General features: G+C 42.5%; 3 protein-coding genes and 1 long non-coding RNA gene across 6 annotated transcripts; 2 read left to right on the plus strand and 2 right to left on the minus strand.

Annotated features, from left to right (window-relative positions):
* The first annotated feature begins 20,854 nt into the window (after positions 1–20,854).
* SIM2 (SIM bHLH transcription factor 2) lies at positions 20,855–79,506 on the plus strand. Its single transcript, XM_053936742.1, has 11 exons — positions 20,855–21,029; positions 29,008–29,090; positions 32,111–32,200; positions 41,160–41,268; positions 55,831–55,916; positions 59,657–59,856; positions 63,287–63,393; positions 69,628–69,775; positions 70,837–71,005; positions 71,761–72,169; positions 78,800–79,506. Exons 1-11 carry the CDS (start codon positions 20,855–20,857, stop codon positions 79,498–79,500), a joined length of 2,277 nt encoding a protein of 758 aa, XP_053792717.1. The 3' UTR covers positions 79,501–79,506.
* Positions 74,120–79,061, minus strand: LOC128784834 (uncharacterized). Its single transcript, XR_008429639.1, has 3 exons — positions 78,988–79,061; positions 74,606–74,748; positions 74,120–74,246 (listed from the first exon to the last, which is right to left on the minus strand). It is a non-coding gene; the product is annotated as an uncharacterized LOC128784834 (long non-coding RNA).
* Positions 79,507–83,232: 3,726 nt separating the features above from the next.
* Positions 83,233–204,665, minus strand: HLCS (holocarboxylase synthetase). 3 transcript variants are annotated; one of them, XM_053936740.1, is made up of 12 exons: positions 204,441–204,665; positions 200,636–200,788; positions 195,926–196,088; positions 193,331–194,208; positions 189,595–189,777; positions 165,374–165,645; positions 97,846–97,913; positions 96,623–96,783; positions 92,521–92,635; positions 89,010–89,223; positions 86,893–87,106; positions 83,233–86,376 (listed from the first exon to the last, which is right to left on the minus strand). In XM_053936740.1, exons 1-11 carry the CDS (start codon positions 204,630–204,632, stop codon positions 86,938–86,940), a joined length of 2,568 nt encoding a protein of 855 aa, XP_053792715.1. In that variant the 5' UTR covers positions 204,633–204,665; the 3' UTR covers positions 83,233–86,376; positions 86,893–86,937. The 3 variants fall into 3 exon arrangements, with proteins under 3 accessions (XP_053792715.1, XP_053792714.1, XP_053792716.1); XM_053936739.1 differs by having other exon boundaries at positions 83,233–87,106; XM_053936741.1 differs by lacking the exon at positions 204,441–204,665 and adding an exon at positions 202,061–202,143 and having other exon boundaries at positions 83,233–87,106.
* Positions 204,666–211,327: 6,662 nt separating this feature from the next.
* Positions 211,328–214,793, plus strand: RIPPLY3 (ripply transcriptional repressor 3). Its single transcript, XM_053932495.1, has 4 exons — positions 211,328–211,404; positions 212,608–212,668; positions 213,717–213,784; positions 214,664–214,793. The coding sequence occupies exons 1-4, from the start codon at positions 211,328–211,330 to the stop codon at positions 214,791–214,793; spliced, it is 336 nt and encodes a 111-aa protein (XP_053788470.1).
* The last annotated feature ends 7,363 nt before the right edge of the window (positions 214,794–222,156 follow it).

Here is a 222,156-nt window from a genome sequence, read left to right on the forward strand (position 1 = left end):
TTGGGGGTTTTTTTGCCTTACCCAGCTGTCCCCAAATCCTCATTGCTCCATCCCTTTCCTGTGCCCAGCTTTGGATTCCCTTGGATTGACTCCCTCAGAAAAGTCACCCCTGCCTTGCTGTCCAAAGGCTCATATTTGTTTATTAAAATGCTCTCGGGTCAATATTGTGCAAGCATGGAATCCCAGGCAGGATTTTCCTCTAAGTTATTGGCATTATGCTCAATAGCACGATCCTGACAGCAAATTTATTGTGACTTTGAACACCCTGTCAAATCCTGGTTTTTGTGGAATTGAAGGGCAAAGCTCACCCTTGGACAAGAACATTTCACCCTGAGGCTCAGCAGGGTTTGCACAGACCCTTTTTTTTTTTTTTTTTCCCTGTTCACCTGATTTTTCCCCCTTTTATTTATTTTTCCACTCAACCACATCCAACTCTGTGGGATTTTTGGACGTTGTAGAAGGAATCCATGGATGCACCTTCAGTTGTATGACAACCCCACAACCCCAAAATGAATATTTGGCTCTGTTTGGTTCAGATCTTAAAAAGTTCCATCATGTACAGTAATCATCATAATCATGTGGGCAGCCCCTTCCCCAGTTCCTTTAGCCCTGACTTTTGCCCTTTTTTCTTGATTGATAAGTGACAGCTTTACATTCTGGGCCTTGAAATATATATTTACAGTAGTCTAAGAAATTTGTCCTTAATCAAAGGAGGCTTGACTTGCCAGCACATCTTTAGAATATTATTGAGTAACTCATTAAAATGTTAATAGCTTCTGTCAGGATTTATTGATCCTGATGTCAGCTTTTCTCAGAATAAGAAATAAAGCTGATTTTTATCTCATCTTCACGCCATGCTGAGTGATCAGGACTTAAATAGAATAATGAGAAGGGCTTGAGGAGAATAATCAGCATTTATCCAGCACTTGTGAATACAGACAGAGCCCTCCAGATACAAGAGTTGATTTTTGGGGTGTGAAACACAGAAGGAAAATGAAGATGACTTTTTATCTGGAAGATTCTACCAAATAATTTTTCTGCTGCAGCAAAGAGAGAGGATGCAGTAACATCAAATGTTTCTCTTGAATAAAACCAGATTTTTTTTTCCCCAGCTTAGTAAAATAAAAGCCTGAGTTCCCTTGTTGTTCAGTTTTTATTCCACTGGATTTCTAGAAGGCAAACATTTGATGTTATCAGCATTTTTTTGGGGAATGTGTGACACTGGACAAAATCCTGACTGATCCAGGGAGGGAATGGAATTTGTTTTCCAAAGGTGTTTTTTGTCTTTTTTTTTCCAAACTGCTCATCTCAGGATCTTTCCCAGCAGGAGCAACAAGAGGAAAACAGCAAATCCCACGCTGAGCCCAACTGAGGCTTGTCAAGGGTCAAGATGAATGAAAAAAATAAGAGAGAAGAATCTGTCTTTAATATCTTGCTTTAAAAATTAGGAAGTCAGGACTTTCCTTGTGAGAACATCGAGTGTGGCACAGCCTGAGAAGGATTTTAGCTCGTGGTGGGAGATTTGCTAATTCAAAAGGACCCTGATAGAGAAAAAATTTGGTTTTCTTCAATTATTCCCTCAAAAATTGATTTAAATAGCTGCCTACAGGGCAATTCCCTCTGAGACTGGCATGTAGGGACTTTCCCTGGCAAATACCTGGAAAGTGAGAGGCATTTACTGGATGTAGGATTGGGGCATTGAAAATGGGCTAAAACCTTACCTGGCTGCATTTGTGCTGCAGTGAAAAGCCTAAAAAATGTGAATGTCTGCAAGGAAAAAGGCTCAGCCTTCTGATACAAGAGATTCCTTTAAATCCTGTGCTCCCAGAGCACAAAAATTAGAATTAGAATTAGAGAAAAAAATATAGAGTTAGGGAAAAAAAAAATAAAAAAAAAAGAAGTTTTTTTTGTAATTTATGTCTAAGGGCAAGAGTTACAACCAAGAGGGTGAACTTCAAAAAATGCTGCAAAACTTAATAAAAAAAAATAATAATAATTTTTAGGGCATCCTGAGAGAAGCTGGTTCCTAAATCAGAGCGCCTTGTCTGGATATTTTGAGTAGAGCCTGCAGTCAGGGAGGATTTCTAGGAGTGACAGCTATGAGTGATATTGTTCTGGATTTATTCAACTTCACCTTTTCATCAGGTTAGCCAACATTACAGGACGATGAAATTTGGCCAGGCAGCCAGATGTCATCACGTGCTTAGTGCATTTTCATCTGGCATTTCCAGTCTTGGAGACTCAAACGTGGAAAAAGCCCAAAGTGATGCCTCGTTTATGAGACTTGCAGCTCTGATTTTCATTAACACTTTTCCTGTGACACTTGCCAATAAATCCTGGAATTGCTTGCATTCCTTTAAAAAAAGAAGGGAGGCAACAGCTGGGAGGATGTAGACCAGAAATATTACTTGGTGTGTGATAAAGAGCATGAAATCTGGTTGAATACTTTATTTAACATCTTAATTTTTATGTGTAAAGTGTGTAATTAATGGCAATTTCTCAGAGAGGCACTTATATATTAAGAAATTCAATATGCCTATAAGTAATTATACATTTTTGTGCAATCCTGTCCAAAATTCAATATAAAAGTTGCTCGTATATGGAAATGACTTCAGGATCAAGGTCAGGGTTTTTATGGAGTGCTTTGAGATTCCTCAGGATAAAAAATGCCATCTAAATGTAAAGATACTGTTTGTTAGGCATTAGTGCTTTACAGACAGTAAATTTAATGGGCCTGATTTTCATTTACCTTTACAGTCAGATGAGGGATCTATTTTGGAAAAGTCACCACTGTGGGGAAAGAAAAACAATAGCCAGGAAATTGCTAATGTTAATGTGATGTAAAGTCAAGCAACCATTTCCAATCTCGTTTAAACTTTGATTCAGGCAGGGCCTGGAACCTGCGCTTCATTTTAATCATGTCAGCAGTCCCAGCAGTGGGGAGACCACTTAAAATTAGGATTTTTTTTTTTTTTTTTCTGCCTGCACAGAGGCCTCAGTCAACAGACTCCAAAATACATTAGCATTTCTCATCCCAACTTAATGGATGGATGGTCTTCTCCCAAAACACGGGCACAGAATTTAATGGAGCAGAAAAACTTCCCTGGTGGAAGGAGATGGGGAGGGGGAGGCTCATCCCTGGAAAGAAAGAGGGAATCTCAAGGAAAATCCCAGGTGAGGTGCTCTGAGTGATGCCTCAGGTTTCAGCTTTTCTATTTTTCACATTCTGTGCTGCTTTAGTGTGAGGGTCTGAGCTTCATATTATGGGATGGTGAGCTCTGTTCACAGAGCAGGAGACAAAACAATTCCTTCTCCAGCTGGGCACCAAGGACAAATGATCCAAACCTCAGGCCAGAAGCACAAACAGCGTGGGCTGGAGAGAGAAAAACAAGCAGGATGGGAGTGCCTGGGCTAAAGCTGGAATGGGACAATGAACTGCAAGGTGCAAATGGAGCAGAGCTGATCCCAGTGAGAGCCCCCGGGAGCGCTCGTGCATTTTGGGACCATTTTGGTTCCTCTTGGCTGCAGCCCTGGCTGGGCTCTGCTGCTGCCCAAGGTGGATCCATGCAGGAGATCCTTTCATAAATCCCTGCTTTGTTCTTTAGCTCTGCCCAGCCTCTCCTCTAGCTCAGCCTGCACAAGGCATCATCACAAGATGCCCACACTCCTTCCTTAACTGGGAGAAACACCTAAGACAAGAGGGAAGAGATTTTTTTTTCCAGAGGTTTCTCTGCCTTCTCCTATCCCCAGGGGATGTGTCTTATCTTCCACAGAATTCCAGAACAAGCCAAGCTGGAAAGGACCACAGGGATCCTCCTGTGTGTCAGCAATAAATAATTTCATCAAAGAACTCCCCACAAACAGAGGCTCCCTCAGAGCTGCCTCCCTCTCAATGGTTCTATTCAAATTATCTGCATTATTGGTCATTTTAAGGATTAATCTTGCCAGAGAGCTGCTTTGAGTGTCTGCTGAAAAACAATGTCCCCTTGTGCCTTGGATTTAAAAATAAAGCACCCATTCTGAATTTCAGAGCATGTATTTATAAATAAGACGCGCTCACAGTCCATATTTTGCACTTTCAGTTTCTAAGTGCTCTGTGATCTCGGATTTGATGGGCTTTGGGTTTTTTCCTAAACACAAAGATCAGAAAGAGCCATTTCATGCTGCTTCTAAAGTAATGATGTGCAACTCAGTGTTCTGCACGAGGCGAGATATTTTTATATATTGTGACTATGTGTTTATCCTTCAAGCTTTGAAAGGCTGCTCACAACAGGAAATATTTACACAATCCTTCAGGCATCTGCACTCTTGAAGAAATCATTAAAATAAAATTTGCTGCTGACACTCCGGGGACTTGAAGAACTGTTGTGTGTTTTGGGGGCTCTTGGAAGCTTCTTTTTCCCCTTAAAATAGGCAAGATTTTTATATATATATATATATATATATATATATATATATATATATATATATATATAAATATATATATAAATATGTCTATATTTTCTATATAATATTGATATCTTTTTATTTATATGTATGTATATAATTATGTATTTTCCTAACAGAAAGCAGGGATTGGATGTGATTATGGCTCAAAGAGGATACTGTTATAAAATGTTAGAAATATCTTCCTGCATGACCCAGGACAATTTTGTAGATTTTAGGATTGGAAAGGATCACCACAATTTTCTCTTCCTTAAAAATATCCCTGGATCTCCAGCAGGATCCAGGCCACACCCCTGTGACTTGCCTGTGTTTAACTTGGTGGGATTGGGATTAAATTCCACTTTCAAGGCCTCAAATTACTGGAAATTTATCATATTCTGTGGTAAAAGTTGGTTTATTCCTTGGCTGGAAATAAAAAATAAAAATAAATAAATAAAGAATAGAATAGAATAGAATAGAATAGAATAGAATAGAATAGAATAGAATAGAATATTTTAAAAATTAAAAAAATAATGAAAATAAATATGAAAGCAAAAATTAAAATTTAAAAATTTAAAAATAATAAATAAAAATAATTTTAAAACTCCTCAGTTTAAATTCTCAAATAAATCTTTGCCTTCATTCAGTAATTTACTTACCTTGATCTCTGTATGAATCTGACTCACAAGGACCTTGAGCAACCACACCAAAAAAATGCTGCTGGTAAATATTCAGCTGACCATGGCCTGGCCCACGTGGCTTGGCAATCATTCACTCCCCAAACCCAGCTTCACAGCCAACAAAGAATTTTCCAAGAGAACTTAAAAATAGTTTGCCAGCCAGCAGCAATGAGGATTGAGATTTCATGGAATGCAATTAGAGATGTGAAAATGCTCCACGATAAAAATATTGCAAGTATTTAAATTTTTTTTTTAATTCCATCTCCTTTAGCTAAAATTTACTTTGGAAGTTTTCCACTTTCCATCTGATCCAAAAGGTTGGATTTTAAATTATTTAAAGTGACAAAAACGGCAGCTCTAAAGGGGCAGCAGGAATAAACCAAACACCTTGACAGCAGAGGGAATTTCTCCTTGGAGGGGAACATTTCCCAGGGAATGTGTGGCATGAACAATCACACAGCAAAATTCCAATTCCTGCAACATTTGCTGCAAAAATTGCCGGAAAAGCCTGCGAAACACAACAGGATGTGTTCTGCCAATGATGGCTTGGACAGAGGGCAGAGCTGGGTGCTTTGTGTCCTGAGAACACCTGGAGATTCTGTGCCCATGGCCTGGGGTCCCTCAGAGCAAAGAGATCCTAAAGGGATGCTAAATAATTCCCTGCAGTTATTTAAGGTCAGGTTGAAAGCAGCTCTGAGTACCTGATGGAGTTGAAGATGTCCCTGCTCACTGCAGTGGTCACTGATGACCTTCAAATGTCCCTTCCAGCCCCACCCACGGCTCTGTGGCACTCACCACCCCAAATATCCCCCCGAGCCGCTAAGGGAATTTAACAAGACGCTTTTAAGGACATTTCTCTGCCTCTTCTGGTTGCACAGACGAGGTAGGAGGCAAACACACAAACTCCTCTGGCTGCTTCCAGCACCCAAGCAGACAGAAATGATGCATGGGAAAAGTCTGATGGGTTGATTTTTTTTTTTTTTTTTTTTTTCCCTTCCCCCCCCCCCTGCATCCCATAAAAAGTGGTAATTGACATTTTAATGCATGACATGTCGCATTCCTTCATAACGCTGCCGTAATTGAATCCACGTGAAACTGGAGTGCTCTGGGTGACCCCGGAGTGTGCCACACACCTGGAAGCAGTGAAGTTCAATTAATATGTCATTGCTACTAATAACAGCTACTACTGAGAACCTCCAGCCAGTGGCTGCTCCAGGGGAAGCAGTAATCCTTGGATTTAGGCAGATAATGTACAGTAAACACCAAGGAGCCATTGTTTACATGCAGTGCTGCTTTGGATCAGCACTTAAAATCTTGCTCTCTCAGTAATTTGCTTTTTTTTTTTTTTTTTTTCACTGAATTCCACCGTTTAATTCACCCCTGTGCCGCGTTTGTCTGGCTCGGTGTGCAAAAATTTGCAGCTCCTAAAATAAAATCAGCTGAGGGCCATTAGTGGAGTGAATCAAACAGCGCCGAGACAAAGGTTTGTGCAATAAAAAGGGAGCATAAATCACACCCTTGCACAGAGAGAAAAAAAAAAAAACTGATAAAATGGCCTTAAGGATTTGATTTAATCTGTCAAAACCCAGGAAATTTAGAGTGGAGAGTTGAGAGTCCTTCTTTTGCTTGGCTTGTTGTTAAAATGAAGTTATCAGAAGTCCTACATGAAGGAAATGGATGTGCACACACCAGGAGCCTGAATATTCCCTTCATTAATTTACCGGTCCAGCAGTAAATTGAGGCTGAAATTCAGGAACTGCTCCCTTTCCATGGGAGAAAAGGGTTGAAATTCTCCTTTTTATTTATTTCAGCATCAGGTCTGATTTCACTCAGTTGTGGCTCTGGAGACAACCTGTGAGTCCCAGCTGCTGAACCTGGGAAATTATTAAACCACTTATCCAGCAGGGAATCAAAATTCATGGAGCTCTGAGCAACCTGGTGGGACTGGACGAGCTTTAAGGTCCACTCCAACCCAAAGCATTCCAGGATTGCTCCTGAATCCACAATTTCACTCAGTGTGACACTCAATTTTCACTCAGCTGTGGCTCTGGAGACAAGCTCTGTGTCCCAGGGGCTGAACCTGAGAAATTATTAAACCACTTACCTGCGGGTTTTTGGCTTCTTTTTCTACCTCTGCCTGTGTGAAGGTCGGATTGAAGCGCTCAAGACGGCATTTCATGTTCAGACTCAAATGTTTATTATTTCTTATCTCTGTTAAAAGTCATGAGTCCTACAGCATTTCACTAACAAGGCACAAAATCGTTAACTATCTCTCTCTCCAAGGCTTTTTAAGGATAATCTGTCCAATTAACAAATGACACCTCAATTATTTTCACTTTTAACCCAATACCCAACCACCCGTGCCCGCCATGGGGACTTTTTGATCCAATCCCACAAAACCCCCAAACCCATGGAGAAGGAGGTGAAGAAGAAGGAGCAGCCTCCACCCTAAAACCTCCACCTTGCTTTCTATCTATTCCTGCATTCCAAACCCTTCAACTCTGAGTTTCCCACCCTGTGCTATCACACACTCCTATTCTAACTCCACCCCCACAATCCCAGTTCTGTCATTCCATTTTGGAAGTTTTCTCCAGGGCCTCTGGTCAAATATAATATTTTCTTGTGGGTCTGTGCCCTTCAGCACAGAAAGTTTAAAATCCTCAGCAGCCAGGGTTCCAACACTTACCCAGCAGGGAATCAAAATTGATGGAGCTCTGAGCAACCTGGTCAGGTGGAAGGTGGGACTGGACGAGCTTTAAGGTCCACTCCAACCCAAAGCATTCCAGGATTGCTCCTGAATCCACAATTTCCCCATCCTGGCTGGGATTACAGAGGAGAACATCAAGTTTCAAACATTACATCACTTGGGAAGGAGTGAAAACACTGAAGACCACGGTGGTGATTCACGAGGAGTTTGGCCTCTTCACAGAGCCCCTGTTTGCAGCATCAGGCCTGTGAGTTTTTATTGGTGTCCAGGCAAATCTCAGGGGAGTTGTAGTTTCTGGCTGAGTAATCCCCAAAGATCCCGGTTTTTATTGGGAATGGGGTTGAATTTGTGCAGAGCTCCCTTCCTCCCCCAGCACCTCTCATCACCACATCTATTTTATTCCTCCAACCACGCTGGGCTCTCATCTCAGATTTGCCTGAGATTTATCTGTCAGCTTTATCTGCTCCTAAATTCAGTTCAGCTCTCCAGCTGATTCTCCCAGGAATTCATGATAAATTATATTCCCTGTGTTTTTCATGCTCCTATTTCCCCTCGCTCTGCTTTTGTAAATCTGAGTTTCAAGCCTGCTCTTCTGACCTGAAATCCCACATTTATGGGTTTAGAACCCAAATTTCCCCAGTGGTGGTGGGCAAAGCCATTGGGAGGATATTTCTCTCCTGTTAATTATACAAATTTAGCTAATTCTGAGATCCTCTCTGGTGTTTTTTTGAGCTCTCCAGTCCATGCTGCATTTTTTGAGGGTCGGAGGCATCGGTGGAATCAATCCCACTGTATTTGCACTGCCCAAGACTCCCAATCTATTCAGGGTAAACATTTCTCTGCCAATCCCCACTGCAGGAAGATTTCCCAAGATATGCTAATGGCACCTCTCCAGTGCTGGAAAAACCCTGCAGCAGAGAAAGCTGGGGGGGAAAAAAAAATAAATATAGAGAAAGTTCTGGGTTCAAAAGGGAGGAAAGAGGAAAAAAGCACATTCAGAATTTGCCTTTTGGCAGGAGGAGAAATAAAATAATTTCTGGAGCCACTCAAGTGACAAAAGGAGGGTTTGGAGACAACAGCTTGGACCAGTTTGTGTTGGTGCAGGGAATCTACTGATTTCTTCCCTCAGAAAATGAATGTACTGGGAGACTTAAAGCCAAGAATCTTATTTAGCTGAGGCTGGTTTTATGGAGAATATTATGAGAACAGATGATTCCAGGAATCTTTGGAAATTCCTAATAAGTAGTACAAGAAAACAGAGGGATAATTCCATATATTTGTCTATAGCAACATGAAATTTTCTCCTGTTTGGTTGTTTGCTTGTTTATTTTGGTTGGTTTTTTTTTTTTTGGGGGGGGGGGGGTGTTAGGGTTTTTAATAGATAATAAAATATCAAAAATTACTTTGAGGACATAAAACCAGGTTTTCTACTTCCTTGCAAATAGTCCAGATCACAGCATCATTTCCAAACTTATAAATTGCTCCGGGATTGGGCTTTTGCAAGGAGAATGTATAAAATAACTGAGCAGTAGGAAGTCACGGGGAGATTTTAAAGGTACTGGGCTGGTTCTCAGAGCCATTTTCCTACCTCAGACATAATCTTCCTCATCCTGACATTCCTTACTGGAATTTTCATTTTTGTTGGGTTTTGTTTTTTGGGTTTTTTTAGTTTTTTTTTTTCCTTTGTTTATATTTGGGATTTTAAGAGAAAAAGCAAAAAGAGAACAGATTTCAAGCTCTAAGTCTGGACCATTTTCCCTCTTTTTCCTGTGAGTGACCCTGAACTGAGGGGAAAGTTCAGTTGTCTTTGAGGGATTTCAAACTTTAATCTCCATCTTTTCCATAAAAAAATGTGGAGAAAAGAGTCCACACTGGAGCAGGTTTGCAGGTAGGACCTGTGACCCCATAGGAGCCCCAGGCTGGAGCAGCACTGACCCCATGGAAATGGGATCAATTCCTGCAGCACTGACCCCATGGAAATGGGATCAATTCCTGCAGCACTGACCCCATGGAAATGGGACCAATTCCTGAGGGACTGACCCCATGGAAATGGGATCAATTCCTGCAGCACTGACCCCATGGAAATGGGATCAATTCCTGAGGGACTGACCCCATGGAAATGGGATCAATTCCTGCAGCACTGACCCCATGGAAATGGGATCAATTCCTGCAGCACTGACCCCATGGAAATGGGATCAATTCCTGAGGGACTGACCCCAGGGAAATGGGATCAATTCCTGAGGGACTGACCCCATGGAAATGGGATCAATTCCTGCAGCACTGACCCCATGGAAATGGGATCAATTCCTGAGGGACTGACCCCAGGAAAATGGGATCAATTCCTGAGGGACTGACCCCATGGAAATGGGATCAATTCCTGAGGGATTGACCCCATGGAAATGGGATCAATTCCTGAGGGACTGACCCCATGGAAATGGGATCAATTCCTGAGGGACTGACCCCATGGAAATGGGATCAATTCCTGCAGCACTGACCCCATGGAAATGGGATCAATTCCTGAGGGACTGACCCCATGGAAATGGGATCAATTCCTGAGGGACTGACCCCATGGAAATGGGATCAATTCCTGCAGCACTGACCCCATGGAAATGGGATCAATTCCTGCAGCACTGACCCCATGGAAATGGGATCAATTCCTGAGGGATTGACCCCATGGAAATGGGATCAATTCCTGAGGGACTAACTCCAGGAAAATGGGATCAATTCCTGAGGGACTGACCCCAGGGAAATGGGATCAATTCCTGAGGGACTGACCGCAGGGAAATGGGATCAGTTCCTGAGGGAATGACCCCAGGGAAATGGGATCAGTTCCTGAGGGAATGACCCCATGGAAATGGGATCAATTCCTGAGGGATTGACCCCATGGAAATGGGATCAATTCCTGCAGCACTGACCCCATGGAAATGGGATCAATTCCTGAGGGACTGACCCCATGGAAATGGGATCAATTCCTGAGGGACTGACACCATGGAAATGGGACCAATTCCTGAGGGACTGACCCCATGGAAATGGGATCAATTCCTGCAGCACTGACCCCATGGAAATGGGACCAATTCCTGAGGGACTGACCCCATGGAAATGGGATCAATTCCTGAGGCACTGACCCCAGGAAAATGGGATCAGTTCCTGAGGGACTGACCCCATGGAAATGGGATCAATTCCTGAGGGACTGACCCCATGGAAATGGGATCAATTCCTGAGGGACTGACCCCATGGAAATGGGATCAATTCCTGAGGGACTGACCCCATGGAAATGGGATCAATTCCTGAGGGACTGACCCCAGGAAAATGGGATCAATTCCTGAGGGACTGACCCCATGGAAATGGGATCAATTCCTGAGGGACTGACCCCATGGAAATGGGATCAATTCCTGAGGGACTGACCCCATGGAAATGGGATCAATTCCTGAGGGACTGACCCCATGGAAATGGGATCAATTCCTGAGGGACTGACCCCAGGGAAATGGGATCAATTCCTGAGGGACTGACCCCATGGAAATGGGATCAATTCCTGCAGCACTGACCCCATGGAAATGGGATCAATTCCTGAGGGACTGACCCCATGGAAATGGGATCAATTCCTGAGGGACTGACCCCATGGAAATGGGATCAATTCCTGAGGGACTGACCCCATGGAAATGGGATCAATTCCTGCAGCACTGACCCCATGGAAATGGGATCAATTCCTGAGGGACTGACCCCAGGGAAATGGGATCAATTCCTGAGGGACTGACCCCATGGAAATGGGATCAATTCCTGCAGCACTGACCCCATGGAAATGGGATCAATTCCTGAGGGACTGACCCCATGGAAATGGGATCAATTCCTGAGGGACTGACCCCATGGAAATGGGATCAATTCCTGAGGGACTGACCCCATGGAAATGGGATCAATTCCTGAGGGACTGACCCCAGGGAAATGGGATCAGTTCCTGAGGGACTGACCCCAGGGAAATGGGATCAATTCCTGAGGGACTGACACCATGGAAATGGGATCAATTCCTGAGGGACTGACCCCATGGAAATGGGACCAATTCCTGAGGGACTGACCCCATGGAAATGGGATCAATTCCTGAGGCACTGACCCCAGGAAAATGGGATCAGTTCCTGAGGGACTGACCCCATGGAAATGGGATCAATTCCTGAGGGACTGACCCCATGGAAATGGGATCAATTCCTGAGGGACTGACCCCATGGAAATGGGATCAATTCCTGCAGCACTGAGCCCATGGAAATGGGATCAATTCCTGAGGGACTGACCCCAGGGAAATGGGATCAATTCCTGAGGGACTGACCCCATGGAAATGGGATCAATTCCTGAGGGATTGACCCCATGGAAATGGGATCAATTTCTGAGGGACTGACCCCAGGAAAATGGGATCAATTCCTGAGGGACTGACCCCAGGGAAATGGGATCAATTCCTGAGGGACTGACCCCATGGAAATGGGATCAATTCCTGAGGGATTGACCCCATGGAAATGGGATCAATTCCTGAGGGACTGACCCCATGGAAATGGGATCAATTCCTGAGGGACTGACCCCATGGAAATGGGATCAATTCCTGCAGCACTGACCCCAGGGAAATGGGATCAATTCCTGAGGGACTGACCCCAGGGAAAGAGATCCATCTGGAGCAGTTCCTTAGGGACTGACCCCATGGAAGTTGGGACTGTTCCTGCAGCACTGACCCCAGGGAAATGGGATCAGTTCCTGAGGGAATGACCCCATGGAAATGGGATCAATTCCTGAGGGACTGACCCCAGGGAAAGAGATCCATCTGGAGCAGTTCCTGAGGGACTGACCCCATGGAAAGGACCCACACTGGAGGAGTTCCTTCAGGAATGACCTCATGGAAATGGGATCAGTTCCTGAAGAACTGACCCTATGGAAAAGGGATCCATTCCTGAAGGAAAGACCCCATGGATAAAAGGATCAATTCCTGAAGAACTGACCCCATCGAAAAGGGATCAATTCCTTTTAAGGAATGACCCCATGGAAAGAGATCCATCTGGAGCAGTTCCTGAAGGACTGACCCCATGGAAAGGACCCACACTGGAGGAGTTCCTACAGGACTGACCCCGTGGAAATGGGATCAATTCCTGAAGGACTGACCCCATGGGAAAAGCTCCATCAGGAGCTCCCCGTGAGCCACTGGAAAAAATCAAGAGCATTTTGAGCCCAGGAAGAAGAGAGGGCTGGGGGAAAGGTATTTTTTTAAGACTGACTTTTTATTTCTCATTATCCTACCCAAGTTTGATTGGAAATACATTCATTTTTTCCCAAGTCAAGCCTGCTTTGCCTGTGGCAGCAATTCCTGAGCGTTCTCCCTGTCCTTACCTCCACCCAGGAGCCTTTAATGATCCTTCTCTCTGTGTCCAGCTGAGGAGGGGGTGGCAGAGTGGCTTTGGTGGGTGTCCAGCACCCAGGCAGGACCACCCACCACGAGAGGTTGAACCTCTTGGGACAAAGGAAGGAGTTGAGCCTGGATATTCATTGTCTGACTGGTCTTGTGTATAAAACAAGCTGGAAGTGGAGAGGGAGAAGCTTTCAGCATTTGCACTGTGCATTCCTCACTAATTCCTTGGGTTTTGGAGGTCCAGATTTCAGGATCAGCACCCAAAGGCCAAACAGACAATTTTGGAGGGCAGCATCATCTGGGTGTCTTTCCAATGATGACAGAGACTGAACTTGGGTCGTCTTTGTTTAGTTAAGATTGAACCTATCCCAAACTCCCATAATAAACCATGGGAGCAAGTTCCTCTATGGGTGAATTTTCACTTTTCCCAATCAGCCTGATGGCACCAGCAAGGAAACCTTCCCTTTCCTTTCCCCTTTCCCTTTCCCCTTTCCCTTTCCCCTTTCCCTTTCCCTTTCCCTTTCCCTTTCCCTTTCCCTTTCCCTTTCCCTTTCCCTTTCCCTTCCCTTTCCCTTTCCCTTTCCCTTTCCTTCCCTTCCCTTCCCTTCCCTTCCTTCCCTTCCCTTCCCTTCCCTTCCCTTCCCTTCCCTTCCCTCCCTTCCCTTCCCTTCCCTTCCCTTCCCTTCCCTTCCCCTTCCCTTCCCCTTCCCCTTCCCCTTCCCCTTCCCCTTCCCCTTCCCCCTATTCCCAGTGTTTCTCCTGCCTTGTTGAGGCTGCACTCTGGGAATTCCACGTTGGTTTCAGCTCCTGCCTTGGAGATTTGTCTGATCCAGGTCCCTTTGCAGGCCTGAGGTCTTGAGTTCCCGAAAATGACCTTGGCCAGAACTTCTGCTTTCCCTCTCCATCCCCTCCATGCCCCTCGTGCTCCAGTCCCTTGTGAAAAGCTCATTCTTTACTTAAATTTCTCTGCCTGTCCATGGTAAAAAACCTATTTAGAAATCAAAGGTGCAGTTGTTAATGACAGCACATTCATTTGCTTCTGACTGTGCTCAGAACAGAGTAAAACATCACATAATTAGGCATAAATAGCATTATGCATAAATAACATTTTCCATCCATCATTTCTAAATCATGACTAAAGTATTTATAAACTTTACCATCAAGTTTTACCAAAGTCCCCCTGACAGACATTATATAATGTATTGAATGCCAAGCAGCATAAAATACCACCAAAAAAAAAAAAAAAAAAAAAAAAGAGAAATGTTTTTGAATCAGAATTCCTCTATTCCTCACAGATCCATTATTCATCTCCACTAGATTAGTCACACTGCTCATACAAGCCAAGGACCACTGAGAAAACAAATCTCTGAGCAGAACTTTGAAAAAGTAAATAAAAATACTCACATTAACTTTTTAGAATGTTCAAAGGGTTTCAGGCAGATAGAGTAAAAATGATCCAGTGTGTGTGCTTTTCCCACTAGGTTTTTTCCAGTTTCTCCAGCCAAGAAGCTTCCTCTCCCTGATTGATACACTCCCTCTCCTATTCCCAGCTTTTGCCTTTTAAACTATCTCCCATACTTAAAAGAAATATGGTTTGCAGCTTGTATTAGCAGCAGCAAATGTTTGGTCACGAAACTTCGGGTGTCATAATTAATACCAATTATCAGAGCCCTATGAAAATACCTTCAGAAAATTCATCGAATTCCAGCTCCGGTTGGGGGGGGGGGGGGGGAAACATTAAGTTGACCTTAACAAAACAACTTTATTCTCCTTAGAAAACTGAAATTGAAAACCTGACCCGAACATGAGCACTGAGAGTTTTGAACTTGGGCATATTTTTTGCGAATATCATCCATTTGGATCAGTCCATCAACTGTGACAGCTCCTGCAGAGTTGCACGCCTGCGTTGTCACTGCACACCACACACAGCATGCACCCCCTTCTACAGCACGGACAGCAAAAGAAAACCCCCACATTTACAAGTTTGAAGGGTAAAAAAAAAAAAAAAAAAAAAAGACCCCACAACCCTTATTTCATTTTTAAACAGCCGTATTTTTTCCTGGAGAGGAGCTTTTGACAAACCCTCCAAATGCTGTCTGAGCAACAAGAAAGAGCCTTGAGATTTCCTTCCCTCCACCCTGATTAGAAATGGGATCCATGCCCCAGCTGGATATTTCCAGTTCATGCCCAGTAGAAATTATTTTCTGTCCTATTGCCAAACGTGTCCCATGTGGCCAGCAAAGGTTGGACAATAGCAGCAATACAGCTTCCAGAAAGGAGCTGAAAACGATCCCCTGCAACCGGAGGCCTCGATTCTGCATAGTTTCGTAATTCCAGCACCAAGATTCCACTTCCTTTTTTCCCCTTTCAAGTGTTCAGTTCGAATTCACCCTATTGCCAATGTTTATGGCTCCCACCTTGTCTGGAGGGAGTGGCACCCTAGAAGGTTGATCCCAAAATCTTCCACTTCACCGGTAATCCTCGGGCACACCAGTAACCCCATTGAATATCAATATAGGACGGCGGTGCCGGGGCAAGCTAAACAAATCCCGAGGAATCTGTTTTATTAGCATTTATAGGATTTGCGTGTGTGAGCGGCTGTGTGTGTACAGCCACACTTGGGAGCAGTAGTTACAGGGAAAAAAAAATCCGGGGGATTCCTCCGGGGACAATCAGCACGGCTGCTCCTCGAGCTGGGAGCGGTGCTGATGGTGCAGACTGGAAATGTTCAAATATCTGACGGTATTTTCTTTCCTGTGGAACTTGGTGGGATTTCTCACAGTTAATACTTCAGCTAAGCACATCAGACTAAAGTTAAGCCCCGCTCTGTGCTCGGCTCCGCAGCCCCAATTTCCTCCCCAACCTCCGCCGACGGGAAAAAAAAAAAAAAAAAAAAAAAAAAAAAAAAAAAAAAAAAAAAAAAGCAGGAAAACTCCAGCAACGCCAAAATCGCGGCGCTGCCAAGTTTTTTTTGTGGCAACAGTGGCACTTTCAGGGACACTTTCAGGGGATGGCAACCCCCGTCCTGCTGCCTGTCCCTGGAAACCTCGGCTGGAGCGGCCCTGGGAATTCCTTTGGATCCCGGGAGCGGCAGGGGATGGGAAGGGAGCGGTGCCGGGGGTCCCGGGTGTGCCACCCCCACGCCTGAAAGATGCGAAATTGCCCCCAAAAAAGGTGTTGGACCCCGTCCCTTGGAGGCTCGGGCTTGTCGCCGTGGCCACCCAGGCACGGGGCACCCACCCGCGCAAGGGAGCTGCCAGAAGAGTTTGTTTTGGGGTGGATGGGGGGTTGTTCTCACCTCTCGTTTTTTTCCTCTCTGTTTTCCGTCTCCGCCTGAAAACCCTGAGAAGGGGAAAAAAAAAAAAAAAAAAAAAACAAAAGGAAAAGGTTGGAAATGTTCCTCTGTTGCGCAGCTCACCTGGGGAAGAAACTCTCTCTCCCTTTTGAAGGGTTTTCCCTCCAAGCAAAAGGAAAATGTTGTTAAATAATAGTGGGGTTTGTGTGCGCCCCGTGTAGGATTCCACGGCAAGGTATCCGTGAAAACATGATCTGAATATTTAAGTGATAAATTGTTTTATTTATTTTCGTCCCGACGAGGAGTTTCTTATGGAAAGGGTAGCAGGGAAATCCCTGCAGCCACCTCGGACTCACCGAGCTCCACATCGCGAATCCACCTCGGCAGATTTGGGCCACCCTTGCAGCACCGTGATTTTTTCTTTTTCTGTCGGGATTCTGTTGAAAACATTCGCAAATCTGCCCTTTCTCCAAACCACCGCAATTTGTTGGAAACACAACACGCTCCCCTCACGCTTCCCTTTGGCACCCCGTCGTTTGTCTCTATATTTTGTTCACAGGGCACAGAAATGTCCCACATAAATTCCTTTTCGGGGTTAGAGATCGCGGAGCTCGTTGAATCGGACCCGTTAGGACCTGCCTTGATACACAGCTAATTTTCCGCAAAAAAAAATATATCTGTATATAAATAAAATATTTTCCCCCGACATATATATGATATTTTTTACCTCTGCGCATACATCCAGTTTCAGCGGCGGGCGGAGGTTGCATTGAATTTTGAGAATTTCCCCGAAAAGCGGAAGTTTCTTTTCGACGCCTGGTTTTGGTTTTTCGGTTTTGCTTTTTTTGTTGGTGGTTTTTTGGGTTTTGGGTTGATTTTTTTTTTTTCCCTAAATTAATTTTCGTTTGTTTTGCTCGGCAAAAAGTCCCAGCACGTTTCAGCTAAAATGAAAATAAAAACACAGCGGTGGGCTAAATCTGGCATCTTCAATGTGCCCAGGAGAGGTGTCCCCATAGAGAGGAGCACGGGGCTGCTGTTTCCCCCTATTTTGCGGGAGGGAGAAACGGCACATCGCACATTTGGGATTTCGCTCAGCTTTCCTTGACCTGCGAGCCTAAACCCAGCCTAAATCCCACCCATCCCCTGCTCGCCTTCCCTGCAGAAGCCGCTGTCAGGGCCGGGCGCGGTGCCGGCTACCTGAGCCAGGAGAGGATGGATTTGGGATCAGAGGCCGTGCGGGCACGTTCCGGAGCCCTTCAGGGCTCCACTCGCCCGCTGCTCGCCCCACATCTCCGGCTGGAGGTGCCGCAGCGTCCCCGCTCGCCATCCCGCGGGCTGCGGTGGCCCGGGCGGGTTAAAGAGCGCGGCCTTTCCCTCGGCGTGGCCGGGCCGGGCTCCTGCTGCTCTAATGGGATAATTGCGGAGGGCCGGGCGAGCTTAGGCAAACACGCTCGCCCGCCGGCCAGGCCTCTGGCGGGGATTAATATTAAGGACCGGGGCATTGTGTCTCCCATCCCCCTCGGCGCCCGGCATGCGGGGCCGCGTCTCGCCGGGCTCTGCTGGTCCCTCCTTCCTCTCCTTTAATCCCCACGCGTGTCCGGGGCGGATGGTGGCTCCGCGGGGACTGGGGCTGTGTCCCCGTGACACACGCGCGGCTTTGTGTCCCCAGAGGCTGCTCAAGGGCTCCCGTCGGGTTAAACCTGGCCGGGCACGGCTCAGTCCTGCCCGGGCTGGGCTTAATTCCTTCACTCGGGACATGACGAGGCACCCAGGCATGGCTTTTGTGACGAGCTCTGCAGAGGTGGCCGCCAGCTCTCCGAGGGAGGGGGCCCGGGGGTCCCGGCATCTTCTTCATTTGCTTCATCTTGCCCCGGGCGCTGCTCCGGCAGCTCCGGGGTTAAGCCCCGGTCAGCGGAGCCCGGCGGGGGCTGATGAGCGGCGGCTGCCGGCGGGGCGGCTCCCCCGGAGCTCGGCCCCCTCCTCGGCGTGTACGAGGGGAGTGTGTGAATATATTTGTACATAAATGTGTATATGTTTTCACATAAATGTGTATATATTCGTATATAAATGTGTGTATATCTGTACATAAACGTATATATCTTTGTACATAAATGTGTATATATTTGTATATAAATGTGTATATATTTGTACATAAAAGTGTATATATTTGTACATAAATGTGTATATATCTGTATATAAATGTGTCTATATTTGTATATGTAAATGTGTGTATATCTGTATATAAATGTGTATATATTTGTACATAAAAGTGTATATATTTGTACATAAATGTGTATATATCTGTATATAAATGTGTCTATATCTGTATATAAATGTGTATATATTTGTATATGTAAATGTGTATATATTTGTATGTAAATTTGTACACAAATGTATATATATATCTGTATATAAATGTGTATATATTTGCACACAAATGTGTAAAATGGGTATTTCACAGACGCTCTAAATGAGTGCTGCCTCTATCCGAGCCACGCGTCCCTGTGCGTGTGCCCAGGTACGCTTTACCCAGGTCCCGAACAACGCGGGAAGGTCTCGGGTGTTCTCCCCGCGGGGCTGGGGAAGTGCCCCACGCGTGTCACGGCCCCACACCCTCCGCGGCCCCTCCCGCGGGCAGCTGCACCCCGGGTGGGGCGACAAGGCCCCCTCGGGGTCACCGAGAAGGGCGGCGAGGGGCAGGGGGCTCCGCGGGAGCGGGTCGGGGCTGCCCCAGGCGGCGGCGCCCGCCCCCGGCTCCCCCCGGGCCGGCCTCCCGTCCCCTCGCAAGCGCTGATTGCGGCCCTGCGCTGGCTCCTCTGCGTTTGGGTCCCTCGGAGGGCGCTGCGCGGGAGGACACGTCACGGATACATTATCCCCTCCCCTCTTGAGGCTCTCCTGGCTTTCCGCAGCCTTTGCTAAAGAATTAACCGAGAGGTCCACTTCAGAGCTCCTTCTGCCCCTGGGAAAAAAAATAAATAAATAAAAAAGGCGAGGAAAGAAAAGGAAAAAAAAAAAACACGGAGATATCGGTGCTTTCAGACGAGGAGCGTGGCGTCTGTGATTTCCGAGAGGAGGGGAATTTTACCTTCGATCTTTGCCGAATTGCGGGAGGTGAATGTAGCAAACCCTCCCCTTGCCTTTGAAAGGCATGCCTCTGCCAAAGAGACATGAAATACGTGACAAATAAAAAAGAAACCAAAAGAAAAATAGAGAGAGGAAAGATTCCTATCTTTCAAATTATTTCTCTTTAAAAGGGAAAAAAAAACCAACAACAACAACAACAAAAAAAACAACCAAACCAATAAATAAAAGCAACAAAATCAATGCCGCGCCTTTGCCAGCGCTCGGACTTGTTTGGAAAGAGACAACGCTGAAGTGGCACTGGTCCCGAGGAAAACGGATCCTTTAATTTGACTCCGCATGAGAAGCACACTTGGAGCCGGGCGCAGCGGCCGCAGCGGCAGGAGCAGCCCCGCAGCCCCCGCAGCCCCCGCAGCCCCCGCGGGGCTCGGCGGCCCCGCAGCCCCGGCGCTGCCGGAGCCCCTCGGGCACGGGCGGAGCAGCAGCGCCCTTCGGCCGCGGGAGCCCGCCCGGAGGGGAGAGGCGGAGGGGAAGGAGAGCTGCTGATTTCGGAGCGCTCCAGCCATCACTCACCCCAGCGGCTTTGACTTTGGTTCAGCGGGGAGCTCGTCGTGTCCTCGGCATCTCGGGCTCCGGGACCAGCTCATTTTGCACTTCGTTCAACGAGCAGCGGTCGTTCGGTTTCCTTCCCTTTTTTTTTTTTTTTTTTTTTTTTTTTCTCTTTGAGAGACAAAATGTCCAAAAATGGTTCAGCCTTCTTAGCCCAATGATTTCTTGCATGGACGGTCTATTTTTTTTTTTCCTTTTTTTTTTTTTTTTTTAATTATTATTTTTGGATGGGGCATGATTGAGTAGAAGAAATCGTTCGGTGAGGGGAATCCAGCGGTTTGCTCCCCATTAAGGAGAAGATCAAGATCCGATTCCCAGCTGCACGCAGAGGACGGGGGTTGCCGTGGGTCTTTCAGTCTGGCTTTCGAAGCCCTCGCTGCTGCAGGGTCAGAGCAGAACTGCTTTCTCCGAGCGGCTTGCAGCTCAGAGATCGCCTCCCTCCTCCTCACACCGTTTCTGTCCGTGTTGTTTTTGTTTGGTTGGTTTAGCTTTATTTTTCCCTCCCCTTTTTGTCTTTTTTTTCCCCTTTCGTTTATTATTATTATTATTAACTATTTGATTTGGGTAAATTGCCTTCCTTAAACGAAAATCCTAACTCTGCAGTCGAAATCCATGCCCCCTGCCATTCGGAAGAACCGGGTCTAATATGCCAGTGACATCCCCGCCTTGCAGCAGTCGCGATGAAGGAAAAATCCAAGAACGCGGCAAAGACTAGACGGGAAAAAGAAAATGGAGAATTCTACGAACTGGCCAAACTCCTGCCCCTGCCCTCGGCCATCACCTCGCAGCTGGACAAGGCGTCCATCATCCGCCTCACCACCAGCTACCTGAAAATGCGAGCCGTGTTCCCCGAAGGTAAAAGCAGCCCCGGGGCTCCGGGAGCCCGCACGGCAGGGACGGGGAGGCACCGCGGGCCGGGAGAGAGCGGGGAGGGCGTGCTGGGGTGGGCACGACCCCATCAGCGCCCTGGCAGGAGGGAGGGGATGCCTGCAGGGGTCTCAGAACGGGGTGAGCGAGCGAGGGGGGTGTTGAGGGAAAAGCGGGCTGGGAATGAGCCCGTGTGCCCCAAGCCCGGCGGCGGTGGGAGGCAGAGCCGGCCGGTTCATCCCCCCTTTCTCGCCCCCCTCCTCGGCTGCCGCTTCAGCTCCGTTGGCTCGGGGGGACCGTCCCGATGAGAGCGGGCTCGGTTGGTGTGTTCAGCCCCGGAGGAGCCCGCCCGGCTCCCGGGGATGGCCCCTGGGCACGGCTCTTCCCATCCGGGCACGGCCTCGGGGGAAAAAAAAAAACAAAACAAAACCAACCCGTGTGGTTGTTATTATTATTTTGTTTCGGTTGGAGCTCTCTGGAGCCAGGCTGGGAATGAAGGCGCGGCCGCTCCGCGGCGAGGCCCTGCGGCTTCTCCCGGGGCCGGGGAGAGAGGGGAAGAGGGGAAGGAAGGTCCGAGCCCAGCCCGGCCGGGACCCCGCTGCTCCCCGGCCGGGGCTGTGGCTCCCGTGGCTCTTCTCGGGGACACTCAGCAGCGAGGCCCGGCACCAATCTCTCCTTCCCGCAGGGTTTGGGGAAAATCAGCCCCCCGGGAGGTCCTGCCTTCCCCCCGAGGGCGAGGGGAGGCTGCGGGCCGGTCGCCGTGGGGAGCCGCCCGTGCTGTCGGTGCGGCCGCGGAGCTGATGCGGAATGAAGCGCTGGGCAGTGCCTGCGGGTGGCTAAATAAAGCCCAGCAGCCCCGCTTTGTCATTTGTTTGTGCCTCTCCGGACTAGGAGCAGGGTGAAGGAATTAGCAAATTCCGCAGGGGAAGGTCTGCTCTCCGGCGCGGTTTCTAAGGAGCTTTATTAAAAGGCTAAAAAGAAAAACACAACCAGAAATAAAATAGGGGGAGGGCGGGGAAAAAAAAAAAAAACCTCCCAACCCGAGCAAAGCTTACCGTTGTGGCCATTTAATTCAGAAATTTCGGGAGCACGGAGCAGCCGTGCTATTATGGGAAGCCAGGGCTCCGTTAGTGTGCGCTCCCGAGCCAGCGGAGCAAGGGGAGCGAGGCGCTGCTCCGCCGCATTTTCCAGCCATTATTCCCCACCGGGAAATTTCCCGATGAGAAACAGAGCGTCGTAATTTCGAGGGGGGCGGTGTGGGGGGTCACTCGCCGGCCGTGCCTGGCCATCATGCCCCCGAACGCCTTTGATTTAGGAGGGACGAAAAGCGGCACGTTTCGAGATGCTGCTGGATGCGTCCCGGCTTTTCCAGCCCTGCTGATCCTCAAGAGCGACGAGACGACCCCGAGAGCAGGTTTATACCCACAGCTCGGGTGTGTTTTATGTGTCTGTCTTCCCTAAACAGGCCGGGCGTGCGCTTCCGCACACTCTGCTTATTAAGGGCAACGTTTAAATGCATACAGCGAATTCCTGATCTTTCATCGTCTTAAGTACGGCTGGAAATACATTTAAAACCAAAGCTTTGCATCCAGGGATGACAGGCCGGGGGAATTACCTCCTCCGGTCGCCGAGCCCTGCGTTTAGTGCCTGGGAGGGTGAAGGGGAAAAGGGGGAGCCGGGCAGAAGCGGCTGCAGAAGGATTTTTTTTAGGGGGGGTTTCTTCCGCACAGTCCCGCATCACCCAAACTTCCCTTTCCCTCGGGATTTGCCCGTGGAAGGAGGGGAGGGGGGTCCCCATCCGTCCGTCCTTCTGTCCGTCCTCCCTGCCCCCTCCTCATACTCGGCTACTGGTTTCCAGTTGGCTTTACTGGGAGGGGAAGCAGCCTGGAAAGGCGTCCCAGCTTAAATCCTGGGCCAGCGAGCCGCGGGGGGAAGAGCCCCATGGCGAGAGCTGGACCCGATGGGTGTGGGGCCGTGAAATGAAGGTGGGCACGTAGCAGCACCCCGGGCTGCCCCAGCCGGCACCCTGTGAGGCTTAAAGGGGTGGCAGGGTGGGGGGGGGACAGGTCTCAGACGCCACCAGACGCGTGCTAGGCCCGGACTAACTGCGGCCAGCACGGCCAGAAACGCTGTTCAGCTGCAGACCTGGCTTCCAGCACCGTCTGGACTGGAGGGAAAGAGAGAGAGAGAGAGAGAAAGAGAGAGGGTTGTGTTTTTAAACCCCTCGGTGGAGGGCTCAGGGCTCACCCCCTGATTTTCACACGTAGTTCAGGAAAAGTTTGAGACTCTCAGCGAGGTGGCTGATCCCGACAGGGCTTGGGACAGGTCTCCTGCTCAGCCTGGCCCGGCTTTGTCCCGAAGATGGACCGAACCCGCTCAGACTCCAAGAAGCGAGAGCGAAAGGGGATTTTTACCCCGGCTCCTTTCGCCCTCGCAGAGCAAGCCCTGCAAGGGACAAGTTCGGGCTCCGATATCCCAGATTGTGCCCTGCGGTACCGCTGCGACCTTGAGATTCAGGAGTTAAAGTCAGGACACAGCAGCCTCCAGCCTCCTGCTCTCTAACACCGTCTTCTCTCGTGTTTTGGGTTTTTTTTTTTTTTGTTGTTGTTGTTGTTGTTGCCACGGGTTTGTTGCTGTAGAACAGAAATACACCACGAGTCGTCTCTGCCAGTATTTTTTAAATTTTAATTTTTTTTTTTTTTATTTTGAAAAGGAGCTAATGAAAGAAAGAGAGGCGAGAATGAATCGCGTTTAAAAACTGCGATTCTCTGCCCCCCGGTTACGGCAGACTGGTGAAATCGTCACCCTCTCCCTCCCCCATCCCCGGCGCAGTGTCCAAAACCGCTTATGAAATTGGACATCTATGGTTGTTTAAACCGGATGGGAGCGAGCTAATTAATATGTGACCCTAAATACAATGTGCGCAATACAAAATAATCTGAATAAAGTGACGGAGCGGTAAATCTCCTTATTCCGAGAGGCAGACAATAGAAATTACTAGGAATATTCACAGTCTTCGGTCCCCATTTAAACCTGGCCACGAATGTATATTTTAAGAAAATCAAGGCGAATCGCAGCTATTTCATCTGATTGCCACACGCGCTCGGAAAAGGTTCGTTAATGAATTAAACAAATAAATAAAGCGCGAGGCGTGAGTAATCCCTTTTTGGAAAGCCAGCCCCTATTGTACTAACCACTAATAGTGACATTAAAGGTCTCACTAAAAACAAAAGTGCTTTTTTTAGGCTTTTCCTGGGGCCATTCCCAGGCGGCGGGAGCCGGTGGCCCCGCGGTGCGGGGACGGGCGGCGGGGTCGGGGCGGGGACGAGCGGCGGGGTCGCTCCGGTCTCTCCCGGCCGGAGGGGAGGGAGGGAGCGAAGGAGGGAAAGGAAGGGCGGGGGTCACTGTCGTGGGTCTGCCCGTGACCTCCCTGTCTGTAGGACGCCCGCTTTGGGGCCTCTTAACGCGATCTGGTGGGTTGGGCTCGGCGGGGAGAGCCGGGTTTGTGCGGGTGTCCTGGGGGGCAGATTTGTTAGAGTATTTTTTTCCCCCACTTTTTTACTTTTAAATTTTTTTTTCCTGGGAGTTCGCCCTTTATTTTTTTAAATTATTATTTATTTTTATAAAATAAAAATCTTGGATCTTTACGCCCGTCCTTCCCACCGCCCAGCCCTCGGCCGCCCTCCCCGCGCTGAGCCCGCAGAGAGGAGCGGCCGGCCCCGCACATCCCTGCCCGGCCCTGCTCCTTCCCAGAACGTGACCTGGGGGTTTCCCCCCTCTCAGACGTTCCCCTGGCCGGGCCCGGGTGTTCCATCGGGGCCCCGCGATCCAGCGGTGCCGTCGGGGCTGAGATCCCCCGGCCCCCGCTGCAGACGGGGCTCGGTGTCAGCGCTGCCCTCGCCCCCCTCCTCACGGGGTGCCAGCAGAGCCTCGCACCTCGCCTCAACGAGGGGCACAAACCTCGATGGAGCTCCGGGGCCGCCCCTCGGGAATATCCCCGGGGCTCTCCCGGCCGAGGGAGGCACAACGGCGCTGGGGAAAACCCAAAAAGCAGAATTGGCGGCGAGCCCCCAGGGCTCGTCGTTGTTCCTTGTGAAGACCTTGCGCTCCGGGGAACAGCCCAGCAGACACAAAGGAAATACTCCAAGTTACAGGGCAACCCGATACTGAACGTAATACATGGCTAAGTAATTCTTCTAGCAGAATCCCAAGCTGAAAAGCTACCGGGCTTTCAAATGTGCGTGTGGACGAACTTCTGTGTGCCGAGAGCAAAGGTGGGAGTTGTTCCCAAATATTTCTAGATCTTATTACAGTTCCACTCACCCCGCTGCCTCCCTGGAAAGCGGGAAATGTACAAATGGCACAAAGTGAGTGCTGGGGTACTTTGAAAAACAGCCAGAGATGTCAGAAGGGGCGGAGGGGGATTTTGTCCGTGTTTGCCAGAGGGAGCGAGACGCGTTTGTACGAAAATCCCCCAGCTTTTCAACGGCAAAAGCAGCAGAAATTTTGGGGTGTTTGTTTAAACCCCCCTCTCTGACTCCGGGCCGGAGCTGTCGGAGCCGGAGCTGCCTCCCGGTGCCCGGAGGGGTCCGGCGGGCACAGCCGCGCTTGGGGCCGGTCGTTCGCCCTCCGGGCATCGCGGTCCTGCCCTGCCCTCCCGGCCCCGGGCCCGGGGGGGACAGACAGCGCTCCAAACACCAGGAAAAGCAGGAGAGGGGCTCATCTCGCCCATGTCTGCCGGCGGAGTGCCCAAAAGCGAAGGTTGAGCCTGGGACTGGCGAGTCACAGTCCCGCAGGGGCCCCGGGCCGTGCGGGCTCTGCCGCTGAGCCCAGCCCCGGCTCTCCGGGCTGCCGGAATCCCCCCAGCTCGCTGGATCTGGGGGATCCCTGAGCCTCTGGCACGGCAAAGGAGCCGCGCTCGGAGCCGGGCCACCCCCACGGGTGTTCCCAGCGTTTGCGGGGAGGATGCTCCAGCTGCCCGCCGGCAGGGAATCCTCTCTCTTGGGCCGGGTAATTCCTGCTCCCAGGGGACGTCTGGACATGTCCCCTTCCAAACCGCCCGTGCGGTGACAAAGCCGTGTGGGGCAGCCGGCAGCATCCCCAGACTGGGATCGCGTCCCATCCCAGCGACCTCCCGTCCCGCAGGAGCGGTGCGGGAAAGGCTGGCAGCGATTTTGGCCTCGCTCCAGGCCACTGAGCGAATTTGTGCGTTATTTCCCGGCCGGGCAGGAGCAGCCAGGCCGAGCCTATGGCATCCATACATTTACAGGGAAGGCGCGTTTGCAAATCTCTCGGAGGAGAAATTAATGGGCGTTAGTCCTTTATTCGAATGTAAGGTTTTATTCGTTTCGTTTTCACCTTTAAAGCGATCTGCTGGCGGATTAAATGATAAAATCACCGGCTTTAAAATAAGCTCAGACGAATGCCAGCCTGATCCACCGAACGTGTTTACGTTTGATGCGCGTTCGCGATTGCGACTCCGATTTTGAATTCCAAAGGGAGCAAATCTGAACAAGTGACATTTTTTTTTTTTTTTTTATTCCGGGCTAGGAAAGAACCTCAAAACTAGCGCAGATTTTGGGATGCTGAGAAAGGACAGGACGGAGCGAATTGTCTCGCACGGGTGGGGCAGAGACGCGGCTCGTTCTTGGAGAGTTTCCTGAGAGCTCAAGGAATAAATCTGCTTCGTCTTTGGGAATGGAAGAGCTCAGGGCAGTTTTTACACAGCTGTGTGCGACTCTCTTTGTAGGTTTGCAGTCTCATATTTCGAAATTTGTAATTTGTAAATCGAAATAAGGGCAAACCCCGCCGCGCAGGGACAGACTCTGGAGTTTGCATTTGTTGCCGTCTCGGGAAAGAAACTGCAGGATGACTCCGCGATTCCCAAACTTTTTCTCCCGAGAAACAAAAAAGTCTTTCAGCAAAAAGGACATTTTTGCAGTGTCTCTGGAAGTTTGGGAGCCTTTTCCAAACGGGGAATTGGGAAAAGGCGGAGAAAAGGGCGAATTTTCGTTTGGCTCTCCCGAACAAATTTCCTAGCGCTTCTTTCAGAGTAGGGAAGGTGTGCTTCCCCTTCCCACGGGAAAACGCGGGGAATTCCCGGGATTTGGAGAGACGGACACGGGGTGGGGATGCAGACCCCTCTTTTTGGGTGCTGCTGCTGCCTCGGGACGGCGAAAAGGAGGGGTCAGGGCCGGCCGAGGTCCCCGGCGTCCCCTGCCTGGCATGTGAAGCTCCTTAGCGCTTTCCCGGGAGTGCCAAGCACCGGGAAGGGAACCAAAACTCGGGGGAAGCACCGCGTCCTCCCCGCCGCCTCCCGTCCCTCCAACGGGAGATCCTGCCCGGATCCCAAGGGATGCCCCAAAAGTGGAGAGAAATCCCCCCATCATTCCCAGACCGGGTTTAAGCGGCCAGAGCACAAACGGATCCAGAATCACGGGGCTGGAGCTCAGGGCAGGAATTTCTGTCAGTTTTCCCTCCCGTTCCGGGAGAAAGGAGATTTCTTTGGAAGCCCCTGGGCGGCCAGAGGGCACCGGGGGAAAACGCGGGGCTCGGTTTCATAGCGGGGCATCCTCGAGCCGGGCCGATTGTGGAACTCCAGGCTGGCAGCACCGAATCCCCGCCTTTCATCCAGGGCCAGCGGCCAAAAAAAACCTTTTTTTTGGGTTTTGAGGCCTCGCCGAAGCCCAGCGTTGTTGTTTCTCTCCAAAAACGAGGCGCCAAACGGGTGCGGTCGCCGGGGGGCAGTGACCCCTCTGCCACCAGGTGCCACGGGAGTGTCCGGCTCTGGGCATGGCACGGTGGCGGCCCCGGCTCCTCCGAGCTGCTGCAAGGCTCCGTTTTACCCTGGAAGCGAAACCCAACCAACCAAGCAACCCAACCAAGCAAGCAACCCCACCAGCGCGCAGACCCCGGCCCCGCCGCCCCTCCTCGCCCCAGGGCGGCTCCGCCAGGAACCTTCCGCGGCCACCGGGGCGGGCTCGGGCTGTGGGGTCCGGCTGTGGGGTCAGGCTATGGGGTCGGGTTGTGGGGTCAGACTGTGAGCTCGGGCTGTGGGGTCGGGCTGTGGGTCAGACTGTGGGGTCAGGTTGTGGGGTCAGGCCGTGCGTTCGGGCTGTGCGGTCAGGCTATGGGGTCGGACTGTGCGGTCAGGCCGTGGGTTCAGGCTGTGGGGTCAGGCTATGGGGTCGGACTGTGCGGTCAGGCCGTGGGTTCAGGCTGTGGGGTCAGGCTATGGGGTCGGACTGTGCGGTCAGGCCGTGGGTTCAGGCTGTGGGGTCAGGCTATGGGGTCGGACTGTGCGGTCAGGCCGTGGGTTCAGGCTGTGGGGTCAGGCTATGGGGTCGGACTGTGCGGTCAGGCCGTGGGGTCAGGTTGTGGGGTCGGGCTGTGGGTCAGACTGTGGGGTCGGGCTGTGGGCTCGGGCTGTGGGTCAAACTGTGGGGTCGGGCTATGGGGTCGGGCTGTGGGGTCAGACTGTGGGGTCGGGCTGTGGGGTCGGGCTATAGGTTAGGGCTGTGGGGTCAGGTGGGGCCGGGGGGCGAAGCTCTGTCGGGCCCGTCGGTGCGCAGGTGAAATCGGGGCAGTTTCTCTCCAGTCGAGCTCCGGCCCTCTTTAACCTCCTCATCCTCCTCCTTGGCCACCTCGGGGTGGCCGCTCACAGGGACAGGGACAGGGACAGGGACAGGGACAGGGACAAGGGGACGCTGCAAGGACGGGCCGGGCCCGGCGGGCGATGCGAGCGGCTGCCGCGGCCCTGGAGGGGATCTCCGGGGAATTCGGGGAAGGCGCATCCGCGGGGATGCTCTGGTCCAGAAAAAGAACAATTCCCCCCCAAAAAACCTGCGTGGAGAAGGGACTCAGCCTTTGCCACCGCCGGGCCCGCACCCGCAGGAGGAGCACGGGCAAGGGGGGGCAGCTCGGGCTCCGCTGCCTGCTCTGACCAAATCCTTGGGGTTTTTTGTAGGTCTGGGCGACGCCTGGGGGCAGCCGAGCAGGATCGGCCCTTTGGATAACGTGGCCATGGAGCTCGGATCCCACTTGCTTCAGGTAGTGCGCATGGAAAAACCGGGGTTGAGGGGTTGCCTCTCCTCCTCCTCCTCCTCCTCCTCCTCCTCCTCCTCCTCCTCCTCCACTCGCTCCTCACCCTGGCTGAAGCCTTCATCTCATCGGGCTGGGAGAGCAGAAAACCAGAGGCACCGACCACTTTTATTCCAATTATTTCATTTTTTTTTCCTCCTCGCCTTTGGTATCGGCCGAAGCAAGAGGCGCTCATCCCCTCTGTGCACGCCCAGCTCTGCCAGCCCTAAAAGCTTCCATCAGCCGCCCCAAAAGTGCCGGGATGTCCCCGGGGAGCCCCCGCGGGAGGGGACCGGTGTTCCCCAGCGGTGACACCTGGAAGGGGACAACACCTGGATTGGATCTCCCGGGACTTTAGCACCTGAAAATCCCGCTGGTCACAATCCCGGTGAATTCCTCTGAATGCTCCGGAATTCCTCTGAATTTAGGAAGTCGTAGCCGGGGCGAGGGTGCCAGCAGGAGGGATTTAAAAAAAAAAAAAAAAAATTGCGTTTAACTAAAATTTTAATTATATATGTGTAAAAAATTATATATTATAAATATATAAATATATAAAAATATTATATATAATATATAATAAATATATATTATATATTATAAATATATAAAATTAAATTATATATATGAATTATATATTATATATAATTTAATTTTATATAATTTTAATTATCTATAAAATATTATAGATATATAATATATATTTTAAAATATTTGTTTGTTTATTATATAAATTTATTTATTTATTTATTTATTTATATATATATTTTTTTAATATGTGAACCAAACGCAGCGCGGGTTTCCTCCCCCGATTTTAAAGAGCCACCAAACCGGAAGAATTTAGCGGGCGGGTTTCTTGTGGGAGGTGAAGAGCTGGGGCTGTTTTCACTCTTTCTCTTCGCCGGCGATAAAAACCCAACAAAAAAATCTCTGCCCGGGCTCCGCGGCCGCTCCGCCCGCTCCCACCTTTGGAATGACGACCACAGAGCATCAGCCGCTCTCCCGCGGGGAAAAATGAGATTTTTGGGAGGCACTGACAACATCCAGGCTGTGGCAGAGCTCAAAATGATCTCCTGGGGAGGCATTTCCAGCCTTGGAATTTTATTTCAAGTAGCTGCTGCCCTCTCAGCTGTTCCGGAGCCACGAGTCCGCCTGGAAATGCTGATCTAGTTGTGTATAATAATGAAATTTATTTATTAAAATACAGACCCAACTGTAGAAATCTTTGGTGTTACTCCTCCTCCTGGCTGTTCCCCATTTTGTCTGGCATTCATTGAATTTACAGCAAATTAAATCCTGACCACCTGCAACTCTGATTTTACAGTTCAGTTATTTCTGAATGACGAATGCTGAAGGTTTGAATAAACCCACATTTACTGCAAACCTTTTTTTTTTTTTTTTTTTTTTTTTTTGTTTAAGAGTTCTTAGACTGAAATTTTCCATGTGAATTTTCAGCTTCCCTGTACATGAAATTTTGGGATGTGCTGCAGTAACAGCAATTAATTTATCATTAATAAACTTAATAATAGGTTTTTAATGATACAGGGTACAGCAATTGCAAGATAAGAGTGTTTAAGGCAAAATTGTGGCTAAAACTGCAATTACTCCCCATTATAATATTTCTACAATATTTAATTTATGCTTTAAAAAAAAAAAAAAGGCAAAGACTAATCTGGTTTCAATTATATGCTGTAGAGTCATTAGCAGGCCAGAGAATAATTTGGAATATTTTCTTATTGGGGTGGCACTAGAGGTGCATGAAGTAGACAGGATTTTATTGCTTCTCTTCCAGTTCAGTGACTTTAAATGGATTAAAACAGGTGGTTGTTTTACTTATGCGCTGTAAAAATTATTTTTCTCTTCCAAATACCTTTTCTGGTGATATTCACATGTGGGAATATTCACTGATATTCACACGCCACGTGTTGATCAAAGCTCTCTGTACTGGGTAGAGATAATGCAGATTTTTTTGCTATCAGCTACTTTTGAAAAAAATTCCTGAAATTGGGCACTGAAAAATCAAAGGCCCCCCCCTGAACTGAGAGGTTTTGTACCCAAATCATGGCAAATTTTGGCTGAGCTTTTACCACATTATTTATTTTTTTTCTCATATAAATAACATCTGACTAAATCAAACTCCAGCTTTTTTTACTCACACAAGCAACATTTGCCTCCCAGCCAATATCCCGTCAAGGAGAATTTGTAGGATTGGATCTCAACTTTGAGGTTTGCAGACTGCGAGGATAAAACTTTATCACACTCAACAGGAGCTATTTTTGCTTATTAATTTTGGGATGCTGACAGTGGATGAGGTTGGTCAGCTCGATTTGGGTTTTTTTGTTTTATGCCAGAAAGTCTCTAAATTGAAGGGAGGCATCATTTATACACAGCCACCCATGAATTCTTTTCTCTTTTTTTGGAAGGTAAATCCTCTTTGAGACTCAAACAGAGATATTTGTGCTTATTAATTTTTGGATGCTGGCTTTTTCTGCTTTTTTTTTTTTTTTTTTTTTTTTTTTTTTGGAAGTTCACGTTGCTACAGAGCAGAGGGCTCTCTGTTCAGAAATCCATTCTTGAAAACGCAGCCAAATTTCAGCGTTGCCTGTGGTGCCATTAAAGAAATTGCAAATAGCAGCGAGCGGGGTCTGCCAATTACGCCATAAAAAATGGCTCAGGTAGGGCCTGACTTCCCCCTGAGCACCCCAGAGCTCAGGATTTGGGCTAAGCACTAAAATAAAAAACCTGAATCGACAGCAAAATATTCCCTGAAATTGCAGCAGCAAAGCTGCGTCTGCAGGGGAACGAGGTGGATTTCACAACGACCCTGAGTTTAAGGGAACAAAATCAGATAAAATTTTATATTCCTTAAATTTCGCTGATTGCTGCTGTTGAAGTCAGAAATCATCCTCCAAAATGCATTTTTTTTTCCCCCCACTGTCAATGCTTTAAATGGATTTCTTGCTTCTTACCCTGTGCATTTCTCTTTATTTCAGACTTTGGATGGCTTTGTTTTCGTCGTGGCGTCCGATGGCAAAATAATGTACATTTCTGAAACAGCATCTGTGCACCTTGGCCTGTCCCAGGTATGGGGTGTGCTCTGACACCTAAAGCATAAAGAAAATAAAACTGCTAAATACAAATTTGGCCCCTCACACTGGTGCCTTGCCTTTATATAAAGTCTTTTTTTTTTTTTTTAGTGCTGTTTGAAGCTTTTTTTTTTTTTTCTCCTTGAAAAGGGCTTTGGCGAAATACTCAAATTTCCTTTCCTCGCCACCACATCGCCCTGTCTTTATATCTGTTCTTGTTCATTGTATTTTACTCCTCATTACCTTTCAGAAGGGCCATAAATAATATGATATTGCAAATTGCAGATGGAGGCAGGGCCCGAAACCCAAGCGTGGTAACGCAATAGGGCTGAAATAAAACTCAGAATTCGAGTCTGGGAGCCTTAGATTGTGTCAGAGATTGAGGCTGCCTATGAAAGGGAGAGAAATCTGATGTGGAACAGGGGTTTTATGGTAAATGTGCTGGGGGAGGAGAAAAAAAAATAAAAAAAAAAAAAAAAAAAAAAAAAAAAAAGGGAAAAGGGGGGGCAGATTTATGAGTGTTCACATGGAATTCAGGGCAGTTTTTCCTGAGTTTTTCCAGCTCAGTGGTGTTTTCAGTAAAGCGTTTTATATGGTTGTGATAGAACTCATAAAACTCAGTTTACTACTGTTCTGCAGCAGAACTATGAGGGGTTTTATGGTTTTTTTTTTTCCTCTTAGATGGACATTTCTAAATTTTTTTTTTTTTTTTTGCCTTCTTGGGATAGGCACAGGGGCAAAAGAGCCTGAATTTATTGTAGAATTTGGCTTTCCATGCCTTTGTTTGTAACTGAAATTCACTGGTAGCACCTGACCTAAAGTTACCCAAAATCCCATTAAAAAAAATTCCTCATTAATTTCAGCACGCCCTGGATAAGACTTGCAAGGATCTGAAGTGTTCAGTTGTGTATCAAACACTTATAAATAAATAATTGAATTGAAATAAAGACTAAGCAGCAGAGGAGAGGAAGGTGAGAGAGGGGAGAATATTCTGAAAATATCTGGTTAATTTATCCTGTGTCTGTTTCCACAAACAGAGAGGGGGGCTTTAATGCTGGGGATTATTTGTGCACCTTAATTTTTTTGTGGTAACCCATATTTTTTAATTGAAAGAAATGTGGAGTTCTTTGGATGCGTGTTTATAACAGCGATATCAAAGTTAGTGGCTATGAGACAAAAGAGGACTCAAAGAGGCAGAGAAAACAAGGATATATAAACCCATAAACCCTTGTTTCTCTTAGAAAAAGCAATTTGGGGAATAAACAGCCACCAGAAATACTTTTTTTTTTAAACCTGCTAATTTTAAAAATATGAGCAGGAAACATTCTTAGTTCTGTTTGTTCCCTTCACTCCGTTATGGTACAGCTTTAGTTGCTTCATACCATTTAATTCATGTGCAAATTCCTTTAAATCTTGCTTTGCTTGCAAATAAACTTCCCTACACAAGGGCCCTATTTTCTACTCATTTTTCAGCCTGGGTTTCTCTCACCCTGAATTTTGCATCCTGAAGGATTCAGGATGGTACCTGTTAAAATCCACCCATTTCATCAGTGCCGCTATCCCAAAGCACTGAGCATTCCCACCCATCCATCCAGGAGCAGAAACTCCCCATTCTGTGTTTTTTACTGCCAAAATTTTCCAAATTTTTGCCCAGAAATTGTTCTTTTTGGAGTAATATCCGGCCAGTAGATCTTGTAGGTTTTGGTATTATTATTATTATTATTATTATTATTATTATTATTATTATTATTATTATTACTACTGTTATTATTAGCTCAGTAATTTGGAGAAATTAAAGAATTATGGGATCAATGGGACACTAAACAGACTTTGGCACGTGCAGGAAGAGGGGACTGGCAGTGTCACACAGGTTTTAATCCTATTTATCCCTCCTGGTCATCTGCACTGACTGAATTCCACGGGCATGGAAATATCTATAAATTCTTAGTGCAAGAGGTGCTGTGGAAAATCAGGAAGTTTGACCAAGTTGCTTTTTGAGGGCAGTTTAATCAGCAAAATCCCAAACCTTTCACTTCAGCAGAGGTTTGAGACAACTGAGCTTGAAAATGGTGGGATTTGAAATTTAAGGGACTCTCAAAACACAAAAATTCACAGTGAACGGGGGTTTATTTATAAAATTTATTTCTAAATAAAATCTTCGAATTTATTTTTCATTTCTCTTACACTTTATTTATAACATTTCATCCTGATTTATCACCAATCTCTCCTTGCTCTGCCTCAATATTCTCTTTTTGAAGGGATAATTTTGCTTTAAGCAGCGCCAGCAGCAATTTTGGGCTGCTCCCACTGCTCAAAACACAAATCCATTTAAACTGGGATATTCCTGTCAGCTCCCAGGGCCTCCAGAGGAGTTCTTGTTCCCACTCCTCTGGAAATCCTGGGATTTCTGCCCCTGACATCAACAAGAACGGGCTTGGGCAGGAGAAGTAAATCCAGCCAGCCGTAATTCCACCTTATATTTCCAACAAGTGCCCTCGTGGTGCCAAAGCAAGCTGAGAGCAGAGTGGTGGTGACTGGAAAAAAATCCTTTAGAGTGGGCACAGAAAGGCCTTTTTATGAAATAATTTGACAATTAACTAGCCCACACATCGATTTCCAGTTTGAGTGCCATTTGTTTCAAAATATATATTTAGACTAAATTTTAAAAAAAGCCATTTAAAAAGATTTTTTTTTTTTTTTTGCAGACTATTTTTGGAGGCCTGCTACAGTGGCCTTTATCTTCTGGTTGAATTTAACTTCAGCAGGAAGAAATTAGAGCTTGAGCAGGAGCCAGGCTGGCTAAACCAGTTTTAAATTTAAACCCAGCATTGAGGATTGTTTTTAAGCACGGCTTTGCCTCAGGAACAGAGTTTCTGAAAAACCTACATCTTCATTTGTGGCCCTGCCACTTCATTTGTGGCTTTGGAGTTTGATTTGCTCCCAGCTGGGGCAGGGAAAATTGTGAATTTTGCTGTGGGACCCCTCCTCCAGCCCATCCCAGCTGGCCCCAGCCCAGGGATGAACTGCCCTGGACTGCTTGGGACAGCCAATTTCTTGCCTTTTTTTTTTTTTTTTCCATGGACAACAAACAGCTTCAAATTCCCCAAATATTTTTTTTTCCCCTCAGAGTCCAAAAAAGAAAGGAAAATCCTCTTGGGGAATAATGGGGAAAGGCAAATTTTAATTTAATTTGAAGGTCTGGAGCTTATTCCAGCAGTTTTCTGGATCCATGAAGGAGCCAGGCTTATCTTTGACTTTTGATAAATCTTGAAACATTCAATCACAAATGTCAGAACTTTTCCAGGAGTTTGTTTTGCTTTTATCCAATGAGTCTATGAGAGGAAAAATATGTAATGATTTGCTCCAGGACCCATCCACTTAAGTCCTGTGTGTTTATTATGAATCATTCCTTGGCTGGGGAAAAAAAAAAAAAAAATCTGAGTTCCTCATAAACCCCCTGTTAGTAGGAAATGCTGACATTTGGTATTTTCAGCTATTAAAAAGTGCATCAAGGAAGCTGCTTTAATAACCTGAGGCAGGGTGGGGTTTATCTTTATGAACTGAGCTGTAGAATTTCTAGATTTTTAAAGTTTTCGGGGTTTCACTGTAGGCTTTAAAAGAACCTGAGTGTGCCTAGCAGGGGGTTGAGACTCCAAATTATGGATCCATATTTTGGTTATTTGACTCTGCCTCAGCCCCCATCTCTTCGCTGGTGGTTTTATGGTTTAAAGTCAATTTTAAAAGTCAATTTTGGGGTCCGTTGTTGGAATCTGAAGTGCAGGGAGCTCTCAGAACTTTGGGCCTGGAAGCCAAAGCTTAGAATTAAAGCCAGGATTTGAGCTGAGACCTTGGAAAAGGCTCCCAAACTGAGGTGCTGGAAGGGAGAATGTGGATTTGGAGTTTAAAGCAGAGACAAGTTAAGCTAAGTACAGGAAAGTTGAGAGTTTAAAATATAGAAAAAATAAAGGTAAACAGAGGTAAACAAGGAGTTCAGAATGCAGCACTGTGGGTTTGTGTGTCAGAACATGACTGGCCAAGAGAGCTCACACTGTAACATGGGTCCATAAGATGAAATATTTAAGGATTGGGTCAAAAACATAAATATCCTTGTTGGCAGTGTTTTATTGGTCAATAAATCCTTAAAAAGTCTTGTAACTGAGGGTCTTGTGACCTTCTGAGCCATGCAGTGAAGATGTGAGCTGAACCCACCCTTCCTGCCTGTGCAGAAGACAAGAAAAATAAATCACATCACCTAAAAACCTCGGAGTCCCATCTCTAACTCATTCAAAATTCACCAAAAATCCCCATAGACAGTGCTGTGCTTTTACCTCCTGCTGATTTCCCTGGGGTTGCAAATAAACCCATGAGAATAAAAATCCTTTCTGTGTTTATAGCAAGGGAAACCCAGTCGTTATTGCACAAAGAAATTCAGGCTTGAATTTTAGCCATAAACTCTGGGGCACAAATGAAGTGTTGGCTAAAACCGTGACCTTTGACCCTTTGAATCCTGTGGAAAAATGTGCATTTCCATGAGGAAGAATTTTAAACCAGGTGATGAGTTTGGGAAAAGCAAGAGCCATCCATGAGTTGCACTTTTTAAGAGAAAACTTCCCCTACAGTTGATGGGGTTGGTCAGATTGGGTTTTTTTTTATGTCAGGAAGTCTCTAAATTGAAGGGATATTTATAGGGATATATATAAAAAGAATATTTATTTATTTATTTATAGGGAATTTATACACAGCCCATGAATTCTCTTTTTTTTTTAAGATTTTTTTTTGATGTAAGTGATCAGGATATTTACGAAGACACCTATGGACATTTTCAGGATGTTTGTCCCCTTGTAATTATAAATAAACAGAAGAATTTCCAGGCATGACTCACAGGGAGATTTTGTGTTTTCCTTCCTCCCTGAAAAAAAATTGGGTGTGGGGTGTTCCTGCGGCAAACCCCCACCTGTTTGTGGCCTGAAAAGGAGCAGCCAGTGCTTTTTAGGGGCAACTTTTAGAGAAAATTATATACATGAAGCAATGTAAATAACCTCCTTCCCCATTCCCTTTTTCTTTTTCTTCTTTTTCTTTTCCTTTTTTTCCTTTTCCTTTTCCTTTTCCTTTTCCTTTTCCTTTTCCTTTTCCTTTTCCTTTTCCTTTTCCTTTTCCTTTTCCTTTTCTTGTTCTCTTTCTTTTTCTCTTTCTTTTTCTTTCTTTCTCTCTTTCCTTTTATTTTCTTCCCCTCTTTTTCTTTTCTTTCTTCTTTCTTTCTTTCTTTCTTTCTTTCTTTCTTTCTTTCTTTCTTCTTTCTTTCTTTCTTTCTTTCTTTCTTTCTTTCTTTCTTTCTTTCTTTCTTTCTTTCTTTCTTTCTTTCTTTCTTTCTTTCTTTCTTTCTTTCTTTCTTTTTCTTTCTTTCTTTCTTTCTTTCTTTCTTTCTTTCTTTCTTTCTTTCTTTCTTTCTTTCTTTCTTTCTTTCTTTCTTTCTTTCTTTCTTTCTTTCTTTCTTTCTTTCTTTCTTTCTTTCTTTCTTTCTTTCTTTCTTTCTTTCTTTCTTTCTTTCTTTCTTTCTTTCTTTCTTTCTTTCTTTCTTTCTTTCTTTCTTCTTTCTTTCTTTCTTTCTTTCTTTCTTTCTTTCTTCTTTCTTTCTTTCTTTCTTTCTTCTTTCTTTCTTTCTTTCTTTCTTCCTTCCTTCCTTCCTTCCTTCCTTCCTTCCTTCCTTCCTTCCTTCCTTCCTTCCTTCCTTCCTTCCTTCCTTCCTTCCTTCCTTCCTTCCTTCCTTCCTTCCTTCCTTCCTTCCTTCCTTCCTTCCTTCCTTCCTTCCTTCCTTCCTTCCTTCCTTCCTTCCTTCCTTCCTTCCTTCCTTCCTTCCTTCCTTCCTTCCTTCCTTCCTTCCTTCCTTCCTTCCTTCCTTCCTTCCTTCCTTCCTTCCTTCCTTCCTTCCTTCCTTCCTTCCTTCCCTTCCTTCCTTCCTTCCTTCCTTCCTTCCTTCCTTCCTTCCTTCCTTCCTTCCTTCCTTCCTTCCTTCCTTCCTTCCTTCCTTCCTTCCTTCCTTCCTTCCTTCCTTCCTTCCTTCCTTCCTTCCTTCCTTCCTTCCTTCCTTCCTTCCTTCCTTCCTTCCTTCCTTCCTTCCTTCCTTCCTTCCTTCCTTCCTTCCTTCCTTCCTTCCTTCCTTCCTTCCTTCCTTCCTTCTTTCCTTCCCTCTCTCTTTTGTTATCTCTCTCTTTTTCTCTCTCTTTCTTTCTCTTCTCCATCTCCCCTTTCCTTATTTTTTCCTCTTTTTTTTCCACTTCTTTCCCATACCCAGTGAATTTCAGTCTGGTTAGAATTTCAGCTCACTGTTGATGTTTTTGTGTTCCCAGGGAGGGGCTGTTGGAAAGGAGCAGTGGAGGAATAGATGCTTAGGGGAGGAAAAAAAAAAGTGAGTTTGCACAGCCCTGGGAAGGGACATTCCATGAATAATGCAGAAAATGGAAGGATGAGGAACATTTTAAGGAAAAAAAAAAAAAAGAAAAAGGTTGCTTTGTGGGGCCAGACAACTTCATTTATTCCAAAGAAAAGGCAACTCACAGGATCTGAGCAGAGGAGCAGGACTGGCTCAGAAGAATGGCTCCAATTACTGCACCCCTCTGATCTGGGGGGCCCGAAGCACATCAGGCAGCTCAGAACAATTAACACTCATTTCAAACCCGGCCCTGGCAGCAGCCTTCTGTTTTCCTTAAAATTGAAATATTTTAAAAATTCGTTTTCTGGAGATTTTTACAAATTTAAAGCTAGGAGCAACCGACTGGGATTAATTACTATGTCAAAAGCAAATAATCCCACAATTTTTCCTGCTCTTCCCAGATCAATTCCTCGTTCTCTGCAGCTTCCTTTGCCTCATCCTACATTGATAAGGAAATTCAGGATAGGATAAAGGAAAATGATTTTCACTTTTGGTCTATTTATGTGTGTTTTGCATCAAATTTTGTGTGGCAGAGGAAATTAATCGATAAAGACCTCAAAGCAACAGCATCTCCTTTTAGATTAGACTTGGAGGAGATAAATAAAGGAATTCAGCTCTGTTTCCAGATCAATTCCTCATTCTCTGCAGCTTCCTTTGCCTCATCCTACATTGATAAGGAAATTTAGGGTCAGAATAAGGAAAATTATTTTCAGTTTTGGTCTATTTATGTGTGTTTTGCATCAAATTTTGTGTGGCAGAGATAATTAATCGATAAAAACCTCAAAGCAACAGCATCTCCTTTGGATTCCCAGACTTGGAGGAGATAAATAAAGGAATTCTGTTCTGTTTCTCCCTTAAATCCATTCCTGCAGCTTTCTGGGGACTTTTCTTGGGGGTTTGGAGGGTGGCAAGCAGAGCTGGCAGAGGGGACATGGGGGGCACGAGGCTCTTTTTGGTTTTCTGTGCCAATTTTACCAGTGGGAAAGGCAAAATTCAGGGCAGGACAGGGAATACACAAATATTTAAGGCAGATCCTCACTGTGAGTGTTTGTTCAGAGCAGTGAAAATCCATGGAAATCTGATTTTGGGTTCTCCCAGACGCCAGTTGTGTACCTTCAATTTTGTAGTAATCAGTATTTTTCATTGAAAACAATGTGGAGTTCTTTGGATGTGTGTTTGTTGGAGCCCTGGTGCTGAGAATTTGGGACTTTCTGTGCTGCCAGGCACTGACCCCCAGGAGAACACTGCACTGACCTGAGGCCCTGGAGAAGCTTCCAAAATTCAATAATAAAACTGAGATTATAGGTGTGGAGTTAGAATAGAAGTGTGTGATAGCACAGGGTGGGAAACTCAGAGTTGAAGGGTTTGGAATGCAGGAATAGATAGAAAGCAAGGTGGAGGTTTTAGGGTGGAGGCTGCTCCTTCTTCTTCACCTCCTCCTTCTCCTTCTCCTTCTCCTTCTCCTTCTCCTTCTCCTTCTCCTTCTCCTTCTCCTTCTCCTTCTCCTTCTCCTTCTCCTTCTCCTTCTCCTTCTCCTTCTCCTTCTCCTTCTCCTTCTCCTTCTCCTTCTCCTTCTCCTTCTCCTTCTCCTTCTCCTTCTCCTTCTCCTTCTCCTTCTCCTTCTTCTTCTCCTCCTCCTCCTCCTCCTCCTCCTCCTCCTCCTCCTCCTTCACCTCCTTCTCCATGGCTTTGGGTGGTTTTGTGCAATTGGATCAAAAAGTCCCCATGGCGGGCACGGGTGGTTGGGTATTGGGTTAAAAGTGAAAATAATTGAGGTGTCATTTCTTAATTGCACAGTTTATCCTTAAAAGGCCTTGCAGAGAGAGAGATGGGCTCCATTTTTAGTTTGTTGGAGTGAAGTGCTGCAGAACTCAGGGTTTGTGAGACTGTGACAGAGATGAGAACTGATAAACACCTGAGTCCCAACAAGAAATACCCTCTCACACATTTAATCCTGACCCTGGTAGAAAGAATTTAGGACTTGACCTGTGTTTATAACAGTGCTATTAGAATTAGTGGCTATAAGAGAAAACAGAGCTCAAGAGGTAGAAAAAACAAGGATATAAACCCATAAAAACCACTTCCAAACCCCTGTTTCTCGAATAACTTTAGAAAAAGTCATTTTGGCCCTGCTGGTGGTGGGAAAACACAAAGGGATTGTGTGAGAGCAGGTGAGAGTTTCTGGGAACCTGGAGGAACATCCTTTTTATTTTAATATTTGCCTTCCTGAGAGGCATTTCTACAGCTCCGAGCTTTCCTCCCGTTTGTGGCAATTTAACATTTCTACAGCTGCTCTAATTTATCACTTCATTCCCAGCTCTAACAGGAGCTCTTCTGTCTCTGATGCAACACCAGAAATTCCCACAAAAACCTCTCTGACATCAATCACTGCTGAGGACAGAATTAATTGGGATTAATGGCTGTGATTTGGAAGATGCTTTTGATACACCCAGCTCATGGTTTAAAACTGGAGTGTTTGAGGGCAGAAAACGATCCAGCTGCTTTTATTCCATGTTTTTTTCCCAGGTGGAGCTGACTGGAAACAGCATTTATGAGTACATCCACCCCTCGGATCACGACGAGATGACTGCTGTCCTCACTGCCCACCAGCCTCTTCACCCTCACCTCCTGCAAGGTATTTCTGAGATCTGCCATTAAAGCACAGTGGAAAAATCATTTTAAACAACCAATTCCAGGCTAAAACATGACAAATTGCAACCCAAAGCATTCCATGAACCCATATTTCTATTCATATTTATAATCTATTTCTATTTCTATTTCTATTTCTATTTCTATCTGTGTTTATGTTTATGTTCATGGGTAGTTTATATTTATGTTTAATTTATATTTATATTTATATTTATATTTATATTTATATTTATATTTATATTTATATTTATATTTATATTTATATTTATATTTATATTTATATTTATATTTATATTATCTCCATCTCCATCTCCATCTATATCTATATCTATATCATCTATATCTATATCTATCTCTATATCTATATCATATACATATTTATCTATAATTTTGTATATTTATATTTATATTATCTCCATCTATATATCTGTATCTGTATCTATATCTATATCTATATCTATATCTATATCTATATCTATATCATATACATATACCTATAATTTGGTATATATTTATTTATATTTATATTTATATTTATTTATATTTATTTATATTTATATTTATATTTATATTTATATTTATATTTATATTTATATTTATATTTATATTTATACTATCTACATCTATATCTATATCTATATTTTTCTATTTCTATTTCTATTTCTATTCCTATTTATCCTGTTTGAAGCTCAAATAAGGGAGCAGCAGGGACTCAAGAGTGTGATCCAGGATTTTATGTTCTCACAGGGAATGAGGAACCCTCAATTGAACAATGCCTTTTATGCCACAGAGCTTTAAACAGGTTTTTATCTCAGCCCAGTGCTTGTTTCATCTCCTTGATGAAAGGTCTGAGTGGGAAAAGAACAAAACATCAGCTAATTGGGAAATGGAAGGATATTTTGAATATTTAAAAACAACTGTTAAATTCGAAGATTGGACAAAAAAAAAAAAAAAAAAAAAAAAACACAAACCCAGATTTAATATTCTCCACTGTAGGCAGAGCAGAAATGGGTTTGGTAAAGGATTTGGGTTTAGAAAATCTCATTTAAAAAGTGACTTTTTGTGGGAAATCAGGTCCTTTTCTGCTGTCACCCACCGAAATATTGACCCCACCCTTTGTGTGTGAAGCTGTCACCTCAGTGTTGCAATTTCTGCGTCAGAAACCAAAAATATTCTCATTTCTTTAGTTTGTGCTTCCTCGGGGGCAATTCTTTGAACTTTCAAAGATCAGAACCAGTCTGGCTCCACCACAATGGAGCTCCCACTTGTATTTCATCATTGATTTATCTGGATTTATTGATTTAAGCTGCCAGTTTTTGTGTCAGTCTTTTCCAAGCACAGCTCTTAAAACACATGAGGAATTTTGGGTTCTTGTGACAATTTAATAATTTAGTCCAGAATTTTTTTGTTTGTTTGTTTGTTTTGGTTTTTTTTTTTGTTTTTTTTTTTTTTTTTTTTTGCAATTTTGGTGCCTGTGCTTGGCTCTGGCCTCTGTGATTCCATCAGGGCAGAACTGTGAACTCTGAATTCAGGGAATGTTGATGTGCCTGGGAGCACCTGGACTGCTCCAAATGCTGGAAATGCAAGAATTACCTCATCCTCCTTCTCTTTTCCTCCTCCCCAAAAAGATTGTCAGGAAAAAAAAAAAACCAAATTAAAAAACCTCCCTTGGTGTCTCGGAAAGCAAACTCTTATTCTTCTCAAACTCCTCTACGTGATTATTTCATACTTTGTTCATTCCTCTGTCAGAATTTAAAAAAAATATTGATATTTAAAAAAAACAGCATTTTTCTCCCTTTTTCCAACTTACTGAAAACAGAGGAGACACCTCTGATGTAAATTATTTAAGGGTGATTTTATGGTGGGACTGGATAATCTTTAAAGTCTTTCCCAGCCACAATAATTCTGTGAAATCCAGGAGTTGTCATGCAGGTTTGCTGATATCCAGAATTAGTAGTGAGATATTTTATACCTGCTGGCTTGGCAATGGCAGCATCCTCCTGTTTTGCTTAAAATTTAAATTTTTATCAATTCATTATTGGAGCTTTTTCCAGATTTAAAGCCAGGAGCAACTGACTGGGATTAATTTCTGTGTCAAAACCAAATAATCCCATAATTTTTCCGGCTCTTCCCAGATCAATTCCTCATTCTCTGCAGCTTCCTTTGCCTCATCCTACATTGATAAGGAAATTTAGGACAGGAATAAGGAGAATTATTTTCAATTTTGGTCAGTTTGTGTGTGTTTTGTATCAAATTTTGTGCGGCAGAGAAAATTAATTGCTAAAAAAAACTCAAAGCAACAGCATCTCCTTTGGATTCCCAGATCTGGAGGAGATAAATAAAGGAATTCTGTTGTGTTTAGGGATTATTTTATTTTATTTTATCTTATTTCTGGAGTGTTTGTATAAAATTATCCGGAATCTACTGCTAAATCTTTCTAAAATGCCCGGAATGAACAAATATTTATTTACTGGTGCCTTCCCTGTGCCAGTAATTCCCTTTCCTGCAGTGTTTTATCCATTAAAATCTTGAGCTATAACCTGAAACTACCTGGCCTGCAATAGCCAAAGCAAGTTTTTTATTTAATCCAGTGAACAAAAGACAGGAATGAAGCAACTTCTGCCTGTATCTGAGCAAATATTTTCAATATTTAAGTAAAACGTGGAGTTCTACAAATAACTTAAAGGGCAGTGAAGTGAAAGCAGCTTGTTAAAAAAAAAAAAAACAAGAGAAAACCAGACTATTTTAATGGCATTTTTTTGTAATTTCAGTTTGATTTTCTCTCTTTCAATCTTTTAAAACACTCCTGAATCATCAAGTCACTGGGTGGAATCAAAAATTTCCTTTTAGAAAACTTTATTATCTTGTAGATTTCTGCAATCTGGGGTGTTGCTTAGGCATAAAATCAATATTTCACCGTAGGCACAGACTTTTATATCCCAAATTCCCAGCTTGGCTCACACTCCTTGCCTTGCTCAAGATGTTTCCTTCAGCTAAAGCTCAGATATTTATCTCCATTTTTAGTGCAGCAGCTGTAGATCTGTTTGGAGAGGAATAAAATCACAAATATCAACAATACCTGTGCTTTGTGACATTCTGTAACTGGGATTAAATAACCCAGAGCGCAGATTATTTTTGACTTCTGGTTTTAGAGGTTTTTGTAAATTTGGGTGCCGCCTCTTTGTTTATTTCGCAGGGAAATGCAAATTATTGCTTTGCATAAAACCACACGGTGTGTTTCCTTAATCCTCACTGTCACATTGTTTTTCTTCAGCTAAATCATCCCAGTATTAAAAAAAAAAAAAAAACAACATATTATTTATAAAGCATAAAAATTCTTAAATTATTATATTTTATTTTTTTTAAAGTCATGCAGAACAAGGCACGGCTTCAAACACAGAGTGCAGCTAATTTGTTTTCCTAAAAGACAGGGAAATACTTGAATAATCACACGATTCCAAAAGTTTGGATTTCATAGCAATAATAAATGTAATAAAATTTGAGGATATGATGAGGGAAGTGCCCAGAGCAGCTGTGGCTGCCCCTGGATCCCTGGCAGTGCCCAAGGCCAGGTTGAACATGTTTTTGTTTGTTTGTTTTTGTTTTTGTTTTTGGGTTTTTTTGGTTTTTTTTTGTTAGGGTTGGGATTAAATGTATGGATGGTATTTCTTGTTGATTAGTTTTTATTTATATTATAGCCTATAGTCTTTATTTATATTATAGTAAAAACCGTGAGTTTTACACTAATACTCTAAATACTCTTTAATACTCTAAAAATGGAGCTGTATTTTTTTCTCTACAAGGTCTTTTAAGGATAAACTGTCTCATTAAGAAATGACACTTAAATGATTTTTGCTTTTGACCCAATAATTAATTACTTGTGGTCTGTAATGTGGATTTTTTAATTTAATTACTCAATGCTACTTAAACTTATGAAGAAGAAGGTGAAGAAGAAGGACTAGTCTCTGCTCTAAAACCTCCATTTTCTTTTATATATATTATTATATTTTGAAACTTTAAACTCTGAGTTTTCTGCTGTGTGGTATTACACACACTTCTATTCAAACTCCACATTTTGGAGTTCTGTTATTGAATTTTGGACGCTTTTTCTCTATGGCTTTAGGTCAAATGCAGTGTTCTCTTGGGGGTCGGTGCCTGTCAGCAGAGGAAATCTGAAATTCTCAGGAGCCAGGGCTCCAAACCATTCCAGGATTCTGGAATGAAGAAGTGACTTAATTGCTGTGTGTGCACAAATTTCCAAAGAAACAAAATACTAGGAATTAAAGTATGGATTTAGAATAAAAAAAAAAAAAAAAAACAAACTAAAATTTCAAGGACCAACATCTGTGCATTGAAACCACAAAAGTTCAAATCAGAATAATGCACACATTTTTAACTGGGAGTTTGATCAGCCACAGTTAAAATATTCTGAGGGAAGCAGTGATTTCTTCCAGTTTTGACATCTCCAGATGAAGACTGGGTGTCTTTGCAGGAGACAGAATTTAGGCAAAGAGAAGTTCTTGAGCTCAGCCCAGGAGTAAAAGCCTTTGATAAGGAAATTCAGGGTAGGAATAAGGAAAATTATTTCAAATTTTGATCCGTTTATGTGCGTTTTGTATGGAATTGTGTGTGGCAGAGGAAATTACCTGCTAAAAACCTCAAAGCAACAGCGTCACCTTTGGATTTCTGGACTTGGAGAAGATATTTATACTTATATTATTTATATTTATATATGTTTATGATATAGGGCAATTATATATACTTTTAGTGTATTTATATTTATATTTAGATTTAGATTTAGATTTATAGTTAGATTTAGATTTAGATTTAGATTTATGTTTATATGTATAGTTATAGTTATATTTAATGACCTGAACTGCCAAGGTCACTTCTCTGATTTAATTCTCCTTCAGATTTTAAGTCTCCAGACCCTGACACAATGAAAAGCATAAACCCCATGGGCTGTTTGGAGTATTTCAGCTCGAGCTGACAATGTTTTTAAGCTGCTTTTTGCTTGCATGACCAGCATAGAAAATGCAAAGCAATAGGTGCAGATCCCTTGCTGTGAGAGAAGCCAACAGCTGAGGGTGTTTTGGGTGTGGAGAAGGAATAACCTCCCTCTCATGCACATGAAAATTGGGAATGGCTCAGCAAATCACCTCATGTGTGTGCTCAGGCAAACTTTGCTGCATTTGTGACAAAACAAATTCTCTTCAGTGGGTGTGGGTTAGCAGGAAAAATAAGAAAGAGGTAAATAAAAGAGGAGAATATTCTGATATCTGCTCCGGGCTGTGAGTGCTGGCTGTGCTCAGATCTCAGATGATGCCAAATATTGTTCAAGTATTTCTGGTGTGCAGCACCTCGGTGTGTTTTGGGTTGGTTTGGTGGCTGTGGAGCCTCAGCCCTGAGTTTCACACTCTGTGTTCCACCTGCACAGGCAAACATCAGGATTCCTGGGCCTCTGTCCTAAACCGGGATCAGGTAAAAGCAGTTTCTGACCCTGCAAAGTTAAATTTGTGTCCGACCAGAGCCTCGGGGCCTTCTCCTTAGTGCAGGACCTGCCAGGGGCTGCTTGTGCTGCCCTGCCAAACTCTGGCTCATCCTGGAATATCCTGAGTGGGGAGGGACCCACAAGGATCATGGAATTCTGTCCCTGCCCAGACCCCCCAAAAATCCCACCCTGGGCATCCCTGGCAGCGCTGCCCAAAGGCTCCTGGAGCTCTGGCATTCCCTGGGGAGCCTGGGCAGTGCCAGCACCCGGTGGTGTTGTTGTTGAGATGGATACATGATATATTTACACACACACCTGTGAGAGATAACAAGGGTTACTGTTGGAGCCCTGGCTGCTGAGAATTTGGATTTTTCTGTGCTGCCAGGCCCTGACCCCCAGGAGAACACTGCACTGACCTGAGGCCCTGGAGAAGCTTCCAAAATTCAATAATAAAACTGAGATTATAGGTGTGGAGTTAGAATAGAAGTGTGTGATAGCACAGGGTGGGAAACTCAGAGTTGAAGGGTTTGCAATGCAGCAATAGATAGAAAGCTCCTTCTTCTTCACCATCTCCTTCTCCTTCTCCTCCTTCTCCTTCTCCTCCTTCTCCTTCTCCTTCTCCTTCTCCTTCTCCTTCTCCTTCTCCTTCTCCTTCTCCTTCTCCTTCTCCTTCTCCTTCTCCTTCTCCTTCTCCTTCTCCTTCTCCTTCTCCTTCTCCTTCTCCTTCTCCTTCTCCTTCTCCTCCTCCTCCTCCTCCTCCTCCTTCTTCTTCTTCACTTTCTTCATCTTATTCTTCTCCTTCTTCTTCTCCTTCTCCCCCTTTGCCTTCTCCTCCTACACCTTCTTCTCCATGGGTTTGGGTGGTTTTGTGTTATTGCATAAAAAAGTCTGCATTGCTGACCGCAAGTAGTTGATTAAGTTAAAAGTAAAAATAATTTAAGTATCATTCCTCAATTAAACAATTTATCCTTAAAAAGCCATATAGGAAAAAAGTCTCAATTTTATAGGTTGTTAGTGTGAAGTACTGTAAAACTCACAACTTATAAAACTGCAATATAGACAAAAACTAAAAAACATCTAAATCCAAACAAAAAATGCCGTCTCACACATTTAATGCCAACCCTCACCCTAGAAAAAAATCCCAAAATTCAACATTACTTTACTACAATGTGTTTTCAAGTTTTATACCCTTAACAAAGTTATTAGTTATATTAAAACAACTTATTATATTTATTGGACAAAGTAAGAGCTTATTTTACTGGTATAAAGTAATTAATGTTAATAATTAATTGGTAAGAGTTTACAGCAAATTATTAAGGTATGGATGTTGTTCACTAAGGCACTGCAAATATCCCTTGTGTATTTATTTTATCACTTCCTATGTTAACAGCCTTGTTTTTTTTCCTTTGCTATGGATAAACTCATATTTTATTAATTTCTTTTCCTGCTAACTTAGTTGTTTGCTCTGCAGACCAGCTGCTAAGCCTGTCTACACCCGGGCAGTGCCCAGCACCCTCTGGGGGAAGAACCTTGTCCTAAAATCCAACCTAAACCTGCCCTGGCCCAGCCCCAGCAGCTCCCTGGGTCCTGTCAGGTCACAGATCAGGGGTGGCCCTCGGGAGGAGCTGCAGCCCTTGAGGAGTTTCCCCTCAGCTTCCTCTGCTCCAGCTGGACATTCCAAGTGTCCTCTCCTTGTGTGGCCCCTCCAAGCCCTTCACCATCCTCGTGTTCCTCCTTTGGGCGCTCTTGGAGAGCTTTTAGATCTTCCTTCTATGCTGGCACCAGAACAGCCCCAGCACTCGGGGTGAGGTCGATCGACAGCAGCTCCAGAAGTCCCTGCAGGTCTTGAGGAGTTTGAACCTTTCCTCTCCTCACACAGAGCTTAAATCCAAACATCCAGGCCAGCCCAAGCTGCCAGAGCTCAGCAGCAAAGAGTTTTGGCTCTGGCGTGGTGAGGGGACGAGGCTGGCAGGGGTTTGTGACACTGATGCCTTGAGAAGGCTGAGCTAGAGCAGAGCTGGGCAGAGCTGAAGAATAAAGCAGGGATTTATTAAAGGATCTCCTCCATGGATCCACCTTGGGCAGCAGCAGAGCCCAGCCAGGGCTGCAGCCAAGAGGAACCAAAATGGTCCCAAAATGCACGAGCGCTCCCGGGGGCTCTCACTGGGATCAGCTCTGCTCCATTTGCACCTTGCAGTTCATTGTCCCATTCCAGCTTTAGCCCAGGCACTCCCATCCTGCTTGTTTTTCTCTCTCCAGCCCACGCTGTTTGTGCTCCTGGGCCTGAGCTTTGGATCATTTGTCCTTGGTGCCCAGCTGGAGCAGGAATTGTTTTGTCTCCCTGCTCTGTGCACAGAGCTCACCATCCCATAATATGAAGCTCAGACCCACACACTAAAGCAGCACAGAATGTGAAAAATAGAAATGCTCAAACCTGAGGCATCGATGTGATGCCACCAAGTGCCCTCTCCAGAGGGGATGAGCACTTTGGAGGAGGCTGAAATTGGGGCTGGATTTCAGGGACTGGGTGCTGAGGGTTGCTCCAGGATTACTGATCACATCCAGCTCCCACCAGGAGGGTCTTTGAAGGGAAAACCATGGAATGCCAACACAAGCTGGCATGACCATGAGCAACCAGGACCTTAAGGCCTCAAATGTTACAACCAAAACATCTGGCTTGCTGCTCTGTCTCCCTGTTGATGCAGAAATCTTTGTTTCCCAGTTCACAGCACAGAGTTGAAGGCTTGCAGCAGGGCAGCAACACTTCCCAACCCATCCATCTCTTGTCCTGGCAGCTGCTGCAAGCGAGACAACAAGAAAATAAAAAATATTTGCACTGCAGGTTAACCAGGAGAAGGAATTGAATTAATCAATGCTGCCCTTCCATGTGTGTTTGCAGGCAGACATTGTGTGTCTCTTATTGCTTTCAGATGCTTTTCCTGGGATTTGAAAGCTTTAAAACACATCCATAGCTTCCCAAATTTTGCTGATTCACACGGCGAGGTGTGGTGTGCTAAAAGCAGTTTATTAACACTCCCCAGAGCAGGGAGAGCAATGTGGAAGTTCCTGCAGTTCTCCCAGTTTTCTGCTAACAGCTGGATAATTCAGAAATGATGAGTTACAACCTGATGGAAGCTGCAGAGGAATGTGGAATACATTATGTCAGCCTTTCCCCACTCCACTTGATGCTTTAAGGGCTCTGTTTCCCTCAGCCAAGCAGCAAATCCCTGTGCAGAATTTTCCTCCACCTTCCCTACATGCAGAAACTTCATATTTAAAGAAGGGAGTAGAAAAATTTTGCCTCTGGCAAGATGCTTTTGGCATGAATTTATGAAGAATTTTTCTAGTAGTACATGGGAAAAATACCAACATTGTAAAGTATTTTAATTTTCATTAATTTAAAAATATTTTACAGGAGAACCATTACTGAGAGGTGATGGCTTAATATGATCCTGTTGCCACTGTTTGTTAGGGTTACTTTAAATCTGAGAAACGTAGAAATATTCATTTCAGAAATTCTAGTTTACAAATTATAATTATAAATTTTGATTTACAAAAGTGGAAAAAGAGGCCAAATTGCTGACAAGTCACTAAAATATCTCTTTTCATTGGTAATTAACAGTAAAATTTACCAAAGCAGAGTGTAAAAATTTGTTGTTTTCTTTTTTGCTGAGTTCCTTCCCCAGGAAAACTTTGTGAGGAGCAAAGGGGAATTTAGGGGAATGGCAATAAATGGCTGAGTTTGGATATGATAGGAATGATAATGGAGAATTTCCCCTCTGCAGCACTGCCAGGATTCTGAACACAGGCAGGAAACAGAACAAACTGCCCAAATGGGGAGGAAATTTGGGCAGTCTGTGCAAGTTTGGAACTCCAGGATGGGCTGACAACAGAACTGGTTTTGCTTTTCTACCACAACGAATCATTAGCAGGGAAAATCGAGGCGTTTGCAAGCCCCTTTTGCCAATCCTGGATTTCCACCTTCTAGGATTATCCTGAAATTGTGGTTTTTGCAGGCATCTCTTCTGTATGAGCCCTGCGCCTCTTTTTTTTTTTTTTTGTTTGGAATTTGGTGTCACCCTCGCTCAGAATGAAGGGATGGAAGTTGTGGTGTCCTGTATCCTGGTCAGCTTGGACAGGAGGAGCTTCCAGGAGACCTCAGAGCTCCTTTCCAGGCTCTGAGGAGCTCCAAAGAGCTGGAGAAGAACTTCTCATGAGGGCAAGGGGGGATGGTTTTAAACTGACAAAGGACAACAGGGTTAGGTGGGATATTGGGAATTAGGGATTGTTCCCTGGCAGGGTGGGCAGGGGCTGGGATGGAATTCCAGAGCAGCTGGGGCTGCCCCTGGATCCCTGGCAGTGCCCAAGGCCAGGTTGGACATTGGGACAGTGGGAGGTGTCCCTGCCATGGCAGGGGTGGCACTGGGTGAGTTTTAGGATATTCCTCTGGGAGGAAAGGCTGGCACAGCTGGCATTGTTCACCTGCACAGGAGAAGCTTTGGGCTGAGCTCAGGGTGGCCTTGCAGGGCCTGGAGGAGCCCCAGGAAAGCTGGAGAGAGACAATTTCCAGGGGATGCAGGGACAGGACACAGGGAATGGCCTCAAAGTGACAAGAAAGTAGGGTTAGATGGGAGATTGGGAATTAGGAATTGTTCCCTGGGATGGAATTCCCAGAGCAGCTGGGGCTGCCCCTGGATCCCTGGCAGTGCCCAAGGCCAGGTTGGACACAGGTTGGAGCAGCCTGGGACAGTGGGAGGTGTCCCTGCCATGGCAGGGGTGACACTGGATGATTTTTAAGGTCCTTCCAACCCAAACCATTCTGGGATTCTTTCTGTCTCTCACAAATCCATAACGTTGTCTCCATGACCAGAGCTCCTGCTGAGCTGTCTCAGCGGGCCCTGGGCCCCAGATGCTCTGCAGATCCCAGCACAATCCCAGCAGAGCACGTGTGGCTTCACAGAGCAGAGCAGATAAAAAAAAAAAAAAAAAAAAACCAACTAAAAGGGACAAATCCGTGCAGAGTGTCTGGGGGATGGGCAGTGAAGTGGATTTCTGTTATCTGTGTTTTCAGGGTGGGACCTGTCCCCAGCACATGGCCTTATCTCCAGAGGGATGCAGGAGCTCCAGGCAGGAACAAGGTGGACGGGAAGGGAGGTGGAATCAGCTGGCCATTTTTAGGTGCTCTAAAAATGCTTGTATTTCCATTTCCCATCTCCTCCACCAGAGCTGGAATTTGGGTTTGCACCCCAGCTGCTCTGTGGAGCGGACACAAATCACTGGCAACAGCTCCCAATTTTAATGATTCTTTCCACATTTTTTTTTTTTTGTGCAGTGACAGATGAGATGTCCCATTCCTAAAGCAACACGTGGGCAGTTTTAGGAATATTCCTTTACAAAGTGGTTCTGCAACACAGCAGTGTCATGTTTTGCCAATGTCAAAATCTGGAAATGGGAGATAAAAGAGCAGCTTTTACCTCAGAAAAAAAAACAAAGGCATGAGAGGTGAAGCTGTGGGGAAAGAAAGTCCATGGTGATCTTTCTTTCCTCACTCCACTGAGCAACAACAGGATTTAATGACTGTTTTCTGTCAAAAGAGATTAAAGATGGATTAGAAAGCAAAGATGGATTTCAGAGTTGCTCCTCTAGGGATGGATGGTCCTGGCTTCCATAAACAGAACCATAATTTCCCAGAAATGCTTGGAGAATCCTGCTTGGCAGTCATGCAATGGGAATGAACAAATGCACAAATTCCTGATCCAAAATATCGAGACTCCTTTTCTTTACCATGGCATTTATTGTGTTTATGAGAGTATGAAAATACAGACCTGTGAAACAGAAAAAAGCTGGTTTATTCTTGCCCTAAAATCAAACTGTATTGCAGGATAGGCTAATAAAAGAAAAGGGATTCGTGGAGAGGAGTCCCTTTCTGGGAAAGAAATACAACTTCTCTATGTCCACACCAGCATGGATTTTCTGTGCTCTTATCCCCAGGTCACTGTGTTTCAGCTGTGGGAGGGTGTTTGGACAAATCTAGGATGGGATTTGAATGAAACAATTTAATTTCTGCCTCATTTATAGCTTTTACTGAATCTACTCAGCTCCATCTGTTCAGGCAGGGAGATCTGTAAGCTGAGCAAGCAATAGGGAAATAATGATTAAAACAGAAATAATTGTTAGAACAGAAAAACTTTGATGAGTCTGATAAGGGAAGCATGGATTTGGGTAAAAAATAAGCAGTGCTGCATTTGAGATGGACATCCTGGACATGGATATGGGCCCTGATCTCATGGAATCACAAAATCATGGAATGGTTTGGGTTGGAAGGGACCTTAAAGCTCATCCAGCACCCACTGGGTGCTCCAAGCCCCAATGTCCAACCTTGGACACCTCCAGGGATGGGAAATCCACAAGAATTTGGATTAATAAATAGATAAATAAATGGATAGAATAGAATGGAATGGAATGGAATGGAATGGAATGGAATGGAATGGAATGGAATGGAACGGAATAGAATAGAATAGAATAGAATAGAATAGAATAGAATAGAATAGAATAGAATAGAATAGAATGAAATAGCTGTGCTGGAAGTGACCCACAAAAATCTCCCAGTTCCAGCTGGAATATCTCTGTAGGATTTTCTGCTCTCTCCAGGATTATTTTGGTTCTCATCCTTCATCAGCTGATGTCTGCAACCTGTTGGCTTCACCTTTTCTCTAGAATGAACAGAATAGTTTATACATAGAATTTTGAACATTTTTTAACTCTCACAGGAAAGGTGTTCACATAACCTCCAATGATGCATTTAGATAATTAACATTCCTGAATAATTAAATACAATGGCCACGCTTCAGTTATTAGATTAATTTTCTCTAATAATTAAGAAGCTTATTTTCCATTAGTGCTGCTTACACTGTAGCTCAGTAATAGCATTTTATTATTCTTTATTTTCTCTCTTGACTTTCATATCTATGTGCTTATCCCAGAAATCTCTTGACCCTTAAGAACTCCATTGGGTTTCTTTCTTTTACCTCTTCTTGACAACCCAAATTCTCCCTGGGCTCACACATTTGCTTGAAAGAACCCCAGTGATATCAATAATTTCACTACTAAGTCTAGATGCTGCTTGTTGCTATTTTTTTTTTCCAATTTTTTCCAAACTTAACTGTGGTTTCTCCTATTTGAATATTCATTGTCTCCCTCTTTGTTTGCTGAACCTCTAAACACCCCATTTTCTGCATCATCCTCTTAAAGCTTTATCTTAAAGCTCACCCCATTGGGTGCTCCAAGCCCCAGTGTCCAACCTGGCCTTGGACACTTCCAGGGATGGGAAATCCACAAGAATTTGGAATAATAAATATATAAAAGAAATGAATGGAATGGAATGGAATGGAATGGAATGGAATGGAATGGAATGGAATGGAATGGAATAGAATAGCTGAGCTGGAAGTGACCTACAAGAATCACCCAGCTGTGATATTTTCAGTTTTGCTTTATTCTGATGGATGTGGCAGCATCCAGCAGCATCCCAGGACTTCATTTTCCTTTCAATCAGCTTTACAATTGCAAATTTAATTCAGTTCTTTTTCGCTTTGCTGCCCATTTCTCCTAGTTTTGGGGGTACTGGAGGTGGAGGGGGTCACACTGGCAAAGTTAACACAAAAACCAATTAATTAGTTTTTTTTAGGTTCATTCACAGTCTTGCACATTCCAGAGCCATTCCTGACTCATGGGATGAGGCTTCAGCCACAGCAAATCTCTGCTGTGTGGCTTCCCCCCACCCAATGTGTAAATTTTATTTAAAACTCAGCAGTGGGTGTCCCAGCTCCTTCAAGTGCCAGCTTTTCCCCAGAGGGATCTAATTTTAATTAGAGAGATAAATGGGAAATTCAAATGCTCAGGAAACATTTCTTTCCCTTCTTTGCTAAATCCTGTTTCTGTGGTTGTATCTTCAGACCTTTAACCCCCAAAATTAAAATAGAATTAAAATAGAATAGAGATCATGTTGGTCGTGAGGCTCAAACTGCTGTGGGTGTGTGGCCAGGAGGGGGGAATTGCACATTACTAACCACAAATAATTAATTATTACATTAAAAATAAAAATAATTTAAATGCAATTTCTTAATTAAACAGTTTATTCTTAAAAGACCTTATAAAAAAAATTAAGCTCCATTTTTTAGGTTATTGATAAAGTACTATAGAACTTTATCAATAAACTTTATCATTATCACTAAGAAAGAACTTTATCATTATCACTATTTATAAAACTATAATATAAATAAAACCTAATAAACATCTAAATCCAAACAAAAAAAAAACAAAAAAAAAAAAAAAACAAAACAACAAAAAAACCCCCCAAAAAGCCAACAACTCAATATAAGTGATGGTAAAACCAGAAATTTGGAGATCTAATCGTGCTGAGTTGGCCAAATTTCAGAGGGAATCCTAAGAGGAAAGTGAAATAAATCCTGAGGGCAGGGATGGAGTGGGAAAGGAGAATGGTTTGATGCCTTGAGCTAGAGCAGAGCTGGGCAGAGCTGAAGAACAAAGCAGGGATTTATGGAAAGGATCTCCTCCATGGATCCACCTTGGGCAGCAGCAGAGCCCAGCCAGGGCTGCAGCCAAGAGGAACCAAAATGGTCCCAAAATGCACGAGCGCTCCCGGGGGCTCTCACTGGGATCAGCTCTGCTCCATTTGCACCTTGCAGTTCATTGTCCCATTCCAGCTTTAGCCCAGGCACTCCCATCCTGCTTGTTTTTCTCTCTCCAGCCCACGCTGTTTGTGCTCCTGGGCCTGAGCTTTGGATCATTTGTCCTTGGTGCCCAGCTGGAGAAGGAATTGTTTTGTCTCCTGCTCTGTGCACAGAGCTCACCATCCCATAATGTGAAGCTCAGACCCTCACACTAAAGCAGCTCAGAATCTGAAACATAGAAAAGCTAAACTTGAGGCATCAGCTGATTTCTGCTTCTACCTAAAGCTGAAACATCAGCACCTCTGGGAGAGGCAGGTTTGGGATCTTGAGGAATAAATCAGCAGCAGAATGTGCTTTGTGCTTTCAGAATATGAAATCGAGAGATCCTTTTTCCTGAGGATGAAGTGTGTCCTAGCCAAGAGGAATGCAGGCCTGACCTGCAGTGGCTACAAGGTAATGTTTATAAATTACTTCTCCACCCCTGAAGTATTCAACAACTGGCAAGTTTATTTATTTAGGTGTTTGGTTTGGGGTTTATTTGTCCTTAGGTGTAGCTGAGAGCAAAGTTTGTGATGGGAAGAATCAGAAAAGATCCCCAAAACGCCCTCAGTAATTCAAATTTAAATTGGTGGCACACTCCCTCACCTTGGTGCCTGGGAATTATCTGGAGGCCAGCCCTGGAGCTGCCAGGAGAGCACAGTTTGGTTTTATTCCCCCATGGAACAGGAGGCAGCTGAGGCAGGAACCCTGACACAGGAATTTGGGCATTTTCCACATCCCACCCAGATGCACAAGGCACCTCCTTGGCCTCAACACTAAAAAAACTCAACCATTGCCATCACCTCAGGGTGGAATTGTACTAAACCACCAAGTCTGTTTATAAATCTTACCGTTTGTATGATTTTTTTATTTATGACATGAAATCAGAAGCCACAGCAAACACTGTAGTGGTAGAATAACAGCTGTCCTTTGAGTAGTTTATATTTTCATACGTGCAGGCAGATTTGATTTTCAGATTTGCAGCAGTTTTTATTTTCATATGTGCAGTAGTTTTTACTTCCAGATTTGCAGCAGTTTTTATTTTCAGATGTGCAATAGTTTTTATTTTCAACTTTACAGGCAGTTTTTATTTTCAGATTTGCAGTAGCTTTTATTTTCAGATGTGCAGGCAGATTTTATTTTCAGATGTGCAGTAATTCTTATTTTCAACTTTACAAGCAGTTTTTATTTTCAGACTTGCAGTAGTTTTTATTTTCATATGTACAGGCAGTTTTAATTTTCAGATGTGCAGTAGTTTTTTATTTTCAGATGTGCAGTAGTTTTTATTTTCAACTTTACAGGCAGTTTTAATTTTCAGATGTGCAGTAGTTTTAATTTTCAGATGTGCAGTAGTTTTTATTTTCATATGTACAGGCAGTTTTAATTTTCAGATGTGCAGTTGTTTTAATTTTCAGATGTACAGGCAGTTTTAATTTTCAGATGTGCAGTAGTTTTAATTTTCAGATGTGCAGTAGTTTTAATTTTCAGATGTGCAGTAGTTTTAATTTTCAGATGTACAGGCAGTTTTAATTTTCAGATGTGCAGTAGTTTTAATTTTCAGATGTGCAGTAGTTTTAATTTTCAGATGTGCAGTAGTTTTAATTTTCAGATGTGCAGTAGTTTTTATTTCCAGATGTGCAGTTGTTTTAATTTTCAGATGTGCAGTAGTTTTTATTTTCAGATGTGCAGTAGTTTTTATTTCCAGATGTGCAGTAGTTTTAATTTTCAGATGTGCAGTAGTTTTAATTTTCAGATGTGCAGTAGTTTTTATTTTCAGATGTGCAGTTGTTTTTATTTTCAGATGTGCAGTAGTTTTTATTTTCAGATGTGCAGCAGTTTTTCGTTTCAGATGTGCAGCAGTTTTTATTTTCAGATGTGCAGCAGTTTTTATTTTCAGATGTGCAGCAGTTTTTCGTTTCAGATGTGCAGCAGTTTTTATTTTCAGATGTGCAGCAGTTTTTCCTTTCAGATGTGCAGGCAGTTTTTATTTTCAGCTGTGCATTTGCTGCTCTTTGAGCTCTAGGTTCACTCTGCTCCATCCAGGAGGGTCGTTCCCATTCATTCTGCTGGGGATTCATTTTGGGTCGTTCAAAACCCAAAAAAGCAAAGGCTGGAAGAGGAGCAGAGCTCTCTGCAGGAATGTGCTCAAGGTGCAGACGTGGATCTGTGTGTTTGCACTCTTCCCTACCTGCAGGCACTGATAATTCTTCATTACACTGAGCCCTGTTTGCTCAGCTGCTCCCCACAAAAATGGTTCTGTCCCAAAGCTGAATCTGAAATCAGGTAAAAGAGCAGAGCTTCAGTCGTGGCATCTCCACGTGGCTTTGGGGGTTTTGGGTGTTTTTATTCCCAATTATCACTGTTAATCAGAGGCATCACGTTCTTTAGCTCACTATTAAAAGTGAAAATCAAAGGATTTCTCTCGTCTGGAGAGATGTTGGCCTAAATTTATTCCATGTGCCTGTGCTTAAAGTCAGGACTTAATTTTTAAGAAATCACCTCATTAGCTGAAGCTCAGAAAAACTCATGGACCAAGTGATGGGGGAATTGAGATCTGCTGAGAGATCCTCTGACTGTGCTTTTGCTAAACACTGAAATCTCTGGAGAGGAGGAAGGTTGAGCAGGAGGAGCCAAATTCCAGGTGATGTTTGGTAGCTTGTTTAGAGCACTGAATATGCTGAAAATTAATTCCTTACCAACAGAACACAGCTAAAAGCCAAACAAACAGAGAAATTCAGCAAAGGGATGTGATATTCCTGCTGCTTGGACCAGAAAGTTGGCAGGGGCACTGATGATTTCTGAACACCAGGACCACACTAAATAAATCTTCTGGCCTGGAATGGTCCCCAGGTTATATTTCCCCCTCCCCTTTAGCTGACACTGAATTTTTACAGTCTAACACTGTCATTATCACCTCTCTGAACAGCAATCGTACACAGGGATCCCGAAATCTGAGCTCAGGACCTTGGGCTTGGTCACATGTCAAAAAAAAAAAAAAAAACCAACAAACCAAAACCCTCTGAACTTGAGCAGAGAACTTTAAAACTCCTTTCTTGTGCATTTGCATAAACATCAGTTAATTTGTTAATTTTTATTGCTGTTGTGATGCATCAATACCCACTGGGCTCTTAAAGTGCCTTTTTTAAAGTGCCTTTATTTACATCAGAATAATAACTCATTAAAATGTAAATGTTTTTCATTCATCTTTGAGTGTGTGTGGGAGAGAGATGGACATTTAAAATAAGCAACTTCCAGATTTTTTTTTAATCAATGAACAGGAATGCTGGCTGTATCTACAAGAAATCTGTATCAAGGAGCTTAAAGTATTAATTAGAAAGCAATTAGGCAGTCCCCAGAGAGGAGGCGTTTCATTCCTGGATTAATCATGCTGTCAGCAAACACAAAACTGCACTTACTGAGTCTTAATCTCTATTTACAAATTGACTGCAATCAACAGACGACCCAGAATTTAATGTTATGGGGGAGTGTGTCTGTTGGAACCCTGGCTGCTGGGAATTTTGGACTTTCTGTGCTGCCAGGCCCTGACCCCCAGGAGAACACTGCATTGCCCTGAGGCCCTGGAGAAGCTTCCAAAATTCAATAATAAACCTGAGATTATAGGTGTGGGGTTAGAATAGAAGTGTGTGATAGCACAGGGTGGGAAACTCAGAGTTGAAGGGTTTGGAATGCAGGAATGGATAGAAAGCAAGGTGGAGGTTTTAGGGTGGAGGCTGCTCCTTCTTCTTCACCTCCTTCTCCATGGCTTTGGGGGGTTTTGTGCAATTGGATCAAAAAGTCCCCATTGCGGGCACGGGTGGTTGGGGATTGGGTTAAAAGTGAAAATAATTGAGGTGTCATTTATGAATTGCACAGTTTATCCTTAAAAGGCCTTGCAGAGAGAGATACGGGGCCATTTTGTAGCTTTTTTAGTGAAATTCTGTAGAACTCATGACTTGTAAGTCTGTGATAGTGATAAGAACTGATAAAAATCTGAATGTGAAACACCGTCTCGAGCGCTTTCAATCCCGACCCTGACCCAGGCAGAAAAGAAGATAAAACTGCAATATGTGTTTTTATAAGCTCATTGAGACTGGGTGGGCAGCAGATCTGGGGCTTTTCCATCAGATCCTGAGGGTGCTTTCCCCTTTTTCCAGGTGATCCACTGCAGTGGCTACTTGAAGATCCGCCAGTACATGCTGGATATGTCCCTGTACGACTCCTGTTACCAAATCGTGGGGCTGGTGGCCGTGGGGCAATCTTTGCCTCCCAGTGCAATCACTGAGATCAAGCTCCACAGTAACATGTTTATGTTCAGAGCCAGCTTGGATTTAAAACTGATTTTCCTCGATTCCAGGTAAGCAGCTCTTTCATCTCCAGCATCGAGCGTTCATGCGTTTACGTGCCGCGGTTTCCAAATTACTCAAAACATCCGTGAAAAAAAAAAAAAAAAAATCCAGTAAAAAAGTCCAAACTAGATCTGGAACTCAGAGCTTTCAAAGCCTTTCAGGCAGCTGGATAGACCAAACTTTGTCTGGAATGCCAAGAAATAAGAGCCTGTCCAATTTAACCTGGAGTTACCTGCACTTTTGGGGTCAGCTAAAAGCTTCTTGCTGGGAGGATTGGTCACAGGAGCAGTGATCATTTTTTTTTACCTGAAAGGACAAAAATTTTATCACACAAAGCCAGCAAAAGGAATGAGGATGTACCAAAAAATCCCAAGAAACCAACCCCGAAAGTGGAATACTGAGATCAAACAGCTGGCTGGGGTCATCCAGAAAGCTTTTGGGAGAGCAGTAAGGAGAGAGCTCTGTCTTTTAGCATAATGATTTAACCATGAAACCAACACTAATAATGGGGGTTGCTAGAATGGAAATTAATTCCATTGGCTGCTACACATGAAAACAGGACCTTCCTAAACAAAATTCTGGGAAAAACAGCTGAGGAAGGAGAGCCCTGCCTCCACTTCAGCTGATGGAGCTCAGATGAGCACAGAACCAGAACTGAAATTCATTTCTCTGGTTTTGGAGCAGGTACCTTGTAGGACACAATACTTTGTGCAGTGCAGTCCAGGAGCCCTTGAAAGGAAAATCCCAAATACACAAAGTATTCACAAGATGATCATTCTTCAAAAATCCTTTCCTGTGTGTCCCACATTCCCAATTTCCCCGGCGGGCTGGTTTTGCAGGGAATACATTTGTGCAGTGAATGTGTGAGGAAACCTCTTTACCCAAGAGAGTGGAGGTCAACCATGCAAGAAGAGGCTTTTCTGCGTGCTCAGCCCAGGAGACAGTGGCTCCATCAGCTGCTGGGACACAAAGAACTCGTTGTTTCTGGAACCCTTCCTCATTTTTTGGCACGCGTCGCTTCGTGCCGCGGCTACAAAGGAGCACGAGGGGTTCAGCAACACGTCCTTGCATGTGGGGAAAAGGAAGTGATGTGCCTGGGAGGAACTGCCTGGAGACAGAAGTGGCTTCAAAGGCCACAGAACAAGCAGAGGTGTTGACAGGAGCCGGGATAGACCCAGAGCTGCTGCAGAGCTCTGTTTGCCAAGGAGCAGATGGGTGTCATCCACACGCGGGACAAGCAGGGGAATTCAGCTTCACCAAAGCCTTTTGCTGTCCCGGCTGAGCAAACCAAACTGTATTTGCTGAAAACAGGGGCATAGTAGGAGTCAGAAAAAAAAACTGGTTTCAGGCTCGGTTCTGGTTTCCATACAAGGGGATGGATCTTGAGACGTAAGAGTCACAGCAGACAGCATGAAAGCCGTGGGAATGAGCAGCTCAAAATCCCTTTCTGGACACGTGACACAACATAAACCACACAGGAGTTCATCCACTGAGGGCACTGGAAGGAGAAGACAGTCACTTCCCTCCAAAGTGAGCTGCTCACTCTGATTTTTGTGGTGCATTCATTGCCAGGGGGTTTAAAAAGACTTTGAAGAACTCAGGAGACCAGAACTGATCACTGGGGCGAGCTCTGTGTGTCCTGTCAACCTGCACAGCACAACCTGGAGAGCCCAGGCTGCTTGAGGGATTGATTTGATGTTTAGGAAGTAAAACATCTGAGTTGATTTCCAGATCCAAGCTTTTTCAAATTTTGGGTGTCCTAGGAACTGTCAATGATGGTTTTTTGTGTCACCAGCTTCCAAGTGCGACTGCACCTTTGGGAAAATGAAGCCCTGAAGCCCTGGCTCGTGTTTGTGGTGCTTTGCCTGGGTTTGGGTGAGCTGTGTCTGTACTCACCAGAGGGGCAGGATGGAGCTGCCACCCTGCTTTTACATGCACTGAGGTCAGAATTGAAACCTGAGCAGGAACTTCCACCATTATTTCGTGCTCCTGACTGACTTCAGTGAGGATTTGGGATGAGCACACACTGCAGAGGAGGAACACAAGCATCTATTCATTTTGATGATGTTGTCCTTCAGAAGAATCCAAGCCCTCAACCCTGTCAAGCAGAACGTCCTCAGTCTCTGTGGCATCCACTGAGCTGGTTAGAGTCAGGATATGAGTACAGGAGATGCACAATAGTAATAAAATTAAAAAAAAAATAATCAAAATGTGCATTATCATCAATGCTACAATGACAGGAATTGCTTGGGACCCCCTGCTCATCTCTGTGGACACTCCTGTGTTGTCTCTGTGCTGTGCATCCTCACCAGTGGCAAAGGAGCATCCTTTGGAAGTCCATGTCCTGACCATCCCCACTCAGCTTGTGGCATGAAGAAGCTTGGGGCATTTAAACTGGATTCCTTCAATATAAACTGGAGGACAACCTCCAAGAGCACCCAAGGACACTCCAACTTTAATAAATATTTCAGTCCTCAGGCCTAGGCTAGAGCCAGTCCCAGGTAAAACTCCTGCAATCAAAATGTGCAGATGCCTCTGCTGCTGCAGGAGCAGAGCCTCAGCAGGGACAATTTACTGTCACCTGCTGAGGGACTGTGTCACTTGTTAATGTGGACATCCCTTACTGTTCTGCCTCTTTTAGGCAAAGAAAACTCAGGACATCACAAATCCCCCCGCTCCCCAACCCTGTGTAGACAAGCCACAGTTTGGCTGAGTGGCACATTGTACTTTAAGGACTATTTTTTCCTCAACTAAATTTAAAAAAAAGTCAGTTTGAAACATGAAGTTTGACTCTTCAGGTCTGACCCAATGTAAGTCTGACCTCTGGATTTGATTCTTTAACATCTGCAGAGATGCTGCTGTTTTGAATTCGTTCCATTCTTCTACTTCTGGGATTTTTTTTTTTTTTTTTTTTGGAAGTCTTTCCTCAGCTTTCCTTTCCTCACCCTGTGGTCTTCACACCTCCTTGTCTTTCCACATTCTCAGCTGGAATAAGCTCCTGCTTTTTTCTCCTGTTAGGCACCAGCCTGGATTAATTCACAGGCCACGATCACGTGGCCCAACACACCTTCTACACTCGTAGCTTTGCAAAAGCAAATGAAAATGTGTCAGCAGCCCACAAGAGAGGTTTTATTGTTTCATGAGCAGCTCCTCGAGTGGAACTTCGTGCAAAGGATCCTGCATGGCAGTGGCAAAAGCCCAAGGTGGAAATCAGTAAAAGGGCTCTTTTTCCTGCCTGGGTGTACCAGGGAAAAGCTGCACCTTGCTTTGGCTGGGCTGAAAGGGTTTCTTTTCTTGCAAAGGTGAGGTTTCTGTTTCCAAAACTAACATTTCATCCCGCAGCTTTCAGGCACTGATTTGTTGGCACAATCAAGTGTTGGGTCCATGAAACGGAATGCTCCTAGAGATTCTGTTCATTGCAGATTTTTCCTTTTCCAGGGTCACGGAATTAACTGGATATGAACCCCAGGATCTGATAGAAAAAACCCTCTACCACCACGTCCACGGCTGTGACGTTTTCCACCTGCGATACGCTCACCACCTGTGTAAGTACCTGGGCTGGAGGCACAGGGGGGACCTGGAGCTGCTGCAGAGAGCCCAGAGGAGGCTCCAGGATGAGCAGAGGGCTGGAGCAGCTCTGCTGGGAGGAAAGGCTGGCACAGCTGGCATTGTTCACCTGCACAGGAGAAGCTTTGGGCTGAGCTCAGGGTGGCCTTGCAGGGCCTGGAGGAGCCCCAGGAAAGCTGGAGAGAGACAATTTCCAGGGGATGCAGGGACAGGGCACAGGGAATGGCTTCAAAGTGAAAAATTACAGGTTTAGATCAGATAATTAGGAAAAATTTCCTCCCTGTGAGGATGGGGTGACTCTGGCACAGGGTGCCCAGAGCAGCTGTGGCTGCCCCTGGATCCCTGGCAGTGCCCAAGGCCAGGTTGGACACTGGGGTTTGGAGCAGCCTGGAACAGTGGGAGATGTCACTGGGTGGCTCTGGATGGGCTTTAAGGTCCCTTCCAACCCAACCCAGTCTGGGATTCTACACAATACATTGAATACAGTGAGAAATTTTGCAGACAACAAGCAGCATGCTGGAAAGCAGAAAAAAAATCCTTTCCAAATCTTGACTGGAGACAGATTTTCAAGAGTTCTTGGCTATCACTTAAGGAAACCATTAATTGAGTAAATACAGCTCAATATGCTGGGCTTCCGAAAAGAGAAAAAACAACACCCAAACCAACTTATCTGGCCAGTTTTTGTACTTAGGGGATCCAGGCTATTCTGAATATTTGGAATTGATTCTGGATGGTGATCTCTTGAAGGAAAAGTAAACCAAAAGAGCAAGTAAATGAGAGGGGAAAATCTGAACTTCACTAGCCTCTGCTGTTAAAACAAAAACTATGCAGCAGCTCTGCATTCCTCAGAAATATGTTAGTAATAATCATCCTGTGTTTGAAGGGAATGCAATCCCAAAAACTCCTTGGAGGGACATTCATTAGTAGCATGTGGATGAGGTTCGGAGAATGGATTGTCAGGAAAAAAATGACACATTTAATAATTTCCCATCTTCCAACAGAGTCACTAATCATATCTTCAAACATCTGGGTCTGGGAAGGAGTTCATTCAGTAGCACATTAATTTGAAAAGCAAATTGAGGGAATGGCTGAACTCTGTATTTGGCTCAGTTTGCTGCAACCCATACGAGGCAAAGATGACATCCAAAAACCAATGTCAGGGAATTTTTTTTCCAGATTGCTCCTGTAGGCTGGAAGCAGCCAGAGTCAAATCCTTCCTTTAGGCTTCCTTCTTCTCTTAGTGTGTGCTACTGATGAGGATCTGGGATATCAAGGAGGCTGTAGCTGTGTTTGGCAAGTCCAAGCTGAAATTGCAAGTGCTGAATTCCGCCGGTGGCAGGGTGTGCTACACCTGGGAAAGCAAAAGCTGATCTTTACAGCGAGCTCAGATTTACCAAAACATGATTGAACACTCTGGGCCGCTGAGAACTGGGAAAAAGAATGGCCAGGGCACATGGAATATCCTGTCAGGGACACCCTCTCTGTAGTGGTGACATCTGCATGTGGATGTGTTCCTGTTCAGAATAAACTCAGTATTTCCACCAGACTGTTTGGAATACCTTCATCAGCCAGCACGGAGATGATGCCACCACAGCCACAACCACCTCTGGCAAACAGTTTTCCACTTTAGAGTAGCAGGATGGATAATTCTGTGGCTGCCAGTTTGATCCATGTACGACTGGAGTTTTAAATGAAGAGACAAATCGTGTTCACTGAATTACCCACCACATCCTTCCACAAGGGAAAAAAAAAAAAAACCCTCAGCCAAATAGGATACTAAGAGCAGTTCTGTAGATTGAAGATAAATTACTGTAAACTTTAAAAACAGAAGAAAAATGAGAGCCATGCACAGGAATTTATGAAAGCAGATAAATCCCAAGAAGCACAAGATAATGAGTAATGCTTGGGCAGCAGTGGGAACAGTGCAGGGTCATGGTTGGAATACCAAGTAATGGGAATTATTAAACCAGATGTAAAGTGCACAAAGTCCCTCTGGGGAGCACTGTGAGAGCTCCCCCAGCATCCATCAGCAAATGTCTCAGGAACATGAACAGTGGAAGGTTGGCAGGTTTGTTGTACCGTTCTATAAAGCAATCTGATGATGAAGTGTCACCTGATGCAGAAATCCAAAGAGAAACATCTTACACCTAATAAGGGTATTAAGGGGAAAAAAAAATATATAGGCAGCCCTAAACTAGGATAACCACTTGCTTTTTTTAAGAGGAAAAAAAAATCCCAAACTGAAGACCTGAAGCAGCTGAACTCAGAGTGAGGCAGCACAAGGAATAAAACAAAGGAAACAGAGAGGGGAACAAGTTAGGAGGGACAGAACAAGAACATCAAGCTAGGAGGGAAATGTAGATGTGAATATTTGCCTGAGGTGTGCTGGCAGCAAAGAGAGTTTCCTGCTCGAAACATTTGATTGGCTTCCAGCTCCAGGAAAACACTTGTGGTGTTTGAAGGTGTGTTATTTATTTCCAGAGCCCCTTTCATACACGCAGTGTTTGCCCTGAAATGTGGCCACACAAATAAGGAGGCCCTGCCCGAGGATCCTGCACTCTGAAATACAGGACAGAGTTCCAGTGCAGACAAAATATCTTTGTGCCCTCAGAGAAATCCCTTTGTTTGTGCCACTGTGAGGGGGTTTTGGGCATCCCACGTGTTGCAACATCCCTGCTCTTCCCACAGGAACTTGAACAGGGTTCAGGTCTCTGTGCCTTGGCCCAGCCCAGCTGGTGTCCCCACCAAACCCTTCTCCTGCTCCCTGGAAGTCACCCTATGTATTTGTAGGGTTATTTCATAGAAAAATACAGGTGTTGGGTCAGCACTCAAGCCTTGTGGCAGAGCAGCACCAGATTTTAAGAAGTCAAAAAAAAAAAAAAAAAAAAAGAGTCTGCTGGGCACCGTGCCTCGTGCCCATGACATGCCAGGGCAGCTAAACCAGGATCTGCTGCCAGTGTGGAACCACACAAAATCCATTTCTTGCACTGGTATCCTTCAGTGCAGGCTGGGAACTCCCAGCCACACGCCCGGGAGCCTGGTGGAGCCTTTTAAAATAGTCCTGTCTGACAGCCCAGAGCCTTTTTCCAGCTTCCCTGCGAAACCAGGAGCGAGCCAGAGCCCTGGAACACCCAGTCACAGAGGGCACATCCAAAGGAGAAAGCCACGGGATCCTCCCCCCTGGGCTGCAGCAGAGGCCACCAAGAAGTCTGAGCCTGCACTGATTGTCTGGGTGGTGGATTTGCCTCACTCCCATTCCTGAGGTTTCCTTTTCAGCATCAAACAGGGCAGCTGAGCACAGAGCCAGATGGAAGCTGAGCTCACTCACTGTCTCAGTTACTGTCCCTCAGCCAAGGTCAGACTTTCCCCAGATTGCTAAAAAATCAGGAGACACGGAATCCTCCCCCATCCCCAGAGAAATACTGGTTAATCCATGTAATTAGGAAGGAAAGCTGAACACTGTAGCCCTCAGTGGTTTTCACATCTTTTCAAACACTGTCTTAACTGCAGAGCTAAAATAGGGATTAAAAAAAAAAAATCGGTGAGAGAGGAGGAAAGCCAAAACTAGTCCCAAAGCACACGGAAGAACTTTGTTATAGTTAGTGATCCATGACAGCATTAATTTCTCTTTCGGAAGACTGAGTGTAGCAAAGCATTTGGAACTCAAGGAAAACGTGCTCATTAAACCAGCACAAAGACCCAGTTCTGAAAAGCCCAGACCACATTCCAAGAATTACCTGTTACATGGCCTGTGCTGAAATGTAAAGATCATTTCCTGGAACGGGACCATTTGGATTTTAGAATGAATCACCAAATCATAAAAGCACAGAATGGTTTGGGTTGGAAGGGATCTTGAAAATCATCTAATTCCAACCCCTTGCCACGGCAGGGACATCTTCCACTGTCCCAGGTTGCTCCAAGCCCTGTCCAACCTGGCCTTGGGCACTGCCAGGGATGGGGCAGCACAACCACAGAGCACCACCCACAATTACAGAACACTAAGCAATAGTAAAACTGTGGCATAGAGACAATTATTAATACTTTTAGAACAGAATCTTTGAGTAGTCACTCCACAATTTTCAACTTGCAGTGATAAATGGCATTTAAAAAATACAAATGTCTTTATATTTTTCTCGGTGTGTTTGCATACTTACACACACACTCCTCATGATTTTTTAAAAATCATGCACACCCTCCTCCCATAAAGAATTCCATGTAGAAATGTAGGAGGGGAAGGAACACCAACAAGAATGAGGCAAAAAGCTGACACCTAAGAGAGATTTGAAACCCCAAAGAGTGGTGGCTTGGTGGCCACCATGGAGGGTGAGTTTTTGAATGTCCTGCAGGATCATGGAATGATGGAATATCCTGAGTGGGAATAAACCCACAGGGATCCCATCCAGTGCCAGCCCTGCCCTGCCCAGACCCCCACCAACCCCACCCTGGGCACCCCTGGCAGTGTCCAAAGGCTCCTGGAGTTCTGGCAGCCTCGGGGCCGTGCCCATTCCCTGGGGAGCCTGGGCAGTGCCAGCACCCTCTGGGGGGAGAACCTTTCCCTAAAATCCACCCTAAATCCCTCCTGGCCCAGCCCCAGCTGCTCCCTGGGTGCTGTCCCTGTCCCAGGAGCAGAGATCAGAGCTGCAGACAGTTTTAGGTGTTCATTTTGTTGCCTTCTGAACACACGGGCGCCTCATCCTAAAATGGAAGAATTGACACCTCCAGAAAGACCTGTCAATTTTGTAAGAGCCTGATTTTCTTTGAGAGAGAAACTGGAATTGAAAGGAAGTTTAAATATGTGGGGATGTGCAATGGATAGGAGAGGAAGCAGCCCAGAGAGGTGGCCCATGTGCTCCAGATTTTGGGGAGACCTCACTGAGTCTTCCAGTACCACAAGGAAATGGATGAAAAGGAGGGAGAGGGACTTTTTATATGGGCAAAAAGTGACAGGACAAGGGGAATGGTTTTTAAATGACAGGTTTAGATTCCATTTCTTAATCATATTTATAGAAAGGAATTTCTGCCATTGCCCACTTTTTTTTTGAACATAATTTGTGCAGCAAGCTCAGTCCATGATTCCCTAATTTACAATAAATAACTCTGTAGGAGAGTAAGAAGATGGAGTTTCCAGAGGAATGATCCAAGGCCACACAAGAGAAGAACCAGCTTCAAAGGCTGGGCATTATCTTCTAGCGAATCCTGAGATAAAGGCCTGGCCCTGAACCAGAAATATTTGTGGTTGGATTAAATGTTTAGAGATGCTGCACAACTCCTGTTACAGCACAGCCTCCTGCCAACACATCCTTGTTCACAGAGGATCCGAAATAGCTCAGGGAGGATTACCTGGCTGGTGAATTTATCAGATATCTGTTTCCCCTCTCTGTCCTTGTCTTTGTTTGGGTGCTTCACAACCAAAGAGTTTTTAAATTTTACCCTTTTAAATCAACCTTAATGATTACAGAGATAAAAAACCATCACGGAATAAAATACATTGCAAAAGACCTGATAATCTGTCAAGCTATGAGAGAAATGCTTCCAAATAATCTGGAAAAAAAATCTCAAAATCACAGAATTCTCAGGGTTGGAAGAGACCTTCAGGATCATGCAATCCTCACCCCAAACCCTGTCCCCAAGGGCCACATCCAGACTCCTCTGGGACAATTCCAGTGACTCCAAACCTCCCTGGGCAGCTCAGCCCAAGGCCTGACCACTCTGCCAGGGAAATTTTCTTTCCCAATCTCCAACCTGAGCCTCCCCTGGTGCCATTTGAGGCCATTTCCTCTCCTCCTTTCAAAAGAATTGTGTCCAGCTCAAAATATTTTTGCTGCCTTGAGCTTTTCTTTTGCAGTTAGAAATTTTAAAGCAGTGTTTGTGAAGAATGCGACCATAGGTGACCCAGAGAAGAAGGAAGACAAAACTTAGGACTCTTCAAATTTTATATAAATAATAATGCAGTGTTATGAATCTATAGAAAGGGGCAGGATAGATAATTTTGCAGGGAGTTATTTAAAGTTCATTGGGAGGAAGAGGAAGGTGGGTGTTTGGACATAGGTTGGACTCAATAATCTCAAAGATTTTTTCCAACATCATTAATTCTGTGACTCTGTGAGGGAGAAAAGCGCTTGGCTTGCAAATAAACCTCTCCAGGAAGTGGCCTGGAGTCCAAAAAACGTGAAATTTTTTTAAAATATTTTTTTTTTTCCTTGTGTTCACAGTGCTGGTGAAAGGCCAAGTGACCACCAAGTACTACCGGCTGCTGTCCAAGCAGGGAGGCTGGGTGTGGGTGCAGAGCTACGCCACCATCGTGCACAACAGCCGTTCGTCACGGCCTCACTGCATAGTGAGTGTCAATTATGTCCTTACGTAAGTCCAAATACTTTGTACCATTACCTGTTATCACTAATTGAGTCATTAATGATTAAATCCACCAAGTTTCCTTGGCTTGTGTCTTCCGGTGTCGTTCTGCGCCCGCCTGCTGCAGCTTTCTCTGTTTGTACGACCCCGTCTCTTCAGCTGAGAGAAAACGTTGTTGTGTTAATTATTATCATTATTATACAGATCTTCATCTTGGCCAGGGAAGGGCAGTGGAGATGGTGAAGGGTCTGGAAAACATCTCATGAGGGAGCTGGGGGAGCTCAGCCTGGAGGAGGCTCTGGGGGGACCTCACTGCTCTGCACAACTCCTGACAGGAGGGGCAGTGAGGGGGGTCGGGCTCTGCTGCCGTGTCCCAAGGGAAAGGAGGAGAAGAAATGGCCTTAATTTTGTCAGGACAGGTTCAGATTGGAGATTAGAAGGGTTTTTTTCCTTTGAAAGAGTGGTGAGGCCTTGAGATGAGCTGCCCAGGGAGGAGGCGGAGACACTCTCTCTGGAATTATTCAGGAGGAGTCTGGATGGGGCCCTTGGGGTGATGCTGGTGGTGCTGGGTGATGGTGGGACTGGATGAGCTTGAAGATCTCTTCCAAAGTTGAGTATTCTGTGATTTTTTTGATCAAAACCAACCTTGCAGCTTGTGTGGTTTAGTTACAAGTGCACACTGCTGACAGGGGAGGAATGTTGCTCCTTTTCTTTTCCTCAGGACAGAGACCAATTCCTGGCTGAGCAGGAGCCAGATTAATTGATCTCTGTCTTTCCATGATGCCAAACCACAGGGAGCCAGGGATGGCTGAGGGAAGATGATACAGCTCAGGCTCAGAGAGAGGGGACACTTCATCCAAAGGTGTTTGTGTGATTCCCAGTGGAATTTTTTGACAGACTGGCGTGGGAATGAGGTCACCCCATAAGATTCGCTGCCTCTTGGCATCTCCAGACTCAGTGAAAATCTTGGAAGAGTGAAAATTCAAGCCTTGTGAATGCTAACATGTATTTTTACAGGAGTTAGTTTGGATTTTCCTGTGCTTTTAATTTACTGGGCTGTTCTTTTGCAGAGATATTGAGTACAAGGAACTTCAGTTGTCACTGGACCAGGTTACCATTTCCAAGTCCCAGTTTTCATGCAGAAACTCAGTACCTACCTCGCAGGAAACAAGGAAAATAGTAAAACCCAAAAGTAATAAAATGAAGGCAAAACTCAGAACAACACCTTACCCGCCACAGGTAAATTTTCCAGCAATATTTAATTACCAGTTGTTCTCACAGAGTGCTTGGGACAGCATAGAGATAATCCAGGACTGAATTTACTATAAAACAGACTATAGCATTGTCCACCCCAGGAAATCTCTCATAAAGCAGGATAAAATTAGACCCTTTTTTTCCTCGGGGTGGAAAGTACAGGTAGCAAAAACGAGCTCTGGGAAGTGATGTAAAACCTTTGGGATATGGAGTGTGCAAAGTGTCCTTTCTTGGCAAAAAGAAGAAAATCCCGTACTTGGAATTGTGCTGTGAAAATCTGTGCTGGTGTAGAACGTGTGTCATGTACTGTTGGTGTGTGGAGTTCTTGATGTCAGGAGGAATTTCTGACATGAAAAGGGTGGTCAGGCCTTGGGAAGAGCTGCCCAGGGAGGTTTGGAGTGCCCATCCCTGGAGGTGTCCAAGGTAGGGCTGGATGTGGCACTCAGAGCTCTGGGCAGGTGACAAGGAGGCCATCGGACACAGCTGGGACTGGACGAGCTGGGAGGGCTTTTCCAACATTAGTCCTGTGATTCTGGAAAATTACCAAATCAAAATTATCAAATCAAAGCAGGTTTTTTGCTCCCATGTGAAGGCAAAGTCGCGAAGAGAGGAACTCCAAACGCACCGCTCAGTCCGTCCCTTGAGCCAGCGAGGCCCAGCTCTGGGTGCCTGCCTGACATGTCCTGTCCTTTCCTATAAAAGCTGCTCCTTTAACTCCCTTTTCCCCCTCTTTCCCCCAGCAATACAGCTCGTTCCAAGCAGACAAACTGGAATGCAGCCAGGTGGGGAGCTGGCGCTCCAGCCCCGCCGCCAGCGCCGCCGCCCTTCAGGAACAGAACTTCCATTCAGAGAGCAGCGAACTCCTGTACGCCCCTCCCTACAGCCTGCCCTTCTCCTACCACTATGGACACTTCCCTGTGGATTCCCACGTCTTCAGTGGCAAGAAGCAAATGCTGCCTGCAAAATTCGGGCAGGCCCAAGGGGCGCCCTGCGAGGTGGCGCGGTTCTTCCTGGGCGCGCTGCAGACCAACGGCGAGTGCCAGTGGCACTACGCCAACTCCCTGGTTCCCAGCAGCCAGTCACCCTCCAAAAGCCTTCCTGAGCAGCCAGTGAACATCATCAGGCACAACCTTGCACAGAGTTATGAAGGTGGGTGTCGCTCTGAGCCCGGAGAAAAAGCTCGGCCGCGCGGTGGATGGGGAGGATTTGCATTCGCGGTTTGAAAAATGGCTTTGATGCCTTGGAGTGGCTCCCTAGAACAGAGGCCAGACAAGATTAAGAGAATAAGAGCAGGTATTTATTAAAGGCCTCCACAGACACACCTGGGGCAGTCAGAAACCTCCCAGAGGCCTCACCCAGGCTGGACAATGGTCACACGCAATTATAAGTTTGGTCCATTTCCATATCAGGGGTTAATCCTCCAATTACAGCTTCAGGTAATGAAGTCATTAATCCCCATTTTGCTCCCTCCCAGTTCACTTTTGTCTGTCCTTTTCAGGGCCTGAGGCTGTAGGGTGTCCCTGGATTTCAGGCCTAGAGGGATTGTTTTGTCTGACCAAAATGTGAAGATAGTAACTAACACTTTCTAAGGAGTTTAGAGTTATGCACTAATGCAGTACAGGATTGGAAAATCAGAAAAGCTGAAATCCTAGGGCATCCATTTAGTAAGCACAGAAAATCAGAGGCAGTGAAGTTTAACAATCATTATATTTATGGTATTCCCATGTTTCCTTCTTCCCATTTCCATCAGCACTGGATTGGGAATATTATCAAAGCTTCAGTTGCCAAAATGCACTCACCAGAATCACTTTTAGGGCAGCACAGAGATACCTCCTCCTTCAGTACTGGCACAGTTTACCCTCATGTTTTGCACTCTCAGAGTTATTTGAGTGGAATTTCTCAGGTAAGTCAGATTGAAGTCAGATTTAAACTCCACCTCCACAGTAATTTTTGATAATTTTGGCACAGAAATTAAAATAAACACCATCTATTCCCATAGAAATTGAAGCTTGTCCTTTCTCAGCACGAAGCCACTCTGAATGCCTTTACCTTACAGAGTGATAATTCTGCTTTACTTGATAATAATTCTGCATTTGAAAATGTCTCCCGTCACCTGCATTATTTCACTGTGCAGACGGTCAGGGATAGAAATTCTTGGAGGAAAGGCATTGACTTCTCTGAGGTGGAAACCTATAAGAAATAACCTTGAAAAATTATAATACAACCAAGTGTAAAGATGCTCAAAATACTCTCTAATCACAGAATCAGGGAATAATTAGGGTTGGAAGGGACTTCTGGGGATCTTCTTGTCCAACTTGTTTATTTCTCCTGTGTTCAAGCAGAACAGGGTTTATTGCAGTGGTTTGGGCAGAGATTGATCTCTCATTTCAAACACTCCTCATCTCACAGCTGCCCCAGCTCAAAAATGAAACTGAATCAAGTTGTGATGGGCAAGGAACAATGTTAATCAGCTAAAGCAACAAAAATATTTGGACAAACCAGACTCTGGCAATTCAGGCTTTTTTGGGATGGTGTCAAGTATCTTTAACTCAATTAATAGCATTAATTACTCCCCTGACCCAGCTTCCCCTTCAAGTCAAACACAACTCTGAATTTAATTGCTTTCATGAATGAGCCCTGGAAGTTTGGCTGAGATTTCAGGTTGCTGCTGATTTTAGCAAGAGCAGCCTTGCTTGGCCTGGATTTCCCCCCCTCTTCCCTGCTTTACTTTCAGTAACTGTGAGAATTATATAAAAACCTGTCACAAAAATATAAAAAAAAAAACAAACCCCAAAAAAACCCCAAAGAACCAACCAAAAAAAAAAAAAAAACCAAACAAAAAACCCCAAAACAATACAAAAAAAAACACAAAAAAACACAACAACAAAAAAAAAAAAAAAAAAAAAAAAAACCCACCAAAACCCACCACATCCGAGTTTATTGCCTTATTAAATATAGGAATTTTTTTTGTGATTTAAGGTGTATCTGAAAGTGGCAGAGAACATCAGCAAGTGCAGAATTAGGATCAGCTGCTGCAGAACTCCCAGGAAACCCTTCTTTAAACTCCTTTAAGCAGCACTTAAGTTTATTAAGTGTTTATCACTTTCCAATCCAGACCAAATCCTTGGATCCCATCCACATCTCTCTGCATTCATCATTTTCATTAATTAAAAGTCACTGATGAGGACTGAGGTACTGCTGTGCAGTCAGATGGAAATTCTCCTTTCTTGGAATGGAGGAAGCAGTAGTGGAAATTTAAAATTAAAAAAAAAAAAATTAAAACCATTATTTTAAATACATTTTTTTAAAAAAATTAAAATAAATTTAAAAATAAAAAATTTAGGTAGTCTCCAAGGTACCATTTTAGGCTCTTGGGTACCAGAATCAAGAATTTATTCACTTATGGGAGTAGATATCCAAGATCCAAAGGGAATATTAAAATATAAATATATTAAAATACAAAGATATTCAAAGCTGAGCTTGCTGCATCAGAGAAAAATGCAATCAGACATCAAGTGTGCTTCCCACAGAGGAACAAATAATTTCTGCTGGGGTTTTGTCCTTCACAGGATGGTTTGACCTCACCTCACTGCCAGCAGCATTTTATTTCACTTTTCTGTGGTTAGGTCGAAAATGAGCAAGAGGGAAGCTCTTCTCACAGCCTAGAGCAGGTTAAATCCTTTTCCTTAGTTTGTGCTCCTCTAATTTGCTGCTTCCTTTGGTTGCTCCTGTGGATTGTGGTGGAAAAGGTGGAGTTTTAGACCAAAAATAGGAAATGGTTTTGTCCTTTCTAAAGATGCTGTGGGGAAAAAAGAAAAAAGGAAACAAAAAGAAAACAAACCAAAAAAAAAAAAAAACCAAAAACAAAACACCACCACCACTACCAACAAAAACCCCACCCCCCAAAAAACAACCAAACAAACAAAATCCAAAATCTCCCAAAAACACACAAAAATGAAACAAAAAACCCACAAAAACCAACCAACCAAAACAAAAAAAGGACAAAAAATCCCCAAACAAGCAAACAAAAAAGTAAAAAAAACCCAACCCCCCCCCCAGTACTCCACAAAACCCTCCCAAAAAACCAACGTATTTTGAAGATAAGGATAAATATTTTGGTGATGCTGCCTATCCCCAGTAAATCTGCAGGAAAAGGGTAAAAAAAACCCAAATCCCAATAAAAAACCTTCAAGAATCTGCTGCTATTTTTCAATCTCATCCCACATCACCATTTCCTCATCAGGAGGAGAATGGAGCTGCAATTCCAGTGGTTCTTATTTCTGGTTCTGCTTCCACTGAAGGTTTTGCTGCTTGAGTTGGGAGATGTGGCTTCTCTTTTGAGCATTTTGATGGATATTTATTTTGGATATTTATTGGGGATTGGATAAGAGTTGGCTTGCTACAATTAATTCTCTGCAAAAGCACTTTGAGTTGTGTTAAAAAACAGACTTTTTTTTTTTTTTTAAAGGAAATACGTACATAATTCCTTTGAGCTGAGGAAAAAAATATGGTCAAACTCAGGCCTGTGCAAAAGGGGAAAGGAGAACAGAGCTTCCCCTACAAGGGGATTTCCACCCAATTTTTCCAGCCTTGTTTCCTCCTCAAGCAGAGCTGTTGCACTTTTGCTGAATTCTGAACCTTTGGAAGCGACTTTTTTTTTTTTTCCTTTTTTTTTTTTTTTCCTTTTTTTTTTGCATCTGATCTCCCTTAGGTTGTCAAGCGCTGCTTTTTTTTTTCCAGTGGCTCACTGGAGAACTGACAGCCAGGGAGCTTCAAAGCAGGGAGGATCTGCTTAGCATCATCATCTTCGATCCAGAAGGCAAAGCCAAATCTGACATCTGGCAGCCGGCTTGGATGCGAGGGCTATTCCACATCACATCCACGGCAGCATCTGCCAAAAACGCCGTGGGCCAAAGACATTTTTCTCCATGGAAAATAGCTCCTCTTGGAGAGATCAGAGATTGGAGGATGATGGTGCCAAGCCATCAAAGCTCTGAAGAAGCACGTAGCAGATACGACTGCCTGCAAATCAGATGTTTCTGCTTCAGGATCTGGTTTTGAAGCTTCTTCCACTTTTTCCAAGCTGGCCCAGTCATCAAAAAAAAAAAAAAAATCATTTCAGTGAAGGCAACTGTGTTTTTAGTCAGAAGTTTCCTTTTTACCCTTGAAATTGCTGCTGTGGGCACCACAGGAGCTGCTGGTCACTCAGTGGTGCTGTTGGCCCTTCTGAGCTACCTGTGCGAAGCTCTGTGCCACCAGTCATGCCAAAACTCAGGAAATGAGGAAAAAGACTGAGAAAATCTGTGGAAAAAAAACTCCCCAGGTTTAGCCAGTGCCTACTGGAAGAAAGAAATGACATTTTGCAAAGGGAATTCCCCATGAGACAAAGAGACATTTTGTCTCACCTTTGTTTTTGGAGGGAGAGCAATGGAGAACACCCAGCCCATGCCTTGGGTGATTTGAAATTAGGGCTCAGACCAGGACAAACACAGACTGAGATAATCTAAAAAAATATCTTTTCATGGGGCAGGGGTTGTATTAAGACCTGTTCTATCTCTGCCTTGTTTGATAAAAGGGAGGGAGAGGGACTTTTTATAGGGGCAGAAAGTGACAAGGGAAAATGGTTTTAAACTGCCACAGGGGTCAGATCAGATTTCTGGGAAGAAATATTTTGCTCAGAGGGTGGGCAGGCCCTGGCACAGCTGCCCCTGGATCCCTGGCAGTGCCCAAGGCCAGGTTGGACACTGGGGCTTGGAGCAGCCTGGCACAGTGGGAGGTGTCCCTGCCATGGCAGGGGTGGCACTGGGTGGCTTTGAGGTCCCTTCCCACCCAAACCTTTTGTGCTTCTGTGATTTACAACCTGCTGGTTCACCCTCAGCCCAGCAGGACTGGAGATTACAAAATCAAAGGTGACAAGGCAGAGGCCAGCTGGGGGCTGTGATGCCTCAGCTTCTCCCAAGTTCTCTTGGGCTCTAGAAATGGAGAAGGACAATAATTTGGTCAGAGATTAAAGAAGAGCCATAAAGTGAAAATATTCCAAACTGCGGGAGGACAAATCCACCCCTCTTGTGGACACCTTAAACCCAGAACACCTGATCATTAAACCTTATTATTTATATGTCAGCAGCTCTCAGCATCTATATTGATTTCACAATAAAAACACCAAATTGTGGGGCTGAAATCAGAGCACTGAACTACACCAGTGAAATTCCCAGGCTATTCTCAAGCACGTTGGATTTGTGATCTGAAAGGGCCATTTTTCACCAGCTGGTGAGAACTCGGCTTCCTTCAGCTTCTCCTTCTTGTGACAAAATGTATACATAGAAAAGGGAAAGAATAACTTGAAAGGTTATTGTTTCTAGGAGGGTGAAGAAGAAATTGGAACCAGATTCCTGTTTAAATTCTGGTGTTAATTATGTAGTGCAACTCCCTCTGAAATTAATGGAGCTCTGCATATAAAAGGAAAAAAAAAAAAAGGTACAATTGGGCTATTTCTGCTTCCTCTGTTATCCATGAAGGCTTTGCCAGTCTATTACAGCACAGGGAATATTTAATTATTAATGGGCACGGTTACATCAGCAACCAATAGAGGGAAACTCCAAAACTTTTAAGACATGGAATAAAATCGTTAGAAAAACAGAAAATCCATTTTAAAAAAGGCACTTAAGCATCCAGGGCTTCCAGTGAACCTCACACAAAACAAGAGTTTGGGTCTAACTTGAGAAATTTTCTCAGTGTGTCATTTTTCCTTGAACATAAAACTTTCAAATGTGCCTTGGAGGAGCTGTTTAACTCAAAAACTGTTAAAAAAAAATTATTACTCATATGGTACAGGAGAAAACCAGGGACCTTTCCTCTCACCACTTGTAGATAGGGCTGTGCAGAAAGGCAAAGCTTCATAAGGCAAGCAGAAAATGGCAAAAATAACTCAAATTGCTTCAAGAGTTCAGCTGCCATGCAGAAACTGAGGAGAAAAGAGACTGCCCAATAAATTTTAGAGGAAAAGCCTGAATAGATATCCTAGGCTCATGCTGTTGAAAAATGAAGTATTTGGCTTCTAATTTTCTAAAAATCCCCAATTTTCCCTCCCTCATTCGATGTTGTAACCTGCATTTTTATCATGGTCTACCTTTATTACATGGAAATATCTTAAAAGCAGAGACCCAGCATTGCTGAAGAGGTGTTGGTGTTGCTTTTCAAGAGATGTTTTTAATATCTGATGTCAGCTTTTCAAAGAGTAAAAGCAAAGCCTTTAATGTGACCCTCTCTGGGTATCACAAAGAGATTTCATTAATTAGATAATGACACGTCACCTTCTAATATCTTATGTAGACATTAAATATACCCCAAATACATTATATGAATTAACAGAATAAACAGAATTTTGCAGAATGAAAAGACCTTTGAGATCATTGAGTCCAATCACTGAGCTGGATGTTCTCCTTGCAAGGACAAGTGTCCAACGCACTCCCACAATGACAGGAAGAATAAATTCAGTTTATTTCTGGTTATTAGTCCATGCTTAAAACAATTCCACGATGTTAATCACGGAATCACTGATAGGCACCAACCTTATCCAGCTTTTAGCTAAACCTCTGAGAAGAGCTTACTTAAGGGGAAGATTTTTGGTTTCGGGTCGTAGTTCCTGACATTTCTTTGGTTTAATTCCCCTGACTGAACTATGATAAGTTCAGATAAGTTCATAAGTTCGTGCCAGTGAGTCGTAATTACTGCAAAGGCTCGTTGTCAGTAATTAACAGGTTTTCTTTCCCCTGCCAGTGCCACTGTCCAACAGGAGGTACAACCAGGACGCTCTGCCCGAGGCCTTCCCCAGCTGCACGGCGCCCGCGCCGGGCCGCTACAAAGAGGAGCTCTACGACTCCGGCATCATGAAACACAACAAAGCAGAGCCCAGGATCCAGCCCCACCTCATCAAGGAGGAAAACAAGCTGGCTTTTACCAGAGACCTGCCAGAAAAGATGGCCATCAGCGAGGGCTCTTTCTCCAGCTCCTTGCTGCCCAAATCCGAGTGCTGCCAGGCCAAAGCCGTGGGACAGCTGAGCCACCTGCTGCCCGTGCCCTCGGTCTACGAGCAGAGCAGGAGGATTTGTGTCAAAGACCCCAAATTTGGGCACATGGGCCACCACCCAGGCAGCCTGGAGGAGCTGGACGAGAGGATGAGCGCGAAGCTCGACCACGAGGCAGACGGCGAGCGGCTGATGGAGGTGAGGCCCTCGGGCCAAGTCCCCTTCGTGCTCCTCAACTACCACCACGTGCTGGCCAAGCACGGAGCTTTCCAAACTTCCCCCTGCACGGCCACGGGACACGTGGGAGAAAATTATTCCTACAACTCTGAGGAAGTCAACGCGTTTATTTACAAAAACCAAAGCCCTTCCTCGGCTTCCTCTCCAGAAACCCACAAGGAATCTGCACTACCCCATTACATTGGGACTTCTGTAATTATTGCCAACGGCAGGTGACGGTAGCACAGGAGGGTTTTGTGTTTAATTAAGAAGCCAAACTGTAATGATTTGCTAAAAAAAAAAAAAAAAAAAAAAAAAAAAAAAAGAGCATGAGGAAACACAGTGACATTTACTGAGCAAAGCTGGAGGGCAGCGAGGGACAAAGTGGTGAGTTCCACGAGTCCCAGTGGCCAGGAAAATCCCCTCCATCCCCTGCTGTGCTTCGGCGCCCCCGATACAGCTCTGGTGCCAGGGAGAAGCCAAGTTCCAGATCTTATTTTTGTTATTTTATAGTGTGCAGCAGAAGGAAACGAGAGGTGTTATATGCAGAGGTTTATATGAAGAACATTTTTTTTTTTTTTCCTTGACACTTACTTAAAATAAACTCAAGATTTTTTAAAATCATTATCATAAAATATGCATTCTAGTTTAGGGTTTTTTTGACAAATTGTGTGAAACCTCGCATCAACTCTCCACCCAACCCCCTGACAAATGGACTTTGTTGAGAGAGTGGTGATTTTGAACAACCACAACACAGCTGTCCTACCCAAACAGAAAAAAAAAAATCTTATTTATTAATTACCAAAAAAGTTTTAAAACTAAATAAATCAACCCTAAATTTGATTTATTTAACACAGATTTCCGTGTTCTGAGATTGTTGCCACCACCATTTATCTTGACAAGGGACAATATGACAAATTAATAGGTACAAAGATAGGTATTACAGGGTTACAGGTCTTGTCATGGCAAATTGGGACAAATTATGGAGCAGGAACTAATTCCCCACAAATAAGAAAAGGAAACTCCTAAATCCTGTGTTTCGCTGAGTATTCTGGGGGAAGCCTGTGCAGATTTTCAACCCAGCCAGTCACAAATACATCTTAATAACAGCACCAGAAATGTTTTCTTTATAGTCAAGAGAATAATGAAGATTTCTGCCTTATTCTGAACTTACCCGTAGAATTGTGAGCTTTGAAAATTCCAGCTCTTAACACGCTGAACTTCCTCCAGCATAAATCCTGTTGTCAGCACAAAGGTAGGGCTGGAATTCCCTGGTTGGAGCACTTCACAAATCCCAAACAGCACATTTGAAACACTCACGTTTGGCCCAGCCAGCCAGGAATAGATTTTCACCCCTTTATTTTTAATTCTTTGCAGAGGATGGATCTGTGTGAGTTTAACTGACAACACTCAGCCCACGGTGGTTTTCAGCCATTTCCCCAAACATTGTGAGTGGATAAAACAACAAAAGGCTCCCTAAACAATAAATGTGGCTCTAGATCTCACTGAGCTCCATTTCTTACCCCAATCCAAGCTTAATTCAGAATTTTTCAAACTTTCTCTCATCAGACTCTAAAGAGAACTTCACTGAAAAACCTTGAGCACCCTGGGATAGTGGAAGGTTCTCTGGATGAGCTTTAAGGTTCCTTCCAACCCAAACCATTCCGTAATTATTTGAAGAAAATTCTTATCTGGTCTGTATAATAGGGAGAAAACACTTGCTCATGGATTGCACCTTGTCAGAAAAATCATAATGCAATACTCAGCCCTAAAAACTCCACATTCTCCATCTTATCTATGCAGTAATAATTCATCCTAGAATGGTCTGGGTTAGGAGGGACCTTAAAGCTCACCCAGCAGTTCCAAGCCTCTGAAATGGGCAGGGAATTTTCCATTAGAATACAGCAATAAAGTTATTTCCTTCTGTGTGTGAATATTTATTGCTATGAGTACACAAAAATACTTCAAAAGCAAAGGCTTGAAAACAATTTTCAGTATTTTTTTTTTCATTGCTTCCTACTAAAGGTTAACAGAGAAACCTTTCTTATCAAATTAATATTCACTTGAAAAATGAACTTGAACTGAACACTCTCAGCTGTTGTTTTCAACTGCATGAAAAATACATTTTGTGCTAGACAGAAGAAAAAAAGCCAAATCAGTGATTACAAAAAAAAAAAAGAACCAAACCAGCACAGTCACTCCCTGTGTAACCTCAGTTTGTTCAGTGCTGGAGAAGCTGGCAAGTCTCCAGAAAAGCTGTAAATGTGGATTATAATCATGCTGACCCCATAAATCAAAGCCAGGAGACACCGGTTGCTTTCCCAGTGGCTGTGGTTCAGAGCCCTCCCAGCCCCTGCTCCTCATAAACGACCCCAACTCCTGAAAAGATAATTACGCTGAGACTCCTGGGTTAATTTTGTTCAATTAAATTAAACCCATGCCCCACAAAGGAGCCACTGGCATGGTTGGCATCATTAAAAAGAAACCTGATGCCCAACCTCGCCTGCTGCACTTTCTCCCCTCATTAGTGGCACCGCTGCATTTGGGTGTTCCTGGAAGTCCTGCTTGCTATAAAAACACAAAAATGAGGCTTTGCTTGAGAAAAACGCCATTGATATTTCGCAGCTCGGTATTTTTCCACCTTGTTATTCCCACTTACAGGCTTTATTCCAGCAGCCTGAGCAGAGGAGGTGTTCCATCATTCTCCCCCAGGTGTTTTAGGGGAGGTGATGCCCAGGCACAGGAAATTTCCCTGCGAGGCAATAATGAACCAATTAAGAACTCACAGCTGATAATGCGGGGGAAGGTGCAGAAAAGATGGCAAAAGCAAATGTGGGAAGGATTTTTTTTTTTCCTGATGCTCTCCAAGATTTAAACAGCAATTCCATGTTCCCATCTGGGAGTAAATTACATTGGGAGAAAAATAGGATTTTTTGGTCAGTTAAATTACAGATGTTCTCAGCAAAATCATAGTGCAGAACAGGGCACTTCCATCACAGTGGCAGTGCTTTAATAATGAAAAATGTTTTCAATAATGAAAAAAAAATGATGGCACTGAAAGGGAATGTGAATTGAAATATATTATGAAAAATAACCTAATTTCTCTTTAGTATTTGAGCCACTCCTTTGTCGTGAGACTTCACAAGATTTTAACTCTCAGAGGAGTTCAGACTTGGCAAGAAAATCATGGAAATTGGGAGAAAGAGAGTGAAAGAGGGAATATTTTACCAAAACCATAGAAAATTTGGGTTGGGAGGGACTTTCAAGATCTCATTCCAACCCTCTGCCAGTCAGGGAATCTTCCACCAGACCCAGGTGAAGCTGGAAAAGTGAATCCCATAGTGAGGTCTCCAAGTTTTGGAAGCAGTGCAATGGAAATAAAACAAGGTGGAAAAGGCACAGATCTGTCCCCAGCTCTCTGTGCCCTGTGATTTGAAAAAGGCAATTTAAGGAAATCCAGCACAACAGGTGCAAAACTGGGAATTGATCACTGGAAGTGCCAATGAATGGGAAATCTGCCAGAATTTCTCCAGAAATCTCAAGACATAAATTCTTTTTTTTCCCAGCATTTCAGTCACACTTCAAAAACGCCACAGAGGAAATGTTGTTATTCCAGTTTTTTCCTGAAGGTTAGATTTTGCTTTTTTTTTTTTTTAATATGATGCAGATAAAAGCTATTTGGCAAGTGTAGGTGAAGAAGCACGCAACCCAACCAACCTATTCAAGCTCAGAATTATATATGTATTCCCTAAAAATGTAAAGCATTTTTGCTTATTTATTCTGTAAAACAAAACCGTTAAAATGTTAATAAAATCCTGTAGCCAAAGGAAAACTGAGTTGAATTTCTTTTTTTTTTTTTTTTAATACAAAACCAAGTATTTCACAAAGGACAGTGGTGCATATTTGAAAATTTATTTCAAGTGTGACATGTTCTATATTGACAATTAATGTGCTATAAAAAAACACACAGAGATTTTAAAAAATTTATTGTATTTTTGCCACGTTGCATTTTAAATGAAGACACTTGGAAAATGCAAAGAACACAGAATCAGTAATGAGACACTCAACACCTGACAGTTCTTCCCTGCAGTTCTTTTTTTTTCCATCATTTTTTGACCCCTGCCCTTTCCTGGGCCCAGGTTTAATTTCTTTGGTGTCTGATCAAGGCAGTGCATCCCCACCACCACTTAGGCATGTAAATGTTCTTATCAAACCAGTTCCCCCCAGGAACCAGCACAAATCTTTCCCACGACAGAGAGTTTGATTGTAGAGATCTCCAAAGAGTTGCAAAAAGTAGTTGTTTTTTTTTTTTTTTTCAGGCTGCTGACGCAGCTGAATCAGAGAAAGCAAAGAAACGAATTTTTGCACAGTGAAGCAGCAGCATAAAAAATTAAATGCTTTAATATTATTTCCAGGTAATAGCCCTTGATTTGTTGGATATATTAAAAAAAAAAAAAAAAAAAAAAAAAAAAGCTCTGAAGCCTTATAAAAGCTTTATTAGAGGCAGGATGTGCTGCCTGGACTCTGAAATGTGAAGTACATTATTACTTTTTCAAACCTTTGGAAGCAGCTTTGTTGCTGACTGGGCACGACCCACCCTGGACTCGCACACGTGCCAACACACCCAGAAGTTTTCCTATCAATAAACAACCTCCACAAATGTTTTCACCATGAGAAATGTTCTACCAGAGCCCAGCAGGGGGAAAAAAAAAAAAAAAATGAAGTCCCAGAAATACGGACATGGTAATAAATGGGTTTTTTGAAAGCACTTCATCAAGAAAATAGTTTAAGATATGACCTCAGCCTCACAATGGAAGAGGTGTTTTACTAATCCAGACAGCTGAACGAAATGAAACATTTTCAGTGCATTATTCCTGGGCCTGGAGCTGGCTGGATCTCTCCAGCCCCACATCCAGGGACACCCCACACCACATTTGTCTGTCACACATGAAAAACAAGGATTTTCCTGCAAAAATGTTGCGGCTTTCTGTTCGGCAGAGGAAGAGTCAGGCTCCACGTGACAGAGAGTCAGGGACTTCTCCAGGGACTCACCCACAAGGACTTCGTCCAGCTGCTCTCTGTCCCATGGGAATTCTCCTTGTCTTTGGTTCTTCCCAAGGGAAAGCAGCAAATCCTTCATCCAAATCCAGGAGACACCAGAAGAGGCCACTGAAAAGGCAAAGTGGCTCCCACAGCACCTCCCCGTGCTCTGGCACATCCAGGGTTGGGCAGCTCTCTCTTGTGGCAAGGAAATTCCACTCCAAGTTTTTTCCCAGTGCAAAAATGTTGGGAATAACCTGACAGCTCCCAGTGAGAACAGAACCAGCTCACCACTAAGGCAGCTACAAAAGGACCAACACCAGCCATGAAATGTTTGCAGCATTTTGCTGTTAAAAAAAAATCTCTCTGCTGCTGCTCAGCCACTAAAGCTTTACAAACTCGTTCTGCCCTTCCAAAATTCCCATGTTTTATCATTTTCTCCATATTTTTTTTGTGTCCCCGGTGAAGGGAGAAGGAAGATTTAAGGAAGTTTTAAGGAAGTTTTAAGGAAGCCATTCAAGGCCCAGCCTGAGGCACGACCTGGTTGTTCAATCCCTCCAGGCACTTCCCAGTCCGTGTGGAACAGGAACAAAACCCCAAACTGCCTACAGGCAAATCCTAAAGCTGAGACTGTTTTAGCTGCAAATTCTGGGTCGAGGTGAAGTTTTGTAAAACTCTGTGGCTGGAAAAGCAGCACCAGAGCTCTGCTTTCCTGCAGCAGCACAGTTTGCTCGTGAAGGAAAAGGCAGAAAATAAATGAGGATGCAGCAGGAAGATGTGAGTGTGCATGTGCACACCCAATTTTTTTTTTTTAGATCTATATATAAATATAGATCTATTTGGATCTATAAATATAGATCTATCTGGTTTCTTCTTTTTACTTTATTAAGCCAGACTTGAGTCTCAGTTGAGTACAACATGCATTAATATTGAATTCTGGTATCAAAGGCAGCTGTGAAACCTTCTCAGCCCGAAGCAGTTTTGAAAGCATCTGGTGGGGAAAAGCTAAACTTGGTGTAGCATTTTAATTATGGCAATTAACAGCTGTGTGTGTGCAGTTCTAGGAGATGCTGGTGTGCAGCCTCACGTGATTTGGATCATGGGGAAAAAAAAAAAACCCAGCAGGGTTTGGACAATCAGGACAAATCTTCTGTGAGATGGAGCATAAAATCCTAAATTTAACAGGGACAATTTAATTTCTACTCTTGCTGCCAAACCACCTAAACCCTAATATGTGAGGATTGGTCAAAATTACCATTACAGGCAAGTTTCCTTGTTTTAAGACTCCTTGGCTTTGGAGCTGAAACAATCTAAAATGTTTGGATTGTTTATGAGGTGAACTTTAACCTAAAAACCCCATTTCTGGCTAGAAGACAGCAGTTTCCTTTCTGGAAACCAATCTGGATGATCCACCATGAAAAAAAAGAAATTAAGGTGGCCACATCACACTTGGGACAAGCCTGGTTGGCACGGAATTTTTTGGGGGGGCTGTGGTGGCCAAGTCTCCTTGGGAGAAAACCTCACCAAGCACCCACGTGGCTGCTCCAGGAGAATTCCCAGGCTGTTCCTCCTGCCTGGAAATGTGCAGGCAGCCCCAAAAATGAGCTGCTTGCAGGTCAGCAGGGGTTAAAGCTCTTGCTTTTAGTGCTTAGCAGCAAACCCAGACACTGGCTTGGGAAAGGGGGTGACAAAAGGGTGTGGAAAAGAATTTGGACCCGGGGGAACGGTGTGATTTCTCCTTCTCACTGCAGCAGGGACTTTGATTTATTCCCTTTATTTATTCACTTAACTTCATTGAGATAATGATATAATTACCATTAAATTAGAAATTAATTACAAGTTCCATCCCCTGAGGTGAGATTCTACAATATCCTGGGTGTGACACTGCTCCAGTGGGTTTTTCTTCCTGAAACCTCTTGGAAAACCATGATTTGAAGGACAGATGAGATTATTTACTCAGATCCAGCTGACTGAGGAGAGCAGAGTGCAATCACTTGGATAACCAAGCACAGTTCCCAAGTGCTGATGGAATACTCTCCCAAAAACTCAAGGCAGCCATTAAGAGTTGCAGACCTGAGATCAAAGCACAGGTTGGTAAATTATTGTGGAGGTCTACACAGAGAAGAACCAAATCAGCAAGGATCTTCACTCAGACCTGGAATTAAGCACAGTGGCGATCCCAGCAATTCAGGAATATGTGATGTTCCAGCTGGTTTTAGTGCAGACAACACAGAAAAACAGAATTTAGTTAAAAAAAAAAAAGTAAAAAAGTAAATATTGTCCTGCACTGTGCTAAATCACACAGAAACAAAATTAAAAAAAAAAGGAAATACTGAGCCACTTCAGTCTCTCCAGTACAGGGTGCAAATGAAGAGAAAGTTCTGTTCAGCACAAATATTCCTTTGCAATCCTTGCAAAAGAACAGATCCTTACAAAGAACGGCAACAGAGGCGTGTTTTAAAGTTAATGAAAAGAATAAAGGCCTTCAGCTGTGAGATCACCACCTCTTTTCAGCTGCTGACATTACCCAGGCCAAACACAAAGCAGAAAATCAGAAGGAAAAATCAAACTTTCAGTTACCCTTCCCACCTTGAACAGGTTGAGGCGACAGTGCCCAGTACTAAAGAGTTCCTGTCAGTGCTTGGGGACGATGAGGTTCCTCAGCATGTCAAAGGAGTTGCCATCAGGGTGCACAGACTCCACGCCCTTGCCCTCCTTGTGCACCTGGAGGTATCCATAGTCATCAATCCCAACAATCCAGGCCAGCGGGCCGTCCTCGCTGCGGAGCCGCACCTGCTTCCCGCTGAAACAGAGAATTCTGTCAGCAACTGTCCTGGTGGGAAATGCAGGATGTGGCTGGGGCTGTGTGTTCTGTCTCCATCTGTCAGAGCTGGGCAGTTCTCTGCTGTTCACTGGGCAGTTTTTTCTTTATCTCTCCCACAGCCAATCCTCCCTCCAGGAGATCTCTTCTGTCCATGGGCCATTAATTAATTATCTTCTGTCCATGGGCCATTAATTATTAATTATCTTCTGTTCATGGCCAGTGAGTGTCCATGCATGGCTGAGAAAATTCCATCATCCCATGGGGAGATGCTGTGCCCAGGGGAGGAGCCAAGCATTCCTACCTGGATACAATCTGAGACTTTGGGACACCACAGCAGCCTTTGCCCACTGCATTCCCAGAGGAGCAGCTTTCTGCCCCACTGCATTCCCAGAGGAGCAGCTTTCTGCCCCACTGCATTCCCAGAGGGAGCCCAGGCCCATCTCCAGCAGCCCTGGAGCTCCAGAGGAAAACTCCAGCCTTGTCCAGGATCCTGCTCCAGCAGAAGCACAGCTGGCACTGCAGGAGGGCTGAGCCCCCATGGAATGGCACTGCTGCCACCACCCTGACCCACAGCTGCCAGGGCCTGCTCTGACCCTGGCAGGGTTGTTTTGTATTACTGCATTTGTATTTTACTTTTATTTTTTCCCTAATAAAGAACTGTTATTCCTCTTGCCATATCTTTGCCTGAGAGCCCCTTAATTTCAAAATTACAGTAATTCAGAGGAGGGGGTTTACATTTTCTATTTCAAGTGAGGCTCCTCCCTTCCTCAGCAGGCACCTGTCTTTTCAAACCAAGACAACAGCTCATGGACACTGAGCAGTTAAAACTGATGCCTTAGGATTTCAGCTTTCCTGTTTTTCCAATCCTGTACTGCATTAGTGCACAACTCTAAACTCCTTAGAAAGTGTTAGTTACTGTCTTCACATTTTGGTCAGACAAAACAATCCCTCTAGGCCTGAAATCCAGGGACACCCTACAGCCTCAGGCCCTGAAAAGGATAAACAGAAGTGAATTGGGAGGGAGCAAAATGGGGATTAATGACTTCATTACCTGAAGCTGTAATTGGAGGATTAACCCCTGATATGGAAATGGACCAAACTTATAATTGTGTGTGACCATTGTCCAGCCTGGGTGAGGCCTCTGGGAGGTTTCTGACTGCCCCAGGTGTGTCTGTGGAGGCCTTTAATAAATACCTGCTCTTATTCTCTTAATCTTGTCTGGCCTCTGTTCTAGGGAGTCACTCCAAGGCATCAAAATCACCTCAGAGGACTCACCAGAATCATTAAAAGGATCATGGAATGGTTTGGGTTGGAAAGGACTTTAAAGATCATCCTACTCCAACCCTGACAGCTTCCATTGTCCCAGGCTGCTCCAAGCCCCAGTGTCCTGGCCTTGGGCACTCCAGGGATCCAGGGGCAGCCAGGGTTTCTCTGTGCCAGGGCCTCACCACCCTCACAGGAAAGGCTTCACCCTCTAACAGAATATTTCATTCCCCACCTCACTGGTTCTTTACCCAGAATGACTTGCAGCAGCATTTTCCAGCTGCTTTAATTTCCTTTTGTGGAACGGAGTTGGAGTTAATCCAAAGTCTGTTTGTTTTTTCCTCCTGAAAGTACAGCAGCTTCATCCATCTCAAACCAAATCATTCCAAATTCCCTTTGTTTGGAGATGATACATGTAAAATACCTGGAAGCATTCTTTAACTCATGCTAGTCACTGGTTTATTATGTGCTACTTTAATTCTCCCTTAAAAATGTGCATCCCGCTTAGGAGCGTATTTTAAATTATTCACTCATATTAAAGGGGATTTTGTGGAAAAGGACGAAATATCCATGAGTTCTCCCACAAATTTTATTGAAGGAAAAGTCTGAGGATTCTTACCTGTGTACCCAATACTTGTAGTACTGGGGAAGAACTCCATTGGGCCCCTTCTCCTGAAAAATCTCTATGAGCCTCTCCAGCACAGTCACCGTCCTTGCAATGAGACAGTCTGCACTCAGAGGCTTCAGCTCTGTCCCCTCTTCCCTGTTAAACTTTGCAATGAGGTCATTGATGCAGATGGTGGGGTTGCTGTTATTCACATTAAATCCAAAGCCTGGAGAAGACAAAGAGAAGGACACAATCAAAGAGACAAACTCTTTGTTACCGCCACAGCCAGCACTTAATTCATCTGCTCCCTACAATTATCCCTCAGGATGGCTCCCAGAGCTGGCTTCATTCAGTCTCTTACACCTTTGAATCTTCTTACTGTTGTAATTACAATTTTCAGCTCAGATTTTGCTCTTTGTCCTCAAAAAGCCTCCTCAGAATTACAGAGGCAAATCCAGCACAGCCTTTCACCCACACCCCATCCCACCAGTGAGGGCTGGGAGAGGATAAACTGCACCTTGGTTCCAAAACCACCCATGTGAGACACTCTTGTACTCCCTGGCAGGTCCTCAGCCCACTCAGAGAACAACTGATCCTACCCTAAGATGGAGTTTTATCTCCCAGTCTAAAATTTAGCTCAGAGACCTTTCTGTTTACTGCAGTGAGCTGAGTGCCCTTTCCAAAAACCCAGATTTTCCACTCAGCTGATAAGCCTTGTTTGGCTTGCTCAGGAAAGCCCAGAAGATTTGATTTTAACTTTGTAAGACTCCAGTTTGCCTAATCTATCTCACCACAGCATATCCTTTAGAAGCCTCAAGCCTCTCACTGAGATTTCTCCAGCTGGAGTTCCCAAATTCTGAGTTGGCAGAATGCCTCCCTTGTTTAAATATGGCTCTTGGGGCCTTTTCTGCAGCCTGCTGAAACAGGCTTTGAGGGATGTAAAGAAGTATATTGTATTACCTGTTTATTTTTTTCTCCTAATAATTTTGGGCTTTTTTTTCTTTCCTCAGACACTTGGGATAAAACCCCCTGTCTGTCAGTCAGGTTTGGACATGATGCAGCTCCATCTGCAAGGAGGTGCAGATGTCTTGGTTTGTAAATTTGCTGTTAATAATTCATAATTAGTGTTAACTTTGAGAAGGATCTCTTCAGCTAAAAGGAGCTTTTGATTTTTAACAGGTCAGGGAATGCACACAAACAAGGCACGGTGATCCCAACACACCAGTCCTGTGGAAACGAGCTGAAATGGGTTACTGGAAAGAGATAAAGGAAAATGAACTGGGAAACGCAACGAGCTGTGCCAGCAAATCCCAACTCAGCCATCTGCACTCCCATACAGCGTGAGGGAACAGAGGCACCGTGGCCACTGAGGGGGTCACAGGGTCTTGGGGTCCATCAGCAGCCTCAGCATCACCGCTCAGAAATCCAAAAAGTGGGACACAACAGCCACCCTGCGACGAGGAGCCCCAACACCTGGGAATGGGCACGGCGAAGGGGAAAAGGCAGCCAGGAAATTTAAAAACCACGAGGTGCTCAGGGCTCTGGGGGCACCTCTGCAGTGTGCACGAGAGAAGTGAGCACTCAGCAGTGCCCCTGCCGTGCTGGTGTGGCTGATGGATGTTCCAGTGGTGGATCCATGAGGATCTGGACGTGCCTGAGCAGAGGCAGAGGAGCGCTCGCCGGTCACGCTCGCTGGCTGTCCCCTGCATTCCTCTGGTGCTTGGCTCCTCCGCCTGCTCCGAGTCTGGCCCTCACATTAATGGTGAATGTTCTTCTCAGAACTCCTCCTCCAGAAGTCCCAACACCGTAAAGTTCTTCAACTTTAAATTTCAGATTGGAAAAAAATAAAGGTTTTTTGGTTGGTTGTTTTTTTTTTTTTTTTCAATACTGTGTTTAGAAGTCTCAGCGTGAAGCGTGTCACCTGTGAGGTTTGAGCAGTGAAAATGCAGGCTGGCCTTTGATCTTATTCTCCTGAGCTCCTCCTTGGAGCAGTGAAGCCACAGAGATGATCTTTGATTTCCACCATTATCCTCGTTGATGGGAGATTCTTAGGAACGCCATGGAAAGAGCGAGTTCAGTGCCTGGAGGTGGCACTCAGAGCTCTGGGCTGGGGACAAGGTGGGCACTCCATGGGCTGGGAGGGCTTTTCCAACCTCAGGGATCCTGGGGTTCTGTCTAGGAGAGGATCCTTTGGGAAAGGGGTGATGGATCTGACACACCTTTCCTGCTGGGGAAGCTGAATCCCATCACTCCTACTAACACAAAAACTTAAATGTCATGAGGCCCCTCAAGAACACCCAGGGAAACACAGCACTGGAATGATGGAAAAGATCCTTGGACTCACATGGAGCGAGGAAGTTTCGATTTTAAAAGCTCCCAGGTGAAAACAGACTGATGAAAATGGGCATTTATCTATACCTCAGACCTACCAGGTGGGTATCAGAGAGAATGGACACAGAAAGTCTCCGTTTGAATTGGAATATTTTGTTGTTTAGGGTAAGAATCAAAAGGTCCAAACCAAATATGTGCAGTGCTTAAGGGATACTTGATATAATGAACTATTTTTGGATGTATTTCTGCTTTCCTTGTGTGAAGCAGGCTGTAGGAAAACACGGAAGCTGTAAATGGTTGATGGGGCACAGAGAGATTTCTTAAGTTTCTGTGCAATTTCCATTCTGTTCGAGTCGATTATTTACAAAATGAAGGTATAAAATTGAACAGAAAATGTCACGTCTGGGCGTGTTTCACAGAAAGAGGTGACTTCTTCAATTCTTTTCTTGCTTGCACCTCTAAAATCACAGAACTTTGACAGAAGCAACATCATGAGCACTCCATCTTTGCAGGATACTTCACTCGTGCACACATTTGAATGTGCCCACATTCAAACAGCAAATATCATCTTTTTCTTTACCCTTTTAGACTTGCTAAGGAATTTTCTTTCAGTTTTTCAGACACAGCAGGGCCCATTAATTTTTGAACCAGAATCTGGCAGGTTTCTAAGCAGATCTGGGAAGCTTAGGGGAAAACTTCCTTATCAAACAGCAGGATGATTATCGGACTAGAGATGATAAAAACATCTCAATAATTAAAAAAATGAAAACATTACTCTGTGTACGTAGCTCTTCTTCTGATTTAAAAGGCATGTTCTTCATTTAACTCTTTGTCATGTTCCAAAAAATCCATAAATTGGGAAAAAAGGATGGAGTTTTCAGTATATTCCACTGGTTTTGCAATAAATCAAGGAGGACAACTTCCCTCTCCCATGTAATGCTCTTCCTTTGAACTCTACTACACCAATCCAGATGCTTGCATTTATGTTGGACTTGTCAAGCATATGGAATTATTAAGAAGAATGAAAACATTTACTTTTTGTGCTTCCTCTGAATCTAATGTTGTGCTTTATTTCTTTATGCCTGCTGTCATTATTTGTTCTCGTCGTTGCCATTTTTACTGATACAGACACTGATAACAAAATCATTCAAAAAAAAAAGCAGCAAAGGAAAGCTTCAAAATAGACATTTACCAATGAGAATATGAAATGTTGTTTCAATGAGTGTTGAGTTTACCAGAACTCCACCAATCTTCATCAGATCACTGTAGTAAATATCATTTGGCCACTTAACTCGCAGCTCAATGTCCTAAAGAAACAAAACCAGACATTCAGAGACATTTATGGCTCATCCATCACTCCATAGTCTGTAGAGAATCATGGAATGGTTTGGGTTGGAAGGACCTTAAAGCCCATCCAGTGCCAGCCCTGCCATGGCAGAGACACCTCCCACTGTCCCAGGCTGCTCCAGCCCCAGTGTCCAACCTGGCCTTGGGCACTGCCAGGGATCCAGGGGCAGCCCCAGCTGCTCTGGGAATTCTATTCCAGGGCCTCCCCACCCTCCTAGGGAAGGATTTTTTCCCAACATCCCACCTAAACCTGTAATTTTTCACTTTGAGGCCATTCCCTGGCTCCTGTCCCTGCATCCCCTGGAAATTGTCTCTCTCCAGCTTTCCTGGGGCTCCTCCAGGCCCTGCAAGGCCACCCTGAGCTCAGCCCAAAGCTTCTCCTGTGCAGGTGAACAATGCCAGCTGTGCCAGCCTTTCCTGCCAGCAGAGCTGCTTCAGCCCTCTGCTCATCCTGGAGCCTCCTCTGGGCTCTCTGCAGCAGCTCCAGCTCCTCCCTGGGCTGGGACAGGGCTGGGGCAGCTCTGCAGGTGGGCTCTCACCTGGGGGAGCACAGGGGGAGAATTTTCTCTACCTCTTTGCCACACCCAAAGTGCTGCTGTCAGCTGCTCCTCATAATGAGAACCTACTGAAGGGCTCCACAAATGCTACAGAAAATGTGACCCTGCCTGAGGAACTGATGCCTCAGGTTTGAGCTTTTCTATGTTTCAGATTCTGTGCTGCTTTAGTGTGTGGGTCTGAGCTTCATATTATGGGATAGTGAGCTCTGTTCACAGAGCAGGGAGACAAAACAATTCCTGCTCCAGCTGGGCACCAAGGACAAATGATCCAAAGCTCAGGCCCAGGAGCACAAACAGCGTGGGCTGGAGAGAGAAAAACAAGCAGGATGGGAGTGCCTGGGCTAAAGCTGGAATGGGACAATGAACTGCAAGGTGCAAATGGAGCAGAGCTGATCCCAGTGAGAGCCCCCGGGAGCGCTCGTGCATTTTGGGACCATTTTGGTTCCTCTTGGCTGCAGCCCTGGCTGGGCTCTGGTGCTGCCCAAGGTGGATCCATGGAGGAGATCCTTTCCATAAATCCCTGCTTTGTTCTTTAGCTCTGTCCAGCCTCTGCTCTAGCTCAGCCTTCCCAAGGCATCAGTAGCAGCCAAAGAGACAGTGACATCCTGAATTTCGGAAAGGAAACTCAGCAGACAGCAGAAATCCCAGTTCCCAACCACATAAATACTTCAGAAACATCCCAAAGCTATCCCTGCTCTCGGCAGCACCGCGGGGCTGGAAACACAAACTGAGCTGTGTGACAACGTCCCAGCCCCACAGAGCAGCTTTTGTTGAAACCACAGGGCTGAGCTGAACTTTGCACTGGCTACTTAAACACAAAAAGAAAGCAAATGTGCTTCCTGCAGTTTGAAACAGTGCCCGTGACTGCTGCATCCCCGGGGGCAAATTATGGGAGGTGCTCCAGGCCTACAAGAGTCGCATTCCCTCCTATTGTAGGGGATGAAATCCCTTTACAGGATGTGTGAAAGCTGCACCTGGGTCCGTGTCTACTTTCCTGACAGATTTAAAGGCCAGGGAGGAGTCCATGACACGTCCACTGACAGGAAATACTACCTGATTCTGCTATCAAAGCACTCTGAGGGAAAGTATCACCAGCTCCTATTCGTTATGGGAAAGAACTCGGCTCCTCGCGCTGGGGAAAGGTTTTTAGGGGACTCTGGAGACAGGGGAGGTATGACACAGTGAAATGGTGCTGCCAGGGATAAAAGGGCTGCCAAAGGGGGAAACACACACCTGTAGGACAGCAGACAGTAGCTCTGTGCCTGAAGTGACAACAAGCAGCAAGAGCGGCTGAGGCAGCTGGGTGTTCTCATGGCTTTGCCACCGAGTGGGTTCAGCAGGTGCCACACAAAACGTCACCAAACACGCTGGAAATGGAGCATGTTCCTGTCCTCCCTCGCTAGAGAGACACTCTGCTGTTCTCAGAACGGGAGAGCAAAGCAACCTCTTGATTTAAAGGCCATTTGCCTCCTCAGCATTAACATCTGACAAGGGAATTTCCAACCGAGCCCTCAGGTCTGCTCTGGCAGGACCCACAGCAAAGGCCTCGGTTGCTGCTGGTTCAGCAGAGCCAGTAATTGTGGCCATCCTGAAAGCCATGAGAGGCTGATAAACTGAGGCATGGACCTTTGGGAACCAGCCCAGAGGAGGCTCCAGGATGAGCAGAGGGCTGGAGCAGCTCTGCTGGGAGGAAAGGCTGGCACAGCTGGCATTGTTCACCTGCACAGGGGAAGCTTTGGGCTGAGCTCAGGGTGGCCTTGCAGGGCCTGGAGGAGCCCCAGGAAAGCTGGAGAGAGACAATTTCCAGGGGATGCAGGGTCAGGACCCAGGGAATGCCCTCAAAGTGAAAAATTACAGGTTTAGGTGGGATGTTGGGAAAAAATCCTTCCCTAGGAGGGTGGGGAGGCCCTGGAATAGAATTCCCAGAGCAGCTGGGGCTGCCCCTGGATCCCTGGCAGTGCCCAAGGCCAGGTTGGACACTGGGGCTTGGAGCAGCCTGGCACAGTGGGAGGTGTCCCTGCCATGGGATCATCTTTCAGATCCCTTCTAACCCAACTCATTCCATGATTCCATGACTCTGTAAATCATCCCAGTGTTTGTGGCTGCTGCAGTTGGCATGACAGGGACATAAAAGAAAAGCCTCGCAGGACTTGAGTCCAAAGGGGAAATTCAAGCACTGAGTTTTTGATAAGCTTTTAAATTTTCTTGCTGTAACATATTTGATTCTAAACCCTTAACTCTGTTTTGCTCCCCTGCCAAGGGCTGATGTCCCCTCAGGTTCAGCAGATCTGTCCTGGTCACAGAAAGCTCTTTACTGTCCAAATGCTCAGTACAGTACACACATTAGTGATCCACATTTTTTACATCAATATTTGGAACTTCAGTCACCTTTTCCCTCTTGAACGGAATAAAATTAAAAAGTGCCACAGTGCATCAGGGCAGGCACACAGGAGCAAAACCACCTCCATTTGTAAATCAGCTCCTTCCCCAGTCATCCCCATATTTTACAAAACTAACTCTTGTCCCTTCGTTTTTAAGTGGTCAAATTATCCACTCCAGCCAAATATTTTATATTGCAAATTTTAGCCTGGAGCATTTTGTTTTTCCAGTCAGGTTATGAAGCACTGAATTTAGAAGGTTTTAATAGAAAGGCTGACAGACCCTAAACTCCAGCAAAGCTACTGGGTGCCACTATAATAAAGTTCATGTGTAAATGTGTATAAGTCATTGATTTTCTGTAATATAGGAAACATATGCTTTAGTTAACTACTTCTGTAAAATACCAAAGTTTTATAGTTAGCAAATATTAGGAAATGGTAACATTAAAAAGGAGATATATGAGGTGATAAAGAAGACTGGTTCTTCATTTTAATACTGATGACAGGACACTTGATTCCCTCTCGAGAGCAATTCTCCTCAGTTCTTGCTTTAGAAATCAGTTTTCAACCTTAAACAAGGGTTGGAAAAATCCTTTAAAAGGGATAAAGTGACCACTGAAACAGCACCAGCAAAAAAGCAGAGAAGGATTTGTCAGTTTTATTCATTTTTCCCTCCTCCTTATTCTCCTTCAAAATCAAAACAAATCAGCTCCATTGTTGGGCAAACAAAATTGACTTTTTCTTTACTGCTGAGGACTGAGGCTTAAGTTTCATAAGATTAGGAGTGAAATAAGTGTAGTGCATTTGATCAGCTCTGTAAAAGAATATTCATCCTCTGGATATTGGATTTCTTCAAACATATCAACAATCAAACATTAGGAATGTTTAGATTCTTCTTAGTGCTGAAGAACTGGATTGTGCATTCAGCCATTCTACAGAGAAAAGACACAGCTAAAACCTGAATTTAATGGAAATGGGACCAGGATTTTTGAGATGAATTGGAAGGACATACCTCATATCCTGGTATGGATCTGACTGCCTCTGCCACTGCCAAGGACGCCAGGTGCTGGACAAAGGGAATTCTCTGGCCCAGGTTGGAATGAAGAGGGATGGAGATGTGCAGAGTGGACAGGGCACAGCCCACGGGACTGAGCCAAACGTTTCCACCACGACCTGGGCAGGGAGAGGAAAAAGGGGAACTTCAACTCAAGGAAAGAACATTTATGAAAAAGATCACTTTGTGAATGTAGGTAACAACTAAAGAGAAAGATTCAAAGGCATCCATCCAAGAATGTACCAAAAGTTCCTTTTACTGGAGTTCCCAAACTAATTTTGAAAGAAAAAAAGGGTTAAACTGCAAAGCTTTTTCTTAAAAAAATGTAATTTTTTAATATTCCCATCCCTGTAAGTGTTCAAGGCCAGGTTGGATGGGGCTCTGAGAACCTGGTTTTGTGGAAGGTGTGGCAGGGGGTGGAACAAGATGATCTTCAAGGTCCCTTCCAGCTCAGGCCCTTCTATAATTCTATTCTGAGGTTCTGAAGTACAAGCTGCTGCTCAATTTCCCAGCATGTCCTAAATCCCCTGCTTCCAGGATTTTCCTGGTCTCTGCTAACAGACACACTTCAGAAGATCTTGCTTTGTTCAAGTGGAGCAGCATTTCTGAAAATGCTCTGTGTGCACCCAAACTCTGAAGCACCCTGCACAGGGAATCATCTTCTCATGGATTTGTGCTCAGAAAAGCTTCTTGGGCCACACACTCTGCTCTTCCAGCAGGATAAATGTGGCTTTTAAAGAAGTGCCAGCATTTTTTCCTGGGCAGGAAACACGACTTGCTTACATTTATCTGCTCAGGCAGGTCCTTCAGACTCAATCTCAGAGCAAGTCAAGCCCCAGCCCTGTTCCAGTTAACCCAGTTTCAGTTTTCATCTGGAGCTCTGACTTGTGTTACACTGAGTGTAGTGATGGCAGCTTTCTTGACTGGCGAAACTTTCTTGGCAGGAACCAGGAGACCACTAAATCATTTCTGCAAAAGCCACCAAACATCCTGAAAAATGTTTACTTTGGTCTCTTATTAACTTTTGGGTTTTCAGTTTGAATCCACGGTTTGAGCAGGAGGAGAAGAGGACAGGCTTATTCTATGGATTACATTATGAAAAATGCTCATGATGCAACTTAAAATGTCCCATTTTGTGTATTTAATACACATTTATGAGTAAAATAAGGAAATTTACTCACCTTTCCCTTGTGTTTGTCGAACAGCCACTGCTATTAAACCCATCTCCTCAGGCAACTGGAACATTAACCTGCCAATTAGGGAAAAAACCAAAAACCCCACATGCTTATCAGCTGCAACACTAAGCTACATTCATGAAAATCAAGGCTTAAATATCAGGTAATATTTTATGTTAACGTTGCAACACCATTTTTTTCAGTTAACATTTAGTCCTGATCCAAACCCATTAGAATATTAAAAAATGATTGGCTGAAAAAGGAGAATGTAAAACATTATTTTATCTGCTAGGCTGAAATAAGTCAGAGCTATAGTTCATTTAAGTTCTGATAACACAGGTTTTGTATTTCTTCACTTCTTCCTCAAGTGCTCATTTTTTTTGGTGTCCCTATCTTCAGCAAGTGACAACCAGCAATTCCAAACATTTGTTTCTACTTACAGCGAATTTTTGTTCATACTACAAAATATAAGAGCAGCAGTTTCTGATTATTTAGAAAACCAATATGGTGGCAATAAAGCAGTTTAAAAGATACACTATCCCCTGAGAACTAATTATGATTTAACTACAGTAAATAAATCTACACCTTCTGAGAGCTCTAGAGAACACTGGCTTATTTTAGGCTTGTGTTCTGCTTTTAAAATAGTTTCACTTAAAAGAATACTAACTTTCCTCTGGGGATAAGTAGAAAGTGCACTTTAACACCACCAAATGAGTCAATGCTACACTTAAAATAAAAAAAAAAAAAAAAAAGAAAAGAAAAGAAGAAAAAATCCTACTGTGAGAACTTTGTTCAAGCCACTTTTAAACAGATCTCAACTGTACCGTGATCCTCCTCCATTTCACGTTTTCAGGAAGAGTTATTTCAGAGATAAAACATATTCAAGATGTTGCCTGTGAGGTAAGCCCAAAAAGTGATGTCTAGCCCACAGATCTGCTTCTCCCACTGGCACAAACATGATGTTGTTCATTCCTACAAAAGCAATCTTGTCTTGGGGGTACGGGCAGCTCAAATCACAGAAAAAAGTACCATTCACAAAGATTTCCTGTGAGAAATGGATTCGTAAAGAATTTCTAAAATTCCACAGGAAGTTTATATAGTGTTGTAGATTTGTATGTAAATACTGAGATAAGGTGTAAATAAGGTTTAAAATATGCTTTGGTAAAATGATTAGATATTTTAGAGAATAGTGTTGTATATTTGTATGTAAATACAGAAAAGGCGTAAATAAGGTTTAAAATGTGCTTTTGTAAAATGATTAGATATTTTAGAGAAGTAGAACTGTGAAAGATGTATTGTAGTAAGGCTATGTAAGGGAAAAACATAGATAATTTGTGTTAGAAGTAATAGTAGTATTGTGTGGTGAAGGTTAGTAAGTTGAAAAATGTTTATAAAGTATTGTAATTAAGGAACAGGCTGGCTTCTGATGGAATGGCGTTGAGCTTTACATCTCTTGTATGCCACTATTCCAGACTCATAATAGAATAAAATCTTTTTAAACACCTCTCAGTTGCCCCATCTCCGTAAAAGCTGAGAAAACCAACAATTTCCCCTGAGTTTCAGATGGGTTTGGGAGCTGTTTCAAGCCCTGCAATTGAGGAAGTGCAGGAGCAGCAAGGACGAGCTGTGAGTGTCCCGCAGACACCACGTCTTCGTGCTGAGATGAGGAACCATCCCTTGCTCCTGCTCCACACGCTGAGAAATGGGACATCAGCAACTCCCGGGGCTGTGGCAGCACCAAAATGCAAGAAACCCAGAGATTTCAGAGTATCTTTCAAATGCCTAACTCAGTTTAGGCTGGATGTTAGGAAAATGTTTTTTTACAGCAAGGTGATAAAGTTGTGGAGTGGCTGCCCGGGGAGGTGGTGCAGTCACCATCCCTGGGTGTGTTTAACAAAGCCTGGATGTGGCACTGGGTGCCAGGGTTGAGCTGAGGTGTTGGGGCTGGGCTGGACTCGATGCTCTTGAAGGTCTTTTCCAACCCAGTGATTCTGGGATTCTGTGAATTCTGTGGTTCTGCTTTCATGGTGATGAGGTTATTGGAAGGCCCAAGCGAAGTCTGGATCAAAAATGCCTTTGCTAATTACAAATCACAGAATCCTGGAATGGTTTGGGGTTGGAAGGGACCTTAAAGATCATCCAGTTGCACCCCCCTGCCATAGGCAGGGACACACAAACCAGCAGGGGCTGGACCAGGCCCCACGATGTTTTCCCACGTTATTCCCGAGTCATGGAGATGCCACCAAAGGCCAACAGCCAGAAAATCTCTTTGCCAGTCACCTTCCATGAAACACACCTTTGGACACCGTGGATCCCATGCTGAGAGCAGGCACAGCTATCTACCACCTTTAGCAGTAAATTTTACCTCTTGGCACCAAATCCCTGAATCATCAAGGCTGGAAGGGCCCTCCAGGATCATCCAGCCCCACCAGCATCACCCCAAACCCTGTCCCCAGGGGCCACATCCAGACTCCTCTGGGACAATTCCAGTGACTCCAAACCTCCCTGGGCAGCTCATCCCAAGGCCTGACCACTCTGCCAGGGAAATTTTCTTTCCCAGTCTCCAACCTGAGCCTCCCCTGGTGCCATTTGAGGCCATTTCCTCTCCTCCTTTCACTTTCACCAACCTTCCCTTACTGCCCTTCCTGCAATGAGCTCCCCCTGAGCCTCCTCTTCTCCAGGCTGAGCACCCCCAGCTCCCTCAGCTGCTCCTCCCAGGATGTGTTTTCCAGATCCTTCTCTTCCCTGGACACGCTCCAGCCCCTCAGGGGGAAGATCCCCCAAAGCTCAGGAGGTTTCATCCCTGACTTCTGGGAGCAGCTTGATTACAACACCAATCCATGCTTTTGCAACATAAAAGTCCAGTTTAAACTTGGAAACACAGCTGGGAAGAAATGACACGCTTGGTCGAAACACACGGATTTCTGTTGTTTCTCCATTCATGTATCTGGTTTTAAATAATGAAAAAATAAAAATCATGTGCTGCCATGAGGGGAGGAAAATAAACAGAGCAGGAAAAAGCTAATTAGGAATGCAAAACACAGGCTTCTGCACCAAAGAGATACAATTAGGAGAGCAGATGATGCAGCTCTTGGAGACTTGGCAGCAGGTAACAACTCACTACATGGAGAGACTGAGGCTGGACCTTCAAGGGTCACAAAGAAATTCTTTGAAGGACACAACATGGGGAAGCTGTTAATTCCCAGACTGATACACCAAGAGACACACAGATTGATTTTTTTACTACTTCCTGAGATTGTGCTGGAATTAGCATGGAGGCAATGATAATAAAAATCTCCACAGAGCCTCCTGCCTGCCTTCCCCCAGCTTCAGAGCTCTGTACATGGTGTGTGCTTGTTAGTTTGGTGGGGTTTTTTTTTTTTCTTTTCTGGGAGAAACAACTTGGATTTTCCTTACCAGAAAGATTAACTGTACGTGCACTTTTTTACATATTGACTTCCCTTCTTCTCTTTCAACTTAATCAGTTGCAGACTTAACAATTTCGTTTTTCTGCAGAGTGGCTTAATCACAGTGCTCACCACATTCTCCCCCCCCCAAAATTTTTTCCTTCAAGAAATTATCTTCTTTTATTTTTTTTTTTTTTGGTGCTCTTTAACCACCATGCTCTGGGTATTAATTCCAAAAACCAGAATGAGATATAAGATTATGGCAACATGAAAATAAATTTACCCATCAGGAGGAATATCACATGACATCTATATGATCACAGAAGATGATACTGGAATTTTATGTAAATTTTTCTTTTTTTTTTTTTTTGAACATTTTTGTGGTATTTTCCAAAATGTGAGCAAGGCACTTTTGGCATTCAAGAATATTAAAGCAGCTGAAATAGTAAGAGAGAGGTTCTAGCACAGCTTTTTATACAAATACCCTCCTCCCCAGCCTGTAGTGCATACTAAGAGTAATAAACAATATTTAATTATTTTACAGAAATTCCAAGTGTAAGGAGAACTCTGGCCCGCCAACACAACGACTTTTCATCCTCCATGAACATAAAATGGGAACTGAAACCCCCAAAACTACGTTTGACTAATGTTAACAGCTATAAATTTCATTGATGTTGTGGGCTTAAGGTTGAAACTCTCATTAAAGCATCCTGCTGTGTTACAGTATTGCAGAGGCATTACCACAGCCAGCAGTGCATTCCAGATGTTAAAATACCTGGGCACAAGAGTTATGGGCAGATTTGTCCCTTCCCTTCAAGTTCCTTGCCTGAAAATCTCACTCTCAAAGAGGTTGGTTGGAGAGTTTTGTAAAAGCAACACAAAAAAAAAAAACCAAAACAAAACAAAAAAAAAAAAACCAACCAACCAACCAAAAAAAGAACCCAAAAAACCAAAAAACCCAAACCCTTTCAATTGTAGTCAAATCAATGAATTCCAGAATTATTTAGGCTGGTGGGCCACAGTTAAGAGGAGAAGACATTATGAATGAGAGTAGGTTTGGATTAGATATTGGGAAAAAATCTTTCCCTGTGAGGGTGGGGAGGGCCTGGAAAGAATTCCCAGAGCAGCTCTGGATTCCTGGCAGTGCCCAAGGCCAGGTTGGAGCAGCCTGGAACAGTGGAAGATGTCCCTGCCCATGGCAGGGGGTGAAATTGGGCAATCCTTGATGTCCCTTCCAACCCAAACCATTCTATGAATCTATCAAATATAAAATACATGTTATTATTGACCCCAAAGCAGCAGTTTCTGTGAATGACACCCTGCTGGGAATCTGCTAAAAGCCACCAAATCAGGAGATGTGGGAAAGTTTTGAGGCTGAACAAACCCTGCATTCAGTTTATTTGGGTACCTGGTAGATGGGATCTTATGGGTGACATCTCTGAAGGACAAAGGAGCTCAAAAGATCTGGTCTTGACAAATCTCCCCCAAAATAACCCTGTCACAATCCTGAGGAAAATAAGGACACGAACAGACTCTGGCTTAAAAAAGGGAATCCAAGAGTGTAAAGAAGGTCCAGAAAAGATGGAAGCAAGGAAGAATACAACAAAGGAGAAATGCAGAAATGTGATCCAGAGAATGGAAAGCTCAATTATATTAGAGACTGGGGAAAAAAATGGCAACAAGAACTTCTACTGGAATGTGAAGTTTAAATCAGTTAATTATTATCAATAATAAAGGGATGTGATTAAAAAAAAAAAAAAAAAAAAAAAGGAAAATGTGGGGTCTCAGCTGACTGAGGCTAAAACACAGTGGATACACCTAAGGCTGAGCTACTCCAGGAATTCTTTGCCCAGGTCTTCACCAACAAAGTCTTCCAAGGACTTTACACAGAGTTCAGGGAGAAGAGGAAACACCAGCAGCAGAAAAGAACTGATCTCATAAATCTCTTGGGAAATCTTGGCTCAATCAAGTCAGTGGGAGCAGATGGGATGGATCTGAGAGTGTTGAGGGCACATCCAGCTCTCCCACCCTCCAGGTCAAGGACATCAGGGTAGTCCCAGATGAAGAGGGAAAACATCTCCAAGCTGTTCTTTCAAACATCCCTGTATCCAAGTCAAGCCTTGAGCAGAAAGGGTCTGGACTGTGGGACTGAAAAATCCTGGTTTGTGCTCCAGCTGTGGGCTGGATACAACTGCACATCCTCAGGGGGTTCTCCAAGGCTTGTCCTATTTAATATCCTAATAAGTTTAATAGGAGGTGAAGGAAAGGAGGGAATTCAGGAGGAAATGGCACACACATGCAGCCAGTTTGTGAGTAACGCTGAGCTGTGGGGATAACTAAACTCTGGAATAGGATGTGGAGCTTTTCCAGCTCTGACTGGAAAAAGCCTTTATCAAGCTGGTCAGAATTCACTGTTGACCCTGCTTAAAAGAAGGAGGTTGGACTAGAAACCTTCAGGGATTCTGAGTGGTTCCTGACTCCAGAAATGTACAGGAACTTGGCTTCTCTGGTGTTTCCAGCAGACATTTAGGTTTGGTTGAAATCAGTCAGAAATCAGCCATTGTAACTATTAAATCAGTGATTTAGCCCCAGTGGTGGTCACTGGGACCCCGTGTCCCAGGCAGGATCCTAAAGCCATTTGCACACTCTCTTACAAGCCTAAATATTTACATTTCTCCATCCTCCACTTTCCATGAGGCATTTTACACACCACCAGGTGCTCCCAGAAGATTGCCTCCCCCAGGTGAGACAAGGAGAACACCTCAGCTGTTAATCCAACCCAGGCTGATTTAAATGACAGAAGTCTCCCTTAAAACTCTGCCTAAATCCAGCAAGAAAAAACATTTACCAGAATACCTCGTGGCATGAATGCACTCTTCTGTTCTAGTGCAAAAATTCATCGCTCCTTTCACTTTCTAGTGCGTTCCCCCACAGCAAAGTTAGCACAGAAAGGGCCATTTAGTGTCAAATTCTCCTTGAACTCCTTGGATACACCAAAGTCCTGCACCAGTGAGAAGAAGCATTAAAGGGATTACAATATCCCAGCCACGGGGAAAGCTAAAAAAGCACTGCAACCTTGCACAGCTGGTTCCTTGTTACCTCAAGAAATGCTACAAAAAGAAGTTTGTCCTGAACTAGACAGGGCACTTCCAGCAAGGAATATTCTCCTGAATGAATGACGTGGGTGAGGAGCTCCCAGATCCTTTGGCTGGCTGGGTAAATCCTTGAGCAGGGCAATAACAGCAATTCAGTTCCAGGGAAAATGCAGGATGGAGGAGGGCTGGGAGCAGGGCAAAGCCACCTGAGATGTTTTTCAGCTCTCCATAAATGAAAGCTGCTGTTGGCAAAGGGGAAGCAACAGCAAAAGATGCCAGGGGAGAGAAGGGAAAACGAAATCACTTCTTTTTTACCACCCATGTGCTCATGCTTGATTTAAATTGTGGTATTATGAATTGGGAATGGTTCATGCTTTGCAGGTGGAATTGCTTTGAGAATCAGGGCCTGCTGCACAGAACTCTATGAACTCACAGAACCATGAAATGCTCTTTTTTTTCCCCTTGCATTTTTCAGCTGGCCTATTTTTATACCTGCTATTTTATAATTAGTCCTTTGTCTATGTTTATAGGCTTTTCCTCTTGAAAAAGGGAAAGAAAAAGAGAATTTTAAACCACGGTACCATACAGGCAGAGGTGTCAGGAAACATACCCAAATAAGAAAGGACTCCAAAAAATTTAGTTTGCCAACAAAATGCCAGTAAAATTTGAGACCTGGGTTCAGACACACTGGTCATGTTCCAAAACTGCAAACTTAAAGAACCTCTTTATTCAGTAAATCAGCTTCTCTGTGAATATCATCAAGACCACAAAGTTACAGTAAAGGAGGGCGTTTCCAGGGGAGATGTGAGGAGAGTTTAAGAGTTTCTTTCAATTTTTAATTTGAAAAGCAAAAACTTGTCCTGTTTTGAACAATTTATTTCATTTTTTCCCATCTAGTAAGCAATCTTTTCAATTTATAACCTTTCTCGAAAAAGCTGCCTGAAGCCAAAAGTGAGCATGGGACAAATGGGAATGAAACAGATTTCATTAGGAATAAAACTCCAGTGCCAAGATTAAAGAAACAGAAGATTTACCAGAATGCAGTGAAATATATTTATCATAACATGGCAAGAGTAGAATCTTCAGGCTAAAATCAAATTTATAAACACATTGATCAAAGCCAGATCCAGCCCTTCTTGTGTGAGGTCAAACCCAGCAGAGAGAACCCCACCTCGAACAGATGGCAATGGAATACAGAGCCCAGCCACATCTTGCATTTGCAACCCAAGACCTGCAGGGAAAAAAACTGGGAACACCCAGCCCAGGGCAGGCTGTGGTGGTGCCACTTCCAGCACGGATTTCATCCCAGTTCAGTGACAGCCTCGGGACTGGGGCCTGGGAACCTCAAAAGGTTCAACAAAACCAAGTGTGAGGTGTTGGCCCTGGGATGGTGCAACCCATGGGATCAACCCAGGCTGGGATGAGCAGAAGGAGCAGCCCCGGGAGAAGGATTTGGGGGTGAGAGCTGGACCAGAACCCCACAGTGAGGGGGGGATTGTGCCCCTGTGCCCCCAGAGGTGAGAGCCCACCTGCAGAGCTGCCCCAGCCCTGTCCCAGCCCAGGGAGGAGCTGGAGCTGCTGCAGAGAGCCCAGAGGAGGCTCCAGGATGAGCAGAGGGCTGGAGCAGCTCTGCTGGGAGGAAAGGCTGGCACAGCTGGCATTGTTCACCTGCACAGGAGAAGCTTTGGGCTGAGCTCAGGGTGGCCTTGCAGGGCCTGGAGGAGCCCCAGGAAAGCTGGAGAGAGACAATTTCCAGGGGATGCAGGGACAGGACACAGGGAATGGCTTCAAAGTGAAAAATTACAGGTTTAGATCAGATAATTAAGAAAAATTTCCTCCCTGTGAGAGTGGGCAGGCCCTGGAATAGAATTCCCAGAGCAGCTGTGGCTGCCCCTGGATCCCTGGCAGTGCCCAAGGCCAGGTTGGACACTGGGGCTTGGAGCAGCCTGGGACAGTGGGAGGTGTCCCTGCCCATGGTGATGCAGAGAGCAGAGGCTGGACAGAGCTAAAGAATAAAGCAGGGATTTATTCCAAGGATCTCCTCCATGGATCCACCTTGGGCAGCACCAGAGCCCAGCCAGGGCTGCAGCCAAGAGGAACCAAAATGGTCCCAAAATGCACGAGCGCTCCCGGGGGCTCTCACTGGGATCAGCTCTGCTCCATTTGCACCTTGCAGTTCATTGTCCCATTCCAGCTTTAGCCCAGGCACTCCCATCCTGCTTGTTTTTCTCTCTCCAGCCCACGCTGTTTGTGCTCCTGGGCCTGAGCTTTGGATCATTTGTCCTTGGTGCCCAGGAATTGGAGAAGGAATTGTTTTGTCTCCCTGCTCTGTGAACAGAGCTCACCATCCCATAATATGAAGCTCAGACCCTCACACTAAAGCAGCACAGAATGTGAAACATAGAAAAGCCAAAACCTGAGGCATCACTGGCAGGGGTGGCACTGGATGACTTTTAAAGGTCCCTCCCAGCCCAACCCATCCCACGGTTGTTCGATGCTTTCAGAATGCTCAAATTTGGTCACTTTCAGAGGAAAACCTCAAAACAAGGCAGAGCACAAATCATTTCAGCAAAATGACCAATCTCTTTTAAATCAGCTTTGGATTCACTAATTCACAGCGTGAGGCATCACAAACATGAGGATCTCAAAAGTCACCCATTGTGAGGTGAATTTATACAAAATTCCTTATTATTCCTTATTCCTTAGCTCCCCCTCAGGTAAAAAAAAAAAAAAAAAAGCCAAGTGAGAACTTTCTGCTCACACAGAGATTTTAATGTGATATTCTGGCCAGTTTCTTGTCCGGGTGATTACATTTCCTTACGAACATTTCTCTGCAGTTGATGAAGACATCACTTCATTTCCTGGCTGAAATCACAGAGGGTGTGAAAGAGCTGCCGTGTTTGAGCAGAGGAGTGGTGAAGTTATTCCCAAACAGCCACTCCAGCAGGGGGAATGCAGCACCGAGGACACTGGATTTACCATGGCAATTAAAACGAGCACAAATAATGAATTGCGTGAGGTGCCCTCCAAGGATCCTGCCCAGAGCCTTGCAAAGTGGGAAAAATTAAAATATTTCAACAACAAAAAAATTCCATTCCTCATTAAGGAACTGTGAAAGACCTAAAAAATTAGTAATAGCAACTACTTTCCTTATCTAAATTAATTTTTTTTTCCTTTATCTTATTAAAAGGTTCATCAATATTTAAAATCACAGAAGGAACTGTGAAAGACCTAAAAAATCAGTAATAACATTTTTCCCCTTATTTAAATTAATATTTTTTCCTTTATCTTATTATTATTAAAGGTTTCATCAATACATAAAATCGCAGAAGGGACTGTGAAAGACCTAAAAAATCAGTAATAACAATTATTTTCCTTACTTAATTTTTTCTTTATCTTATTAATATTAAAAGTTTCATCAATACATAAAATCACAGAAGGAACTGTGAAAGACCTAAAAAAATTAGCAATAAAAATTATTTTCCTTATTTAAATTCATATTTTTTCCTTTATCTTATTATTAATAAAGGTTTCATCAATACTTAAAATTGCAGAAGGAACTGTGAAAGACCTAAAAAATCAGTAATAACAATTATTTTCCTTACTTAATTTTTTCTTTATCTTATTAATATTAAAAGTTTCATCAATACTTAAAATCACAGAAGGGACTGTAAAAGACCTAAAAAAATTAGCAATAAAAATTATTTTCCTTATTTAAATGAATATTTTTCCTTTATCCTATTATTATTAAAGGTTTCATCAATACTTAAAATCACAGAAAGGGACTGTGAAAGACCTAAAAAAATTAGCAATAAAAATTATTTTCCGTATTTAAATTAATATTTTTTCCTTTATCTTATTATGATTAAAAGTTTAATCAATATTTAAAATCATGGGAGTAATTTATACTTTGATTTTTTCCCATTATTTTGCTTTAATTTCTTTTATTTTCTGCCTGCAACATCCACTGTGCTCAAAATTTAGGTTCTGGATGCAGCAAATTCCCAGTTTTCCTAATCCAGTGGTAACTGAGAAATAATTTAAATTATTCTCCTCTGTCTGAAGGCACACACGACAGTTTTCCTACACTAAAACAAGCACGATTTCACACCGCCATTTCTTGTGGTCCTGCCAATTAGTTTAACCCAATTTCTGAAAAAAAAAATCTATTTAAAGACAATTAACTAAAAATTCAGGCGAATTTCTCCATTACCTCAGTTCCCCCTCGGTAAAAAGCCTCAATTTCCAAATTCTCATCTCTCACCATTTAATTGAAAAATACGCACAGAAGGTCTTAAAAGCTCTAAATGCTGGTGCATATTCTGATTTTTTGGGGCGTGTATGGTACAAACATCACGGCTAAGGTGGTTGTTGGACACATTACTTGGCATTCAATCAAATCTTCCTAAATTTTTCCCAATTGTGGCTTCGTAAATTGGCAGGTAAAGCACAATTATTTCACTTGCGTGCCTTTATTTCCATTAAGAATGGTGATGCATGAAATCTTGGGGGAAAAAAAAAAAAAAAAAAAAGAAAAAAAAAAAAGGATTATTAAAATTTTGCTGTGCAAAAGCAATCAAAGGACTCCGGTCCTTCCTCGTCAATAAATCCAGAATTTAATCAAAAAGCTGCCACAGACAAAATATCAAATTTTTAATCCTTCTCTAATGAAAAGTAGAGGTGGAACCCTGAGAAATTTTATTAATATATATAATATATAGATATAATATATATATTTATATATATATAAATATATAAATAAAAAATATATAATATATACATATATATAATATATAATATATAAATATAATATGTAATATAATATATATTATATATTATATATATTATATAATATATAATATATATTATATATATTATATATATTAAAATATATATAATATATTAATATATATTATATATATACATATATATAAAATTTACATAAATAAACATCATATACAAATCATGTAAATATAAATGATAATGTAAGAGATTAAGGAAAAGTTTAATGCAAACTTAAGGGGAAAAAGGGTATTTTTTTATTTCAAAAAGTGAGAGCTGGTTTTAAATTAAAATTCCTAAGAAATGGCAGTTGAGTTCTAAAGTTGTAGCTAAAATTTGATATAGTTTGTTTGCCAAGTAAAGTTTAGAATATGATTTTAAATGAATAAATAATTTTGAATAAGTAATTTTAAATAAATATTTTAAATAGCTAAATAAAAATATTTATAAATTTTATTCTTCATTTATTTATTTATTATTTATTCAAAATATTTAGGAATTAATAAATATTTAAATATTTTAAATAAATCAATAAATTCAAATATTTCAATATCCTAAATAAAAGAATTATTCTAATAATGTTAATTGTTATTTTAAAATCAATTATTCTTTTTAATGTTATTAGACCTGATGGGATGTTTACCATACACATAATTTTTCAGAGGAAAGAGAGATCCACAAAAGCTGCTGTTTTCTAAGAGGAGGAATTAATTTCTCTGTAACAATGCAATTTTTCCTTGAAAACAAATAAAGGAACACTACATCCAACATCCCTACACAGAATTTCCTCGTGAAGAAAAACCAGATTTTTTTTTTTTTTTTTCCCCATTTCAAGTGGCAGATCACGTGAAGAGAGAACGATCCAGAAAAATATCTCGCTTCTCTCACGGTGAATTGAGCGCAATCGCTGAGCTCAGCTGGCTCCGCAGCCACAGATCTGATCATTAAAACACAACAAAAAAAAAAACAACCCCAAAAAAACGCTCTCCTCAAGCAGCAGAGTTTCACCCCTGCCAGCGCCAAGAGAAACCACAAGATTTCTAAATTCAGATTTAAAGCCCGCAGCGCTTTCCTGACGCTCCAAAGCAGCTGAACCAAGAGCAGCGAAGTTCTGTCCCCAAATATTTTGCAAACCCCTCGTTACTGGGCTGTGGCAGCTCCAAGGCAGGCTCCCGATGCTTCATTTCATGGGTGATTAAGAATGGATTTCAAAAGAAAGAAGTTGCTTTCTGCTGGCCACAGCATCCTCAACAGCCATTGAAATAATGTGGATTTTTAACCACAGACTCACACGAAAATAGAGCTGCTACTCAAAGACCCAAACAAGGCATTTCCTTCGTCAGGGTGGGCAAAAAAACAAAAAACCAACTCAAATGTCCTCAGGTCATGTTGTTAATTCAAATTCTTCTTAATGTTGTTAATTCAAATTCTTCTTAATGTTATTAATTCAAATTCAGGTCATGTTGTTAATGTAAATTCTCCTTAATGTTGTTAATTCAAATTCTTGGTAATGTTGTTAATTCAAATTCTCCTTAATGTTGTTAATTCAAATTCTTCTTAATGTCGTTAATTCAAATTCTTCTTAATGTTGTTAATTCAAATTCTTGGTAATGTCGTTAATTCAAATTCTTGGTAATGTTGATAATTCAAATTCTTCTTAATGTTGTTAATTCAAATTCAGGTCATGTTGTTAATTCAAATTCTCCTTAACGTTGTTAATTCGAATTCTTGGTAATGTTGTTAATTCAAACTCTTGGTAATGTTGATAATTCAAATTCTTCTTCATGTTGTTAATTCAAATTCTTCACAAGCAAGGAAAGCTGGAAGTTCCTACGTCTGAGAGGTGAAAATATGCCCAGAAAGAATAAAATGTTGTACAAATAAAAGATGTATGAATAATTCCTATCCCAAGAGGTGGTGGATGGGTCATCACAGAATCACAGAAGGTTTGGGTGGGAAGGTGAATTTATCTTGGATTTTGGCATCTTGACACTTGACACCTGCACGTAGTAGAGGATGAAATTTGGATATCCCAAAGAGCAGAAAAGAAAAAAACGTCTTTGGTTCTTGCATTACCTCAGCAAACCCAGGAATTGCTCCCAAATACTGCCTAAGAGCACGCCAAACTCTAATTCTGTATAATTCAATGTAATTCAATATAATTTATAATTCAATAGAAACCATTTTTAGGTTTAGGAAAGGCTGGAAAAATTGGGATTGTTCAGCTGGAGAGGAGAAGCTTTGAGGTGATCTCAGTGTGGCCTTGCAGGACCTGAAGGATCCAACAAGAAACATGGAGAGAGACAATTTCCAAGGGATGGAGGGACAGGAAAAAGGGGAATCAATACTCATGGAGTAATAATTGAAATCAGAAATTAATTTCTGAACCACCTGGCAGATCTCTGGGTCCTCCTTCACCTGTTTTTTTTTTTTTTGTGCATTACTCAACTGTAAAGCAAAAGGAAAATACAGGGGAAGGGAAGGGAAGGGAAGGGAAGGGAAGGGAAGGGAAGGGAAGGGAAGGGAAGGGAAGGGAAGGGAAGGGAAGGGAAGGGAAGGGAAGGGAAGGGAAGGGAAGGGAAGGGAAGGGAAGGGAAGGGAAGGGAAGGGAAGGGAAGGGAAGGGAAGGGAAGGGAAGGGAAGGGAAGGGAAGGGAAGGGAAGGGAAGGGAAGGGAAGGGAAGGGAAGGGAAGGGAAGGGAAGGGAAGGGAAGGGAAGGGAAGGGAAGGGAAGGGAAGGGAAGGGAAGGAAGGAAAGGAAAGGAAAGGAAAGGAAAGGAAGGAAGGAAGGGAAGGAAGGGAAGGGAAGGAAGGAAAGGAAAGGAAAGGAAAAGGAAAGGAAAGGAAAGGAAAGGAAAGGAAAGGAAAGGAAAGGAAAGGAAAGGAAAGGAAAGGAAAGGAAAGGAAAGGAAAGGAAAGGAAAGGAAAGGAAAGGAAAGGAAAGGAAAGGAAAGGAAAGGAAAGGAAAGGAAAGGAAAGGAAAGGAAAGGAAAGGAAAGGAAAGGAAAGGAAAGGAAAGGAAAGGAAAGGAAAGGAAAGGAAAGGAAAGGAAAGGAAAGGAAAGGAAAGGAAAGGAAAGGAAAGGAAAGGAACTTTCTCATTCATCTTTGCCAAGATATTCCTAAAAAAACAGGTGTTGTGAGGTGGTATTTTATTTAAAATGAAAAAGTGAGGTTTTATCAAGGGTTAGGGCATTATGCAGAAAGAATTCCTTTGGCTGGAGAAGGAGAAAAATGTGGGGGAATGGCTTAAATGGGAAGTTACAGACACAGATATTCCAAACTGCTGGGAAACATATTAATAAAAGCAAAAATCAGTAATTCTTCACATTTGTGTGAAGTAAAAAATCCACAGCTCCAGCATCTCCCATGGATTTGCATCCGTGGCAAAATGAGCACCAGCTGGAAATCCCACTCCAAAATCAAAGAGGTTCTGACAGGGACAGCCTAAGTCTGACCCAGTTTCACAGCACAGCCCCAGAGTGTTGGAAGGATCCTCTGCCCTACCCATAAAATCTCAGTACCATGGAGAAACAACAGCTCACTTAAGCAAAATTCCTTTTTTTTTTTTTTTTGCAATTTTTAAAGGCAAAATTCCTGCATCTGTGTCACTGGGCTGAAATGCTGTCCCATAGCCACTGAAAATTTGGAAATGCTCATTCATTTTCTTCCCGTACCAGGCACTTGAGTGAAAGTTTTTTTTACACTTTTAAGGAAAGAAACACAATTCTTTGCTGTCCCACTCTCCCCACCTAAGGAATCATGTTTCCTACACCCTGACCTATTCCCTTTCCCCTGCTTTGTACCGTGCCCAGCAAATCCACACTTTTTGAAGCCTCGTGCTGAAAACTGGCCCAATAACTCCAGTTAAACCCTCCCAGTGCTGAGTAGAACTGCAAGGATTACCTTGACGTTTTTAGCACATTTTTAAGCACTTTTGTATGAATTTCAGTGCCACCTCCTTTGTTACAACAGGAATTTATTTTTAACTCACATTGAATTGCTCACTCGAACTCCCCGAACCTCTCATGAAAATTGATATTCAACCACTCTCTCTCCATTTCATGATTTGCATCTGATTATTTGAGGCCACACTTTGATTTATCAAGCTTTTGAGTTTTAAAGCCACCTTTTCACAGCCTTAGGGATTCTCCCAACAAAGAGGAGTTTTTGATAAGGGAACCTTCAATTCTGTCATCCGAATTATTCATGGAAATGATGAAGCTGTGGCAGACCTGAAGCCTCAGCAGTCTGGCCTAGGAAGAGATCTTAGATTTAAGGTTTTAGATTTAAGAATGGCATTTAAACCCTTCAGCTGTGACACGGAGGAGTTAAGCATCTAAAAGGGGAAAGATCACTGAAGAAAAAAATTGATCATCTTTCCTTTTCTCCATTAAGAGAATTTTAACAAGTAACTCTTCACAGAATTAATAAAGTTGCAGTTGTAAATGTCAACTGTTTGCAGCTGTCTGTCTCCTCCACCTTGCACAATATATTTAACATTGAATATAACTGAGAAGGAAAAAGGGGAGGAAATACTTTTCCCTTCACATATATTTTTTTTTAAATGTCTTTTTCTACAAGTACTCCATAAATAATTTCAACTTTTCAACCAGGAACATCAAGCTAACCTAACAGAACACTGTACTCCTATTTATCCAGAATAAACCTGTAAAACAGATTTTCCTGTCACCCTTGTTTAATGGGATAACCTCACCACTGCAGCAAATAAAAACTCCTCGTGTTCCCTTTTCATCATTCTATCCAACATCCAGAGGCATCCTGCCCCTGGAGGTCTTTTTCTCATTCCCAATTTGTAAACTCTGGGCCAGGGACCTTCATTTTGTGTCTGTGTCACTCCTGGTGGCATCACTGGGGTGGCTCAAATGATTCAAGAAAAGGAATTCAAAGGCCAGGAACAGGTGAAACCCAACAATCCCACAGCAGATCCTTTATCTGTGCAGCCCATCCATCAGGGGAAAACTGCTCTGTCCTGCACACGAAATTCCCAGCAATGCTGGCAGAATCCCAGAATTATCCAGGTGGGAAGAGCCACTCAGGATCACCCGGTGCCACTCCAGTGCCACCAGCATCACCCCAAACCCTGTCCCCAAGGCCACATCCAGACTCCTCGGGGACAATTCCAGTGACTCCAAACCTCCCTGGGCAGCTCATCCCAAGGCCTGACCACTCTGCCAGGGAAATTTTCTTTCCAGATCTCCAACCTGAGCCTCCCCTGGTGCCATTTGAGTGTCCCAGAGCCCCACAAAACCTCCCAGTGTGACCCCTCAAGGGCCCCTCTGGGCTTCTGGGGCTCTGCCATGAGCATGTGACACCAGTTGGTGACAAAGGCCCTGTGGTGTGGGCTGCTGCTCCTGCACTGGGGTGGCACCAAGGCTTTTGTGTCCCCAAAGCCTGTCCAGGCCACCCCCGACTGCCACAGGGGCTCACAGCAACCTCTGCCACCCATGCCCTGCCTGGCTGGCACGTTGGCGTCCATCTGTCCTGCCCCTGTGTCCCCTGTCACCACCTGTGGGGCTCTGTCCCCATCCATCAGTCCCTGGGCTGCTCCTCCTCACGTGGGACCGTGTCCCCACCTGGGCACGTGTCCATGTGGGCTCCTGTCCGTGTGTCCCCAGCATCCAGCGTGCTCCTGTCCCCATCCTGTCCCTGTTCCCTGGGAGCAGAGCCCGACCCCTGTCCCGGCTGTCCCCTCCTGGCAGGAGCTGTGCAGAGCCACAAGGTCCCCCTGAGCCTCCTTTGCTCCAGAATCACAGAACCATGAGGTTGGCAGAGACCTCCAAGATCATCAAGTCCAACCTGTGCCCTGACACCTCAACCAGACTACAGCACCAAGTGCCACGTCCAGGCTTTTTTTAAACACATCCAGGGATGGTGATTCCACCACCTCCCTGGGAAGACAATTCCAGTGCTTTATTATTCTTTTGGTGATTTTTTTTTTCCTAATATCCAACCTGTACCTTCCCTGACGGAGCCTGAGGCTGTGTCTGACCCCACCTGTCCACAACCTCCCTTCAGGGAGTTGTGCAGAGCAATGAGGTCCCCCCTGAGCCTCCTCTTCTCCAGGCTGAGCCCCTTCCCAGCTCCCTCAGCTGCTCCTCCCAGGATTTGTTTTCCAGCCCCTTCCCAGCTGCGTTCCCCTCTCTGCACACCGAACAGACACCAAGAACTGACTTTTAAGACCAAAAAGTGAATTTACCATCACCCAACCCATGGGCTCTTGTCACAAACAAGCTCGGATCACACAAGGGAGACTCAGCGCCGAGTCCTTCCCGCATCAGCTCCTCCCTGGCAGCAGGAATTGGCACATCCAGCCCCAAACCAACCCCAGCCAGGAGCAGTGAAACCCCTGCTGCCACACCACGACACGAAATAACTCACACCCAGACACCAGAAGTGAAAAGGGAAAGAAAAGAACCTAAAGAACACACTTCATTTTCTAACTCCACTATATTTAAAATAGCCAATAGTGGATTGGAGGGTGGAATTGCCACCTCTCCAACCACCCTGGTCAAACCAACATCCATCAATTCTCTCCTCTCACAAAGAAAAACCCAAAACCATCACTGTGTATACGAACAGCGTAAATTCAGTAGGAAGATGTAAACATCAGAAAAGCAGAAGAAACTTTTAGAAGAGCTTTAAAACTCTCGGAAGGACAGGGTGACAGCCTGCCAACCCCGTGCTCCAGAGGGGTTTTTCCCTCTGCAGGTGCTGGAAGCTGAGACAGCGAGTGGCACGAGCCAAGGGCAGCGAAAGGAGTGGAAATTTCTCAGGAGAAAGTGCATTTCTCACCCTGGAAATGCACACATTTACAGGCGGCTCGTGGAAATCCCACCTGGGGGTCCTCAGTGCTTCAGCAACACCAAAAAATCGGATTTTTTTAATCAACCAAATTTAACTTTTTAATCTACCAAAACCTTCCCATTTTTAAATTTTTAATTTTTTTAATCAACCAAAACATTCACATTTTTAAATGCTTTTTTTAATCAATCAAAACCTTCCCATTTTTAAATGTTTAATTTTTTTAATCAGCCAAAACATTCACATTTTTAAATTCTTTTTTTAATCAACCAAAACCTTCCCATTTTTAAATTTTTAATTTTTTTAATCAACCAAAACATTCACATTTTAAATGTTTTTTTAATCTACCAAAGCCTTCCCATTTTAAATTTTTAATTTTTTTAATCAGCCAAAACATTCACATTTTTAAATGCTTTTTTTAATCAGCCAAAACCTTCCCATTTTTAAATTTTTAATTTTTTTTAATCAACCAAAACATTCATATTTTTAAAATTTTAATATTTTTTAATCAATCAAAACCTTCCCATTTTTAAATTTCTAATTTTTTTAATCAGCCAAAACATTCACATTTTAAATGTTTTTTTAATCTACCAAAGCCTTCCCATTTTAAATTTTTAATTTTTTTAATCAACCAAAACATTCACATTTTAAAATGCTTTTTTTAATCAATCAAAACCTTCCCATTTTTAAATTTTTAATTTTTTTAATCAACCAAAACATTCATATTTTTAAAATTTTAATATTTTTTAATCAATCAAAACCTTCCCATTTTTAAATTTCTAATTTTTTTAATCAACCAAAACATTCACATTTTTAAAATTTTAATATTTTTTAATCAATCAAAACCTTCCCATTTTAAAATTTTTAATTTTTTTAATCAGCCAAAACATTCACATTTTTAAATTCTTTTTTTAATCAACCAAAACCTTCCCATTTTAAAATTTTTAATTTTTTTAATCAACCAAAACATTCACATTTTTTAAATGCTTTTTTTAATCAACCAAAACCTTCCCATTTTAAATTTTTAATTTTTTAATCAGCCAAAACATTCACATTTTTAAATGCTTTTTTTAATCAACCAAAACCTTCCAATTTTTAAATTTTTAATTTTTTTAATCAACCAAAACCTTCCCATTTTTAATGTTTTTTTTTTTAATCAATCAAAACCCTCACATTTTTAATTTTTAATTTTTTTCATCAACCAAAAGCTTCACATTTTTTTAATTCTTAATTTTTTTTTTAATCAACCCAAACCTTCACATTTAATGCAGCAACTGAATGGTTGGATATTGCCAACTTGCATTCTTGCCTATTAGTGTATTTTTATTTTAAAATAAATTTTGTATTTGACTGCCCATTTTTAAAAGCGGCTAATAGAATCTTTTTAGTAGTTAAAAAAAAAAAAAAATTCTTCCTTTAAACTACATATTCCAAGGGGTAAAACTTATATTCCAATATATTATTCCAACTTATATATATTATTATTATTGCAATTCATCATTGTTCCAACTCACATATAATACTCCAATTTATGTTATTAGATTCCAGTATTGCATAAGGCAAGGTGGCGTCCAAAATCATGAAATGCATTGTCAAGTTCTCAATTTCAAATGCTATTTTTAAACCCTACTGTCAAAAAAATGTCCTGGAAGTTAACATGAAATACATCTTGGATTATTTATCACACTCTATCTCTCCCTTGGACGTGAACATTTGTTTTTGTTATTGAAGAGCTCCTCTAATTGAATTTCCTTGTATTCATTAGCTTTTAGGATACTTCCAGAAAGAGAACATGACTGAGTTTGAGAAATGAGATCATAAAATATAAGATGTGACAGCAGAAAAATGCTTTCTTTCCCTCTTCATTAAGCAAATATATTTTCTTTCCAGGTAGAACAGACATGGAGAAGAGTATCCAAGCCCAAGTGGTGCTTGCAATATTGAACACACAAAAATTAACTCACTCTGCCTACAAAGAAATATTCACAGTCAAAATTAAACCATTCCCACATCAATAAAATCCCACAAGCCTTTTCCAGTGGAAAAAAAAATTGATAATTCAGTTTAACACTGCAAACTGTAGGACTAGAAAGACGTTCCATTATTATAATTATAATTATAAATAGATAATTAAATAAATTATAATTATAATTATAAATAGAAAATGATAAAGTTCCTGCATGGCTGACCATCATCCCTGGACTTTATATTGGCATGGATTTGGTGTCTTGCAGCTCAGTGAAAACATTCTCTGGGGGCACTTTGCCACGAGGCCTCACGGAACGCAGCTGTTCCAGGGCTGCCCCTTTCCCAGAAAAACTGGGATTACGTTTCTGGTGCTGCAAAACTCTGCGGGCCTGGCAGGGCATTCCTGAATCCCAGGGCTGGGGCTGGGGATGGCATTGTCCCATCAGGGTGGCACGGGGCATGGCAGAGTTACACATCACTCATGTAAGCAGAGAAAATAATAAATAGATATATATGTATTGCAATTATTTACTGTTATTCTAGATTGTTATTAATATATATATTATTATATTTATATGTAAGTATTGTTATTTTATATTGTTATTCATATATATAATTATATTTATATATAAGTATTGTTATTATGTATTGTTCTTACTGTTTGTATTGTTTATCATTTATTTTATATATATATATATATATATGGATATGGATATATATGTATATATATGTGTGTGTGTGTGTTTGTATGTATGTATATATGTATACTTATTATTTTAATCACAGAAAAAAACACCCCAGGAAGCTGAACAGAATACCATTATGAGTTTGCAATTGATTAGAAAAATGTCACTCAAAGTAGAGAGGAATAACACAAAAAAAAATTGGATCCAAGTCCCCCTTTTTTAATAGTTTTGGATCTGCCCCTGGATCCCTGGCAGTGCCCAAGGCCAGGTTGGGCACTGGGGCTGGAGCAGCCTGGCACAGTGGGAGGTGTCCCTGCCATGGCAGGGCTGGCACTGGATGGGCTTTAGGGTCCCTTCCAGCCCCAAACCATTCTGGGATTCTGGGATTCCACGATTCAAACCTGCATACAAGGAATAGTTCAACCTCTGGTTTCAATCTACTGCTCTGAGATCAGATTTATTTGATTTAAAAAGTCACTTTTTTGCTGTTCAGCCCTTTGACTGAATGAGATCTTTCCATGTACAGTTTTTCTCAGGCACCTTTGGAGGAGCCAAAGCAAAAATCATCATTTTGGACGTTTTCTTCACCCCTGTTAGTGTGAGGAAGCTTTTCATTACTAATTATCTACAGTGTTCCTAAGGGATCTTGGAAAACTCAGTGATAATAACTGGCAAAGCACTTCAAAGTCCACACAGGGGCAATGCCATAAAAGCAGGAAAAATCATGGAATCATGGAATGGTTTGGGTTGGAAGGGACCTGAAAGCTCATCCAGTGCCACCCCTGCCATGGCAGGGACACCTCCCACTGTGCCAGGCTGCTCCAGCCCCAGTGTCCAACCTGGCCTTGGGCACTGCCAGGGATCCAGGGGCAGCCCCAGCTGCTCTGGCAATTCCATCCCAGCCCCTGCCCACCCTGCCAGGGAACAATTCCTGCCCAGTATCCCATCCAACCCTCCCCTCCATCTGTTCAAATCCATTCCCTGTGTCCTGTCCCTCCAGCCCTTGGAACGTGTCTCTCTCCAGGTTTCTGGGAGCCCCTTTAGGTCCCGGAATTATTTTTATTATTATTATTTCTAATCCCACAAATGACATGGACTGATGAAGGCTACCAAGAGAGAGCTAAATTATAAAGCAGGGATTTATGGAAAGGATCTCCTCCATGGATCCACCTTGGGCAGCAGCAGAGCCCAGCCAGGGCTGCAGCCAAGAGGAACCAAAATGGTCCCAAAATGCACGAGCGCTCCCGGGGGCTCTCACTGGGATCAGCTCTGCTCCATTTGCACCTTGCAGTTCATTGTCCCATTCCAGCTTTAGCCCAGGCACTCCCATCCTGCTTGTTTTTCTCTCTCCAGCCCACGCTGTTTGTGCTCCTGGGCCTGAGCTTTGGATCATTTGTCCTTGGTGCCCAGCTGGAGCAGGAATTGTTTTGTCTCCTGCTCTGTGAACAGAGCTCACCATCCCATAATATGAAGCTCAGACCCACACACTAAAGCAGCACAGAATGTGAAAATTAAAAAAGCTAAACCTGAGGCATCAGGATCAGCAACAAATATTTCTAAAAATCAGGGAAAGCAGCAGGATGATCCGAGATTGAGCTGTACCAACCGCGTTTATCCCACACCCAGGGGCTGGGGGGGAGCACCCTGGGGTGCCAGAGGAACAAATGGAGCCGTGGATGTGCAAATGGCTGCAAAATTATTATAGGAAGAGGTTTTATGGCAAACCTCTCATTCTCCCACAACCACAGGCATCAAGTGCCTGTCCACAAACTCATCTCCTGCTCCACATGAAAAGTGCTGCTGGAATAAAATCAGAAATTACAACGTCTACGCTCTGTTCTAGGTCTCTGTCACCACGAATTTCATTCTTCACCCTTGGCCATCAAATGCTTCACTGCTCACGCAACACTGGCATAAAATGGCAGCATTTGTCCTCCCCAGAATCCAAGGGAAGGGACATAGGAGATTTCTGAAGGTTCTTGGTCTCCTGGAGGTGATGCCCACACAACATCCAGACCTCAGATCCAAAAGTGATTCCAGCAGAACGGCTTAAGCTAAAATATACATTTAACTATTTACAGCCCCAAAATAAATGACTGGCTTTGTTGTGCCCTCCCACCCTTGAATGGGAGCTGGTAATTAAACACTCAAGAATTTTCAAGCTGAAAAATCCAAGCAGGGAACTTCCACGGCACTTCCTCCTTTCTAACAAAAGCGCAGCGCTCATCAAATCAAGTTTCAAAGAATTATTTTGACTTCTTCTGCCCGTAGTGACGCAAACGAGACCGAGGCCATCTGCAGCCACCCAAGATATTTCAAGTGCATTCCAAGACACACAACCCAGCCTCAAAGTGCTGATGAAAACAACATGTGCAGCCACTGCAAAAAAAAAGAAAAAAAAAGCTCAAATCTCCCTCCAGTCTGGGAAATTACAGCGAGAATTTGACGGAGAATTTATCTCCGTGCAGAGCTCTAAGATCCATTTAGGCCTTGAAGTTTTAATTATTTTTGACTCGTGGGCATGATGCAGTGCAAATATCCTCTGAAGCCTGTTAGGAGCATTGCAACACACGGATTATTCTATTTTTATTCGATGAAATAATTGGTGGCTGGCTCCTGGCCAAATGCCAACTGTGCAGTTCCTTTCTGCCTCTCTAAAATTGCAGTGTGGTTGCATTCACTGATGGCAACGGGCATCTTCCATCCTGAACTTTTGCCTGGATACTCTTACATTGAAGGAATATTATAATTCATTTAAAAAATGCAGAATCTCAATTCTTCCAGAGAATAAATCAAGAAATGCACGCCTGAATTTTTAAAGGTACATATTAATTCAACAAGGAGCAACTTTTTCTGAAAGACTTCAAAAAACTTTCCAAGACCTTGAGACCAAAAGTGGTCAAAACCTCAACACAGGTCCAGTCAGAAAATATTACATGCAAATTTAATGTATTTTTTATCTTATATCATAAGAAGCGCCTTACTGATGATTCTTTTTCTTCTCCTTCCCTTTTTTTTGGTAAGAAGTTGACAGATACAAAATTTACCATCTTCTTCCCACCACCTCCCACTAAATGTAGATTTCAGTTTTTAGGCTTGGTGTCTGAAATCCTGTATTTTACAAGGAATTATTGTCCTGTTCTAAATCATCCCAATCCTTGTCTTTCACAATCTGAATTTATCAGGATGTACTTTTAGACAAAATGACAATTTTATGGGCACAAGATCTACGAAATTTGCTGAAGAAGAAATCCTGAGTAACGTGTCTTGTTCTGCTTTAAATCTACTTATTCACACAGATCATTAAAAAAGTGAAAAGAAAAACCCTGTGATTTTCTTGTATCTTGTGATGAAATAAATAGAAAAATGCTGTAGATTCAATCCTACCTACCAAAACATCAAAAGTCATGTTTTTTATGTTCAAATAATTATTTATAGAACTCAATCTTGTTTTTAGTGATTAATTAAAGGTCCTGTTTTAAATAGATGTAATTAGATGGAAAAAAAAAAAAAACTGTAAAAATGGTGTATGAAATAAACTCTTCATCTATTCATCTCCAGTAGAAGAAACCACTCTGGGTCAGGTTTTTCCCACTAAGGAAAAGATCTTATAAACTGGAATTGTGGCAATCAACTCTTTTCTTCCTACAACTCTTCTGTTCATATTAAAATTTCACTTCATTTTGATGGAACCCATTTTTAAAACAGTTATTTCTGATCCAGTGAGGATTTAGATTGTGCATATGCAACTATATACACTGGAGGTACATGAAAATTTAATTATCTTGATTTAAACTACTTATAAAATAGTTGGATGGTCACGAATTTAGACAGGTGTCCTAAACTCCCAAGGCTTTAAGATAAAAAATAAAACCTAAAAAACACCTCTACAGTAAACAGCAACCATTTATACCTTCAAATCAAAGAAACTTCTCAAAAGAAACTTCCCAGAAAGATAAAAAAACAACCAAAACTTTCTTCCCATACTCATAATTCCAAATACATTTCAAATAAAAATGAAATGTTTAGATGGCAAAAATGAGATAACTTTTCAATGTAAAACTGGCACCTTAAGATGTGGCCTCAGCTTTTTTTTTCCCCCTTTTTTATTGGTAATGACCTTTCAATCACGTGCCAGTTTTCAGCTTTTAAACACTAAGATGGAAAAAGAATGAATAAAACAAATGAAAATCATTACAGAGGAAGGACCATCAATTGGAATAATCACTATACATTAAATATAAATGTAAATAATAAACATAAAAAATTGGGAATGTTTGGGATTTGGCTCAGGCCTAATTTGGTTTGCTTGTTTTATTTATTCTTATTTCAGCCCCTGATTGCAGCTGAAAAGGGAAAATAAACAGTTTCACTGGATCAAATGGTCAATTTTGCTTGAAACTGTAATTCCTGATATTATGAATAATATAAATAAAATAAAAAATAATAATATTATAAATATTATAAATACCAAATTTTGATATTTGCTGTGCCTTCTTTTCAAAACTTGGGTCTATTTAATGGCGCTCTGAGAGTTGGTCATGCAGCACTAAACTGTTTATTTTGGGGTTTTTGTGCACGTGCCGTTCATCCTCAATCTGCAAAATACTTCTAGCACCTGCAATTATATGCAGTAATTAATACATAATAATTTTTATAAAAATTCAGTAATTTATACATAATAATTAGTAACTTTTAAAGGGGTTCCTTGGCTTGCACTTGACATCCTGAGCTTTATGTTACAACTCAAGAAGACACAGAATTGTGCCTGGCACATCATTGACAGTGAACATCCAAATATCACAGCAAGGAGAGCAAAGGATGCACTGCAAAGCCTCTGCTTTTGGTTTTGTGGCCAAAAAATTCTTCCACAAAATAACTGGAGTCCAGGACAACCCCTCCCAGCCCATACAAAGTCGACGAATTTCCATATTCAGCGCCGCAACAAAAAAAAAATAAAAAAAAAAAATCTTCCCTTCTAAACCCACCGAGCAGAAACCCCCACGTCCTTCATAAAAAAATCAGATTTTCGCCCCAGCTCTCAAGCACAGCTCACACCTCGCCTTGCCTGCCTCTGGAAAAGCAAGGCTGTGCTTGGAAAGAAAAAACCCAATATTTGGGCCGGGTGCTGGGGCGCCTTTGAAGGAACATGACCCGCTCGGCGCCGCGGCGCGTTAAGGAGCCTGATTGAACATCGCTGCTAATTAAGAGCTCTCGTTGTTTGGCAGGACCACCAGAGAACCTCCTGCACTTGTTCATGCCAGCAGCACCTCCTGCAGAAATTAACTCTTGATGAGAGCAGCCGGGGGGCCCAGCTGGGTCCCCCCAGTCCTCCCGGCGCACAAATGAAGCGTAATGAGAACGCTGGTGGCTACCGAGGGGAGGGAGGTTATTCGTGACCTCTCCTTAAAAAACAGAGTATACTCTTACATTGACTTAATTTTCTGCACTGGGGGTAGATAACGCAGCTGGGGACTGTGTGAGCAGAGCTGAGAATCGCGGGGGAGGACTGAGAATCAAAATTATTAGTGAGTAATTTGGTAAGAATTATCTTATTAGGCGGGCTAAACTATAATTCTGTTCTCAGGGCTTTCAAAAATCAATAAATATTATGCAGCTATCAGGCTCCTGAAAGAAAATTTCACAACAAAAGGTAAAGTTGGAGGAGGTTTTGTGAAAAAAAAGCAAAAAAAAAAAGCAGGTTATTAGAACTGATTTGATATTTTGTTTCTAAATCTTTGGGATGTGTTCAGCAGCGCAGCTTTGTAATATTAAAAAGGAACGTTCCACGTGTACAAACAGCACTGCTTACCCTATAAACCACAAATAAAATGCAACCCACTGCCCCTCAGTGTCAGCACTGCAGCGTCCAGCACTGGTGACAAATTGCTGCCACCTCTGCTGCCAGCCCTGCAGGTGACCACGACTGTCCAGCTGGAGAGGGGCTCCCTGAGGGCCTGGCACGAAGCACACGGGAAGAGCAATGGCAGCACCTGCCTTAACTTGGTTGTTGAGAGCTGAAGCACGTGGAGATCACAGAATAATTAATAATATTTTAAAATATTCATATCCGTGTTGGCTCTTAGCCTGGGATCCCTGAGGTTGGAAGAGCTCCAAGACCATGGAGTCCCAGCTGTGCCCCATGCCCACCTTGTCCCCAGCCCAGAGCTCTGAGTGCCACCTCCAGGGGACACCTGCAGGGATGGGCACTGCAAAGCTCCCTGGGCAGCCCCTGCCAAGGCCTGAGCAGCCTTTCCATGGGGAAATTCCTCCTCGCAGGAATTCTTGATTCCCCAAATCCTTCCCCAGCTCCCTTCCCTGCCCTGGACACGCTCCAGCCCCTCCAGGTCTCTCCTGCAGGACCAGAACTGGGCACAGCCCTCGAGGGGCCTCTCAGAGCCAGCCCAGAGGGACAATCCCTGCCCTGCTCCCGATAATCACTTCCCTACTCCTCCATTTCTAATTAAGCAGCAACTAGAAATGACCACATACAGAAATAATTACCTATGCAAAGTGCTCGAGTGCACCCTTCTGTTCTAGACACTATCAATCAGATATGACAAAAAAATGTGAAAAGGCTGTGATGAATGGAAACAATCATTTCCCTCAGTTAAAAAATGCATTTTTAAAACAATTCAGTCCTTGTATTTCTCCCCCCCTCCCACCTTCTGCCTTTGGTTACATCTTGTGTGAAGCCTTAACTTCAAGGTAGCTCTGTTAGAAAAATCTGAGAGGGGGCAAAAGGTATTTATTTGCTTGCTTTCAAAAGAAGTGAAAACCAGAACATAAAAGAAATTTTTCATGAAGTGCCCGAGGAAGGGCATCTTTACACGTGTTTCACCACAAGGTAAACACCACCAGAAACAAACACTTGGGCACGTGGACAAGAAATGTAAACTGCAGATGTTTTATGGGACTGAGAAGTTCATAATATGCATCCTTGCTTCATTATTATTATTATTATTATTATTATTATTATTATTATTGTTATTATTATTATTATTATTATTATTATTACTTCAGGAAAGTAACCCAGCATTCAACCTAAACTAAGATTAAGGATGCCTCCCTCAGGCGTCGGCACATTTAGAGGGCACCCAAATTAATCACAATATTCACCTTTCAGTACAAGGTTTTCCTCTGGATTAAGAAGCTGTTCCCTCTCCTGTTCCTATCCCAAACTAAACTCCACAGCATGGAATATTTTTACCTTGGTTTCTCCATAAACCTCCTCAGCTTATAGAATACAGTAATTATGGAACCCTGAGTAATTATGAACCCTGAGTAACTGCAGTTTAAGATTGCACATGAATCATCTTTTAACAAGGAACTTCCATTCAAACCCTTTCCACTTTCCACTACTTTTAGGAAATTGCATTTGTTATGACTCCTTCACCTTTTCTGGATGGGAGAAAAGGGGGAAGGAAAAGCTGCACCCTGAATCCCAAGACTTCAGTTTGGAGCATAATTATGTGGCACAGTAGGCTTCAAATTTCCTCAAACACAGCCTTTTTTTTCCAAAATCACCAACTGCTAAGTGCTCAAAGGCTCAGTTAAAGGTATCTTTAAGCCATCTGTTAGTTTTGGGAAGGAGGAGATTCCAGTCTCCCCACAGAACCAGGCATTCCCTCTACGATGGGAAACAGCTGGGTCCAGGCTGGAAAAAGGGATATTCCACAACCTGGAAGTGTTAAAAGAAAGAACAGACTTAAAACAAGATTTCTGCACAAACATAGGAGGCAGGGAGTTGAGAAAGGAAAAATTCAGACCCTGGCTAGAGTGGCAGACATCAAAAATACAGCCCAGAGCTCACAGGGAGGATTGAAAAGAGCCTTTTTATTCCAAAAGAGCATTCCAGATGAAACTGTGGCGCTCCGTATCACGGCTTGTGTTGGAGTATCCTGCTGCACTTGGCTCAAACACCATTCCTCACAGTCAGAATGCCACTTAAATAGTAATTACAGCCTCAGTTCCTCGAGTAATTTCTACCAGAATGGATGGTGACAAAACCAACGCGAAGCCAGCGGCTCTTCATAGCCAGTGAGCAAACTCCCGTGTGGATCCCTGGGTGTCAAAATCCTCTCTCTAAAATTCAGGGAGATTGTTTTTCTTCAATAATCCATTGTGAAAAAATAAAATAAAATAAAATAAAATAAAATAAAATAAAATAAAATAAAATAAAATAAAATAAAACTCAGAGGGAAAACTTCCCTACTAAATCTTGTTGCCCAGTGGCAACGCCGTGGTTAAAGGATCGGGTTCTGGTCTGGCTGGTGAAAGGTTCATTTCTTCTGAGGCAGAAATTTTAATTCCTCCCTACATCAAAGGCAGTGTCTTTCCATCTAACAACCCTCGATGGATTTCTTTCCCATGAACTCATCTGTGCTGTGATTTTATTGCATTTAAGGAGCAACTTTTATGTCTTTATATACTCTGTCATCGGAAAAGGTAAACTTTATATGCACACAATGCTCATTAGAAATCCCTCACGCCTCCTTGGAAGCTGGTTCCTCTCACACTGGCAGTCCCAAAATCCCAAAATGGGCTGGGTTGGAAGGGACATTAAAGCTCATCCACTTCCATGGGCAGGGACACTTTCCACTATCCCAGGCTGCTCCAAATAAAAGCACTTTTTCCGATGGTAACTCGCCGTTATTATAAAAAGTATAATTGTTTTATTCAATCGCGTACACACCTACAGAGACTTTAAGACGCAAAACAAAAAGGGTGAAGACAACGAATCGAGAGGTGAGAAAAAGCTGCTCAACAGCCAGCACAAAAGAACATTTAGAACCCTAAAACTGCAGAGTGCCAGGAGCCATGACCCAGAAACAGGAAGGGAAACAGGATCAAGAAGAAGTTCAAGGGGCTGAGAAGTTCAAGAATAGATGGTCTAATGGGAGATTCTGCCTTTTTTTGTCTGCTGAAACTGACTTAAACACACGGACCATGACAGCTCTGAACTGCCACGATATTATAAATTACTTCTCTAAAACTGTTCTTAATTTCTCTTCAAGACATTTTGGTTTTCTTAAGGCTCAGCCACAAAATCATCAAGGTTGGAAAAGCCCTCCCAGCCCATGGAGTGCCGGCTGTGCCCACCGTGTCCCCAGCCCAGAGCTCTGAGTGCCACCTCCAGGGGACACCTGCAGGGATGGGCACTGCAAAGCTCCCTGGGCAGCCCCTGCCAAGGCCTGAGCAGCCTTTCCATGGGGAAATTCCTGCTGCTGGCCAAGCTGAGCCTGCCCTGGCCCAGCCTGAGGCCGTTCCCTCTCCTCCTGTCCCCGTTCCCTGGGAGCAGAGCCACAAAAGATCATGAACTGAAATAGTTTTAGATGTGCATTTCTTTTTTTCTCTTTTTATTAAGCTATTATTAGATTCAGACCGAATATTAGCAGGTGAATATGGACATTGCATTCATTCCTGACAGCTCCAACAGCTACATTTAAATTAAATATTCAAATTATAGATATATACAGTTGGATTCATAAGGTTCTATCTACATAAGGCAAGCTTCCTGAAAGGAAAACCTCCAAAATTAGAGCACATCTGAACTCCATAAAAGACTTCACTACTCTTTCAGGGAGCAGGGCAGTCAAATTCAGACATTTATAGGCTTTGGGGGACAAATTCTACCTGAAAGAGTTTGAACTCTCGCAATGCAAATGTGAATCCAAATTTTTTATTGTTGTAAAATCGTTATATGCATATTGTACTCGTGAAAGTTAAAGTAGAAAAGGCGAATAGCTGTAAAATGTTTCATTTCCTGATATTTTTAATTGTGATGGTTTAATGAATCGACAAGTAAAAAGTGAATTATAATTAAAATTTCTTTTGCATTTTAATATAAAGTACACAGTATATATTTTAAGTTAATCCACACACTAAAAAAAGTCCATTTTTGTGCTTGACATTTTGAAATCCTACAGATACACCGTGCTGTTAAATACCAAAAGCTATTACCAAACCATCAGAGGTTTGTTTTCAAATTAAAAGAATCATTTCAGCAAGGTGCAGCTGCAACTCAGTGACACTTTCTCAATATCTGCAATACTTTTTTTTTTTATTAGATGTCCTTATCCTGCTCTCGCTGTAACATTTCCCCACTGAAGTCTCCTGCCCTTTTGTGGAGATCCAAATAAAACATATGATTTATCCATAATGCTCCAACACCAGCACATCCCAGGACGGCAGGTTTTTTTCCACGGGTATTTATTTTGTTTTAGCAACGCTGAAAACTCTACGAGTAAGAGAAGAAAAAATAAATCAAATTGCGCCACTGCTCAGTTCTGTCGGTGCTTTAAAGAGAGGCAGGGATTTTTTTTTTTTTTTTAATTTTTTTTTTTTGCCACCCTGCAGGTTCCCAAAGCAGAGCTGTGCCATTTGCAAGCTGCGATTGGTTAATGAAGGTAAATTTAATTAGCTCAACTTCCTTGCAGATCCCATCAAACGCCACCATTTGATGTATTCTGCCGGAGCACCGCGTCCCCTCCAGCTGGCCGAGCGCCACAAAGAAAAGGCAGCTCTGCTCACGGCTGGGAACTGAAATGAGCTGTTTTAAGTGGAGCTTTTCTCCCATTTTTCTGAGGCTGCACCGCTCTGACCTTCCCCAAATCAATCCTCTGCGGATTAACATGTAAAGCAGTGTCGAATTAATTTCAGAAAGCGAATATGAGATCAGCCCCGGGCTCCTACAAAACAGCCCGGCTCCTAAACACGCTAATGCCGCCGGGCGCTCAATGGGGAGCTGTCAATACGGGAGGGAGGGGGGTGCTTAGGAGGATTTGGAGCGTGGAGCAATCTATCAGGCTGGTTAGAGCTTTGCCCACTTCTGGGCCATGGCTAATGCATTCCTCTGGAAGTTAATCCCATTTCTAAAGGCCCTCCCGTGAGGAGCACAGAGGCCGTGCCGAATGAGAACTCGGATGCATTAAAATTCTCAGCCACGTCACCAAAAGGCGCACGGGGAGATGCCGGGGGCTGACAATGAGATGGTTCATTAGAAGTGCAAGGGCTCAGAGAAGAGACTCAGCACATCTTTTTTGGAGGCACCTGCACACAGCTTCACCTCTCAGGAGCTCTTAAAAATGCCCCAAAATAAAATTAAACTCGTATTAATGGAAATAGAAATCAGCCGTTTCCACGCCGTTGCAAAAGGAGGACAGCGGACTCTCCTTTGAGCAAATATTTACACACAAAACTTACTCAGGACCTGTTACAGTGATACAACATTCAATTATGCTTGTTTGTACTCCCAAAAAGAAATTAATGATCAAGTTACCACCTGGGAATGTGGCACTTCTCATACACCCGTGCCAAGTTTTACAAATGCCAATGATGTCAGCATGTTCAATCTGTGTGCCACGATCCAGACATTCAATTTTCAGAATTTCTAATTGAATCTTGCGTATAAATCAGCATAGATTAAGCCAAGAAACCTCTGAAGAGGCAAAATATCATCTGGGTATCTTCTGCTCCACAGGCAGGAACATCAAAAGTCTCAAAGTCAAAACCAGAGTCTTGACTCATCAGTGAAGACAGAGAATAAAAGAAAATGGAGGCCAAGAGAAGACAGAAATTGTCCACTCCACACAAATTCTCTCAGTAATTATGAGAAGGAAGTGGCACCATAATACCTGAAAATAGATGGCGTTAAGTTCAATGAAACAAAATAATCCATTTCAAGAAGAAAAGGATACCAAAATGAAAGACAAACTTGCTTACTGTCATTGAAGTTGAAATTTGATTGGGAGAACCAAAAGCAAACCCTTCACCTTCTGTAGGTTGGGAATTTTTTGCTGCTTTCAGCTTGTAAAATCTGATAGAAGCAGGTTAAAAAGTATGCAGTTGAGAATTTCCTGTAGGTTGAGAATTTTTTTGCTGTTTTCAGCTTGTAAAATATGACAGAAGCAGTTTAAAAAGTGTGCAGTGGTGTCACCAAAACACAAAGATTCAGCAGGAACTGAGACAAAAGAGCACAAAACACTTCAGAAACCTGTATTAAAAACTTATTTTCTGTTATTTTTTCTACTCCTCAAAGTTTGGAAAGTGAAATTCATGCCCCTCACTCCTCATTAAAGAATCCACGTCATAAAATGATGCGGATTCGCTAAAAGCAAACCGTGTCCACAGAATATTCCTGGATTATCAGATCCTGGGGTGAATCTTGCAGGATGAAAGATCCTGTTTCATTTGTAACCTGCCAAGATCTGACACGAGATAAACTGAGGAAAACCAGGTGAGCTGAGTGTCATTCCCACAAACCCCTCACCGCCCGCGCCCGGTGCCTCGCGCGCGGCGATTCCGACCCGCCGGGATTTCGCTGGAGCTCCACCACCCTAAACTCGGGAAGGGAACGGAATTCAACTCCTTAGGCCAAAAAACTCTGGCAAAACACATTTTATGACTGAGATCATCCCTCAGCTCGCCGTTTTTTTTTTTCTTTTTGGTAATACTGCTCATTAAAATGCCTCCTTGGCATCTCCGCGCAAACAAATTCCGGGAGCGATTCCGGGCGGGCGATTCCCTCTCGAGGCAGGCAGGGATTTGTGGCACCACATTTTGCTGAGCCCTCACACAACTCACTTGTACTCAGGTCTGCTTTTGTGATATAATCCTGCAATCAGCACACAAGCACCATCCTGGAGATACTTTAGGAGAAGATGGAAAATCCAAACTAACACTTTCCGCTATTTTCTACTTTCCGCCACAAACTGACCTACTTAGAGATGAAAGAAAAAAAGTGTTTTAATGCATTTTTCTCCCCCTTTAACAAAAGTGATGGCCATTTAGTCCTTTCAAAAAGGGAGCCAGAGGAAGATGGCAATGTTGACATTAAAATGTCTCCTGCTCTGAAATCCCAGGAAATGAACCAAGCACAGTTTCCACAATGCAATGGACTGGCCCAAGCCGGCCTGAGTTTAATGGGATGAAGTCTTTGCTCACTGAAATAAGTGAATCATGAGAAACAGCTACCAAAAAAAAAAAAAAAAAAATAAGAAAAAAAAAAAGTGAAAATTAAAAAAAGAGTTGTTTCAGGATTCAGTGTGGCAATTAAAGAGTAAGGATTTGCTTTCTGAAAATCCTACAGTGGAAATAGCTCTTAACACTCCCACCCAGAAAATTAGGAAATGGCTTTCTCAGATTATTCAGAGATTCATTATTGATGTATTTTGTAACTTTAAAAAGTTATAAGAGTAAAAATTCTGGTAGTTTTAAACAATTTTATTACAGAACCTGTAAGAATTCTCAGTGAAGGCAATAAAACAAAATCCTGGAGCTCCAGCTCATCACTCCTTGTGCTGTAGGTGTTTTTGTGGCAGTGCTTATGCTCATATAGATTTATTCATATTTATGCAAAAACTTAACGTCTCAGTCTTCCAGAATTTACAGATCCTACTCCTAATATTTTGTCAGAAGAATTCTGAAAAGGTTTTATTGACCAAGAGTAGACAGAAAAATAAATGTAATTAATTTGTACACCAGCTTTCCTTAAAATACCCCTAAAAAATGAAGTTGGTAAGAATTTCACTCTGCAGAATTTTTGGAAAAGATTTATGGAATTTTTTTCCATAAAAGATACGAAGCTGGAAACTACAACTTTTATGAGATGTGATTGGGAAAGAGAACGGTGAGAAAATCTGAAAAAATCTGCAAGAAGAAAATATGGAAAAGTTTTCTTCAGGCAGTGCTGAAGCTGCACAACAGGACTCCTAAAATGAAATAAAGACTAGGTGAGAAATAATAACTGAAAATTAGGAGCCTTTTAGTCTGAAGTTTGAAGTAAAGAAAAAGTAATAGAAATTATGTTTTGTAATAAAACACTGTTTATTCTGAACTTGATTTTTTAAGGGCAAGGCAAAGAACTAGAAAGGGAAACAATATTTTGAATAATTTGCATTAATAAGATGGAAATCACATCGTGCACTAGAGATAAGAGGGAGCTCATGGAAAATGCCTTTTTCTGTCATAACCCAAATTCCACACACAAAATTTTCTCCTGGATTTATAGAATAAGTTGTGCTGCAGAAAAATTCGTGATTTTGTACAACTACATTGGCTGAGAAGATGAAGCAGGTCTGGGAGGTATTGCCCTCAATAACCCACCCTAGAAAAATCATGGATTACAAAAGACTCTGGTCTTTTCTAGAAAAGGATTTTCAGGCAGTGTTATACACAAATAAACAAATATATATATATATATATATATATATATATATATATATATATATACATAGATATAGCAAACCAACATAATTTCATTTTTTCACTCTTCTACTATTCCAGGGATATTCAAGTCTGTATTTTAAAAAGTCTCTAGATGATAATGGTCTCATAGTTTTCAAGCCTCATCTTTTGGCATTGCCTGTCATTTTGCACTTACTTTCCCATCCTGGAATGTCAATTATTATCAGGTTATGAAGATAAGCCACTTACAGGAAATAAAGTGCCACTGTTGCCGTGGAGGAGGGGGTCAGTCCATGCCAGGGAGGGTCATTGAGCTGCACTTGGTAAAAGCAAGCTCCCAATTATAGGAGATGTCACTTTGCTTATGCCATGCCTGGCAAAAATGTCCCTGATTTCACAGGATCCCGGAATGGTTTGGGTTGGAAAAGGCTTTAAAGCCCCCCCAGTGCCACCCCTGCCATGGCAGGGACACCTCCCACTGTCCCAGGCTGCTCCAGCCCCAGTGTCCAACCTGCCCTTGGGCACTGCCAGGGATCCAGGGGCAGCCACAGCTGCTCTGGCAATTCCATCCCAGCCCCTGCCCACCCTGCCAGGGAACAATTCCTGCCCAATATCCCATCCATCCCTGCCCTCTGGCAGTTTGAAACCATTTCTGTAATTCTTTGTCCCTATAAAAAGCCCCTCTTCCTCCTTTTTAAAACCTCCTCCAGGCCCTGCAAGGCCACCCTGAGCTCAGCCCAAAGCTTCTCCTGTGCAGGTGAACAATGCCAGCTGTGCCAGCCTTTCCTCCCAGCAGAGCTGCTCCAGCCCTCTGCTCATCCTGGAGCCTCCTCTGGGCTCTCTGCAGCAGCTCCAGCTCCTCCCTGGGCTGGGACAGGGCTGGGGCAGCTCTGCAGGTGGGCTCTCACCTCTGGGGGCACAGGGACACAGTCCCAATCCCAATCCCAATCCCAATCCCAATCCCAATCCCAATCCCAATCCCAGTCCCAAACCCAATCCCAGTTCCAAACCCAATCCCAATCCCAATCCCAATCCCTTTCCTGCTGCTCTCTCCTCCCTGGATGCAGCCCAGGATTTGGATGGATTTCGGGGCTCCCAGCACTCACTGCTGGCTCCTGTCCAGCTTTTCCCCCACGAGATCCCCAAATCCTTCCCCTCATTTCTGCTCCCAGTGAATTCTCCCCCCAGTCCATGCTCCAGGCTGGGATTGCCCCGAGCCAGGAGCAGCCCCTGGCACTGGGAATTGTGGAACTCCACGAGGTTCTCCTGGGCCACTTCTCAAATCTCTGCTGCCTCTCCCAGCTGCACACGAGAGCCCGTTCCCACAGAAACCCCAACGCTCTCCAAAGGGCAGTAAAAGCAATCCCTGCCAAAGCAATGCACCTTCCCAAGGATCCCCACGTGGCTGTGGGATTTTGACACTGAACAGAAACACAGGATCTGTGCAGAACATCCCCCATCCCACAGCTGCCAGACAGAGGGACCATCTCCTCTCCTACCCCAAACCTGCCCAGGCAGGTACAACCCCCATCCTACAAATTCCTTATCATCCCTCCGGAAGATTTTGCTGTTTTCAAGGATTGGCTGCTGAACCAAACGGGGTTTTGCTCTGCTGAAAGAGCTGGAGTTGTAGGATGGATTTAATTCAGTGAAGTGTCAGCCTCTTGATGAATTGGATAAATGTTGCCAGATAAAGCTGCTTGTTTTATTTTTTGTTTTATTAAACAGCAACATGGCCGAGCAGTAAAAACCTGATACCATTTTGATATGGTTCATGCTGCTGCATGGAAAAAGCCTTTTATGAGTGTTGTTTAAAGCAGATAAGGAACTGAATGTGCTAAACACATGGGCAGAACAATCCCTCCAAACCAGCTTAACTGGGGTGATCGGGAGCAGATTCTCACTGGTGTCTGCTGGTTTCTAATGACATACTTGTCAACATGTAACCTTAGAATGCAGACACCATGGTAACAGTTTTAACACAGTCTCTTTAAAGAGAATAATTGTGTGAAGCACAAATAGAAACATCTTGACTCTTGTAGTCTTTTAATCCACTTAGAGAAATGCTTTTCAATCCATCAAGCAGAGTTTTCTGGATCTTGTTGAACATCTGTCTTGGAATTACTTGGAATAAAAGTCTAAGCAGGTCCACCCACGCTGTGTTTGCTGTGGCCCTTAAAAGGAGAATTTAGATGTAATACTTTGATATTAGATTCGAGCTGAAGAACACCAGACAGAAAGAATTATGATATTCACTTGGTTATATAATAATAAACCATGTTGAAGCTGTTCCTGTGCCCTGAAATACCCAAGCATGAGCATTGTTTTAGTTGTGTGAGTGGCTCCAGTGCTTGGGATCTTGTGAATTCATACACTGGGGTGCAGGGATAGACTCTGCATTCCAGCACACCCACAGTGTGTTACACTGATGGAATCATGGAATGGTTTGGGCTGGAAGGGACCTCAAAGCCCCCCCAGTGCCACCCCTGCCATGGCAGGGACACCTCCCACTGTCCCAGTGTCCAACCTGGCCTTGGGCACTGCCAGGGATCCAGGGGATTCTCTGGGAATTCCATCCCAGCCCCTGCCCACCCTGCCAGGGAACAATTCCCAATCTCCCATCCCTGCCCTCCCTCAGCTTAAGGCCATTCCCCCTCATCCTGCTGATGCCTTCAGTTTTTTAGCTTTCCTATTTCCACGTTCTGTGCTGCATTAGTGTGCGACTCTGAACTTCATGTGAAGTGTTAGCAAGTTCTCCTCACAGTTCAGCCACACAAAGCAATCCTTTTCCAGGCCCAAAAAGCACAAACAACAGGGAACTGAGGAGAGCAACCTGGGAGGATGGGACTTCATAGCCTGCAGCTGGAATTGGACCAAACCCCAATATGGAAATGGACCAAAACCTGTAAAAGTGTGAAAACTCGTGGCCCAGGGTCCATCTTGGGTCAGTCTTGGGTAGAGCCTCAGCTGGGCTCTTGTACTGCCCAAGGTGTATCCTTTAAAGGCCTTTTAATTAATCCCTGCTTTATTCCTTTAACTCTGCCTGGCCTCTGTTCCAGGCACCACTGTCCCTCCATGCCCATGGGAAATTCCCTCTCCAGCCCTCCTGGAGCCCCTTTAGGCCCTGGAAGGGCTCTGAGCTCTCCCTAAACCCCTCCCTTCTCCAGGTTTAACCCCCCAGCTCCACATGAGATGCTGTTTGTTTCCCTGACCCCACAGAAATTCCATTTCCATGCCGAAATCCTGTAAAAATGCAGCAGAAATCGCCTTTATTCTGCTATTTGCTCTCTGTTAGTTAAATTATGGGTTAGCTTTTAGCAATAACAATACCAATGGCTACGTTTGCTGCATCTTGAATGTTCATCTGCTCGAGAGATTTTCTGCTTAACACATTAAAAGGGGGTAAAGAAATAATTTATTTTATTTAATTCTAAAAAAAAAAAATCCTGCGTTTCACTTAAGGGAATTAGTGCCTTAAGCAATAAACACAGCTATGCAATAAATGGCATATGTGGGATCTATTAACCCAAGTGCTTGACTCTGCCATCTGAATAATCCCCTTTTAGAGTTTCATTTTGAGAAGTTTGCATGTAAATGATTGCTCAGAGAGTTTATTAAAAAAAAAAAAAAAGATATTAAAATAGAACTTACAGCACTGGGGTTTTGTGATGTTGTTGGGCTAAGTTTTGATCCCCTCACATTTCATTTTCCTATCCTCCGAAAAATTATTGGGATTATGAGATTGTGTCTTGAATTGCCAGAAGAAGTAGGAACATGCTAGAAGCATGTTCTAGTTCATTCAACGATTCTATCAGTTCACCATGTTCTAATACTTCAACTATTTCTAGTTTATATGGACAAGGCAGCTCTGACCTGTTTCTCACTCACCTTCCCTGTGTTTCTGCCATTGGTTTTGCAAAAAATGATTAATTTTGTACATTTCATAAATCCAGACAGAGAGAATAATTCCCATTCTAGAATGGCAGCAATGGCTTACAGTGATCAGGACAAGACTGATGTCCTTGATTAAAATAAGAATAAATTCAGCCCTAAATAAGAAATATTTTACTATTTTCCCCATATCTTTTATATCTCTCTGTATAAAACGTAATACAGGACACCTCAACCTAAATTTAAAATCTATTATGTCAAACATTCCTTAGCTAAGAGCATCCTCAGTTATACCCAGAAAATGAATTGTTTGGGTCTGTCCTTTTCTTTCCTTAAATGCCTTAATGGATAAGAAAGTATTTTTCAGCACTCCACCAAAAAAAAAAAAAAAAAAATCAAAATGAAATGAGCAGGGATTATAGCAACAAGCATCAATGTTAATTCAGAAATGGATTAACAATTACAGATTTGAAGTCCATTAGCATTGATCCCCAGCACGAAATAGTTGTGATCAATAAGCTAATCTGTAAATTTGATTAATTGAATAAATCCTGTTTACTAAAGTATTCCACAATCTGCAAATAGAAGGAGGTGAGAATCCTGCTTTTAGCAAAAAACAAATTTCAGAGCTGTCCTATCAATGGAAAATTCTCTCATTCCCAATTGTGTTGTCACAGGGAGACCAAAACTCAAAACTTCAGAAGTTTCACAATAAAAAAAAACCAAAAACACTCTCTGGATTCCACAGAAATGGGCCTAACACTGAGAGGAAACAAAAAGCACTGAACAGGGCAACAACCTCTTAAGATTTTGAATTTTTTGGTTTTTTTTGTTTTTTTTTTTTTCCCTAAGAGCTTGTCCATCCAAGTTGTACTGCTAGACAGGAAAGGGAAATAGGAAAAATTGCTGGAAATATATCCTCATACCTATTTAAGTCTATTTATTCTAGGAATTGCATCAAGACAACTCCACTGGTTAAGAAAAATAAATCCTACCCTTGACTGACAGCTTTAAATAGGGCAAAACTTCAGCTCAGACCTTGGTGTTGAATGTGAGACTTGAAACTGTCAGTGAGTGCTGCTAATTAACAATAATTGAAGCACGGAAATAACAGGGAGTGAAATATTGCATTTAATTTTTTTAAGGAGATTTAATGAAGAATAAATTGAACTTTTTTTTTTTTTTTTTTTCCCCTAGCTGTAGGTAACAAAATTGTGCTGCAAAATTTTCATTTTTACCTGCAATTTTAAGTTTTCTGATGAAAGCTGATATGGTTTCACTTCAAAAAATAATGGGATGATGATCTTAATGAAGTTAAAAGAATGGCACTAATGTAAGGGAAATTAAAATAACTCAGTGTACTTCACAAAGAAATGCAGAAATATTTAAATTATTTTGTTCTGGGAGAAAACCCCACTGGATTTTTCTATGCAATCATTTCTACAAACCCCCAAATAATGGAACTGACAGGTCTTGAGCCACAACAGATCCCACACTTGGAAAATCAAGTGAAAAAAAAATCCCTGTCATGACATTTGAGATCCTCAAAATCAGGAATAGATGGAAAAATGATCCTTTGTCATTCCCATGAAAAGAAACCCGTTTGAACAGCAAAGCTTAACAGGAACTGACATAAATAAATACAATATTCAGCTCTAGCTCCATTTACAGCTGAAGTTTTTCAAAAATTCGGGATATTCCAGCAGCCACCTGCACTCAGGGAAGTCACAGAGTCAATCCCACCTGGTTTTGGAAGTGGATTATTCTTCCAAGCAATTTTTAAAATATTTATTCAAATTTTGGATCATTCTTCCAAGCAACTTTTGAAATATTTATTCAAATTTTGGATCATTTTTCCAAGCAACTTTTCAAATACTTAACCAAATTTTGGATCATTCTTCCAAGCAATTTATAAAATAATTTATTCAAATATTGGATCATTCTTCCAAGCAACTTTTCAAATACTTAACCAAATTTTGGATCATTCTTCCAAGCAATTTATAAAATATTTATTCAAATTTTGGATCATTCTTCCAAGCAATTTATAAAATATTTATTCAAATTTTGGATCATTCTTCCAAGCAACTTTTAAAATACTTAGCCAAATTTTGGATTATTCTTCCAAGTAATTTATAAAATATTTATTCAAATTTTGGATCATTCTTCCAAGCAACTTTTCAAATACTTAACCAAATTTTGGATCATTCTTCCAAGCAACTTTTCAAAATTTTATTCAAAATTTTCAAATATTTATTCAAATTTTGGCATTGTAAAGATGTGCAGAAAATCTTTATGGGCCGTTCGATTTCCGCCGCAATTCAAGGAGCTGGAAGCTTTAAAACAACTTCCTCAAAGATTTCCGCTAAAAAAAAAAAAAAAAAATTGGAATTGAATCTTACCTTGACTCTTGCAACAAAATCCTCCCCAAATCTGTGACAGAACAGAGAATCTTTTTGCGCCCCACGTTTCCTCCCAGCCAGACCGAGCCATGGGAGAATTCCCAAGAATTACTGAGAGCAGCAGAGGTCAGAACTGCAGAAGTGATGGGGATTTTTACACGTTGCAAGAGCTGTTTTCTCACACAAGTGCAATTTTAGGGAAATTTGCAAGTCAGCTGCAATCAGGGACGTTTTGTCAAGGTATATAATGAAGGCTACTGTTTTCCATCCACGAAACCAGGAAATTCTAGACAGTCAGGGAGGCTTTCTGCTCTCTACACTCAAAATTGCTGCTTATTCCCTCCTACAGCGTTTTTTTTTTTTTTTCCTTAGAAAAGCAGCATATAAATTAAAAAAAAAAAAAATTAATTACCTCCTAAAAAAGCAAAAGCTGTCTGAAGCCATAATCTAAATATATCTCTTTTTTTAGGTACTTTGCCATCTCCTAGCATTTAAAAAAGAATATTTAAGCTCATGTTTGACTCTGGAGGAAAAGAAAGTTCATGTTATTAGCTGATGTCAGGTGATGTGATGTCTTTGTAAATCTAGAGAGGCAACTTGGTTTCAGTGGGAATTCAACATCTCAGAATCAAATCTTTATCAACATTTTTCATCATCAACATTTTTCATATCAGACAAATAAGAACAGGAATAGCTTTAAACGTGGCCTAACCTTATTTGGCTGTTCCTTGTTGCCAAAATTCCCAAGTAAAAGTATTTGATGGGTATAATTAAAGGGTTTTTTATGTGTATAATTCAAGATTTTTGGGATTTTTTTTTGTGCCACGGGGAGCTGAGCATTACTACTTGGTATTGGAAATATGAATTATCAATAGCACTCTTACTGTCAAGGAAATCTGAAAACAATCTCATCTAAAAAAAAACAAAAAAAAAATCTGCCCTTGTCACATTATTTCAAATTTAGCAGGTTCTTGTTTTGGGAATTTTTCTGCCAACAACCTTATTTTTGAACATTAAAATAGTTCTGACACCCTAAATGATTTTAGAACTCTCAAACCTGCATTCAATAATTTTTTTTCCTTCAAGTATGAAACAGGTTAAATTCCCCTTCAGTGCTCAGATAAGCCAGAGGTGAAGAAAAAAAGGTATATTTAAATGTATACTTAAAATACATCTCTGTATATTTAAATTAAAATGTTAAAATACATGTATTTTATATAAAACAATCTAGGTAAACATGTAAGATATAAAATCTAACATATATGACACAGTTATATACAATATGTAAAATATATTGTATATTTATAAAAATATATTTCAATATAAAGATAAATATGAATATAACTATAAATATAGGTATAGGTATAAATATAAATATAAATATAAATATAAATATAAATATAAATATAAATATAAATATATATGTATTAAAAATATGATGACCCTGGCAAGATTTTTAGTGACCTACATGATGCTCACAGTGATGCTCTCATTGTATCTCATCAGTACCAATAATTCTAAATTATTTATGAGTAATCTAAAAAAAAAAAAAAAGCTTAAATATAAAAAAAATCTGATTCTCTTTCAGGATTAATGGAGGAGAAGGTGAATGGATGAATATTTGATCTAAAGGACATTTACAGTGTTTTCTATGTAAAAAAAAAAAGTGAAATTGTTGAACTGGGATTTGGCTCATCCACAGAGTGTGATCACGTGTTGATGGTGTTTATCAAAGGAGTTTAATATTCAAATTTACATTCCCTTAAAAAGGAGAAAAAAAGGAAAAAAAACTCAAAAAAAAGAGAGGAATTCACCCTGTGAATGTTTCCCTTTGGCATCAGCACAGCCCAAGCTTCCATTTATCGATGGCTTTGTGCAAACCCAGCAAGGAAACACTTTGAGAAATCTTTGTGGAATTCCAAAGGATATTTCCGTGTGTTGTCCCCTGCTTTAAAACCTGATGATCTTCACAGAAAACTGACATTTAAAATGAGTTTCATTAGGAACTCACGGGTGACAAATATTAAATGCAAAATACCAACTGCAACCCAATCATGCCTGTGAGTGAGGCTGAATTTGCTGAGGATTTGTCCCCCAGAAAAAGCTACAACTAAAAGTCAAGCAGCCCTTTGCAAAACCACACTGAACTCAGATTTAAAAAAAAAAAAAAAATCCCTGGAGTTTTCACAACAGAAATATTTCCAGTCTTATTTGAGGTATGCGCATGATTTACTTGACAATTTGGATTAAATTTAGATTTGCCCAGTACAAACCAGAAGGTTGAAAAACCCAGCAAGTAAAAAAAAAAAAAAAAAAAAATGTGGCTTTTTCCAATGAAACAATGAAAAAAAAAATTTGGTTTAAAAGCTGAACTGCACATATTTTCCTAGAGACTACTAACCTGACTGCTTCATTTGAAAAGATATTTTAATTAGGAAGGAGAGACACTGGAAATGACTTAAAGAAGTAAAAAACGAGCCTCTGTATCAGCTGCTTTCCATAATGATATTCTCTATTTTTACATTTGTCTATAGAAGTAATGAAAAAATGCCTCTCTTGCAATAAATCTATTTCTTCTTGGCATCTTTAGAGAAAACCTGTTTCATTACTACCCACGTGGTTTCAGGGGCACATAAAGAATAGGAAATAAGCTGGTTTGTATTTTGGGCTTGGAAGGAAAAGGGGACTTGCGAGTTTTTATTCAAGTTTTTTGAAGAAGTAAAGGTTCATCTGCACAGTCACTACAGCAAGTGGACTTAGCAAATGGTTTCTGTGAAAAATGAGCTCCTGTAGAAAACAGCACACAGCAGAACACTCTTGAGAATAAATAACAGATTTTTCAATTCTCACCCCAATTTGTTACAAGGAGAAAGACTTCAGGGAAGAGAAGATGCAAAAAGTTCCTTTAATTCCCTTTTTGCAAGCCAGAAACCCAAGTGGAGAAGCGAAGGACTCCGATAATTGGTGGCCCTTGGATGGAAAAGGCAATCCCAGACTCTTTTCTAATCTGGTAGGAATTCCCAGAGCAGCTGGGGCTGCCCCTGGATCCCTGGAAGTGCCCCAGGCCAGGTTGGAGCAGCCTGGCACAGTGGAAGGGGTGGAATGAGATGATTTTGAAGATCCCTTCCAACCCCAACCATTCCATGATTCCCTGAAACGTGAGTCAGACTCGTACCCTGGAGAGTTCGATAACGCCAATCCAAGCATTAATTTAACATTTCAGGTAGCAAACGCCTGCAATAACACATTTCTATTCCACAGTTTAACTGTAGCACCACCAGGACCCTTCTTCCTAAAATTCCTCCCCCCCTCCTTCACCCTATGGAAGCAATTCCTACAGCTCTGTCCAAAGGATGGAGTTAAAATCCATTTATTTACACAAACCCTGACCGATGCACAAGGCAGTGGTCACCTCCCAGCTTTGAAAGGACACAAAAGGGATGATTGTGGAAAGCTCCTGTGCTTTGGAGAGGCTGCTCTGGGATCCAGCAGAACATTCCCAACAGGATTCCTGCCTCTGGAAAAGGGGCTGCTCCTCTGTCACTCACTGATCTCCACAGAAATCCGCTTGGAAACCGAGTGGAAACTTCACCAACCCAACCCTCCCTCCTCCCAGCTGCGTTTTCCGTGTTCCATTTCAGAAAGCAGGAGGCAAAGAAGAGCTCCCAGATTGCAGCTGGTTTAAAAGGAAAAGCTCTGGAGGCTGGCAGCCCTGCTGGGCCCCTGTCAGAACAATCCCCCTGCAAGCAGGGCTGTGTAAACTCAGCAAGCAGACAGGTTTTTGTGTTCTCAACAAATGGAAACTATGTCCTATAAAAGAACTTTAATGGGCAAATGACACTGGATTTTCTTTTTTTTTTTTTTTTTTTTTTTTCCTGCAGCAGCAGGGTTTGAGATTTTCTTCCTTTCGTTTTGCCTTTTTTTCCACTCGGAACACACATTTTATCATGAACCTGAGCAGCACAAACGGACAGACCCCATCAAAAGCTTCAGCTGCACTCAGTATTTCATATTATTTGGTGATGTATCACTTCTGCAAGGCTTTTTTTTTTTTAAGACTTCACAGGGAAAAAAACCTCTTACCTTCGGTGGAAAAACTTTCCCCCCCCCTCACAAAAGAGATGTTGTAGAATTTATGAAAAACAAAAGTGCCAATAAGATTTCACTTTAATACCCCAGGGAGAAACACGATCATCTGCACCAGTAAGAAAAAAAGATGCCTGCACGAGGTGCTCTACTAATTACAGCTGCTTTGGTGGGCAATATCCCTGGTGAAACAGATGTTAGGGACCTATTAACAAAAGTTTTTCAAACATCTGCTTACAATTTGAAGGCAATTGTAAATACAGCACAGAAGGTCAATTGGGCTCATTAAGGTCTATGTGCAAATCTACTGCTGCAGGTTTCTTTTTTAGCTAATACTGACTTTTTTTAACACAGGAAATAGAGTTTAATAGCAACTTGTGTCAATTTTGATTGTGATTTCATACAACAACAAACAACAATCGCATGCCTTGTGCTTCACCAAATAACCCATTTTCCTTCCTCTTTTTCCTCTCTACCTACAGCACACTGCCACGGTTCTGTGAGGTAAAGGAAGGGTTAGAAATTGGGCAATTACAGAGAAATGATTGATTTTACTTTTAAACACCAATTATGGATCTTGATGGGAAATCTTCAGTTGTTGAACCAAAGAAAAACGAGTTTTGATTACAACGCATGGTTATGAGATGAAAATTATTCTTTCAAGTGCCAGAACAAAACACAGATGTTCAGTAGGGCTAAAACACGGGAAATCATGGAATGGTTTGGGCTGGAAGGGACCTCAAAGCCCATCCAGTGCCATGGCAGGGACACCTCCCACTGTGCCAGTGTCCAACCTGGCCTTGGGCACTGCCAGGGATCCAGGGGCAGCCCCAGCTGCTCTGGGAATTCCATCCCAGCCCCTGCCCACCGTGCCAGGGAACAATTCCCAATTCCCAATCTCCCATCCAGCCCTGCCCTCTGGCACTGGAGCCATTCCCTGTGTCCTGGCACTGCAAAAGGGAGAGGGACTGAGGCAAAATCCAGGTCTCCAAGGGATTTTTCCAAGTTCACAGGACAATGCACCATGCCGTGAACGTGCCATGGACTGGGATGTGCCAAAACCACAACAGCCAGGACACGAGGTTTGCCTGGTGTGAGGATTAGGCAAAGGAGGAGAAAAGTGCTTTGAGGGAAAAAGAAATCACAGGTTCAAACAGAAAAGCAGCCAGAGAATCCCAGAATGGTTTGGGTTGGGAGGGGTTTTAAAGATCAGTCAGTGCCACCCCTGCCACGGCAGGGACACCTCCCACTGTGCCAGGCTGCTCCAAGCCCCAGTGTCCAACCTGGCCTTGGGCACTGCCAGGGATCCAGGGGCAGCCCCAGCTGCTCTGGGAATTCCATCCCAGCCCCTGCCCACCCTGCCAGGGAACAATTCCCAATTCCCAATCTCCCATCCAGCCCTGCCCTCCTCCAGTTTAAATCACTCTCCATCAGCCTTCCTCAAACTGGAACCATCCAGGAACAATTTTCTGATGAACTGCACCAGAGAAAATCCCCTGATGCTGAACCCAGCAACAGCGCCCCGGACCTGCCAAGCTTCTGCTGCAGATTTTAATTAGCATTCCAAAAATCAGGAATACCAACCTGAGCTGGAGTTTTCAACACTGCTTCTTCTGGAAGTGATGCAGTGAAGTTGCTGTCTTGAGTTACAGCTTGAATAAACCAGGCTGGATTCTCCACCCCTGGAAGTGTCCAAGGCCAGGTTGGACGGGGCTCGGAGCATCCTGGGCCAGTGGGAGGTGCTGGGGTTGGATTGGGATGATCTTTAAGGTCCTTCCAACCCAAACCAGCCTGGGATTTATTTAATGATGCTGATGAGTCCTCTGAGGTCCCTTCCAGCCCAAATCATTCCCTGATTTTATGACTCTGCACTAAACCAGATCTGACCCTCTGTGCAAGGGCCCAACCGTGAGCAACCTGCAGCTCAACAGATTCCTGAACCACTTCTTTACATTCCCAAGAACCTGTGTCCCACCTGGAACTGTATCACTTATACATGGAAAAAAAACCTCTTTGTAATGCACAAGCCTGAAAGATTTGAACACACAGAACGTATTTATGAAAAGCAGAAGGAAAAATGCTCTGATGGGGAGAAAATCGCAGGATTAAAATCCTTCATCTCTACAATAAAGTTTATAAATGTGATGGCAAATGCTGATCTATTAAAAATGAAAATTAATGATTGTGGAAAAAATATTTATGAGCAATTTAAGAATCACTAATTTAAGAATCTTTCACCACTACCTGTCAGAATTCACTACAAGAAAATTAATGATTCTACAGCAATTAAAAGCTTCAGAATATTGTGGCTTGCACCAAATGTGGGAAAGATTTTACTTTAAGCAATTTGCTGCACATTTTAAGGAAAACACATCTTAGGAAATAAACACTAAACAGCACCTTCTACTGTCAGTAGTGGTTCCCAGATGAAATTATTAAAAATAAATTCAGTATAATGGAGATGGAAGTGTAAAACTTGTAAGAAGTTCTTTCTATCTGCGACCTTGAAGCTGTGTTCATATAGATCTGAATAAGGAATATGAGTCCTCCTTGTCCAAACAGCAGCTAAATCTGAAAGCAAACATCAGAGCTTGCAGAAAACATCCCATCAATAAGGACTTGTCCTTACCCAGCTTGGCCCAATATTGCCTGCTTTAAAAACTTATCACCCTCTCCATCTTCCCCCTCACTAGAAAGGATATTTTCAATGTCTTTAGGACATTTTTTCCAAGCCATTTCTCCTTCAGCCAGCAACTGGAAGAGTCTGACTGGACTGTGGATTGATTTATTTCTACTAAAGGAAGTTGGTGGCTTCATTTTGTAGGGCTGAGGAGTCTGGAGATTATCATGGATAACCTGTAAATGAAACTTCTTGATTTATGTGGGTTTTCTCTTCAAGTTAAACTTAGCTGAGCAGAATATCATTAACTGAGATTGAACAGGTAGTAGAATTAACATTATTCTTTGTTTTGAAAAACCTACAGCTCCATTGTGGCAATTCCAGAGACTCCAGGTCCATTCAGTACCAGAAAGAAAAAAGATTGGTGACATAAATTACCCCATCTCCAACCTTCCCCTCAGAATTCAAACCCTTTATTATGGCACAAAACTGATTTTATTGGCCCAACCTGCTTTTACTGCACTGATTTGGGTATTTTTCTTGCCTGAGGAAGTGAGAAGAGAGGGAAAGGAGTAATATTTAATCATGAAAACAGAGCTAGGAGCATTTACACATAAGGACTTAGGAGAGAAGTAAAACTATCATTACCACTTCCACCAGCTCTTAAAATTTCCCATTTAAATCCTGATTCAACTTCACTTATGCAGCTCAAATCAGGATGCCAAAGGAAGAAAAGTCCTTACATTTTATTAGGAGTTAAATGAAAAACGTGTCCCTTCCTTACACCAATTATATTCCTTGGCTATTACTCAGTACCAGTTAATTAAAAAAAAAAAAAAAAAAAACAAAAAACAACCAAACATTTACTTCCAAATCAAATCCCAGAAATCCCAGAGAAACTGGGTGTGGGAAATGCAAGGATCTCCCCAGGAAAAAAAAAAAAAACAAAAAAACAAGCCAGCACAAAGGTAACTCTGATGATGAAAGGATTTGCTTCAGCCTAGGAGGACATAAAAGATGAAGTTCTACAAAGACCATTAAGTATTCACCAGCTCACTGCAAATTACACTGAGCACTTGGTGAAGAAATACTTGGCAGATGTCAGCAATAAGGAAGCCAAACATGTTCCTTACACTGAAGGATAATGTAACTACAGAGAGGGTTTGTTTTGGAACCATTTCCACAGCCCAAAAATCATCTGGCAAGGCTGGGTTTACCAAGGAAGAAACAAGAGAGAGCCATGACTGCTTATGTGACAAATCCACATTTCTGCCATTTCCATACTCTGTACCACTCCTGAAACAAGATATCACACATCAATTTGGATCATAAAACATTAAGCTCTAAGAGAGACTGCAGCAGATCTTTGAAAACTCAAATATTTGTGTAACCTCTTGTTTTCACAAGTGTTGTATAAACACCGCTGTGGACACACCACCGCTTTGCACAGTTCTAACCTTCCATCCTTTGGGCTCTGCTGCTCCACTCTTATCTTCTGCAGTTTGAAACTGCATTCCTAAGTGGGATTTAGAAAGTTAAACCAGGACCTAACCCAGTGAAAGCTGGGGGATTATCTCCCCCTCTCCATCTCCAAGCTCTTGCAGACCCACACACATTCACCCCCCTGTTATGAGGAAGGGAGATTGGACATTTAGTGTTTTAATTAATGCACTGTTAGGTTCCACTTGAGGAAAACTATGCTTAAAGATGAGACAGAAATATATCCTTGGCATAACTGACCAGGCAGATAAAGTATTTCCTCATGTTGGCATTTTTGATGAGGAATCTTTCTATTTGCTCTTCTCTTGCTGTTCTACTCATGGATGTTTTTCCCCCCTTCTCTCCTCTCAGCAAGGCACCATTTATATCAGCACACATCTAATAGGAACTAAATCAACAGATTTTAACTCAGAGGGTTCATCATAAAGCCATAACACAGATTTGCTCTGCTTCAAATTCTCGAAATAAATGCCTGAATTTTTAAATGAAGTTGTCCAGTGCTGTCACCCACACAGGCACCAGGTTTCATGCAGCTTACTGAGACGTGGAGCGAAAATGCAACTGACTTTTATTATTTTTACCATTTGAACACAGCATGGCTCCAATCCAAGTCAAAGAAATCATCTCGACAGCTCTGCTCCTCTGTAATTACATGGTTGTAAGAGTGGCAGCTTCTTGAATAAAACTTCACAACGAGGAGTTATCTGGAACTAATGCAAGTAAGGCAAATTCCTGCTGGGATTTAGAAACACAGGATGGTTTGGCTTGGAAAGGACTTAAAGATCACCCAGTGCCACCCCTGCCATGGCAGGGACACCTCCCACTGTGCCAGGCTGCTCCAGCCCCAGTGTCCAACCTGGCCTTGGGATCCAGGGGCAGCCCCAGCTGCTCTGGGAATTCTATTCCAGGGCCTCCCCACCCTGCCAGGGAACAATTCCCAATTCCCAATCTCCCATCCAGCCCTGCCCTGGGGCAGTTTGAAGCCATTCCCTGGCTCCTGTCACTCCAGTTCTGATGAACTGTCCCTCTCCAGCTCCTCTGTAGCTCCTTCAGACCCTGGAAAGCTGCTCTGAGGTGTCCACACCTCCTCTTCTCCAATGTACAAACCTTTGCACCACCTCACAGACATGGGAGAGACAAATGACACCTAAAACTGTGGTGCTTGAAAAATCACAGACATTTGTGGATGTTGGAAGGAAAAAAAAAGATCAGGCTCTTTCCCCCTCATTCTCCTGTCCCTACAGGGCTCAGAGTCCTCCACTCTCAGCTTAATTTGTGTTCAAATTAAGTTCAAATTTCCCTGGACAAACTCATCTGAGAACAAGAAAGCTGAGCTCACCTCAGCTGAAAGTTTCACTCTTGCTGAGGCTGCCTAAAATCAAAGCACTGAAATTCTCTGTGCCATCAGGTGCCTCCCAGGCAGGTACCCAGATTCAGAAGCTCGTGCAAAGACAGAATCACGGGGTCATCAGGGCTGGAAAAAACCCCTCCAGGGTCACCACGTCCAACCTGTGACTGTTCAAACAACTGAGCTGAAAACACAGCCCAGGAATCTCCACTGGGGAAGAACCTGCAGCGTCTTCCAAATAGAAATCAGCTTTTCCTGAGCAATGCATTTCATTCAAGAGGATGACAACAGTTTTAATTTGAAATGTCTGACCTCCTCCTACGGCAGGGCAGCTGAAATTCTCAGAATTTGCTCAGGCAGAACTCAGCACCATCAGTTCTACGTGTTTACCCACAAAAAGGCAAGCTGGCTGTACCTGGCTTTAAAAAGATTTTCTGTTCAGTTCATTGCCTTTCCCAGAAAATCGCACTGGTGGTTCCCTTGGAAATTTTTTTTACTGGGAAGTGCTTCAAAATGGTGGCCCTGATCTGTGACATTGATTCCTAAAAAAGGACACTGTTCAAGTCATATCAAACAAACAAGAGCTGTCACACATCAGCCTTTAAATTGTCTGCCAGGAGCAGCAGAGCCTGGGAAGGAAATGTTGCATCCCTGCTGTTATAAATAACAAAGTAATTGATTCATTATTTTAAGTTAACTTTTACAAATTATTAATCACAGCAATTTTGATATAGTTCAGCTTGTAATCACTTTTAACAGATTTTCATATAGTGCAATTTGTCCACTTTTGTGGTCAGTGCTCTGGCCACTGTATTCTCAGAACAGCATTTATAGATGATATTTTAGTTTGCAGACAATGTGATAAATATATTATAGTTTTGGCTAATATTAAAATATGTTTTGTACTTTTAACTTTTGCAGAAGTAGCTGCAACTGTCCAGTAATAACTAATGTTTTTGTTTTTGTAACTAACTGACAATAAAAACAACCCTAACATATTTATGAAATAACTAATGCAATCTGTATGATTAAATAACATTTTAAAGAAAGATGTGGTCAGTAACTCTCAGCTAGTAAAACCACAGAATCAGAAAACTGTTGTAAAGAAATCACACATGAACCTCAAAAAAAAAAAATTCACGATTTCTATATGAGTCAAGAATCGAACCAAGCTAAAGAATTCCTGGAACATGTAAACAAATTCAAAAAGAATGCTTGAATATGTATCATCTTTATAAATATGTATTTGACCAATACAATAAAAAAAAATTGTAATAGATAACCGTGTGCCTCTAATTAATGCTACGCACCCAGCACTGTCTATTACCCCTTTTATCTCTTTTTAGCAAATCCTTAGACGTTTTAAAGAGTGAAACTGATTTCTCACACCTACCAAAAGCAGCCAGGGAAGCTCCCTCAGGAAGCAGCACTTGAACAGAGTTACAGCCATGCAGCCCCAAAGCACAGCGAGGTGTCTTGGGTTACAAATTGTGGCTGGGGTTGTGTTCTGTCTCCATCTGTCAGAGCTGGGGCAGTTCTCTGCTGTTCACTGGGCAGTTTTTTCTTTATCTCTCCCACAGCCAATCCTCCCTCCAGGAGATCTCTTCTGTTCATGGGCCATCAATTATTAATTATCTTCTGTTCATGGCCAGTGAGTGTCCCTGCATGGCTGAGAAAATTCCATCATCCCATGGGGAGAGGCTCTGCCCAGGGGAGGAGCCAAGCATTCCTACCTGGATACAATCTGACCTGGGGAACACCACAGCAGCCTTTGCCCACTGCATTCCCAGAGGAGCAGCTTTCTGCCCCACTGCATTCCCAGAGGAGCAGCTTTCTTCCCCACTGCATTCCCAGAGGAGCAGCTTTCTGCCCCACTGCATTCCCAGAGGAGCAGCTTTCTGCCCCACTGCATTCCCAGAGGAGCAGCTTTCTGCCCCACTGCATTCCCAGAGGGAGCCCAGGCCCATCTCCAGCAGCCCTGGAGCTGCAGAGGAAAACTCCAGCCTTGTCCAGGATCCTGCTCCAGCAGAAGCACAGCTGGCACTGCAGGAGGGCTGAGCCCCCATGGAATGGCACTGCTGCCACCACCCTGACCCACAGGCTGCCAGGGCCTGCTCTGACACTGGCACTGGTTTGTTTTCTGGGTTTTTTTTTGTACTATTGCATTTGTATTTTTAATTTTCCTAATAAAGAACTGTTTTTCCTATTCCCATATCTTTGCCCGAGAGCCCCTTAATTTCAAAATTATAATAATTTGGAGGGAGGGGGTTTGCATTTTCCATTTCAAGGGAGGCTCCTGCCTTCCTTAGCAGATTCCTGTCTTTCAAACCAAGACATGCACTCACCCCAGTAATCACCTGCTGAGGGAAAACCACATCTAGGGACCAGATTCCTCTGGGAATGAGGTGGGCATGAGGCTCTGGATGGAGATGGAGAGATGGTGAATGTGTTTTGAAAGCTGAAAAGCAGAACGAGGCACCTCAGCTGTACCAGAACACAGAAAACTGCAAACACGGGGTGGGCAAAACCTTCTGCCTTGTAGCACCTTCCCTGAGTGACCTTAATATCACACAGAAAAAAAAAAAAAAGACCTTCAGAAAGACTGCAGTACATGACAGATTGAACAAACAGCAATTTGTCTGTGATTTAAAAAAAAAAAAGAAAGATATTTCATAATATAAAACCTTAATGGAGCTTTTTTTAATAACAATGTGGTTGCAGCTTGTAGATAGCCAAAACTTGACTTTTTAAAAATATGGTTGATTTTGTTAGCTAGAGGAAGAAAACACCCTGATTTGCTGGGGAGCAGCTCAGCTGTGTCCCCCAGCCCTGCGCTGGAGGTGACAGCCAGCCAGGATGGATGGGCATTCCCAGCAGGCTGCTCCACAAAACTGCCTGGCATCTCCTCCGTGCAGCCCCCAGCAGGGAGCCCGGAGCACTGTGGGACACAAAAACACCCCAGTTTTATCTCCAACCAAATTCATCTGGGAAGTCTCCCGTGCCAGCATCCATCAGATAAACACAGGAATAAAAAATCTCATCTGAATCATCTCACAGCACAAGAAAAACGCAAAAGGGATTAAAGCACAGTTGGATTCTTGGTGTTGTTTATTTTTTTATATTTTACTCATCTCTGATCTAATCCTTTGTAATCTAAATTTAGCTTAGGGTTTCCTTGTATAGTAAGCATCACTGTAAAAAAATTAATCCCTATTTCCAGAAGGTTTTGCTGGATATTAGATAAATGCAGATGTAGTCAAGTAAGGCAGAGAACTTGGTTCTGGATCCAGTGAATGCAACCCCCACGTTCACGTTTATTTTTTTAACACCATTTGCAGGTATTTTTGTAAAGAACTAGATGAAGTGTGTGCTTAAAACACTGGAAGAATGATGGAAGAATGAGGATTTTAATTTTAAAAAAGCAGAAAGCCTTCCTGACATGAGTTAGAGAACATATAAAGGAAATAAAATCGAAGACATGAATAAAATAAAAGGAAAATTTGCATCCAAAATGTTGGAATATCTTGGGGTTACCACAGTTTGTGAGATATGGCTAAACTGGCTGTGGTAGTTCTGGCTTGAGAAATGTGAGATAAAACAGGGAAAGGGAAGGAAGGAGGGAGGGAAGGAGGGAGGAAGGAAGGAAGGAAGGAAGGAAGGAAGGAAGGAAGGAAGGAAGGAAGGAAGGAAGGAAGGAAGGAAGGAAGGAAGGAAGGAAGGAAGGAAGGAAGGAAGGAAGGAAGGAAGGAAGGAAGGAAGGAAGGAAGGAAGGAAGGAAGGAAGGAAGGAAGGAAGGAAGGAAGGAAGGAAGGAAGGAAGGAAGGAAGGAAGGAAGGAAGGAAGGAAGGAAGGAAGGAAGGAAGGAAGGAAGGAAGGAAGGAAGGAAGGAAGGAAGGAAGGAAGGAAGGAAGGAAGGAAGGAAGGAAGGAAGGAAGGAAGGAAGGAAGGAAGGAAGGAAGGAAGGAAGGAAGGAAGGAAGGAAGGAAGGAAGGAAGGAAGGAAGGAAGGAAGGAAGGAAGGAAGGAAGGAAGGAAGGAAGGAAGGAAGGAAGGAAGGAAGGAAGGAAGGAAGGAAGGAAGGAAGGAAGGAAGGAAGGAAGGAAGGAAGGAAGGAAGGAAGGAAGGAAGGAAGGAAGGAAGGAAGGAAGGAAGGAAGGAAGGAAGGAAGGAAGGAAGGAAGGAAGGAAGGAAGGAAGGAAGGAAGGAAGGAAGGAAGGAAGGAAGGAAGGAAGGAAGGAAGGAAGGAAGGAAGGAAGGAAGGAAGGAAGGAAGGAAGGAACTCATCTACACTCCAGCCCTTAGGAATTGCCTCTCACTCGCTGGGATTTTGGGTTCCAAATCCCACACATTCCATCTCACTTGGTTCATGCTCACAATATTTCACTGCTTAGCTTGGCAAAGCATCAAAATAGAACTTTTTCACCCCTCTTAACCTCTGCTGTTGGCACACAGCAGTTTATTAAGCTCAGTCCTCACAGCAAATTCCCATTTTCCCTCCAAACCAATATAATTCTGTTGTCATCAACACCCCCTGCTACAGTCCCAGCCAACTGGAGAATATTCCCTTTTTCCTCACAGGGAAAGGGCTCCAGCTTCTCTCCAGTTATTCCCCAATTCCTAATGCAAGATAATTCATCAATGAGTAATTTTATCTGTTCTGACGACCACTGAGTGCTGAACTCTCCAAACAGTGCATTAGATAAATAATAGGAGGTTTGGAAGGACCCTAATATTCCAATTATCTGCACTCCCAGACACTCCTACCAAACATTCCCTGTCCATGCCATGTTGGAACAAAAGCCAGAGCAGTCTGAAGAAGAACCTGAAGATACCCTGAGTGGAACAGGATCTGCTTAGTGTGTGATAATTCACTTGTGGAGAATTTTGGAAGGAATTGGAGATGGGACTTCTGATTTGGTTTTGATGACGTGGTTTAGTTTTCTTCTACACAGGCAGGAGGGCTGAATTCAGCTCACATTGTTACAGAATGGTTCAGAAGGTCCCAAGACCCTCAGTTGCAAGACTTTTTAAGGAGTTATTGACCAATAAAACACTGCCAACAAGGATATTTATGTTTTTGACCCAATCCTTAAATATTTCGTCTTATGGACCCATGTTACAGTGTGAGCTCTCTTGGCCAGTCATGTTCTGACACACAAACCCACAGTGCTGCATTCTGAACTCCTTGTTTACCTTCCTGACTCAGGTTTAGCTTTTCTATGTTTCACATTCTGAGCTGCTTTAGTGTGTGGGTCTGAGCTTCATATTATGGGATGGTGAGCTCTGTTCACAGAGCAGGGAGACAAAACAATTCCTGCTCCAGCTGGGCACCAAGGACAAATGATCCAAAGCTCAGGCCCAGGAGCACAAACAGCGTGGGCTGGAGAGAGAAAAACAAGCAGGATGGGAGTGCCTGGGCTAAAGCTGGAATGGGACAATGAACTGCAAGGTGCAAATGGAGCAGAGCTGATCCCAGTGAGAGCCCCCGGGAGCGCTCGTGCATTTTGGGACCATTTTGGTTCCTCTTGGCTGCAGCCCTGGCTGGGCTCTGCTGCTGCCCAAGGTGGATCCATGGAGGAGATCCTTGGAATAAATCCCTACTTTATTCTTTAGCTCTGCCCAGCCTCTGCTCTGGCTCAGCCTTCACAAGGCATCAACCTCTGTAACTACTTTTATTTTATCTATATCTTAAACTCTAAAACTCTCAACTTTCCTGTACTTAGCTTAACGTGTCTCTGCTTTAAACTCCAAATCCACATTCTCCCTTCCAGCACCTCAGTTTGGGAGCCTTTTCCAAGGTCTCAGCTCAAATCCTGGCTTTAATTCTAAGCTTTGGCTTCCAGGCCCAAAGTTCTGAGAGTTCCTTGCACTTTGTATTCCAACATTAGTGATGGACCTGGACTGTATAAAATAAGAAAAGGCCCATTTTTCTCCCATATTCTTCCCTTTTCCTTCCATCCTTCTCCCCAAAATTGGACTAAAAGTCTTCGGAGTGAATGGGTTCTGTGTTCCTTTTACTCTCTGGTTTATGGTGAGCCAATCAGCACTGCGTGTACAATGTTTTACAGCTCTTCTTGCAGACACCCAAAAAGGCATTTCTGTACCTCTTCTTGGCTACTCCTATCTCTGTATAAAACACAAGGGAAAAAAAACCCCATAAATTGCTATTTCTGCAAGCCATAGCTGAAAAAAAGGTTTTTTTCCTAGTATAAAGAAAGCCAATATTTGAGTTTCTAATTGAAATAAGATCGATTTCTTCTAATTTATTGGTTTTTACCTACCAGGAAGCCACTATGAGAATTGTTTCAACAAGAATTTTTTTTTTTAATGGAAAGTCTTAAGTTGTTCAATTTCTAGTTTTAATAATTCGTACTAATTAAGTAAGCTGTAGCAACAAGAAGTTATACTTTATCCATCTCAAACATGAAACCAAACAAAAAAAAAAAACCTCCAAATAACTAAAAACAACAACAAAAAGAAAGGAAATAAAAATTACTGTTAGTAGAAAAAATTGGAAAACTGTGAGGAAAATACTGGGAATAGAAATAAATATAATACCAGCAGAAAACTTATTTTTTATTGCCCCAAAAAGCTAAACATTAATTTGCAAACTTTGTCTAGAATAGAAATGAAAAACCAAATTTGTCCCATCCCTGGAAGTGCCCAAGGCCAGGCTGGAGCAGCCTGGGACAGTGGAAGGTGTCCCTGCCCATGGCAGGGGTGGCACTGGATGGGTTTTAAGGTCCCATCTAACCCTTCTGAAATGTAATAATTGTGTAATTTTATGATTCTAAGTCTAGCCTGAGTGGTAGCACAATGCTGATATAAAGACAGAAATATTAAGACAAAAACAAGACAGGCAAACCAGCAGCAGTCCCAGCACTGCCCAGAATTTCCAACACCTTCACACTCAAAGCTCTCTGGTGCTTCCCCACCAGAAGTAAAAACCCAAATATCCACTCAGAGCTGCCCTTCAAAACCTTGGCAAAAGGTTTTTCAACAGATGGATATTCCAACATTCCACAAGCATCACTCCTTGCTAACCTGCCATGCTCTGCTGGCTTTGAATGATTCTGTATCCCATGAATTCTTCATGACATCAACCACCACAGCAGAGCTGAAATGAGCATTAAAGCAGGTGGCCACCAGCAATTCCTTTTATCTCTCACATCTGGCACCACTCTCCATACAGAGTTTATACATTATCTGCTGCTAATAAATCATAAAATCATACAATCATGGAGTGGTTTGGGTTGGAAGGGGCCTTCAAGATCATCTGAACTCTGAAGTTTTTCTATTGTTCCTTAACAGATGCAATACAGTGAATATTTAATATCCAAAAAGTACAAGTTAATATGTTGTAAACTGCATTTTTAAAAGCAGGAAATATGGGTAATCTGTGGGATTCAGATCAGGTATTTAAATATTATTGTAACTGTAGGAAAGACTAAAAGGATGATTAAAAATAAACCAGCAGAGCAGGACATCAGCATTAGCAGATTCAGTTATGACCACAAAAAAAAGTTATTATTTAGTGTCAACAAAATAAAGGTGATCCCCTTCTCTCACACTCCCCAATTCCCAATTAAAACAACACAATTAGGACTGGAACCACCGTGTGCTTAACTGGAATTCTTACCAGTCTTTAATTTCAGAAAAATCCAACCTCAACACTGAGATAATTTTATTTCAGTTGACAATCTGCCAATGGAGCAGGGGAGTCTTGGCCTTGTGATCATTAATTGTTTGATAATTGCTTTAACAACTGTTCCCCAATTAATGCTGCAATCTCCTTACATCCCATTTATTTTACATTAAGCGTGGAGTATTTGCTTAAGAACAATCAGTAAAAAATAGTTTCCCTTGAATATTTATTTCCTTCTTCCTGTGTCTGAGCTCCATCTCCATCCTTTTCTTCCTTGCCCAGTTTTCCCTCTTCATCTTCCTCAGTGATGGGCAGCCTGACGATCCATTTGGATATAAATCCAATTAAAAATGTCATGGGACACTTTACACTGCATCCCACAACTCCTTAAAGCAACGAGCCACGAGAGCTTTGTGTTTGCAAATAATCCTGTAAAACACTTCTGGGTTTTTTTCTTTTTTTGATGTAAGATAATATCATCAGTAAAAAAAAAAAAAAAAAAAAAAGTGTAAAAATAGTGTCAGTTCAAGTTTACAAAAAAAAAAAACAAAAAACTCTGGACGTTCATCTACATTTAACAGTTCAGCAAAAAGAACAATGCCAGTAAATTTCTGGAGAGCAACATGAGGTACAGGATTTTATAGCAATCCTGGGGATCACAAAGCTGCAGTGGGGGAACCTCACTTTTTTTTTACACACCAATCTCCAGGCCGTGACATTTCAGGCTAAATGATATGAGGTGTGATAAATGCAAGCCCTCGTTTGAATACAAACAGATTCTTAAAATATTTTAACTAGGACTAAAAGTGAAAATAAATTAGGCCAGTGGGATTTAGGGCAAGAATTCAGATTCTGTGGGATTTTCTAAGTTTACTGCTTAAGATAGAAATTACACAAGCTTTCAAAGCTTTTGGCTCTGGAAACAAGCACTTGAAATTAATTCTGAAATTAAATCACTCTCATCTGGCTGGCAGCATAAGAATAAACAAAAATCAGTGTATTTATTCTTAACCACATCAGAACAGGTGCTGTGTGAACTTCCCCAAGCAGCCATGCTTTGTTTCCCAGCCCTTACTTTGCTTCCATAGGAAAACCAACTTCTTTTTCTTCCTTTTTCTTTTTTTTTTTTTTTTTTTTTTCCTTACAAAAGGGAAGAGATGGAGATGTGCAGAATGGAAAACTGTGATCTAACTAGAGTTTCTAATAAATCTACTCATGCTCTTTTCACTGAAATCTCCAGGGAATCATTCTGACTTTATGCAATTGCATTTGGTTGTAGTTCAGCCTTTGGATCTTTCATAGAATCCCAGGATGGTTTGGGTTGGAAGGGACCTCAAATCCCACCCAGTGCCACCCCTGCCATGGCAGGGACACCTCCCACTGTGCCAGGCTGCTCCAGCCCCAGTGTCCAACCTGGCCTTGGGCACTGCCAGGGATCCAGGGGCAGCCCCAGCTGCTCTGGGAATTCCATTCCAGCCCCTCCCAGGGAATAATTCCTAATTCCCAATATCCCATCCATCCCTGCCCTCCTTCAGTTGAAGGCCACTCCCTGTGTCCTGTCCCTCCATCCCTTGTGGAACATCCCAGTCCATAATGTGGGCAGCAATCTGTTAATCACACACGTTTATCAGCTTGGATGCCCAACTATTATTCTGTTTCATCTGAATGCAACATTGGCAATACATTCCTTTATTAGTCTGATGATTAGAACAATTCTAATGAAGAGGTCTGGGGGGGAAATGCAAATCCAGGATTTGTCCAAGGTTCAAGCTACTGCATGAGCTTAATTAGGGAGTGGGGAAGTTGATTCTTCTGGTTGTATTACTAGTGGGCAGCCCTGGCACAGGGTGCCCAGAGCAGCTGTGGCTGCCCCTGGATCCCTGGCAGTGCCCAAGGCCAGGTTGGACACTGGGGCTGGAGCAGCCTGGCACAGTGGGAGGTGTCCCTGCCATGGCAGGGGTGGCACTGGATGGGCTTTGAGGTCCCTTTCCAACCCAAACCATTCCATGATTCTGTGATTAATAACACACCTGGTTTTTCTATGCCATACCCTCCCCTTTTTAAGTCCATACACTGTCCTAGACTGATTTATGATTGGGTTTGAGGTTTTGAAGTTATTTTTAGAAGCACATGAGTTTATTTAAGACTACATTCTGATCTGAGCTCATGTAAAAAAGCAAAGTTGGCTATTTGATAAACACAAGGATATCTTTCTCAATGAAGTACAAATATTAATCCCTGAGTACTTCTGGGCAGTTTAAGCTTAGGCAGCATTTCCTTTTCTGAAATAAAAGTTACATTTCAAGAGCAAAATTGACAACCATGGAATTAGCAAACCAACAGCAATAATGTACACATAATATGCTGCATTTAATATTACTTATAACAAGGTATCATATTTATTATAGCATACTGTATTCTGCTGCATGGATCATATGCTTCAAGCTAATCCTCCTCTTCAAAAAGCTGCAATGATTTGAAACTTCAGCATTCAATTTTTTCAACTTTATTACCAAATCCCTGTTTTAAAATGTGGGCATGAAAACAGCACCGTGTAAAACAAACCAGTCCCAACCAAAATGGGACTGAAACCCTGCCATGACCATTCCTTCACTCCTGGTTTAACTGTGCAGCCTGCCAGGCTTTCCCTCAGATTTAAGGAATGATTTCCCTCAGATTTAAGGAATGATTCCGCTCAGATTTAAGGAACAATTCCCCTCAAATTTAAAGAACAATTTCCCTCAAATTTAAAGAATGATTCCCCTCAGATTTGAAGAAGGTCTCCCCTCAAATTTAAGGAATGATTCCCCTCAGATTTAAAGAACAATTCCCCTCAGATTTAAGGAATGATCCCCCTCAGATTCAAGGAACAATTCCCCTTAAGTTTAAGGAACGATTCCCCTCAGATTTAAGAACGATTCCTCTCAGATTTAAGGAACAATTATACTCACATTTAAAAAAAGATTCCCCTCATATTTAAGGAATGATTCCACTCAGACTTAAGGAATGATTCCCTTTATATTTAAAGAACAATTCCCCTCAGATTTAAGTAATGATTCCCCTCAAATTTAAGAAATTATTCCTCTCAGATTTAAGGAATGATTCCCCTCATATTTAAGGAATGATTCCACTCAGATTTAAAGAAGGATTCCCCTCAAATTTAAGAAATTATTCCCCTCAGATTTAAAGAACAATTCCCCCAAATTTAAAGAATGATTCCCCTAGATTTAAAAAACAATTCCCCCCAGATTTAAAGAACAATTCCCCTCAGATTTAGAAAACGATTCCCCCCATATTTAAAGTACGATTCCCTCAAATTTAAAGGATTCCCCTCAGATTTAAGGAACGATTCCCTCTAGATTTAAAGAGCAATTCCCCCCAGATTTAAAGAACAATTCTCCCCAGATTTAAAGAACAAGTCCCCCCAGATTTAAGGGACGATTCCCCCCAGATTTAAAGAACAATTCCCCCCAAGATTTAAAGAGCAACTCTCCCCAGATTTAAAGAACAAGTCCCCCCAGATTTAAGGAGCAATTCCCCCCAGATTTAAAGAACAATTCCCCCCAGATTTAAGGAATGATTCCCCCCAGATTTAAAGAATGATTCCCCCCAGATTTAAGGAGCAATTCCCCCAGATTTAAGGAGCAATTCCCCCAGATTCAAGGCTGCTGCGGGGCTGTGTTGGTGTCCCTGTGATAATGGGCATTGCTCAGGAACTTCCAGCAGCAGGGAAACCCAATCTCCCATCAGAGTTCAACACGGGTTAATAGCTCTGCCAAACGGGTATCTTTATTTTATGACTCAATTCCCCTTGGGAATGCCAAACCTCCCTCTGCACTGCAAGCAGGGGGCCCACTCTGTTAACAGGAAGAAAATCCACTGATTTTACACAACAACAACAACAACAACCAAAAAAAAAAAAAAAAAAAAAAAAAAAGGCACATTTTGCCTTCAGTTCCATGGAAAATCAGGCCCACAAGGTGCGTGACAGGAAAATAGGGATCTGATTGTTCGGTGCCCTCAGGAATGGTGCACAACAGGTGGAAAGAAAATCAGGGAAAACTGACGCAAGGAGATGCCAAATCCCAATAGAGAGATCTTTCAGCAAGCGTGTCGTGGAAAATGGTATGGCAGGGAAGAGTCTGGGAATGGCACAGGACCAAATCAGTGCCAAAAACTTCCGAATTCCTCCCTTTCTACAGGCCAAGGAGGGAACAGACTCTTGGCTGTGTCACAAAAATTCAAAAATTCCTGCGTGATCTTTTGTTATCAGGCTGAGCTTCCTCCAGCACTGGCTGGTGCAAAGCACTGCCCATGAATGAATGGCAGAATAAAGTATGAAATATCATACATTTAAAACTAAATTAGCAAAAAAAAAACCCTACTGTTGAACTTAATTTGATTTGATTTAAGGGAAACAAACTTTACTCTGCTATTTGAGCTGGTCTTTAGCACCAAAGGAAGGCACGAAACACTGCCTATAAAAAAAACACCCTTAAGGAAGAAAAGCACAGAAGCAGCTGTTTAATACAAACTTATTTTGTTTGGAGGATAAAAAGTCCTTCAACCATGCAAATAAATTAAGAAATGGCAGCTTAAAAGTTAGCAATGGAAGTGATGTAAATAGTGAAGCAATATGATATACATACCTATATATACACTCCTATATCTAGGAATATAAAGAGCAGGTCTATTGCTCTTAGTATCAAACTTCAGACTGGAAGTAAGACATTAATCAAGCACAGCATTCCTATCCCATCCTACAGCTTCACAAAATCAAGGGATCTGAGTTTTTGAAGGCAACATGAACTATTATGACCCCAATATCCAAAGTGACAAAATATTTTTGGGTTATGTAGCTGCAGAAAAGATTGAGTATAGAAGATGGACAGTGTTAAAATGCACCTAACCTGTGGAAGAGCACATGGTTTTATAATTTCCTATTTAAATTTCCAATTTCCTGAGAGAAAGGCACCTTTCCTGCAAGGAAGAATCCTTCCTGCACACCACATTATTCTCCAACTCCCCAACCAAAAGTCCTGAGGGACGAGGGTAGAGGGCGTTAATTTATACAAACTGTTAATGTTTGTGACAAAATACTCATTTTTAGCAGGCTGAAAATGTACTGGGAGAGTCTCACCATGCTAAAATACAAAGATTACCATGGAACTGTGGAATGGTTTGAGTGGGAAGGGGTCTTAAAGCTTAACCCAATCATTCAGTTTTTTAAAATATAGTTTCAATGCAGAATAAGTGGGAGGTGCAAGGGATAACTAAGCACAGAGTAAAACATCACTTGAAGGACTTGAAAACCAAATTAAGAATCCCCCAGTCCCTCAGAGTTTGTCAATCTCAGCTTGTTTGCCCCTGAAGCGCCATTCCCATCTCCTTCAATTACACACTGGTTTTCCTTAACTCAGACCTGCACCAGCATCGTCCATATTTCAATTCAACTAAACCAAGAGTTTTCAAATAAAATGAGTCTTCATGTCCACTTCCCAAAATTAGAGCTGTAGCTCAGCTTTTCAAAATTCAGCAAGATGAATCTAGAAAAGCTAAAGGACGCCAACAATAGAAAAGACTTTCTCCTGCAAAGCTTTTAGCTGTTTGGAAATTGTTTATTTTCAGTTGACATTTTATTTAAATATACTATTCAGCAGTTATGAAAGGAACTTCAGCCCACATTTCACTTCCACTAAAATTCACCACTTTTGTGTCAAACTTGCCCTAACAATGGCACTTTGTGCTTCTTAAATATTGGGGGAAAGGGATCCACGATGGCATTTCATACAGAATATATCCCATGCTGGCTTAGTCACGTGGAAATCAAATTTTCTGCCAACTAAAACATTGAAACAGGATCTAAGATAAAGAATAAAACTGAAATTTCTATCTCGTTCATTTCATTTTAGTGAAATGCTCATGAAACCACTCCAGCCAATTAGGGTGTGCGGAAATATTAGAAATAGAAACATTTCTTTGTTAATCTCAACCCTTATGAGTGTAGTAAGTGTATAATGTATTTATTCACTATATACATACACATTTTAAGTCTATCATGTAACACTTGTGTCACTATACCAGATGCAGCCTCAAAAACAATGGCTTCATTTTAAAACCTGCACTCCCAGGGATGCTCCGAGGAGCCACAGAAAGTGGAACTGTTTCTGGCAGGGTTAACCTGCTCAGGTGGCATTAGGATAAACATCTGGGAAGAAAAGGTTTCTGAAACTCACAGAAAGAATTTCCACCCAGAGGAAAAAACCCAATGTTTGGGGAGGATTTGAAATTTCAGTTCCAGAAATAAAAGTTGCAGTGCTTTAAAAAATAGCCTGAAAGGACTCTGAACATGCAATCACTGAAGGAATATTGATCACTTGAAACAGCAGATGACATTTTTAGGAATTTTTATTTGACAATTAGGCCAATGCCATTAAATTTTGGGTACCTACAGGTGAATTCCCACTTTGCTGTGACCTCAGGACACACAAATGCAGGCCAGGGACAGTACAGTGAGCACCCAACGCCCCAGCCACCATCTGGAGAGCTAATGAACAATCAAGGGATCCCAAATTAAACAACACGACTTTCCCTTAGAATCTTTAGGACAACACTGTCAAGTCCAATCTATTCCCTCAGCCTCCAGAATCAATTTTTCAAACTTTATGACAGGTCTAATAGTTCCCACCTGTTCCTCCTGCCTGACTTTTGACTGGCACGTTCCCAGCCAGGGTGGAAATGCAGACAAAGGCCCCTATTAGGCTCCGGCTGTTTCTCTGCTGTGAGGTTGCTCAGCCATTAAATTAATTCCAGCCCCCTTTTCCCCCTTCCATCTCTTCTTTTTTTTTTTTTTTTTTGAGGGGGGGGTTATGGAAGTTTGGAGAGGTAGAAAAGGGAGACTAAAGTTTGGCATCCAGTTGGTGGGACGAGAACATCCGAAGCGGCGGAAGTGAAATGCTGGAATTTTTTGGATAATCTACGAATTAAACAATTTACAACAAATCCCATTCATTGAGTTCTTGAGGTGTCTGTACATTTTTAACCATCAAAACTTGGAAAAGTCTGAGACAAATTTGGGAGACCCCTAACAGAGTCCCTCATGCAATGCCTGATTACATAACGAAAGCGTTGTCACGTTTTTCTGGGAATCCTGAAGGATCAATAAGTAACTATTTTGTCTTCAAGCAAAGAAAATTATTTTCCCTGAGATGAGTTTTGCTTTCATTCAGAACTGGCAATTAGACACAAACAGCACACACATACCCTAAAAAATTCATATTGGCTCCTTTGGAAGAACCTTAAAAAATTGACAACTTTTCCTCTCAATAAAAATTACCTGATTTTTGCATCAATTATTAGGGATTTATGAAATGTTATCATTTAAATCTCAAGGTTCTTCACTGAACTGCAAATCACAAGGATGACATTACTTCATTACCCATGACAACAGAGTATTTACAGCATCAACCATAATACCTAAGGCAGTTATTTTAACTTAATAAAAGTCTTTTTGTAAGATAAAGGTTCAGACAGATTAATAAATTAATAAATTAATAATGCAAATTATTATCTGCCTAGGACCATCTTCATATGATAAGATATGTAGAGTCAGGACTTGTAGTTCACAACTTACCTGAAAATTAACTATTTAAGCCTCATCATGGTGGGGGAAATCTTGAAGACCTATATCTGTGAGCACTTCATTGTATTTGGATTACTTAATATAAAAACTAACCTTTAAACATATCTGACAAATCAGCACCACTCCCCTTATCTCCTCCCTTGCCTTGATAATTAATCATTCATAAATTGGTCAGATTCTATTTAGCTTGATGTAAATCAAATCCCAGAACTCTGAATTAAACACTTCATTTTACTGAGATGCTGGAACAAACTTACTGAGAACCAAAACAAACTGAGGGAAGAAACTTCTTAATTTATTAAATTATCACCACTTTCTTCACAGTCCTTCTTTCAGCCCTGTGGGCACTAAAAATGAAGAAGCAAATGCTACAAATGACTGTATTTCTATGAAATAACTCCCCATGGCCTCTTACCACACTGGCAAGTCTCTATCTCTGCAAAAGCCACTGCAAAATCAGCTGCAGGATTAAATCTGGGGGAGAGGATTGGCAAAATTAGACAGCAACTTTTTACTTTTTTAATGTGTGGATGTTTGAACACACAGGGGATGGTTTGGAACTGAAATTTGTATTTGTCCATAAATTGTAATTTAGGCTCCCAGGCTGAGAACTGAAGCCATTATTGATGGTTAACACATCAGTGACAACAACACTCAGGACGATTTAATCTCGACTGAAGAAAAAAATCCCAAACAAAATTCCTGAGGTTGTTTTTCACCTGTAAAATTCATCTGCGATTTCTGCAGATAAATTAACCCTGATATTCAAAACTAGCTGCCACAAGAATTTACAGCTGCAGGCTTGGAGTTTGTGTCCTGAAGAGCAACAACTTCCCCAAGACAGATTTTTTTTCCATCTAATTTCCACTAAACACAACAGTGCAGCCTTTGTACACAGACTCCAGGCTGAGATTTAGTAACTGTGATTTTCCTATCACTTAATCCCATTTAAACTCTAATGAAGAACCTCCTCTAAGGCATCCCACAGCTCATTCACAAGGGTCATCTGTGTGATGATGAAAGAACCTCTAGCAGAGCCCTAATCCATGTTTTAAAAACCCAAACCAAGCACTAAAGAGCATTTTAAGGGAAAAATTCAGCAAAAGAAATGAGAGAAGCCAGGAATGCTGAAATTAGAGGCACAACCTGCTTGGTATCAGTCTTTCAAGTACAAGGCTGAGGTAATAATTTGCACTAGAGAATGTATTTAATCTCCTAAATATGAATATTTGTTAAATCAAATTTTCTCACAGCGATGTTCAGAGGAATAAAGATTAAACTCCACTACCAAGCAAAAAGTTGAGTCCCACTCAGCTTTCCCCAGCCTTTAGGGCTCAGTATTTTAAATATTATCAATTAATATCCCGTGAACGTAAAGTTCTCCACTTTGTGTCCAGCTCCTCTCTGAGCATTGTGTGCTACCAGAACTAAAGTTAATTCAGGATCCCCATCTTACCCATCCAGAAGATTCATGGTTGTCATGGCCACCTCCGTGAAAAGGAGGATCTTCCCCAGCTTCTTGGTCTGGAGATGCTGCTGATAGGTCTCGAGGCTGAAATGCTGAGAGGAGAAACTCCCCATCTCCGTGATCACCGGCACCAGGGACGGAGTCACCTCCACCTTGGACTCACAGGACAGAACGAACTTCAGGGACACCTTGCTGGATGGCCTCAATCCCTCAGCATCCACGTTCCCCTCCAGCCATTTCAGGAAGGCAAGATGGATTTCCTGCGGGCAAGGGCAACAAGAGGAGGAGGACAGATCACCCCACGTGAGGACACGCCGACATTCCTCCAAAAGCATTTTTATTCGAGCAATCTTCTGCTTCAAAACAAAGAAATTTTCCCTCGTCAAAAACGAAGTTCTGCTGCTCGTTCTAGTCCAGCCTGGCCTGACTACTTGACACTGTCCTAGAGTTGAGACCACGCTCCTTTGAAGATTAATTAAGCTTAATTTGTCTCTGTAGCAGGGTTTGCAGTGGTCTTCCTACATCCTGAAGTGTGGAGTGCACGCCTTCATCTGCACCTTGTAGGTTTTTCAACGTGCTGAGATCCTCTGCTGGAGGAAGCCCTTTAGTCCTGCACTAAGTGTTGGACAATAGCCTTTTTCTGACCCAGAGATGGGGCAGCTGAGAGGTGTTTTTTAAAAACTTTTATTCCATTTTCAGTCTCATGTGAAGGGTGAGACAATACAGATGTTATGATTCACACCATCACAATCAGAAGCTGACTATTTCCTAATTACAACACACAATATTGTGTTTTAATTACACTCTAAGTGTTTCTTGGCCTGTCAGCTTTAGCCACACCATGCTGTAAATGCCTCAAAGCCAATTATCTAAAATTACCCCTCCTGGGTCCCACTGCAGGGCATCTTTCATAGTTCTGTTTCTCCAAAGGATCCAGCCTTGTTTGCAAGGCCATCCTCTGAAACTGGGATTTCTCTCTCAGCAATGTCTGTCCTATTCCATGGCATTTCTAAGTCAGCATTTCTTGTCTCAAGGTTTGCACACTGTGTGAGCCTTCTGCCAGGCTTGGAGAATTCCCTACAAATCCATTTCCCACAATGAAGACTCAATTTGAAGGCTAAACCAGCAGTTAAAAAAAAACCATTTACTGATTTCTCAGTGGAATATCTGCTAAAACGGGTCATACCTTCAGCTAAGGGATGATTTACTACTATTAGTACCCCTGTGGTGACACCCTGAACCAACTGCTCCACATTCACTCTCCCTGGAGGTAACAAATTCTGCTTTAAGAGGTTTGATATGAAATGTTTGCCACGCCTTTAGGAACAGCCACAAACACAGATTCTGGGACTTTCTGCTCAGTGCTCAGCTTCAATTTCAGAGAGTTTCAGTTGTCTTTTATGTGATAAATGAAACCACAAAAAAATTGTGGCTTCAATTTGACTGGAAACAAGGCACTACTGATTCTTGCCCAAGAGGAAGAGATCTGATTTTTAAGCAAGAAGGTCCTAACCAAACCCACAGCCCTCACTCCCACCCCTGCTCTATCTGGGAACTGGAACACATTTCCTGTGCGGCTGCTGAAGGCAGGACTAAGCTCTCCTGCCCTGGAACATGATGTCTCTGAGCTCCTGCCCAACTCCTCAAAACCCACAAAGTGAGAGCAAACTTCCCATAAACAGTTATCTATCCAAGGGATGACTCCTCCTTCCCACATCCCACTGTTCTACCTGCAGAAGGAGTGAGAGAAGTGCTCCTGTTCCCCACACCTTCCTCTGGATTTCCACCCCCTGCTCTCAAATTTCACAGCCTTTGCTGCCCGTGCTGTCAGCCCTGCAGCACCAGTGGCAGAGCAGGACACAAAGAAAACAATAATTTTCCCCAAATTCTGTCAAGCACTTGGTTCCAAGCCTCAGGACAACCTAAGAGAGAATCAGCAGCTAAATTTTAGTTACAGAGAAATTACTCCTCATATCTTGCTTTCCTAAAGCTCCCTCTGAATATTTTCTGTCTAAACTCTTGGATAAAATATCTTTAAATATTTCCTTTCCCCTCCTTTTTTTTTTTTATTTTTTTGCTCTGCATCATAAATGATGATGTGATGATGATGAAGGGTTTTGTGAGCATTTCTTTGACTTGCACCTTCACTCAGAGCTTTGACAGAATAAATAAATTCCTTACACATTATCCCACTTGTTTTACATACCCGCAGTAAGTGATTGGCTGTAACTGATATTTAGAAAAATTACAGCTTTCATTTCTGTCAGGGAGAACATGGAAAAACTCTGCTTAATCAGAGACTGTTTTCCTATTGCTTTCCAAACACAGAAATTCACTCAGCAGCACTGGATGTGCAAGTCCTACACACAGAAAGAGAATTTTAACTCACCCAAAGTTAAAACTGGGTTTAAGTCTCCCAGAATGAACTCACCTAAGGATGGGTTTACAGTCTGACAGAAATGAAGTTACAAAATAAAGGTGATTAAAGTGTGATGACACTGTAAATAAATAATGAAGGTGCTTGAGGCTGTGTCAGAAATGATGGTGTGTTTTTGCCACAGAATATTTTCTGGAAAGAACAAAATAGCACCTATTTCTGTGTGCTGCTCCATTATTAGAAATATGTCACACAATTCCAACCATTTACTCTCCTGAGTGTATTATTTCAAGTGATTTTTCTCCATAGATTTTAGATTTTAGGCAAACTCCTTGATTTTGCTGCTTCTAACACATCCTGAACCATTTAAGGATTGTTGTATGAGTGTAACTCTCAAGCTGATTTCCCCCATAATGTCCATGTGCTTATTGAGCTGATCAAAGATATAAACACATAATCAAGGATGGGGATTTTTACAAATTCCTAAGGAAATACGGATTTACATTTTTAACAAAGTTTCAAGCACTGGCCACAATAGAAAAATTAATTTTTACTGTAAAAAACTTCATTCACACAAAGTTCCAGGGATGCTGAACATCCCACAGTCACACTGGCACAGAAAATAGAACATTATTGTAGAACGAAATAAACTTATATGTGAAGTCAGGGTTAATTTCTGCTCCAATGAGCAGGAATATAATCCTGTCAGAATTGTGGGATTTCAGCTGAGGATCCGGCTGGAATTCCCAGCCTCTCCTGGTGCAGCAGCATCTGCCGTTCTGCAGCAGCCTCTGGTGGCCACTGACACGAGAGGTGCTGGCTCAGGAACCTCCTGGACACCTCTGGGAGCAGCCCAGGGCAGGGAACACCCAAACTGCTGGACACGGCTGTCCTGGGAACCCTGGAAGATGCTGCTCCGAGATTTAAAGGATTCTGGAATCCCAGAAGCTGCAGCTGTTCCGTGTTCAGGCTCTGACAGGATCTGCAGCGACTCACGCACACCACGGTGGAAAATCTGGATTTCACAACCCACCAGTGAGAGGCTTTGTGAATTTAATAACTGAACTGGCTGTAGGGTGGCACAAATAAATTCTGAAACTGTTCTTCATCAGGTTTGGGCAGGAGAACTGAAGCCAAGTCAAATTTTTCATGAGGTACAGAATCCCAGAAGGGTTTGGAAGGGATTTTAAGGATCACCCATCCCACCCCTGCCATGGCAGGGACACCTCCCACTGTGCCAGGCTGCTCCAAGCCCCAGTGTCCAACCTGGCCTTGGCACTGCCAGGGATCCATGGGAATCCCCACCCTCCCAGGGAACAATTTCATCCTAATATCTAATTTAACCCTGTTTTCCTTCATCCCAAGGCCATTATTTCCTATAAAACCGTGGGGGTTTTTTCTTCCAATCACACTTTTCAAGTGTACAATCCCTAAGGCAAAGATATTCCCTTCTTTCTCAAAGTGAGAATTAAATTTCTCATGCCAACCAAAGAGCTTGGTGACAAGAGAGCTACTCAGTATTCATCTACAAGTTTAATATTTATAAGAAGAAAATGTTTCTACCTGTATTTTAAATGGTAAAAAAATGTAATTTCAATGCATTCTAAAAAAAAAAAAAAGTCACCAAAAGCAGAAAAGCACCAACAGAAACCACCCAACACCTCCCACTAATAAATTCTCCACACTCCAAAGCTCAATTGAAATCTTTTAAAAGGAACCAAGGAGAGATTGGGAATTTCCAAGCCCTGATCCTGTAGCCAGGGACACACCAGGAGCACTCTGATTGCTCACACTGAGAGTGGCACTGAATGAAAAGCTCGGAGCAAGAAGGGAGATGCAGAGGGCAGGAATCCCCGAAATTCCCAGAAATCCAAATACAGCTACTGCACACTCCAGACCCTCAGCCCCTCCACTCATCAGCACAAATTGTGCTAATTGTAACGCAAAGAAGGAAGGGCAAAAGCTGCATTTTATTTATGATTTCACATCTGCTGTCTCTAATTTTAAGAGTTTGGTCAGGTGTGCGCAGAAACTGCTCAGCAACAGAAGTTTGCTTTCGCTGTTGAAAATTCTTTTTCATTTCTTAACCATTAAGTTTCACTTTTCCTCAACGCTCACTTAGAGCTTGAGATTGAACAAGGAGGGAAGAGGGAGACAAAACGCAGCTGCATCTGGAGCCTTCTCTGTTGTGGTATAAAGTAACACCAAATTACAGCTCCTGATGGAGAAGGTTTTATTTGCACCTGGGCTCTGTCAAACAATGCGAGTTGCGCACCGAGCACACCCAGTTATAATGGTTCAAAATAAACCCAAATCCAAGGCTTTATTCTTACAATCTGTTTATATAGACAGGATTTGGATGTGGTTTTTTTATTTTTATCTGCATGTTCATGTACACAGATAAATGCAATTTAACTGGGCAGATTTGGGATGGGCTCTTTCCTACCAAACCCCAACGATGGGCCTGAAACTCCCCATCAATGGAATTCTTTGTTAAGACAAAAATTCACTCGCAGCCCAAATTCATTTGGTTCCTATTAAATTCCATTTTAATTTGGTTCCTGTTAAAAACACGGAGGCGAAACGAAACGAAACGAAAGCTAAAAATACAATGCCAAAAAAGCAAACATTTTCCACCAGCTCCCTCCTCTCTTGTGAGGGAAAAGGAGGGGATTTGAACCGTGATGCTTTCAACATTGGGATTAAAACATTGTACTTGTGAAGCGAGGCCAAATATTCACTTTCTGGAGACACAGAACATGACTGAAATAAAACCCTTTTTTCCTTCTTTTGTATAAAATATAAAGATCTCCAGTTAAATGAACTCTCTCTATTTTTGAGAACTTTCCAGTTGATGCGCTGATTCGTGTATCATCAGCTGATGGAGTGATTAAATTATTTATATATATATATATATAAAATATATCTAGAGATATATATAGATATATAGAGATATATATAGATATATAGATATATATAGATATAGACACACAAAAACATATATATATATATATATATATATATTTATTTATTTATTTATGCTTATTTTTCTGAACTGCAAGCAAATGAGGATTACACAGGCATAAAGCACCCAATTTTTAGAGGAGCCTGTCTGGAGCAAAACCAGACATCACACCTCCAATAGGACTAAAATCTGCTTTTTTTTTTTTCCAGAATTGCCTGCTCCCAAAGGAGTATTATACAATTCAAAGAGGATCTCAAATGTATGTATTTCATCCCTATGGATTCTCTGTTAGCACTGACAGGAAAGGAAATATTTTAATGAAGGGTTGTTCTTTGAGTTCAACTTGAAATGTAAAAATTCACACACATGGAGACCAAAAATGTCTCCATGTGCTCCTTGTCTTACACAGCTTTTCTCAACAGCCTTGCAGGTTTCAAGGTGTTAAATTTAAATTAACCACTGGAGAGCTTCCATCTCTTCCATCTCATAGAAACAGTATTTAACATGACCAAAACTATATAAATATATCAATATATATTAAGATTTTTATTATATATATATATATAAATATCTCAACATAGAAATATATTTACTTACTGTAAATACACATAATATGCAGGAAAAATGAAGTTATCTGCTCTTCTTATTCATTTCAAACCCTACCTTTTAATGAGGTAGGGTAACTATATATTAAGTCTAAAGTTATATATATATATATTAAGGTAGCTATATATTAAGTTACTACCTCAATCTGTCATTAAAATGCATTGTTTTCCCTTTAAAAGCAAAGTACAACAACTTTTCCTGTAGGAAAAGTCTGAAGAAATGAGAGGGAAAAAAAAAAAAAAAAAACCAGGTGCAGAAATTTGGTAGAGAAATGAGGAAAAGATCATCTCTTGGTGATCACAGAGAAAGTGGAGAGGATGAAAAATGGGTATTAGATCTCATTAGATAATAATAATAAAAATTATAATAATAAAAATAATTTAAAAAAATAATAATTTCAATGCTGATGTCATTACTATTTAATAACATGCCCAAACTGCACATTCACACCCAGAGTCCTCAGTGTTGCCCTTCCAGACTTTAGGAAGTGCAAGCTCGGAGATGGATTTTCTAAGGCAACAAACAGAACTTTTAAACACAAAAACCTCTTTACAACACATTCAGAATCTGGAAATACGCAAAGTACTCGAATCAATCCAGTTTTTAGGACGCTTTTAGAAAACTCCTTTAATATGAACTGCTGACAATTAATTTCAGGCCATTATTTTCAGCAGTGGTGTTTTTGCTCACAGGGTAAAAAAACCTTTTAAATCCCCATTTCTCCTCCGCTCCCTCCTTTCCCCATGGCCTGAAGAACTTCATAAAGATTTTATTGTCCTACAACTGAGGCACATTTTCATTTCACGTTCTCATGAACTGGAGTTACTTGGCTGGTACTTGCTGTGCATTCCCAGGATTGTGCACAGCCTGGAAATCTGGTTCAGTTTATTAATAATATTTTTATATTTCCTAAACTCGGACACGGTGCAAAGCAGGAGATTTGGACTGCACAAAGGACAGAAGAACATTCAGAAAGATGGCAGGGTTGGTCACTTTTTGAATTCCCAACCAACCTGATTTTTTAGGAGTCTCCAGAGGTTATTTTGGGTTTGGGTGGTTATTTAGCTGAAGAGAGGCAGAAAAAGCTCATCATTTCTGAAAGATCATTCCAGACACTTATTTTTGTCTCCACTCTTCAGAGTGTTTTTAAAAACAAGTATTGCATTACATAAACACAGTGGATCCATTTTCCCAACTGATATGTGGAATACTTCATCCAAAAAAGGGAAAGATTTTTAACAAAGTGCTGCAAGGTATCCTTATCCTCTCCATTGCAGCCCCATCTCCTTGAACACGAAGCATCTTCGATTTCAACCCATTCCTGGACTACACATCCAGCAACTGCTCATAAATCCCTGCCTAAATCTGAATCCAAAATTAAATTTAGCTTTAAAAAGCACCGTGTGTAGGCAGAAAATTCATTTGCCCAACGGGCAGCAGCCCATCCTGGGAAACAGGCAGCAGGGCCCAGGGCAGGATTCAGTGACTGATGGAGAACAAGCCAGGATGTTACTTTTGAAGAGAAAAATAATGAAAAAATCAGAGTAAACGGGTTAAAAATAATACATAAGGAAATGAATCACGGTCTTCACAGCAGGTTTGTTTTATCTGCACCTCTCCTGGCTTTTGCAGAGCGTTCCACTTGGGAAGTGGGATGCCAGAACAAGGATGGGAATCGGTGCTGGAGGCTTGCTCAGCACAAACCAGCTTAGAGGGGAGGAACAGGGAGGAGGCTGTAAGGTGCATCCCAGATTTTGCTGCCTTTCCTTCCTCAGCTGCAGCAGAACAGTCTGGAAACAATCTTCCCAGCAGCTGCTCTCATCAACAAACTGTTTATTGTAAGAAAGTGCCTGGGTCAAAGGCTAAACGTCATCCAGGACTGAAAGCGTAGCTGTAAAATAAACCAAAAAACCCTAAAAAAATCCTGGGGCCGTCCATGCATGTGGAAAAAAAAAAAAAAAAAAAAAAAAAAGCCCATGACATTGGGAGGGGAACCATATTCCATCTGAAAGGCCAACAGTCTACTGAAACAAAAGCTCCTTAATTTGATGGGTTTTAGGACGCGGAGCTCGTTTCTCCTGGCTGGTTTTGACCTACTCAAGGTTTCTGCTAAAAGCAGAACTTACAGCTCAGCCTGTGTCTCGGGGTGAAAAAGAGCAACGTGGAGTTGTGCTAAAATATTTTAAAATGTTTTATTAGTGCTAAGCCAGCTCCACATGCACACACAAGAACAAAAGAAAGGCTTCTCTAATTTATCACAAATGCACCGTCGGCGCGTCACCCAGAAATCCAAGTTGAGGCTCACTATCAGTAAATGACCAAATTTTATTTTAAAGCACAGGATACTAAAAATCTCCTTTACCAGCAGTCCTGAATCTCAGAAACGAAGCGAGTGCACGGGCAGCTCTGAGAGGGGAACTGGTCCCACACCAGTAACTGGGACACGTTTGCTGGGCCAGCCCATAAATCTGCTTTTGAGGGGGAAAGGACGCAGAGGAACAAGGTCCACCTTTGACACAACATCACCACGTAGCACTTCACCCCAAGGCTGATAAATCAGCCTTCTGCCAGCTGCTGATTTATCCTACCAGAAAAAAGGCTGTGAGAAATTACGGGTCGGGCGTTCTAATTCTTCGTGACACCTACTTTGCAATAAAATTGGTATTTTTCTGAAGGAAAAGCCTACAGTAAATTAAACCTGTGTGCAACTGGGCTAAAAATAAGCCCAGGCAGAAAGGAAAAGACATTCCACTTTTACACAAAAATCTGAGCACGACGCATATTAAAGTGGGTTGATTTTTCTTTTTTTTTAAACGACATAATCAAAGTCATGTTTGGAAGAATAAATTAAGATATAAATCTAACCCCAAATGCTGTACATATATATTAAATGACTCTCAAAAGTATTCTGTATGGACTAGGGAAAAAAATACAGAAGAATTTTGTTCTCAGCTAATAGGGCAATAAATTAGATGCAATATATTCAGGAGCTAAAACTGGCTCTCTTCAACAGCTATCACATAATACTATTTTTATTTGGTACCAAACCTGTTTTTTTTTTTAAGCTAACAACAAAATTGTTTGTTGAAAATCTTGGAATTAGCAGTAGAATGATTAAAGTAAATAAGAAAATATTTTTTCTGCTCACTGATAATACCCAATTCTTAGCTGAAGCTTTTCCAGAAGGTTTTTTTTTTTTTTTTTTTGGCCTTTCAGCAGGGTTACACACATCAAATGTGAATGAATTTAGTGTTCATGAATACGAAATGGCAGCACAGGAGCCAAAGATTCTCCTCTTAGCACTCTAAGCACACTTTAAACTCCAACAAGCTTTCAGCTGGACCTCATTTTTGCCTTTTTTGAGGGAAAAAAAACCTCCCCACTGTGTCACACTGACATTCATGGGATTATTTTTTTTTTTAAAGTAAAAAAAAAAAAAAATGTAAAAAAAAAAAATTTAAAAGTACAACTCTGGAATTCCAGCACAGCCCCTCCCCAAAACTGCACTGCTGATGTTCAGCATAGATAGTGGATTTTATATTCCTTTCTAAAATGTATTCAGGTTGACTTTTGGCTTCCCAAAAACATCCTGGAAAGGAAGAATTTCTTGGGAATTATATGCTTTAATGGCAAGAATACGCTTGGTGTGTTTTCCTGCCCCAAGGACAAAACTCAGTATTAAGCTACCACTAATTTTCATTTAAGATCTCTTTGCTAATCAGAAATATTTTACAAAAATCCACATGACAGCATGGGATTGGTTTTTTTTTTTTTTAAAAAAAAAAAAAAACCCAAAAAAAAACCAAAAAAAACAAAAAAAAAAAAAACCACAAAAAAAAACCCCTGCACTGCTGATATTCAGCATGGACAGTGGATTTTATATTCCTTTCTAAAACACATTCAGGTTGGCAGAGTTGTTTCCCAAAAACATCCTGGAAAGGAAGAATTTCTTGGGAATTATATGCTTTAATGGCAAGAATATGCTTGGTGTGTTTTCCTGCCCCAAAGACAAAACTCAGTATTAAGCTACCACTAATTTTCATTAAAGATCTCTTTGCTAATCAGGAATATTTTACAAAAATCCACATGACAGCATGGGATTATTTAAAAAAAATAAAAAAGAAAGTAAAATAAAAATTTTAAAAGTTCCACGACTCGGGGATTCCAGCACTGCTCCAAAACTGCACAGCTGATGTTCAACATGGGCAGTGGATTTTTTTATTTCTTTCTAAAACAGATTCAGGCTGGCAGAGTGGTCTCCAAATTCCAAAAGGAACTTCTTGGGAAGGAAGAATTTCTTGGGAATTTTATGCTAAAATAGCAAGAATACGCTTGGTCTGTTTTCCTGCTCCAAAACCCAGTATTACGCTACCACTAATTTTCATTTTAAATCTTTGCTAATCAAAGATTAAAAAAAAAAAAAAAATAGGACAGCATGGGGTTATTTTTTTTTAAGTAAAAAAAAAAAAAAAAGAGAAATTAAAAAAGAAATTTAAAAAGTAAATCTGCTTTTTATCTAGCTGAGTATCGAAGAAGCTTCACGCTTCAAAAATACATCACATACATACACAGCAATGTAAAACTTGGACAGCAAATAGAGAACCTTGAAAGAAGCCTCACTAATGCCCAGTTTATCAGAAATTAATATTTTTTTCTTACAAAACATGGTTGAAAGTACAATATTTAAGCACAGTATCCACACAGTGCTCAGCTGTGGGGAAAGGATGATACAAATTCCATTTGCAGTTCTCTCAGCCGTGTGGTTTTTAACCCATTGTCATTATTTTCTCCTTTTTCAGATGCAACACTCCCTCCTGCTGGGACTGAACCTTTTTCCGAGCAACAGGAGTTCCATTTTTCCCCCAGAGGAAACCCAGGAAGATGGAGATCCAATCCTAGGCTGCACCTTGGATTTAGGGATCCAAGAACAAGCTCCAGAGCCTCCGCAGGGAGCTGGAAGTATTTCAGGGAGAAACGGGGAAAGAAACACCTCAAATTCAATTTCTCCTTTAAAACTGGACATAAAACTCATTTAAATCTTACAAAACGAGGTCCAGCTCTATGGAACAAACCCAAGGTTTGCCTCGAGTCCAACACACCACGAGCTCCTCCTCCTTTGGGATTTCCCAAAGGAAAGCTCAGCACTGAAATTGAGGATTTTGGGGGAAAGGCACTCAAAGAATCAGACAGGGACAGAGCCAAGCTGAGGCAGTGCATGAGAATTGTCCTGCAGAGCCGAAGATGGGCAGGGAGGGGCTTTTCTGCCAACAGCACATTCTTTATTCTGCAGGATTTTGGATTCTCCTGGGTTTTTCTGAGGATAACCACCTGTGTCTGCAGGTATTTGTGCTCCACACCCGTGAGCAGGAGTTAATCCCGAGTGCAGCACAGCCCAGAGAGAACTCCCAGCTGTGACTGAAACCCAACCTCAGTGCCTGCACACATCCCCCACTCGTGGTTTTCAGGACTCATCCGAATTGCACACCTGAAAAAGGTGACTTTTCACACTCAAATTCTGCATTAATCCAGGCAAGGATTCATCTTCATCCTGTCCAGGTTCTCCACTTCAGAAGGGTTTTTGTTTCAGTCCTTGCTTTTCTAAGACTGCCCTGACCTTGGCTGTTTTTCTTTTCAGTGGCACAAAAGGATGCGAAATTTTCAATTCTACCACAAATCCACTCCGAAGATAAACTTTTAACTGATTAAATACAAACCAACTTTGTTGAAAATCATTATATTATAATAAATAGTCCCAAGTTAAAGGGGCAACTTCTAAAAATGAATTGTCCTCAAGGAAGAAGTTTCAGGGATTACTTTAATCAGTACTAAAATGCAAAGAGAAAAAAAAAAAGGAGTTTAAAATGCACTTCCAGCATAGTTGCACAAAAACCAGACAAAATCTATATCAATAAGTGATATTTAGTGATTAATTAATTTATCTTTGGTTAAATAAGGACAGCTTTTTGCTTTTTGAACATAATTTCTGGGGAAACAGGAGACTGCGAGCAAAACAGTCAAAAATTTATTTAATTTTGAGTTTAAAGTTTGATATTTACTTTCAGTTTGCCAAACCAGTGATTAAAAAAAAAAAAAAAAAGAGGATTGTGACAGTGGTTGTGAAAGTTAAACTCTACCAGCAAAATTATCAAATACCAGCAAATCACCAAATGCTTCTAAGAGGAAAAAATGGCCTTGAACAGACGAAGAATTTTTTTTTTTTCTATGGAGCAATAAGGGCAGCAATAATTATAATAAAGTTAAATGCAGTTCAAAAATGCCCAATCTGCTAATTAAACAGAGTGGATTGTGCAGCATAGGAAAAAGCTCGGAAATATTTGGAGAAAAGTCCACTTCCACCTCCAGAAATGCTGCAGAGGTACCAAAAGCAAACCCTTATCTTTTCTGGAGATTCAGAAATTCCACTGGACTGAAACACCAAATCCAACACTTACCCTCCCACGTGTGTTTTAATTTCAAAATGTGCTATTATCAGTATCTGTTAATATCACTATGTGTTACTAATGGTTAAAACAGGAGGGAAAAGGAAAAGAGGCTAAAACAGGAAGAAAAAAGAGGCTACAAGAGGAAGAAAAAGGAAAATAAGGAGAAACCTCCCATAGCTGCAAAAAGCTCCCAACTATGTTCATTTAAATTAATGACACAAATATTCTAAAGGCAGAAGGGCAGTTTTAAATGTTTCCAGGTATTTCTAACAAAAACCTTGTAAATTCAAATATTGATTTTAATTTGCAGCTCATACTGCTCGTGGTAACTTTGGGAAAGTGCCCCTCTCTCCAAGGAAGCAAAAAAATAAGAATTACCATTTGTTTCTTTTCCATCAGCAAATAATTGTACTGAGATCCCAACACCTAAAACACAGTTAAAAAAATGGAAAACAACCAGATAAAAGCTCTCCCTGCAGCTGCTGCTACACCCACTAGTCCTAAAACCAACAATTCCATCTTGGAAAGAAGAAATGTCTTCCAGACCAGAAAAATGCAGGGGTAATTGCTCACTTCATGTAATAAGTTCTGAAGTCAAAACATGCCAGACGCAATTTTTTTATTTAGATCTTGACAATCGTGCATCCAAATGCAATTATTGCTCCTTATCTTGCAAAAGAATTTCAGAAATACCTCCTGGAATTAATTTGTATCGATTCTGACTCCGTGGAAATGCTGAGACTTGCTCTCACAAAGCAGTTTTTAAAACTCTTGAGGATCTTAGAGATGTTTTTTAGTTCCTAAAACTTGACTTTATTCCATAAGCAGGGAACATCCAGGCACAGCTCTTAACACCTTCTCCAGCTGAATGCTGCTCTTCCTTGAAATTATTGGAATCATGAGACCAAGGTAACTTTTTGTACGACCTGTTCACCAGTTGGATGGTAAATTACAAAAGAAATTGTGATTAATTTCTTTGTTGCAAGTGTTAACATCAAAAAAACAATCCCAAAAAATAAAAAAAAAGGAGCCATAAGTGACTGGTTCAGTAATCCAAATTAATATCCATATATATCTGTAATCTCTATTTCTTTCTCTTCGTTTTCATTTCATGTCTCTGTCTGAAGTTGTTAAGGCATGGAATTCTGTAAGTAAATCTACATTCAAAGGAAAAAAGCTGACTAAAAATGTACATGTGGGTCGTTTGCCCAGCAAACGTTTTTGAGACTCAGCAATCTGTGACCCCACTTCAAAAGACTTCGGTTTCTATGATCCAAATGATCTAAACTCCAAATTTAAGTTCTCACCACGTGCAAAAATCATAAATTTACTACAATTAATACTCTCCAAGTGAAGAAAGTATTCTTTTCCATGTTAAAATCTCCTCGACACTGATCCTGCTAATGCCTTATTACTTTAATTATACATTTCTTCAGTTTTTTTTACAAATTAAAAAAAAAATTGTAAATTTTTATTTAATTTTTTTTTTAATTTTTAAATTTTTAAAATTTTAAAATTTTAATTTAAATTTTTTTAAATTTACTTTTTTGGAAGTAGTCCTTGAAACATTTCTTAGATAAATTCAGCAGGACAATTTAGTACAGACACTAGAGCAGGAAAAGTGATTCTCAGTAAAACAAGCTGTGAAAACCCAACGTTGTCCCACATTTTAGTGAAACCATCAGTCCAAAGCAGCACAGTTTTTATAGCTAAAATTATGAGATACGTAGATAACAACCAGCAGCTGTAGGAATGCTAGAAAATGCAGTAATAAAGTTATTTTCTCCTTGTTCAAGCCTTACTCCTTACCTCTGCTCTTCAGCTGCTGCCCCATTCCCCTCTCTCCTCCTCCCACACAGCCTCTCTGCTTTTTCATCTGCTATCAAACCAGATCCACCAGCTCTTCCTCCTGCATTTTTTCTCTCCAAAAAAAAAAAAAAAAAAAAAAAAAAAAAGTTCTTATCCTCATCAGTCAAGGAGCATGCTCTGATTTACACACTCCACGGAGAACTCTCATCCCAACTTTTCTCAGGGCTGGAGTTTCTCTGGTCTCCTCTGGGCCTCTGGCACTTGACTCACTTTTATTATCTTGTTTATTTAGTAAGAAATGGGTAAAGAAAGGAGATAATTTCTGAGACTTGAGGTGGCCAATATGACTAATACAATAAAATGATAGATTGAAATAATTGCATCTTTTTAAACATACTAACACACAAAGCTGTATCTAGAATTATGGAATTCTACAGGTGCAGGACCAAACTTCATCCCTGCTGTGGATCCTCTAGGAAATGCTGGCAGAGATAAAACTGTGACCAGCTGAAATTCCTGAAATTAAATCACCTCATCCTGTGAAGAACAGCTCTGGATGATCTAACTGTAAAACACAGGCTGCCCTGACAGGACACTTTTCCAGGGAGAAGAAAAATATAAGTACCATGAAAACAGACAGCACAAGATGTATTCTGATTTTTTTTTTTTTTTCCTTCTGAGAAAACCTTGCCTCGATATTCCTGTAAATCCTTTGTCATTCATGTCACCAGTCCAAGTCCAAGTGAGTACAGTGGTTTATTGAAGTAAAACATGTTGGGAACACCCACTGCAAACCCCCCCCCCCAAAAAAAAAAAAAAAATTAAAAAAAAGAGCTTTCACAGCACTCTTGCAGTAGGAACTACAGCAAACTTTCTGATTTCAGCTAACAGCTGCTCTTTAATCAGCTTTCCACTCTAAGAACTGCATCATGTCAGTCAGACAGGCACATGCCAAATTCCACTGCCCCTGCACCTGGAATCTCCTGATTTCCTCAACATGTCAGAAATCATGGCTGGAAATGAACTGGCAAAGGATGAACTGAGCAATCTCTAAGGCAGTCCCTTCCCCATCAACTGCTGGCACAGCTGATAATGGTTTTTTTTGGAGTCTTTTGGTGTCTTTTGAATCAGCAACTCCAATTAAACTCCAATCTTCATTCTCCAGAATAAATCCAGCTTGATACATTTCAATAATAAACTCTGTGTTGTAGACAAGGGGTTTTTTTCTGCACATTACTGGACAACTGGATTGTCAAAGGGATAAAACATCTACTCAGAAGACCTGAATGTTGCAAATATAATAGGAATAAAATACTAATTCAGAAGACCTGAATGGTGCAAATGTAATAGGGATAAAATACAAATTCAGAAGACCTGGCTGGTGCAAATGCAGTGTTTCAAAGGAATAAAATACAAATTCAGAAGACTAAATGTTGCAAACTGAGTGTTTCAAAGGAATAAAATACAAATTCAGAAGACTAAATGTTGCAAACTGAGTGTTTCAAAGGAATAAAATACAAATTCAGAAGACCTGGATGGTGCAAATGCAGTGTTTCAAAGGAATAAAATACAAATTCAGAAGACTAAATGTTGCAAACTGAGTGTTTCAAAGGAATAAAATACAAATTCAGAAGACCTGGATGGTGCAAATGCAGTGTTTCAAAAGCAGCTGAAGTTTCCATTTTTTTATCTTTTGAAGAGCGATATAACAGGACACTTCTATTTCCTCTTGGTTATATACATTTATTTATCTCTATATTTATCCAACTCGTCCCTTTAATTAAAATACATGTTAATTAAATATCCATCCTGGCCATAATCTGCTGGGAAGTGAAGCTACAAAAGGAGCCCTGATGAAACTGTCAGACAGGCACTACAACAATTTCCCATTGTGGGAAGGAGGCGTCATTTCTGAGCAGTGGTAACTCGAGAGGATCTCGCCAGGCTCCAGCTGATGCCAAGCCTGCTCTCATTTTCCCACTCTCACTTCCATAAATTAGCTGCAGGCCCCATGGACATCAGGGAATCTTGAGGGGGTTTTGGGTGTTTTTTTTTTAATGTTTGGAAATCCTCCACTTTTGTCAGATCTTTACCAGTGAGGTCAGAGCGGTGCCAAATGCGTGGTCACAAGTCAGGGATTCCTGCCCTCCAAAATCCCCCGTCTGCTCCAGGGCAGCCCTGGCTCCAAGAGCTTTATCAGGAGTGCTGAAACAAAATCCACACCCAGCCACTTGAACTACAGCCCTCACACCAAGGCAGAACGTGACGCCTGAATTTGGATCAATCTGCCACCGAGGGTTTGACTTTTTAAATTTAGATCCCCATCCCAAACTCCAAGATAAAAGTGAAACTAAGAAAAGGCAGCCTCAGCACTCTGCTGAGTAACCTGTACTCAAGAAATGCTCAGGCCTGGTGCTGCTCTCTGTCATCTCAAGAGTGAGAAGTCAGCAGCAGACCGAGATCACAAATGTTTTAAATATATATTACATAAGCCATTCTGGGGGGGGATAATGAAATTTTCCATTCTCTCCAGTACAGAAGGAGCATGCCTGCTGAAGAAAGTGGTTGTGAAGTATCATGCACACTGACTCGAAGCCAGCCTTGAAACATGAGAGAATCCAATTCCATGAGTGGCACTTTGGTCAGATGCCAGCACATCATAATTTCACATCAGAGTTAGCTCCACAGAAAGATTAAATGCTACTCGGTACAAAAGGCATTAACTTTTAGTTCTCACAGCAGCATAAAGACCCTTTTTATGGAGACTACTATAAACAGCATACTTTCTTCCACTCCTCAAAGCTTCCTGCATTTTCCAAACGATCCACAAAAACATTTATTGAATCAACACATGGCCCAAAAGTTGTTTACAAACCATAATGCAAAGTAAGAATGCTGTTCATTATTATGTGCCTACAAATGTGCTTCATGCTTGTTTAACAGGAACAGCATGTTTGCTGCCATCCTGCAGGAAGGAAAACAAAATTTGAAGTGGAGAAGTGCAAAATAAAGGCAATGTTTGCCAGATTTCCCTTTCCCTCTCCCCTGAATACATGGGAAATATTCAGAAGATAAGCAGCAGAAAAGGAAAAGGTATCTTTTAACCAGCACCTGGAATTACCTGGCTCCGCATTTGGAATTCCCTTCACCTCCCACCAAGATTTCTAAACTGAGGATGTTTTACTGTATTCTGACACTACATGCCATCGAGTCCTGTGGCATTTCAAAGGCTGCTTTAAAACTGAGGAAATTTTATACAGGGCAGTTGCTGCAAACATGCAAAGGTATTTTCATGCAAATCTATGTATAACACACTAAAAAATGCTTTCCATCCCTCCCCTGTTCTTCCCCTTGAAATCCAGCTCAGAAGTGTCCCCTGCTGGCAAACTCCTTCCCCTCACTGCAGGAGATGCAGGGAAAGCCTCAGCTGCATCCAGCTTTGGGAGCAGCAGGAGTTCCTGGGGATTTGAACAGAATGACAACAGGAAAGTGGCTCAGCTGGGCAGGGACACTGCTCAGTGCTGGTGAATGCCTGCAGCACCCCAGGGCTCCCTTCAAAACAGCTCCAGGAAAGAGGCTGAAGAAAGTTTTGAGAGCGAGCAATTTAGGAGATAATCCAGACTTCCAATAATTAGAAAATTCCAGAATGGACTGGGATGGAAGGGACCTTGAAGATGATCCCAGTGCCAGCCCTGCCGTGGCAGGGACACCTCCCACTGCCCCAGGCTGCTCCAGCCCCAGTGTCCAACCTGGCCTTGGGCACTGCCAGGGATCCAGGGGCAGCCCCAGCTGCTCTGGCAATTCCATCCCAGCCCCTGCCCACCCTGCCAGGGAACAATTCCCAATTCCCAATCTCCCATCCATCCCTGCCCTCCTACACCTCAAAGCCATATTTACAGGAGGCAGCACAAACAAAGCTCATTTGTCACTCAAATCCTGTTTCCCACCAGGATAAACAATCTCTCAATTGTCCAGTTCAATTTTGGTCTCACAAATCAGTAAAAAGCCTTTCATAGTTTCACAGCCATGTTGCACTATAGGGTTGCTTCAAAATGTTGCCTCTGAACAAAAAGAAAAAAAATTTTCTTGAAAAATTTTCCTGTGACTGCGCCATTAATCCTCATCATCTTCTCCATGCCTTCTACCTGCAGCCACTGTTACTATTCCTGTTATCATGGAATTATCAAAGTGGGAAAAGCCCCTCAGGATCACCCAGTGCCACCCCAGCCCCACCAGCATCACCCCAAACCCTGTCCCCAAGGGCCACATCCAGACTCCTCTGGGACAATTCCAGTGACTCCAAACCTCCCTGGGCAGCTCAGCCCAAGGCCTGACCACTCTGCCAGGGAAATTTCCTTTCCCAATCTCCAACCTGAGCCTCCCCTGGTGCCATTTGAGGCCATTCCCTCTCCTCCTTTCCCTGCCCCTCCTGTCAGGAGCTGTGCAGAGCAGTGAGGTCCCACCTGAGCCTCCTTTTCTCCAGGCTGAACCTCCCCAGCCCCCTCAGCCTCTCCTCACAGGACAGGTTTTCCAGCCTCTTCCCAGCTCCATTCTCCTTCCCTGAACACAGGCAAAAGGATTTTTTTGTTTGAGAACAAAACAATTTTTCAAGGCAAGGTATTGATCTAATGTCCTTCACTGATTCAAGCGAGCTCTTAGCATCTGAAGAGAGCCATGAAAAGGAAAACCTCACACAGGATCTGGAGGGGCTGGAGCGTGTCCAGGCAATGGAACAGAGCTGGGAAGGGTCTGGAAAAATCCTGATGGAGGTGGAGGGGCTCAGTCTGGAGAAAAGGAAGCTCAGGGGGGACCTCACTGCTCTGCACAGCTCCTGACAGGAGGGACAGGGAAAGGAGGAAAGGAAATGGCCTCAAATGGCACCAGGGACAGCTCAGGGTGGAGATTGGGAAAGAAAATTTCCCTGGCAGAGTGGTCAGGCCTTGGGATGAGCTGCCCAGGGAGGTTTGGAGTCGCTGGAATTGTCCCAGAGGAGTCTGGATGTGGCCCTTGGGGACAGGGTTTGGGGTGATGGTGCTGGATGATCCTGGAGGGCTCTTCCAGACTTGATGATTCTGGGAATCTGTGACTCATTCTGCATTGAAGTACCTGGGAAAAGCATCCTGACCTGGACTGATGCCTTGGGAAGGCTGAGCTAGAGCAGAGCTGGGCAGAGCTAAAGAATAAAGCAGGGATTTATTAAAGGATCTCCTCCATGGATCCACCTTGGGCAGCACCAGAGCCCAGCCAGGGCTGCAGCCAAGAGGAACCAAAATGGTCCCAAAATGCACGAGCGCTCCCGGGGGCTCTCACTGGGATCAGCTCTGCTCCATTTGCACCTTGCAGTTCATTGTCCCATTCCAGCTTTAGCCCAGGCACTCCCATCCTGCTTGTTTTCCTCTCTCCAGCCCACGCTGTTTGTGCTCCTGGGCCTGAGCTTTGGATCATTTGTCCTTGGTGCCCAGCTGGAGAAGGAATTGTTTTGTCTCCCTGCTCTGTGCAGAGAGCTCACCATCCCATAATATGAAGCCCAGACTCACACACTAAAGCAGCACAGAATCTGAAAATTAGAAAATCTAAAACCTGAGGCATCAGGACTGTTGCAAAATCTGCTCCACAAACTCAGCTTCTTTTAAGCTTTTACCTCTACCAAATACCTGGAACCCAAAAGTTTACAAATTTAACTCAAGAACCAGCAGTTCTATGAGGAAACTGCATTCATAGAAGTGTGCAGAGTAATGGAAGACTGGGGAGAAAGAATAAATAGATGCTAAAATACACAGAATTTATTCCACCATGGGACTGTGTGACAAGTGTTACAAATGTTCACTTGGGCACAAGAGGAGGTATCACTGACATCCAAAAACCAGGCCAGAGCAGCTCTGAACTGCTCCATTTGGACACAATCCCTAGATAATTTCATTATTCCGAGTGCTAATGAAGCAAAAAGAGGAAAACAATGAGGCACACACTGTCAAAAACCAAATTCTTGGAGAACAATTCCCTGCAGAAGCACACTCCAACACCAGCAAACAGCAGGAATTCGGATCAGAATCCAGACGTTGACATTTCCCATGAATGCCAAGACTGAAAAAAGTTTGCTTTATGATTTGTGTGACCTTTCTGGGTTTGCAAGTTTTTGTTGCAAAGAAACAAAAGTGAATTTGAGGAGGTGGGGAGGAAGAGCACAAAACCAGCAAATGCAAACCCACCCTCCCTGCACACACAGGCAACTCAAAGCCTTGCAGCCCAACAAATTCCTTTGAATTTATTATGGAAAAAAGCCCTAAATCCACAGAGCTAAATGCCAAATATTTTTAGTTGATAGCACATCTATTAGTCCTTAGGTGAAGTTTTAAATCCAGTCCCCAAAACCAGTAAGGTGCTTCAGCAAATACCCATTTTTATTGGTACAGATGCATTTACATTGCTTCATCTATTTTATTTTTCCTTGAAGCTCCTTTGCCTTGGAAGATATTTTCATTTCTAGCCAAGAAACAAACTGGGAAAAAGCTTTCAAGTACAAAGGTCTTTGCCCATTTCAAATAATACATTAAAAAAAAATTAAAAATGTTGGACACAAATGACTTATCAGTGATTTATTCAAGTTTCTCAGTCTGTTGATCATTTAATATTTTTTTCAGCTCTTATGTAACTTCTGAGCCAGAGAAAAGAGCAAATTTCCTTTTTGGAATAAATAATTCCAAAGAGCTCTTGTTTTTTGTACTACTGTCTCTAAGGCAGGGATGATGCTCATGCTTTGAGGGTAAGAGAAAACAAGCAAATCTCCCATTTGGTAGATTATATATTTTTGGTTCACTTGTAAACCAAAAACTTGATTTGTAATAAAAACTCTGGAGTTTCAGTGTAACTACCCCTGATTTTAGCACTGAAAATTAAAAAAAAACCCAAAAAACCCTGAAATTGAATATCAAGTCCTACAACACCCATGAATATGCATGGAAATATTTCAGAAACAATTGCCTCAAAATGTACCCTGAAATCAGGGTTCATTATAGTGTTAGCTGAGAGTTCAAATTTCCCATCCTCAAAGGAAGATTTATTCAGGATAAAGTAACTCCACATTTTCTTGCCTGACATAATGGACCTGGAATTTAAAAGCAGATGATGCCACCCCAGAATCAAGACATGGAAATCTGCTCTGGAGCTGATTCTGCCCCAGCTACTGAATTACTCAAATACACCAAAAAAAATTGGAGCCCGAGGAGATTCTACTCAAGTTTTAAGATGAGCAAATGCTTGGGTGTAACAACTCCTAATGGGAATAATTTAAATCTCATTCTTCAAGGAGTAAATCCTTGGTTTGAAACCTACTCTGAAACTCCCGGCAATAAAACACAATCCCGGCATTTATGTCTGAAAAATTATCCTTGGAGATGGCTGAAAAAGCAAATATTTGAGAGTTTAAGGGCAAAGCTGCAGAAAAAATCAGATCTCTATGCTTGGAGCTGCCACTGAACATGTGGGTGCCAGACACTCGAGTCCCCCCTCCCCACAGGGACACAGAATTTCCCTCTCCATTTGCTCAACTGCTCTGCAAGAAAAGAAGAAAAGACAAAGATGCTGGGTTTTGGTATCAATACTGGCCTCTAAAATTACATTCAGCATCAAGTTGTGTAGATCTAATTAAGCTTTTAAGCAGCATTTTAATTGTTCTTCATTGCAACGCTGCCTTTGGGGTTGTTGTAGCTGAATTCTCCTGGCTAAAATCTAAAATCCTTAAAGATGGACATGACCATTCAGATAGCAGAGCTTTCAGCTGAATTTAAAATCTAATAATTCCAGTTCTGCTCATGGCTGCTCCTTCTTCTTCACCTTCTTCTCCATGGGTTTGGGTGGTTTTGTGTAATTGGATAAAAAATTTGTTGGCTTTTTTTAAAATTCATGCAGCAAGCCTGTGGTTTTAAGGTCCACGAATTGGAAATCAAAACTTCAAAATGTGAATGCTGAGGAGGAAAAGAAAAAAAAAAATCCAACCCATCCCTCAGGAACAGCTTCAAATTCCACTGCAAAAGGCACCAAGCAAGACTCACAGAGTGGAGAGGAACATCTTAAACTCTTAATAATCACATTTATATCGATCAGCAGCATGGGTTTGATGGGATTATTAAGAGCATCTCAACAATGATGCAGGAAAACACAGATTGTCCAGGAATTTCAGCAAAGTCAGGAGAAGCTGTTTGTTCACAGAATAAAGTTTAGAATTTTATTTGATGCCCCAAAGGACCAGAAAACAGGTCTGGTGAGAGTTATGATAAAAAATGGAAGCACCACCAAGGGAATCACACAGAACAAGGGACAGCTCTGCTGGAAATTGAAGAACTCCCCAAACCAGCACTTAAAACTGACAAAATTTTAATATTACCCAAAAAAAAAACCACCCTCAGTTTCATTTTTATTTAATGGAGTAGAAAATACAGAGCAAACCCAATTATTATTATTTTTTTCCCTCATAAGCAAAAAGAGCTTGGGGTTCCTGAAATGAATTAGAAAAGTCTGAGCAGGTGAGGGGAACCAGCAGTTTTTAAACACTTGAGCTGCCAAGTCTTAGCAACAGTAAAATAATTTCTCATTATTTTTGGGTCTGCTAACAAGACCCAAAGCTTGCTTGGTCATTCATTGACTCATTGTGGTATTTTTATCACAGGGAAGTCTAAAAAAATCATCCCAAAATCACTTGCTGGCAATACAATTAAGGATTTCCTCAAATAATTTACATTTTTGGTATCTCCTGGCTCTCTGGGAAAGCAAGGAGGCCTGTGGAGAACAGCATGAATGGGAAAAAAGAAATCATTTGTGAGAAAGCTAAACTCTAACACATTCATTATTTATTTTAAAGTGCTCTCTCCTCATTAGGAACTGCAATTGTTACACACAAGCTGCAAATTCCTTTTGCACAAGATTCTGGAATTTTATCATTGGCTAAAGGGAAAGACATTCAAACAGTGACTACACAGAGCAAAGCTACCATTAAAATGTGTGAATAAAACAATTAAAGTCACATGAAACCACATTAAAAATAATAAAGTTTAAGGAATAAAACAACTTATTAATAGAATTTATGATTTAAATTTTAAAAATTCATTGTGGTATGAACTTTAACTGAAGAATATACAGTTAAAATATCTTTACTTGATGGTGTGCAACCCTGGAATATGCCACTAGATGGCAAGTTTGGATAGAAATGAGCTGAATTTTAATTTATGGCACGTTTGAAAAGGCTTTGGACAGAAACAACCATGAAGAAAAAAAACAGTGAAAGAGGAGAATAAAAATGGGAAGAGTTCAATAAACAAGTCTTGTGTCTGGAGCACATTTAATACACGCCAAAAAGGTTAAATGGGTTTTAGTTTTGTTTCCACATTGCCACACAAATGGAGAATCAATTCACACACGATTTTGAAGTTATGTTTTAAAGAAAAACAAGTGAAAATCACTGTTTTATGTATTCCTCACAACTCTCCAGAGCAGTGTCTCACATGGAGGAGGGCAGCACTGAGAGCTGACGTCTGAATTACAAATATTCCCAGGAAATATTCCAACATCCTCAGGAATCAGGGTTTCCCTGTGCCTCCCCCATTCACTGCACTCTGCTTTTCACCATTCCCATTTCCTCTTTTGCTGCCAGCCCCTGCAAAATCTTGATTTTATCTTGTTTTACCAAGTTTTATCTTGATTTAAATGAAAAATAAATCCTGGCTTTCAAAGCAGCTCTTTCTGTAGCTCACTACAGCCTTCAAAAAGAAGAGCATTAAAAAGTTCTGAACAGAAATACAGCAAATAGAATAAAATTAACCCTGCACAATCCCCCTGTGGTGAAATTCAGAGCTCCCTTCTAGCAGGGAACAAAACAATGATGGATTAAAAATTAAATGGATTAAAAAATTAAAAACTTTTGCTTACCTGAAGTATCTGCTGAAAACTCTCCAAACAAAAATACCAGGGTTTAAGAGAACACTGAATTTCCCTGGCAGGGTAAATCCCAGCTTACCTCATCTGGAGAGAGCAGATAAATGGGTGTTAATTCAGGAATTTCACTCAATTCACAGCTCAGCCCAAGGCAGGTCAGGATCTCCCTGAGAACTTCGTATCTCTTGGAATTGCTCATTTTGAGCAAATTAAAATCCTCTTCAGTTTGCACATCCATGGAGTTGATGTCCAGCTCCAAATGGGCCTGGCAGGATATTAAAAAAAAAAAAAAAGAAAATCAGTTTCCAATTCAGGGATCACAGCTGTCAATTCACCACAATTTCCTCTGAAACCTCCCTAAAATTTCCCTTCTTAATAAGCTTTTTCTGGAGGAGTTGATCAAATTTGGATTTACCAGCTTAAATTTAACTTTCTGCTTTTCAGGTCTGCCAGAGCCAACAGCAAGGTTGGTCATATTCTGGCTTGTACATGAGCAGAATTCCATTACAATTAAAATGGCATTGAAATTTGCATTCCATTATAACTGAAATTCCATTAAAATTGAAATTCCATTAAAATTCTATTAAAATTGAAAGTGCTTTTTAGGAGTTGTACAAGGTGTGGAGAGCTCAAGCAAGTCACATGAATTTAGTGGAAATCAGTGCAGATAAAGAAACCCTTCTGCCTGAAAAAGTTACTTTCTCACCTGGTAGAAAATCACTGCTCATGGTCGAAGCAGATGCTTAGAAGTTGAAATTAAATGCAAGAGGAAAAAAAACAATCCTTCATAGACCTCCTTTTTGGCTTTTTTTCTGCTTTTCCTTTTGTGTTACAAGATATTTCAAAGCCCTTTACTGTTGGAGCCCTGGCTGCTGAGAATTTGGGACTTTCTGTGCTGCCAGGCCCTGACCCCCAGGAGAACACTGCACTGACCTGAGGCCCTGGAGAAGCTTCCAAAATTCAATAATAAAACTGAGATTATAGGTGTGGAGTTAGAATAGAAGTGTGTGATAGCACAGGGTGGGAAACTCAGAGTTGAAGGGTTTGGAATGCAGGAATGGATAGAAAGCAAGGTGGAGGTTTTAGGGTGGAGGCTGCTCCTTCTTCTTCACCTCCTTCTCCATGGCTTTGGGGGGTTTTGTGCAATTGGATCAAAAAGTCCCCATGGCGGGCACGGGTGGTTGGGTATTGGGTTAAAAGTGAAAATAATTGAGGTGTCATTTCTGAATTGCACAGTTTATCCTTAAAAGGCCTTGCAGAGAGAGAGATGGGCTCCATTTTTAGTTTGTTGGAGTGAAGTGCTGCAGAACTCAGGGTTTGTGAGACTGTGACAGAGATGAGAACTGATAAACACCTGAGTCCCAACAAGAAATACCCTCTCATACATTTAATCCTGACCCTGGCAAAAAAAAAACAAAAAAAAAAAACCCAAAGAATCCACACTTGTACTCTCTGCAGATTCATTTATTGCTATTAAAAAAAACCCTTCTTTTTGTTCATTTCTTCCATTTTGCAAAATTCAATGATGTTCTTTGTGTTTTATGTATTTTCATTGAAATTCAGGGAAATGAATGAGTGCCTGCATCCCTGGCAGTGCCCAAGGCCAGGTTGGACACTGGGGCTGGAGCAGCCTGGCACAGTGGAAGGTGTCTCTGCCATGGCAGGGGTGGAAGGAGATAATTTGAAGATCCTTTCCAACCCAAACCATTCCATGATTGTAAAAAAAAATACATTAAAAAGGAAGCAGGGCACACCCACCCACCAGAGGGGTACAGAAAAAAGGGAAACAAATCTGCCAGAATATTCCATAGCTGATGTCACTGCCTGGGAACAATAAGGGCTTTTCAAATCCAGACTGGAAGTCATTTAGAATTATAAAATGTCACACTAATCCTTTTAATCTGATTTTTGAAGCTGTGCTCTGATGCCCTTTTCTTTTTCCTGGGGAAAACCTCTGGAGTATTAAATTTTACTACAGCAGGAGGATCAATTTAAAAGGTGCAGCAAAGCAGAACTTGCAGGGACAGAATCAAATCCATTTTCTAGCAGCACATGGGTGGCAGAGCTGCCTACAAAAAAAAGCAATAAATATCCTCCAATGTCTAAGAGAGCTCCCAAAAATCCAGCAGATTTAAGCTGATAAAAGACAAAAACACTTCTAAGAACCCTCTGAATATTTCTGAGCTCTGTAACTGCTACAAGAGTCTTGATAGCTGATCCCTGAGCAGTTAAATTTCAGTGCTCTGGGCTCCTGAGAAAGTTCCCTACCTAAAATATTGGTAAAAATAGAACCTTTCATAAAGTTGGTTCATCTTTTATATTCCTTAACTTTAATCTTGGAAAGCAAACCTGGCTCTGCTTTTCTCAATGTGTTTGGCAGATTTATTTTCTAAACTTCATGGTACCCCTTTTATCAGCCTTTCCATCACCCCAACCTTTAGCTGGGAATATTTAAATCATTTCAATAATCAGTGACCAACATTTACCTTCCTGTGGAAACTTCCTCACCCATTATCCAGAAGGTAAAATGAAGAAAAAAATATTATGAACACTTGAACTCATCTGTTCCATTTTATGAGGGCTTTCTTTGCCTGTTTTGGTGGTTTTTTAACCAGAGATCACAATACCATGATACTGGAGAGGCACCTACTTCCTGGCATATTATTTTTAACTGGAATTAATGATTTTGGCTCATCCTGAACTACCCCAATTCCACCCCCCAGATTCTCTGAGCTATTTGATACGTGCAGAGTATCAAACATTTAAACCTTTAAAGGCTGAATAATGATTCAGGAAACAAAAAAAAAAAGTTTCCAGCAAGGTTTATTCTGCACTTCTTGCTTTGCCACAATTCCTATTTTTGTAAGGATTTTGTGGGATTTATTTCCTACTTCCCAAAATCTGCTCAAGCTGTATTCCTGTACCACCTCCAGCAGGGAGAAAGGGAAAACTCTGCTCTGGAATATGACAAAATCCCAGAATAACTGGGGTTGGAAGGGACCTCTGGAGATGAACCACTCCAACCCCTGCCCAGGCAGGGTCACCTGGAGCAGGTGACACAGGAAAGTGCCCAGGTGGGTTTGGAATGTCCCCAGAAAGGGAGACTCCATCACCTCCCTGGGCAGCTGCTCCAGGGCTCTGCCACATCCATGGAAGGAAATTTCTGCTCAAGTGGAGGTGGAATTTTCTGGGGTTTAGTTTATGGCCACTGCTCCCTGTGCTGTCACTGGGCACCACTGGGAAGTCTGGCACCATCCTCTGGCACCCCGTGGAGATATTTCCATGGATTAATGAGGAGAATTCCTGCTTCCTGCACAGAACTGTTCTTTGTTTTACCTTGCCTGATCCACACACGCCTGGCTCCGTGGTGAAAATAAAAAAAACTGTTTTCCCAGCAGTGACATTCCCCTTCCTTAACTTTAACACCAAGTGAAACCCACCCTGCACTTGGATCCCTTCTACATCCAGGACATCCACTTACACCTGGGAATGGCTTTTCCACTGGGAAAAGGGACATTTGGGTGGGATATTGGGAAGGAATTCCTGCCTGGCAGGGTGGGCAGGGGTTGGGATGGAATTCCCAGAGCAGCTGTGGCTGCCCCTGGATCCCTGGCAGTGCCCAAGGCCAGGTTGGACACTGGGGCTGGAGCAGCCTGGGACAGTGGGAGGTGTCCCTGCCATGGCACTGGATGGGCTTTGAGGTCCCTCCCAACCCAAAGCATTCCATGATTCCACACCTCCCCTTGTCAGGAACCCCCAGGAGCATGCAATGGGAACAGTTTTTCAGGACTGCATGAACTCCTCGCTGCTCACAGTACCTGGGAAAGGATGGCTTCTCCTCCACTGCTGCCGTGGGTCAGGTGCACGATCACCGTGTCTTTAGCAGCATTATTCAGCCGACTCAACACCTTCACTCTGCTGCCATCTCCCTTCATGCCTTCCTCAAAAACACAGCCACTGACCAGCAGGTTCAGCTTCACCTCAGTGCTGTCCTTTCTGGACACCACCAGCTCGTGCACAACCCTCCTCAGTTTGTTTCTGCGCTTTATCTGCACGCCCCCGAAGGTGAAGGACGAGGAAAACCCAAGAATCTTTCCCCCTTTGGACAGAAACGTCATGAACTGCCTGTGGATGCCCTCAGGAATGGGCTCCTCTGTGGCAATGAGCAGCAGCAGGGAGTTGTCAGCCCAGGGGTCCCTGAGCACTTGCTCCTGGTGCAGCTGGTACACGGTGTAGCTCTCGGCATCGATGCACGCGCTGAGGACTGATTTCACCTGCTCAAACCTCCCTTTGGCAGCCTCAGAGCCCAGGTAAACCAAGATGTTGGGGGGTTTCCCAGCCAGGTTTATTCTTTTGAATCCTTTTTGCAGACATTCGTGCTCCTTCTCCTCCCCTCTGCTGCTGCAGTCCTCGGGAAGCTCTGGAATGTTTTCTGCAGAGGCGAATTTCACCGACTCTATGGTGATGTTCTCGAGCTGCTGACACTCGTGGCAGCTGGAAACGTGCAAGTGGTGGTGTTCCCCAGCTCCTGTCTCCTCGTGCTCCCCTTCTTCTTCCAGCTTGGATTTGTCCTGCTCAGCTCGCCCTAATGCTGAATTCCCAGCAGGAGTTACTGCCTCCATCTCTGTGCTTTTCTCTTTCACCGATGGAGCCTCCTGTGCCAACTCCTTCAGAGCAGATTCCTCTAAATGCACAGCTGCAAAAGGTACAGGATACCAAAAAAAGGGGTTAGAGCAATGAGATTAAAAGGGTTAGGATAAATATCATTAACAGCAGAATTTAATTTCAGTACAAATGCCCTGTAACAGCAAGAATTTCACTCCTTTGACACAACAAATCCTATTTCCCCCCAGAACAACACAGATTTGCACTCAAACCATAAATCTAAAGACAAAACGAAGAAAAGAAAATACCTCTGGAAAAATACTGCTCTTCTAAGGAGGGCAGGGTTTAAAATCGCTGCTGTTTTGAAATAAACTATTTTGAAATAAGCTAATAAAGTGATGGTATTGGGTAAGACAGATATTGAACCACGTCCCTTGCACTGCTGAAGGCTGCAGATAAAGGTTTGGCACAAGAAAAGGGAGTAAAGAGACATTTGAACAGATTTCAGTCTGCAGAAAGGGAGAGAGAGCAACCCACAGCAAGATTTGGGAGCTAAGAATCCAAGGGAAAACAAGAAAATAAGAAGAACTGTTAAAAATTTCCCTTTTCCTCTGAAAATGATAGAAATGTGAAGATAATTCAGAGCAAATACAAGTGAGAAGAGAAGAGCAAAGATGATTACTGCCAGCATGAAATGTGCAGAGCAAAGAGGAGAGAAAAAATACTCATCACAAGGGAGGGCTTCTTCAGCTGCTGAGCCATGAAAAACACTTCAAGGCAAAATCTGAAAAATTTCACTGACTCCTTCCCCACTCACACCCAACCAAATCAATTTATTATGCTTTTAATCCAGGGAGAAACTTGATGAACAAAATTTTGCCAATCCAACTTCAATCCCTTTCCTTCTTATATAACTACATCCCCTTTGGAGCAGAAACATGAAGTAAGATGGTTTGGGTTTTTTTTGTTTTTTTTTTTTTTTTTTTTTTTGATATTCCAAGGGAATTTCAGAGCTTCCAACCTCTGTTATTCCACCCAGAGCTTCCCCCAGCCTGTTCTGGAGCAGCTTCCACACAGCACTGGAAGCAAAAGGAGGCAGAAAACATTTTAAAAAGGGACATTCAGCTTCCATCCTTCCTTGAGATAATATTTATGCAGAAAAGAACCCAGAGAGACAGAATTTCCCCTCAGATTCTTTTGGGACAATATTCCTGTCCTCTTGCACTTCAGCTAAATGTTGTTGATTTTGTCATTCCTTCATTTCTGCCTGTGCACTGTGATCTACATTAAAAAAAAAAACAGTAAAGCAAAAACAAACCCCATAAAAAAAAGGCCAAAAAAATCCCAGCCCAATCCATGTTCAGCTTTGAATACACTTTAATTTCAAATATTAAAAAAAAAAAAAAGAGAACATCTGTCTAAAAACTTCCAGCTTTGAAAATTTTTTGAGTTTTTTAAAGTAGATTTGTTAATTATCAGACAAGATTTGAATAAAGTATTTTCTAAGTTCTGGTTTGGAGCACCCTGGGATAGTGGAAGGGGTCCCAGCCCACAGCAGGGGGTGGGAATGGATGGTTTTTAAGCCTCCTTCCAACCCAAACCATTCCAAATCCTACAAAATTCAAGCAGAGCTACAGAGGGATCAACCTGGAATCCCAACACAGGTAGAAAACACTGCCAAAAAAAAAAAAAAAAAAAAAAAAAAAGGCAAATTTTTCAGGTAGGTATAAAAAAACTACGCACAAAGTCCTAAAATAACCATAAAGCAAAAATGCTGTGCTGTGAAAAACGATCAGGAGGGTACTTACAAACAATCCTGTGTGGCACCATCCCGTTCTCCATCTGCAGCCTGTCTTCCAGGAAGGCTATTCCAAGGCTACTGAAATTATCTACACTGGCTTCAGCAATTAACTTAAAAGGTTCACCAGGTTTATAGGCCAAGGGTGAACAAAAGTCTGACCACTTCACAATCTAGAACAGAGCACACGGATGGCTTTCAGTTGGGAAAGGTTCTGGGAAAATCCCCAAGTGTCAATAATATTGTGAGTCTGCAAGAGGAACTGCAGGAAATTTGGAGGATTTACTGGGGGGGTTGCTTTAGGCAGCAAAGATTGAGCCCTGATGGAAGAGAACATCCAAACCAAGTGGGAGTCCAGGGGAATCATTCCCAAAGATCAAGGCTCTGAAAGATCCGAGCCACAAAATGGCAGCAGAGCTGTAGGAAAAATTCTATTTGGATTTGTTTCCTTCGGCACAAACTCCCAGCAAGAATGCTGATAAAAAGAACAAAATTAAACTACGAGGGTTTAACAAAAATTATCAGAGGCATCATGAGGGTTCAAGATGTTTATCTACCTCAAAAATTCCTTTTCTTCAGGAAAGAAACACTGCACAAGTTAAGAGACACAACTGGATGCACAAACAAGTTGTTCTCCCATGAAAGAATTTTTAGAGACCTGCCTTCATGACCTAAAAAAAAAAAAAAAATCAGCCTCTGCCATGCTCCAAAGCATGGGGAGACCAAGTGCAATTCCCACAGAGCAGCTGCAGCACTTTGACACCTCTTCCATGAGGTTCAGCTTTTCACCACCACACACCAGAAGTAAAACACTGACTGAAGGAAGGAAAAACTTATTTTGGATGCACAAGCTGAGGGCGAGCTGTCAGTTCTTCTACTTGTTCATAATTAGACCATCAGCTAAATTTACCTTTTTATTTACTGCAATTAAATGGTTTACACACCACCCAAGAGAATCCAGCTGCAGCTTCTGATGTTGTGGTGTTTCCCAAGGGAACAAGAGGACAGAACAAACAACCCCAATGGTTCTGTCTCCTTTCTAGGTCACTCTCAAAGACAGCTTCTGCTTAGCAATCAACAAACCCAAATGACACCATTCAGTCACAGAATCCCAGAATGGTTTGGGTTGGAGGAACCTTAAAAATTATCTCATTCCCAAACCCTGCCATGGCAGGGACACCTCCCACTGTGCCAGGCTGCTCCAACCTGGCCTTGGGCACTGCCAGGGATCCAGGGGCAGCCCCAGCTGCTCTGGGAATTCCATCCCAGCCCCTGCCCACCCTCACAGGAAGGAATTTTTTTCTAGTATCTGATCTAAACCTGTAATTTTTCAGTTGGAAGCCATTCCCTGTGTCCTGTCCCTGCATCCCCTGGAAATTGTCTCTCTCCAGCTTTCCTGGGGCTCCTCCAGGCCCTGCAAGGCCACCCTGAGCTCAGCCCAAAGCTTCTCCTGTGCAGGTGAACAATGCCAGCTGTGCCAGCCTTTCCTGCCAGCAGAGCTGCTCCAGCCCTCTGCTCATCCTGGAGCCTCCTCTGGGCTCTCTGCAGCAGCTCCAGCTCCTCCCTGGGCTGGGACAGGGCTGGGGCAGCTCTGCAGGTGAGCTCTCACCTGTGGGGGCACAGGGGGAGAATTTTCTCTACCTCTTTGCCACACCCAAAGTGCTGCTGTCAGCTGCTCCTCATAATGAGAACCTACTGAAGGGCTCCACAAATGCTACAGAAAATGTGACCCTGCCTGAGGAACTGATGCCTCAGGTTTTGGCTTTTCTATTTTTCACATTCTGTGCTGCTTTAGTGTGAGGGTCTGAGCTTCATATCAGGGGATGGTGAGTTCTGTGCACAGAGCAGGGAGACAAAACAATTCCTTCTCCAGCTGGGCACCAAGGACAAATGATCCAAAGCTCAGGCCCAGGAGCACAAACAGCGTGGGCTGGAGAGAGGAAAGCTCTGCAGGTGGGCTCTCAATCCATGTTTATATCTCTGGCCTTTGGATATCTAACGAGAAACCTGGCTGGGTGTCTTCTGATCCATGATTTCTGCTAAGCCTTAGTGAAAATTTCCCTTTCCAAGAGGAAAAGGGGAGCAGGAACTTGGGGGTTGAACCCCAGCTCTGTGACACCAGAGCACGCCCCAGCTTCAATGGGACTGCTCGTGGTGGAGGCTGAGGGACTTACAGAGTATTTAAATATCCTGTTAACTTAATTACAGAGCATTTAAATATCCTTTCTTACCCAAAGAACAGCCACAAGGAACACCCACAGCTGGAAGCTGTGAGCAAGATCTGTTGATGTTCTTGATCTTTCTTCCGTGGCACCAAGTAAAATCTCAGCTGTAAAATGGAATTATGGCTGCACAGTGCAAACAAAGTGAGCAGCTACCCTCAGAAATAACTCACAAAGTCAAGCTCTTGCCAAAACCTGTGACCCTGAAATCAGGCAACACTCCACTGGCTCCAGAGCAGAGCCAAAACCCTCAGGGAATATTTTCCAGCTTTCCTGCTGCAGTTCCAAATCAAAATTCTGCCAGAATAAAGGATGAAAGGCCAGCTCTTAGCAAGAGATGAGGCATCATTCATACTCCTGCGTTCTCATTTTCACCAGCCACAGATCACTGACAGTCCTACAAAAATTGGCTTTTCTGGCCACAAACCCCCCCAGGGGCAATGGGTTCCCACAGCCCCTGGCTATGGTGACAGCCAGAGGTACCAAAATTAAGAGCATTTTACTGTGCTCACACAAAAGAACAATAAACAAAACAAACCAGCAGTCCCTTTCCTCTTTAGTTTTGACTTTTTTCGCCTGGACTATCACTTTTGAGCTTTCTAAATCAATTAGTAATGTCCACATAAGAATGCAAAATTTTCCATCCTAAGGGAAACGAAAGCAAACCCAAGAAGATTTTAAAAAACCCAATAAACCCCCAAAAGAATAGATAATCAGAGCTTCAATTCAGATGTTTTTGTGCATCTTTCTGCTACAAAAAGTAGAAGGAAAATAAAAAATCTTTATCAAAGGGTGAAAAATTTTGAGTTTTGAGTTTTTAACATGGAGGTAGAAGACAAAATAGAGGATTTTGGGTGTTGTTTGACCTTGAATTAGAATTTATGAGTGTGTAAAATAGAGAGAAGTATAGTTTATCAAAGGGTGAAAAATTTTGAGTTTTGAGTTTTTAGTACAGAGTTAGAAGACAAAATAGAGGATTTGGGGTGTTATTTCATCATGAATTAGAATTTATGAGTGTGTAAAATAGAGAGTAATATAGTTTATCAAAGGGTGAAAAATTTTGAGTTTTTAGTATGGAGGTAGAAGACAAAATAGAGGATTTTGGGTGTTGTTTGATCTTTTTCTTCTTCTTTATCTACTTTATTTTCTATTGTGTTGGTGGTATAGACTGATTAGTTAGGGAGAGTTGTAATACAGATGTTGTGTGGCAGACAAATAATTAGTTGCTGGTAGAAAAGTAGAAATAAAGTACATTTTAAGAGTTAATTAGATAAAACAGGTTTAAAAGACCTTGAAACTGTACATTTTGTGACTTTTTTTGCTGTCTTCTCTTTGTGTGCTAAGTCTAGTGTAGATGGTGTGTAGAACCTCTGATAAGATAAAAAATAAACAACAACTTGAAGAGTAAAAAAATGTTTTACACAGATCCTCATCCAGGGAAGCAGCCAGGCCATGAGCACCTGTGGATGTGATCTCCTGGAAGCCCAAGGAGGAGCCTGAAACCTGATTTCAGGAAATAAAGGGGACAGGTGGCCCTTTAGGGACACCCAGGACAGCACCTCATCTGTGGGAAATGGATTTGCAGAGAATTCTTGAAGTTTGACAGAAGGTTCACAGCTGTATGTAAACTTTGAGATAAGAAACGTTGACTTTAGGGTTTAAATTAAAATTAAATTTAAGCTTTCAAATTAAATTAAGCCCTTTGAATGCTGCTTTAAGAATTCCCTACAAATCCATCTCCCACACTTATCCATGGCCCCAGGGCAGAGCCTGGCTCATGGAGAGCTCTGGGATCTCAGCAGGCAGCCCAGATGTTTCACCACAGCCTGCACAGACACATCCTGGCATGGACATTTTCCCTTTCCTCCTCTTCCCTGGAGGCACTGACATCCATCCCTCCTCTCTCACAGCCTTCCAGTGCCTAAAGGGGGCTTAACAAAAAGCAGGAGAAGGATTTTCCATGGTCCCAGGCTGCTCCAAGCCCCAGTGTCCAACCTGGCCTTGGGCACTGCCAGGGATCCAGGGGCAGCCCCAGCTGCTCTGGCAATTCCATCCCAGCCCCTGCCCACCCTGCCAGGCAGGAATTCCTTCCCAATATCCCACCCAAATCTCCCCTTTCCCAGTGGGAAGCCATTCCCTGTGTCCTGTCACTCCATTCCTTGTCCAGAGTTGCTCTCATGGAGCCTCTTTAGGCTCTGAGTTCTCCCTGGAGCCTTTTTTTCTCCAGGCTGAACAATCCCAACTTCTCCCAGCCTGGCTCCAGAGCAGGGGGGGCCATTCCCACCCACAGCCAGAGAAAAATGCTACTGAAAAGTCTCAACAAAATGTCTCTTGGTCTGTTTGAAACACAAAACAGAGCTTAATTATTACCAGTGATGTGAATGAAGCAATTCCCTTTTTATTCCCCATAACATCACAAGCCATCTGTACCCCCTGCTATGCAAGAATATTGAATATCTGTTGCCCTTTCTGTGCAAGAAACAAAGAGAGTTTCTCACCTCCTTTGAAGAGTCAGGTCCTTTCTGCAAGTTCTCTGTCTGAGCAGAAATGCTTTCTGTCACAAAAGCAATGTGCTCTGCTGGCAGCAGCTTCTCGGGGTGGATAAAGGGAGAAATGAGAAGCACACTCCACCTGTTTAAGTCATCAAGGAACTGAAAGAAAAGGGAAAGGAGAATAAGTCTAGGAAGCAGCTGATTTAAGAATTCCTTTTTAAATTATGCCCGGCTTAAATTCAAATCTGACCCTGCAGCCTTACAGGAAGGGTGATGATTATTTCACATTCCCCACGAGACAAAAAAAGGGATAAAATTCTGAACCACCACAAAGGAATGCTGAAAGTAAAACTGAAAGTGCCAAGCCACGTTTTTAAGCCAACTCAAACTCCAGCTTTCAGCTTTATGGGAAGAGAGGGTGGAACACAAACCCCTGAGCCACGGGCACTGTGACTCCTGTGGGACATTTGCCACTGGCAGCATCCCTCATTCACCTGATCCTCCTCTCCCATCCACACTGAACCTTGAATCCTCATGCCTCTGCATCAAAATTCCTCATTCACTACGAAGCTCAGAAATAATTCATTCAGAATCAATTTTTCCCTAGGTTGTTCTATCCACCATTCAGCAGACCATTGCATCAAAGTTTTCTTCATTAAATGACAAAAGATTCCCTCTCTTGCCCTCGGCAAGGAATAAATAAAGCTCAAAACCTGGAATCAGCAGACCAACAAACGTGTTTGATACACCTCTCAGCTTCCCAGGAAAATATTACATGCCATTTTTAATTTTTACACCCATTCTGCATTGAACTTAATTTGTCTGGCATATTTAAAAAACGGCAAGTATTAGAAACAACTGTTTTGCTGTGGGAAATAGTAAAGGCAAGAAGACTTTTAGAAAGTTGTGAAAGCAGGCTTTAGAAACAGCAAGAGTATAGAACTTAGAGTTAGCTGTCATTGTAAAGTCTGAAAGTAGAAAAGTTACATTAGCACAGTAAATACGGACATGAAACAACAGTTTGAGTTTTAGCTTTGGTTAAGATAGATTTTAAGACTGTAGAAAAAGATGTTTAGTAAGATAGTAGAAGGCTTTAAGTTTAATAATTGGGTATTGTTAATAGGAAGTATATAAGTAAGTATTGTTTGAAGTAGGTGTACGTGTGTTTATTTAGTGATTAGCTAGAATATTTATCTGTAAGTTTTGGTAATATGTTATTGGTTAAAAAGTTTTTAAAATGTTCTATAACATTATAAAGAAATTTTTTGTTGTTAATAAGATGTGAGTTGTTATCTTTTAGTTGTCTTAATTACGTAATGAGATTGATGTTGTAATACAGCTCAAAGAACAGATGTTAGCAGTCTTGTCTTGTTTGTGTAAACTTCTAACACAAAGTATGGTGCTTTCACAACTTCCTGAAAACCCTCTTACCTTTACTCTTTCCCACATTTTCCTTCTGCCTCCACGAGCACACGCCTTCAATAATTCCACGTGGGAGCAGGAAAGAATTCCCCTCTGGCACTGGCTTCTAACCCTGAACGTGTTCATCACTGCACACCTCAAATGAAACCACGCAATGCTGAGGGGGCAGCTCCCTGACACAACCTTTTAAGAGTTGGGTCACTGACCCAACATTTTAAGAGTTAATTAGATAAAACAGGTTTAAACCTTTGTTTAAACCCTTGGTGAGCACAGAAGCTGCACAAGCAAACACTGATTTCTCCCACAGGAAAGTGAACTGAGCTCGGGGTGTCTAAAGTACCTTAAACATCCCATTTGGCTAAAGATCAAACAAAAAAAAAAAAAAAAAAAAAAGCCTTTACAGGTTATGATTTATGACTTGCTAGTGTCTTAAGCAAGCTACTGATCACAGTCCAAGCTACTGAGAGAGCAAAGGAGCTTTGCTGGCTGCCCAGGAGCAAAAAGAAAAAACCTGAATGAACATTTTGTCTCTTCAGAGATGATGTGAAGAGCTCCCCAGTGATGCAGAGCCAGAGCCCTCACACTGAGGTGCAGCACAACAGGACCTGCCCCAGGGATTCTCAAACGCTGTCGCCACGTATTTTAAAGAGACAAAACCATATTGAATAACAGCCCTGAGTCCATGCCAAAATTCATGCCAAGCTGCAATTCCCCAGAGGGCTTCCCAGCTCCCAGTGAACACCAATAAACCGAGCAAGATTATAAAATCAGTCTGCATGAATAGCACTGCAGACAGAAAAAAATGTGCTGGCTGAGCAAGGACTGAGGAGAAGCTGTTTCAGAAATGAGCAGGAGTGGAGCAAAGAGCAGAAATAAACTGAAATCCTCTTCACAGAAAAATAATCCAGGGCAACTGAGGCAGAACTCCTCCAAACACAGCTTTGTTTTGTTTTTGAGGGCTTTATTGGAATGTGAATTAGGTATTTCAGTTGGCTGTGAAAGACTCTGAGATTGCCACCATCGCTCTGGAGTGTGAAATAATCTGTTCATTAAATAGCAAAAAAAAAATAGTTTTAAATAGAGCCAACTTCATCAGCATTTCTAATCTTGTTTTCCCTCACTGCAAACGTTCTCTTCACCCACTGAATTTATGAAAAGCTTCTCTGCTTCCTGAAGAGCACTTAGCCACTGACACGCTCCATGAATCCCTTCCCAGCAATGCCTGGAACGACTGAAAGAATTCCCAACCACACAGGCACCAACATCAGCAAAAAGCAGAGATCAAGAAGAGCCTTACCCAGACCAATTCTGGCATTTAGTGCCAAATTCAGAGAAATCCACCATTCATTTAAATAATTCAGACTAGCAGGGGGCAGTGCCAGTTCCACTTCTAATCCTGAAAGTCAAGCAAGCTCGCTTTCAGGTTTGCTGCCAGCAGTGCCACGTGGAACTGGTTCAGGCACAGGGGTTTTCCACTCTCATGGGCTGCCACAGCCTTCCCCACCCCTGCTCACTTGTGATTTTCGTTTTCCACCTCGTTTTCCTCACTTAAAACAACATTTTGTATGGGGAGAAGCAGCCAGCTCTCAGGACCCAAAGGCTCAGTTCACATTCCAGAGCAGATCCAGCAACGTTTTAAAGCCCTGACACGAATCTTGAAGGCACAAACACAGCACATATTTTTAGGCTAAAGCCTTATACGGGCTCAAAGTATGCTGCTAAAATGGAAAGAGGCTTTTCCCAGGGACGTGGAGTGAAAGGGCAAGGGGGAATGTCCTTAAACTGAAAGTGAGCAGGTTTAGATGGGATATTAGGAAGGAAATCGTCCCTGGGAGGGTGGGGAAGCCCTGGCACAGGGTGCCCAGAGAAGCTGGAAGTGCCCAAGGTCAGGCTGGACAGGGCATGGAGCCCACGGCAGGGGGCTGGAACAGGATGATCTTTAAGGTCCCTTCCAGCCCAAACCACTCTGTGATTCTGTTAAATTCTCTCACGCTCTCCCAGCCAAGCTTTGCTAGCACCACTGCTGCCCTTGCAAAGCTGCACTGAATACATATACACGAATACACACATACAAATGTACATCCGTAGCACACAGAGCATCCCTCAGCCCATTTCCTATTCCAACAAGCTCGGGCAAAGCAGCGAGGACAGGGAACCACACCTGGACTAACATTTTCCACCTGGCTGTCCCCTCCTCCTCCCCCTGCCTGCGACAGCGCGTGGGAATTCCCTCGGCGCGTTACCCTTCCCTGCCCGCCACCAATCCCCACAATCAAACCACGACCCCACCCGCGCCGCTCCGCGATGCTCATCCCCGTTACCGCGGCACCCGCCGCATCCCCGTTACCGCGGCAACCGCCGCATTCCCCGCGCATCCCCGCGGCTCTACCTGCGCCTCGCCGGTGCAGAACACCTTCCCGCCGATGCGGAGGCAGACGCGCTCCTCGGGGTGCGGCTGGCGGGCGCAGAAGGTGAAGGAGCAGCGGGAGCGGTGCAGCCTCCGCACGGTGCTGCGGACGAGCGCGGCCGAGCGCGGCCCCCAGCGCGCCCACAGGTACAGGTAGCACAGCGTGATCAGCATGGCGGGCGCGCGGCCCCGCCCCCCTCGCCCGCCTCGGCCAATGGCAGCGCCGTGCGTCAGTGAGGGCGGGCGCCGCTCCCAGCGCTGATTGGCTGGCTGGGGGGGCTGGCGCGCGCGGCGCCCCGCCCCTTTTGCACCGTCGCGTCTCCCCCCTCCTCCCCTCAGCGCTCGGCCGTGAGGCGGCCCCTCACGCCGAGGGGAATGCGCGGTGAAAAGAGGTGTAAAAAGGAATAAAGAGCGCTCAAAATCGTTCAAGTGCCTCGGAGCGTTGTGTCTTTGCAGCGGGTTAGTTGTAGCCGGGCTCTGGAGGAGGAAGAGGAGGAGGAGCAGGAGAAGTTTTCTCGCCGCCGGCGCCACGACTCGGCTTCTCTGGGAATGGCAGAATGGTTTGGGTTAAAAGGGACTCAAAGCTCATCCAGCTCCACCCCCTGCCGTGGGCAGGGACGCCTTCCACTATTCCGGGCTGTTCCAAGCCCCAGTGTTCAACCTGGCCTTGGGCACTGCCAGGGATCCAGGGGCAGCCACAGCTGCTCTGGCAATTCCATCCCAGCCCCTGCCCACCCTGCCAGGGAAGGATTTTTTTTCCCAACATCCCACCTGAATTGGAATTTTTCAGTTGGAAGCCATTCCCTGTGTCCTGTCCCTGCATCCCCTGGAAATTGTCTCTCTCCAGCTTTCCTGGGGCTCCTCCAGGCCCTGCAAGGCCACCCTGAGCTCAGCCCAAAGCTTCTCCTGTGCAGGTGAACAATGCCAGCTGTGCCAGCCTTTCCTCCCAGCAGAGCTGCTCCAGCCCTCTGCTCATCCTGGAGCCTCCTCTGGGCTCTCTGCAGCAGCTCCAGCTCCTCCCTGGGCTGGGACAGGGCTGGGGCAGCTCTGCAGGTGAGCTCTCAGAATTCCCCCCTCACCTGCTGCTCCCACCAGTTGTGATGGAGCCCAGGATAAATCTGCTCATCCAAAGCTAGAACTATCCTGATGGACAACAGGAAAGGATCTGACCTTCCTCACAAATGAGTTGACACTGCTACCTGGCCTTACTCCTGGACTGATGGTGCCCTAAAGGCACAATATTCCCTTGTGTATCCCACACAGAGCCAGGGGAAGACACCTGTCTCCAGTTCCCATTCCTGCTGCCACCAAAGCCACAAATGGATGCCTTTCATTCCAGCTGGTTCATTGCATTCACCAAATGAGAAAGGGCTGAACATTGACATCAGAGTGAGGAACAGCCTGGCAAGGAATCAAACTGCAGGATTTGCACGTGCCCCGTGTGCTGCAAACACAAATTGCTCCTCCAGAACGCACAACAGCCAACAAGTTATCCTCTGCTCCTCCAATGTATCTACGCACTAAAGTTATCAAATACTTTCTGCATTTTATAGGGAAAGGAATCACAACACAGCTCTGGGAAAGGAAGGTGTGGACCAGTCTGATCCTAGCAGATACTTGGTGTGGGAGTGTGAAAAATGCCAATCACTTGGTTTTTAAAGTTTTAAAAGTTTTAATATTAATGAAATGGTTATAAAAATAGCAATACAATTAGAGGAATAAAAATTTAGAGTTAGGACAATTACAAGACAATAAAAACAAAAAATTACGGATGTCTGGATGCTCTTGGGCACTTCAGCCATGACAAGCATGCCTTGTAAACAAAGAAATAACCTTTAAAACAATACACTGTTGCATATTCATACATAATTCATGGTTAGCATACATTCTATTGAAAACAAGAAACTCTCTGTTATTTTTCAACTGCTTCCTTTAATCCCCACAGCGTCTTCGAGTCTGAGCAAGGCCTGAAGAAATTCACTTCTGATAAGAAAACCATAAATTCCTCTTCTCTGGAAGATTTAGGTGTTCTGTGACTGTTACTTCGAAGCGAGTATCTCATTCCTTTAAAAAAAAAACCCACATACATAGTTTCTATTTTAACTACTAAAGCCTTCATTTCAACTACAAAACCACATTTACCACACTATTAAAATGTTAATGCAGCACTTCTAATCAATATAACATAATACATATAGTAACTGTCTGTGCAGAGCCATATAATATGCATTTTTCACCGGGAGTGAAAAGAGAAGATAAAAAAAAAGATGCAAAATGCAAGGCCACAAGAAAGAAGCCCACACCTGCCTTCACAAATACGTGAGGTTTGTTTCCTGAACAGAGCAGGAAGCCACAACCTTTTTTAATTATTCTGCGCTCAAGGTCTTGTCCTTCACTTGGATATTCAGTGCAATGGGCATTCTAAAATAACAGTTTGATCCCTAAGTGGATCTCTAGCAATAACATGCTGGCTCTGTAGATAAACAAGGAACAAACTGGCTCTGCTCACTTTTCAAGTGAAAGGAGGAGAGGAAATGGTTTTAAGTTGTGCCAGGGGATGTTCAGGAAATGTTTTTTCCCTGGCAGAGTGGTCAGGCCTTGGGCTGAGCTGCCCAGGGAGGTTTGGAGTCACTGGAATTGTCCCAGAGGAGTCTGGATGTGGCCTTGGGGACAGGGTTTGGGGTGATGCTGGTGCCACTGGATGATCCTGGAGGGCTCTTCCAGCCCTGAGGAGTCTGTGATTCTGGCCTTGAACACCTCCAGGGATGGGACATAATATTTCCACAACTCATGGCACAAACAGATTACAGTTTCAGTTGTAATGCCAAATATTTTAAGTAATTATCTCAAGCTTTGGAAACACCAATGTTGTGCTGCTGCCATATCCTGCCCTTCACAGAGAGGAACAAATCTCCACTGCTCCTCACCTGGCACCTCACCCTGCTCCTCTGTGTGACTTCATCTTGTGCAGGATGTCCAAATCCTTGCCTGGGCACATCAAAAGAAAGAAAACAATCTCCAAAGCGAGCTCTCAGCTCTGGAATTCACTTTCCCTGGGTTAGCTCAGGTGCACCGCTGAGCCCTGCGCCTGCACAGAGCTCAGCTGTTTGTGAAACCTTTCCACAGGCAGGGAAAGGGGCTGTGCTTCCAATCCTGCTGCCATCGAATGTGCTCAGCTCCACCACGAGCATTTTTTGATTTCTGAGGTTCCCCTACCCTGGAAAAGTCTATGAGTAAATGAGGAAAATGAATCAGAGCCTCACCATGCAAGGGAATCTAAAGCAGAACTGGCAAAACCAGTCCTTGGTTCAAGACAAGCCCCTGCCTATGTTGACACAGAATTCTTTAGATCTGTGAAGCTGCTGGAGGTTTTCTAAGTTCTGTAATATTGTAACTTGGACTTAATCATGACAAGCTTTGACTAAAAAGTTCAGAATTTTAGACAAGCTTTGACTAAAAAGTTCAGAATTTTAGACAAGCCTTGACTAAAAAGTTCAGAATTTTAGACAAGCTTTGACTAAAAAGTTCAGAATTTTACGACAAGCTTTGACTAAAAAGTTCAGAATTTTAGACAAGCCTTGACTAAAAAGTTCAGAATTTTACGACAAGCTTTGACTAAAAAGTTCAGAATTTTAGACAAGCCTTGACTAAAAAGTTCAGAATTTTACGACAATCTTTGACTCAAAAGTTCAGAATTTTAGACAAGCCTTGACTAAAAAGTTCAGAATTTTAGACAATCTTTGACTAAAAAGTTCAGAATTTTATTACAATCTTTGACAAAAAAGTTCAGAATTTTATTACAATCTTTGACTAAAAAGTTCAGAATTTTAGACAAGCTTTGACTAAAAAGTTCAGAATTTTAGACAAGCCTTGACTAAAAAGTTCAGAATTTTAGACAAGCTTTGACTAAAAAGTTCAGAATTTTAGACAAGCCTTGACTAAAAAGTTCAGAATTTTAGACAAGCTTTGACTAAAAAGTTCAGAATTTTACGACAAGCTTTGACTAAAAAGTTCAGAATTTTAGACAAGCCTTGACTAAAAAGTTCAGAATTTTACGACAATCTTTGACTCAAAAGTTCAGAATTTTAGACAAGCCTTGACTAAAAAGTTCAGAATTTTAGACAATCTTTGACTAAAAAGTTCAGAATTTTATTACAATCTTTGACAAAAAAGTTCAGAATTTTATTACAATCTTTGACTAAAAAGTTCAGAATTTTAGACAAGCTTTGACTAAAAAGTTCAGAATTTTAGACAAGATTTGACTAAAAAGTTCAGAATTTTATGACAATCTTTGACTAAAAAGTTCAGAATTTTATGGCAAGCCTTGACTAAAAAGTTCAGAATTTTAGACAATCTTTGACTAAAAAGTTCAGAATTTTATTACAATCTTTGACAAAAAAGTTCAGAATTTTATTACAATCTTTGACTAAAAAGTTCAGAATTTTAGACAAGCTTTGACTAAAAAGTTCAGAATTTTAGACAAGATTTGACTAAAAAGTTCAGAATTTTATGACAATCTTTGACTAAAAAGTTCAGAATTTTATGGCAAGCCTTGACTAAAAAGTTCAGAATTTTAGACAATCTTTGACTAAAAAGTTCAGAATTTTATTACAATCTTTGACAAAAAAGTTCAGAATTTTATTACAATCTTTGACTAAAAAGTTCAGAATTTTAGACAAGCTTTGACTAAAAAGTTCAGAATTTTAGACAAGATTTGACTAAAAAGTTCAGAATTTTATGACAATCTTTGACTAAAAAGTTCAGAATTTTATGGCAAGCCTTGACTAAAAAGTTCAGAATTTTAGACAAGCCTTGACTAAAAAGTTCAGAATTTTAGACAATCTTTGACTAAAAAGTTCAGAATTTTAGGCAAGCCTTGACTAAAAAGTTCAGAATTTTATGACAATCTTTGACTAAAAAGTTCAGAATTTTAGACAAGATTTGACTAAAAAGTTCAGAATTTTAAATTGGGAAAACGTCCTGTTGTTATTATTTTTATTATTCAACCAAGGCCTTGCGCGCACCAGGGAATTTACTAAAATAGGTTTTCTAAAATAAAATTACCACATCAGTCAGCTCCTCTTTACAGAGGGTGGAAGGAAGCCTTGGAAAAAAACAGGGAGTAATTTCAGCCCTCCAACCTCCCAGCTGTACTTTGTAACCTTGGAGAAGCTGAGCTTCTCTTTTTGACTTTACAGGAATATTTTGAGGCTTTGCTGTGCTTTGTGACCCACTGGTTCCTCCTCCTTCTGCTCCTTAAAAGCTTTTCCAAGGATTTCTGTCAGTGTCTGTGGTTTCTTGTTTAATATCAGATATTGTTCAAAACTGTAAATGCTGTAGAGGTGTCCAGGTACCCCAAATACACCAATTTATGTTGGGCACCCTTTATTCCTGCAAATGCACAATTGCCTTCATGAGAAAACTGCATAAAACCCATTCCTCACAAAGATAAAGCCCTCTTTTAATGACATAAATTAAAAATAATTTAATTAAATTAAAATTAATTTAATTTTAATAACATAAAATGATTAGCACAGGGCTCATCTTTCTGTAGAAGTTCAACCAGCCAAAGTTATTCCCAGGTAATGTCAGAGATCTGAATAATTCCCCTGACGTCTTGGAAAACTTTTCTGATTCTGTGTTCCTCACTAAATATCAAAATTAAGCAACTTACATTAAAATTACTGCAAAAAGGAACCTGACTTTAGTTAATGTTTTCCACAAAAATGCCAATTAAAGTTGTGTGGCTTGCTTGATTAGTACTATAATGTAATATTCACATTTTTTCTACAAGTAATTATATTTGAGCACCTTGCAGCTTCAGCACCAAAGTTGTATTTTTAATAATTTTGTAATAAATTTGGTCTTGCAGGGCTTTATCAAGAGATTTAATTGAGAATAATTTTGCATCTTCTGGAATGTTCAATTCCAGCAGTTTAGGCTCTAGTCTTGCACTAATATCCATGGTGGCAGAGGAATAAATCAATTATCCTCACCTCCAGATCTGATTGCAAGAGCACAGATATCAATTCTTCAATACAAACTTCCCTTTCAACTCTCAAGTTAAATCAGGACCAAACAAAACTTGACCTGCTGAAATGAAATATGTGGAGGTCAGACTGTAATTTAGCAAGATATTTAATTACACTGCAGGTCACTTAAGAAGTTTGCCATTTTTCCTCAGGACCTGTGCTGTTATTTAACAAATATTTTGGATTTTTAATATTATTCACCGTGTTCTTTGTTCTGTTAATTGTGCTGATTTTGGTACAGAGATGTTCAAAGGGATTGAGACTGTGCATGTATTTTTTATTTGTAACAGGGCACTGTTGATTTCTTTAAAATTTCACAGATATCACAAGGTATTTAAACATGGCAGGGAGTAGATTTAGACTGAAGGTGCCCAATTCACACCTGTGGTCAGTAAATAAAATTATTTTTTCCGTCTCTGGGAAGAAAGTTTAATGTGAACTTGGAGGGTTTGTTTAGGACAGGATGTGGACGAGTTCTCCCAGGACATGCAAAAAGTGCATTTACAGAACGTATTTAATAAAGAGCAAATCCTGATTCGGCAATTACCCTGAGAATTCTGTAAATTCACAGTCAGTAAAACAGCACCAGAAAGACAAATTGGATAAATATGTTCCACCCCATGGGATTTGCTAAAAACAAAACCCCCAGTTTCCCTGGGATTGCTGTCCCTGGAACAGCCTGCAAGCTGCGAGCCTGTGCTACCTTTGAACTCCTTGGGAAATGCTCTCCTTTAGGCGTTTCCCTGCCCTCACCGTGTTTGTTTTCGGTGGGTTCTTTGGCAGCTCACACACAGGAAGGGCTCAGAGCCTCTCCCAGCTCTCAGAGCATCCAAACCCATGGAGGGAGCAGCCGGGAGCCGCTCCCGGGATTCCCGGGATTCCCCGCAGCTCCCGGCCCGGCAGCACCTGGGCAGGTAAGGCAGGACCAGGGGGGCTTTTCCAGCTGGGGAATCTCCAACTGTGAGTATGGAATTATTCCATTGACTAGAATCCCCAAAAACATTTGTCAACATCAGGAGTAAAGGGCAAAATATATTTCTGAAAGCGTTCATCGCTATTTTATTTGCTTTTGCTGAGACTTCTGTGGCAAGCACATTTCTCTCTCTCTCTCAGGATTTTTTATTGAGGTGCACAGAGAGAAATGAAAGAGAAAACAATTTCTATTTCTGCTCCTTGTTTTTCTCTTGTGGAATGTGTTTGAAGAATTGCTTACCCTGAGTGAGTGCTTGCTTGGATCATGGTGGATTGTTTGGGCCTGAGAGCCAGTCGGATCCACCTGTGTCTGGGCTCTGGAGAACAGGGTCACGAGTTGTGAGTTAGTGAGATATGAGAGTTAGAGAAAGTAGCATGTAGTATTTAGTATCCTCTTTTATATAGCATATTAATGTATTATAACATAATTATAATAAAGCAATCATTCAGCCTTCTGAAATGGAGTCAGACATCACCATTCTTCCCATTGGGTTCGCCGACATCTACAACAGACTTCCTCCTTTTAAGCCCGTATTTCAGAACTAAAATTAAGGTTGTGATAGCCTCATTATTATTATTTTTATGTCTATTTGAAAGCACTTTTCCATTTCTCCAGCTGGATCTGTTGCACAGCACCAGAGATGGAAAATCCTGGTGGAAAAAACATCCAGAATCGTGGTGACCCCAACCAAAAAAAAAAAGGCAGACACAGCAGCCAGCACTCCATCTGGGCTAATGGGATCAGATTGTCCTCCCTGGATTGCTGGAGTTGCTGCCTCAAAAAATAACCAGGCACTCAGTGAGCACAGGGAATCTGTCAGAGAGGCAGGGAGAGGGAATTTGGGGGTTTTCTGCACGAATAAAAAGATTTCAGTGTTATTTAAACCATCTCGAGTTCACTTGGAGCTGGGAGATCCTAAAGGGAAAGGAACTCTTGGTGAAAAATGGGCCAGGGGGTGGCTGGGGTGTGGGGAGAAGCCAAATATTGCCATAAAAATCAGATTTACTACATGAAAATGCTCTCAGGAATGCACAGGATGAGATTTTGGGGGGGTCTGTGCAGGGCCAGGAGTTGAATTCCGTGGTCCTGGTGGTTCCTCCCAACTCGGGATATTCCATGATTCCACTGTCTCCTGATTTTCCAGCAGCTCTGCTCTGTGGAGGCCCTGGATGCTCCCAGCAAGGGATGGGGAGAGCCAAGAAATGGTGAGAGCAAATTCTGGGGAAAAGGATCCGTGGGGGAAAGCAGGAATTGAACATGGGATGCAAGGCTTGGTCAGTTCCTCATTTGTTCTTTCAAGCATTTCTTTAGTGCTGGCAAACATGGCTTAAATTCATGTTCTGTGCATGGTGATGGGTGAGAGTATCTCTAATTTCCTGTTAGATATAGAATTAGTATCAATTCTTTAATTTAGTCATAATGTAATAATAATGTAGCAATAATTTATATTACTAATATAATATCAAGACCTGCTTAAGAAGTTTGCCATTTTTCCTCAGGACCTGTGCTGTTATTTAACAAATATTTTGGATTTTTAATATTATTCACCGTGTTCTTTTAATATTGTATTAATATTATATTCTATTTTAATATTCTATTAATATTCTTTTAATATTATTCACCGTGTTCTTTTACTCTAATTTAATATTAGATTAATATTCTTTTACTATTATTCATTGTGTTCTTTTACTCCACACAGCCATCATGTTAACAGCACTTCATATTTGCTGAATTATATATTAAGCACATATATATATATATATTTTAAAAAAAGAATAACCTCAGTTTGAAATCTCCAGGCATAATCTGGATGTGATGCTTTGTATATAGGGAGAGTTTAAGTGAAAATTACTTTTAAAAACATGCTTTTATGTGCTTAATTTTATAATTTTTATGCATAATTTATTGGGTATTTTGGGAGGGATGTTGCTATAAGCAAACCACTGAGGAAATCAACAGAAAATTGAATTTTAAAGTAACTCTGGCTGCCTTTGACGTGCACTGTGATTTTTGGTTTCAGTTGCTTGGGTGGGAAGGCTGAAGGAACAAAAATAGAGATTGAGGCACAATCAACAGAGGTCCTGAGGTTTTATTTTTATGAGAGGACAGACCCACAGTGCTGATGTCAAGAATTCCACTCAGAGGAAAGAGCAAACAAAGCAACACTGCTGTGGAATTCTCCAGTTACCTGAAGAAAATAAGTGAAATCTTCATTTTGAGTCCATTCTAATTAATAAATGTGTCTCTTTCCAGCCAGAAATGGATGGTCAAGGGATAAACTGGAGATCAAAAGGAGCCCTGGGCTTCCAGCATCCAGTGAGGTGAGTTAATCCTGTCACCCGAGAAAGGAAAAGTGACCAAAAAAAAAAAAAAAAAATAAAAGGTGAAACTCCTTCCCTCTCAGGAGAAGGATCAGTTTGTCCCTGGAAAAATCTCATTTTAGTAACAATTTAATTACTCACCAAACTGCACAGATTTTTATCCCTCAGCAATGATGCCCAGGCTGAACAGAGCCTAAAAAAGATGAAAACAAGGAAAAAGTAATTTAAAAAAACCCTTTTTTTTTTTTGCCTCACCTAATTTATGTTTACATTTATTGCTCACTAAGCCCAAATAATGAATGGGAACAGCTGCTAATGGAGTGGGATTGGTACAGATTTGAGGTTGCTTTAATTTGCTGTTGATTAAAAATTGAACTGCAGGTAAAGCTTGTTAAGGGTTTTCACCAATATTTGCATTCTTTCATTAGGAAACTCCTAATTGGGATTTCCCTTTGGAGGAGGAAAATCAATGGAATATCCCTTTTCTTTGCAAGCCTTTGTTCTAAAAGCTGTGGCATCTGAAATTCTGGGTGACCTCAACTGCTGTCAGATTTCACTGGAAATTGGCCCAAGGGAAAACCAAGAGGGGCCATTTATTATTTTAATACAAAACAATTGTATTAAAATTGTTTAATTAAAATTGTGGATTTTGAAATAAATAAATCAGTCTACATCTCATCCTCCACCACCTGGAGACACAAAATCCACAAAAATCAACCTCTGTACCTCAGGCCACCAACCCCAATCTGACCCTGGTATCCTCATCCTAATTCTAGAATCAATTAATTAAAAAATTAATGTTAATGTTCAAGCTAGATTGGATGGGAAATTGTTGCACTGTTTAACTTTTTCTCTTAAAATGTGTTTTTTTCTTCTCAGGCTTTATTTGCCCAAATCCAAATCCCAGAAGTTTCTTGCTAACGCTGGAGAGAAGGTTCTGGCCAGTTTTCCTGTGCAAGCCACAATTCACTTCTACAATGATGATGCTGAGTCTGAGGAAGAGCCCTGAAAGAATCAGAATCCACATTAAAAAATTAAGAACTTCAAAGAGAACTGTCAGGAATGGATGGACAAACATCTGACCAAACAGAGAAATCTGGCAGAGCTCAAAAGGAAATTATTTATAATTCTCTTTCCAAGGAAAATGAGTCAAAGCACTGGAAAATGGGAGGAAATCCTTTTGTGTTTTTAGAGACTTTCACAAAAGACTTAAATCAGGTTCATTTCAGTAGCACAGATAAAGAAAATTGGCAGCATTGTACTGAGTCTTTATTTTAAACACTGCAGTCCTGAGGAAACGAAAATTTCATTGATTATGAGGCTGAATAATGTAATGTACAGCCCCAAAATAACCCAAAGGCTTTGAAACACACTGAAATTAGGCAAGGAATTATTTCAAATGTTGCTTACTGGCTCCATGGGATAAATTTATCCTGCTAGAAATGCTGAATGCCTCACCCATTTCCAGTACAACCCACAGGTTCTACCCAACATTTGTGATATTTCCTGGGGTTCTGCCATGCTCTTCTTATCAGATTATCCCTCCAGCCAGAAGAAAAAAAAAAAAAAGTCAGCCTTGATTATAACCCACAATTTAATTTAATACCACATTAAAACTTGCATTTTGTGGCACCTGCTGTGCCTTCCCCACAATGTTTTTCATGCTCAGAGAGTTTCTCAGCACTTGCCTTGCTACCAGCACCTCTAAATACCTCAAATATTAAATATTTGCCCCCACTAGGTTTAAAATCTTTTCTTTTTAATGTTCCTTAACTCCAACCAAAACTGCCATGGTCTCCCCAGTGATAGAAATGAGATGCCTGACTCAGCCAATACATCAAGCAGCAATTCAATTTATTAATTTATTAATTAATATGGTAACCTATGAGCAAAGGCAGCGCTGGGTGCCGTGGTGGGGGTTTTCCCCTCCAACTGCACACTGATTGTTGGGCTTGCTGCTCTTTATTGATCATATTCCTGCATATTCATAAGCTTTTCCCAGTAGTTTCTATTTCCCATTTCTTACACGAGCTTTCTGCAGTTTCTGTTTCCCAATTTTTAGGCGAGCTTTCGGCAGTTTCCGTTTCTCCCTTTTAACGTCACAATTCTGTACTTCAGGGTCGTAGATCTATGGTGGTGGTGTTTGGTCCCTTTCAATTTTTTTACTCTGCTGTGTGTACATCCCGGGATGTGTGTCCAAATGGGGTCCAACTTCTGTTTTCTAGGATCATTAATCTGTGGTAGTGATGCCCAGCTTCCCCTTTTGAAATCATTAATCAGCAACCTTGATGTCTACCTTCCTTTATAGGAGTTTGGGATAGGGTCACTTCCCTTTTTGTTTAAATCCTTTGTACATTCTAAAGCTACACTTTCAAATCCTTAGTACCAAGCAACATTCTAAAGCCACAATTCAAAAGTTCTCATTATGAAACAAGACTTACACATTTTGAAGCCACAATTTAAAACCTTAATGCTGAGCAACACTCTGAAGTTACAATTCAAAAGTTCTTATTGCAAAAAGGCTTAAGACTTATAATTGTTATTTGCAAACAAAAGATTGGTTCAAAAGCCTTCTCCCATGCTTTCCTCAGCTGTTTATTAGAACTCATCTTTATAACTGTCCCGTGGCCGTGTTCCACACATTTCACAATTACAGCTGCACAGGTTGCCTTTATCTACCTGACACAAAACACAACTTTGGATTTCACCCCAGAGACAAAGCAAACGCAGAATTCCAGATTTTTGACCTTTCCTGCACCTCTGGTGGCTGTGAGATAAGGCCAGGCTCCTCCTCTCAGTCAGGTACCAGCAAACAAAGGAGTGCCACACATTTCAAGTCTGGAAAAATTCAGATTCCAAATGAATGAACCTATTAGAATGAAGGATTTTTTGGAAGATCTCCACTTGCAAACTTAAAAGAGGCTCATTAATTAAATATACACCAGGAGACAACATCCTGCCACTCAGGGAATGACAAGAATGAGTTCAAATTTAAACCCCAAAGGAAAATTCAGCTTTTAGATTCATTTCCACATCTCCACTTCCAAACACAGATAATTTAAGGTATTTCACAAGATATCCTAAAATAATTTTATTTATTTTAAATTTTATTGATTTTTTTAAATTTTAATTTTTAAATTTTAAATCTATTCATTTTTATTTACTAATGCTCCAGCTTCCTCATTATTTAGTCTGCAGCAAAAGCAAACAGAAGAGCATCCAGGATGATTTCACTGCTCTGTGATGACCCAAAAAATTACTGAGGTCCCTTCCCAGCTCGTTAACAATTAAGAGAAGCCCCAAAGTGAACTGGTGCAGCATCTCTGGCCTTCAGCTGCAGGGAACTTTCAGTTTCCACTTCTGATTTTTTACCTCATCTGCAATCCCACCCTGCAAAGTCAGAGTGACCTCAGAACCATCCATCGTTTACAGAAAGAAAAAGGTGCCAAAGCATCCCCGAAAGGAGTTTAGGGTGAGTTGAGCACTTCAAAGGCAAGGCTGGAAGCAGATGGAATTCTTGGCTCAGGTCTCTGTGCCACAAAAACCTTCCCCTGGGAATTCAGCTGCAACTCTTCCAGTCAGTGCTGCTTTCATTTTCCATTCCCTAAAACGATGGCAGCAAAAAGCAACTTTTTATCCCCTGGTACAGGGGTGCCTCCACAAAACCTCTACAATTTCAGATTCCTCTTGTATGAAAAATCCTAAAAATAATTGGCAGCAAAAAGCAACTTCTTATTCCCTGGTACAGGGGTGCCTCCACAAAACCTCTACAATTTCAGATTCCTCTTGTATGAAAAATGATAATTAAAGCTGATTTTCATACAGCAGTCCTGAGATTCCTCTTGTATGAAAAATGATAATTAAAGCTGATTTTCATAGAGCAGTCTTGAATTCTGCTTCCTTGAATATCCTTCCTCTGAAGGATACACATATCCAAGGGAAGCTTATCCTTGCATGCCACAGAAATGTGTTTTTTTCTAAATGTGACGCAGGATTAATGTGGATTAAGAGAAAAAGAACTACCACAGGATTTTTTCTTCCCTAAATTACATTTATACAGGGAAAATGACAACAGAGCAGAACTGAGTAAAGGCAATATTCCCAACAGCAGCTTTCTGAGCTGCAGAGACAAAATCCAGCCAATTCACTGAAACATTTCCTATTTAATGTTCTTTATTCTGCACTGGCTTCATCTCTCAGCTGCTTTTCATCCACAGCACAGCATCCCAACAAAACTGACTTTGGCAGCCCCTCTGCAAGGGAACTGGCAGAAGAAAAAAACTTTCTCCTCAGAAAAGGAGAAAGTTCCTGAATGGAGAGATTCAAAACCCGCCATTCATCCCAGCCGGGTGAAAGCTGACTGGAAATTCAACAGGACTCAGCAAGCAGGACTCTGAATTAAACATTTCACCAACTCAGGCCCACAAGAAAGGTGAACAAAATATATTTACACAAGGCCAGTCAAATGTTTTGTTTGTAAAGCAGAAACATTTTATGATTTCCACCCACAAATGAAACTGAAGTCCAGAGAAACTTGTTGCATTTTTAATGTTTATAGATTCCCTAGCACAGATGTGTGCCAGGATTAAGATTTAATATCAATATTACAGCTTTTTATTTTCTATCAGGGGGTCTTGGGTTGTCCTTGCTCCTGTTCTCCCCCTGCCCAACCACTGGGGGTTTGAGATGATCCAATGGAGCTGACAATTCCTTATGCTCCAAAGAATTTTGGGATGCTCTGGACAATGCTTTAGGGAACAGCAAAGGTTTTTCTGCTTAACTCAAGGGAAATCATGGAACGGTTTGGGATGGGAAGGACCTTAAAGCTCATCCAAAGCAGGGACACTCCCACTGTGCCAGGCTGCTCCAGCCCCAGTGTCCAACCTGGCCTTGGGCACTGCCAGGGATCCAGGGGCAGCCCCAGCTGCTCTGGCAATTCCATCCCAGCCCCTGCCCACCCTGCCAGGGAACAATTCCCAATTCCCAATCTCCCATCCAGCCCTGCCCTCTGGCACTGGGAGCCATTCCCTGGCTCCTGTCCCTGCATCCCCTGGAAATTGTCTCTCTCCAGCTTTCCTGGGGCTCCTCCAGGCCCTGCAAGGCCACCCTGAGCTCAGCCCAAAGCTTCTCCTGTGCAGGTGAACAATGCCAGCTGTGCCAGCCTTTCCTCCCAGCAGAGCTGCTCCAGCCCTTGGAGCATCTTCACACTCCATGTTTTTATCATCCTTCCCTTTCCTGCCAAGATAGAAAGAAGAGAGAGACACAAATTTGGCAGCCCCAGCTCCGTTCTCCCTTTTGGCACAGCCCCATTCCATGGGAACCCAGGCACCTCCATTATTTCATGGTGATCCCTTCCCTTCCCTTCCCTTCCCTTCCCTTCCCTTCCCTTCCCTTCCCTTCCCTTCCCTTCCCTTCCCTTCCCTTCCCTTCCCTTCCCTTCCCTTCCCTTCCCTTCCCTTCCCTTCCCTTCCCTTCCCTTCCCTTCCCTTCCCTTCCCTTCCCTTCCCTTCCCTTCCCTTCCCTTCCCTTCCTTCCCTTCCCTTCCCTTCCCTTCCCTTCCCTTCCTTCCCTTCCCTTCCCTCTTCACAGCAAGATGTGTAAAACATCATCCATCCCCAACAGGAGAAAAACTGCAGGAGAACCCAAAAATGTGCATTTAAATGCAAAACTGAATTTTCATCCCTGGTTTTATTCCAGCAGGGAAAATGCAGTGGATTGAACTCTACCAGAAAGGCAGAAAGGTGAAAATAAGGGCAAATTTAGGTTTTTTTTGCCTTTTATTTACTTAGTTTCCCCTCAGTCTCTGAGAAGAATGGACACCTGATATCCAGGGGTGTTTTGTAAAGAAAACCACCACTGTTCAATCATGTGGGGGTTTTTTTTTTCCTCAACACCTAAAGCAAAATTTATATAAATCTACAGAAAAAAAACTTCCTCTCTTTGCAGAGCTGTGTATCTTTAATCACAGGCAAGACTTGTAGATCCCCCAATTCCCCAAAATCCGTATTTTAGCCCCAAAACCCCACTATTACCTGGTTTGATTTTGCTCCCAGAGGCAATTTCTGAAGTGTCAAACGTGGCCAAGCTGAAGGAAAGGTCACCACGGTGTCTTTGAAGCAGCAGCGACAGAAAAGCAAAGATTGAGTTTCACCCCTGCAAGTTTTCCTTGAACAAAGAGCCCCCCTTGGCCTCCTCCCTGTTGGTCCTCCCATAATTGTGGGGTCTGCAGAGAAATTAAATTCATCCCTGACCCAATCTTTGCCCAAGGTTTACATCCTTTCATTTGTGTTTTCTCAGGGCGTTTTCCAGTAGCTTTCCTTGATCCTGAAGGGATTTGGGCATCCCTGACAAGGCACTGAATTAATCCTCCCATCAAATGATCCCAAATGTGGCCTTCACTCGTTGTCAGGTCGGAATTCCAGATGAAAATTGCTCTCTCAGGAAGCAAAAAGGGGTGAAAATACACAGGGAAAAAAAAAAAAAAAAAAAAAGATTGCAGTCAATACTTCAGTGTCTGGAACGGGATTAGAGGAGTGACAAAAGAGTAAACACATCTTTGTGTCTGCTGGTCATCAAGTCATGATTTAATGGAAATTCAATCATTAATGAAAATGAAAATTAATAAAAGGACAGGATCGTGGCACAGTTGAGAAACAACAGCAAACAAAACCCCAAAACTTCATTAATAACTCAAAACTACCACACAAAGCAATGCTGTTCTAATTTAGACACAAATTCGTTTTTATGCAATGCCCCCACATGCCCACACAGCTAAAATTCAGTATTTCAAAGTGAAATGTTGAAAAGCTTTTTTTTCCCTTCAATCGGGAGGTGTTTTAATCTGTCTTAGTTTGACAAGGAAGTGGGTTTTTTCAGGAAGTTGGGGTCAAACTAATTGGTAGTCAAATTTAGATACTGATACTTTGGGTGACTACTAAAAGTATTGGACACGCTTTTGAGAACACAAGGGGTTAAAAGTAGAGAACTCTTAGGGGATGTGAAAAACGCCAATCACTTGGTTTTTTAAATTTTTTAGAAGTTTAATAAGAATAAAATGGTTATTAAAAATAGCAATACAATTAGAGTAATAAAAATTTAGAGTTAGGACAATTACAAGACAATAAAAAGCAAAGAATTCCGGACGTCCGGATGTTTTTGGGCACTGAGCTGCCAAAAACCTGCCTTGTGAACAAAGGAATAACCCTTACAAGCAACAGCCTCTTGCATATTCATACACCTCACACATGATGCATACATTTTTTTTTGCAAATTAAGAACTTTTCTGGGTTTTGTCAACTCCTTCCCCTTAATCCTGGTAGTTCCATAAAAATGGAGAGAAGGTGGAAGGATGTTTGTCTTTTCTGATAAGGAGGCTGTAACTCTTTATGGGCCCTTTCGCTGTTATCTCTGTGCAGAGAATTTCCTGATTATCTCAAAAGTATCTAACATTGCAGAGTTTCTATTTTAACATTGTGTTATAACCTAAAACTATATTTAACACACTACTTAAGAGAATGAATACAGCATAACTTTCCAACATTACACGTGTAATATTCATTGTAATATTTGCAAAAAGCCAATCATAAAGTTTGCATTTTTCACAGGGGAACTTTCTTTTTTGTTCTGGTGAGCGAAGAGTGCAGACTCTCCCCTGCCCTTTCTTTCCCTGGGAAAAGAAAGCTTTGCAAAACACTGATCTGAAAGAGAAGAGAGACAGGCTGGGAGCTGAGATGCCAGAAGAAGATGGGGAAAGAATCCTAAGTGGGAGGAGATGATGGAGTGGCCTTAGCTGGACTTTTCTTGTATAGCCATAGACTGAACCAATTCTCTCAGAATCACAGAACAATGAGGTTGGCAGAGACCTCCAAGATCATCAAGTCCAACCCGTGCCCTGACACCTCGACCAGACTACAGCACCAAGTGCCACGTCCAGGCTTTTTTAAACACGGCACCAAAATCAAACCACAACAAATCCTCCCTGCAATACTGAACAAGGAGATTTTACCTCCAAATTCAGGCAGAAAACCCAACCAACTGCAGATCTACATTTATACCAAAGTGATTGTTACCAAGTCTTAAAACATTCCTGAGCAGCTGATGATCATTTTGACAGATTTCTAAAGAATTGGCGTAAGGTTTGTCAGGCAAATTCTCGAAATTTTATTATCTTTTAATGAAATAATAACATTTTAAACTCAATTCTCTGCTGAAGTTGGTTACAGGCTTAATAAATAACGAGGTTCTGGGCTTTATAATAGACCTAAATAACACTGAGTCCTGGAGATAATGGAATTTGTGACACTTGGGATAAGGGAAATAAACAAAAAAAGTAAAATTCACTGTTTAAAAAACATCTGAACCACTTAACCTTG

The sequence above is a fragment of the Vidua chalybeata genome, chromosome 2 (assembly GCF_026979565.1).
Source record: "Vidua chalybeata isolate OUT-0048 chromosome 2, bVidCha1 merged haplotype, whole genome shotgun sequence".
NCBI classification, from domain to species: Eukaryota; Metazoa; Chordata; class Aves; order Passeriformes; family Viduidae; genus Vidua; species Vidua chalybeata.

Coding starts and splice junctions, on each gene's coding strand:
- SIM2 (XM_053936742.1), top strand. CDS start 20,855: ATGAAGGAAAAATCCAAGAACGCGGCAAAGACTAGACGGGAAAAAGAA. Junction 32,201..41,159: donor TGCACCTTGGCCTGTCCCAG/GTATGGGGTGTG, acceptor TTTTTTTCCCAG/GTGGAGCTGACTGGAAACAG. Junction 69,776..70,836: donor AGTGTCAATTATGTCCTTAC/GTAAGTCCAAAT, acceptor GTTCTTTTGCAG/AGATATTGAGTACAAGGAAC.
- HLCS (XM_053936740.1), bottom strand. CDS start 204,632: ATGCTGATCACGCTGTGCTACCTGTACCTGTGGGCGCGCTGGGGGCCG. Junction 200,789..204,440: donor TCTGCACCGGCGAGGCGCAG/GTAGAGCCGCGG, acceptor CTTTTCTTTCAG/TTCCTTGATGACTTAAACAG. Junction 92,636..96,622: donor GATCCATACCAGGATATGAG/GTATGTCCTTCC, acceptor TTGTTTCTTTAG/GACATTGAGCTGCGAGTTAA.
- RIPPLY3 (XM_053932495.1), top strand. CDS start 211,328: ATGGAGGGAGCAGCCGGGAGCCGCTCCCGGGATTCCCGGGATTCCCCG. Junction 211,405..212,607: donor GCCCGGCAGCACCTGGGCAG/GTAAGGCAGGAC, acceptor CTGATTTTCCAG/CAGCTCTGCTCTGTGGAGGC. Junction 213,785..214,663: donor GGCTTCCAGCATCCAGTGAG/GTGAGTTAATCC, acceptor TTTTCTTCTCAG/GCTTTATTTGCCCAAATCCA.